At 38.3% G+C, this 288358-nt stretch overlaps 6 protein-coding genes and 1 non-coding gene across 20 annotated transcripts in view; 4 read left to right on the top strand and 3 right to left on the bottom strand.

Annotated features, from left to right (window-relative positions):
• The first annotated feature begins 14716 nt into the window (after positions 1 to 14716).
• On the top strand, positions 14717 to 69723 carry elna (elastin a). Of its 3 annotated transcripts, XM_030152835.1 has the most exons (59): positions 14717 to 15017; positions 24408 to 24461; positions 25932 to 25979; positions 26806 to 26883; positions 27109 to 27135; positions 41586 to 41666; positions 41787 to 41849; positions 43905 to 43931; positions 45768 to 45839; positions 45993 to 46067; positions 46401 to 46448; positions 46575 to 46637; positions 46974 to 47006; positions 47278 to 47352; positions 48242 to 48283; positions 48371 to 48457; positions 48547 to 48597; positions 48686 to 48766; positions 48963 to 49013; positions 49112 to 49201; positions 49555 to 49581; positions 49736 to 49909; positions 50180 to 50320; positions 50403 to 50537; positions 50616 to 50735; positions 50815 to 50949; positions 51192 to 51311; positions 51391 to 51507; positions 51587 to 51694; positions 51789 to 51887; positions 51994 to 52026; positions 52201 to 52269; positions 52347 to 52385; positions 53167 to 53304; positions 53447 to 53587; positions 54551 to 54685; positions 54811 to 54864; positions 55007 to 55039; positions 55456 to 55578; positions 55664 to 55699; positions 56186 to 56236; positions 56999 to 57004; positions 57092 to 57118; positions 57221 to 57235; positions 57351 to 57380; positions 57563 to 57589; positions 57992 to 58018; positions 58186 to 58230; positions 59861 to 59935; positions 60015 to 60101; positions 60251 to 60295; positions 60591 to 60626; positions 60935 to 61003; positions 63467 to 63502; positions 63819 to 63875; positions 65175 to 65204; positions 66081 to 66116; positions 67561 to 67626; positions 68150 to 69723. In XM_030152835.1, exons 1-59 carry the CDS (start codon positions 14942 to 14944, stop codon positions 68218 to 68220), a joined length of 4035 nt encoding a protein of 1344 aa, XP_030008695.1. In that variant the 5' UTR covers positions 14717 to 14941; the 3' UTR covers positions 68221 to 69723. The 3 variants fall into 3 exon arrangements, with proteins under 3 accessions (XP_030008695.1, XP_030008697.1, XP_030008698.1); XM_030152837.1 differs by lacking the exon at positions 54551 to 54685; XM_030152838.1 differs by lacking the exons at positions 54551 to 54685; positions 54811 to 54864; positions 55007 to 55039.
• A 4255-nt stretch (positions 69724 to 73978) lies between these two features.
• On the top strand, positions 73979 to 148013 carry limk1a (LIM domain kinase 1a). 3 transcript variants are annotated; one of them, XM_030151929.1, is made up of 16 exons: positions 73979 to 74036; positions 82525 to 82624; positions 114369 to 114507; positions 135921 to 136030; positions 137204 to 137419; positions 137739 to 137844; positions 138387 to 138598; positions 138744 to 138930; positions 139090 to 139176; positions 141599 to 141730; positions 141843 to 141902; positions 142359 to 142424; positions 143755 to 143923; positions 144005 to 144060; positions 144888 to 145045; positions 146016 to 148013. In XM_030151929.1, exons 1-16 carry the CDS (start codon positions 73979 to 73981, stop codon positions 146182 to 146184), a joined length of 2025 nt encoding a protein of 674 aa, XP_030007789.1. In that variant the 3' UTR covers positions 146185 to 148013. The 3 variants fall into 3 exon arrangements, with proteins under 3 accessions (XP_030007789.1, XP_030007790.1, XP_030007791.1); XM_030151930.1 differs by lacking the exons at positions 73979 to 74036; positions 82525 to 82624 and adding an exon at positions 100509 to 100861 and having other exon boundaries at positions 146016 to 146184; XM_030151931.1 differs by lacking the exons at positions 73979 to 74036; positions 82525 to 82624; positions 114369 to 114507 and adding an exon at positions 130095 to 130300 and having other exon boundaries at positions 146016 to 146184.
• Positions 112514 to 112587, top strand: trnat-agu (transfer RNA threonine (anticodon AGU)). Its single transcript has one exon. It is a non-coding gene; the product is annotated as a tRNA-Thr (tRNA).
• Positions 148014 to 153122: 5109 nt separating the features above from the next.
• On the top strand, positions 153123 to 202558 carry septin4b (septin 4b). Of its 8 annotated transcripts, XM_030151999.1 has the most exons (14): positions 153124 to 153386; positions 157369 to 157376; positions 194159 to 194284; positions 195246 to 195581; positions 196020 to 196116; positions 196238 to 196324; positions 196446 to 196569; positions 196729 to 196863; positions 197628 to 197745; positions 197895 to 197996; positions 198589 to 198685; positions 198841 to 199003; positions 199495 to 199594; positions 200907 to 202558. In XM_030151999.1, the coding sequence occupies exons 1-14, from the start codon at positions 153335 to 153337 to the stop codon at positions 200973 to 200975; spliced, it is 1614 nt and encodes a 537-aa protein (XP_030007859.1). In that variant the 5' UTR covers positions 153124 to 153334; the 3' UTR covers positions 200976 to 202558. The 8 variants fall into 8 exon arrangements, with proteins under 8 accessions (XP_030007855.1, XP_030007859.1, XP_030007862.1 ...); XM_030151995.1 differs by lacking the exon at positions 200907 to 202558 and having other exon boundaries at positions 153123 to 153386; positions 199495 to 200455; XM_030151998.1 differs by lacking the exons at positions 153124 to 153386; positions 157369 to 157376; positions 200907 to 202558 and adding an exon at positions 187981 to 188218 and having other exon boundaries at positions 199495 to 200455.
• Positions 202559 to 204587: 2029 nt separating this feature from the next.
• mnta (MAX network transcriptional repressor a) lies at positions 204588 to 224631 on the bottom strand. The gene is made up of 6 exons (XM_030151569.1): positions 224359 to 224631; positions 220101 to 220713; positions 219948 to 219989; positions 219722 to 219833; positions 208201 to 208393; positions 204588 to 207515 (listed from the first exon to the last, which is right to left on the bottom strand). The coding sequence occupies exons 1-6, from the start codon at positions 224429 to 224431 to the stop codon at positions 206710 to 206712; spliced, it is 1839 nt and encodes a 612-aa protein (XP_030007429.1). The 5' UTR covers positions 224432 to 224631; the 3' UTR covers positions 204588 to 206709.
• Positions 224632 to 227736: 3105 nt separating this feature from the next.
• mettl16 (methyltransferase 16, N6-methyladenosine) lies at positions 227737 to 261253 on the bottom strand. Of its 3 annotated transcripts, none has more exons than XM_030151571.1 (10): positions 261018 to 261253; positions 260632 to 260802; positions 241974 to 242161; positions 240124 to 240264; positions 239579 to 239694; positions 239262 to 239404; positions 236815 to 236884; positions 235408 to 235497; positions 230274 to 230447; positions 227737 to 228638 (listed from the first exon to the last, which is right to left on the bottom strand). In XM_030151571.1, the coding sequence occupies exons 2-10, from the start codon at positions 260757 to 260759 to the stop codon at positions 228027 to 228029; spliced, it is 1662 nt and encodes a 553-aa protein (XP_030007431.1). In that variant the 5' UTR covers positions 260760 to 260802; positions 261018 to 261253; the 3' UTR covers positions 227737 to 228026. The 3 variants fall into 3 exon arrangements, with proteins under 3 accessions (XP_030007431.1, XP_030007430.1, XP_030007432.1); XM_030151570.1 differs by having other exon boundaries at positions 260632 to 260761; XM_030151572.1 differs by having other exon boundaries at positions 260632 to 260761; positions 261134 to 261243.
• A 1670-nt stretch (positions 261254 to 262923) lies between these two features.
• The window catches only part of LOC115431588 (lissencephaly-1 homolog), a 40089-nt gene continuing 14654 nt past the window's right edge, over positions 262924 to 288358 (bottom strand). The window contains 10 exon segments of the mRNA XM_030152065.1: positions 262924 to 266160; positions 266991 to 267147; positions 267248 to 267349; positions 269926 to 270154; positions 270251 to 270353; positions 272045 to 272213; positions 276717 to 276763; positions 276766 to 276922; positions 277237 to 277311; positions 281129 to 281213. Coding sequence (XP_030007925.1) covers positions 266087 to 266160; positions 266991 to 267147; positions 267248 to 267349; positions 269926 to 270154; positions 270251 to 270353; positions 272045 to 272213; positions 276717 to 276763; positions 276766 to 276922; positions 277237 to 277311; positions 281129 to 281213 — 1198 coding nt within the window. The 3' untranslated portion in view covers positions 262924 to 266086.

Genomic DNA, 288358 nt, shown 5'->3' with positions numbered 1-288358 from the left:
TTTATGTAGACAACAAATTGTTGTAGTGGGATTGGAAATATGAACAAAACTCGAAACTGGACAACAGTTAGCACTGAAAACTAAAAATATGAGGCATCTTTGAAGGGATCCAGTTGCTGACAGTCACTTTACCAATAATCAGTCTTTCACTGTTGCCATACTTAGATTATGTTTCTCAAGACATTTCACAGCATACACAGAATAAAATCCTGACAAAACCCACACACATTTTTTTTATCTTATGTTAAAAAATAAGAGTTCTAAAGTCCTCCTGTTTCAAACTTTGCATGATATTTAACAATAAATACGCAGGCATTATATACATTAATCATTATTATTCTGAACTGTTGTGTTATATCTTAATTTACAAGCTGTAAACACTTTACAAACCTAACTTTCTTTTTTTTTCATTTCATCGTTTAGCTTTTTTTTTTTTTTAATATTGCATGGGTACAACATATTCATTCACAATTCTTTTAAATCTAGAGAAAAAATTCAGGACAAGAATAAGATAAATTCATAAAAATAGCTATAAACAGCAACTAGCATAACAGAACACAATTAAAAATCACACTCAAGAGCAGAGTAGTTTTCATGAGGAAACTAGTAAAACCTGACCAGACTCGTTTTATTGCACAAAGACAAGGGACCGATAATGTTAGAAGGGCCTTAAATCTTCAAATTATCTCATAAAGAAGAAACACTCCATCAATGCTTCTCAGTTTGGATGCTGAGAAGGCATTTGATTGGGTGGATTGGGCTTTTCTACAACAAACTCTTAAACGTATGGGTTTTAATAACACCTTTATTAAATGGATCCAAACTTTTTATAAAAACCCCAGGTCATGAGTAAGGGTTAATGGTCACTGCTCTGAATTTTTCCCTCTGGGACGCGGCACTAGACAGAGTGAAATTCTCTCTCCTTCATTGTTTGATCTTAGTTTAGAACCGCTTGCCGAACTGATTAGATCCAACCCTCTCATACAGGGAATAAGAGATGAAACCAATGCCCAACATAAGCTGTCTCTTTTTGTGGACGATATCTTATTATTTTTAGAGAACCCTATCACTTCTGTCCCTGCTCTGCTTCAAACCCTCAAACAATATAGTATAGTATCAGGTTGCAAAGTTTACATCAATAAATCTGAAGCTTTAATGATTGTTGGGAACTGGCCGTCACAGCTGGATAATCTAGTCTCGTTTAGACATTCAAAACAGGGGTTCAGATATTTAGGAGTAATTCTCACCCCCAAGACCACACAGCTGTTTTCGGCTAATTACGATAAATTATTTAAGGAAATTAAAACTGACTTAAATAAATGGGATGTACTTCCACTCTCTCTACTAGGAAGAATTGAATGCATAAGAATGAATGTGCTTCCTAGATTGTTATTTTTGTTTCAACGTCTCCCAGTCTTTATATCACAGTCTGCTTTTAGATCATTGGACAAACTTATATCAAAATTCATTTGACAAAACAAAAGACCAACAGTACGTCTTAAAATCTTGATGTCTGATAAGGGAAACGGGGGTTTAAAATTGCCTAACTTCAGATTAATTAATTAATTAATTGATTAATTAAAAGCAATGGTAGTCTTGATCATTCGTGATCCAGAATCACAATGGGTGTCTTTGGAGGAGGAGTCACTGCTGGGGGTCTCCCTCTCGCGCCTCCCATTTAATAGCCTGCAATCTCAGAAAAAAATAAAGATTACAAATTTATGGGTTAAACATACATTAAAAATCTGGAACCGGATTCGAAAATATTTAAAGGGAAAAGTGTCCCTCTGTTGAGCCATGTCCATCAGTGGGAATATTGAGTTCCTTCCATCTCTATCAGACAGGGGTTTTGATCGGTGGGCTGAGAGGAAACTTATCACTATCAATCAGTTGTTTGAGGGAAACATATTTAAAACTTTTGACCAACTAAAAAGCAAATTTAACCTACCATCAAGCGACCATTATAGGTACTTACAAATAAGAAATTACATAATAAAACATGCTGACTGGGATCACATCAGAAGAGATCCAACAAACATAGAAAGACATTTTATCAATTTGATTGAAAATGATGGTGTAATGAAAAAACAAGTGTCCTTGATATATCAGAAGCTGTTGTTAGATTTTTCAGATAAAACACAGCACATAAAACAACAATGGGAACTTGAATTAAATGTAATATTGGATGAGGATATCTGGGGAAATGTTTGCTCTGGTTGTCACAGGGGGGTGGGGAGTCAGTTTTGGAAGGAATTTGACTGGAAGGTTAAAATACGATTTTTCAGAACCTCATTAAAATCTTTTCTCTCTAAAAGTGGTGTTAGCAACAAGTGTTGGAGAAACTGTGGTTGTGTTGGTGATCAGACATATATTTTGGGAGTGCCCCATTGTGAAATACTTCTGGACTAATGTAAAAGGCATATTGGATAGTTTACTTAAAGTGAACCTCTCTATGGACCCATTATTATTTTTACTGGACATATTCCCTGATGGTCTGTCCCACGACCAAAAATTCATACTACATCTTCTTCTGATGACTGCGAGAAAAATGATAACAATGTTATGGCGGAAACCTGAATCACCTACAATTGGACAATGGATACAAAAAATTAAACAAGTTTGTCTAATAGAACAGTTAACAGCACAGCTACAGCTGAAGACTCGGACCTTTGAAAGAAGATGGAGACCAGTATTCAGTCTTATTGGAATGGATATTTAAGCCTGGATTGTTTTTTTTGTTTTGTTTTTTTTCTCTCCTTTTCTTCATTTTAACCAAATACTTTATATTGTAATCTTGGGCCCAATCTCAGGACAAACATTGTTACTCTGTACATTGTTTTTTTTGTTTTATTTTGTCTTCTTCAATAAAAGTTCAAAAAAAAAAAAAAAGAGCAGAGTAGTTTTAATGTTGCAGGTAAACGCAGCAGAGATACTAAAATCAGATTTAGTGTTTTAATGACCAGGAGATATCAAGTTTTAGCCATTCACTTCAATGTGTTGAAGAATGAGGACAGGTTAATAGATAAGTGATATATGACGGCACATTACCATTTAAGACTTTATAAATAAATAAAAATGCCTGGCAGAGCCGGTTAAAGCTGTCTGTCCAACCTAATATAAAATGTAATGATGAGTAGAATAATTGTCATGAGTAACTAATGAAGTGTGGAGTGATAAATGGAGTCTGAACAGTGGAGGCAGAGGCATTTCTATCAGCAACACCGTAATCCAAGACAGATCAAAAGACAATGTCAGGGTTTGATCTGTTTCCCATTGAACACAGGGGAAGTAGTTGTGATTCTATATAAGGATCTGACTTTTATCTTAGTTTATGAACTCCATCTTTCTCAAAAGTGGGTTAAACATTTGTCCTGAATGGATGACAGTGTGTGATATTGTTTAGCTATTCAATGTCAGATCTTTACTTATACAGATGTACATAAATTATATACAGTAAGCGTTATAGTTACCTATATTTAATAGAAAGATGAAGTCCCGCCCCTTCTGGTTGAGTATTCAGTGCTAAGTGATGTAGAAGTAATTTTTTTGATTCTGTTGGAATTATACCATCATTACCTCTGCCAGGAGGTATTGTGATCACTTTGCTTTGTGTGTTTGCATGCGTGCATGCATGTTTGTTTGTAAGCAAGATAACTCAAAAAGTTATGGATGGATTTTCATGAAATTTTCAGGAAATGTTGATACTGGCACAAGGAAGAAATGATTAAATTTTCTTGGTGATTTGGGGGGGGGGGGGGGGGGTAGATCTGTCTTGGTGGAGGTCTGCGCTCTCCGAGTGCTTTTCTTATTTACAGATATAATATTAAAAAGATGATAATAGAGAATTTTATAAGTTAAGAAGGCTGCAGTTTGTGATAAAACTGTTGAAGACTGTGGAAATATATAATTATAGAAACCCACATACCTGAAAGTTGAGGAGGTGACATCATTATAACTGTATCAGTCCATGATCTGTTCTAAGTTGCCAAAGCCTCAACATGAGAAGACATCACTCTTTGAGCAAAATCTAAAAAAAGTTGCCACAAACTTACACTTTCTTGACTAAAATGTTTTTATATGCCATATACATTTGGCCAAATCACTTTAACCAGTGGTATTTAATGAGAGACAACTGCACACTGAATCATGTTTGCCAGGTTCCAAAATCTACACAGTAAATGATAGCTATCGCCCAGTATTCTAACATGATATCATGAAATCACATAAATATACACACCACTTTTCATTAGCGTGTTATCTTTACACATTATAACCGCATGTGTATGTTCACACTGTATCAAATACCATGCACTGAGGTTCGGGTTATGCGAACCGGAGACCTTGCGTAAATTGACACACTATCAAATGGCGTTGAATAGCACACGAAAGGTCAAAATGCCAAATGCAATAAGAACTGGCTTGACATACAATGTGATTTCATCAGATCAGTCTCCAGTATTCAACACATAGATTTTTCACATAGAATATTATTCACAAAAAGGAAAAAAACACCTACTTTTCCTATGGTGGCATCAACATAAATCGAGCTTTTTCTCTTTTTTTTTTTCCGTTACAACAATCTCATAGTGTTACAGTTCCAAAAGCACAAAATAATAAACAATACAAAGTAGAAAAAATGGTATTTGCTTGGACAGAATTAACCTACTCTGTGTAATTTTATGATTTCAGGTGATTTGAATAATATCACCCAAAGATGTCAGTGTGAGAGTGAATGGTCGTCCATCTGTATATATCAGGCCTATGATGAACTGGTGACATGTCCAGGGTTTATCCTACCTTTGTCCATTAATAACTGGGGAAGCTTCAGCACCCCGACGCTCATGAGAACTAAGCAGTTCAGAAAATTATTGGATGGATGGAGATGGAGGTGGGACCTCTCTGTGTGGAGTTTGCATGTTCTCCCCGTGTCTGCGTGGGTTCTTTCCAGGTACTCCGGCTTCCTCCCACTATCCAAAGACATGCACTGATAGGTCAATACGTTAATCTAAATTGCCCATAGGTGTGAATGTGAGAGTGATTGTTTGTCTCTATATGTCAGCCCTGCGATGAACTGGCGAAATGTCCAGGGTGAACCCCGCCTTCGCCCGTAAGTAGCTGGGATAGGCTCCAAGCAACCCCTTTGACCCTAATGAGGATAAAGCGGGTTCAGAAAATGAATGAATGAATAGAGAGATGGTGGCACAATGCAAACAGGAAAAATTTGTCTCTCACCACTGAACGCCATTCATAGTTTTTTCAAAGTTTGTCATTTGTTGTCATTTGTATATAATGTTCAAGCGCAATCAAGAGTAGATTAAAAATGTATGCATATTCCTTCGATTAAAACAGGAAAAACCACAGAAAGCCATCAAAACTGAATTGTTAAGAATTGAAACAGCTTCCACCAAAAGCTCTTTTTTAAACAGAGCAAATGTGTTTATCACAAATGTGTTTACTACATTTACCATGTGTTTACCAGACTATTTTGGAAAGTAAATTTCCTTGATTTCAATTCTATAAAAGTGGATTGTGTTTCATCATTGTTTAAAAATGTGGGGTCCCAGGGTGAGATGAGTTGGGAACCTTGTGTTGGTTTGTCAGTATGGAGTCTAATGTTTCTGGCCCAACCAGATGTCCAGATATTTGTACTCCGAAACCTTTTCAATTGGAAAAAATTCAGTTTGAATCTTAATATTTTCAGGTTCTTTGTGTACTAGTGTAGAAGGTGAGCATATGAATATAAATGTAGTGTGTGACACCAGAGAAATGTCCACACTTAGAGCCTGAGTCACTGCTCATTCCTCTACTCATAAATGTAAAATTCAGTTGCTGGCACAAAACGTATGAGAGGGAGATGTATCAATTACATTATTATTGAGGTTTTCGTAGCGGTTACTTCATGTCTCATGGGGCTCTCTGACAGTTTCAAAGGGCCCTCATCATGCAGAGCTGGTATTTATGTTGTTTTGAAGGGTGGGTGTTTTGAGCCAAGACAAAGTCCAGAGACTCACTAATCTACCAGAGTTGTTGGGCTGTTTTTTCCAAGATAGAGCTAAATGATCTGTTTCCGTGCTATTGTTATTTTCTTACTTACCATGCATCACCTTAACATCCTCAAAGCACACCCCAGATATTTTACCGCATGATATTTCAATATTCTTTACTACAGACACCTGTGGTAGCATTCTTAAACATTATATTATATTTTAGGAAGGAAGTGTTATATAGAAGAGGATAAATGAGCAGTTTTTGGTATGTGTGCAGAGTTGCTTATGTTCCCTTGATATTGTACAAATCACTTAAAATCACAAATTATTTATACAGAATACATTAATATTGTTCAAGAAAATGCTGTTTTTTTCTACTTCTTAGTGTAATGTTTTATGTTTTTGGAACTGTAACACTATGGAATTGTTATAAAAATAGAAAATACTTGATATATGTGGACACTACCAGAGAAAGAGAAGCTGTTTTTCCTTTTTGAGAAAATCGTTAATCATCTCTGTGTCTAATACTTACACATGGTTGATAGCCATCATTTACTATGTTGATTTTGGGATCTGGCAGACATGATTCAGTGTGCAGTTGTCTCTTGTTAAATACCAGTGGTTAAAGTGATTTTAAGTGTTTTCATCTGTAATAGGAATTTCGGGGTCAACAATTAGTGCATTGTGATGTCAATTAAAAAATCGTGGCTTAAATTTCATTAGTTGCAATTTAACAAACAATGATTTGAGCGATGATATTAAATCAAAATGCTGACTTTACTTTTACTTTATGATACACCATTAAGTCCTGCACAATCTAATTGGAAGCCATGTTGATCTGTGGGTTAATACTCAACAAAATCACTTCCTGAAATGGTTTGTTATTTTCTCACTTTATTTGAGCTCTCAGGGTGTATCTATCAGCAAATCTGATTAGTTTGGTGACGGAGCAAGCGTTCACTTGGAGGAATTGGTGCATGATTAGTGATTTGTTCATTCACTAAATGTACTACACAGTGATCGGTTAATAAAAGACATCTGATAATCAACTCTGCAACTTTCAGTAAATTGGATGCCATTCCAATAAAACTTAAAAAATTAACAATTATTAATGGAATTATTAATGGAAATGATTATCAAAGCAACAACATTTCTGCTTCTGGAAGCTGACGATTATGAGGAATCTATTTGATTGTGTTTCTGAACGACAATTGCTGAACAGTTGGTCTCTTCTTAGAATCCGTTTAATAAACTAATTCTAGTGATTGAGAACACTAAAAGTACTGGTTTGCACATGACGTAGGGTTTAACGATGAGGTTACCTGAGACACAAGTCAGTTGTACTGTTGAAAAAAGGTGACCTAAAAAGTGATTTACTTAGAGACCATAATCTAGAAAATCATACATGCCTTTTTTTTTTTTAATTACGGAAAACAAACTTGGGAAAATGGTAAAAGACAGCAGCAAAGAACAGTGGATTTACAATGATCAAGAAGTGAAAGAAGTTGTGAAGATGGTCTATTTTAGGTGGATACATGATCTCAGGTGTGAATTCATTATCCTAGGGAAGGATTCTTTGGTTTTGTTTTGTATTTTTTGTGCCACCTAGTGGTAAAAAAGTTAACATTTAACTTTACAATTGTGGGTATGCTGGGAATCAAGTATTTATGATGCTATAGCTAAATTGCATGCAGATTACAGAGACAGAGCTATAGATTCTGTTATTGTGAACACAGACATATGAAGAAGAATATGTAAATCATGCCTGTGTAGAACCTGAAGGCCAATTATGATTGATGTCTTTTAAAAAAATAAAAAATAAAAAATCGTTTAACCCATAAAGACCCAAACAACCACTGGCAACAAAAATCATTTACTGATCTAAACTGTTTAATACCTGTTGATCCATTAATCCTGTCAATGCATGTAAATAATTGGTGTAAAATACAGTTCGTCATCTTTTCATGGACATCAGATTCGACCCATTTGGACACTCAGAGACTCCGTAGTGAACATGGAAACACTGTCATCTTCTACAACATTGATTCACCAGTAAAACCCATGGAGTTGGATCAGTGATAATGGATGGAGATGCTTGGTTTATGTTCAGTTAATGGCAGATTTTACTAAAATAGTCAGTTTTTCTTCCGTTTTCTCTGTTTTTGATAGAAAAACCATTGACTTTGATCTGAATTAAATATAGGAAAATGCATGATTTTCACTTAAGAATACAAATTACAGAGGATAATATCAGAAAAAATGTTAATAAATCACTGAAGAAAGGTTAATAATCAGATTCATTTGGGAACTGCCTCAAAAGTAGCAATGGATCTTTATGGGTTAAGTATGATTAAGACCTCAGTGGTTAGAATTAAACAAGCAAATTTTTTAAATATACATCGAGGTCATTGTGCTGTATATATTGTACAGAATCAGTGTCTTGTTCTGCCTTAATTTTATCTGTCTACCTAGAGGGCGTTACCCAGTTTCACTTGGTGTGAGAACTTCTTGCCTTATCTATGGATAAGGGTCACTTTGCAAAATTCTTTCCTTTGTGGATATTTATAAAAATGCCAATGATTCATTTGCACACACCAAGAACACACACAGCGTACTGCTTAGTTACTTACTGCTTATCAAAACTTGTAAACTTCCTTTTGTTGGCCTCAGAGCTGGCATTACGAGTTCCATTATGGGGGACATAAGGAAGTTATAACAATGTCAAGGAAGTGTGCTAGTGTGCCCCTTGGAAATGAGTTTGAACGCACTTAATTGAGCCCTGAGAAGTGGGTTAAACTAACTGCAATGAAATTTCACAGTATTTTTTATATATACGTATAAAACTTTGATCTCTAGCAGCAGGAAATTTGTTTCTTTTCCTTGTTCTATGGTCATTCCGGTGTTGGCTTTTTAAGTTGTGATTCGCCAGTGCAGTGTGCGGAAATGCCGTACATCACTTAATGTGTTTCCCCATGTCCTAGGTACAGTGCAACCACAACAGCATGTTGTCAACATCTCACTTAATGGTTGTGGTATCCCAAGCACGTCAGTAGATAAACAGCACATGACATGATGAAAAGTTTTTTCATCAGTGTTTTGTATTGCCCATCAGCTTTGCTGCCTACACTCTCTCTTGCTCATTGGTGACATACTTTTGTGCTGCTGAGTCCCACAGAAAGCCTGAGAAACACTGTGATAAGCTGCTTTAAGATAAACATCTTAAATTTAAGTATATAGTAGTTTCAGAATTTTTCAAGTCATTCCTCCTGTTCAATAGAAATCTTCTCCTAATGTACCCTGAAAGTGATGAAGGACAAAATGTGCATTCCATAGTCTCAAAAAAAAATATTGGGTGGATTGGAGAATACTTAGAGACTTGGATGTTTTACTTCAGTGCATGCAAAGCACTCTTAAAGTTGGGGGATTGAAGACTTTAATGCCAAACATGAGTCACCCTGCTGCCTTGTCTGGCCCTTACCAGAACTCATCAGTTTTCCGGGTGCCAGAGCTTGGATCTCATGTTCACTGGAACCTGCATCATTTATGGAGCAATGTTAGCTGTAGAGAACCCACATCTGGAGTGTGGTCTGGATGTGTGTATCTCACTTTGGAGGGTGGCCAGTATTCATGTCTGCATTTGTTGGTGACACCGCAGGTCATTAAAAAAATTATGTTTGCACTGCCCAGCGACGGTGTTCGTCTAACAAGCTGTGATAGTTTCCACTCTGTAGTACAACATTAACTAAAGACAGAGTAAGTAAACAGAGGCTAAAACAATATTTATCTCTGACTGCTCTGCTAAACTCTGAACAAGCGACCAGTGTTACCTGTAAATTAAAAGAAGATCCAAGAATAAATAGCTTGCTACATTTCACATTAAACTAAAACCACCCAAAAGTACCGGCCAACTTCACTGTGTGATCATCGCATGATAACAATCTCAGAGCTGATCCAGTGCAGTGCTCCACAGCAACATGTAAACACTTAGGCCTATACAGTGAACAAAGGTTCATTGTACCAATAGCAGTCCATGTGTAGAGTGTTAAACAATAATTTCCCCTCATGCAACAAGAAAACAACTCCATCTGTATCAGCATACTTGTCGTTTGAACCTGAGAACTTTACAGGCAGCCAGTGTAGTTCACCATGGATGCCACCACTAAAGATAATATGTTTCTGCTCAGGGAACAGATGTGGATTAATCACATATGACATCATGTCCAAACTGTATAAGTTGGTTGGAAAGGGAGAATGGGTGAGTTGAAGCCATAGTCTTATATACAATAAAATTGCATGTTGTAAACATGTTGAAAATGGAAATCACCTTCTCTGTTCAGGTGCCAGAAACTCTAAGTGAAAACCTGTCAATCAGTCATTTGATTGGTGTAAATACTGTACATATGTTTTTGCTACTCGCTGTTGGTTTTTATATGGTATGACATAAGTTTTTTAAATTACCTACAAAATGCATCTAGGTTAAGTCTAGTTTAATGTAACTGAAATATTACAACTGGCTTGTGTTGGATGATTCTTCTTAAATTGGATGCTGAACTGGGGAAACTGCAGTCATTAAGTTTTAGGGAAGTAATTAGTATGTCTGTTCATAAAAAAAAAGCCTCTGGGACTCCTTGGACCTCAGTGATTTGATGTCAAGACTTGTCTTTATGGACTTCATATCCCTTTTTTCAATGCCAAAAACACTTGGAAGGTTAATGTGGATTATTGTAATACCCAGACAGCTGTGCAACCAGATGCAGCAACTATTCAACAAATGCTTTTTGTACTTCATTGTCTTTAAGTGAGGTGGTTCTAGTATCGAAGACACATGTATTAACAAGGCAGATATTGTGGTATGACAAAGACACAAAGGTCTCAATGACTCAACTATGGGCCACTCTACTGAATACGTATATCACATAATAACATCAAACTTGAGTCGAAGAAATATTACATACAATAATGATATAATATATAAGAATATAATAATAATAATAATAATAATAATAATAATAATAATAATAATAATAATAATAATAATAATAATAAATTGTGGCACTGTTACCTGTACTATGAACTACACTTTTAAAGCAAATTGTAATTTATCCCATCATGGGTCTCTCAGTCAAAACAATAATTAGATACATAATATAAATGACATTGTACAATATTGTGGGATCATGGGAATTGTTTTTGACACTATTGCCAATGAAAATCTGTTATTCAAATTGTATTTAGTGATATATATTTGTGTATGTGATGTGACTAAAATGAAGGTTAATGTTAACATTTAAAAGGGGATCTGATGCCAAGAGCAAGTGAAAACGGTTGTTAGATTGAATGAAATCACAGATTAATCTTAATTTGAGCATTTTTGTAAACATTTGATTATACTAAGCAGGTCAAACAAAACATAACACAGGCCTTGCTGATTTACATCATCATTTCTATAAGGCAGAGCATGCTCTTTAAGGCACATGACGAAGTAATTTATAGATTAATAGACAACAGTGAGTTATGTGTGACCTCATCCTCCACTCAAGGTATGTTCATTCTCAGTCTTTTTTGGCAAAAACATTATTAATCTTAGTCCAAAAAAGAACTACCAGACATGAGCTAAAATAGATAGGCTCACAATTAAATGGAAGAAAGTGCCTCTCTCATCCAGACTGCACTTCTGCTTCCCAAACAGACGTGTCAGCTGGAGCCATTGGGCTTACATCAAACACAGGAGGAGTAATACCACACAGAAAACAGTATTAGGTCAGTGTCTTCCTCATGTTTGGAGCACAACTAATGATTTACTGCAATCATACGAGCAGAGACCAGATCAACTCATTATTGACTATAAATGTTTTCTGGACTGGGTGAATACGTTTTTCTGATGTTCATTGGGTAGAAACAGATGTTTCACTCATCTTGAAATTATCACGGTATGATGATACAGGAATAGTTTTGTCAGAAGTTGCAGTTGGCTGTGATTAGCACTATACAAGCGTAATAATGATCATTCCAAGTACACCGTAAAGCAAACCTAAGTCACCTCTCCATAAACAAAACATAAACCTGTTCTTGTGGGTTCATAATCATGTCTAGAAGTTCATTTGCTTCTTACTTTCTGGCCAAGTGCAGTTATTTTCCTACAGTTTTGGGATGTACAATATGTGACAACAGCCCTAATACCTGAGCCTTCAGCCCAAGAATAAAATGGCATTTGATTGATTCATTATTAACAAAAATTATTAATTACAGTTTTTTTTTCTCTTCACCAATTGTCACTGATTATAATTAACAGCCCTTCTTATGGGAATGTGAGGTCAAAGAGTTGTGGTCCACTTTAGCATCTTGAGTGTGAACCAAAAAAGACCTTTTTATATACTTACACTAACTATATCTAATAAGTGTGCAATCATAATTTTATTTGACATGGGTAAATCTATTTTTGGTAGTCTAAAAACCTGACGGCTGACAGGGAATCATTTTTGCTGAGGAACCTTCATGAAAGAAATTTGGATTTGTTCAGTGGTAGCCATAATTGGAGTTGGTCTGAAGGAAGATGCATAAGATACACCAGACACTATCCTTCACCAAACAAAAGGAGATTCTGTCCTACACCTCACTATGGCAGCAAAACCCAAAAACCTGGCTGGTAAAAAGAAATGCGCAACATCAAAGACGGGCATTTTCCTTTTTCTTTTTAACTTTCAACAATATGATTAACTCATGTCAAACTATGGATATTACACGACTTCACTGGTCACTGTACATACCCATGACACATCTTGCAGCATAGTTTAAGAAGTTAATAGTTGTTTCCTCACTTTGAGCACCATTTTTAGGAATATCATATTATTACTAAGGTGTGAATGTGAGAGTGATTGGTTGTTTGTCTCTATATGTCAGCCCTGCGATGGACTGATGACATCTCCAGGGTGTACCCCGCCTTCGCCCATACGTAACTGGGATAGGCTCCAACGACCCCCACGACCCTAGTGAGGATAAAACGGGTTCAGATAATGAATGAATGAATGAATATTACTACTATATCACATTATATGGCACTTCAGTCACAGATTCCTTAATAAAGGAATGTTACAAAAATTTTGCTGAATGACATGACTAATTCAATGAGTAAACTTCAAAATTATATGTGGACATTCTTCTTAATGTAACTTCATACTGACTAATATGAGTGAGTAGCCTGTATTGTCATATTCCTTGGTAATGAGGTCTTATTTTTCACTGTATGTCCATGTTTATAGGCTGAAAAACAAAAGGCAAAGTATGGAAGACACACTTTTCGCTGCACGTCTTCAGAACTTTTGCTCCTTCACACCTTTCCTTGATTCCCTATTAGAAGGACCCCCCAACTGTTTATTATATTGAAAGTATTTTCATAGATTATTGCAGGCTGTTATAGCTAGGACAGGGGAGTTGTATGTGACGCATAATCACAAAAGCTTGTAAAAGATACTGTAAAAGGATAATAATATTAATTATAAATATAAGTCATTGTACAAATATAAATGAGTTGTACTAGTCTGTAACTTTACTCCATAATTTAGCGACACATGTTTTGTACTCGGTCTGAACAAACTTTTAACAGCTGATGTCTGACCTAAGAAAACAGCATGAGTCAATATGAGCACTAATAGTGGACGCCACTGTTATGAAGGATACTGTATGTCTTGGAAAGCAGAGCCCATTAGCATGCATGCAACAACCCGGCGTGTCAGGCTTGTGTCTGAGAGAGTAATGACTTTGGCTGCAACTCTTCAGTAAAAAGTACTCCTGCTCAACCTCTCCTACTTGAAATCCAAAAAATGTGTCCCAGGACAAAGCAAAAAGATGGACATTGACAGCCTTGTCAGCAGCGAGGTGTTTGTTAAGTAATGACTACACATGTGAACCCAAGACAGTCTGCACACAGGTGTCAGTCAGGAGTTCACAAAAAGTTTTAAAGTGATGTGTTGTGATTACATTTACTGAATGAAGATGTTTTAACACATACTTTGGAATACATGGCAAGGTATTTTTTTGCAATTGCTTCCTCAGGGTGTGTCTGCTTCTCATAAAAGTAAATCTCAGGGATTCAATTTAGCTCCTTAATATTAAGAATGGTCTGGGGTTGGTCTGAGCTCAACACCTGATTCCTGTTATAAAAATGACAAACTTTTGTGATAGTTGGTCTGTACAGTCTAGCAGCCTGATGTTTCTTGGGCTCTTTGCTCTTTATTATCTCTGTGTGGTGCCGAAATTTGTCTCGTTTCTATATGAGACCTGCTGTGACTGGCTTTCACACATAGACTGCCAGGCACACTGCAGTGCTATTTCCATCCTTCATGCAGCCAGTGACTTTGTAATGTCTTGTTCTGATATTTTATGGCAACACACTGATAGTTGCTGTGTTCTTTTTCCTTTACTTCAAAGTTTTTTGGACCACTTATTTAAGAAAAATAACAAGTACTAATGTTACTGCTTGTGCTCAGAGCCAGCTAGCTGAAAATTAGAATCATAGAGAACAGGTAATTATTTGGATATGTAGTGTGCTCTTCCTCAGTCTCTTTCTTGACTCGTATAGATAAGTGCACTTCGTATCCATGCAAATGCTTGGCAGACAGTTCAATTCCTTCTGGATGAGAGGGGGGTGTCTCTCTCGTCCTCTGTGTATGTGTGTGTGTCTCTTTCCCCCTCTCTCTCTTTTCTTGCTGGCAGCTGCGTCTGTACTGTTGGCAGGAGTGACCAGAATAAAAACAGCAACACCAGACATAGAGGAGGAAAAAAAGCAAAGTGATCCATTGAACCAGAGTCTTTGCCCTCTTTTAATTACATCTAGTTCCACATCTTCTCCCTTTTTCACCTTTTTTTCTCATCTTTAAGACTACGGGTTAGTGGTAATTAGCTACAAGAGAATAAAACCAGCTGATCGAGAGAGGGGTGGTGCATTTTGGAGCGAGATGGCTAACAGAAACATTCTGTTGCTCTTCTGTGGACTCTTCCTCTTAGCACTGATTCAGCCCTCTCTTCAAGGAGGTAAGTCTGTGCCACAGGTGAATCGAGCCATGTTCTTTGCTGCATCAATCACAGACTTAGAGCAGGTGCAATTTTTTTTAGCTTTTTATCACTCTCAGAGATATAAAGCAGAAAATCTTAAGTCATTAAATGATGTTTTACTAATGCTTATCAGCTACGGTACAGGGCATCTAACAATACTGTCACTGATTTTATGTTCAGGTTTGCTTGTTTAATATCAGGTGATAAAACTAGAAGTTTTAATGCTTCCTTTGGCTTAACCCAATACAACTTTTTAAAATTGTTATATAGTAATAACTTTATGATGATTAAAGTGTTTTTCCTCTTGCTGATCTGCACATTTATTCTATCCTTTCTTACTCATATTCTGTCTCATGAGAAAAAACATCAGCAACAGATATATTTGTGTTATTTACTGTACATATTAATTTCTGCCAGGCTGTATCAGAGTTATGTTATCTTGATTTTGTCTGCATACATGTGCTCTGCATGACACTTTGCAACATATATGTTTTTATAGGCATATTTATTATTTTATTTATTTAATTAAGTAGTTGTAGTCTTTATGCATTTCAGATGGACTGGGGCCACAAAGTCATCCATTAGACAATGGCACTGCATAATAGACCTGTGTACATATCATGTGTTTACATGTCTGCAGACATTGTATATAGGTGCTGTACAGTGCCCAGGACCTATTCTATAACATGTCACAGGAGCATGCAGCAGCTGGTTTCTCTTTTCTCTAAACAAGACCACATAGTACAATATCCCCCGATGAACTCCCAGGTGGACACAGGTTTAGTGTTTGTATTCAAGTGTCACTGTGACACTTTTCATTTCTTTTCACCATATAGAATTCACAAACCACCAGTATGTACATTTGTGGAGTTTCTTTTCAAGTGCAGTTAAAGTTACAGTTTATCTGTTTTAGATGGAGAGAAAAAGAGGTTGCAAACTTGCCTTTTTCCTCCCAGTTTCATTCAGCCTGTGAGTTTGCTTTTCTCTCCTTTTCTGCATTGCTTTGATTTGGTTCTTGGTCTGAATTTTGGCAGAGATTTTCTGAGTTATTCAGCCCCCAACTGGAAAGCATGTTTAGCATCTGGGGTTGGGTATGCTGCAGTCAAGTCCACATTCTGTTGTATTTATTTGCTAAACACACAGTTGCTGGTGTTCCTTATCTCACTATGTCCAAGTGTCCTTTCAGAAGCACAACTTAGATTGCTAACTTGAATGCTTTGTCCATATAAAGCCCTTCTTTTCTCTTTCTTTTTTTTGTTTGCTTCCTCTAATTTGATTATGTTGAAAAGTCTATCGTTGTCAGGTCATAGATTGTATCATCTAAAATATGTTGCCCTTCTGCTCTCCCCTTACACTGATCCTTTCTTCTCGATGCCAGGCAGATTTCAGCAGAGACTTCTAGGTGCATGCAGGTAAAAAAAAAATATATATCAAAAAACCCTTACATATAGCAGGTAAACGAGCCAGAGAATATCAATACTGGCTTAGGATCACAACTTTGATCTCAAGTCAGTGGTGAACCCATCCGAATCAAAACTTTCTGTAGTGCACAAAACAGCTCCATCTGTCTTTGCTCTCTGACATGGAAATAAACCCAGCCTCAGCATGGATCCAACTATCTATGAGTAACATGAGCCTTATTAACACCCAGTTTGCTCATTTAGTGTCTTTGCACAGAAAACTCCTTTAATACTTGCGAAATCAACCCCATGAATTACGATTGAGTACAAGCCCTGTCTGAATGTTTTCCATAGACAAGTTTAAATGAGTTATAGTCCTGGAGGAAACATCTGGGAAGGAGTTTGTTAATAAATATGCCCCCTGTCATCTAACCCTTTGACCATGCATAGACCCTGTAGTGTCTTTGTTGCTGTAGTCTGTCTCTGTCATCTTTTTCTGTTAAGATTACAGAGGCAGACTTTTTTGGGCCTGCAAACAAACAACATCTGTCACATGGATTCAGTAAGTTGGATGTTCTGCATCTATAGATAAATTTGTGTTGACATGGCTTGGGCCTCGAGGTCCTATTTTTTATTACTACATTAGATAACAGAATCAAACCTAGACAGCTGATAACATTCTTTGAATACATTCCTCAAGTGAGGAATTTAATCAAACACAGTCCTCTGCTTTTGGTTTGGAGTAAATGCAAGATACTTATAAAATAATTATAATAAGAAATAATTAAATAATATATATATTTTTTTAATTTATTTTTTATTATTATTATTTTATTTTTTTTCTTTACAATTCTTTGTTTTTATTCTGTTACTTGCAGGATATTATTCCTTTAACATATCCCTATTATTCTTAGTTTGATTTGTGTTGTTCCCAGGAAACCCTGACAACCAAAATCTCATTACATTTTTCAGTCTTTTTTGTTAGATACAATTAATGACACAGGTTCAATGAGTGTAGGTTAGTGTGAAATGAAAATGAATAATAGCTACTTAGTTCCTTCACAGTCTCAGAAGGAGCTGTATGATGTTTTCTTTATTACCGGTGGAAACCAGGTTGTCTCATTTGGCATTTGCCAGTCTCTCAGCTCTGAGACTTCAGAGGAATTTAATACATTAATCAGTGACACTGGCCTGGCTTTAGGGTGAAGTAAAATAAAATTATTGCAGACTGGATGGCATGCATTAGCTCTCGCAAAACACTAGTGATGAATTGCACTGTTACCACAGCATTGCTGGTAGATAACCAACCCGATTGTCTTGAATCTAGCTGTGGTAACTCATGCTTTATTGGTAGCATCTGTTATGAACACCTCTCTGGCTTTAATTCCTCCTTTGGCAGAACTGAGTGCCAGCCACAGTACACTGATATAATGTGACACATCCACGTCCCAGCTCCATAAACCTTACAATGGAATCCACTGTATGAAACTTTGTTTTAGGAAGACACAGAGGTTTTGTCTTCCATTAAACTTTTACAGTCTCTTCAGCTTCTTTAATGTTGGACCCACCAAAGCATTTTAATTTGTTGATGTTGAATGGTTTGGTGTAATTCACAGTGAGGTGACCTCATTCAGTACTCATTTGGGTAGCACCCTTTAGGTTACAGGCACTGAGCGACTAGAGTTTGCTATTGTGAAACAGCTCATTCCACTGTACTCATGTCTTACCTTGGCACACTTCTTGGGAAAGTGTTAGGAGATTGTTTTATCCACAGTTGCAATTTTACATCAAAGCGTGTTGCCTGGCTGGGGAGCTGCACACTGCATCAAAGCCTGTAGCCAGAGGTGATTACGAAGATTTTTGCCAAAAGATTTTCCTATCACCATTTTTACTGTAACTACTGTTAAGAGTGTGAGATAGTAAAAAACAGAGGTTTGGGATGGCTGGGTTTCTTTCATAAAAAGTCTGGGGTACATCTTGTTCAGACGAGACAAACATCCTTTCATTGTTTATACTCTATCCATAACACTGATGACCAATTGAATTTCGTCCAGTTCCATTATTAGTCTTGCAACATGCATCTGACACAAACACAGGTTGTTATAAGTGTATGACTTTTGCATTGTATCCACTTTTCACCACAGCTAAAAATACATACACATCAGCTATTAATTAGTCTACACTCATTCTTTGGTTGAGAATAAATGTCAGTCTTAGCATCTCCCAGTCAGATGTTTGGTCTGTGATCATCCGGTGCCAAGTGTTCAACAAAGAAGCACATTAACTCAGATGATTCATTCCAGCCACTCTGCAGGCAGACCTCACCAGGCTGTTAGGAGCAGTCTCCCTGGGCTAGCAATCTGAAATGGCTTCTGTTTTCTTGACCTACCACTGCCTACTGGTGTCCAAGCTTATTTCACAAACATGACAATACGTGCACAACATTTATATAAAAATATTCAAATGAAAAGCCATGTAAATGAAGTGATGAGTGAAAATTGTAATAAAATGAATGATTAAACACATTACGTCAATTTATTAAAAACCTCTGGCATGAACACATTGTTTGCCGTTTTTCAAGCAGTGTGGGTAAACATAACATCATTAGGTATTTGGCATCGCTGATTGGGTCTACACCAAGCAAAACTGCATGCGTATTGTTGTGTTTTAGCACCGCAACTACTGTGATACATTTCCATTTTCATTACACACTTTCTAAAACGTCTGTGCACCAGACTTATTGGGAGGAATTTTTCTCTAAACATAAATCATGGATTTTATGCTTTCCCTCTTCAACTATGTAAACTTTGCTTGTCCTTGGCAAAATAAAACTTAAGTGGAAATGTCAATATAATGTCCATAAAGATGATTGATAATTCCTTACTAGTGCTATGTCTACCTACTTAAAATCACAGAATGAAAGAAGAACCACAATTTTTCTCAAGACTTATCAGTTTATCTGTTTCCCAAATGGAGTCACAATAGAAACTGTTTATTCCAATAACTTGAGCTTATTACACAAGTTTGATGGTAATCGAGTGTAAAATACAACAACAGAAGTCATCAGGGCTGGGAAAAATGTTCTTTTTTAGTCTCAAAGGCTTGTCTTTCCTAATTCTGTAAGAATCTCCTGCCAGGTTTGTGTGAGCCTCACGCAAAACACTAAAAGACTGAAGTCTTCTAAGTTGTTAAAATGCTGCCATCTGTGTGTGTGTTTGCCACTGAATACCTCACACTGGTGCTCTGCTTCACAGAAATGGCAGATGAGGTTGAGTGAGTGTAGAAAGTTAGGGCTGGGGTGGGCTTTATATCTGAGAATAGTGCCTGGAATAATTCTGTATTCTTCAATGTTGAATTGAAATGCATTTTAAGTGTGACTTTGTTAAATGCCTCTCACACTCTCCTCACCCCCTTCATATATAGGGTGGAAAACAGACAGTGCAATGGGTGACTGATAGGAGGCCAGCTGTCACATGTCTGATAACGGGAGATGTGAAGGGGCCAGAAACCACACTGTTTGCTTCACTGCACTGTTGCTTTGGATTGCAGTGTGAGAGCTTTCCATAAAGAGAGACCCAAACCTCCCCTTCTGGGACAGCGGTTTTGGATACCTCTGAACATAGCAAACAGTTGTTAGTTTGCCAAAAAAATTTTCATTTTATCACGAGTGATGGAAATTCTTGTGCAGAATTGTGTAAATGTCAGGTGGTTGAATGGTGTAAACACATAACAGAGTAGTTTTCCTTAGCACTTACCAAGCTATGTGGAGTATTATACCTCTGTATGTTTAATGAAGGAGGGGGAGTTGCTATAATTAACTTTTGTGAGGTTGCATGTGTGAGTGGTGTGTGTGTGTGCTAATATGAGTTTATTTTACACGCCTAAGTGCCATGCAAATTGTTCCATCAAATCAGAGGAATTTAATTATTTAGTAAAGAGCCTGCTATTAAACAGCCACAGCACAGGGTCGTGGAAATGTCACATTACTCACCAGCTTGTTGTAAATGAAGTAAAACTAAACTCTTTCAAGTCACAAAGAGCATTTGTAAAAACTGTCATTAACGTGGGAGGTACTATGGAAAAATCCGTCATTGGCTTAAATTACATAGAATAACAAGACGTCCCAACTTAAAGTTTCCCAAATTGTTTTTGGTAGGCCCAATAACCCATATCCCATAAAAGTATTTTCAGCCAGAAACTTTTTAACCAGAAACTTATCCACAAACGACATGATTTACAGATAAATCTTTGGCTTAATCTGCAATGTTACCTGATATAAATGTAACTTGACAGGATGAAAAACTCAGGATTCTGAGAAACCAAAACACTCTCAGTTATGTTTGGAAATGATATAATCAGTGCATTAAAGATGCTGACCATTTTGTGTTGTATAAATACAAAATGTAATCACAATGATACTTCAACATTGCAATAACACTAGTATACACAACAAACTGTTGACTCTGTTTCAGCAGCTGATTGTCCTCATGTTGCATTAAATCTAAAAATCAACATAAACGATTTGTTCCTACTTCATTTGACTATGATGAAGTCTGTTAATGTGAGCTATATGACCTCCTTGGTGCTTTAATGTTTCACTTTTTGTGTACAGTGGCAGCACTTGAATAATGCTCTTGTAAGAGCCTGTGTTTTTTTCCAAGATTTTTAGTTAAGTGGATATTCTAGTCCACACGCAAACATGGTAAGTGACTGTAATGTGTCTTAATGGTGGATGCAGTGACCTGGGCTTGATTCTCAGCCTGGTTCTGTCACTAAAAAAGACAAAATGTTTTTAAAAAAGAAAAAGAAAGAAAAGGTTCTAAGCCAAAGGATCAACTGTTTAGGGCAACTTGCTCTCTCAATAATTACAGCTCATTCAATGATTTTTATTTCTGTGTGATTTTAAACTGATGGAAACATCTTGATTATATTCCATTCGTGCAGTGTGCTCATCATGCACATGCAGTGTTTCAAAGCGGAGCATTTTCTAATTTTTTTTTTTTTTTTTGGTTTACTTAGGGATATGTTTATTAGTCTACATAGTCATGGGATTTCCTTGAGCCAGCCATGTGAGACCCAGGTGGACATTTTGGCCAAAAAATGTATTTAAAACACCTCTATACACACAATGAGATTGGCTGTATTCCTAGCTCTAGAAGCTGTGTCTGCCGTGAGTCTTAGAGCTGGACCACATTCAGGTCCAGAGTGGAGTGACGATAAATTCCGAGTCTACTGATGATACATTTAAATCACAATCAGGGCTTCTGTTATATCACCTTCAACTTCAATCATAGTCAACTCCTTGTTGCACATTTCTAACTCTGAAATATCTGAGTAGATAGACATGGAATATGGAAGTGCATTAGTACAGATACAATACATGGAAACCACAAGAGTAGAAATTTCTGCTTTAGTCCATCCATAGCTTCTATATTTGAAGTCTTTAACATCCCTTTTCACTCTCTGACATCTCAGGGTCTAGGTTAGGGTCCAGTATGCAGATCTGTTCCCTGGAATGAACGTGTCCCAGGGTTAGTAACACAGCTCTAAGATGTAACCTCTATCACCTTTGTTTCCTTGGTTTTAGATTCAGCAAAATAAATAATATCACTAACAGTTAGGTCAAAAACTCTTGACCAGAGTCAATATGAAACTAATTCTGCCTTGGCTGATCCCTTGAGCTCTACGAGTCTCTTGTCCTTCACACATATTCTAGTATATTCCCATGACCTAGTTGGGTTCGCTAGGAATGTTTGTGTATGATGATGATGACGATAATTAGGACAATCATAAAGAATCCTGAAATCTACTGAGGCAGGTCAGGTCACTTGGCAGAGGTCAGTCTATTCCTTATTCGGGTGCCTGGTCTCAGTGAACCTGATGCACTTTGTTAGAGTTGTACAGTAGCATGATGGGATTTGGAGCAGAGGAAAAGTAAAGCAGACACACACTCCCCTTTTCCTCGCTTGCATTGCCGAGACAGGAAATCCTCCTTTTGATTGCAAAATGATGGCGCAAGATTGGAACAATCGCTCCACCTTTGCCTCTGTCTGAAATCTGCCATAGCACGGGCAGACTGACAGACTGACATACACAACCATTCACACAGTCACACCTCCAAACAGGAGTGGTTCAGAATCAAGAGCAGAGCTTTGGATGTTATAAATCATTTCACTTTTTTATGTAGGCCTGCAGATTTTCAAGTTTTCTTTAATCACTTTGCTAAAGCCCAAGAAATTTGATTAGTTCTGACATCATCCAACCCCCTGATCAGTCATGATGAATCAAAAGGCATTAAGGCAGTCCCCATATCATCTGCATTAGTTCAACAAAGTGATCTGTATCTGCAGCTGGTCCAAATGTCATTCACATTTCACAATTAAAAGTTATATATTTATGATTTTACACAATTACACTCAGAGTTACAATCTTGTTTTAAAGTATATAGATACATATAACTATTTTCCTTCCAGTACAGTATCATAATTTTATCTCACACACACGTTTTTCTCGCTTTCCTGTTATTGTGAGGGTTCCATATATAATTTAATATCTTTACAACACATCCAGTTTTGCCATCTATTGTATTTATTCCAGTGATAATCAGCAGCTACTGATTTCAGAGCTGATGACAAAACTGAGGATTAATTATAAATCTACCAGACAAGTAATCGATATTTAGAACTGACTAATATTTTAAGGTAAATCCAACACAAAACACACAATAAAGTCAGTTTTCACTTTTGGGTTACTTATAAATACAAATTTTAGTAAATAAATGGATGTATTTTTCTATTTTCATTGGTTTTAAACTATTATTTGCATTGTGTAACCAGTCAGAGTGATCAATGGGCTCGAGAAGTGTAATAGCTTATTTTAACAATACATGACAGTGCTGAATATCAGGTCCCATAATCTGTCGACCAGTGGTTCAGTAGTAAGAATATTTGTGTTAGATTAGTATAAAACTAATAAATTTACAGTGTCAGGGCTTGTTAGTGGGAAGATTGAACCCTCCTTCAGTGTAAGAAGCATTACAATATATAAGCATGTCTGATACCTATGCATAACTTAACATTTTGTGATTTTTAGTGACGTGTTTCATGAATTTCCATTAAACTAGATGAGACAGTAATACCTTGTAATACTGTATTCTTCTCCTAATGGCCACCCTCAGTGGACAGAACTCAAAGTGAAGTGTTCAGACAGTATTCGCTAATAAACACATGAACGCCTTTGACATGTGGTTTGAATTAATTGGCCTCCCAGCACATGTAAGAACCATTAAATATAATCATTGTAGTCCTGCAGCCTCTTTCCCTCTATTGTGATGTGTTGTTAGTGATATAAACCAGGTTTTCCCCCCAAAAAATATAACTTTGTAATTTTGGCCTTAGCTCACTCGTCCCGTTGGATTTAGCTGTTAGCCGTCCCAGAACAACTGGAGTCATTTTTTTCTTTCCCTCTTTTCTTTATTTCTGTTGTTGTTCCTTGCACACATGAGGCCATCATGTCTGGGATCCAGAACGACCATCTCAGGAGTTGCTCTGGGTTTCAGCCAGAAATCATGCAAGGAAAAGGAGACCAGGGGATGTAGGTGGGGGTTATGGGTGTCCGCAGAGCTGCAGCTTTCTGAAAGAAGGTTTCCAAGTGCAATACCTCATCAGAATGAAAACAATTGGAATTTTCTCCTAATCAAGCCTATTTTTTTCACTCATGCTCTGGTGCTGGCTGGAGATGTTGTGTTCACGTTTTACTCTGTGTCCCTTCACTGCTTTGACCTGGGGCAGATGTTTACGCCAAGGACAAACTTCAGTTTTTCTGTCTGGGTCAGAGATGATGAATGTGTTTGATTATGTTTGTCTAAGACATGGGGTCATTGTCTAGCATTAGAATTAAAAACTAACCATTGTCACAAGTGTCCATGAGTTGACAGTGATGTCTTGCATTTCTTTGTTATGTGTTTCAGGTGTGTATGTACCACCTGGGGCTGGGATTGGGCCTGGAACTGGATTATTTCCAGGTAACACAGAGTCCAATATTTGTCTGAACAATTTAAACTAAAATAATACAGACCACCACAACACACAAAGCCTGTTCATAATTAGCAGATGTACTACAGTTAAATGATACCCTTAGAGGACTGGAGTCTTAATAAAAGGAAAACAAACAAAAAAAAATTAACAAAAACAGAATATGATTGAAAAAACATAACTTTGTCCTTAATTAACCTGAAAAAGTGTGTTGTAGCTGTGTGATTAGTTAATGTGCACCTAAGGCACATGATATCAGTGCTCCAAATAATCTGAAACATGTTACTCAGAGACAAAGTAAGATGAATATGTTTTGTTGTTTTTTCTCTCATGCACATGATACTAAGTCGCATTAAATCGTAATGTTCGTAACAAATAAATAAATACATACATACATACATACATACATAAATAAATAAACAAACAAACATTTTGACTTGACATTAGGGTAAAACATTGCAGATGTATTGTGTCTAGTGTATTGAACTGCCACGGCCATTTCTTACATTCAACCATTTTAACATTATTATGCATTTATGTTGGATTCAGTCTTGACAGTGTTGGTTCGATCGTTTACCATCTGGCAAATGTAATATAATATAATGTGTCCTGTCAGGAATGACAAACGGGGGTTCATGTTCATGGTTTTATCCTGTGTAGTATGTCATAATGGGTTACAACCAATGCAACAACTCAGATGCCTCACAATATCCCATCATAAAGATTAACATATGGGCACATGGCTGTACCTTGCTACTTTACAAGTGTAAACATGGCTAAACAAATACTTTAGACACTTTGAAATGCTCAGTCTCACCTCCTCCTTTTCAGACAGTCATTTAACTTTAACTTTTTTTGGCTTCTACTAACACTACACAGCCAGTGTGACACACATCACTGGATGCTATTGCGTGTTTTTATTCTTGTTCTAAAACTTGGTTGCTACACCTTCCCAGTGATCACGCACACTGTGAAATATGGCAAGTGATAATTGGTCAGGGAGCAACGTTTGGCTTTAATAATGCCTCAGCCACAACACAGCAAGAATTGACAATTTCCTCCTAATCTAATGCAGTGACCATTGTGATGAAACAAAAGTTTTATGCAGGCTGAAGATGACTGTTGTGTACAAAGGTTCACTTACAAACAACTGACATTCTTCTGCCTACTTCATCTTAAATGAACCCTTAATCAAGTAATGCACACATTTATCCACTTTGCAATTCCTCAGCAACAACTTGCATTTTATGTCTAAATAGGAACAATTAAAATATACACATAAATATACTGCCTACCTACAACACCACATGTCAGTTTATTTAATACTGATGTCCTCAGAAAATGCAAGAGAGAAGTCAGCTGGTATGATGATGTATAGCTGGGACAAAAACCAGTCCATTACATCAATAAATGCAACCATAACTCAATACTCAGATTTTTCTTTTTTTTTTTTTTACAAGGGTCTGCTGGAGGCATCCCTGGAGGCTATAAACCAGCTAAACCTGCAGGTGAGTAGTATCAGACTTTAAATTTATGATTGTTCACTTATAGAAAATACATATTAACATTCTCTTCTGTTTTCTCATGCACTGGTGCATGCATTGCTGTTTCAATGATTTATATGGAAATAACTAAAGTGTCTATTTTCAAATGAGTATTTTTGAGTAACTGATCTTTTCTGTGGTAGATTAGAAAAGAGCTAGACCTTTTACATTCACACACACCAATAGAGTGTGTACAGAGGGTTATCAATAATGTGTCAAATATTGGGTTTATCTTATTTTTTAAGAGTTAACTGAACTGGATTTGAAGTTCTTCTCAGAACTGCTGCTGTGACATTTTACCTACCCCCAGTATATAAAAACAGTGGCGCTTTCCCTGTGTTCTGATTATCATATCCAGATGATTAACACTGTAAGTTGTTCACTGGATGTCTGTGCCACATACTATGTGTAAGCCAGATTCATATGTCTGTTAACAAAAACAAGAAGAAAATAGATTGCTGTTGTAAAGATAAACTCCCTGTCAATGTTCAGCTTTGGTTTGGAAGATCTGAGGGAAACACATGGTGAGATTTTCTTGTCATACAACCACAAACTAAAATAATTAAATCAGAGTGATACTGCTGTGGCAATAAGCTATTTTTCTGAGCCAAACCACTGTTGTTAAGCCAGTTTATTAGAAGATGTTATGAGATTTGGAAACATGAGGTCTGTTAAACATTTGTCATGCAGTGCAGTGGTCAGTCTTCATTCTCACGATCCTAACAGTGTTCAACATGGATGGTAATGACAACATGACATAGATGTTAATGAATCAATCTGCCCCCGACAGTTGGTGGTTATGGAGGAACTGGTTTGGTGCCTGGAGGCGTTGGGCCTGGTGGCTTGGGATATGGAGGACTTGGAGCAGGTATGCAAATAGTAAAAAAAAAATTGAATATCGTCAACTGATAAAAGGGATGAATGATTTGATGTGAAAATTTTTTAGCCAGTCACTGCTTCAGATTTTACAGACTTAATACTGTGTATGTAACATATGCTGTATGTAAACACAAGTAGACACAAGATCCATATGTGTTTTTAGCTGGAACCATATTGAAATAAAAACCTACATATTTCCTTTTTCACCCAACAGGACAAGGTGGAAAGCCTCCTAAACCAGGTAAGCATTCGTGCACTGTGTACATCAGTGTAATATTTAGTAGTAAGTGAGTTGTAGGTAACACTGCCAGTGATTTGTCATAAATCACCTTTTAAAAAACATTCAAACAACTTTGACTCATGTTCATTGCACACCAAGTGCTATCCTACAACAAACGATGCTGAAGTGCTTTTTGAGGAAGAAAAAAAGAATATATTTTAATGGGCGGGTTGAAATAGATTGAGGTTTAGTGAAGTTTCCTCCACAGCAGTGAAGGGCATCTGCACAGATTCAGTTTTTGAATTGGTTGTCACCAGGTTTTCTTATCACCCCTGTGTTTTCATCAGAGCTGGTTTACACAAGCTTGGCAGCTGTTTGGGACGTCCTGATTGGGTGGGACCATGCAGAGATTCCACTACTACATCTCTGCTGTATTAGGTAGTGATGATTGGCAGAGTGCAAACTGCCATCAACGCCTGCCAAACAATGGTGCCAGAGTACTGATTAATGTTATTGTAATGCTAGACGCTTACAATATCTGGAAACCTCCTTGTTGAAATTTACCAAGGCCCTTCTCTCTGATATCGTTCAGTAAATATTTTTCTTTGCTGTAATTCGGTCAGTGCATCGAAGCTATAGCATGTTTAGCCATCGTTTAATTTCCGTAAGCACTGCTGATGCTATCACAACCCACCTCTATGTGTGAGGAAAGATAAGGCACTGAGCAATCGTCTCATAATCCTGATAACACATGAAGCGGGTTACAGAAGGGTCCCCCTGAGAACCCTAACACCCACCCTCTAACAAGAGCAATTTTGTGAAAATGATCTAATATCCAGTATTTGGTGGAAGTTGATTTTGGCTGGGCTCAGTAGAGCATTACTGAGGACTTATTGCTTGTATACGCATAGGAGCTCTCCATGTTTCACACCAGGCCTACATGATAAGAATGTGATTACAGACACTGAGAAACCTGGGAGCAAACTATGATAAAAGTAGCTCCTTTTGAAATTGGATCCAGTTGGGTTTGGGTCCATTTAATACTCCACATTCATCTTTGTTGTATGGAAAAATGAAAACCTTGAACACTGAGTGAACAGTTAGGGTCAGCTACAGTTTGAGAGGAGAGATATATTCTCGAAGGAGTTGTAATATATTCCCCTTCATTGTTTTAATTGTATTCCGCAATCTCTAAATGTTGGTTTCCATCAGGGGTGACTTTTCATATCTTTCCATTATTGCCTAAAGTCCAAGTGTAGTCCAAATTTGGGAACTATATCTTACAATGATGAAGTTTCCATTACTGTATAAATGCACACCCATAGTTCACCAGCAGGTAAGCCTCACACATTGGCAGGTTAAATCTAATTGCATCACTTAGTTTGGCTTGTGCTGCGTAAAACATGACAGTAGAAATGATACATTGTGCTACCAGGCAATAAAACTGTTGACCCCTTTTTTAAAAATGTACTTAATGTGTACAGGAGTATTATTTTGCCAAATAGACACACTTGCCAACACTAATAAACAACCAGTCCATGATCAAGCGCATATCTATAAAGCTGCCATACATTCCTTTGTTGAAGCAAAGCATTGACATTGCATTCCACAGATACGCACCTTGCCTGGTCAGTAATGGAGAACAGCAGCTGGCGTTGTGAGTAGCGTGACTGCAATGAATTGTAGCGTAGCTCATGCAAGACCTTGTAAATGTTACACTAATTGTGAAGCCTGTCAGCATCTCGCTTTGACAATACACTGAAAGCTGGAAAGGGGAACACTGTCTTTACGAACAGCTGTTGGACAACGTCTACCTTCCTGTGTTCCCTCAAGCAAAGGTGGATTCAATCCGCATGGTTTTTGTGCCAGAACTTGGGTTATGTAGGCTAGCCTCTTGTCATTTTCAGGCAGTGCGAAGTCAGTTTACAAAAAACATGGAGGTTACTGTTTTATTTGCTGGTGAAATTTTATTTTACCATTACAACATTACTATTTTAGGTTGAGAGAGGATGCTACTGGGTGGGATATCTACATTATCTCTGTAAACACATGTTGACATTGACCTTCTGAGATAAAAGATTGAAAGACAATATGCTACCTTTTGTCTGTTAGTATGAATGGCCGATGGTAGAAATGTCACACAAACCAACACACAACATCACTCAACAAGACTAATGAAAAATGACAACTGTTGCCATTATTGCATTGTCAAAAATGTAATGTCCTTAAGTATAGTAGATATACATAAACACAATTATGACTTGTGTTTGTAATATTTTTGTTTACCCCATGTATTAAATGACTTCTATATAATCCAACACAGTACAGAAGCCTTTAAATTTAACCAATAATTGAATTAACACCTCTCCAAAGTTATTTTAACATTATGACCTCAGGGAAGGAAAGTTTAATCTATCCGACTCTGAAGCAGGGTGTTTATAAGTGTTCAGTACCGCCATACTTAAATATGAAGTGAGAAGGCTGTCGTCATGGAGAGGAACGGGCTGCAATAATTGTTTAAATGTGGGGATAACGCTACACATTTCAAGCAGTCTTTTCTGGAAAGCATTCACAGTGTTACACTGAATTGTGCACAAAGAAAAAAAAAATACAAAAGCTGTGTGCATAGTTTTCACGTGTCTGGCAGGCAGTTGTGTGACAGGGGTGTAATTGTGCAGTGCAGCACACTTTATATCCGACATTGAAAACGTATGGGATGAAAGGGATTTTAGATTCAGTTTAACTGTCTAATAAGTACTTAGTGCCTTGTATGCCTCTTCACTGCCAGTAACTACACAAAACAATACACATTCATAGAATAAATGTGAATGCACTCTCAATAGTTAGGAACAAGATAAAATCATGTTTGGAAAGATGCTTGCACTGCAATACCCATGTAATTAAAGATGATAGATTGCACTGGTCAACATCTCTCAGCAAGCTGTTTCAGACAGAGTTTGGAATCTGGGACCTTTTGTCTTCTGTAAAGGAAGACCTACAGATGAACAGACAGTGGGAGGTTGTGATCCTTGATTGTGATAAATGCTTCCACTAGTCAGCTTTGAAGTTTTTTTTGCTGGCCATTCCAATGTTTTACTCTATTTGGAAAAGGGTACTTAACAGCTGTTGTGACCAATTTTGCAGTTACCAAGAAAATGCTTGCTATTTCACCACCCAACTGCTGGTGTTAAATTACAAAAACTGAACTAAGCCAAATTCTTCAGTATCTAAATCCTTCACTTTATAAAAGACACATGGCAGCAATGCACCTGATGTTTTTTGTTTTTTTGTTTTTTTTTTGGTTTATCATCTGATCTTTTGGTTCATACAGGGTAATTGTTTGAAGAGGCAGTGAGAAATGTGTTTGTATGCTCTGCAGCAAGAGAAAAGTCTGAGAAATAAAAAGATAAAGTGCAATAGGGAGGATATAGGAAGGCCAGGCTGATGTGAGAAGGATGGAAAGGACTGATAGCTCTTGCGAAAATACTATGTGTTATTTACATGCGCCATTACTCATTGACAAACACAACCGTATTTGCACACTCATTCACCCAACACACTTGCCTAAAGATCTTGCCGAGAGAAAGGAGACTGATAGATAGAGCTGAGGATGAAAGTGTTTAGTCAAAAGAAGATGAGCTTGGAAGAAGTCTTGTCTCCAGGAGCACATATGTTTTTCATTACTGGAGCTCAGACCTGTCCTCTGGGCTGTCAGAGACTGGAAGCATCTGCATATGAATGTGCATGAGTGTGAGTCGCTGTACTGTATGTAAATATGCTTATGATCTTCATATGTGTGTAATTAAAAGTGCGAGTGCAAGTGCACACAGATGCACATAAATACTGCACATGCGTCATCGATTTGGGGTCGTAGCAGACACAGACTAATGCAAAATCAATGAAATGCTGCTTATTCAGACGCATGAAAGATGGCATTTTCCTCTTCCTTACACCAAATCTCTGTGTCAACCTTTCAACATTTTGGAACCCAAACTGTCTGCAGAGTAAACTTTTTTGTGTCAGAGCCTCATCGCCCCCACATTGAACTCAATCCACCCAAAATACAGACATTCAACTAGCACAGCTTGTTTGTTCACAGTAGAACTGCCTGTTGTTTCCTTAACAATTTTTCTTGGGTGATGTCACCAGATGTGTTTGTTAGCATCTTGAATAATCTCACTAATTCATCTGAAGAAATAGTGATTGCAGAAATCAAGATAAGATAAGGGCTTTTATTAGTTTTTATTGGTGTCTAATCAGTCACGCATGCCACACATTATGACCTGTAGCTGTGACTGTGCCGTTTTGTCTCACGATAAACAGATACTTTCACTGAATCAACAACAGCTCCTCAGCCTGCTCAGTGTCATATTTCTACTGTGTTTTCCAGTGCGTATGTTACCAGTTCTGTGTTGTTTTTCCATTGTTTTCCACTGTCTGAGTTGATGAGCGTCCCGTAGTGAGCTCTTGCAGCCTCTCCTGTGCTTCATTTGCCAGTAGGACTGAAACATCGACCTCTGTGCTTGGACATTTGGCAACAGCACCTTAGGGTTGTTTAGACACCAATGGACAAATTTCTTGTTCTTATTTCATGTAGTTTCCACCAAGACAGATAACCAGTCGAACAACCTTGTTATGGTTACCAGAAGAATTGGGCTGAAGTGGCTGAATAAACAATTGCTCTGCGATTTCCTTTTTTTCTTTTCTAGATAAGGTATGACTTGTTTTTTACAGTAGATTAATGACTATACAAGTACAGACATTATACATTAACCATTTTTATTCACAAAAAAATTCTCAGTGTTTGAAATCAACAATGTCACAGTTAATATGTGTCAACTACACCAAATATCTGGTTAATTGTCCTTTTAAAGAGTTGCACCTTGACACATTTGTTAGGCATCAATATTGTTCTAGTAGAATTGTAGTTATATATTTAACCCCTTTTCCAGACTGTACTGGCAGATTTAAGTTTAACATTTTGGTTACAGGACACATATTTGTTATAGAGTAGAGGCCATTCCAAATGTTTGATGTTGGGTGGCTTTACCCATTTCACAACCAGCTCTGATGTGTGTTTGGTCTCATTGTCCTGTTAGAGCACCCCATTATGTCCAAGTTTCATTTGTCTAGCCAATGGTTTGAGGTTATGCAGAAGAATTCTGAGGTAGTCCTCCTTTTTCATTATTCCTTTCACTGTGTGCACTGTTCCAGTTCAACTGGCAGCAAAACAGCCTCGTTGCATGATCCTCCCACAACCATGCTTAACTTTTAGTACAGACTTCTTGGGGTTGCATCCATCACCCTTAGAGAAGTATTCAGTCTTTTTTCTGACTATAAAACCTTCATCCAGAATGCTTTTTCTTTGCCTGTGTGGTCAGCATAAGTTGAAGGTGTCATTTTTGGAGAACAGGCTTCTTTGTTGAACCACAGCCATTGTGATGAAAATCTTGCTTGACTGTGATACTGGTGTTCGAGCAGCTTCTAGTTCATGGTAGACCAGTGATCGATGGTTTCTGGGAATTTTCCTGATCATCGAACCTGTTTTCTTCAGCTGATGGTGAAAGTTAGGTCTTCTTTCATGCATTAGCCTACCAGTAATTTAAAATAACATATGATTGCCTGAGGTTGTTAAAACATGCTCAAAGAGATAGTTGTTATTTAAAACTATATAAACTTCTTTTTCAAATCTGCTGGGAGCATCTTGCACTCTCATTGTACTAGTGTTGGTCAATCCATTGTGTGCTGTCAAACAAATGCTGTCTGTGTTGGCACGCAGAAGCTACCAGCTGCAGTCAATCATGATCTCAGACAGAAAGATAAGAAGCCACAATAATAAGTTGGTGGGATGTGTGTATACTTTTAACTCTGTATATAAGTTTTCATAATTTCTTTTATTTCCGAAAAACCCCAAATAAATTAAAGCAAACTTTGACACTAAAGATACATTTTGTACAACAGTCTGTTCCAGAAAAAGAATTGTTCAAGGAAATCAGTTGATGTCCATGATGAGTGTAGTAAACTCTCAAACACAATCACATAAAGCCGTAGCTGTTGAAAAGGGAAAAAATTTGAAAAGCTTTCTCTGATGATGGATTTATAGAGAGCTTATGTGTAGGCGTACCTGTAATGCAGACTATTACAAAAGCGTTAGTTGCGTCACTTACAGCAATATCTCTGAAACAGATCATCCTATTCAACACTGAAGACCGGCCTCTTAAGTCATTAATTCTGGTATTAACTTCTAGTAAACGATATGTTTCTAAATCACATTTGTTCACTTTAAAATGCTTGTATTTTGAAATAATGTGACTCACTAAAATTATCTCACCTCATTGAAATGCTTTCTCCAGATTTCTCAAGACTTATCACGACTTAACGACTTGTGAAGATTAATGGTGTTTAAATGACTTCAGCTTTAGTCCTAGAGGCCATTAAAGCGTCCTAGTGATACGTCCACAGAATGTGCAATGTGTTGCTAAACAGAATTTCCACTGTCAGTGACACAGTTTATCTCTCATGTGTTTCATTTTGCAGAGCCTCCCATGTGTTTGTCATAGTGACATGCCACAGATGGTTGTACTATGATCATAGCTTTTATGATGACAGAGGCTGCTTTTGGGGCTTACCCAAATTAATGTAATGTCAATGTTTTGGTGTGCATGTTCTGAGTCGAGCCGACCTGTCGAACACTAGTCTCTTTGCTCAACCCTGAGTTGTCAGAAAAGTATTCAGTGGAATGGCAGTTAGATGCATATGTGGACCATCTGGGAAAGGAAACACACTTGGCCAACTTTACATACCATGGCCACAGGCTGCATTTGTTGACTGGTTTTCTTGCTTTATACGTGATTTGGACAATTAATCTTCTTTATAGTGCATACGGGTCAGAATTGAGTAGTTTTTCATTCTCAGAGTGCACGTGTACTCAGTATCCTCTTAATGTCTACAGTGTGCTTCTGCCTTCATTATACATTCATTTTACTTTTTGATTTCTTTTACTTTTTTAAATTTTTATTATTGTTTTGAGTCAGTTAAGTAAGTAAAGATTTATATTTTGAAAATGTTTATTCTTTTTTTAGCTCCATTCATTTTGTGATATAAGATATTTGTCCAAGTGAGATTCAGAAAGGTCAGAGTAAATATAATGTGATTTAAAAAGAAAAAAAACTGAAAAATACAAGTTTAACCCATAAAGACCCAACAACCACTGGCAACCAAAATCATCTACCACTATTAAATGTTTAATAGTTTCTGATCCACGAATCAGTACATCAGAACATGTAAATAATTGGTGTAAAATGCAGTACATGTAAATAATCAGTACATGTAAATAAATGGTGTAAAATGCAGTTTGTCATTGTTTCATGGTCATCAGATATCGTTCATTTGAACATTTAGAGGCTCCGTAGTGAACATGAAAACACTGTCATATTCTACAACATTGATTCACCAGTAAAACCCACGGATTTGGATCAATGGCAGTGGATGAAGACACTTGAATTATGTTCCTTTAATGATAAATGTTGTTGAAAAAGCCATGCTTTCTTCCTTTTTCTCTGTTTCTGATATTATGACAATTAACTTTAATCTGAGCTTTTATGAACATGTACATGACACTAAATTAAATATGGAAAAATGACTTTTACTTAAAAAAAAAAAAGAAAAATACAGAGGATAATATTATAATACATTGTGATAAAACACTTAAGAGAGGTTAAATAGAGAGAAAATTAGATTTTTGTTATTGCCACAAAAAGTAGCACTAGGTCTTTATGGGTTAAAGAATATATTCCCTTTGGACAGATGAACAGCCGTCTACAAAAAACATCTATAAAAGATATGCGTCAGTCTGTGTTTGGGCGTTCTTCCTTATCATTTCTTATCTTGTCAGGATAAGCCAGATTAGCTTCGTTGTGCAAGGTTGTCAAATGAAGTTTAAGATTTGTGAGATTTTTCGTATATTTTATCACCTTCCACTACAAGGTACTTGTTCTTATCTAAAACAGTCAATGCAAAGATCTATCAAATGCACTTTCTCATTATTTTAGCCGCTGTGATGCCAGGCTTGGATGGATTAGCAGCACAGATATGTGATGTGCTGCCATCTGCCTTTCATAAAACTGGCACAGTTAAAAAAAATTGGAAGATGTATCCATCGGTGAAGGTGAACTCATCAGAGTCTTTAGGGGCAAAAGGAAGTGCACACATATGAACACAGGACGCATACGGCTAAACACAGAACTGCTGTGAAGTGTGCATAGGTGGAAAACATTCTGGAGAAACCAGAACCATACCAGACCAAACCAGACCATAAAGCAAGAAAGAAAATGAAAAACTCAACGCAGGTTCAAAAACAAGAATACTCATATGGAGATGAGGCAGGGTTGGAGCAGAGGTATAAGTGATTCAGTAAGCTGAAGTGTTGAAAAATGACTGGCAGAAAAACCTTCAAGAGACGATTATAGCCAAGATTGTGCAACTTCATATGGGCAACAAGATGTGATGTACCAGGTGAAAAGGTAAAGACAAAAAAACAAAACAAAACATTAAAAAAAGAAAATCAGATTAACAGATAGAAATGACTGGAACATTGTGGTGCACAGCATGGTGAGTGGTAAATGTACTTGAATGGTAACAGGTGGGTGTGAGGTGAACAGCAGGTTGACAGACAAAGGCAAAAACTAAAGCAGGGTAAAAATTTTTTAAAAAGATATGGAGAAAAACTGAAACCTGGGTATAGAGGAGGATTCCTGATCCCTGCCAGAAAGTGTTTTTTCACACCTAGTTTTCACTAACAGTAATCACTTCAAACAATGCATGCTGGAAATGTGTGAGTGTAAATAAGATTGTGTGAGCTCTAAACCAGGGATACTCTGCAGACATGCTCAGGGGCTTAATTTTGCCAGAGCAACTGTGACATTCCAGTACAAATCAATAACAAGCAGAATAACATGGATTCTCATTGTCACAGAAACAAGGATAGGAATTGTTTGCTCGGTCTGAAAGCCTATTTTATGGCCTGTTCTGCTTGTATGAGTTGTAGCATAAATAATGACATCACAAACCTTGTGGATGTAGTGTAACACATGGTGTAGAAATTAGCACGGTTTGGATTAAGGAATATTGTTAATGATCTCGTTACAGACGTGGTTGAAGAAAGGCATGTATTTCTGGAGGTGAGAGCCTCACAAGGCTGCATAAGTCAGAAACCCACAGACGTCACTGGGCAAGGCATTTTTTGGCACACCAGCACTGCTTGTAATCCACATACGAGTAATGGTGACTTTTACAGTTGCTGTTGATTTGGACCCATTTGTACGAATTACTTGTGACTCAGAGATGATGTGTGTGTTCTCATGCCCAGGTGTTGTGGTTGCTGAGACCCTCCAGAGTTTGCCTAAGCAGCCCTATCAATGTATTGTAAACCATTACCACATAATGAAACAGAACAATTCTCCTTTCTAGTATGATGCAAGATATCCCTATAAAAATAAAATAAAAAAATGCACCCAAACCGACAATGACTACAACAGTGTAGTAGTTTGATGGTCCAGTTTTATTACACTTTTGACCTGGACACTGTTCAAAAGCAGAGATGTAAAGAGAATGAGGCAACCTTAGACCCTTTTCCTGTTTGTCTGTAGCAGGTTTGACAGGTTTGCTCACGGGGTCATCTGGCACTGGGGGAGGCTTTGGGACCTTGCATTGATAGTGTCAATGACTCCATGGAAAAGGAAAGCGAAAACAATAAAAGGCTTGCCGCCAAAGTTGGCTGGCTCACACCAGCCAGCAAGGGAGAAGGTTTGTGTGTAGTGGTGTGACTGTGTGAATACATAATTAGTCCAACGTGTGACTAGTCTTGCTTCTCACAGCTCAATGCCCGTGACTGACAGCAAAGAGAACCTGGAAGTGACAAGGAGCAGAGGAGGTCACAGGAGAGGGAGGGGGAAAGGAAGCAAGGGGAGTTACAGTGTGTCCACTTGTGTCACGCGATCTGGAATCACTACAATACTTTTCATCATTCAGCTTTCATCCCGCTTGTCCTACGTCATCTCACAAGAATGCATTCAGTCCACCAGCTTGGAAGGAAAACTGTGTGATAATTTGATACTGATAAAAATCTGGTGTCATGACTGTAAAGGACATAATGATGGGCTTAACTTTCAAAGCGAAGATTTAGTGGGACCACAGCCGAAGACCTGTACATGCTTGTCAATCATAGAAAAAGCTGATTCTCTGTAGACCTCTGATTCGCCTTTGAAGATTAAGTTATCATGAAGATTTTCCATCACATTACAGAAATTTGTAGCATTTGCATTAAATTTGCTGAGGTTTTACACGAATAATTCCATTTAGCAGCTTCCCATTGCTCACAGCCAATGTGCAGAATGTGAGTTTATCTGAACATGTATTTCTATTGAGACTGCGAAAAAGTCCTGTAATTTTGATAGTAACAGTGGTTTCTAAATCAAAGAGTAATAAAGACATAAATTATTTCTAACATGGACTTCATGTAAACAAAAGTTTCGCCTATAGATCACTTGTGTTGTTAATTACAAAGATGACACTGAGAAACAAGGCTGAAAAATTTCCTGGACATTCCAGAACTTCAGCTCCGAAGTCTACTCTGCGCGTCTGCCGTCAGTTGCAGTGGATCCCTGCCATGGAATTCTTTGCTCTCTTAAATTAAGCCCTTCACCAGGCCCAGCTGGTTCACAAAGTCGAGAGGGGGAGGAAAAGGGAGGAGATGGAAAGGAGCAAGAAAATCTATCTTTTACCTCTCACGTTTGGCTTCCTCTAGCTGCTGCCATTAACACCTTGTCTGGTCAAGCGCAACCTCTTGCACACCAATTGGAGAGGAAAGAGCAAAAAAAATTAGCCAAAACAAGGAGAAACTAGTAGAACAAGAATAGGAGAAAGAAACTGAGCTGAAGACAATATTTTGATTAATGTCTGCTGTATTCCTCTGGTTCTAAAAAAGAGGATTACCTTACCTAACCCCTCTGGAAAACGAGCAAGACATTTCAGTTGTGAGATTGAAACCAGATATTTTTGTTCGTACTGGCTCATATCCATCACCTAAGTTTTAGACTGGTGACTGAACGAATCAGCAACCCTGTCTGTCTAGTCTTTGATTTTAATTCCAACACACATGACATGACACAGCAGGAGACTATGAATATGACAAGCTGTACAAGTCTGTCCCTTGTCACATTTTCATTTCATTTTAAACAAGACTGCTTCTTTGTCTTGGTCTAGACTTGCATTTACTTTCGTACCATAACTGAGATCATCCAAACCAGCTACCACAAATGAATCACTGCTGCTGAGTGATGCTCAGTTATTCCCTGCCACACAATCCTGAATTTCACCTCGACAACCTGCTGGTGCACTTGTCACTGCACAGCTGTGAAAGCGCGCAGTCTTTTCTGAATGGAAACGTAAGCCATGTTTCTGTCAAACAATTTTTGAAATCTAAATGGAGGGAAACCATGATGCATTGGGGTCCTGCATCATTTACCTTCCAGTTTCCTTGGCCCCCAATTCTCTCTCCTGTGTAGTATTGGGTTTCATTCCCTTCCATCTTGTATTTGGAGGTTTGACCTTTTGCAGGGTTATTTTGTCCATGATCCAAAGGCAGTTTGGGTTTCGAGTGGTCTCTCAGGTGTCCTATTATGCCTTCATCACCAAGAGAATTAGCCACTACACTGGTATACAGAAATTGTTCAGCTTGTCAGCAATCAACAAAATACTGGGAACAGGACCAAGGAAAAGTGCTGATTTGATATCAGGGTCACAGTGAAGCCTTTCCATGTGTGTGGTTCATGACAACAAACAACACTGGTGTAGACTTCCAATATTGTGTGAGCTAAGACAGGTCTATTTGTGTAAGCTGACATGCTGTAATAATTGTAGTCCAACAATAGCATGCTTGTTTGAGTTGACAAGATTGTGTAAATATGACTAAACAGAGAGCTTTTGTACAGAAATTCTACCCTCCATCTCTTTAAAAAAAAAATATATATATACAATCAGTGGATGGAAGCCAAATGAAAAAGGTCTGATTTCCAGATCTTGGTCCAGATCCAGATGTTGTTGGCATGTCCTCTCACTTTGACCCTGAAAATACACAACCTCCAGGGTACTATCCTTTACTTGTGAGTGTTTTGTTTTCTCTCTGTCTGATGATGTCAGAGGTACAGAAAGTGAAGTCCTAGAAAGTGTCTGTTCCATTCTTTCTTGTCCAAACCTGGTGTCCACCCAAGGACTACACTCATGGTCACACACAGACACTCTCTGTCTGACTTCTGCATGTCTGCGTCTTGTCTCTTGATCTTAAAACACTGAGTTGAGCTCAACGTGGCAGGTGCTGGTCGACCCTGAGCAGGACTGCCAGAGTCTGGTTGGGTCATGCACATGTGAACACAGGTGGGATGGATGATGGATGTGTAAGCTAAAACTCTCCTCGGTACTGCCTGTCTTCGCTCTCTCTCCATGTTTCTCTTCAATTGACATGCATATTTTCTTTGTTGAACATACTGTGCTGTGTATTTCCAACAGGCACACTGACAAACACACACACACCTCAGACATCCTGCGATCTGGATGAAAGACCAGATGTGTACAGTCTGAGAAAAACTAGACTTGGTTATTTTAAGAGCTTTAGGAATCAGCCATTTATTATATGTCAGCTGCATTTTTATGTGTCAATTTACTGTCAATTCCTTTTTATTTAGTACTTTGGCATGCGCAGTTCAGTGATAAATATTAGAAAATTTGATGAGACAGATTCCTCGTGTCAGTCTGATGATAAAAATTGATTATTGTTGTTATTGCTTCGGCCGGTGTTTGAGGAAAGTTAAGCAATTGTGAGGACTCAAACTGCAACCTTTGAAGGAGATGGATTATCACAAGGTCTCTGAGCTTAGTGTCTGGGCTCACATTGCATGCACCAGAGTGTTTGCCAAGCCCTTGGCAAGTCCACTGCCCACATTTGTTTTGACTAGGTCATGAAACTCCACACTTCCATCTTTCTGTCTGTCTCCCTCCAGTACATTCCTCCTCTTTGCCAGTATCATTACCTGCACCCTGCAGACTGCTGGACAGACTCCAAGCTCTCACCCTCCGGTCTGAGCCGATCCCCCTCCCCCTCCTCATTCAGCTTGTTTCACATGCTTAGTTGTTCTCACCCCAGATTTCCTGGCTTACAAATATTGATGAAAACAAGTTCCTTGGTGGACTAGGCTGTTGGCAGGATCTGAATTTCTTCTTGTTTAAAAACATTCATTATTCCAATATGTTTGTCTCTGATTGGATTTTTTATTTTCAGCTCACAGTTTTTTTTAATACGACTCCATGTTTCTGAGAATTGTGTTTTGAACATTCAAGTCCAATATGTTAACCTTTGAAAAAAAGGCTACCATTATTTTGGCAGTGACTGGACAAAACTTAACTTCAAGTTAGTCTTTCAACAGCATCACTTTTTTTGTTCATATTACAGCTTACACTTTTCATGCATATCCCAGCGCTCCTAATTACAGATTTCCAAATATATAATCTTTAATATATTTTACCATGAACAGTCTTAATATGTTACTCCTATGGAAAGACAGCTGTTGGTTTTTGGTCCTTAATGGCTTTGTATATTATGCTTGGGGCCGTGTTTAAAGTATCTGCTACGCCAAAACCCTTTATGCTCTGATTTTAAGTCAACAGCTTGTGCAAATTAGAATATTTCGGGGTTAAGTTAACACATTTGATATTCTCTGAATGGCATTCCGAGCCTGTGGTGTAAAAATGACTCGTGCATTTCGCAACACTAATTTGTAAGGATCTTTGTGTCTCTTTTAATCCTTGAGCAAGTGTTTAACAGTTTAGTCCACATCTTTTCACAATTTTTCCATTTTTTGTTCTTGTCAGCAAGCAGTAACCCATGCTGCGAAATGACTTTATTCATGCATCAAGTTGAGCCAAAGGCTTTTGCCATGCATGGACTAGTTTGGGACTTTCAGAAAATACACACTGCTCCCTCCAGTGTTTGAAACACTGCATAGATGGACAAGTCTTTTTGGTGTTGTATCTATCATGTCTATCATGTTTCCCTGTTGGTTGGGGTCAGCTTTTCCCTTTGTGCCCAAGGTACAGTCCTTGGCTCATAAAGCATAACATAAACACAAATGTGACTGTTTTCAATCTAACCTAATGAAGTGCACATGATATTATGTCATATTTTGTGTGCTTTATATTTCTAAATGTATAGTGTGCATTACATGTAGGTCCTGGATAATGTTTTGATGAAAGATTGAGTGACTAGCCATATTTACTGAAAGGTATTTAGTGTTGAATAAATGACCAGTAACTTATCACAGCCTGCTTCTCATTGACTTTCCTTGACCCCTGTACAATTTGGTCTATGTTACTTTTCTTTCTCTTTGTTCACTTTATGTATAATTTTCCATTTCATCAAGGTTATGGCAATCTAGGAGTCGGTGGAGTCGGTGGTGGTGGTCTTGGAGGTGGCGGTCTTGGAGCTGGAGGTCATGGAGGAGGTGGGAACTGCTACTTTTCCAGTACAATATAAAATACAATATTAGAACAGGCTTTGAAGATATCCAAGATGCCATATGCACTTTGATACACTCTCACAAGTGTCTCTTTGTTGTGTTTAGGTGGTTATGGTGGTGGGGCTGGGGGATTTTTCCCAGGAGTTGGACAGAAGGCTGCTAAAAGAGGTACATCACTTCTGAAATTAACATTTTGATCTTCTTCCATTTGGTGAAAATTTAGGTTCTGTTGTTAACTTTTTAGGGGCAAAAACTAGACTTGCACCGATTAATCAGCCATGCTCAGAAATTGGCCGATTTTCATGTGATTGGCCATGACCTGCAACCGGCTGGTCAGACTGAAATTGACCGATTTTGAGCACAGGTCAAATTCCTGCCACACCACATACCCAGACCTGGGGGCCGGTTCCAGATAGTCATATATGAGGCGGCAATCAGGAATATGAAGGGGGCACATGTTGCTGATGGAGGCGGCACTGGGGGGGTTACATGGGGGGAGGGTACGCGCCGTGCGTACCTCACACTGCGTACGCACACACCATGTGACCATACAAAGTGAAAGTGAATCTAAAGACGCCTTACTAATTCCTCTAAGTCTCCCACAGTTGTGCACCTCATTTTCCTTTTCGCTACCTTCGGAAACTCTCATTTGAAGGGGCAGGACATTTGTTTAAGGGGGCATTGCCCCCCCCAGAACCAGGCCCGGCCAGACCTACAATAATTAATCGTATATGTGTAATAATTTTACCCTTTGTAAAATCAATATTTGTATGATATGTATGATCAATAATTTAAAAAATCCCATAATGTATGATAATTTGAGCCCTTCATTATACGACTAAATTAATTAATTACCAAACACAAATAGGATGCAGATCCTTTGCACATTGCTGCACATGTTTTTGTTCATCCTGTCACGTGCCTCTCTACTTGTGAGGCAGGACCTTCATTCAGCCCGAAGCATATAGAAGTTGGGAATGTATAAATGTTGTTCTGGTCCATGCAGTGCAGGGGTTCATCCTGTACTCCACATATGTAGAGACGCTTGCTTTTTTCCAAGGTTCTGTTAGATTATTTAAAAGTAAAACTGGGTTGCAGTGTGTAATATGTACGTTCTATGATAATGTGTTACTAAAGCAGATGGTCCGAGCCACATCAGAATAGAAATTGGTTGTGTATGATAATTTTCCTTTAAATATGGTAATTTTCAGCTGTTGGTACAATGCAAGACTCACTAAAAAGCAGGCACTTCAATCAATGCACCTGTTTTCATACAGAAAACCTGGCACCTTTTTGCGCACTTTTCTTCAATTTTGAAAATAAATGTTCTGATGGGAAAGTTACATTGCAATGTCTTTTGTGTTATGTTTGAAGAAAATTAGATCGGAATTGGCCAAAATTGGTATCAGCCATCCAAGCACCCTGCAAACAGGATCAGCCCAAAAAATTGTAATCGGTGCAAGTCTAGTAAAAACCCATTCTGTTCTCTGTAACTGAATTGTCCCTTTAGTGGGGTGGGCCTGTATCTCAAGTGTGTACTTTTAGTTATTTGCACATGGTACCTGTAATAAATTCTCAAATCATTCATTCATTCATTCATTCATTCATTCATTTATTCTGAACCATGTCGTCCTCGGGAGGGTTGTAGCAATGCTGAAACTTATCCCAGCTACCACTGGATGAAGACCCACTTGTCGCCAGTTCATTTAAGGGCAGTTCTTAAATCACTGTATCAATCACTTTAACAGTCTGTTTGTAGTAATGGAATATAATATTAATAATTCTGTTTTCATTACTGTATAATCCCCTGAATTGTGTTTTTGTGTCCTTTGAATGAGCCATTTCAATCTTTAAAGGGAGTAAGTTTCCTCCTTCACCAAGCTGTAGTATTTTTCTCCTGTAATGTTCAGAAAGGACTAACCAAAAACTGGTACCAGAGAGGGCATTCTGTATTTATTTATTTAACATTTTTATTCACTAGTGTAGCTGTTACAGAATTGATATATTCACTTGTGAATACCAACCTCATCACTAGTTGCCATTGATTCTAACACATGCTTTAAATAATAGTTTTGCAGTGTTTTATTACACACTGAAAACATCTGCTGCCAAAAGTATAGGAACACTCTTTATCAGAAAGGTCTGTGTTATTTCCGAAATCTTGTTGAAGGAAATTTCCTAGTCTCATTAATACCTCCTGTATTGTGATTGTCCTAATTACAGGCGCAGGGGGGCCTCTACTACCAGGAGGTAAGCTGATATTTAGCCTGTTGACAGACTACTGTACAAACTCAAACTGTGCTGCAAACTGAAAGTATGCTTTTTAACACTTTGACAGGTTTGAAGAACAAGCTTGCATGTTACAAGGAAGCCAAAATTAACGTTTAGAATTCATGTTAAATGAGCATGAAAAAACAGTGCTTGGCAGTGATTAAACTTGTTTATCATGCACCTGCAAGTCCTGGACAGTTTGAATTTAGACCAGCATGACCTCAGGTCTGTGCTGTGTATGCACACATGATTTCCTTAAAATTAGGCAGGCTGATTAAACATGGACTCAGGAGGGCCCAATCATGCATAGGACTACACTATGGCAAAAGGCCTATGCTTAAGTAGTGGTTGGCAGTGACAAAATCTCAGTCCCCAGAATCAGTCTGTGCTCTTTTCATGACACTCAAAATAACAACTTGTTCTTCTGAAACAGCACAGATAAAACATAACACTGTCTTGCCAAACTTTTCCTCACCAAATCTCTCAGGCCACATACTTACAGGCAGTGCGCAATGTCTGTCTGGAAAAGTATGGGGAATTTAAGATTAAAAAATGAAAAAAAAAAAAACACTTTAAACAAATACACAAATGTGTTTTATTCTACTGCCAAGCTCCCCTACAAGTGAAGCTGACAGCTCATTTCCTGCATGAGGGGATAGCCAAAGAAATGAGGCATTTGATGAGGCAAGGCGAATGCCATGCATACTGGCTATCTGTCCTGATTAGATTAAACATCATCCATGTTACTTTTGATCATGGGGTGATGACAGACCAGCAGAGCCAGATTAGCTACTCTCAAAAGCAGTGGTCAAGTGAAGGCTCCCTGCTGAGCAGGTCAAGTTGGGCACCAAGTCCTTTTCAGCAAAACAGGGCCCTCTGGTGGGGATAGTTGGTACTCCTGGGTATGAAACTGCTTTACAATATTCATGGACCTGTAAGACAGACAGTGGTGAAATGTAACTGTACTTAAATTCAACTTTGTCCTGTGTTTTAGGATTTCTTTGTTATGTGGTTGCTTGCTGATACTTCACTACATCTCAGATGCATCTATTTACTTTTTACTCCATTTCATTTGTCTGAGAGCTGTAGTTACTTTTCAGGTTACAATTTTCCAGACCTGTCCTGTTTTAATAACGATAAACAGAAGGATAAAGGAAGCAGTGTTTGTTTTCTTATCCCTTGAATTAAATAAACATTTTTAATTTTTTGATTTTACTAGACAATACATTGTCACAAGCTGAAAATAGACCTGTTTCCCTTATTTTAAAAAACTTGACCTTCTTGAAGGTTCTTGGTTCTCACAGGACAGCGACTCAATAAACATATGGTGATTTTATGAAATATGATGCATCACTGTAAATTAAACCAGTCAACAGTTCATATTCACATGTGCTCTGCCTTACATGCATGTAGCAGTAAAATGCAACATAGACATTAATGCCGTAAGAAAATAAATATAAATGTGAAATGCATACACACAATGGTATAACACTTAAGGGACCATATTACTGTACAATGAGGAATTTTACTCACATGTATTACATTTTGTTAATAAGACTCCTATCTTTTTTAAGTAATGTTTTGAATGTGGAACTTTTCCTAGTAGTGTTTCAATGTGTTATTAGTACAAGTGTTGTTAGTGGTAGTGGTATCAGTGCTTTCACTTTAATCAAATAAAAGGTCTCAATATTTCTTCCATGACTTACAACAAATAAATAATGTGTAGAGGTTTAAGTAGAATGAATTCACCTTCTAACCTGTGACTGATTTCTATCTAGTTTATACTTACATGAAAACACTTCACTTGGAAAACAGGAACAGGAACTGTACTTGGGGGAGGAGGAGGACCAGGAGGCGCAGGAACTGGAGCTTCCGTACCCGCTGGAGGCAAGATACATGCACCACATTTATCTGCTCATTTCCTTTTTTGTGTAATCTATGTACTGATTTCTTTCTAAAGTTAAAGGTATTTTAGTTCTAAGATAAGTTCATCATATCATCTTCAGTGACCCACTTTCTTTCTTTCTTTTTTTTTTCCAGTTCCTGTTATTCCTCAGACAGGCCTTCCAGGAGGAGCTGGTGCTGGTGCAGGAAAAAAAGCTTCCAAAGTGCCAGGTTCAGAGGAATCGAGCAAACTTACAGTAACTCATAAGGCCAGGCAGACAGAATGCAGCTCTCTGTGCAGCAGAGCTACACCAAATTAATTTTTTCCATGGGGAAGGTGTTTGGCGTGGTGGGAAAGTTAAAAAAAAAAAACACAACAGAATAAATAAGATGACAAGCAGCCAAACTTATAAGACGCCAGCATCCCACACCTGGCTTGGCTGCATCCTGTCTGACTTCAGCATGACAGCGTCTGTTAGTGTGTAGTACAGAATACTGCAGTTTCATTCATCATTTCATTTCAGTATGGATGCAAAAACATTGCTGTCTCATTGGCTGTGATAGGTGTGGGTGTGCCTGGACTTTATCAAGGTGGACTGGTTCCAGGACAAGGTGTGTCTCTGCTTCAGATTTTAGTTTCACAGGAATTATTTGCTCGTTTTAGTGTGTCCGTCCACTGAGTGATGATTGTGATGGGGATTAATTTGGTCCCTCTCTGATTGGTTTTGCCTCCATTAGGGTTTGGGGGACGAGGTGTTCTTCCAGGGGTGGCCACTGGTTCAGAAATGAATCCCAAATCAAGTAAGGTTAACCATTTTAATAGTAAGTAACATCTAATTTTGTAGCCTTCAGTTTGGCCTTCAATAGTATATTTACCGTCTTTCATCAAAAGTTCATTTTAAAATCAAACACAATTCAATATATACTCAGGGAGGTGAGAACTAAATAGTTTAGTTTTCAGCACATGCTTCATTTATCCAACCTTCGATTTTTCTCGTTAAAAATAAGAAAATATTAATGCATGAGGCTCACATTCATTTAATATTATCAATAATATGATTCAGTCAGAGCCACAACACTGTGCAGTATTTGTATTATACTTATCAGTCATTAATCTGTTGTTCTGCTCTTACACAGTTGGAGGAGGGGGACCAGGAGGGGCTGGACCAGGTACAGTAGCTCTCCTAATCATTCATTTTGCTTCTCATAGACTGCACATTGTTCTTTGGCCACACACTGTTTTATTTTCTGTTGCCGTGCAAAGACTTCCATCACCCAGATCTTTGCAACAGCTGGTACTGATGTCACATTGCATTACAATTTTTTTTCCCCAATATGTAGACTTATGTTATTCATTGTATTACACATGTTGAAAGGTATTTGTATTTTCTGACATTGTGGCATTGGCTTACCCAGATTTTACTGATTTCTCCACTGGCAGGAGGCCGTGGATTTGGTCTTCCACTGCAGACTGGAGTGTTCCACGGATACCCCCTTAAATCACCCAAAGCACCAGGTGTGATCTGGAATTAGATTAATTATCGCTCTTAGGTTTAATTTTCACTGACACTATTTTCTTTAAACTTTGTTGGATTTACAGCTCTTTTCTCCAGTATACAGGCATTATTACCCACATTATGGCCCAATAACAAACAGGCACTTCTATGGTTACCCTCTGGTTTTCTATGGTGGGTGTATCACATATTATTTGTATGACAGGTGATCTGTATTTGGAGCTGCAGAAAGCTTTGCTAGTCTTTATTTTTTTCTGATTAGCCCAAATACAGGACGTAACAACATTTTCTGCTCTGTAGAGACTCTCACTTCTCTGCTCACTGTCCCACTGAATGCTAGTACTAAATTCTAAAATATAGTTAGCTTGCCTGCTTACCATTATTATGCTGCAAAGTCCCATTAATAAAAGGGCTAGAATGGCAAAGATTTATGAAAAATAGTGGGTTAATAAATTGTCTTTTCATAGAAACAGATATGATACTGAAAAGACATCGAAACAGTTTTTCCTATATCTGATAAAAATATTTATGATATATAAAGATAAGCATGATATAATATGCTGGACTTTTGTGTTGCAGCTGAACACATTCATGAATCAATTTATGAATACATGTCAGACTTTCTGGATTCACATACTCTATTCACACTTGTGGCAAAAAAAAAAAAAAGATAAATATTCACTAAACATTTTAAAGAAGTCTGTTTTGCGAGATTTTAAAGATATGAAAATAACAAATTAAAGACACATTAAAGGCATGTAGAACTTTCAAAGTGTTTAGTATTATTTTTCTTGTGTTATTGAAGCAGGTTTTTACTTAAGATAGTATTAACAGACCCACTCTGTCCTTGTTGTCTTATTTATTAAGTGTTTTTTTTTTTTTTCTCTTGAGGTGCCTATGGTGCAAAAGCTGCAGCTGGCAAACTTCCTTACGGTACATAAGCTTTTTTTACACTGGAACCAAAATGTAGTCAATAGGAAAATCCAAAGGCTAGTCATTTTTCTCATTACAACTTTTCAGGTTATGGTGGTTTTGGGGCTGGCGGTCTTGGACTTCCAGGAGGACAGGGTGGTCCTGGGTCAAAGCCTGGATATCCTATCGGAACTGGTGTGTGTTTGTGCAAATAATGTTAATGAAGATAAAATAGAAGGCTACAAAAGATAAAATATTTCAGATTTATATTTGTCTTTCTGTAGGAGTGGGGCCTGGTGGCATTTCACCTGCTCAAGCTAAAGCTGCCAAATATGGTAACACAGTTATTTACCCAAAAACTGTCAAGAGAAACATAATACAAATTTTAGATGAAGTGACTGAAGTCTGTACTCTTTCTTTCAGGTGTAGGTGGTGTTGGAGGTGTTGGAGGCCTTGGAGGTGTAGGTGGTGTTGGAGGCGTTGGAGGCCTCGGTGGTGTTGGAGGTACAAAAACAAGTCTAGCCATACTTGCAGTCTGTTATCAGTCTATATGTAATATAAAGGCTGGCCTTGGTTAACAATATACATTTTTTTTGTTTACATATTTTTGGAACTGGTGTTAGCTGGAGAAAAACAGTATTAACTGATATAAGATGCAAAGACAGTTAGTAATAATCTGTAATGATCTGTCTTTTTGCAGGAGTGGGGCCTGGGGGCATTTCACCTGCTCAGGCTAAAGCTGCCAAATATGGTACTAGATTTATTCACCATGACAACATTTTACGATTGAGGAAAAAATAAATGTAAGTATTGTATTTGAGCAGTACATATGGTGTTTCTTTCCTCCAGGAGTAGGTGGTGTCGGAGGTGTTGGTGGAGTTGGAGGCATTGGTGGGGTTGCAGGCATTGGCGGTGTTGGAGGCACTGGGGGTCTTGGAGGTACAAAACCAAATTGCACAACTCTGAAAAGCTCATTGCATACCATGTAGAATTGTTGACTGCTGGAATGCCATGTGAAAATCAGATGTACATTTTATACAATATTTACTTTTCTTTACTCAATGACATTGAACTTCAGAAGTTATAAATCTCTGGGAACCATAAAGATCCAATCTCATGATAATAATAATTGTTGCCAAGATGTATTTCACTCTGAACTTAACACATTTCCCATTTTTAAATAACACTAGCATGACTGTAAAAAAAAAAAAAAAACCTCCAGTATCAATTGTGTCTATTTTTATGTAATGAAATGACTCCATATCTTTACATATTATTATATTATACTGCAGGAGCTGGGTCCAAGGCTGCTAAATACGGTGAGAACCCTAACTTTAAACGTAACCCTAACCCTAAGCCTAACCCTAACATACAGCTATGTTCATGTTCATATGTTATAAAGTAATATAGAATCAAATTAGAGTTAGAAAAGCATGTTGTTCTTATTTTGATCCTTAAATTTCACCTAAAAAGGTGGTGTACCTGGTGGGGTACCAGGTGGAGTACCAGGCGGAGTACCTGGTGGAGTACCTGGTGGAGTACCCGGTGGAGTACCTGGTGGAGTGCCAGGTGGAGTACCCGGTGGGCTACCAATTGGACTACCAGGTGGTGGTGGATATTCACCAGCAGCCAAAGCTGCTAAATATGGTATGTTGTATGAATAGCGTTAAAATCATATACTATATTAACATGATAAACACTGTAGTGTCCATTATCAGGTAGATCATGTGAATGGTAAACTAATGATGGTGTCTAATTTTGTCTTAGTATACTGTGCTATATTCTCTAAAGGACTGCAGGAAACAAGAAAAAATCAATCAGAATCCTTTATTATCCCACTGGGAAATTTTTGTTTGTTACGGAGAAAAAAAAGGGGAAAAAAGCTGTAAGGTTTATCAATTGATTTATCCTCCAAAGGTGTAGGTGGACTTGGTGGTACAGGAGGACTGGGAGGAACAGGAGGACTGGGAGGAGCAGGACTGGGAGGAGCAGGAGGACTGGGAGGAGCAGGACTGGGAGGAGCAGGAGGACTAGCTGCTGCTAAAGCCGCTAAATATGGTACGATTTCGTTTACAGCTGTATATTTGCATACTCCAGTTATTAAACTGAAAGGATTGCTAAATCAAATTGTGTTCCACAGGAGCAAGGGGGCAAGTAGGAGCAGGGGGACTCGGTGGAGCAGGACCAGGTGGAGCAGGACTAGGTGGAATAGGACCAGGTGGAGCAGGACTGGGAGGAGCAGGAGGATTAGCTGCTGCGAAAGCTGCTAAATATGGTAGAATCTACTTTATTACATTGAAATACTGCTCAAATTCAAAGTGAAATAATAGCTAAATTAATTTTTATTCCACAGGAGCAACAGGGCAATTAGGAACAGGAGGACTGGGTGGAGCAGGTTTGGGTGGAGCAGGACTAGGTGGAGTGGGACTGGGAGGAGCAGGAGGACTTGCTGCTGCTAAAGCGGCTAAATACGGTATAATCTATTTTACTATATTAATATGCTACAGTTACATTAAACTGAACATTTTACTGAATCAAATTTTGTTCCACAGGAGCAGGGGGGCAATTAGGAACAGGGGGATTTGGTGGAGCAGGACCAGGTGGCGCAGGACTGGGTGGAATAGGACCAGGTGGAGCGGGACTGGGAGGAGCGGGAGGACTTGCTGCTGCTAAAGCTGCTAAATACGGTAGAATCTATTTTGCTATATTCATATACTCCAGTTACATTTTTGTTTGTTCTTTTTTAACCATCAACCTGTCCAGGGACTACAGGTGTAAATTAGCACTTATGCTATAACCTGACACCAAGTATCTTTCCTCTGACTTTGTCTAGGTCAATGTATTGTTGTGCACTGTCCCTGTCCAAATAAAGGCATACCATACCACACATTAAACTGAACATTTTACTGAATCAAATTTTGTTCTACAGGAGCAGGGGGGCAATTAGGAACAGGGGGATTGGGTGGAGCAGGATTTGGTGGAGTAGGACCAGGTGGAGCAGGACTAGGAGGAGCAGGAGGACTAGCTGCTGCTAAAGCTGCTAAATATGGTAGAATACATTTTACTTTCATTCAGATACTGCCCAACTGGAAACTGAAAAGATTGTTAAATCTGTCTGTGTTCCATAGGAGCAACGGGGCAGTTAGGAACAGGAGGACTAGGAGGAGCAGGACTTGGAGGAGCAGGACTGGGTGGAGCAGGACTTGGAGGAACTGGATTAGCTGCTGCTAAAGCTGCTAAATACGGTAGAATCCACTTTACTATCATTCAGATATCTGTCTAATTTTACACTGGGAGATGGCCAAAGCATTTTGTCTTTTACAGGAGCAGGTGGACAGTTAGGAGCAGGGGGACTGGGAGGGGCTGTAGGGCTTGGAGGAGCTGGAGGACTGGGTGGTGGATTTTCAGTTGCTGCTAAAGCTGCTGAATATGGTAGCCAGAAGAAAATTTTGCAGAAGAAACTATTTGGAATTTAAGAAGTCATGTCAGTTTTGTGCACAATTACATGATTATTTTTTTTCTCAAGGTGTAGGTGCAGGTCCAGGTGGTGCTGGGGTCCTTCCAGGTGGTGGTGTAGGGGGAGGAGGCATTCCTGGAAGAACCCCATTTTTACCTGGATATGGATGTAAGCATGCTCCATGTTTCTTATGTACAATGACTGTTGAAAAAACTATTTATCATTTGTAACATCATCTTTACTCCTGATCTCTCCTGGTCATTTTATGTAACAGCTTTAGCAGCTGGTGCCAAACCTCCAAAATATGGTGAGATCTTGTTTTTCTTTCCATTAGATGTAAAATAATACTGTATACTGTATACTTTAAGTAGTATATTTCATATCATGCGTTTATAAAAAGTACAGGTTGAATGAAGTCAAACTGAATAGTTAAAAGGCCGACAGTGGTGTAAAGATTAGCTGTCTATTTACTTCCCAACAGGTGTAGGTACAGGAGTAGGTGGTGTCCCAGGAGGTGCAGGACAGGTATTACCTGGCCTTGGTTATGGAGGTAAGTCATTATTGTGACTTAATGAACAGTAACATCATGACAAAAGGTTTTTTGTTTAAACATTATGGTTCTGACAGGTTATGGAGCTGGTGCTGGAGTTAAACCCCCAAAATACGGTAAGATAATTATCTAAAGTTTATTTGTTCTTTTGTTTATTTGTTCTTTTGTTTGTTTGTTTGTTTGTTGTAAGTCCAGAAATATTTCAGTGCATTATATTAATGCTTTTTGAACCTTAGACCATAATTCTTGTGAATTTCTGTAGTGTGACTTTAATATTGTGTTGTTGCTAGCGTTAAGCTCAAGTTCAACAATTATTCGTAGCTCAACTGGTTTGTGTAAGTGCAATATGTTGGCAGCGGAAAACAACAGGAAAGGAGGACATAGTCAGTGTTGTGGAAGGTCCAATAAAAGTATAAATAGGAAAATGATACACTTTAAAAAACATATGTGTGTAATCATAATATATTCTGACAGGGAGGGTCTAATAAGAATTACTTATTCTTACTAATAGGGCATTTATTGGCCCAGTTCTTTTCATGAACATGTGTCATGAATGATATATATGAACACAAGTGGCCAACTGTAAGTCTATCTGTTAAGGCCTTGTATCACTATACATCTCCATATGTGTCTCAAGTGATCACTTCTGATTGAATTAATTGACTTTATATACAGACAAACAAGCTCATGTAGTGTAAACATTGTAGTGTGTCTTTGCAAATTTACATGAAAAACACATGAAGTTGCATGAACATACATGTAAAAGTTTGGTAAATTCTGCTGACAGAGAGACACAGAGATAGATAAACTCACATGTTACTTTGATGTTGTGTTAATAGTGAGAATAGTGAACAGTGAATAATGCTGTTTACTATTTCCCTTAATTGTGAGTTGCAGGAGGAGCTGGAACAGGATTAGGACCAGGAGGACTGGGAGGAGTAGGAGTACCTGGTGGAGTAGGAGGGGTAGGGGGGGTACCAGGTGGTGTACCAGGAGGACTGGGTGGACTCGCTGCTGCCAAAGCTGCTAAATATGGTAGGTGAATTAAATCACACACCACACACCATTAATCTAAAAGTAAATATAGGCTTTTGTTTGTATATAAACTGATTATGTCATTTTTAATAGTTATACATTTATACAATTAATGCAACACTTTTCCTCAATCTCAATTTAGGAGTTGCAGGCGGAGCAGGAACAGGGGTAGGACCAGGAGGACTGGGAGGAGCAGGAGGAGTACCTGGTGGAGTAGGAGGAGTACCAGGTGGTGTACCAGGAGGACTAGGAGGACTTGCTGCTGCAAAAGCTGCTAAATATGGTGGGTGAAGGAGACACTGTTTAGCTGACACTAAATACTGAGACATTTGCATACAAACTCATTCTGTCAGGTAGGACACTAGCGTTGGAATCCAATATCAGTATTGGAGCTGCTAATCAGTGTGTCATTGTGTATTTGTAAAAGTATGGTATTTATCATCATCACCTAACAAATGCTCATCATTGGAATGGAATTTGGATGCGTGTGGTTTGTGCTGCTTAGAAATGCAGTCAGATAATGTCATAAAACAACCATCTCAACATACATGCACAGAAGTACATGCAAACTTTAACTGTCTGCACTGACCATAGGAGAGAAGCAACAATTAGAAAGCATGACTTTAGATGTGAATTGGTGCAAAATATTACATGTTTTACAGAGGGAAGTGCCCTTCTCCTAAATATGTTTAATACGTTTTCCTGTTTCTAAGTGTAGTAGCTTGCCAGAAAATGGTCAGAAGCAGAGCCGATAACACAAAGTAATTGTATCATTGCTGTAGCCTTATTTACAAATCAGTACAATCAATACTAGAAGCCCTTGGAGAGCACAGACCTCCACCAAGGCAGATCAGTGCCCCCCCGATGTCCGTCTGTCTGTCTGTCTGTCTGTCTGTCCGTGTGCAAGATAACTCAAAATGCTATGGACAGATTTGGATGAAAATTTCAGGAAATGTTGATACTGGCACAAGGAACAAATGATTAAATTTTGGTGGTGATCAAGGGTGGGGGGGTGGGGGGGGGGCACTGATCTGCCTTGGCAGAGGTCTACGCTCTACAAGTGCTTTTCTAGAAAAATCATTTGTTCCTTGTGCCAGTATCAACATTTCCTGAAATTTTCATCCAAATCCGTCCATAACCTTTTGAGTTATCTTGCACATGGACAGACAGACAAACACAGACAAACCAACGCCAACAAAAACATAACCTCCTTGGCGGAGGTAATAACCTCTATTTTCTTAATTAGGAGTTGCAGGAGGAGCAGGCTTAGGAGCAGGACTAGGAGGAGCAGGAAGAGTAGGTGGAGTAGGTGGAGTAGGAGGAGTACCTGGAGGAGCAGGAGTAGGACAGTACTCTGCTGCTGCAAAAGCTGCTAAATATGGTATCATACATAGCATTTAAATGAAGCAGTACTTCAACACCTCAACTGTTCATTCATTTTCATTCACTTATGTGCTTCTGAGCTCAGAGTTTAGTGTATGACCGATGCAAGTTGCTGTTTCCTAGGACTGACAGGAGGAGTCGGAGGAGCAGGAATAGGACCTGGTGGTGTAGCAGGGGGTACAGTACACTTTTATTAAGTGATAGTAGAAATCAATGTTTTATGCTATGATTTCTTCACTTCAGTCTATTTCATAAATCCTCTATTAAACAATACAAAGTTTAAAGTGAAATATTGACAGTAGTGTTTCTTTTTATGCAGGGTATCCAGGCGGCGTTAAACCACCAAAATATGGTATAAGGCATGCTTTAAATTATCAGAATAATTTAGTCATGTTACATGAAAGGGAAAAATACCTGTTTTGTCTTTAAATTAGAGCATTCTGCAACTTCAGCATCTCTGGACCTTGCTTACAATGCTGTAACTGCAAAGCTCTTTTGTCTGCTCAGCCCATATTTTTGTTAAAATAAGGGGGAAAGAGCCTGTGTTGTATGGTTGATAGTTTTTTTTCTTCATACATTTGAAACTGTCGATAGTAATTCATGCTGCTGTTTTGTGCTGAGCCATTCATTATTGTTGTGTTTTTACAAAAAAATCCAATAAACATACTTGAGACAGAAGGCAAAAAAAGGCCATACATAGGACAGTTCTTGCTTCAAGTACAATATATAATAAACATTCCTTCCACATACATAATCTGCATCTCACAGGAGGGGTCACCGGAGTAGGACCCGCCGTACCAGGAGCCACACCGGGTACAGGTGTCGGTGGTGTTCCAGGTGGTTCTACTGCTGTGGTACCTGAGGGCACAGGGGTTCCTGATGGAAAACCAGGTAAAGCTTATTTACTGATCTTTTTTTGTGTGTGTATGAGTCTCTTTATATATGTCGCACACTGCATGAACTCTATTCTTCACAGCAACAGATGGAGGCCCTGCTGGAACTCCTGGTCCAGGTGCAGTAAACAGACAATACTACCCACATGCTTTTGCAGTATCAACATACCATATATGGGAGCAAGGTTTTACATGTAAAAACACACTGTTCCAGTGACCCACAGTATGTTCAGTACAACTGTCCAGGTTCATCTAACACTGACAGTAAATAATAAACCATTATTTCCAACCCCCATGAGAGTATTCAGACTTAAGCCATATGCAGACAGCTAACCTACCTCACTATTTTCGCTCTGTCTGGCATTTGCACACACCCTGGGGTGCTGCAGCAATACCATGCCATCATTTATCCCGTCTACAGTTACCTCAGCCATCTCTTGCCCATATTGTTTGTTTTGCAAGTGCTACCAGCTATTGACCACCTTCGGCTTAAAGCCCTCCAGCTATGCCATTGTCAAAGAACACATTATGGCTTCTGCTTGTTGTCTCACCTGCACCTGTTGAAAGCACAATGGATGAAACCAGAACTTGTTGTCTTTTGGCAGAGCCAACAGCTAATGCCACAACTGGCAAGGCTCCAGAGGTCCAGCAGCCCAGTAAGACTTACTGCTTGCATGAACATCCTGTGACTTAAAATTGACATCTGTCTTGTATAAATAGAATATGTTGCTTTTATTGTAGTTGCTCACAATAAGTACAGATAAGGATGTATTTTCAGCTGCAGAAATGACATCTTCACTGTACAATGAGCTCACGTCTGTCCAGATTATCTCACTATGTCAGCTCAGATACAGTAAAACAGGCCTTTTGTATCACTATGAGATAAGTTTGTTTAGCCTATCATAGCACCTGCTGCTTCTCTATTTATTTTTTTCATTTACAGCCACAGATTTTCTCTTCTTTTCAACACTAATTTTCTTGTGCACTTAATTTTTTTGTTTGTTTTACTAACAGCTAACAGCATTTGATGTGTTACTTTCATGCCCATCATACCTGCAATATGGGGAAAATACTATCATAACTTGACATGTTCTACAGCAGGGTTTTGAGTTGTACTTTATGGAAATCTTCAAATTGTCCTAAACACAACACAACTATTTCATCTGTACTTTTATATAGTCCAACATGAAGTAGCAACCCCTGCTGAAGAATACTACTTGTACATTGTTTTGTGTATATGCTGACTTAACTCCTCCTGTCATTATGTTTCTTTAATAGATTTAATACACTACTGGTTAGGATTTATGCCACATTTTTTCCTATATATACACAATAGTTCTATATTTGTATGATATTATTAAAATTGTGCTTTTTATGCTCTTTCTCTTCTTTTCACTGTTGCGTTGGACCTACTAAAGCAGGCGGTAAGTACTAAATAAGTGCTGATACTTTTACAGTTCATTGATTATATGCTGCAGCCTGTTATTAATGGTAATATTCTTTTGTAACAGTTGCTGGTGGGATTGTCCAACCAAGTGGTGAGTAGTTTACAGTAAACAGCTGCAGTAACAGTGCATGATTTGTCAAGATAACCGCTGTAAGGTTGATGAAAATATGTTTTATTTTTATTTTTTTCACAGCTGGAACAAGTGTTGGTAAATAAGAACCTAAAATACGATTTTCAGCCTTACAATAGAACAATCAGCACAATTTAGCAGATCTTATGTTCAGACACATTGGACCAAAACAAAGTTTGTTTATGTGTCGCAGGTGGAGCAGGAGTTGCAGCCCCCTCTGGTGGTAAAATACGTGTTACATTTTTCTTCCACTGTTCATTACATCATTTGATTGTGTATCATTTTGAGTAAATTTTCTTTGTGTAAACCTTTACAATATTTTAATGTATGAGATGATTCTTTATTTTTCACCAAGCAGATTCTATGTTTATAGTTAACTTAAGTGACTTTTTTCCTGTGTTTTAGCTGGTACAACAGGCCAAGGTCAGCCCAGTAAGTCTGAACAATTCATTTGTATCACTGATCAAATGAAAGCAAAACATACTTATTTCTGTTTTCAAAATTCAAGAGAAAAGTAAAATCTCAGCAAATCACCAGATACAAATAAAATATATTTACACATTCTCTAAAATAATTTAATGACAGCAATCAAACACATTTTATTACAGTAGAGACTTGTAATATTCTTTAGAGACTTACATAGGCACATGTGTTACATTGTTGAGTAACCTTACAATTTTTTTTACACTTAAAGTTTTTTAGGGATTGTTTTTTTTTATCAGCAGTTTCACAACTATTTCCTCTTGTGTTGTTTTATGTCTTCTGGCTTTTTGCATCTGTCAACACGTTTTTGCAGTAGTGAATGTGTAATGTATCATATCTCCTCTCTCTCAGGTGCACCTGTAGTCCAACAGCCTGGAGGTAGGCCAAAATTATGCTTTAAGTGATTTAATAACTTTGTACTGGTCCTGTGCTGTGATGACACATTGCTGTAATTGTATTACCACATGGTGGAGACAAACACAAAGCTGCTAAAGCCTTTGCGTCTGTAATAACCTCTATAATTACACTAAACTTCACTGTTTTAGGAGCTGTTGGTACAGGAGTCAAAGCACCTAAACCAGTCATACCAGGTAACAATGATTTGATCTGTTCAGTAACACTCTATTTGTTATCCAGGAAAAATAAAATAATGCAAGTGCATTAAAATTATATATAATCATATAATGTAGTGTGTTATATAGTATAGAAGACTGAGTAGGTGCAACAAGCTAATCTCTGTTTCACAGGGATTTTTTTTAATCTCTCCTAGATGATCACTGATGCTTTTAGATGATCTCTGTTTTTAAAAAAACAAAACAAAACACATAAACACATACATGTGCACAGACACAGAACATTAGCATCATCAGTATTATCAATACACTTCTGATTTCACTGTGTGTCATAGATCATGCTTTCACTTTGTTCTTACAGTGCAAACTCTGTTCAGACAGTTAATATACAAATCAATAAAACCAGCCTTTAATATCCAAAGGAAAGCAACGTCAGGTGTTTGTAAACCTAATTATACTTTAAAAACACTCAACAGTCATCGGTTTTGTGAATACACGGTAAACTGTTTTTGCCATTCTGCACTATTTTATTTGTTATGCATTAAGATGTGCCCAGGGTGTTTTTCTGCTGTAAACTGAATCATTTATCAAGATAGAGTTTATTGTCCCTGATAAAATATACTGTTCCTGAGAGGACAGTTTGGAACATCCTTCATAGCATTAATATTTATGTCAACACAACAGTCATATAAACACAATAAAAGGAAACAAAGGCACTTATGTTTAAAATATACAATATGAAATAAAATAAATGTTAAAATATTAAACACAGTAAAGATGCAATAACAGTTAACATTTTATTAGATTAAGATCCTTCATTGTCAGTATACAGTACATGCACCACACACTGAAATTTAACTTCTGCTTTTAACCCATCACTAGAACAGGAACACACCACACACTGCAGACTAGGAGCAGCGGGCTTGCCATATCAGGCACACGGGGAGCAAATGGGGGGTTAAGTGCCTTGCTCAAGGGCACATTAGCCAACATTTTTTTCTGCCAGTCCGTGGAATCGAACTGGTGACCCTTCGGTCACAAGCCGACTCTACAATGTGCATCATACTCATCTATAACAAAAATTAAGCCACAGCGTACTAGAGGTTCAATTAGATTAGTGTATACCTCGACCAAGGCCACATAACCATGTGATTTAATAAAACACCCAGTCTCATAATATTAGAACAAGCAATAAAAGGTGTCATGTGCCCAACCTTCATTTTAGAAGTTTTTGCATCATCCTTACTGACAGAAAAATCAACAGACAAAGGCAATTAGATCATCTTTGACAGAGGTAAATACATTTTTTTCTAAACTGAAACAATAAGGTATTAATCTACAAACTACCACTAAGTAATCTACCAATAATGATTGTATCTAGAAAAAATACACAGTATACATCAAATAAATAAAAAAATGTCACTTTTACTGACAGTGATTATAATTTATGTTAGTGTACCTGTTTATTTTAAATATATAGATATTATCTAACTATCTGGTCATTCATCTCATTATTCCTGGTAATAAAATGTCTTATTAGGAGAAAAAAATCCACTAGACTGGTCACAAAACTCAGTATTTTCAATGTTTTTGAAGCTGTTCAGAATAATATATCACAATAGTTTACTAATGTTGTTTGTCTGTGTAGGAGCTACTGGAACGGGTGTTGGTCCAGGTGTTGGAACAGGTGGAGGTGTATATCCTTACGGAGGGTACTACCCAGGTAAAAACTCACTTTTTAGAAACATAAATACTTTTTTTAACTTGCAGTGGCTTTTACATCTGTCTTCGGTGTGTTTTAGTTCCTTATGGTGGTGGGACAGGAGTTGGGACGGGGGTCGCACCTGGAGCTGTAACGCTACCTGGAGCAAAGCCTTTGAAACCTCCAGGTGTGTGTTTTTCTGCTTTAAACCACTTTACTGTTAATGAGAAGAATGAGTATTTTTATTGCATATCTACATTTTGAGGATGTTTTCCCACCTCTGTTGACTCTTATGTATGTGTTGTGTGTACACTGTTGTATCTGTGGGTGGAGCAGGAACTGGAGCTGGAGTTGGAATCCCACTGTCATCAGGTTTTCCAGGTTAGAAATCACCTACATTTGTACATAAAACTTCACTGTCATTAGATACCAAGTTAAATTTTTTGTGAATTTAAGGAACAGTAGACAATGTGTAATTCAAGGAAAAACAGCATAAAATGTGAATCTTTTTTTTTTCCATATCAAGAGAGAAATAACATTTTAAATAACTCAAAAGTACTTATTTACTATATTTTCTTTAATGTTTGGGTGAGCCAATCCCTGCCAGATGTATACAGTATGAGATTGGTTTACCTACCCCACAATAATGCTACTCTTTTCTGTCATCATGATTCAGGGGGATACAGTCCATATCATCATGGTTATGGACAAGGTATATATGGGAGAGGCTGACAGCACAAATACACAATGTTACCCACGTATGAAAACCAGAAAACAGAAGAAGAAACAGCGTTCTGCCTCATGCTCTAAGTGACAGTTGGTCAGGAGATGCCATCTCATTACACTTCCTGTTCAGGAAATTGGCCAGTGTGCTGATAAGGCTTTGAGTAGGGCATAATGAGAGGACAGCTGGGACCTTGTGTGACTGGTGTTTTAGAGGAAGATGGAATTACACAACCTCAGACCAGTATGTTTGTTTTTAATGGCACATCTAAATCAGTCATCTGTGTGTTCTGACAGGTGGGTATCCGTCTGCAGTTGGACTGGGAGGTGCTGGTGCAGGTGCTGGAGCTAAACCACCCAAACCAGGTAGTGTAAGAGACCTGATGAGAAAGGATAGTCCTTTGAGTAAATACTTGAACATCAGCAAGTCCATGTTAACCCATAAAGACCCAAACACCCACCATCGACCAAAACATCTTCTGATGCAAACTGTTTAAAACCTGTTGATCCATTAATCCTATCAATACATGTAAATAATTAGTGTAAAGTGCAGTTTGTCATCTTTTCATGGTCATCAGATATGACCCATTTGGACGTTCAGAGGCTCCATAGTTACCGTGGAAACAGTCATTTTCTACAACATTGATTCACATGTAAAACCCCTCTAGTTTGATAAACGACAGTGGATGGAGATACTTGATTTGTGTTCAGTTAATGATAGATTTGACTGAAAAAGTCACTTTTTCTTCAGATTTCTCTGTTTTTAATATAATAAGCTTTGAATTTACTTTAAATTATCATGAACATCTAGATGATCAGTGAATTAAATATAGGAAACTACATGATTTAGACTGAAAATGCAAAATGCAGGGGATAATATTATAATAAATGGTGATAAATCACTTCAGAAAGATTCATTAAAAAGAAAAATCCATTTGGGAACTGCCACAAAAGTAGAACTGGGTCTTTTTTGGTTAATACCAAAGTCACATGTTTGAATGTAGTCACCCCAAGAAAACTGTGACTCTGATCGGCATAAACATGTGTCCTCATGTGTTCCAAGTGATCACATAGTGACAGACCACACTTCCCCATTTGATATGCAAACAGACACATGGATCTGTAGCTTAAAAACAAACAGAAAGGTTTAATTTCCAGTTAAACAGACTGGCTTTGTAATGTTGCTTTTATATTTAATTTGCTGTAAGACTCAAAAACAACTGGCAGCTTTTCAGGACAGACGTTTTCCTGCCTGTTACTTATGAGTTGAAGCTATGAATCATTCAGTACACGTAATATGACGTAATGTAACAACTTTGAGCTTTTCTTTTCTTTTATTAGCTCTCTTACATGACATATTGTTTAGTAATGACTGAATCTCCTGCACCTGCAACATGTTTAGTAATTTAGTTGAAAAAAAAAATCATAAAAGTAGTGAAACATTTTTCAGGTGCAACAATGAAACACTAAACATAGACAGCACTTCTTAAATGTGGAAAAACATTAACTGAGGCAGTCCTTCAATTAAACTGCTTTTATTGATACTTGGTTGATTAGTAATCGATGAGTCACAGTGAACTGTGTTTAAACCCCAACTCTGACACTAATCAGTCTAGTCAAATGAACTTAGGGGTCAAAACATACAGTACAGATTATTCAGGGTGATCGCATCCTATAACTGCTGAAGCCACATATTTTTCTGTATATTATCCTGATGGAGGGATATTTATGTCAAATTATGTAACACATACAGTCTAAGAAACAAGTTCTATGAAAAGTTTTCTCTAAAGGAAAAAGCTACACTTTTAACCCATAAAGACCCAGTGCTACTTCTGTGGCAGCTCCTAAATGAATTTCTCTCTCCACTTAACCTTTCTTAAGCAATTAATCTCCATTTATTATAAGATTGTGTTCTGTAATTTAGCATTTTTTCAGTGAAAATCTGGTATTGTTCTACATTTAATTCACTGATCATTCATTAAAGCACAAAGTAAATCCAAAGGTTAATCAGAAACAGAGAACAATGTAGAGAACACTGTTTTTTTCTATTATTTATTGCCTTTTTGTTACATTATGATCACACTATACTCCCTCCTGGAGTGTGTGCACTGTGTCCAAACAACATTTCAGATGATTTAGTAACAGCTTGTTCTAACACTGCTTTATACAGAGTTAGTCATCAACTAAGGTCAAGCCATCTGTAGGAACTGTTGGTAAAGGACATTCACTTTCACAGCTAATTTTCATTACTGCAGTTCCTGTACTTGATCATTAAAAAAGGCCTGGTTTGTAACTCTGAAATTATATTATTTTTCAGTTTTTAGTAACTTAACTTTTTTAACCCCTGGTACTTTACCCTTGTTCCTGTTCAGGTCATTGTCTGGGTTTGAACTACTCATATTTCAATAAAAATGAGGGTATTTTGAATCTTTTGACTTATAGAACAGATAATAAGAGAAGTACATATCAGTTATTATAGTTTATACATGAAACAGTTACACAATTCAGCTCCACCCAAGATTTCTACAGTAACGGTGCCATGAGGAGTTTAAAATTAGAGCAGCATTTCCTGTGGGAGACTAATTACTCTTACGATTGCAGTAACAGTACACGAAATCAAAGTGTCATAGTGTTTGGCATACCACAAACCCCGGGAGAGACTCTGCCAGGGGAAGCTGATATGAGGTTATTAGAGTAACTTCAGCTATGTATCACTTTAGAGCAGTGACAAGAGCAAAAGAAACACCAGTAATAACTCATGTCAACTGTACAGTAGATCAGAAAATGTTGAATTTTCATCTGTGGTTTATTTGCTCTGTGTTTTGTCAGGTTATGGTAACCTTGGAGGTGGTGGTTATCCAGCAGGTGAGGACTGAACCCATAATCTGTTCATTATTTTCTGTCTTTCACATCCACCTGTATGTATTACCCTCTAGTTATCATCCTCATATTGAAGGTTGTCTCATCATGTATTTGTGCTGATTAGTGCAGCCTCCTCTCTTTCTTATGTATTCTCACAGCTGCAGCTCTAGATATTTATCTGTGTGAAATGCCTCCAGTTTTGTTTTGTTTTTGTTTTTTCAACAAAAGAATTTGCCAAATGGACAGTTAAAATGAATTATTAATAATCTAGCTCACATCATTGTTTGTTGAGTCTTTATGATAACTTTTTGTTTTACAGGTGTTGTTCCTGGTGTTCCTGGTTATGGAGGAGGTTACCCCTCACAGTATTATCCAGGTAATATTACACACTTTTACACACATACCGATAGGAATTTTAACCTGATTAGGCTGTGACGATATATAGATAGGAGCATACATATATCGCACAATATGTGTATTGGTTTTGGGTCATACACATGTGGAGTGGAGCTGGTGGCTGCTCATAAATCATAGAAAAAGGTCAAACAGCCAACAGAATTGAATCATTTATCTTAGGACAGTAAAGGCAAGAAAAGAAGACAGTAGGAGGATGGTGAGGGTGAGTTTAGAAAAAAAATAGACAATGTCTGTATTTATTCACTTTCAAAACTTCTGAGATTTATGTCAATGTTGTTGATATGGAAAAATGATAAATAAAGTTATAAAAAAAAAAGAAAAACTTATGAGATTCTGCTCAAATGTCTGGTAACTAAATGTGAAGATAGATGTAGCATACATGTACATTAGATTTACATTAACCCATAAAGACCCAAACATCCACCATCAACCGAAACCATCTACTGATCTAAACTGTTTAATATCTCTTGATCCACTAATCCTATCAATATATGTAAATAATTGGTGTAAAATGCAGTTTGTCATCTTTTCATGGTCATCAGATATGACCGATTTGGACGTTCAGATGCTCCATAGTTACCATGGAAACACCATCATCTTCTACAACATTGATTCACCAGTAAAACCCATGGAGCTGGATCAATGACAGTGGATGGACAAACTTGGTTTACGTTCAGTTGTTGATATATTTTACTGAAAAAGTCACTTTTTTCAGTTTTCTCTGTTTTTTGATATAATAACTCTCATCTGTAATCTGCGCTTTTATGAACATCTACATGATCAGTGAATTAAATACAGGAAAATACCTGATTTACACTGATAAAATACAAAATACAGAGGATAACATTTTTAATAAATGGTGATGAATCACTTAAGAAAGGTTAGATATAGAGAATTTTTCATTTGGGAACTGACACAAAAGTACCGTTTGGTCTTTATGGGTTAAAACCATCAGAAAGTAGAAACACTGAAACAAAAAGTCTCTTCAGAAACTTAAAGTTCTCTCATATAGTAAGACACAATCCCTCTTTGACACAGCTCAAGACAAACAGTGGAATCAAAAGTGATTTTTATTAAGTTTTTTTTCTTTCTGCTTTATGTTCACATCCAGTGAAACAAACAAATATTACTTTTAGTTTAATACAACTCAATGAATATTGTAATTACAAAGTGTAAATCTAAATATTTAGCTGCATCCACCAAGACAAGGATTAGGGCACACACGAACCTTTAACTTTTATCCTTGTTTCTGGATCAGGAGGATTAATGCCCAACTGCCGACAGCAAGGTAACCTCGCAGGATGGTTGAAAGGACAGACAAACTGACCCATCACTGAACCTCCAGAGCTGAGAGTAAAGAAAAGGAGAGAAAAAAAAACATGCTCAAATCCTCAAGTTGAAGCCCACATATAAGAAAGCTTATGACACGACAAAGTAAAATATATTTAACTGGTGAATTGGTCTTGCATTTTAGAAAGATATCATTCATTTTCTTACTCTCCTTCTCTTTATGCCACAGCCTTTGACCTAAACACAACTTCAGCTTCTGCACTGTAGAAACCCTACCATAAAATCTCACAAAGCCTGTACAGTTGTCTTTTTACCAGTTTTGTAACCGCAATTAATCTGTGATTACATTTGAAAAGTCCTTAAGTAATTTTAATTTGACAGGAAAGTTTTGAATTCATGTTTTTTCTTTACCAAAAACTTAAATGCACTTAAGGACTTTTCAATGTCAACAGAAAATCATTTATTTAAAACCCCTCACCTTCAGCTTGTGAGCACACATGGGAGGCTGACTGCGTATGAGGAAATAAAATGATGTTTGGATAAACGCAGTCTTTATTTTTCTTCTATTAGCACCAAATTACAGATAAATTAATTCCATTCGATAAGATGGTGCGCATAATTAAAACTGATATGTAATGCAATTTTTTTCCCAGGTGGAAAGATAATAAGCCTGTGTTATTGGTGTCACAGTTCATCTTATGCTCTCTATTTGCACTCATTCATGTCTGGATCAGACCACTAAGTGCCTCCCATGTGATCTACATATGTTAGTCTTTCTATTCATGACAGATCAAGAGCGCTTTCATCTTAACATTATTGTTGCTGCTGTTATTAAACCTCCCTTTGGTCCTGTCTCTGTTTCTTCTCTCTATAGGTGGATATGTACCAGCTCCACTGACTCCTCAACAAGGTACCGAACACACACTTCCTCCTGCCCTTCACATGTCACAATAACAAGAGTTAATGTTTAATTTCTGTGGTGGAGGATGGCAGCCCATCATTTGAATGTGATCAGAGAAGGGTACAGTATAGTTTGGGGCTGCGTATGCATGTCAGCGCAGATGGTTTAGCATCTGCAATGTTAATCTGCATTTTCCTGAACATTTGAGATTAATGCACCAGGGATTAGATCAAGGAAAGCACATCTGGTTTCTTAGATTGAGCTACAGTAACTGGTTTGATTCTTTACAGCGTCTGACATTAGGACACCTGTAAATATGAAATAAAATAGACGTTGACAGATAAACTTGAATTTGCAAAATGGGCCTCAGTGGGGAATTCTTTATGATATAAATGGTATCTTGGACGTATTGTGGCTGACAGCATTTCAGTTAGTGCTGGCTCAGTGTTTTTCAGATGTTAAAAAGTGAGAGACAAAACCTTCTTTGTCCTTTAAAAATGTCACATAGATTCTGCTCTTGCTCCTTTAGCAGTGCAGTACATAACATCACACTGTTCGTTTGTGAGGAAGACCCACTCCAGGCACATTTACATATGTTCCATATTCATTCCATTTCTTAAAGATGGATTTAATTCTTTAAAACCTAATGTGTCAACGCTGACACACCCTGTGCATATGCACTTTGGTTTGCTGTAACTCTTTCACTATTTGTGCAATTGGAAAAATTCCAATGCACAAAATTCCAATGGTTTATAGCTTTTATTGGGTCATTATGGTAATTTCACTCATGCCTGTAGTAGAAGCTGGAGAAGAAGCCATTTTAGCAGAATAATAACATGCAGTAAATTGTAAATAATTGCTAGATTTTGAAATATCTAGAAAAAAAAAACTAACAAACTCACTCACAGCATATTTTCTAACCTTTTTATAGTCAAAATAAGAAAGAAAAAGTCCAGGCAGACCCTTTCAGGCTCAGGGTTTAAAGGGTTAACTGAACTCCAAGGTATATTCAGTAGCATTTTTATTCATCCCCTGGATTATACACGTCAATAACCTTTTCTCTGAGCTCACTGGAGACTTCCTTTGTCTTCATGGTGTAACTGTAGGCAGGGACACTAATGAACCAGTGACTGGACCTTCTGTACACAAGTGTCTTTACACTACAATGACTTGAGACACATTCACTGCATTTGAGTCATCTCCACTTTAATATTAGCATCCACTGGCCGGAGCTCTGTTGAATTTAGCCTCTCAACTTTAAGAGGGTGAATATTTCTGTAATTATACACTGAATAATTCTTTCCTTTGTAAATTCTTGTGAAAGTGGACTAATGATATTGGCCATGACTCCATTTATAAAATCAATAAAAAGGGAAAACATCCAATGCTTGTATATGCTCTGTATATAAATGAACTAAATACTGTACTTCATTATGGTTGTTTCTTTTTGTAGCCAAAGCAGCTAAGTACGGTGCACTGCAGGGTTTCCTTGGTGGAGCAGGAGGAGGGGTCTACAGAGGTAAGACCTCCACATTTGAGCATCAAATTGTTACCTCTGCCAAAGAGGTTATGTTTTTGCCAGGGTTTGTTTGTTTGTCTGTTTGTCTGTCTGTTAGTGTGCAACATAACTCAAAAAGTTATGGACAGATTTTGATGAAATTGTCAGGGTTTGTTGGAAATGGGATAAGGAAGAAATGATTAAATTTTGGTGGTGATTGGAGGTGGGGGGGCCCACGGGGGGGGGGGGACCAGAAAATTTCTTTAAAATCTGTCCATAACTTTTTGAGTTATGTTGCACACTAACGGGCAGACAAACAGACAGACAGACAAACAAACCCTGGCAAAAACATAACCTCCTTGGCGTGGGGGGGCCCACGGGGGGGGGCCACTGATCAGCCTTGGCGGAGGTCTGCGCTCTCCGAGTGCTTCTAGTTTCATGAGTATTGGAGTAAATGCATACATACAGAAAACTGTGGTGTATATTTCTAAACTTTTGTTGAGTGTTTGTTTTAATAAAGATAACCCTTTGGTCTTTGCTGCAGGTGGTGTCGGAGGGGGTGTTGGAGGTGGTGTTGGAGGATGCCTCGGCAAATACTGTGGGAGGAGGAAGTAGAGGATCACTTGAGATCCCGTGTGACCTCAAGAAACCATGGTGCTACTGCATGATAGAGAATGTACATTTTATAAACAACACCAAGCCCCCATCAGAAACCTTGTAAAAATGTTTTTTTAACTGACTTGACTTTAATGTCTGTTTTAATGCAAACCCACCGACCCAGAATTTTGTACACGTTCTGATGTGACGTATGTTACTGATAGTGCCTTAAATCATTAATGTGCTCAAGTTAATCAGCTTTAAAGCACCAGCCTATTTTAAATATAGAGTATGTGTTAGTCTGTCACCGTGTGTTGCTTATTCTTGATCATGGGTGTGTTTGTGTTTGTGTTTGTGTTTGTTTGTGTGTGGTGTGTGTGTGATTCAGGCATGTGGTTGCCTTCATGTGACCTATGAATGATCTCCCACCCAGCTTTAATCCTGAGGTGATGTGTCGTTAGTGTTAGAGCGCACGTCGCTGTGCAGACCTCATCACCTCTCTGACATGTCGTAGTGTTTGGGTTGGTCCCGGACCGTTCCAAAACTGGTGAAATCTGGCCAATCTGTGCCTCGTCTCTGGCTCCCTGTCTTCTGTGCTGCTATTTTTAGGCCTGCTGGGTATAAAGCAGCGGGAAGCGGGGCTCTGTCCAACCCATCTGCTCTCTGTAACTTTGCTGATTCGGGTTGCTATGCAGTACAGTTCCCTCAGCATTTTTTATCTTGCCAACTTGTGATGTATGAAGAGCAGCTTGTGCTCTGAGGCATTTGATGCTAGAGGGAATTAAATAGTTTGATCTAGTACAGGATGTTTTAACTCCTGGAGAAGCAGTGTTTCCTTTTTTTTTTTTTTTTTTTTTTTTTCAGATTCAAGTATCATTCAGCTTCTACTCTGCTCTGGCATGTACATTGTGTATGTATGAATGTTTAATTATCTGTCAAGTCCGCTTCAAGTGTTTAGTCTCATTTCAGTAGTTATCCACATTTATGTAACTTGTCATTACATGGTTATTCAACATTTTTTTGCACCATGCTTTGACTCATAGCTTTACTGTTATCAGGAATGTGTGAACATAAACAGTGCTTTGCTTTTGCATATATTAACTGTTAAAAATTGTTATACAGAATAAGACTTTGTGTGATGGTGAGCTTATGTTTTATAAGAGGCACATGCTCCCATTGTTCTTTATTTGCTTGAGCTGCTTTCAAAAAGGCTTTACAGACCAAAGGTTCATGAGCGCTGTTGCCAAGTGACCCCATCTCTTTCTGTAACTATGTACTGTATTTTGTACTAATTTGATGTTAGCCGGCTTCAGTCCATCACTCTGTACTTGGAGCCTCGCTGGGTCAGACTGTGTCTTATGTGCCGTGGGATTCTCTTCATCTTTATTTAAAACTGTTTTTATACGGAGGAACAGTGTGGTTTTGCACTTTTTATATTTCCACGACACACATGTGACTTGTTCCTGGATATCTGCATTTTATTTGCTTCATTAAATAACTAAATAAAATGTGTTAAAAGAATGTGTCTTGTCCTCGATTGTTTTTTTTCCCTGTTTAACGCTGCATTCCACAACAGCAGTTCATCCTGAGAGTGAATCAAAACCACCTGGTCTGGAGAGTCTCGGTGGACCGGTTCAGTGAGGCCCATATTGTTCCACATAGCGATAAATTCTGTTACCTTTCAGTACTGACATATACAGGCATCAGGGAACATTTGGTTGGAATTCTTGTTAAAATGACAAAAAAAAAACATATTGTTAAAGTAGTGAATATAAACCCTGTTCTTGTTGTGCCAGCTGGAAGTGATGAACTCTGCTGCTGTTCACTCAGATCTCCAGAGAGCATCACCGAACCATGATGCTTTAAAAGTACATAACACCGTTGTTCCATCAGCAGAAAAAGTCCTATAATGTCCAGGATGAAACTGCAGCAACTGAAAATGCCCATTACCATCTCTTTAAAGCGTCCTGAAACTTTACTGCAATGTCTCACAATGTGACACTTCCTCAATGACGTTTCAATGGGAAACCTCCATAAAAGCGTCCAACAAAAGCATTCATTTTATAATATAGACTCAGTAGTTTTATTGAGTTATTTACAGTGTTCTCTATATTTTCGTGACTTGTTATTAATGTGAACACTCACATTTTCAAAGGTTCTGAAGGTATTTAGTTTTCTAGTGAATTTTTTATTATTATTCTTTAGATTTTGACTAATGTAAACCTGTCGTATTAAAAATTGCACTTCAGCTGTATTTAGCTGAGGGGCTTCAAAAAGTTTTCCATTTTACACAAAAGGACTTAAAGGCTGGTATCAACGCTTGCAAAAATGTACTGACCTGGATGGAACATAGGTTGAAAAAGAAACAGCAAAACTTCAGCCGTTTTTTTTTACAGTTTTTGAAGCCCCCTCATATAAGCTGATACTGTGTTTTTTATGTACATAGAGTTTCTTTTCTTATTATTTTACTTTTCTTTTTAAAAAATCATATCTTGTATTTATAATTTACTAGAGTGACAACATCTACTGGCAAAAACTCAAAACTAAAGATAATTTTGGTTCTGTTGAAACAAATACTGCATTTATTTATCGTTTCGACATGTTTTGGGTAGTTTCAGAATATAATGGTGAGTGATGTCAGACACTGTGGCATCACCACTTCTCTTGTTTTAGTGTGAACACTGCAAATTTTTAATAGCAATTTTAACACTGAGAGTTCTGGATTTGGTGTGTAGTTGTGTTGTCTCATATGATGTGAAACTTGTGACATTAGTTCCTTTTTAACTCTATTTGCTCATGACATGGTTAGTTTTTTCTAACAGCTCTTTTCAGATGCCACATTGTTGTATTTCTGCTTTAAGGGTGTAGAAACATTCTTCCATAGCTACAGGGTTAAATGAATGATTACACTCTTATCGTATCCTCCTGTGACCCAGGAAAGTCAAAGTTTCAGCTTTTTTTTCTTTATTTTTTTTTAATACATTAAATACTTGTCTTAATTGGAAATAACAAGATGCAGCAATATGTTAGAAACAGTTTTATTTGTTTAACCCATAAAGACCCAAACATCTACCAGCAACCAAAACTAAAATATTAAATACCTGTTGATCCACTAATCCCATTGATACATGTAGATATTTGGTGTAAAATGCAGTTTGTCATCTTTTCATGGTCAACAGATATGACCCATTTGGACGTTCAGAGGCTCCGTACTGAACGTGGATACACCGTCATCTTCTACAACATTAATTCACCAGTAAAACCCACGGATTTTTGAGTAATGATAGTGAATTAATACACTTGGTTTATGTTCAGTTAATGATATCTTTGCCGAAAATGTCACTTTTTCTTCAGTTTTCTCTGTTTTGATATAATCACCTTTAAATTTACTCTGAGTTATCATGAACATCTAAATTAAATATAGGAAATTGAATATAGGAAAATAGATGATTTACAGTGAAAGATACAAAATACAGTGGATAATATGATAATAAACGGTAACAAATTGCTTCAAAAAGGTTAAATAGACAGAATAATTCATTTGGGAACTGACACTAGAATAGCACTGGGTCTGTTTGGGTTAATGGAGTGTTGCAGTTTTTCTTTGTTTTTCAAGCTATGAAACTCTTGTCCCCTAAAATGCGTTGCTGACAGGATATGACGTAAAACCTGTAACATCTGTGTGTTTCTTCTAACAATGAAAATCCTTGAATCTCAGCTCGTTTCAGATACTACATTGTTGTATTTCTGCTTCAGAGTGAATAAACATTCATGCATAGCTACAGGGTTAAATGAGTGGTTAAATAAATGATTACACTCTTCAATACTGCAGGAGTGTAAAAACAACACCCAATGCAATACTAAACGATTGTTTTGTGTTTGGATGATTAGTGTTTGTGGATTAAGAGTCTAGTTTGACCAACTCTAAATGTAAAATAAAGTATCATGAGATAATTTTGTAATGATGTGACACTGTGTTAATAAAATTTAATCATCTCAACTCTGGATAATTAACCCTGTAAATCCTGAACCATTAAATCATTGACAGAAAATTCCAGTTCTTTGAAACTGGAGCCTTTATTGGTCCTTCTAAACAACCCCAAAAAAAATTGAGTTTCAATTTTGTATCAAATTTGATACATTGGGTCTCAATGCTCAAATATTATTATTTTTTAACAAACAAAAACATAATATAACACAAACATGTCTAACAAATTGGTAATTCCTTTTCAAACTTGGCAAAGTTCTGCCTCCTTTATCATTAATCACAATCTTGTAGTGTCACTGGAAAGGCCTCTGGTGAGCGAATTCCTCCCCCATGGTGGATTATCCATGTATTGCATGTGCCTAATTGTATACATCAGGTTTTTCAAGAAAAAAAATATCACACTGATACTCTGTGGCCCAGAGGTGCAACAGCCCAAAAAATTATCCGCTAAGAAAAAAAAGAGAACAGCCCAAAAAATTATCCACTATAAGAAAAAAAGAGAACAGTCCAAAAAATTATCCACTAGCCCAAAAAATTATCCACTATAAAAAAGAGAATAGCCCAAAAAGTTATCTACTAGCCCCCAACAATTATCCACTATAAGAAAAAAAATGAGAACAGCCCAAAACAAGAGACCTTTCGGGTAAACAGTGCCCCCTAATCGAAAAGGTGGATGAGATATATATATAGTGGATAATTTTTGGGCTGTTCTCTTTTTTTTCTTATGATGGATAATTTTTAGGCTGTTCTCTTTTTTTCTTATGGTGGATAATTTTTTAGGCTGTTCTCTTTTTTTCTTATAGCAGATAATTTTTTGGGCTGTTCTCTTTTTTTATTATAGTAGATAATTTTTGGGGCTCTTCTCTTTTTTCTTATAGTGGATAGTTTTTCAGGCTGTTCTCATTTTCTTTCTTATAGTGGATAATTGTTTGGGCTGTTCTCTTTTTTATTATAGTGGATAATTTTTTGAGCTGTTCTCTTTTTCTTTCTTATAGTGGATAATTTTTTGAGCTGTTCTCATTTTCTTTCTTATAGTGGATAATTTTTTGGGCTGTTTTCTTTTTGTTTTTCTTATAGTGGATATTTTTTTTTAGGCTGTTCTCTTTTTTTTCTTATAGTGGATAATTTTTTAGGCTGTTCTCTTTTTTTTCTTATTGTGGATAATTTTTTTGGGCTGCTCTCTTTTTCTTTCTTATATGGATAATTTTTTGAGCTGTTGCACCTCTGAGCCACCGCACACTGATCATGCAGAGGACTTCAAAACTTATGTATCAAATATGATGCGTTTGGCTTTATAGGGTTGACACTTGTGGATTTTCTGTGTAGTTGTGTTGTTTCATAGGATGTTGAAACTTGTGGCTTTTGCTCTATTTAACTCTGTTTGCTCATGACACAGTGTGTTTCTTCTTCTTCTTGTCAGATGCTCCATTGTTGTGTTCAGACACCCATCCGTTGCTCCAGGGTTGGCTGATCCTTGTTCGGCTCTTGTCAGGGCTGATCCCTGCTGAACACCGGCCCTCTGTGCGCCCTCCTTCCCTCCTCCAAACGCATTCCTCTTCCTGGTTGGTCATCTCCTGTTTCCTCTCCATTGGCCCTTTGCTCTCTTGAATGAAGCGCCGCAGAAACGTGCACCACCACCACCACCAGCGGCAGCAGCAGGAGGAGGAGGCGGAGGAGGAAGGCGCACACCGACGGACGCACAGCAACACGACCGCCGGTGGTCTGACACCGGTTATCTGCGGACCAGAGGCGGCTGGCTCTCTCCCGGAGCTCGGTGTCGGACAGTGAATGAGGTTGATGCTGCTGTGCTGCACCTGGAAGGACGAACGCATGGGAGAGGAGGAAGGTAAGGAGAGCCGGGGGGGGGGTTTGGAGCTGATGCATGGGCGGGAGATGCACAAACACACACAGACACACAAACTGCAGCATCCTCTAAACACACATACAACGCATTTCTGCACTGTTTTCCTCCTACATGTCGTTTATTGTCAGTGTTAAACAGCGGATCCTCTGAAGGGAGCGTCCGGCTCTGGGTCCATATGGTACCGGACCGAAGCCATGTTTTCTGTGGATGCAGCCATCAGGACTGCATGCACTGCTCATCTGCTGTCATGCACACTGACATTTGCAGCAAAACTTAAAAGATAGTCAAATATATATATATATATATATATATATATATATATATATATATATATATATATATATATATATATATATATATACCCAGACTGTTGCAAACATTAAATAGAAGTATGAGCTCATTAACTATGCAGCTCCACCTTGTAAACAGTAGTGTGATGTTATAGCACCAACCTAAAGAGTATATGTTATATTATTAGATTGTACTTTGGCACTAGAAATATAACAGTGGTCTACAGTTTAATGTTTATGTTTTTTGTTTTTTTGTTTTATTTTTGGGAAATCATCTACCCTAGAGATAAAATGTGCTTCCATACTGTGATAGGATGAACAGGAACAAGTGACAACAGAGCAGGTTGGTTCATGTTTTCAAGATCTATGATAAAGTATGCATGGGTTTTTATACCATACAGTAGATTTATAAACTCTACTCTAGAAGGAATGTGATAATGAAATGTATTCTAATGTGCAGACAGTGTGATGAAGTTAATTGTACAGTTGTTTTATGTTTTTTTAATCTACACTTTTTTTTTTTTTTTTTTTTTTTTAGCTTTTTTATTCTTCTGTACAGCACTGTTTTTAATTCTACAGCTGTTTTATGTCTTTAATCTATTCTTGTAGTTTATTCTTTTATTTTGGTTTTTATTTATTTTTCTGTACAGTACTTTGGTCCACTTTGGTTGTGCTTTATAAATAAAGTAGAGAGAGCTTAATTGTTAATCTTCCCCTTGTAAATCGCTTTGGAAAAAAGTGTCTGCCAAATGCATAAATGTAAATGTAGGCCTGGTACCTGTTCTCTCTTTAACTCATTGAAAATCACATTTTGACCCAATACTGTATCATGATAACTATAGCCAACTAGCACTTTTGACTTCATTTTTCTTTATTAGTGACCCAGATTTGGTTCAGTGCTTATTATTCTGGAAGTGTTTTGCGTGTAGATCAGTGTATGTGTTCCACTTAATTCTTTCTGTACTTTATGATTCACCAAAAGTAGAATCAAAACAAATGAGATTTCAGAGATTAACCCATAAAGACCCAGTGTTACTTTTGTCTCAGTTCCCAAATTAATTTTTCTCTATATTTAACCTTTCTTAAGTCATTCATCACCATTTATTGTAATATTATCCTCTTTACTTTGTGTTTTTTCAGTGAAAATTGTGTATTTTCCTATATTTGATTTACAGATCATGTAGATGTTCATAAAAGCTCAGATAACAGTTGATGGTTGTTATTTCAGAAACAGAAAACTGAAGAAAAAAGTGACTTTTTCAACAAAATATATCACTAATTTAACAGAAAACAAAAGTCTCCATCCACTGTCATTGATCCAACTCTATGGGTTTTACTGGTGAATCAGTGTTGTAGAAGATGACGGTGTTTCCATGGTAACTACGAAGCCTCTGAACGTCCAAATGAGTTACATCTGATGACCAGAGAAGATGAATAACTGTATTTTACACCAGCTATTTACATTGTGTGATAGGATTAGCCTATCAACAGTTATTAAACAGTTTAGATCAGTAGATGACTTTGGACGCTGGTGGAGGTTTGGGTCTTTATGGGTTAAACATAATGAAGCTACACAAATGCATATTTATTTTGCTAATTGTTGCTTTCATGTAAATTGCTGAATTATTTACTTCTTCTGGACTTGACAAGCAAAGGTTGATTTGAGAAGTCTTCAGAGTTCTGCATGTGTGATGTTAAGTATGCACTGTGCTGTATTGGCTACTGTTCCCTCTCCTGGTGTGATCTTATCTTATCAGCGGCAGTGCTCGTGTACTGTAGCTGTCAGTCACACTCAGTAAACGTAACAATAGACCTTTTATGAGAAGATGACTCACTTTGCATCGAGGCAGGTCTGGGTCATCTGGAGGTGGAACTACTGCACTTTAACATGTGAAAGAAATGCCGGGCATGGGCGTGGGGCGTCTGTTTGATTAACTACACCGGTTATAAACAGAGGGTTTGTGTGTTTTTGTTTGCTTCTAATGAGGCGAGATCCATACAGACAGAAGAGGTCAGGAGGACAACACTATTAGGAAGAAACGCTCTGTAATAAAGACACGAGGAGAAATTATTAATTATAAAGTCATGAATTGAAAGAAGTGGGGGAGGAGATGCATTAGCACAAACCAGACCTGCCTCTTAGCCAATACGATCAATGAAACTACTACTGCAGACCTGCTCGCTCAGGCATTAAAGAAATGAGCCGACAACACAAAACCTCTGCCAAAACATTATTTTATGTTGTGTTGGCGCTGATGAATAATTAAAGCTGCAACAGTATTTTATCTTGGGATATTGATATCTGAGAGAGTGATTGACGGTTCACTTAAAGCTGAATGTGTTTGTAATTTCCAGACAAATGATGCTTTGATTGTTCTTCTAACTTAATATTATGGTAAATGAATAATACATGATGTGTGTTGTACAGTCTGTGTTTTTATTTTGGTGTGTTTTCATTTTATTTCAGATAATTATCCTGCTTATACGTTTTTCTACCACACACTCCACTCTGTTGTGTTATGAACTAATGTACTTTTTTTCCACAAATTTATATTGTTTATTAAATGTTAAACATAAACAACATAACACTTAAACATGAAAACAATCCCCTATAAACCCCTCCCCCACCCCAACAGCATCATCGTGCCAGTGCAGCAAAATATATCTGAGACTTACTACTAATTGTCTATACAGAAAAGTCTGTTCTAAAGTGTATTAAATAAACACCATGGAACTTTTGCTCACGGGATCCCCCTAAAGTCAAGAAACGGTATTGTCTGTAACAACTGGCGTAAAATCTCTATCTCGGTAATACTCGAGCATTTCTTGACAAGACATTGATTGCATTCATTGCAAACTTCCTGAGGCAAGACAGGAGACATACTGATAGAAATTTACTAGAGTCTTCCTCAGTGAGACATGATTAAAATCACCTAATATAAAGTTCGGAGCCTCCGGTGAGATAGTCTGCAATCTCTGTACAACATCAAATACTTTGCGGGAGGTAGAATTGGCATTTCCCTTTGAAAAGTGCGTCTCTAATTCCTCTAAGTCTAAGTTGTTGTGAAACTCATTTACCTTTTCCCTTCTTCCTGAAACTTCGCAAACTTTAATTTGATGGGGCAGGACGCTTGTTTTTTTTAACCATTTTTTTCTGATTCTATAAGGGTTTGCCCCCCTATAACTCCTGGGGCAGGTAAAATGGGAGTAACAACACCAACAAAAGTTCAATATCTGGTGTCCAGATTTGTTCTCTGGTAATAACAGAACTGCAGTATCGTTCATGAATATACACACATACCCCACCTCCCTGTGTTCTTACCTGTTACTTCAGTATTGTGGGTCAGTCAGAAGGGGGTCCCGAAGCCATGAATGGCAAGATCGGAGTTGTGGTCCTGTTCGGTGAGCCATGTCTCAGTGAAAGCCATGATACAACAGTCCTTAAAATCCTTTTGGAAGCGAATGTTCCCCTGGAGCTCGTCTCCTTTAGTCTTTAAAAACAAACATAAAAGCTCAAAACTCCTCACTGCCATTTACTGCGTTCCCCTCAGTTATGTGACATATCAGTGACATATGCCGTAAAGCAGTCAAATTTTGTAGGTCTTTTTGTGTCGGGGTCCGTACCCGAACCCAGAAGTTGCATAATACGAGTGCAGGTGATACAGACGCTCTGGAGCAATAACAAAAGTGTAATTAAACCTATTGTGAGTAGTTGTATCACCAAAATGAACTAGAAAATATAGTTTGAAGGCTGAAAAAGTCTGTCATGTTGCTTTAAGGGTGACCAGATCTTATAGAAGTCCTCAATCTTTCCTTTAGCCAGATAAATCTGTTTTTCTAAACCAAGGTGACAAGACAGTAGGTCCTTGAGTGTCCTTCCATTTTAAAGAAAAAACACACTTGGTTTGCAACAAGCAAAAAGTTGTCTTTTCTGGTTTCATGAAACTGCTCAGGGAAAATGTACAGAATACACAATTTTGCATCCACAGGGACAAAACATTCTATTAATCATTATATACATTAACTGAAGAGTCTCTGTCCTGAAGTTCTGAGGTTTCTTTCAGTCCCACATACATCGAAATAAAGTACCTGTTTCTCTGCTACATTTAATACAAATATCAGGAATTTTAGGATTAAATGTGTATTTTTACAGCTGTGATGTATGTTCTAAATAACCTTTTGTCTAATAACAGTCTGAACCTGATGTTAATAGTTTATGTTTGGGCTACAACACAAGCCCCCCCCCCCCATCCTCTACAGAGATTAACTACTGTACTTTTGACTTTATCAGAAACTAGTACAATAATACAATGATAAATACCCAAATGAATAAACAGATGAATCTTAATCACTGAAGCTTAAACTCAACTGAACACCACAAATTTTGGTTGATTCCAGGTGTGATTTGTATTTTTCTAACTATTAAATAGTCTCTATGTACAGCTGAGAAGCCTGATATTAGCTGGTAGTTTATGAAAAATCCTATTGGAGCCAATAAACCAGTAAAACTGATCAATCAGTCAATTTGTAATAACTCATGCTTTATTCAAGTTAAGTCTTAGGTTCACAGTTTCATATACAAGTTGAAGCAGAGCTGCAACTATTGTTTTTGGGTTTTTTTTTGTAACTTATATTTTATTAATTTTAAAAGAACAGCAACAAAATGAAAATACAACAACATGAACATGTCTGGGTAGCACAGTCTTACCAATTATTTTGCTTATATAATGTCCATTTTTTTCCACTTTTTGTTCATTTGTGGTTCTTGTAGTCTCAATCTTTGTGTTAGTTTTTCCATTAGAAATATGTCCTCAATTGTAGTTATCTATTAATCCTTTGATGGCACGTTCATCTTCCCCCATTTCTTTGTTATACATTTTTTTGCAGCTATCAACATCACCTTTACTAAATATTTATCATATTCACGTATAGTGCCATCACCAAAGTTGCACAAATAAAGAATTTCAGGGTTTTTTTGGAATTGTGTACCCTAATACTTAACATAGGACATTGTAGATCATTTTCCAATATTCCAAAAGTTTTGAACATTTCCAAAAAACATGTGAATGGTCAACATCCATCTCCCCGCATTCTCTCCAACATTCCTGATGCCTCTGTAACTGTTTACTTCTAAACTTGGGTGTAATAAAAAATCTTATAAGGTTTTTCCAGGCAAATTCACTCTATGTCCGAGAGCTAGTAGTTGTATGATGTAATTTCCACATGTTTAGCCAATCTATATCATCAATTTCTATGTCAAATTCTAGAGCTGCAACTGTTGTTTAATTATTGATTAATGTGTTTATTATTTTTTAAAATAATATTTCATTTGTGAATAAAATGTCAGATAGTGGTAAAGGATGATGATTACTGTCTCCCAAAGTTTATGATAATGTCCTTAAATGAACTGTTAGTTCCACAAACCGAAGATGCTCAGTTTACTTTAATAAAAAAGGAAAGAAACCAGAAAATATTCACATTTAAGACGCATGGCTGGATTATCAAAATAGTTCATGATTTAGTTAAAGCTGCAGGATGTGGTTGTTTTCAGCATCGCTTGGCAAAACCTTTACACTGTATTTATAATTAAAGTGATCTGAGAGGAGACCATCCAGATCTAGTCTGTGAGAGATTTCATCTGACCACAGGTGTTTTCAGACATGTAGGAGGGTTAAGTACATGATTGACAGCTGTTATTACCAATCGGTGACCACTCATTCACAGCCTGAATGTGATTCTACTGATCTGCCTGAACATGGAGGCTTGGAGAAGTGGCTTCACTTATTTAAAACAGCCCAAAACAACATTAGATGATCTGTGTTTATTTTGTGGATTTCGACAGAGGAGAGAGCTTCTGGATTTTTTATCCCCAGATTTTTAGCTCATCATCATTAATAGTTGTAATAGTTTATAGATTAATCAAGTAATTGTTGCGGCTCTAAATTAAAGTTGGTGATATTCCTAATGTCAGATAATGGCTGATGAGGTATTGTTAGACAAAACTGCAAAAGAAAACCAACAAAAGTTGGATCAAGGTGAAATCATGGGATGGAATAGAAACCTGCGTTTTAGGAATGAAACATGATGAAACTGCTTTTTTAGGAAACAATATGAAATTTATGACATTGAAATAAATATATAAGTTTTTAACTATTGTAATTATGAGCTAAGGTTAGTTTTGTGTTGCATGTAATGTAAATGCTCTGTATTGTGTGTGCACCTGCCTGGGGACAGCAGATGGGATGTAGATAACTCTGGTGCAAAGCATCACTTTTGTTTGAGATGAATGTATTTGTACATTGTTCCTGACAAATAAACTAAATCAGGCAGTAGGTGAAATGATCATTCCAAGTTTTTTATTCCTGTCACCGATTACAATAGAAAAGGTCAGTTTCGTCATTGGTTGCCCACCATCTTTCTAATGTTGTTTGTTGTTATTTTGCATTTGAGAGATGGTATGCCTCATTACTGCCGCTGAAGATGGGAAACAGTGTGTGATGTGTTTTTATTCAAATTAAATGCAGCAACGGTATCTGCTGTATGTAAACTCATGTCTGCTGCTACCGCCTCATCCTTTCCAGTGAACAGAACCCATTTATAGCATGAACTGCACACACACACACGCACACACACACACACGCACACACACACTCACACTACTGTCCACTCTTTAATCTGTCACACCACTGATTGTTCCAACTCTACGAAACAGCTTTTTTCATGAAACTAATCATAATTAACATTTTTTGTGATTAGAAACTGGGGCAGGGATTTGAGGTCTGCAGCTGATAACTGTCACCATAGAAATGACTCTAACAGACTGTTCAAGTTGAGCAACAAACTCTGAAGTCTGAACATTTCTGCTCATATTGTGACATTAAAGTTTTTAGAGGCATCAGCTCTCAGGTGTGTTTGCATTAGCAGATGCTGTTTTTCCATCAGCTGTGACCAAGTTTTTCTCTGTTTGCTCCAAAAACAATGAGCTGAGGAGCTGAGGCTCATGAATATATATGTTTAAAAAAATTCATTATTTTGTACTAACACCATATATTATTGGCATTTAATCCTATTTTAAGCAGAAATTCTTCATCTGAGGTCATGATTCCACTCAGTGATGTCAGTTCTTCATTTTAGTGATAAAATCATGCCTTGACTGCGACAGTTTGTTAGTGATTAGTATTGACTCCTTTAAAAGGGTTATATAGTAATATTATATGTAGGATTAATATTCCAAAGCTGCAACAGTGCTTCTAGCCTTTATCACTTTCTCTGACTCTAAAAGTTGTTTCTTAATGGTTCTCATCCCATCTGACCATTTTCTAATGTTTTGGTCAAAGGCCCATGGCGTTAGTTTTCCTCACCAGACTCACTACTCCCTCTAGTGGTCGCATGCATCTGCTGGACAGTGGGTATGAATAGATTCACTGCATATTTTGATATATTGGCGTCTTTGGCATAACTTCAGACCTCCTCATTCTCAACACTAATGATACGTTTAGATAATTTCTTAATATGTGACATAATCTCATAATTTCCCAGAACTAAAGGTAATGTCATCAGATGCATATTTGTCTATTCAACACCAAATTCTAAAGATATTTCATAGTATAGTGCAATTTTTTGCCGTTTTGCTTGAAAAGTTATTAATACTATTAAGTAAATATCAGAAAGGTTGCTGATTATTTTTTTATTGACTCTAATCACATTTAAGCACAAGTCTTGCCTATTAAATCAACAATAGCAGAACTGAATGTGAAAATGTTATTTGTTTTGTTTGTATCAGTCCGCCGAATTTAATGATTAAACACCAAACTGTAAGGTGTTTGTAGCAGATCACTGGTTTCACCCTGCTGTGTAATATTCTCATTAAAAACTTGGCCATCTGTGGCCACAGCGAGCTAGAGTTTACACACACTTCGACTCAGTAATGGTCTGTGCAGTCTCCATATAATGATGATGCTTTCAGAGGAGAATATTTTATAACTTTATATTTATTAACCAGCAGAGGTGATTTGCATTAAAGTTGAGATGAGGATAAAACCATCGGTCACATTATGCAAACACACATCGTTAATTATCAAAACAACTATTGTCATAAACCATGTGGAGACAGGACACAGTGTGAATACAGAATGCCCTTTGACCTCTGTGGGTTTATTACTGTTGTGTTTTTTCTGCAGCTGGGGGAAGTTTGCCCGTCTGTGCGGGATGCAAACAGAGGATCTATGATGAACAGTACCTCCAGGCCCTCAACACCGACTGGCACACCGTCTGCTTCAGGTACCGCTCACACCAGCAGGGTTCAGATGTAAACTACACACTCAGCCCTGTTTTGTTAACGAAGCTGGGTTTTTCTGTTGCTTTCTCCTCCATATTTATGATATGCTGACTTAAGGCAAATCACATTTATTTCTCAAATCAGATCTTTCGAGACAGAAAGTCTGCACTGTTGCAGGCATCAGATTGGATTTGTGTGTCCATACATCACCAGCCCATTTATATGTGTTACTATGGCAATGATGTAGGCATCAGTAACTGTGTTCCTGTGGTGGAAACATGGCTTCATGGTTTCATGTTCCTTCCAGCTTTACCTGTAAAGAGGCATCTCCTCAAACGCCAAGAGAGTTTATTTTATCCTCTACAGTTTGTCTCCATATTGTTTTCCACACTAAAATGTGTCTGTCTCCAGTGTTGGGGAGACTTAAACTACATGTAGCTGAACTATGTAGTTCAGCTACATTTTGCTCTAACTTGCTGGTAGTTAAACTACATTCATATTTTGTGCTGCGTCAAGTAGTTCAAGTACTTTTGGGGTAATTTTTTGTTGTTTAACTACTCAATTTGCAAACTACAATTTTCGGCAACAACATAAAATTAAGGTTTCTTTTTTTTTTTGTTATATAAATTGTATTTCACCATTTAACGCAAGACAGTCCCTTTTTCTTTCATCCTGAATTGCTTTGATCTTTTGAAGTAGACTCATAATCCACTGTCTGAATTACAATATTCTCTCCTCTAAAAAGTGTAGGCAACTTATCTGTGGTTGAAATGTTTGGTGACTAAAGACTTGATCATTTTGGACTGACATTATTGTAATACTTTTACATTATCTAGATGAATATGACTTCATAATTTCCTCTACATAAGTATGTGACAGCTGCAGTGTTTTCTTTTATTACTTCGACTGTGGAGGTCTAATTTTTCCTGTAAGAGAATTAATCAATAATGTTTTTACATGAGCAGTACTGTTAAACATCTGTGTAAATTAGACTCACAGAAGACAGACCTGCTGCTCACAGACTTATGGTGAACCCTCAGCATTATTTCTTCTGCAGCAGCAAATCAGTATGTTAACAAATTCAGCAAATTAATCTGGACTAAACCCATCACTTTTACTGTGAATCCATGCCTAAACAAACTTTCTAACAACTACATACACACACCCTAACTCTGCTGATAAAGTATCTCCTAAGGAGTTGTTAGCATCTACATACTGAAGCCTGAGGAGAACTTAAGGTAATAATTGTTCAAGTGTTAGTAGTTTTGGATCATTGAAACATTTTGTCAGGTTTATGATGGTGTCAGGTTGGAGGTCACATGAGGTTTAAAGTCTGTTCAGATTTTTCTGGTTTCTATGACACGGTACATAAACATGTGCAGGTTAAACTTGTAAATCCGCTCAGGTAAAGACTGATTAAGTGCAAAGAAACATTCCTGAACTATTGTAACTTGTCTCTAATGCACAGATCAAACATTCTGTGTCCATTCATAACACTAACGGAATTTACAACTCACAGTTTCTTCTCACTGGCTGCAGTGTGTCACATTAATAATCCACATTATGACACACTGCTGGAGTCTATTCTGCAGCTGAATATAAATGTTGAAGTCGTTTGCAGTTGATTTGTTAACTAAGTACTATTTATAAGTACATGACATTTAGTTTTACAGTGGACCGAGCTGCTATTCAACAGCAGCAGACAAACCCAGTACCATTCATAATGTTTGTCTTCTGTAAAATGTAAATATTATTTCCACAGTCAAATCTGACATTAAATAATTAACAAGTAGGTTTTGAAGCCAACAGGTCTCTGTGTGAGTCTTTCTGATTATTAAAATGACAGAAACTGGTCCATTCTTTCTTTCATTCGGCTCAGATTCTCTCTGTCAGCTCTTACAGAAACGTCTGTTTGCACATGGGTTGAAAAATAACTTCACGACTGAAAACTTGGTGGAGCAAAAAATCAACATTAGCATAATAACATAATACACCCATGTGATTAAGCAGAGCTTCAGAACAGTGCAGGCAGAAGTTAAACTTAATTTCCAGAGACACTTTATAGCTGTCTGTTACTGTGCCTGTGCAGAACTATGAGGACCTCAACAGTAGCCGCTTTTCCATTGGACATCTGCGCAAAACTTTACCAAGATTTATTAAATGTCAAAAAAACAGAAGTGCGTAATGTTGTTAACAGTGCGATAACAGGAGAAGTCATTCCATAAACATGGCGATGAACTTAAATATCATGTTGATTTGCAGATATATTCATTATTATTATATATTACCCCTCTATACTAAATTAACTCTTTCCCCGCCATTGACGAGATATTCCGTCAATTGCTTCCCAACGCTTCCCCGCCAATGACGAGATTTTCCGTCAATCCGTGTTTTCACTGTTATACTGTAGTTGGAGGTGTTGTGGATCATGTGAATTACTTTCCTTAGTCCAAAAACAAACAATTAAGCAGCTTTTTCGGAAAAATGACGGGCCGGGTTTAACGTTTTTGCACTGGAGTCTCCGTATCCCATGGCAACGCATCCAGCGGCAGTCACTGAATGAGGAAATGAAGACTGCAGGAACCGCGCGCAGTTTCAAAAGCCTTAAAGATGATTATGGAGACAGAGTCTGACAATTCAATATATGATGGAGCTACAGAAGAACCATTTAGAGACAGGAACGGAGAAATAGAAGGTCAGGGAGACGGACACGGAACACGGGAAACAAGGAGCGGCTCAGGTCCGACACGGAGGTGCGGGTGGGGGGGGCGGGGGCACAGAGCAACACGGAGAAAATGACAGACAGGAGGAAGAGAAAAGAGACATTTGTAGAGGACATTCAAGGAGAAGACAGACATACAGACATGGGACAAGACAAAGGAAAGCTAGTCTGCATCTGTTAGAGTGAGTTCAGATTCAGACTGAGGACACAGAACAGATTCAGCTGTAGAATGTCAGCAGGACACAGGGAAGACACTGTTGGATTTGGCTTTTGTATGAAATAAATAAATACATATATTCATACAGAGATAAATAACTAGATGTCCATAGAATTATTTACAGATCAAACACAGCAGCTGGTCCAACAGGAGGACCTGGTGCAGCCAAAGGCCAGAAATCTACAGTATTTAGTGCATTTGTTTCTTTTTTTCTTGAAAATGAGGAATATTGAGGTGTTTATATCCAAAAGCTAAACTACTATGTGTTAGACTTATAACTGATGTATGTAAATGTGCAAAGTTTAGAAGGAACCTTGTGCTTTACAAGATGTTCGGTCTAAAGTTTGGTGTGGATTCCCCTAACATTTTGTGGAATGATGGGATATCTTAGAGCTGTTTGTTACTATTATTGCTGTTATTATTATTTTATTTTGTGATTTTGAAGATAGTGTTACTGTTGGTGAATAAGAAAGAGTCAAAAATGTAAATAGGAAATCAGTTTTCTCTTGAAAATCAATATCTTTGAAAAAAAAATGCAATTTTCTCAGCTTTTTGCTCAAAATTCAGTTTTTTCCTGAAAATGACCAATATTCAAATGTTTATATCTCACGAACGAATAAAGATAAAATAAAATAGTTTTTTGTGTTTAAAAGTTGAAGTTCTGTTCTTTCTTTTGATGTATTCAGTGTTCACATACTCCTAACACAACATTTTCAGTGAGCCTCCAAAGATTAGTGAAAATGACCAAAACGGCTGGCGCTGGCTACCAACTCACTGGAAAATGCTCTGGCGGGGAAAGAGTTAAAAAATGGTTTGTTTCCTGGTGTGTCCACACATACCGCACCATGTTTATTTCAACATTCTTCTTCTTTGCTTGTTGTAACGTCTGTCAACATCCGTTTTTTTAAATTTTTTAATTCACGTGACTAGTTGCGGGAAAAAGATCTTTCCATTGCAGTTTTGTGTGATATACCAATTGTGCAATGCCCAAAAAACCACCTCTTACTAGCACAAAAAGGAGAGGTTTGGCGAAATTGTCGTTTTTCCATTAGGTACATTTTTTTAAGCGCAAGTTGTATTCACTCAATTTGAGGGTCAATGGAAAAGTGACTAATGACATGTAATAATAACTTAACTTCAACTTCAACTTTCAACTTTATTTATCCTTAGGAAAGGAAATTCGGTGGGCAGCAGGGATCATAAACACATAAGCACATACACAAAAACACATACACAGAAACAGCACCACCAGATGCCACCCCAAAAAAATTATACAATACAGGACAACACACAATGGAGCCACTCCCTTCTTAACACAAAAAATTAAAAAAAAAGGTCCAACACAGTACACAAGTTAACTGCCATAATGGCCATGAGTGTTAAAAAATAATCACATAAAAAAATGTTTTAAAATTGACACATAAAAAAATTCTAGATATCAGCTACATGGATTCAGATTCCTAATAGCCACAGGAATAAAAGAATCCCTAGCCTGTCCGGTTCTCAGCTGAGGAGGCCTAAAACGGTGACCAGAGGGGAGCAAAATAAACTCCCCAAAAAGTGGGTGATCAGGGCAGTTTAAAATTTGCTTGGCCTTACCGCTGACCTGTTTAACATACATGTCCTGCAGCTGGGTTAGCTGTACCCTAACCACTTTAACATTCTAAAATAGTTACAGTTATAGTTACTGTTGGAGACACTGACCTACGTGCACGTTTCAAGGTGTAGTCAGTAATATTCATTACAGATCAGATTACAGTTCAGTTTTAGTGAATTTACTGCAGCTTCTCTAAATCCGATTAACTGCACTGCTGCTGCTTCGACTGCTTGTCAAACCTTTACGCGTGTGTTTGGTTTAACTTTCCGAAGGTTTTGTTTGTAGAGAAGAATAGGCAGGTTTGTGTTTCAGTCTCAGGCAACAGAAGGATTAAGTATAAAGGGGCTTTAGTGTCTTTGTCAGTGAGATTCTCATAAAATTTGCCGCAGCATGTTGCGTGTGTGGGCAGTGAGATTACACGTGCCATTATGTGAAAAAATCGATTCATTATTTATGAATTTCAACTAGGACCAGTTGGTTTTCATGATAAACTTGAGTCTTGTTTGTTGAACATGTCTGGTCTCAGGCAGAATGCTGAATCCAAGGGGGTTAAATTCAGAGTTTAGCTGGATTTTTTCATCATTTTATGGAACAAAGAAGCAGGTACCAGTTTGCAATTCAGCTAAACTACTCACAACATTTAACTCACAACGAAAATTACAGCCTGTTCCTTCCCAAGTCCCTCATTTCTCTTGGCTCCGTAGAGATGCATTTATCTTTTTCATCATTTTTGACTCGATTTTTAAGAGGTGTTGAATTTCCCTGGAGATCAATACAGTCACCTCACACCAATAACATGAATAAAGGGAAACGATGGCACAGATGATTGAGACGCTCTAATGGCCATCGATCCCTTCAGCTCTCAGACTGTAATTCTAGACTTCCGCCACAGATGCTGTCGAGATGCAAGTGCAAGTTCTTTGTGTGAAGTGTACAATAGGGCTGCAACACATCATTCTTTTCATTACAGATTACGCAATTAATTCTCCAGTCAATCAAACAGCAAGAACCCTCAGTGAGTTCTCTGATTTTATGCTTGATTTTACTACTTTAACAGACCCAAAACTAAAGGTATTTATTTATTTAAGCGACCAAAACGCATTGGAGAAACTGAAGCAAATGTTGTTAAAATGACTGGTTTTTTGCTGCATCCTGTGAATGATTTGATTCTAAACATATGTCACAGCAAAAACAAATGAAGTCTGTGGATGGTGTTTTTCTCTTAACTCATGGTGTCTAAATTTGATTATCCTAAATTAAGGCTTTAATTATCCTTAAAACTGATCATTCTTCTTTAAATCTGACAGTCAAAGTTCTTACAAATTCCACAGAAACAATAAATGATGTTGCTATGTTTGTCAAATTTGTAATTGGTTTTTAGGATTCAAGCAGCTTGAACGTCAGTAGCAGAAACTTTAGTCATGAAGGAAATTGAAATGTAATGTTAGCTGGATTGAAACATAGTAAAACTGTTTCCAGACAATAACGAGTATGTATAATATGTAGTATTCATACAAAGGCCATTAGTACTGTTATTTTTTGTGAATGTAAGGTCTTAAATTTAATCAGTGACACTGAAAAATATCTTACAGAATCATAAATGTGGCTTCATCAAACCTGCAGATATTTTGTATTAATTAAAATGATTGTTTGTTTCTGATACGTTATTATATGTAGCCTACCATAAACTATAATGAGACAATAATTGTATAAACAGAACTGTGTGCCATGTGCTTGTGTGTTTTCCCTCATATTGTGGCATAAACATCTCTTCATCTGCAGTATCATCTCAGGGATTTTCTGAGTTTGCCTGTTCATGTCAACATTGTGAAAGTAGGACAATTTTTGTGTTGTTCCTTGCAGAAGTTGTATTATTAATAGAACACAGTTGCTCCAGCTGCTGTTGTATTTCATGATGTTATGTAATTTGCCTCCTCATCTCTGTTGTCTTTCACATCTTCATCGAGCTGATCTTGTTTCTGAAATGAACATCAAACATCGACCAGTTGAAACATTCAGTTTGTCACAGTTCATTTGTTGTTCATTCATAATCCTGCTGGGAATTCCAACCCTCTGTTTGCTTTGTTTCTATTGAGATCAAAATTACCAAACAAACCTCAGTGAGTGTACTCAGCACTAATTCATTAAACAGAACTGATATTAACTTTGGCAGATTCACAACCTATGATTTAGCTAACATTGTACAAATTACTTTTGTCAAGCAGAAATGAAATTATACAGGGTGGGGAAGCAAAATTTACAATGAACATTTAGTTGTTTTTTCTCAGCAGGCACTACATCAATTGTTTTGAAACCAAACATATATTGATGTCATAATCATACCTAACACTATTATCCATACCTTTTCAGAAACTTTTGCCCATATGAGTAATCAGGAAAGCAAACGTCAAAGAGTGTGTGATTTGCTGAATGTACTCGTCACACCAAAGGAGATTTCAAAAATACTTGGAGTGTCCATAAAGACTGTTTATAATGTAAAGAAGAGAATGACTATGAGCAAAACTATTACGAGAAAGTCTGGAAGATACTATTAAAGAAGAATGGGAGAAGTTGTCACCCCAATATTTGAGGAACACTTGCACAAGTTTCAGGAAGCGTGTGAAGGCAGTTATTGAGAAAGAAGGAGGACACATAGAATAAAAACATTTTCTATTATGTACATTTCTTGTGGCAAATAAATTCTCATGACTTTCAATAAACTAATTGGTCATACACTGTCTTTCAATCCCTGCCTCAAAATATTGTACATTTTGCTTCCCCACCCTGTAGGTTGAATTTTAGACAGCCTACCTAGATTTTCACTCTCACTTGAGACATATTCTTATTTAGACTAATTAGACTAATTCAAAGTGTCTCATATTAAGTTCTTCTTTTAGTACACTTTAGGGATGTAATGATATGAAAATTTCATATCATGCTTATTGTGACCAAAATTATCACGTTTATCATTATTATTGCGGTATTATCAAAATGTTCAAAAAGTACTAATACACACACTGAAATAATTTAACCAAGTTGTATTTAAAAAAAACAAAACAAATAAAATAATAGGCACAATGTACCTTCTGTTGGCAGAAACATTCAAATATTAACCTTGAGTGGTCTGAGCCTATTTTGTCCGTTTTTCAGTACTTTTGATTTTGCCTTTGTATACTATATAAACAAATGTTTACTCTACCCATGTTTGGTATTTTTTTCAGCACAACCTCATTTATATCATCTGCTTATTATTTTTTTCACTTTAACTTACTATATCAGCACAAAAGGATAAAAAACACATACAAAAAAAATATAATATATAAAATCCGATTTAATAAATAAACTATAAAATCCGATTTGAAAAATGTATATACTTTATTGCATAAATAACACAAAGATCCTTAAAGAACCTTTTCAAAGACTTTAAAAGTGAATATTGGTTCCAAATATTAGGTATAGAAAATCAAAATTGTAATAAATTAAAACTACACTCAAATATTTGACATAAAAGCAGATCTTTACATAGGTGTTTTTTCCCCTAAAAGTGCGGTAATCAAACACAGTTATCATGATAATTAGAATTTAAACGGTAATACTAGCTGTCTGCAATTTTACCGCAGTTCATCGTTTTACCGGTAATCATTACATCCCTAGTACACTTACATGCAGTACTCTGTTTACATTGTGTACTTGCTTGCAGAGACCAGCGTGTGTCATAGTTACAGCAGGTGCCATTCAGATTCTTTTCCTTGGCTCCACCTCCTGATCATCAGCTGATGGGCCACACCTGATGGTCAGCTGATGTCCTGTAATACCAGTGAGGGCAACCAGTGGCTCCTCCACTGCAGCATTTCAGTTAGCGTAATTTTGGATTAGTTTTAGTTAATATTTATGTACCAATCAATGTTTTATCACTTTTTCTGTCATTTTGGTAAATTAAGTTAAGTACCTTTTTTTCGTTAAATCAACCTGCTTTCCACGCTTCTGTTCTGTTTACACCCGGGAACCTCTTTTTCGTTATTGTGTCAGTACCCTAGACCTCCTGGCACATCATGAATAATTTCAGAAATCAATAGACCAATGTGACAAACTTTGCAGTGCAAAGCTAACACTTAGCAGATCCAACAGTGCAAGTATTATTTCTCTACTGATAAATCTCACCGTATGAACTGGAGCAGACCAAAAATAAAGGCTGTATTATGATGCAATGATTATTTTACATTATTTGACTGTTTTCTGATCATAACTTGGTTTTAAATGAAGCTTCTGCTATTGGCTTATCTGTAGTTTTGTGTTACATTGAAATGATTCTGACTATAAACAAATGGCGTGTGGTTCATCAGATTAATGACCATGAGTTTGTACATAAGTGTTTGCAACATCTGCCCTGATCACAGCTTCAATATCATCATTTCTGGTCCCTCTCCTATTGTTATGTCTCAAAGATGGTGATTGTTGAGGGTGAAAAGTGTCCGCCTTTTACAAATTCAACATTTTGATCATGTTCAGTGTACATCTTGGTGCGTACATCAAACTACATTTTGCTGTAACTGACAGTGTGAATGTCCTCACATACGCAAAATCTTAAGTGTCATTTACAGAAGGTACAGTAAGAGATGTAACTCTTAGATATGGAAATCATTAGACTGTACAACACATCAGTGGATTTTCCAGTTCCTCTCCACTCTGTTCTGTTGCAAATATGTATATTATCTGTATAGTTTTATTACTTTTATTATTATTATTATTTTATACTGTTTGTGGCACTACCTTTTTGCATGCACATTTTTTTCTTTTACTCTATTCTGCTGCTGCCTTGACCACTGAATTTCCCCGTTGTTGGATCAATAAAGTGTCATCTAATCTAATCTTAGCTAATTGGCAGCAAATTTGACAAACTAAACCAAAGGCTAAATTGCATTTGAGTGCTTGAAGTGATTCTTAAAGTAACTTCTTCATAAAATATCTTCTGTTCCTGTTTAATCTGGTCTTTTGCATTATTGAATGTTTTGTCTGCAGGTGAATTTTCCTTTCTCTTACTCTCTTTGACACGTTTCTCTTTGTTCATCTGAGCTGGTTGGCAGGTCGGCTGTCGCTTTGTGGAAACTCACCACACAGAGTTTCATTAATGATTTCCCCCGGCCGAGTGTTTGAATGGGAAATCTGAGGAGGCCGAGTCCTCACTGGTTTTGTGGTGTGTGTGTCTCTGACAGTATCATCAATATATGCTATTTCATATCAGAGGGACTCAATCCTGAGCTCTTCCCAGTTCCCTCACAGTGCTTTAAATCCTGTCATCTTGCAGCTTTTCGACTCTCTGTCCACTGTGCAGTGACATAAAACAGCAGAGAGCTTGAATTACAAGGGTTAGAATCAGCGGCATTCTCGAAGAAATCCTCAAAATGTTTCCCTGCAGAGCTCTACACGTTTGAAATTTAGAGGGAATCGTGTTGTTTTGACCCAGATCCAAATCCTCAAGAGAACAGGATTGTCATGGAAAAGCAGGATTTAAGATGGCTTTGCTTGTCAGACTAGCGCTGTGTGGAAAATAGACTGGTGGGACTGGGAATGGAGCTTAAACCCAAACAAAGTGTGTTGGTTGAGACGGTCCAGCTGCAGGCCTGGAACTGTAATGGTGCATTAGTCCGGTGAAAAGGAAGTGGAGATGAGAAGAGGAGAGGGGGATGAAACTGGAGTCTGGAAGGAGTCCCTGGGGTGGAGAAAAAAACTCCAAATAGCTGTAGCAGAGGCTTCCTGGGAAAAGTGCACCAGTGCTCTAAATGTGAATTGTCTTTTTCTTGGCTTCTGTTTGGACACAAACTCATATCAGCTGGTTTCTCTGCATCCATACAGCTCTTTCACAGCCAATACAGACCAATAAAACACACATTTATTGACCTATGTACTGTCAGATTAGAAGACAAATTCACTTACTTAATTACTTTTTGGCTAAATCATTCCCTAGTTCATAAGAATGTAAGAAAATATCAATACATCTGAGTAGAGGGCGCCAACAGGACATTTTAGAAACGAATGCTATTGGCAGAAGTCGGTGCTGGTAGCAGCCGATAGATAATATTAGGATTAAAGCTGCACTGCAATTAACCAATATCAGCCTGTGCCATTATAAAATGCCATAGTCTGTAATGAGAAAAGTTGGTAATTTAGGAGGATTTAGGGCTAGACAATAACATTACAATCCATGATCTGAGTCACAGTTTTGTATGTATATATGAGGTCGGAACATCCAGCTGAAGTGTTTTCATGAATTACCCAGATTGTGGCATCCTCTAGAGCACAGGTGTCAAACATGCGGCCCGGGGGCCAAAACCGGCCCGCCAAAGGGTCCAATCCGGCCCTTGGGATGAATTTGTGAAATGTAAAAATTACACTAAAGAAATTAACAATCAATGATGTTAAAATCATTTTAGGTCAATTCAATCTAAAGTGGGTCAGACCAGTAAAAACTATCATAACTGCCCATAAATAATGAAAGCTGTACATTTTCTCTTTGTTTTAGTGTTAAAAAAGTCAAATTACACAAAAATGTATACATTTACAGACTAGCCTTTAAAAAAAAATGTGAACAACCTGAAATGTCTTAAGAGAAGTATGTGGAATTTTACCAATATTCTGAATATTACTAAATGTTTTGTGTATTTGTAGAGCCACTGTGATCTGTAAGTTGTGATGCACACGTATAAATGAAAAACTAAGGTGTAATATTGTTAAAATTGCACTTATTTTTCTTAAACTTTCAGGTTGTTCATATTTGTTCATGTTATGTTCAAATACAGTTCATAGATGTAAACATTTTTATTGCAGAATTTTACTTTTTTCACTTAAAAACATAGAGAAAACTTTGGAGTTGTCATTATTTATAAGTTCTTATCCTATAATTTCTATTACTTTACTGGTCCGGCCCACTTTAGATCACATAAGGCCGTATGTGGCCCCTGAATGAAAATGAGTTTGACACCCCTGCTCTAGAGTTTGTAATGAATCAAATATGTTTTCACACTGGCAGAACTCTAAAGTATCTGTGTAAATCAGACTCCCTGTAACCACACCTGATGGACTTGAGTCATTATTTCAAAATCACTTGCTACACAAACTCACGTTAAAGTGGACTATTCTATCACTGTGAATGGACTGGAATAAACTTAATAGCCTAGAGATCTGTTTAAGCAAAATTAAAGCTACAAATCTATATCTAATGCAATAGGTACATGTAAAATATCACAATTACACTGATAAACTGGCCACTACTTTTTTAATGACACCCTCTGCACACTGTCACAAATAGATCATATGCCATCATATGAGAGTCAAGAAAAATTCACATAATCCCCATTTCTGGTGAAGTTTTGGATTTAGTTACATGGAGCATTGAAAGGTACTGTCTAAAACATGGTACTTTGTCATATTATTTAAGCTTTTATTTTGTTTTAACACTGATTTAAGTTTGTTTGATTGACAGTATTTTGTAATATATATTTGATAAACATACTGACCAGTAAATACAGTAGGTTATCATGTTTTTCCAGCGCCAGACTCTTATTATGTCAACCTTTGAAAATGCACCATCCATCCATCTGTTGACTTTTACATTTGATATCATGTTTAAATCATGAATATATTGAGTTGTAAACCCAGACTGTCTTACATATGGTATTGAAACAATTCACATTACTGCAAGGTCCATCATTTGTTATAATTTATTAATTCATTATATCTTAAAAGGTTGTGAAGGCTCGGACTAAAAAGCTCTCCAGACACTTCCCAGTGCGAGCTCCCATCATGGACTTTTATTGCCCTCAGTGTGGATTTCAAAGGATTAAGTTAAAGTGGCTCTTGACATTTGAGTAAAGATGAGATGCAGGAAGGTGTGCAGCATCTGTGTGATGGGACTGTGGAGTCAGTCCCACACCCCAAGAGGCATAGGAGGATTTCTAGGCTTATGCTGTGGTTTATCCTGTTGGTTTCATCTGTTTTGTATTTATTGTGATGAATTTACATTTCACACTTATCTTCAGTTAGTGTTTAAATCATGAAATTGATTTCTTCATGCTCTTCTAGACTGTCTTAAAGCCTTACAAGTCATTGAATTCACTAAACAAAAAAAATGCTTTCATTGGTTTCAAAAGTATTTTATAAATTGACATGTTAAAATGTCATAATTATCAACATCAAATTTTGTCTCTACATAAGATGGTTTGTCCGTTGGTGTCCCATCACTTTTAAAGTAATTCTTTCACCTCTTTAATGTCAGACTCAGTAAATAGGTTATTATACTTGACTTCTATGTGGTGAACTTACAGCTTGCTGCTGTTCAGTTAGCAAGGGAATGGTCAAGCATGAAAACTGACAAATGGACATTCATGTTGAGCCCTACCATGTCAGCTGCAGGGGACATAACAAGTGAAGCCATAGGAACAATATCAAATGCAAACATTGCGAAATTTGTTGTCACAGATACTAACATAAAGGTGGTAAGGTATCTGTGAGACAAATATACAGTATATTATACAATATATAGTATATAATCTTGAAAATGTATGTGGTGTTTTCTTTGTCAACCCCTGTTATTGATGAGTGGTAATTACAGATGTATTCTTGAATTTCAAACAGCTCAAACCCATCACCTGTAACAGAATAACAGAATAACACCATCTTCTGTTGGTACAGTTAGATACAGATGTAATAAGATAAGATAAGATAAGATATTCCTTTATTGATCCCACAATGGGGAAATTCACAGTGTTTTCAGCAGCAAAACATACACATTAACATACACATACACGTAAAACAAACAGTCATATAAATTCGAATTAAAAAAAAAAAAAGTTAAATGTAGTGTAAAAGCATACATATGAAGTAAATGAACACATTAGCAAAACATTACATTACATTACAACAATTTTGCCAGTTGAATGAGTTGGGACAATATTATGGGAACATATTTTTGGAGCATTTTACAATGAATACAGTTGGATATAACACATGTAGTTCTATTATGAAAGATTGTGCTGGCAATTGCTGCAGTTCTGGACAAATAATGATCAGTTAGTTGAGATCTGCAGAGGAAGTCTGTTCTTCTTGAGCTCATCTAAGATGTCTGTGTTACAGTTTTACAGACAACACCTAAACATCTTACTCAAACTCCTCACCTGTCACAGGATCAGGTGGATCTGGATTTTACAGTCAGTGAGACTTAACACAGGGTTCACCTCCGTCCTGGTGAGAGAATGAGAGAAAAAGTAGAATACTCTCCATGTAAACTTAGGTAAGTTACATGGAAAGAAATGCAAATTCTGTCCTCATTTCTGTTTCCACACTAATTTCAGATTATGACGTGTCTGTGACCAGTGATATTAGACCATATTAGGTTGCACTGTATAAGCTTGGAGGTAAAAAGTTCTGAACTAAATCTACTTTGGAGCGGTATGGCAGGTCTTTCCTTCCTGCAGCTGTCAGGCTCCACAACAGAAACTGCTCCAAATAATTCTGTGCGATAAACCATATCCCTGTCCAACCTGTGGTATGATCAGCATGTGCACAGCTGTAAATACTATGCATAGCTTTCTTGATTTGTCTTTATTTTGATTTTGCACTTCTTTAGCTATTGTGCTTTGCTGCTGTAAACTTGGAATTTCCCCTTGTGGGACTAAAAAAAAAAGACATATCTTATCTTTTTTGACTATTAATATCATCGAGGCCAAATGAAGTCCATGTGTGTGTGAAACACCAGGATGCACTGCCTGCCTCTTCTCTGTGGGTGCTCAGATCTTACATTAACACATACAGTGACTACACTCACTGTGGTGATGGAACACACGTCACTACTGTCTGAGGATGAGGATTTCTATGCAGGAATGTCACCACAGACACCCAGATCATAAAACAGATACAAGGACTTTCATATAATATTGTCATAGGCTCAATCACCCTGGTTCTAACTCATTTGATGATAGAGAATGATTTAACAGACATATATAAATTAACCCTTTCATGCATGAATTATGAGAACCTTAATCAAGATTTTTTTTTTCCTGAGTGTTTTTATTCCTCTTTAGGCATGAAAAAAAAAAAAACAATGTGATTGAATTTTTTTTTATATCAACCTGTTTTTCATGGAGTTACAAAAATGTCCACTCAGCTACACCATGAATTTTATTCTTGAAGCAAAGAAACATGTATTTAAAACCCAATATCATAAAGTCATATGAAAATAGTGAAATGAAACCATGTTTAATGCAGCTAATCTGATGTTTTCTCACATTTTAACTTATTCAAATACTAGTTATTACTCACTTCATGGAGATAATATGCAAAAAATAAATATTAACAATTGATTTCCACTCATGAACCAATCGAGAACAGCAAAGTTACAGTAATGGTATGAATTGCAGTTCATGAGATGATGCATAAGTGTCAACTGTGTTGGTTGATATGGAACTAAAACAACAAAACCCATGAATATACAAGAGAACACCTGCAGAAGAACTGTCCACTGTAGTGACCACTATGCATGAAAGGGTTAAAATCCTCAAGATTGTACTTTGAAACATGTAACCATCAAGTTTAATTTAATAGACACTTCTACATTTCATTGTCCTCTACACTAATAATTACACAGTTAGGGAGTTCTTTTTCTTTCTTTCTTTCTTTCTTTCTTTCTTTCAAACATGCAAAAAAACAAAATAAAACAAGGACAAAAAAAGCATTTAAATGAACAGAATCTATCTTCATGTACGAGTAAGTCTGAATTGGCATGGTCGAAAAAGAGTAGGAAGAAGTACAAACTAATTTAATCCTACCCCTCAAGTACTTTTACACCTTTATCAATAACTTAATTCATTAATCAAACAATACATTTTTCCTAATTTAGCATTCAACCCACAACTAATACATAATACAGTAACTGAATTATGCACTAAAATACATTCAATACAATGCAAACAATACTTCAATTCTCCATATATACTGCTGATAGTACACATCTTTTCAGTGTTTTTATTTTTACTCAGCTTCTCCCCACACTGCAGTCCCTCTGCAGTGCAGTGCAGTGCTGTCCTGCCCCCAAAACTCTTTCTACTCAACACGTACAAGTCTCGTGCTTAAACAACAACCTAATTCTGAATACTGAGAAAAGTTTAAATTACATGCCGAGTGATTCTACTGATGGCATATACAACAAAGATACTGTAAAACAGTCTGTGTGGAGGGAAATAGTTAAAACAGCTCTGTTCTCCCTGAAGGACACTGACATAAACCTGCATCACTAAGGACACATTACTGTCTCCATCTTTCCTTCTATACCCTGATTGCATCATAAAATATGATTTCATCTTCTCTATTAATGAAAAAATGTGAAAGCCTTGAACATTTAGTGTTGAAACAGGAAACCGAAGCATAAAAACGTCTGTGAAGTAGTGACTTATTCACACTGCTGATATAGAAGGTGATATTTTTTCATGAGACTGCATTAGCACTGAACTCGCCCTCAGATTCTGTGATACAGTGAAGTTTGGCTGAGACCACATCGAGCTGCAGTGACTCAGCTGTTTCTGCTGTTCTCTGCCTGGTAACAGAAACTGCAGAGCCCACAAAGGCAGACAGAGATGGTGATGATTCACTGTGTATCAGATAAAGACATTAAGACACCAGTGTTGAACAGTGTTGATGGTCTGGTCTTGTAATGAGGTGAGTTTGAGAAAAAACAGTCGTTCCCCAGTGAGTAAAGGTATAAACAGTGCCAATATGCTCAGAGGTTTTGTAAATAATCACAATAAGGACTGTTCATGTCACAGGGATGATTTGTCTGTGTGTGTATTATTGCTGCGAAACTTGTTATGAGCAGAAGAAAAGAAAATGTAGACAATCCATACAAGTGCAGATAAATGTTAAAATAAAAATGATTATCTATCTATCTGTCTGTCTGTCTGTCTGTCTGTCTGTCTGTGCAATGTTTATATGATCTATTTTCATCTATAGAGATGGTTGTTATAGTGACCTGTTGCTGCTCCAGTCATGTGGGGTTTCTGGACTTTTCCATACAAACAAACATATACACTCACTGGCTTGTCTATTTCCTGAGGTGAATGTAAGGCCATGGAGTCATTTACTTAGAAATTGAAAAAATAATAAATCATCTCAATGTCTTTTTTACTGGCTGAAGTAATGAGAAATTAAACAGGGAAATACTGGGCACAGGGCTGTTAAGGTTAGCTGACTGATGGATGGTTATTAATCCATTTTATGTACAATGACAAAGTCAAACCCACAAAAAAGAAATGGAAAAAAATAACAATTGGCTAAATTCAGGCCAAAAATTTTCAATCCTAACTTGAATGTGACAAACTGAGACTTGGCATTCATCAAATCTCACAGTAAAAGGGCATCACCTCTAAAAATTAAAAAAAAAAAAAAATTCAGTTGTTCAGAAGAGGATTAGAGTCGCTGGAAAAAAAAATAAAAAATAAGGTCCAAAATTCATTCATTCAGTCATTCATTTTCTGAACCCGCTTTATCCTCACTAGGGTCACGGGGGTCGCTTGGAGCCTATCCCAGCTACATAGGGGCGAAGGCGGGGTACACCCTGGACAAGTCGCCAGTTCATCGCAGGGCTGAACATATAGAGACAAACAATCACTTAAGGTCCAAAATATTTTTTTTTATTATTATTCTGAGAAAAAAGTCAGAATTCTGAGATAAAACTTAAACATTTTTTTCTCAGAATTCTGACTTTAAACTCAAAATTCTGACTTTTTTCTCATAATAATAATAAAAAATAGTAAAAAAAAAAAAAAAATATGTTGCACCTTTATTATCTTTTTTTTCCAGTGGCCCTAATCCTATTTCATAGTTTTGCTTTGAGGATCAGCTGCTGTTATTTTGCTCTAAATCACATGAACTTATTTTTATTGTAGCAGATTTATCATCTACTACAACAAACTGATTATTCGCTGGAGCCAATGTTACAAAAACGTATTAAAAAGATGAAATGAATCATCTTAATTTTGTTTTCATAGAATTATGGTGGACAAACATGACATGAATGCGCAGTTTGTTTCTGGAATAACCCGGACACGTGCACATCCTTATCTTTTATCTCTTCAATTGTTTCACTGACTGGTTTGTCTGCTTCTTCTAAACTTCAAGTACACAGTAGGTTTGGTTGAACTGTAACTGAGGTTCAACTTCACCTTATGTGATAGAGGAGGAGACGTTCTCACTCACACTTGTCTCCTCTGCTTCTGCTTCTGCTTCGTCTCATCCTCAGGAAACCCGGAGGTTAGTAAATCAGATTAAATGAGAGGAGGTGGAAGGATTTAATAAATGAAGGAGGGGAGGACAATTTGATTAGTGCTGTCAGAATCATTAAAAATATTGAGTCGCTGTGGAAGTTTAAAGGACAGGAGTGCAGAGTCTGTGATGTCCCGGGGTCAGACCGACTCCCAAAAGGACGGACAAAGGACAGGAAATAGTTGATGGAGGAGCGCGACCTCTCTCCAGCTGCACTGACAGAGGAAGTAGAGGAAGGGAGAGACCGAGAACAGAGAGAGACTGTCATTGACGGTGGTGACAGCGAGGCCGTGCAAGTTAAACATCAGAGCTGCTGACAGGAGCGTAACCGCCGACTGTCACAACAAGACCCTCACTCCCCTCGGTGACATGTCAGCAAAGGACGCCCAGATGAAGTAAGTGCACCAGTGAATTTATCAAATGGGAGCTTTGGAGGCTTAGTATCATGGAGTCAAACTTCATACAGAAGAGTGACTCCGAAAGGTTCTTTTTTTTCACTGTTTTTGGAACTTTTAACCACATGTGACCTTCTGAGCTGATGGAATTTGTACTGTTGTTATGGAGATGTAGTTGTTAATTTAACAGCCGATTATGCTTATTTTTGTTGTGTTTAATTTAATCTAATCCCAAGCAGTCACAGAGAGATTAATTAAGGAAGAAAAACTGTGTTCTACTAGGTTTTCCAGTCATGTTTCCATACATACAGTGACAGATTTCATGGTTTAAAGTAAAAAAAAAAGCAAACACTTTTCATCAGTGTTTTCATTAAAACTTTTCAGAGGGATGTGACACCATCCTTTGGTTTTCATAATTTACTCATTTCTCCTTGTTGTCTTTTACTTCCCTTTCAACACATGATGCATCAGACAGTTGTCACTCACACTTCTGTCCTTCCGAATCCAAAAACGAACCGCATACATCTGTGAGTTCCTTCACAACGATGCGTGACAGTGAATCAGACTCTGACGTTGAACTGACATCGACTGTCTTTACGATTAACGCTGAATGTTAATGTTATACGACCTAAAATTGGGTTTATCGCCAGGTTTAAATGAACTGAAAGTGAACTGTCACTCTGTTTAACTTCAACCGTTTTATCTGTAGAGGAATGCAATGGAAACTAGTGGTTGTGTGTTACATGGCAGATAAGCATGTTATCCACACAGTCAGGCTGTCACAGAGGAAAACACATTTTTTAATCTGGTTTGGCTTCTGTATTTCCAGAGTATATGGGAAAAAAACATCATACTTAGAAGGCATAATATAGCTTTCTGTATGTTGCTGGATTTTAAAAGTAATGCTGTTATTTGTGCAACATTTTGGATGAACCACTTTTGGATTTTCTGTGATTATTCAGTGTCTTTTCCATGGAGTAAATTTAACTTCAGGAAGAAATGTTCTATTCGTCATGTAAAATTTCACTACAAACACAAACAATATAGAGGCATTAATAAGCGAATCAATTAGATGAGTAACTGATAAACTGAAACTAATCAAAGTACAAAGACAGAAAGAATAAAACCCCTAGTCTGAGGTAACAATAACTGCTAGTCCTCATCACCAAAATCCAAAATATCCCAGGGTTCATAGCTGCTGATAACGTTCACAAAGGGCGGGAAGGGGTCGTCCTGTGTTCCGCTGAGTTTTGATTAATCGCCTCGTTCAGAGCTCTAACCTTTACCTCTCGCTACAATACTTTAATCACACTTTGACAATTCAATTTTGTAGCATTTAGAGCAGACTTCAGACTTTAAACCCTGTATGTGATTAAAGGAAGGAAGATAAATGCCACCATTTTTTCGCTGTTTCATCAGTGCTGTCACCTTTCTGTTTGACCTTGAACATTTTGACTTCGTTCACTGTCAGTCTTTCATTCAGAAATTCTTGTGCATAGTAAAGGTTCCAACTTCATTGTGATAAACTACACTATGGAATTTTACTGACAACATTAACATACGATAATAATAGGATAATCTATTTTCAGAAGTGTAGATACTGTTGAAGAAATTCCATGACATACTCTGACCCATCTTAATACTCTCCCAGCTACATCTAACGCAGCATCTTTTCCTCATGATTTGTCCTTCGTATCTTTCCTTGACCTCATAGTGTTTCCCATTGTGGTCAGGACCAGACATGAACCTTTTAAAGCAGCAGGAAGACCTACACTGAGGTTGTACTTCATGTTCAATGACTGTCCTTCTTAATGTGAATAAGGAGAAGATGGGAAATATGCTTTTCCTGTCATTTTTGTGACTAAATAATCAGGAGTGCAGCAACTGCAAAATTCTTGGCCAATGCTGATTTTTAAAATGACATTTTGATCAATAGTTGTTTTTTCTGTTTCTTTATTTTGTTGTTGTTGTTATTTTCCCCACCCCCCAACAAAGAAATCATTGTATTATGATTTGTATTAAATTAAATAAATGAAATGATTGTATTATTATTATTAACCCTTAAAGGCCCAGTGCTACTTTTGTGGCAGTAACGAAATATTTATTTCTCTATATTTAACCTTTCTTAAGTGATTTATCACCAGTCATTTATAATATTACCCTCTGTGTTTTGCATTTTTTCAGTGAAAATCATGTATTTTCCTAAATTTGATTTACAGATCATGTAGATGTTCATAAAAGTTCAAATTAAAGTTCAGGGTTATTTTGAAAACAGAGAAAACTCAGCAAAAGTGACTTTTTTTTAGCAAAGATATCATTAACTGAACATAAAACAAGTGTCTACAACCACTGTCATTGATCCAACTCCATGGGTTTTACACCAATTATTTACATGTATTGATAGGATTAGTGGATCAACAGATATTAAACATTTTACATCAGTACATGGTTTTGGTTGCTGGTGGATGTTCGGGTCTTTATGGGTTAATCGTGATATAAAAATAGATACTATTTAAATTTATCTAAAAATTTTTAACATATTATCGGTACACCCCTACTAAATAAACATACAGTACATGGATGGTCATAAATAAAGACTGAATTGTGGCATCAATGTGACTTGCTTCAACTCAGCATGGCTTGGCTCAGTTTGGCCTTCAGCCCGTTGCATTTCCACTACAGGTGTACTATCCCGCAGCTGGTTGTCATGGCGATGCAATGTAAACTACGTGACATCGTCGTCAGTGCGACTGTAGCTACGCAACATAACGTAATGATTATCAAATGAAGTGTTATATTAAGATTCTTTCATGTTAGAATATTGTTGGCTACAATTCGTATCTGGGGACTTGAAGGTAAAACAGGCTGGAAAATTTTTCTCAGACATTTTATGATATTTCTCGCTAGCTTAGCTCAGTGTCACACATTATAACATGATGACAGCCCTTAGTACTGAAGCAGTGACAACACTTTGGCTTTCTTGGACAATCAGATAATGACAAAGATAATACTTAAAATAGTATCTGATATTTATTTGCCAGTCCCTGCAGGTATACCGCTCTATTTTTTTGGTATCACCCAAAAAAGCCGAGCTGATACTGTCAGTGGCAGAAAATGTTGTAACATAAAGTATTATCAATGCTTAATCGATTAGGTGTGGATTGTTAAACTGCTAAACTATTCTGATAATCAGTATTATAATCAGGTCAGACAAAATAGTCAATATTTTCTGGCTCCTGTCTGTTGACTGTAGACAGATTATTTTTGGGTTTACATTTTAGCATGTCATGTTAAATTTGAGAATCAATTTTTCACCATTTTCTGACATTTTTAAGGCCATAGACTAAACTGAGAAAATAATCAATATATTAATTGACAAACTGACATATTTGTTAGTTTCGGATCTAATAATTACCAAATATTTTTCAGTTCATGACTTTCTGTATAACTATTATGTGATGGTGTTTAAGCCCTGGGTTTAGAGGAATGTTTTGTCAAAGCGAGCTGGTAACAAACAGGAGCCCATGGTCACAGTTCCCAGAAGTGGCTGAAACCTTTTATCATTGTCCCACAGTGGAACAAGTGAGAAGGGCCCAGACTGACGGAGGTGGCAGTCAGTCAGTCAGGCCGGCTTAGCAGTGACAAAGGAAACTGCTGCCGTGCGCTTCGTTCACTCACAGTGTGCCAGCTCTCCTGCTCTCCTTTCCTTCAATAGGCCACCAGAGCCACCAATAAAGACACTGTCTCCCACAGTCTGAAGCGTTTGTTCAGCAGCCGGCGCACACAGGCAGTGTTTATTTCAACTGTTTAAAATGCACAGCCTACTGCATTTAGTGCATTTAAAAGCAGCCAATGCTCACTAATAGAGGGTTAAAGCAGGAGTCTGTGCTGAACTTGTGTTTGTCAAGGTCAGAGGAGACACACAGCAGCGTCTGATTGGCTGAGGGGTTTCCTGGTGGGGCCTGTCAACAGCCAATTGAAGGCGAGTTGAGAGTTAATATGAAATGATGAGGTAATCCCTGTTTTTTTTCGGGGGGGTGACATCATCGCTAAGGCATCTCCGTCGCCATGGAGATGAAAGGGGGGTATGATAATAAAGGGGGTACCAAGCAGGGGCTCGTGGGAATGAGGCGAATGTGTCCTCACTGATTGTGTGAATGTTTCACAGATAAACAAGTCTGACTTTTTTCTAATCTGTTTGAAAGGTGGATGTGTTTGGGAGGATTCACATAAAATAGGTAAATTCTTTATGCTTGTTTGCATTTTTGGAAATCTCTATTTTTGGTTTCTGGAAAAATCGTCAGTGGAAATCTTGGCCCTTAACCAGGAATCCCCGTCTATTTATGTTTCCCACCGAGGGGGAAGGAGAGAGGGTCTTCCCAGACAGTCTGCCATTTCCTCAGCTCCACTTTCACCCATGTGTGTCTGGTCCTTTCACCCGCCTCCATTTCCCAGACATTTTTTCTCTTTGTCCTCAGGAAAAAAACAACCTCTACATTTTAGGCTGCAAGTCCATCATCACAACAACAACAACAAAAACCGAGCACTCCCACCATTATATCTAGTGCAGACATTGTTTTTGTTGACACACACAATACATCATAATTTTACTGGAAAGCTGTACAGACCTGAGCATTGGCGTATTGATCAGAGGTACTCAAAAGCATTTCCGCTGTCTTTGCTCAGAGAAAAGAGATGGATGACCTTCTGTGTTTGACGCAGAAGATGGAAGACTTAATAATTAATGAGATGCGCACATGTTCGTGGGTGTGTGTGTGTGTGTTTGAGAGGTGTGGCTCCTTGTAAATCTTTCAGGTTTGCATCTGTCATGTAGACGTGATCCCGATCACACCTTTCCCAGGATGTTTCCTTTTGACTCCCTTTGCTTCCTGCAACAGTGTCAGCTTGTGCGTCATTTTATAACCTGTGGCTGCAAGGACATGCACAGATACACACTTTAAAAACAGAACAAGCCAAGAGAAACTTAAGGGAAATGTAGCAGAAAATAAAGTCAGTGTGGATTTGTTGCTTGGCAGAAACATATTTTATACAAATTCAAGACAGTCCTTGAAGTTCATTAGGTTAATTTGCAGTTAAAACACCATATTTTTTGTCATTTAGCTCATTTTATTAATCAAAAAGTCCATATTTTTTAAGGTTTCAGCTTTTCAAATGTGACCATTTTGATGTTTTTCTTTGCTATATCTGGTAATAGGCTGAATCTTTTGTGGTGTTTGAGATAAAATGCATAAACACAGGCTGAGTGAAATTAAAACCAGCATTTTTAGTGATTTCTTTTCATGGAGTTAACAACTAATGTTTGTATGAAATATTTAACATTATGAATAATACTTTATTTAAATTTTCTATATATGGAGAAAGTGATTTATTTAAAAAAAAAACCACATTTTTGCACTGGAAAATGTTACATGATGTGTTTCTGTTCTATTTTTGATAAGGTAATGAAACTGTATTCCATCATGTCTCATTCAATATATTTACATTTCCATCCTCTTCAGCAGTCCCCAATTCCTCTGGGAGTTTGACCCCATTCATTCTGACTTAATGTTTTTTCATTTAACGTCAGATCCTGTACATCGACTGAGACAAATGAGTCAAGCAAGACATTGACCTGGGTCAGACTGTTGGACATGATAAATAGGATGCACGGTCGTTTAAAACATATTACATCATGAAGCTGTCCAATGAAATAAACTAACTGGGAATAATAAATGTGCAAAACAGCAGACTGATAAAGAGCCGCATATGGATAATACATCTGCTGTCCTGTCGTGTGTAGTTGGAACTCAACACAGTGAGTTTTAATGTATAATATTTCATTTAATCAAGCCATCGTTCATTTAGTTCAGCAGCAGTGAGGGCATCAGACTCAAACAGATGACGGCAAGAGGCCGCGCTCTGTCGTTTTGACCTGGTAAAGTAATTCATTTCTCTCCCAGACACTTTTAGCTAATTCCATCAGGGATTTGAGCAGAGAGTGGGTTAGTTTCAGATTTACTGACTGTCACCCTGTCTGTCATTGGCTGTTTTCTGACCCCTTGGGGAATCCAGCTGAGTTTCATGGTCAAATCTGCTTGGACGCCTCTCACTTGGTCATGGTTTTTATTCATGTCCAAGCATCCTGCACAGCCTTTTGTTTGTTTCTCCTCAAATCAGTCAGTCTCTTTATATTTTAGTCGAAACTGATGTTTACTGTTAAGCCTTATTCCCTCAGTCTCATTGCCTCCTGAGCATTATTGATTGCTAGTTATCTTGTGTTGCGTTATTTTTATGCGGTAAAGGTGTCAGAATCCAACAGAGTGTGGGAAAGCTTTACGCTCTGCTGGGTTTTTGTAGTATCATAGCAGAAGTAGTTAAAGACTCCCCCTCAGCTTTTCACACTGATAATCCTCTTACACATCCATGCTGATGAACAGTCACGCAAAAACGGCCAAATGTGAGCAGAAAGCACACATTAATTCCACAACCGTGACTCCTGCCATGTGTTTTTGTAGTGTACTGATGGTTCTGAGTTGTAACTAACATTCCCAGTGTGTCTCATGCACTTTTGAGATTAGATTTTTGTCTTGAAGGCACAGATTTCACTTCTCCATCTGGGAGTCACTAATGTATTCACTCATATCTTTAATACTCTGCAGCCACTCCCAGCTCTGCTCAGAGAGGAGCTGAACCTCAGGCATCACCACCACGTGTGTGTGTGTGTGTGTGTGTGTGTGTGTGTGTGAAGTGTGTGTGTGTAGAAATGTGCACATGCATGTTCATCAGTGTGCATCTAGCGTGCATCAGCCCCAGGTTTGACTTTGCCCCAGCAGGAGTTTGCAGGAAGTGTGTATATGTGCGTTTGTGTGTGTGTGTGTGTGTGTGTGTGTGTGTGTGTGTGTGTGTGTGTGTGTGTGTGTGTGTGTGTGCAGGAGCGTAAGGTCGTTATTATACTGCAGAGAGCAAGACAGCTGAGTGGCTTCTGGCTCGGTGCTGCAGACGTCTTCTGGAAGCCTTGACCCACTTCCAAGTCCCCTCCTCCCCCCTGCTCGGCTCACCCAAACATGCTGCATAACGAAGCAGCTCTGCCTCAATCTGCTGAGCTGCAGTGAAGCTCTGCATGCCATCGCTCTGGAGAGTGGGTGTGCCGGTCTAATAAATAAATAAATTGTAGGAGTATGTACCTATGCTGCATGGCTTCATTTGTGTGAGTACATGTGTGTAGTTGTGTTTACTTGCATGGGGTGTGAGACCTTGGTCAAAGTCATAGAAAGTTGCTGCTTCTGCTGAATGTCTTTTTATTGAGTTCCTCTCAAGGTAGAGAAAGGAAATGGACCAAGAAACTAAAATCAGTCATTCATTCTGTTTACTAAAAGCTGATCTATTCAGAATGTGCATCGTGTTCAGCAATGACTGTCGAGCTTTATACAGCATTTCAGAATCTCTTGACTAATTCCAGTGCACATTTTAATTATTGGCAGGAATTTGGTGTGTGTTGATGAAAAAACACACACAAAAGTAGAAGTCCAGTTGTTGAATCGAATACCACAATAATGAGGATTAATGTGAAGGTGTTTAATATGAAAGCAAAGAGGAGTATATCAGAGTTCTGGAGACTTCAAAATGATTTCTGGGCTTTATTTCTTCAACAATTGTTAATTTATGTCCAGTATAACAGTCTAGATTTGCACTCATTAGAACTGTATAATCTTTAAATGAGCACAAATGTCGATTTTTTTTTTTTTGTAATAAAGTGTCTTTGCTAAGGCTACGTGGCCGACAATGATTATAGGGATGTCCATAATTGGATGGTTAAGGCTGACATCCATAAATATCCGTCCTTTGATTCATAGGTGACATTTGTTTGATTAAGAATATTTATTGTCAGTGTGTATTTTACATGCAACACTCACTGAGATTGTCCCTTTGCATTTAACCCATTACTATCTGAACATGCAGGAACACACCACATACTACAGATGATGAGCAGTGAGCTGCCATGTCAGGTTCTTAGAGAGCAAATGGGGGGGGGGTTAAGTGCCTCTCTCTGCCAGTCCAGGGAATTGAACTGCCAACTGGAGCCAATTCTCCAACCTTCTCGGTCACGGCTGCCTCTACTTCATGGTGTTTCCCTCTTTATCTGCTCTTGTTTCCAGCCTCTGTCCTACATTCAGCTTCCAAAAGAATATTTCAGACAAAGGAAATGTGTGTTAGTGGACATACTGTAAAACTAATCACAAAGAGATACAGATAGGTAACAAGTTAGAGATAAAACCTGAGGACAGTGTTGTCTCCCAGGATGACATGACATCTGTCCCTAGTGCACAAGGGCTCATGGAAGTGTTTAATGTTTAATATGTTAAGTATGAAAATGATGTGGAACGAGTGCTGTGACCTTCACAGTCATCAGATTTCAGTCCAGTGGAACACCAGTGGGAGATTTTGGCTTGATGTGTTAGACAGTGCTCTCCACCACCACCATCAAAACACCCCTGAGGGAATGTCTTTAACCAGGATGGGGTTCAGACCTCCACTAGGGTCCAGACTTGTGGATTCCAGGCTGAAGAGTATTGAAAATAGCCGGAGCGATATGATGGACCATCACCTAAGACACTTGATGTTGGTTTTTCTTTAAGTATCTCACTAATTCAGAACGATTTGCTTTGAAGCTGATATTTCCAGCACAAACAGGCTGTGTTTCAAGCCGCCCAGAGCAGGGACGGGACCAGACGGTAGGCAGACAAGAGAAAAACTCCACTGGGAAGGAGTGGAGATGCTCGCTTAGTCATGGCTGTTAGACATAGAGATTTAGACAGATTATAAACAAGCACACACACGTCTGAAAGCATGTGGAATAAATTGCCCAAACACACAGCATATTTCAAGGAAAAGCCACACACGGAGTAAAATAAACCAGAAATGTATAAGTGTATGACACTGTTTAGCATCATAAACCTGGTTTATTCATTACTTGAAACAGAAACACCTGAGTCATTTGAACTTGTTATCACACCTTTCCTCTTAAATCCTTGTCACTGTGTGTTATTACTTAACAGAAGAGTATGCCCAAACAGACACACAGTATAATTGGAAGTAAAGCCACACACACAGCAAAATGAATCTGAGGTATTAAAAATGTAGATGGACACGTGTTAACACAAACGTAATAAAAAATTTGCAGCTTTTAACGTAATAATCCCACAAATGTAATAACAGTCGCCTACCACAAACGTAATACCTCATTTTCCCACAGTGGGCTCCTACCCTCTCCATTGTTATCCTAATCATATCCAGACATTTTATTTACATGGTTCAAACATAAGCTTCTATTATACTTAATGAGAATAAATTATATCCACTTCATACTGAAGCTTTTACAACAAAAGCCTTTACAACATTTCTGCCCGTTGTGTTTTGTTCCTCCACTTATATTTGTAATTAAACACCTATTAGTCTGCAGTTAGTACCATGTGGTGTAACTGCAACATTTGGTCATTCTAAAAAGGCAAGTATCCAAAGGACAAGAATAAATGGGAAGAAAAAGAAAGATGAATAAATATCCATGCATGCATTACTTAAATGTATGTGATGTACTAATTTATTAAATTTGTGGGAAGCTATTACAATTTTGGAAACGGAAGATTTTTACCATCCCACAAACATAATAAATACCCACAAAAGTAATGATCTTAACGTTTGTGGGAAATGAGGTATTACGTTTGTGGTAGGCAACTGTTATTATGTTTGTGGGAAAGTTATTACATTTGTGGGATTATTATGTTAAAAGCTGCAAATTTTTATTACGTTTGCGTTTTATTACGTTTGTGGGGTTAACAACTCGTTTTCTGTTCAGTATCATAAACCTGGTTCATTTGCACCCGGAACAGAAACAACATGTCAGTCATGTCAGATTATTATCACATCTTTCCTCTTAAATCACTGTCATTATGTGTCATTACTTATCAGAACTAACCTTGTACTCACCTCTGTTAAGCGTTATATTAAATATCAGATCAGCATATCCAGTGGGCCACATTGGGTTATTTGCATTGTCACTTATCCTGGAGTGTGTTTCAGACATCAGCGTCGTCTATCTGAGTCCATGTCTTTGTCATCCGCCCTTCAGTCTGTCAGCAGCTGATGTCTATCAGGCTGACGTCACTCTGGACTTTTAGAAAACCCCGCTGATGAACAGACAGACTGACTTTTACAGATGAACGTCTGTGTTTACTTAGATTAAAAGTAGCTCCATGTGTCTGATTGGTGAATTCAGCATTTACAGTATTGAATGGTATCAATACAACCTGGAAAAACACAATATCAACAAATACAGTTTCACTTCATGCTGCTGCAGACTGTTTTGATTTCTTTTTGTTGATTTAGTGTAGGTGATGTAATTATTTGTATTTCATGGTTGTCTGAGTCAGTGTGTGCAGTGAATTGCGTGGTGGTGATGTTATTGCAAAAGCACTGTCACAGTTGTGTGTTTTGGTCTGATCTCATGGTGTGTGATAGAACCACAAAGGCCACCATGAAAACTATAATTTGGGGCCCTGTAGGGTGTGATTATAAGGATACAAGTACAGCTTAGTTAAACAAAATGTTCCGTCAACACAAAAACAACTTGAGCTTATGTTATTTCAATTTTTTCCAGCGTTCTATCTGCAACGTGGATCTGTTTATTGGACTTTAAGTTGGACAGTGTGTGTAAGAAAGACAAACAGATGAATCATTAATCAACGAACAGTAGCTGCTTTCATATATTAGTGTTTATATTCATTTATGGATCATGTTTTAGGGCATTTCATGCATTTTCTGTCATGTTTCTGCTGCTAGTGGTCTGCTGTAGCTGAATGTGATTATGTACTTTTACTCATCCTCAGGTTGTTTTCAGAGTTCAGTTGTTTCAGTTTTTTTTTTTCTTTTTTGCGAAGCCAATAACAGACTTGAGATCCTCTGATTGGTACATTCTGCTTCATTTTTGACATCAACATAACAAACGCACAATCAGAAATGAAAAGAAAACAACATTGATAAAGTGAGACAAAAAAGGGGGGACAGAGAAACAAAAACACAATTTGACCTCCCAACCCGCCCTCCCCATCCCCAGAACCACTGAGATAAATCGAGGTAGTGCTACAGTGTGGACTACTGCTTATGAAGTGGATCCAGAGTTCAGTTGGACTGGACTGGTTATGATATGGATGGATATGGATGACAGACAAAACATTTTCAAGAACAAAAACTAGTCCAGTTGAACTGTGAAAACAGCAAGTATGAACAATGACCCAGGGCTAATAAGAATTTACACAAAAGTACTTCTATCTATCTATAATCCTTAATTACTTTTCAGGTACTTGTACTTTTTCTTGAGTATTTCCATTTTATACAGCTTTTATTCCACTAGATGAAAATTTTTCATCCCTTTTTTGTCTACTAGAAATTACGTCTCTAAATTTAAGTTAAAATACATGACAATCATATGTTAATGTGTATTTGTTTCCTAATTAAGATAAAAGAAGAGTGTTCTGTGGGAGGGTTAATATATTATGTGCATGTTAATTCAAGTCATGGGAAATTCAGAAAGACCTCAGTCATAAAAGAGACAAAATAAGGCACAAAAAAGCATGCATGTAGTAATTGTGTGTATGTGGCGCTGTGGCTTAGTTGGTTAAAGCACCTGTCTAGTAAACAGGAGATCCTGGGTTTGAATCCCAGCAGTGCCTTTTCCCAGGTGACTGACATGGCAGTTTCTAGTGTGTGGTGTGTTTCTGCATGATTACCTTGTAGAGTGTCAGTTTCAGCATGTGTCACATGTCCTCGTGTACAATATAGGTTTCCGACAAATTAAAGATTCTTGTTAAAATGACAGACATTATATAAGAAAGCAGAAAAGTCAGTCATAATGATAAGCTTTATTGTTTATTCCTTGCTGCCTGTAGATAATATTAGAAGTGAATGTGGGTGTCCTCTTGCTATCTATCACTACCATCAGACAGCAGGTCTTAATGCACAATTTGGATTTTTTTGGGTGAAATCTGATTTTTTTGTGTACTTGTTCGTATTACACATTAAATGCGACTTCTATCAATTTTGAGTATGAACTGAATGTGACCCTGAAGTGACCCGCATGCGCAAAAGAGGTCCTGATGTAATACCTGACCACGCAGGCAGGCAATGTGTTTAAGGAAGTAAATATGGAGGCATGTCGTCTTGTTTGTCATATTTCAGTGACATAAAGGTCGGATAAATACAACCTGGCCATTCAGACTGTAGTCACATTGCAAAATATCAGATACGTATCAGATTTAGGACCACATTTGAAAGTGGCCTGAATCAGATTTGAAAAAATCTGATTTGTGCCGTTCAAACTGTCTTTAACAGATTGGATACAGGTCACATATGGACAAAAAAATTGGATTTAGGCCACATACACAAGACAAACTTGTGACACACATTTATAAATTTGGCTCCTAGGAAGACACAGCATTTATTTAGTTCTTGAGCTAAAAAAAAATTGGGAATACCTGCTCTAAATGTGTTGGTTTCTAATGTTTGTGATGAACTGAAGAATTAAATGTTCCTTTATGGGATGACAACATTCTTCTACTTCTTAAAGGAGTGATATCTTGCTTTTTTAAATGGAATTATGCATTTGAAAACATTTCCCTGTGGTCTACATAAACTGTAAATGCTATGCTTGGGTCTGAATTCTTCATTAAATCAACTCCACAGGTCCATCTTCAACCCTATTTCTGAGTAATGACATGAGAAAGGTCATTTTGAACGATGGCCCTTTAAACACAAATGAGCCACTTCACACCCCACCCCCTCCAGGTTGTTGGCTGTGCTACTCTGTCCCGTTCAGCCACTTGTGTTCGTTAATCCAACCAACAACTGAACATTTTAGGTAATTGGCTCGAAGTTTGGACATATTTTCAGTATGGACTACAACCGCTGCTGCTGATAAACAGTTATGATGTACTCAGAGAAATGTTCGTCGGAAGTCTTGACCTTATACGTGAAAATATCGTGACATAACTAGTTACAGACACAACAAATTAAGGAAGAATTAAAACAGGTTGTAGAAATCCACTTGCTTTTTGCCAGAATTAACATCAAGATAGCTTTGCAGCACCTGGAGGGTTCAAATTCAAACTTTTTGAACTATTAGGGTCCAAATAGACAAATAAATGAACCAAAGACTAATAAAAGTGGGTTTAGCAAAATATAACCCCTTTAATCTATATAAAAAAAAAATCAGTGGAGAATCCATTGACACAAAACTCTTTTTCTCACAGGATGGCACTGCTACAAACATACAACAATCTTATAGAATAGAATAGATTCAATAGTAAAAGCAGTGATACAGTGAATTTACTTTTCATACATACATTCCTACATACTTTTACACACTGCAGTGTTTTCACTGTGTGGTTAATTCTTTTGGTTTACCTTAAATGCTTCATTTGTGTTTGTTATTAATGTAAATCTCATCATTCCTTAGGTGTTGTGAGTGCAGTGCCTCACTGTCCCACTGGTACTATGAGAAAGATGGACTACTCTTCTGTAAGAAGGACTACTGGGCCAAATTTGGGGAGCTGTGCCACGGCTGCAACGACCCGATCACCACTGGCCTCATCATGGTAAGAGGATCTGACTCTTCTCTCCTCACCCCCCTCTCCTGGATCTTTGTTTGCAGATAAACCTCGAGTTACAGCTCGGCCACTAAGTACGCACACATCCGCAAGTTTACAGCCTCGCTGCTGTGTACAAACATACGTACAAGCTCACAGGATCTGTGCCAGACCTGTAACTGACCGTGATGCCTTTGGCTGCTCAGACAGATTGTCTTACAGACCACCAGTGAAAGTCGGAGCTGCTGTTGTGAGAGCAGAGAGGTACCTGTGCAGAACAGAAGGTGGTCACAGCACCGGAAAGCAGATCAACAAAAGGCTGTGCTTCTGCTGATAAGTGCTGCTGCATTATGAAAAAGACAAGATAACGGCGTCGAAGGAGACCTGTGTCTATTTGTTGATTAGTGATCGAATCTCACACATTGGAAGCTTGAACAAACTGATTAATTCTGAATGTTAGTGTAAGAATATATGTTGTTATTTCCCTGCTGACACAAAGGCAGCTGTTATATGGTAGTATTTCTTTGTGTTTGCTCTGCACTCGTTTCAGCTCAATATTGCTCTTGAATTTCACCTGCTCTGAATACACAAGGCTTCAGTTTCCAAAGGCACAGACACACTGCTCCAGATAATAATAAAAAAACGATTTCATGTGGATTCACTGACTCAGTGTGCTTAAAACAAGTGTCATCTATATATCATCTTTCATTTTTAGACTGTTACATAATTCAGACTCATCAAAATACATCTCTTAATGCATTTTCTGAGTGTTGGTAATGAGCATTTCATGTATTTTGATGTTCAGCTGCATATTTGAATGTTTTATGTCTGAATAGACCCAAGCTGGTGGCAGAAGGTGGTTGGTGTATTTATAACGCACTGAGTATATTCATGTTCTGAAACAACAGTGGGATTTATGAAGGTTTTAGTACGTACTTTTGGTGATATATAATCTAAACAAAATATCATATACATTTCTTATCTAAATATCAATATGCATCATAAAATAGCAAAATTATATAAAATGAGCAGATGAAAAGAACTATTTCTTACTATATTGAATTATATAGCAGATAACAGGTACGTACTACTGTTCTTCCTTTTTCTTCACCTTATCATTATTATTATACTTATATTATTTTATATTTATTTATTCTTGATCTTGTTATTATAGATTTATTCGATCTCTCTCTCTGTATTTATTTATACTTTTTTTTTCACAATTTTTTCCAAACATAATATACAAAACAGCTCTTCACAAGTAAATACACCAGATTATAAATGACCAGTAAACAAACAGGGACAAAGTGAGATGAGTCAAAAATTTAATTAAATTAATATATACACACATACTTATACATACATACAGTCCTACATACTTACATGCATACACACACATATGTTTGAAACATATTAAGGTGAAATCCTCACTTGCAGCTTAACTGAGAAAACACAGAAATTAGTGATGATAAGAATAATTGACTGGACATAATGAAAACCTATAAAACATTATGAAAATTGTAGTCAGAATATGGGTAATGAGTGGTGATAGAACCAAAAATAACTGAAGTCTAAAAAACACTACATATATGAGTTAAACCATATAAGTCTGTAGTCCATTATACATGACAGAATGAACTGACTGATCTACAGAATGATTACCACAGTCTGGTTTTGTGCTCTGTGGGGTGTAATGGGACTAGTACAAAGGCTGAACCCAAATGCAAGACCAGAACACAGATGACCAATTGAGAGTGTTTATTAAACACAATCACGGTAGTAAAAACACAGCACAAAATTGTTAACACGTCTGTGAAGGCGTGTGATACTGGACTCTTCGTCCGGGCTGTGAGCGGAGAATATGGATGGTCAGCACGGCCGAGCCGGAGGATTCCCGTCAACACCCCGACTAGGGCAAAACAGAGGATAGTCAAAAAACAAGCCAGGTCATACACAGGAGGGCAATTCAGGAGGCAACGGGACATGAGGGAAAGGCTACTCACGGTCAAGGTCCAGGCGAGGGTCGAAACACAAGGTAACACGTTGGAGGCTGAGGTAGTCAGGGAATAGGCAGAATCAGAAGTCGATGTACGAACCAGGTCAGAACCAGACGAGCAGGCAGACAAGGAACAGGCAGGATCGGTGGTCGGAAGGCAAAAACGGGTCAAGAACGGGCAGACAGACTGACAGGTATCCAAAAACGCTGGTAAGTGAGCACACAAAGGTAGAACACAAACTGGCAAAGGAACAGGGGAAAACACAGGGTTTAAATACACAAGAGGGCGGGAAGACAATTGGACACAGGTGGAGATAATCAGGGAGGAGTCAGGTAATCAGGAGCAGGTGAAACAATCAAGGAGGGGAAGTAAAAACACCAGACATGACACAAGAGGGAAACTTAACAAAATAAAACAGGAAATGACAGAGAAAACAGAAAAGACAGACACAGTCTGGGAGCAGACATGACATGGGGTTTTATTTCCAAACCAAGACAGCAGTAGTTTCTTTTTTACGTACAACTCTCTATTGTCAAGTCTTTTTATCCAGAATGACCCTGTCCTGTGTTGCACCCACTACCACTAATTCCCCGTCTAAACTAAACCTAAACACAAATCCTAGATCACATAATGGAGCATAAATGTGAAACAGTAGGCTTTTTCTACTTAGTATTGTTTTTATTACCAGAGACCATGTGTAAACGGCATGGAGATTCTCCATAAAAACACCATGTGGAGTGGCCTGGAGTCCAGTGGTGAAAGGTTCTGACCATGATGATGTCACCATAATGTCCTCGATTTGTTTCCTGGTTCAGTTGACATGTTGTATGTCACTTCCAGAGGTCGGCCCATAAAGTTTTACTCTGAAAATGCATGATGCAGGTTGTCATTTTATTGTTTGTGTGAATCATTAGTGAACTAAACATGTAAGTTGTGGAGTGTAACATTAACCCTTTCATGCATAGTGGTCACTACAGTGGACAGCTATTCTACAGCTGTTCTCTTGTATATTCATGGGTTTTGTTGTTCTTTTCCTTGTTTTTTTTTTTTTACACATATCTTTATTAAAGTTTTAAGACACTACATATCTTTTCTGACATGAATTGGTAACATTATGTAGATCTCTCCTGAGCATAAACCCCCAGAATCACAACGCCTCCCCATAGTTTTCACACAATTTATCAGTAAATACATGTTTCTGTGCGTCAAAAATTAAACGTGTGGTGTCCAGCTGAGTGGACATTTTTGCAACTTCATGAAAAATAGGTTCATAAGAATTTTTTTTTTCATTATTATTTTTTTAATGTGTTTTTTTAATTTTTTAAATTATTTTTTATTTTATTTTATTTTTTAATATATTTTTCAGAAGAAATTTTTCAATCACATTGATTTTTTCATGCCTAAAGAGTAATAAAAACACTCAGGAAAAAATTTTGATTAAGGTTATCATAATTTGTGCATGAAAGTGTTAAACTAAATATAAAACTAACTATAAAAACTATTATTTCCCTCTTATAGACAGTACTATTTGTTTTCCGCCACTGTAGACACCAGGCTTTGCCAGTAGCATCTAAAATCCTATTGGTGCAGATTCGTCTACCTATCTCCATTCTGCTCTTGTTTTCTGTCTCCTGTATTCTATCTGCTAGAAATAAACACCTAAAAAATTATTATTAAAAAAAAACTATATTTCTAACTGACATGGTCAAATCTATTTTCAGTTAGTTTAAGTTCCTCAGATTAATTTACTAAAGTGAAATAGTGGTTTGTTTGTGTTAGTGAAATAAAAAAAAATCATAATCTCTGCTGTAGGTAATGAATTGCTCTTGCAGTGACTAAAATTCAGAGCTTTTACCGAATCAATAAACTAGACACTGGGTGGGTTCCTTGAATACTTGAGATGATTTACTGCTCATAAAGTGTTGCCTCCTGGTCATATTCTGTAGCTTCTGGCAGGTCATATGTCATGGACACAAGGAGCAGGAATCATTTATGCCTCTGCTTTTCTGAGCATCTTGCAGAGTGTGTCCTGTCATTTACAGCGCCATCTGAACGCCTGTCCTTTGCAGTTCAATCTCCATAATGAAACATACACGACACAAAGTAAAGTGAATGAGGCACAGACATTGCTGCAGAGCCTCTCCTCCTCTTTCTCCTTGTCTGCCTTATAGCTCCTCTTACTTTGCAAAGACGCTGATGGACTGTCTCTGCAGTCACGCTTCAGTGAATTCGAGATGGGTCAGCCAATCAGGTGTTATTGCTAAAATGGCCCGACCAATTGTATTATCACGCAGACAGTCAGAGCAAGGTCAGCTGTGTGTCTGAGCCACACCCAGACAAAAGGAGAGTCTGCACCGTCACCCTGACACCTGTGCAGATTAGACAGAAACACAATCCTATTTTTAACATTCACTGATGTCGCTGCATCTGAATTGCCTTCTGTTACTGCAACAGTCAGTGCAAATATGTCAGGCTGTGTGATGCAGTGATGAGTCAGACTCCGCAGACAGACGTGGAGCTGATGGTCAGCCCGAAAGTAAGGATAGAATGTAAGAGCTGTCCTGGTTATGGTTTTACACTGATGTCATTTCAGAGAGTTTCATCATTTCTGCAGCAGCTTTCTGCAAGTTTTCCCTCACAGTTTCATTTTTATATCAACCTGTGAGTCCCCACTAAGCAGGTTGTGTTATTCATTAACTTTTTGTCATGTTTAGCTGATATTATCAACTATCTGTATTTTAAGGTCTTCTAATCTACTCTATAACCGTGTTCACATAGGACTAAAGCTCTATTTGCATGGAACCAGAATTACCTGTGGACCTCGGGTAAATTGTGAAAGTTATAGAGGTTGTCTGTAATTTTAATCCCATGTGAATATTTCATGTCTGCTATTTGTAAAGTAAAAATATCTACCCTGTTTCAGCAAACACAGAGATGCTAATAATTTTAGACTTGTTTGAATCTGCATTTCTGTAATTTGGTGGGATATGCAGCAATTTTTAGTTGCTTTGCACGTTTATTCAGCCTATTCTCTGGGTGACGACAACGGAGGCTGCACTGGTGATGATAAATCAAAGGTTTAAAAGTGTTTTAGGTGGAAATCCAGGATGGTCATGTCACAGAATCACACTGATATTCACTGAAATATCAAGCTAAAGCCTTTCAGAATGAAATCTTAAAAGATTCGTGGATAACAAGAGCCAGGGAACAATGTCAGTAGATTTTTGTAAAAAATAGACTTTGCTTATCCTGTGCACCCCATGAAACATATATATCAGGGGTTTGTTTCCAAATAACCAGAGGTCCACAGGTTACACTAGTTCCAAGCAAACAGGACTTATGTTGCAACAACAATTAACAAAAGGTCTGTGCAGTTATTTTGGAATCATCAGTCACTTCACTCTTCTTTAACGGATTAACCCATAAAAACCCAAACAACCACTGGTGACCAAAACCATCTACTGATCTAAACTGTTAAATACCTGTTGACTACTTCTAATCCTGTCAATACATGTAAATAATTGGTGTAAAATACAGTTTGTCATCTTTTCATGCTCATCAGATATGACCCATTTGGACGTTCAGAGGCTCTGTAGTGAACATGGAAACACCGTCATCTTCTACAACATTGATTCACCAGTAAAACCTATAGAGTTGGATCAATGACAGTACATGGACACACTTGTTTTTATGTTCAGTTATCAATATCTTTGCTGAAACAGTCACTTTTTCTTCAATTTTCTCCGTTTTTGATATAATAATCCTCAACTTTAACCCTTTCATGCATTAATTATGTGAACCTTCATCAAGATTTTTTTCCTGAGTGTTTTTATTCCTCTTTAGGCATGAAAAAAAAAACAATATGATCGAAAAATTTTTAATGAACCTGTTTTTCACGGAGTTGCAAAAATGTTCACGCAGCTAGACACCATGTGTTTAATTTTTTGAAGCAAAGAAACATTCATTTAAAATGCAATATCAGAAAGTGATAAGCTGTGTGAAAACTATGGAATAAGAACATTTTTAATGCAGTTAATCTGATGTTTTCTCATATATTAATGTACTCTAATACTAGTTATGACTCACTTCATGGAGATAATATGCAAAAAAAAGCATTTTGTGTAAAAAAAAACAAAAAACTATTAATTACAGTCTAATAACAATTAGCAATTGATTTACACTCTAACATGTTACTGCAGTCAGATCAGGTTTATTAAGAACAGGGAAGTTACAGTAATGGTATGAATGTCAGTTTAATGGATTGTGCATAAGCGTCCACTGTGTTGGCTGATAAGGAACTAAAATAACAAAACCTAAGAATATACAAGAGAACAGCTGGAGAATAACTGTCCACTGGAGTGACCACTATGCATGAAAGGGTTAATCTACATGATCAGTGAACTGAATATAGAAAACCTGATTTTCAATGAAAAAAACAAAAAAATACACAGGATAATATTATAATAAATAGTGATAAATCACTTAAGAAAGGTTAAATAGAGAGAAAAGTCATTTGGGAAGTGACACAAAAGCAGCACTGGGTCTTTATGGGTTACATTTGTCCAGTTGTTGCTGAAGTTTAATGTCTGTTATTTTTCTAGACATCCACTTTGGTTCAACTACACTGCAGAAAGCTCCAGCAGTGAGTGCAGAAATGGGTTTGTTTGCTGTTCTTTCCAAAGACCAAGAATGACCCGTCAAGCTCAAAATAAAGATCTACTTGTCAAAAAGCGCAGAAAACATAAAACCGACTTTTATAACTATAGCTGCCGTATGAGTGTGATGCTTTCTTGTGATTGTTTCGCTCTTATCAGCATCTTCAGCCTTTAGTCATAACTCACCCAGAGGACCTCAGTCAGTTATTTACGACCCTGCCTGTGTGAGTTATGCACTAAACATAGAGGAACTTCTTTGATTGACTTTTCTTTCCTCCCATTTCTCTTAGTGTGTCTCCATCACTCCTCCTACTGACAGGAGTAATCCCAGTCTTCTACACATTCATTTTACAGTCAGTCAGCTTTTCTTCAACCGACCCCAGGCTCGGAGCCAGTTAGCTGATTGGACCGGGCCCAGACATCGACCTGGACCGGTGCTTCTGGTTTCACTTTCTCACCCTCGCCGTTATCTTTCCCTCAGCTGTGCTCTGTCACCACTCGGTTCAAAACACTCAACACTGTACAACAGATCAGAGTAGGAAAGACCCTCAGGAGGCCTCAGACATTTAGAGCTGATGTAGTTGAGTTTTTGGTCAGTGACATAATTGATGATACAAGCCTGAGTCTGAAAAAAGTAGGGAGGATGTGTAAAATGTAAATAAAAAGAGAATGAAATGATTTGTGAATCACCTAAAACCCAGAATATAAAAACAATAGAACAGCAATATATCTCCAAAAAGTTGGGTCAGATACAACAAAAGGCTACAAAAATAAGTGTTACTAAAAAGAAAGTGTTGTTATAAAAATTAGCCTAGCCCAATCTTTTATCAACTTTTATCATCACCTTATATGAACTAGAAAAGCACACGGAGAGCGCAGGCCACTGCCAAGGCAGATCAGTGGCTGATGTTCTGTGACGCTGCACTCTCATTGGCTGACGTCCTGTGACGCTGCGCTCCCATTGGCTGACGTTTTGTGACGCTGCTCTCTCATTGGCTGACGTTCTGTGACGCTGCGCTCTCATTGGCTGACGTCCTGTGACACTGCGCTCCCATTGGCTGACGTTTTGTGACGCTGCTCTCTCATTGGCTGACGTTCTGTGACGCTGCTCTCTCATTGGCTGACGTCCCGTGACGCTGCACTCTCATTGGGTTACGTTCTGTGACGCTGCACTCTCATTGGCTGACGTCTTGTGACGCTGCACTTCCATTGGCTGACGTTCTGTGACGCTGCGCTCTCATTGGCTGACGTTCTGTGACGCTGCGCTCTCATTGGCTGACGTCCTGTGACGCTGCGCTCTCATTGGCTGACATTCTGTGACGCTGCTCTCTCATTGGCTGACATCCTGTGACGCTGCGCTCTCATTGGCTGACATTCTGTGACGCTGCTCTCTCATTGGCTGACGTTCTGTGACGCTGCGCTCTCATTGGCTGACGTCCTGTGACGCTGCGCTCCCATTGGCTGACGTTCTGTGACGCTGCACTTTCATTGGCTGACGTTCTGTGACGCTGCTCTCTCATTGGCTGATGTCCTGTGACACTGCGCTCTCATTGGCTGACGTTCTGTGACGCTGCTCTCTCATTGGTTGATGTTCTGGGTAGGTGTCTCTCTCTCCCACTCCCTATCTCTGTCTCTCTCTCTCTGTCTCTCTATCAGGTGACATGTTTAATGCACATTTGTATGTTTGATATTTACATGTTAATATTTGGATGTTTCTGCCAACAGAAAAATACAATGTGCCTATTATTTTTTATTTATTTATTTTCAAAATACAACTTTGTTAAATTATTTCAGTGAGTGTGTAAGTACTTTTTGAACATTTTGAGCACACTCTCAACAATATCGCAATAATAACTAGAAGCACTCGGAGAGCGCAGACCTCCACCAAGGCTGATCAGTGGGCCCCCCCGTGGGCCCCCCCACCCCCGATCACCCCCAAAAGTTAATCATTTCTTCCTTATCCCATTTCCAACAAACCCTGAAAATTTCATCAAAATCTGTCCATAACTTTTTGAGTTATGTTGCACACTAACGGACAGACAAACAAACCCTGGCAAAAACATAACCTCCTCGGCGGAGGTAATGATAACCGTGCTAATTTTTTTCACAATAATTGTGATATGAAATCTTCATATTGTTACATCCCTAGTATCAACATTTTCTGAAATTTTCATCCAAATCTGTCCATAACTTTTTGAGTTATCTTGCACACGGACAGACAAACCAAAAACAGAACCTCCTTGGTGGAGGTAATGACAGATTCACTGGACAGACAGAATATCACTGCATTTAACTGACAATAAATAAAGCTCATATGAACCAGCCACAATTTCTGAAAGAAAGTTTGTCAACAAATTTCAGAATAAAGTTCTTCAGTATAACATTACCCACTTTTACACAGAGATCCTGGAAAAAAAAGGTGAGATGGTCATCCCAACTTTTTTCCACTATTGACTGATTTACACAGCCAAGCCAAAGGCGTAATAGAGGTGAGACAGGCTGGACTTTTATACAGGGGACCTGCGCTCCGGAATCAAAGGGGCGGTGATGCAGCACTCATTTTTAAATACCCCCAGCGCGGGAGAGACAGCGGGTCCATATGGAGGCACTGGCACAGATTGTGCGGCAGCCGCCCTGTGCCACCGCAACCGCCGCATCTGGCGTCATGCCCGCCGCCCTGCTACCCGCCGTGGCTGCTACCCGCTGTGGCTGCTACCCACCGGCAGGCGGCGGGCACGATGCCTGCCGGCGTCATGCCTACTGCAGCTACATGCCAGTGGTGCTGTGGCCAAATCCTGCCAGTGCCTCCATATGCGCCCGCTGTCTCTCCCACACCAGGGGTCGCCGTCATCAAATGTCACACCTTGGTTGTGGAACGAGAGGCGTTCCTTTTACATAACGTACTGCAATCATGATCCTACCTTTATCACGGCTCAGTTACTACCTCCCGAGGCATTACAGAGCCACGATAAAGGTGGGACCAAATGATCCCACTCCTGCATTTACACAGACGTTCCGGAATAAAGGTGAAATATTCCTGCAACAGAAGTGCAGTGTAAAAGGGGCTATTGTCAGGACTTGGAATTATGCATCATCTACAGAACCTAATATCATCCAAAGATCCAAAGAATCAGAAGATTCTCTGTTTCACCAATTAAGTAAAAACAACAAAAATGTAACAATAAACATGATAAAAACAATAAAAAACACATTATTTTCAATTCCACAAAGTAAAATCTTATATGATGATACATAGTAGACACAGCTGAGAGATCAGCAGTTTGATATTTACTTTAATATCAGGCCAAAAAACACATTTACTTTTATATTCCATGATTTGCAGCTTCTCTATGGTCCAACAAACTTCAATATCTATTAGTTTTTTTTGTCAGTCCAGCAATGTTGTATTACTTTTTTGCATTCCAGTTATTTGTTTGCAAACATTATGAACTAATATAAATTCATTTGTAGCACCATCTCATGTAAAAATAGTTCACCTCTTAATTAAAAACAGTAGCAATAAAGAAATAAAACACACTACATTTACATAAAAACATTTAAAAAAACATTCAAAGTAACATGTACAAGAAGCAGAAAGACAAAAAAGTCAGACTGATTAATAAATGTGAGTGATAGGATATTTTAGTAGACAGTATCTGCAAAACATGGGTCTTTGTCAACAAATTATTGAACAATTTAAGAATAAAGTTCAAGTTCAGGGCTTTAAATATCACATCATCCACAGAACCTAATATAATCTAAAGATCTAGCGAATCACAAAAAATCTCTGTATGTAAGGAACAAGGTGAAAAATCAATATTGGATGCTTGTGATGTGCAGACCCTCAGGCAACACTGCATTAAAACCAGGATTCTGTAAAGGAACTCACAGCATGGGCTTAGGAACACTTCCAGAAACCAATGTGAACATCACTGTGTCATCACTAAATACAGATTAAAACTTTCATGCAAAAAAAAAGACTCTATAACACCTCAGTCTGATGAGTCATAAATTGCTGGTTGCTGTTTTCTTTCTTTCTTTCTTTCTTTCTTTCTTTCTTTCTTTCTTTCTTTCTTATGCTTGAGATTACTGTATTATTAAGCAGATTGAGTAAGAAGCTGTGGGGAAACTTCTAGTACATATGAGAAGTGACTTGTTGCTGAACTTTTGAATGAAATATAAATAATATTAAAAATACATAATAAAATTGAAAACTCTTTTTAATTGAAGGCTTATTTTCATGTTTTTTCCATCCAGTGCAACAAACCCTGATACAAATCTGCACCATTAGGTTCAAATATGACATTATTTGACATGCCAGATCACTTCTACTTTTTGTTTTTGCATGTTGGCTCTTTTGTAAAAATCTCCAGTCAGATGGTTTTGGTTTGACATCATGGACATTTCATACATTTCCAGGGACTTTTTCTTGTTTTCTTGTCTTGTTCAGTATTAAGTAACAAAACATTTGAAGGTGATATGAAACCATTTCCCTGAAATCACAAGTACTTATGATTGTTTGGAATTTTTTGGCATTTTAGTACCCTTTTTTCATGACTACTGAAATCGGTCGGTATGTGCTGAGTGTTACGTCATAGTGTACTTCTTCCCTCACCCCAGCTCTGCATGTGTCTGTTTTGTATTTCACTTTCATAGTTACTGTGTGATCAGCAATGTTTTTGTCCTTATTCATTTTGATGCTTAAGCAATATCAAATATTAAAACATGTTTTGTGAGCTATAAACAGAATCATATGACTCAGTTGTAACGAAAAGCATCAATTTTATAATGCACAAAAATATATCAAGAAATACACTGCTGTCTGTAAAGTTGGAATAAAACATTTTGACTTGAATTGAAATGATTATGACAGTGTGATTTATTCTTGATTAAATGTAACTGTAATCACTGTACCAGGTCAAAGGTGATTACTGATGTGTATAAACAGGAATAAAAAGAGGAAGGTGTCTGAAAACAAAATTCTTCCAACTTTATGGACAACAGTGTATGTACAAATTGTGAGCCTTCCCATTTTGATGATGTAGAGTCATACATTTAGTTTGTTTTCAGAGTGACTTAATGTCATGAAATTGTCTTTAAAGAGTGTTAATGTGTATTCTGCGATGTTCAATCCAGCTGTCCCTCAGGCAGATCCTGCAAAATCTTATTCATTTTCATTTCACAAACCCGAACCCTTTTAAAGCTCTATTTTGAAACAGTGGACTCACAGCAAGTAGTAATTTGGGCTTGTAGAATGGCTTCCTCATTTGGTTAATTTGTTGAAATAACATTAAAACACCACGGTGACACAACAACACAGGCTGCTGTGTTGACACCATATGTCTGTGAACTCTGGTAGGTTTAAGAGGCTTTAGGACTGTATGATGACAAGAAAAAGAAGAGAAAATATACTTAATATATTTGTAAATGGACATTGATTTTTAGGCAGGACTTAAAAAGGTGGAAAAAAACTATAAAAACTAAAAGTAAAAAGTATCTTGTGATTTCCTGTCATATGGATACTCTCTTTAAGTGACTCCTGTTTCCTGAAAATAGTATAAAAGTATTTGTTAGAATAGCTTTGAGGTGGCGAAAGATGTTTTCAAGTGGCTGTTTTTATTTAACAAGCTGATCCAAACCGCAAAGATAATATATTTGTTATCACATAAAATGTTATTCACTGTAAATGAGTGGTCTTCAAATACCGTCCTACACTTTGTGGTGATTAAATGAGAAGTAAATGTTGCGGGTTGGCCACGGAACCAGTGGAAAGTCCCAGACAATCATCATCATCAACACCATGTACATGTGTCAACTCCCACTGGTGTTGGTGTGTGTCAGTGAGAATGTACTGGCTGTTTTTCTGTGCAACAGGCAAAAGATTAGCAAGGGTTGTGAAATAGCATTTGCTCAGATGATGCTGCTGTTCAGGGTGTGATGTTATTTTCTCTGCAAGACAATGTGATCAGTGACGTTGAACTCAGTGATCAGTCTAGTCTGAACACAGCACCCTGTCAATCAGTACAAACGTACTTTACGCAATGTTTATGGTAAAGAAGAGAGTCAGTCAGCCATTATTGTTGTCCTTATTATTATTATGGAATAAATGTACCAGTGAACTTTTTAACCTACCTATATATTTAAAAAATTCTGGTTAAATGCAGTTTCTCAGCTTTTCAGATTTGTCTTATTTGGACGTTCAGAGACTCTATAGTGAATGTGGAAACACCATTATGTTCTGTAACATAGATTCATCAAGAAAACCTGTTTAGTTTGACAAATGAAAGTGGAAGATATTATGTTTTGCTGACAGTCTTTTTTGCTTCAGTTTTCTGTGTTCTGATACAATAACCTTTGAACATTCTCTTTCACTTCATGGTCAGCAGATTAAATACAGGAAAATACTTGATTTTCAGTATGAAATCCAGAGGATAATATTCTCCTGAATCACATGACATTTAATGCCGGTTTTGGACTAAATGAACAAGAAAGAAACACAAAAGAATCAGGCACCATAAAAAATAGCTCTTTGTCTTTAAAGTTTAATAAAATTATTTATAGCTAGGGATTTCATAACCTGATCAGTGACCAAAACTCAAACCATTTCCTCTTTCCAGTGTGGAAACACTGATGAAGGTGATAGGCCACTAAACTCCCCCCTCTCACATCTGTGGGCTGCTTCTGGTTTCACTTCTGAGCCCAGGTATGAGTGGGCACTGTGACATCCACTTATCTAACATAAAGTTTAGGGTAGAGGTGTTAGATTACTATTCTTTCAAGTAAAAAGGTTGCTTTAACCCATAAAGACCCAGTGCTACTTTTGTGGCAGTTCCCAAATGAATTTTCCCTCTATTTAAGCTTTCTTAAGTGATTTATCACCATTTATTATAATATCATTCCATGTAATTTAATTTTTTTTCCTGTGAAAATCACTTATTTTTCTATATTTAATTTACTGATGATGTAGATGTTCATAAAAGCTGAGATTGAAATTGAGGGTTATTATATCAAAAACAGAGAAAAGTGAAGAAAAAGTGACTTTTTTAGCAAATCTATCATTAACTGAACATAAACCCAGTGTCTCCATCTACTGTCATTGATCCAACTCCATGGGTTTTACTGGTGAATCAGTGTTGTAGAAGAAGAGGGTGTTTCCACATTCACGGTCATATCTGATGACCATGAAAAGATGACAAACTGCATTTTACATCAATTATTTACATGTATTGATAGGATTAATGGATCAACTGGTATTAGACAGCATAGATCAGTAGATGGTTTTGGTCACCAGTGTATGTTTGGGTCTTTATGGGTAAAATTAGACAAAGCTGTGTCTGTGTTATAACGTGCATTAAAACTAGTTCTGAACATGATTTGCTGTTGACCTTTAGCCCAGATCTTCCCTGAAGTCTTTTTTATTTTCTCTGTTGTTCAGTCACTAATGCAGCTCTTATAACTCCCACAGTAACTTAATCAAGTTGTATCTGCCTCCCGTCTTCCTCTGCACTCTGTCTCCACTGCTCTAACATAAAAGCTGAAGGCTAATGTCTATTAATATCTGCCCACTCAGACGGTCACTGACCCTGGACTTCCGTGATGGGTGGGGGATCAACAGTTGGCATGTGGGACATTTTAGAGACATGAACACAAAGGACAACAAGGACAAATAGTTGAACTAACGGAAATTAAAACAAAAAAACAAAAACAGAAATGGGGAAAAAAAGAGAGAGCTGGTTTGATTACAACATTGTACCGGAGATATGTATTTACTGCATGTAAAGACAGTACAATGTAGGGAGTAGAAACTTCTAGTGCTTTAATTTCACTTCCAGAAAATGAAATCCTATATGATGATACATAGTAGACACAGCTGAGAGATGAGCAGTTTAATATTAACTTTAATATCAGTCAAAAAAAACCCACATTTACGGTGTCTGGTCTCTCATATGTCAAGATTTACAGCTTCTCCGCGTTCCAACAAACTTTTAATATCTGGATTGTTTTTTTTTTTCAGCCCAGCAACATTTTATTACTTTTTTACATTTCAATTATTTTGTTGCAAATATTATGAAGTAATTCAGATTCACCTGTTAAAAACAGCAAAAATGGAAGACTATCCATGAAGATAAAGCACAGTGCTTTACAGAAAAACAATAAAAACATAAAAGTTACACATACAAGATGAAAAACGACCAAAAATGGGAGAGTGATTAATGAATCTGGCTGATTGGATATTTCAGTAAACTGTCAGTATCTGCAAAACATTAGTCTGATAGTGGCTGACCAATAGGAATAGGCCTGTGTACTTGTATTATTAAAAATGTGGAAAAAATAAATCACACATAGAATCACTTTCTGATTAAGGGTTAGTCATTTAGACAGGAATTAGTTTGATCTACGTACCCACGTCAACATATATTCAGTTTCTACCAGACAAAACAGTTCATTTCCATCATTTATTAGCTTTTTTTTTCTGCTCTAAACTGAGGTTATTCTTTTGGGATTTAGAAATCCTTCCATAGCTCGACCTGTTATGAGCATAAACATAAATACATATAAAACAGACTAATCCTCATGAAGATTAGGGGGGTTTATATTTAATGTGCTGGGAATTTTTATGCATTTGAACCATTCCTGCTGCACATAATGAAGGATATTTTCACCTCATATAATATCCTTTAAGTCTACATCTCTGGATTTCCCTAGAAATGTGATTGCAGGAATTGGGAGAAAAGGAGGAGTAAGGAATGTATTAAAGACACTAGGGGGTGGGTGAGTGGGCGGGCTGACAAAAAAAAGCCGGCTGGTGCATGTGCAGTTGTAGGCGGAGCCAAACAGGAAACGATGAGGTCATAGCAAAAGTGAGAGAGAGGAGGAAGGCAGGGTGGGGGGGTGGGGGGGCGTGGAGAGGAGTGACATTGATTCAGAGATGAGCTCAGCTGCAAAGGCGTGGGCTGTTCTCCCTCCCCCTGCTGCTCTGTCTCTCCCCGGCTTGGCTGCTGTTAGTGTTTTGTTGTGACAGTGGGAAATCGCCTGCCTCAGTAGAATGAACTAGAAGAGCGCAGAGAGAGGCCGGCTCTCGCTGACATGGTGGGAGACTTGTTTTTCTGGAGCTTCTGCTGTCTCAGGCTGTGGAAAAAAGAGAAGAAGGTGAGGCTGCTCAGTGCTGCTGGAGGTTACCGGGGATCTTATGGGGGAGGTAGTGATCCTCAGAGTGGGCTGGTGAGGCAGACAGTCTCAAGTGGCTTGTTGAGTTGCTTTGCTGATGTACAGGCTTTTTTTTTTTTTTTTTTATAGTCATCTCTTTAAATTGAATGATTATAGATGCATGTTGCTGTGTTTTGTGTGTCATTTTAATCTGGGTCAATATCGTGCCTTTTCACTGCGAGGCAATTCTTCTGCTATTTCATATCATGAAAAACTGATGAGCCATGGCACGCGTGCTATTTATAGAGAGTATTCTTCCTCTGATAAAAGTAGGATTCAAAGTATGTCCGTGCATGTGTGTCACATTCAGAGATGGCCTACAGTTGTCGTGTCTAATATATATGTCAGTGCATGGTGTTATTTTTATTTCCCACCAAATTGCAGGCTGCATTGTAAACTGTTTCCTCATTTTGCCACAGTGGATGTGAGACTTAAAGAGGAGGAAAGAGGCTGAATACATTAAGAGGATTTCTGAAGCTGAGGTCTGTGCATGTATACTGTGCTACTGTACTGTCAGTGGCAGAAGGGGGGGTTTCCATTCAGTGAGCTTCAATGTGATCTACTGTCCTCTGTCTAAGGCTTTCAGTGTGACAGCTTAAATGATATCTACTGTAAAAGTCTGTGGCTGCATCGTTCCTCCCTTTGACTTATTTCTATTCAAGCAGCCTAACGTTTCTGCTTATTATTGTGTTTTCATTTACCGGCATTCTAGGAATCCCCTCTGGCACATTTTTTATACCTGACCCACATGAATCTCTGTCTTCTGGGAGTATCAGATGCCTAATGCACGTGTTGTCGATGCCTTCCCCTCAAAACATCTGCATGAGGTCACTTTTTGGTGCCTGGATCTTTAACTTGATGCTGATCCTGAGAGCAGAGCCACATATGGACTTTGTTTAGGCGATGAATGAGGCTTTTGGAGTAAAGTTCATTACATCAAGCGCGAGGCTGAGTAAAGCCAGAGCTCATATAATTTGACGAGGGTATTCGGAAGCACCTTCTGCACTGTTGATATGAGGTCATTGTGCCACATTTACCCAAAGCAGAGTAAAGTCAGAAGGTTCAGTTAGTGTTTACATGAGACTAGAAGATGTAAGGAATTCCTTTTGTGCATCTTGCGTGTTGTCTGTGTGACTTTTAGAGAATAAACAGAGGAACACTCAACAGTTTATTTACCTCCTCTTTTGCACCCCATTTGGCTGCAACTGATGGAGCAAATGTGTGCACATCCAGGCCAAAGTACCCTGGGGCAAAACAAAACAAAACAAAACAAAAAAGTCACAAAAGGTCACAGAACAGGGAAAGTCTGCACAGTATTACACTCGGAAGATAAAGACAATTAAATTACCTGCTTGGAGACTAACAGTGTGCAGAGTTTTCAGGTTTTTCATGCCCTCTTTAACTGAAAACAGACACAAATATGAAGTAAACTTAAACTAAACACTGACAGCATTTTCGTTTTTCCTCACATTTATCATTTTACATGTTGCTTTATGACAAATGAAGTGCAAATTGTTATATCTGTGACCAGCAATACTTGTCAAGACTTTAATATTGTTATCTTGCATTGAGCATCTTCTGGTTCATATGTTCTGTCCAGTATTTGATTATGATGCTTGACAGATGCAGGATGATGTAAGGAAATTAGAAAATGTGAGAAAAATGGGGAATGTGTAGGAAATGATAAGCACTGAATTAGATTGAAAACATGACAAGTAACTCCATATTCCTGACACTGTGCAAACTAATTATTGTGGCTAGTGATTTGATTACTTAGACCTCAACTTAGGAACAGTCACGACTTAAGCCCTGAAGGAGACGTCGACTTATTACCAACACAGTTCTGATCTGTTAATTGTGACCAAGAGCATCAAAGCGCCATAAATTCCTCCAATTGGCTTAAAAGGGTCTGTTCGCACACACATAAATCATTAAACAAATAAAGCTGAAGGACCCTGAAACACCTCAGACAAACAAACTGTGGACGAACATCCTCCAGCATCACTGACTTATTGGATTCAACATGTACAAAAATGCTAAATAGTTTGATTCAGTGTGACCATTGCACATATCTGTCTCAGTTTCTCTAAATTTTCATTTCCTAAAATGACTCTAGAGCTATTTCTGTACCATCCGCAATTAGTTAATCAATGTGAGCAGCTTTCTACTTTGAGCATTACCTTGAGTTACCTTATTTTGTCACTTTCTCATTTCAGAAAATTGCATGAATTTGGGACAGGCTGTGCCAAATTAGTGTGAAACCCAGAAAAATCCTTAAAAAATATTAACACAGAAATACTTCCTTTCCAAGCTTTGGATATTTTATAGCAAAATAACAATTAAAGACCTTGAACTATTTTTGTCATCGCGTCCAAATTAATTTTTCTCTACATCTAGTTTTTCTTAACTGATTCATCACTATTTATCATTTTATCCTCTGTATTTCTCAGTGAAGAGCAGATATTTTCCTATGTTTAATTTACTGATCATGTAGATGTTCATTAAAACGCAGATTAAAATCAACGGTTCATATCAGAGGAGAGAAAACTGAAGCAAAAGTGACTATTTCAGCAAAATATATCATTAACTTAACATAAAAACAAGCATCTACAACCGGTGACATTAATTAAACTCCATGGATTTCATTTGTGAATCAATGTTGCAGAAGATGATGTGTTTCTGTTTTCACTACAGAGGCTCTGAACGTCCAAATGGATTGTATCTGATGCCACTGAAAAGCTGAGAAACTGCATTTTACCAGAATTATTTGACTTTGAGTGGTTGAAAATTTATTAAACATTAATATATGCTTTTGGTCACTGGCAGCTCTTTACATGTTTGAGGGATAAAATCATAAAATGGAACGATCTAAGACAGGAAAAATGGCTGCAAATGCTTGATACAAGTGTGGAACTATAACAATCACAAGTCTCTCTAGTTGACCCAGATCTCTTTTGTCCCTCTGCTCTATTATTTAGTCTTTATCTGTGCTTGTATGATGTTAAGGCACATGCATGGATCCCAGTTACTCTACCGAAACCTGACCTGATTACTCCTGGAACCCGTCGACCCCCTCACCCACCCCCTGGTCAGACCTGCACATGGGTCAGTTTGTTGTCACCCACAGGGGCCATGAGGCTACACAACCAACTAACACACAGTCATGAACAGGATGAACTAATTCACAAATTGCGACTGGTGTGTTCATACATGTGACATTGCTTGAAATTCCTCTCTTTCACTTTGGTCGAACAGTCACATGGTTTTGTGTTGAAGCTTCACCACTGTTTCCTTTTGTTTCTTTAGGCTGTCATTGTCTGGACCTCCAGACCTCAGAGTATAAGCATGTCCTCGGTGTGAGGACGGCAGCTGTCGCCTGTCAAATGTGGTTTTGGCTCGGAGAGGGTGTGGTGTCGGGGGTGTATGTGTGTGTGTTTGTGTGTCCTGCCTGGTAACCAAATGGCAGCTACAGTGTCAGGTTGTGCAGAACCACACATCCTTTTCATCTTTGTCCAGCTGTCCTTTCTTCCTGTCTCGCCCATTTTTAAGGCAACACACACAGACACACACTGCCAAAAATCACAGCTATCCAAAACACAACAGCAATAAAGACGATTAAGTAAATGTTGTTTTTACCCCTAAAACCATGGCTTGTTCCCGTGTCAAATCTTGGCTTTCAGTAGATTCTCTTCCCTCATTTCCTTTATTCTGTAAGTTTTGCAAACTGCTGTTATTCTATTGTCTAAGTGTTTTGGCAAAATCAGACAGTCATTGTTTATGGCTGCTTTTATGAGGCTACTTGGACGACAGATAAAGAAATTAAGTCCTTGTAAGAGCCCAACAGCTACCTCATTCCTTTTCCTATTATACAGCCGTTCTGTGTCTTGTTCCCTCTGGACTCTATACTACAGTGATAAAACTCTGTGATGTACAGCCAGAAGGATAAAACTGTTTTTAATCTGTGACAGGGTCAACCTTTTGTTGAGAAAAGCAGCAACACAGAAGGTAAAAAATATTTTTCCTCAAAGTATACAACCACAGAAAGTCAGCCTGTTAACATAGTTTTGGATGAAAGCCGAGTGGTGGCATGTTTTTTGGTTCTTAGCTGGAAGGCGCTGCTCAGATGGGTTAGTTAAAAAGCTGTTAATTAATATGCTTGTACGGTGACGTCCTTTGTGCAGCCTGGGGCCCTTGGCATGTGTTTATCTGTTTGTGTACGCTTGAGGTTTAGTGTTGCTCTCCCAAGAGGGTTGGGCTGACATATGGCTATAGACAATGATTTTATTGATCTTCACTTTAATATCCTTTTTTACTCATTTTATAATTTTTTTTAAAGTTTCAGTGACTATTTAGGTTGACATCAGTTTAACTGGACCAAAGATTTGATGTCAAATCTGCATTTGTGGGTCAGAGGGTGATGGTTGAGCCTTTGCATATATTTTTTTATGCTGTATTAATCTTTTTTTTATTGCAACTAAGCATTTTTAATCCAGAGTATGGTCAGAAAGGTATTGCATTATCTTTTAAATGTGCAGGAAGTAAAGTGTATGCAAATATCTGTGGTATATTTTTTTTGTGGAATATGCAAAATTCTTGATTTCACTGTTTCTGCTTAGCCTTTAATTGATTACTCTTTGTTCGTCTCTCCTCTGTGGCATGCCCCTCCTCAGTCTCGCTTTGGTGAATTAGCATTGCAGATCCTTGCAGTTGAGAAGTGCCGTCGAGGGGCCCACTCCCTCCAAAATTTTCTGCCACTCAAAGCAGAAAATGAAACCACAAGCACAGCCTCAAGGGAGTGAGCGGTGCCCGTGGACCCAACCTTTAGTGTTCAGCATCGTAGCTCATGTTTAATCATGACAATCTTTAGCTGGTTGAGTGGGCGGTCGTTTGCATCGATGGGTGCAGAATTACCTGAAGGAGTTAAAAAGGGTCAATGTCGATGCATGTTTATGTGAGGGTGCAGCCTCTTAATCGATTTGTCGGTCGATCATAGTAAAGGACACATGGATTTTACAAGCAGCAATAAAAGTTGGAGTTTGTGTTATCCAAAGCAGGTGATGCACAGAGGATCTTTTCTGATAATCTGTGTTTTTTTTTTTTTAATCAGTTCACATTATCTCGTGTCAGACTGATGAACGCACTGAACTCTCCACAGCGTCATCCTCAGATCTGCCAGTGTGATTAATCTACTCTTTGCCTGCTTTAGTTTTTGGCCATAACTCAATTCCCTCTCTTGTTTGCAAAACTGGCCTGAGCCCTGGGAGCGATCTGGCAGCAACAAACTCAATCTCGCAGCTTGTAGCCTAACTCTGTATTGCCCTAAATGACCAGACCTCGCCCTACTTCTCCAGCCATTTATTAAAGCCTCATGTTGTTCCGGTCACAACAAAATACTGTTGTGAATTTTTGCCTTTAGATATTTGCTTTGTAGGTCACAAAACAATCCTTTTGACTTTCCTTTGTTCATGCAATTGTAATTTTGTGTGCGTGGATGTTTTTAACAAAGAAAGACTGAGATTAGGTTTTTTAAAACTATGTCTATGTCTTTGTTTGTCTCTGGCAGGTTGCAGGAGAACAGAAATATCACCCGGAATGCTTCACCTGTCTGAACTGCAGGTCATTCATTGGTGATGGAGATACATACGCTCTGGTGGAGAGATCCAAACTCTACTGGTGAGTGTCTATGTGTCTTATGATGTCTACTTATGCAGTTGTCTCCTCTAAATTAGGCAGTTTGTGGTATGGTTTTGTCCCCAGCATTTACCCACTGCTTATTTTCTTTTTTTTTTTTTTTTTTATTAATTCTTTCTACTGCTGCAGTCTAATCCTCTGAAATCCCTTTGAAGTGACACCAAATCCACAAAAAAAGAAGAAACCAAAGTTGCCATGATTGACAATATCTAAAATTATGCAGCTTATTTTGGCCTTCAAAGACCTTGTCTGTTATAGACGTACGACTGTACAGACAGTTTAGCTTAGCTTATGGTGAGAAGTTTGGAGAATTATTCTGTTTTAGTGCAGTTATTCTCCTGTCACACGTTTTGAAGTGATGACGGCAGAGTGATGTCGCACATTGCTCAAGGGACATTAGATTAATTAACTTTATTAATTTAAATTAAAATATCATTATCAGTTACCGTCTTATTTTCTTTTAGTCGAGAATGTCATAAGTGGCAGGGCTCACAGGTCTAGTTATGTGTGTTTCATATACAGGCTGTTGATCTGTGAGGCTGAAGGTCTGTGTGACTGTCATTGGCCTCAGGCTTTAACAAACAGCGAGTACAATGTGAAGCCAGTTGCACTATATTCATTCATCCAGACAAAAAAAGGATTGTTCTATCTGGGAGGAAGCTGGTCATGACTGTGTGATTGAGTCAGATCATTATGTTTATGGGGAGGTTTACTTTACAGGACCAGTTCCTTTCTGTGATTAAAAATAAATGATAACATAACCTGTTCATTTCCATGAGTTGATTGAACAAGTTAAACAAAATAATGTGTTTCTAGTAAAAAGGGGGTAATTTAAACAAGCTTTTCCCAAAATTCCTCTTGTTTTGAAGAAAAATAGTCTTGTCTTAGAAGGTTTTGACTGATAAGAGGTCACTCTGACCATAAAATCAGAACAATGACTGCACAGTGTTTTCCAAAAATGAGCTAAAGCAACATCTTGTCAACAACATGTGATGCTGTGAAATCTGTTGTAATAAGAACTGGAAGTTCTCCTCATGATTACACGCATAGCAGAGCCAGAAACCTCACGAGGGTTTCCATTTTCTGCAGATGAGTAACTATTTTTTTTATAACCTTCTACTCTACATCTTCCTCTTGTCCTGTCTCTGGCTCCAGTGGTCACTGTTACTACCAGACCATCGTCACCCCGGTGTCGCTGCCAGACTCACCATGTTCACGGATCCCCCACACGGTCACACTCGTGTCCATCCCAGCATCTGCCGAGGGCAACAACGGACGCAGGGGGCGTGGTTTCTCTGTGGCCATCGACCAGCCACTCAGTCCCACCAACGGCTACAGTCCTGAACACGGACACACTGTCCGAGTGTCTCAGTGAGTACATCCACCCACTGCTGTGTTTGTCTAGTGGATGAGGTGTCATTGTCTGTTTGTGTGTGAACATTCTTATTTTCAGCAGCAAAAGTAAAAAAGGAACAAAAAAGGGAGTTTAAGAGAAAAGCTGAAGAAGGTTTGCTTAACAAAGGGCAGAGGTGACAGATGAGATTCATTTAAAATAAATAACAGCGTGGAAGGAAAGAACACCAGGAAAGTGGAAGTGATGGATGTTGATATGAGCCGAGGCAGATCCAAAGTCTGCATCCAGTTAAAGGTATTTTGAGTCTTTTTACTAGTATTGTTGTTTTCTTTTCAGGGTGGATGTTGACTGCATCAGCCCAGATGTAAAAAACTCCATTCATGTTGGAGATCGGATCCTGGAAATCAATGGGACGCCCATTCACAATGTCCCTCTGGATGAGGTATTAACATCTGCTCTTGCTCACATTGTTACAGAAATACACTATAAAAAGACACACCTAGCAAAACATGGTTACTGTTTTTGACATTCTTTATACTTATTTACTTATATTTTATGAAATGAATCATATTGTTTGTGGGGATGTTGGTTTTTTTTTTCAAATTTAATGTATTGCCAACTTTATTTACCTTTCACTCATGCCAATAAAGCACTGTAAATGAACTGGACTGAAATAAATATGCAAACTAAAACCTTGATGTGCTAAATTTTGCGCTGGTTGAGGAAAAATATTTTTTAGTTAATAAACAGTAGAACAATTATTGTGAAGATTAAATATTAAAAGACCTTTTAAGCATAGAAATCAGACAGTGTTGCTTTCTTAGATGACTTTAAATGGACCCATTTTGTTCACTTAAAGATAAGGTTCAGTTTCACTCTGAACTTAAACACAACCAAACTGATGAAGCATTTTCATGCGTCTCCCACCTATTAAATATATCATAGCTCATTGTTCTAATTTTGGACTTACCCGTTGCCCTGTAGATCGACTTGCTGATCCAGGAGACGAGCCGGCTGCTTCAGCTCACCATTGAACACGACCCTCACAGTCAGCAGCGAGATGGGGGTTCTCCAGTGGCCGAAGAGCAGGTGGACGGGCCCCTGTCCAGCCCTCTGTCAGAGGGCCCCAGCCCCATCCTGCCCATCACCCAGCCCCCAAACCCCAACATCAGCAACCTCAGGTCCCGCATCATCTCGTAAGAAATCTCCAAAAGCTGCCACCTTTTTATTTTTAATCAGATTTTCAGTTGTACATTTTTCACCATTGCAGTACAAGCAGATGTTTCAGCACACAGCTTATTAATCTTTAACTCTCTGCTTATTACTCCTCTCACCCTCCAGGCGGAGCTATAGCATCGACAAGTCACCAGGCTCCAGCAATGCAGCTTCTCCCATCTCACAGAGGAAGGATATCAATCGTTCAGAGTCACTCCGCGTCGTCTCAAATCGTACACATCGTATCTTCCGCCCATCTGACCTCATCCACGGAGAGGTGCTGGGGAAGGGCTGCTTCGGACAGGCTATCAAGGTAGAAATGTCAAGTCATATTCGTCATGTCCACAAGATGGCAGCATTGAGTTACATTTGAGGGAGAGAGCATATGCATGTTTTAACATTGCATTTGTGTAAAGTAAATTTCACACCACAGTATGATGCTTACACTGAATGATATTTACCACCATTTTAGGTAACACACAGGGAGACAGGGGAGGTGATGGTCATGAAGGAGTTGATCCGATTCGACGATGAAACACAGAGAACATTCCTGAAAGAGGTGAGTAGGAGTGAACAATCACTGATTTCTTCATCGAGGTTTGGAAAATGTAGTTTACTGAGAGGCTGAATCAGTTCTCTCCTAATGGACTGATGAAATCTCACATTATATGTACATACTCTATTTCTTTTTATGAAAACTCAGTGTTATCGCTGGTTCAGAACTGGAACAAGTCTGTAAATAAAGTTAAATAATAAAGTCCAAAGTGTGAAGTTGCAGGTTTGACTACCTGGACCAGCTGGAGAAATCTGGGCTGGAAGAAAAAAGTAATAATGCGAGGAAGATTGTAGTTAAAATTAGCCCCTCCACTCTGTGAATGTAGGGCATGACTGAATAAAAAATAGAAGAGTTCTCTCGCCTGAATAAATAAAAGTTAAAATACACTGAAGTTAGATGAAATAGATTGTTCTTCATCTTAACAATCACAGATGAGCACAGTGTATTTTACCTCCCACATAAAACCTAATTTTCTGTTTTTGTAAGACTATTTGAGAAGTGACTTAACTCAAAGGCTTCTTTTTTATTTTTAGGTCAAATTACCCTGTAAGTGGGTGGAGGGCTTGCTTTATTTGAGGTGACCTCTGTTTGATGTTTAGTATCTTAGACTCATTCATCCAGTTAACAACCCTGTAATTGAAACGTTAGAAGTTCAGGAAAATGATTCCAGCATGGGACTGTTTACGTAGGGTCTGAGTTGTATTAATGGGTTAAAGAAAACGGGGTCTTCACTTTGTAATTGGTGCAGAAGAGTTAGAAGTTCAGCTATAAAACAACCTCCAACCACAATGGGCCTGGTTATTACTCCTGCAGGCTGTTGTGTTTGTAGGTGGCCACAAGTCAAACAGTATCCACATTGTGTGTTTTTAACTCCCAAGATCTCTGGTAAAGATTAAGTTAAAATACAACAGTTTAGACAGAGATAACATGAGACTTGAAAGTTAAATATTTCAGATACTTTTATGGGTGTGATGAGAGTTTGTCTCCTCCTCCACAGTCGAAGCTCAAGGGTGGAAAATGTTTTATGAGGTGCCAGAGCAGTATTTTAAAGCACATTTACTGAGTAGCTTTTACCACAGGAGAAGGGAAAAACTGCAACATTTTAGCATGCTGAATCCATTTAATATTTAATGAGGAAAGAAGCTGAAATCAAGAATGGGCTGAATAATAATAAGTGAAGGAAACAAACACAAAATTTACAGTGTTAGAACAAGGCTGTATGATGAACGTAGATACACAGCACTAAAAATTGCCAGAAATCATCAGATGCCTTTAAATAAATTGGTTAGATTCCTCTCAAAAGTCAAACGCATCAAGATATTTTTTATTGTTTTCACAGTGAAAATACAACAGACCATGCATACACATATATATGTATATGTACAGTTACACATTTACACTAACAGTCAGGAAAGGCAAGGCAAATTTATTTGTATAACACAATTCATACACAGGGCAATTCACAGTGCTTTACAAAAACAGACAAGTTAAAAACATACAATTACTATTAAAACATAATCAATAAAACATAAATAGTAATCAATTAAATAAAGTAAAAGAGAAGAGTGCAGTTGTCATATGCACAGTTGAACAGAGCCTTTTTCAGCCTGGACTTAAACATTGTCAGAGAAAACTATAACCCACCTTAGGAGCTGTTATACTATGTCATCAGTTGAATTTGATATATGATGTGAATTCATTTTCTGAATTAAAAAGAAGCGAAAGAAGAAAGAAGTGTTGAGTTTATGAATGTTGACCCCAACAACGCCATGTGAAATGTCAAGGAGAGGGGTCAGTAGTTAAGACAAAAATTATGTAAATAATGAAAATAATGGTGGAAATGACATAAAAGTTATAACAAGACAAAAATGTTATGGACAAAAGGCATTCAAAAGAGATGAAAAATTATATAAAAGTAAAAAATGAAACAGAAAAAAAAACCAAACTCCAAGGTGCGAGATTATAATGATGTACAATGACCTAAGGCAATTCATGGTATTTTTTGTGGTAACATTAGGAAACACGAAACTCCTTAATCTGAAAGTCTGGGAATCACAGTAACAGAATGATGAAATGAGTGATTTTCATAGGTTTTAAGCAGATCATGATGTGCTGCATCTCTACACATAAGCACAAGGGTCTGCCAAGGCCGAAGGGAAACAAAAATAAACTTCATTATTCCTCCATAATAATAGATTTTCCTCCCCAGTAACACCAAACTGAGCGAACAGAGGATTTAGTTCCATTCTGACATTTAATATCTGGAATAATGTATGAGAGAGGGACATACAAATTAGTTTTTCATTTGCCATAATAACAGTTTCTGGCAACGTGTTAGTTAGAGACTATGGCTTTGGAGGGATGAGACATGTGACCTGTTTTTTTACTGCCCTGTGTTTACATTAAAAAAATGCTGTTTCGCCAGGTGAAGGTCATGAGATGCCTGGATCACCCCAACGTGCTCAGGTTCATCGGTGTCCTCTACAAGGACAAGAGACTCAACTTCATTGCAGAGTACATAAAGGGAGGCACACTGAGGGACATCATCAAAAAAATGGTATGAAGGAAGTGTGTGCCAGCAGAAATATGTTTGCATCGATAAGGAAACTGGAGTCTATTTAGGAGTAAAGGTTTTGATATAGCATCAGTAATTGTGTTTTTGCTTACAGGACAGCAACTATCCCTGGAACCAACGGGTCAGTTTTGCCAAAGACATAGCTGCTGGCATGGTGAGTTCATGGACAAGTCAAATATCTCGTTACTTGTAAAATGTTGTCAAGAAAAAAAGCTTCATCTAGTTTTGGTATGTGTTGGTAAACAGAGGTGCATTATTTCCATAGTAGCCTCACTGCTGTCTCCCCCTAGTGTTCATATTTGTGACCTACTACCGTTTTGCTTACACATTGCAGAGCATGTTCCACCCCCTCTATGGAAATCAGAGCATGAATTCCTACAGGATTAGACCATGGATTGATAAATGTTCCCTTGATATGAGTACAATAATGAATGCCATGCGTGACCGGATTAGTCCACTACGCTACTTGAGATGAAACAAGGCAGGATTGTTCTTCTAGCACTGAGCTTTAGATTACCACTTAAGCTCTCTGTTTTTTTTTTTTTTTCCTCTCCCTGTTTTTCTTTTCTCTCACTCTCTTTTCCTATGTGTCCATCTGTCTGTCATTCAGACCTACTTGCATTCCATGAACATAATTCATCGGGACCTAAACTCACACAACTGCCTCGTCCGTGAGGTAAGAACTCGTCTGTATCTTCATACACCTGTGAAGTATGTTTTTTTTTGACAAGTCGATCATGTCAATTGCCAGGACACTTTAGAGACAAAGAGCTTTGTTAACAGTGGGCTGAGCCTTCTTCAAACACAATTGATATGTAACACGCAGTTCAAACTTCCCTGTTAAGCTCATCAAACAGAGAAGGCATTGTACATGTGTCATGAAAACAAAAGATCTGTGTTGAGCTCACATGTGAAGTGTTTGGAAAATCCACACTGAAGGCTTGAAGTTCAACTCTTTAACCTCCTGAGACCCAGGAAAGTACAAGTTTTGACTTTTTTTAAATTAAATAATTGCCTATATTGGAAACATCATGATGCAACAGTTTTTTAGATGGAATGTCCTTTACGCTGGGTCTTAGGAGGTTCAAGTAGCAGAAACTAATACAGTTGTTCAGTTGCTGTTTTTACCTCCTTTGCACCTCATAATTGTAATATAGACATGTATTTCTGTTGACTGATTGATTCTTTTATATGTTCATGTCACGCACACAGTGTGCACAACCCTCATGGTTTTATAAGACACCAAAAGTACAGATGCAGCGGTCAAACATTTCATTCCTTTCATTATAAAATTACAGGTTCTTTTACAGCTTGGTCTTAAACAAAATATACCGCCTCTCTCCCAAGCTTAGCAAATAAAATCTGCCACAAAAATGGTTCCCATCCTGAAGCACAGGCCAAGTTTTTTTTAATGATCATCCATCCAAAAGAAATCAACAGAAAATGAAGGCATTTTATTAATGATCGGAGCCTTTATGTCTCAGTCGACAACAGTAAAAGAGCCATGTTTTCAGTTTTACATATTGTTAGCCCTGTAGCATAATTGCCAAAGTCATTATTTTGTCAAATTATGATATCTTCATAAAGCAGTTTCAGGAGAGTAAAGTTACACAGATATCACAATTTGGCCAAAAATACGACTTTGGGAATTAATTATAATGATATCTGTGGCTTTAAACCTGCTGGTCTCTATGACCGATTGTGATGCAGTTATTCTGTGCAGCGAGTCTGGTTTTCAACCAGCTCTGTATGTGAAATGTCATGAGATAACTTTTGTTATGATTTGGCACTATATAAATAAAATTAGATTGAGTGATTGATTGATTTATGAAATAAAACATTCTTGATTTATAATTAAAACCAATTAACAGACTATTTTTCTCTATTGTGGAAAAATATTTTTGTCGTAGCCATGTCCAGGGTGTACCCCCACCTCCACTGATTTCAGTTCTATGTCTGTGTTGAACATCACATTTAAGTGTATTTTTTTATTGGTCTGTGTGTAGAACAATACAGTTGTTGTAGCAGACTTCGGGCTGGCACGACTCATGGTAGATGACAAGCACGAGGAGAAGCTGTCACAGGGTAAACTGCCCGGCCTGAAGAAGCCCGACCGCAGGAAGAGGTACACTGTGGTTGGAAACCCATACTGGATGGCTCCGGAAATGATTCATGGTATGATCAGCTCACTAATACCAGTACCCTTATCTTATTTACAGTAAACAACATATTAAATGTTCCTTCATTTCTTCTCAGGGAAGAGCTACGACGAAAGAGTAGACATCTTTTCCTTCGGTATCATGTTGTGTGAGGTGAGTAACTCTCCTTTCCCTGTATAAAAAATAACCAGACAGTCATCTAGAATTTCAGAGCGGATGTTGTTTGATAAGCAAAACACAAACTGCTTCATGGGTTTTCGTGAAAGTTCATATTTTGCAGCATACTGCACATTTTGCATGAGTTGCTTTCCTTGCAATTCAACAATAAATGCTTTAAAACCTTTGAAAATCCCCAGGATGATGAGGTGATTTAGTACTTGTTGTAGTGTTGTCTGCCATCAGATAATGTTTCCCTGCAGATTAAAGATAGGTTCTACTTTTTAAAATGTTCACATCCTCATTTGACTCCAGTTTTGCATCTGTGGGCATTGATGGGCAAAATTTTCCAGTAAAACCTGTCAGAAATGCAAAGTTTTGTCAAATGTTTCAACTCTCAATTTATTTTACGAGGGAAAAACTGTGTTTCTCAAATTTCCATCCTCCCGGTAAAGCTTTCCAGGACCCAGAAAAGCAGAGGATAGACTTTCCGAATAAATGTCCAATGTGTGTTGAGCTATGAGCCTGGTTTCATACCATCCACATAATTTGGGCTTAACAGTTTAGTTCAGTCACTCAGAAGCCCCAAAATATGACTTCCCCAGATGGGCACCATTAGTCTGAGAATAGGGTAGGGATTAGAGAGAGCAGAGAAGCAAAGTTGTCTTCATGTGGCTACTAACAGGCAGGCAAACAGTAGTTGTGGTCTGTTTGGAATAATCAGCCTGGGACTGGAGGGTTTATTGGTTTTCAGCAGATTCTTCCAACACTTCGGTCTTTAACTCTTCTTTGTCTTTCTGTGTTTTTTTCTTGTGCTTCTACAGATCATTGGCCGGGTGAATGCAGATCCTGACTACCTGCCACGGGCGGTGGACTTCGGGCTGAATGTGTCCGGGTTCCTTGAGCATTACTGGCCCCCCAATTGTCCCCCAGCTTTCTTTCCCATGGCTGCTGTTTGCTGTGACCTCGATGCAGACAAACGGTCAGACATCTACATTAGATTAACACTGATTATGTTAACTAAAGAGGAAGTTAAACATACACCCTCTCTCATTTTAGAGTTAAAGATTTACTGAGGTTTATGTCTGTCCCGCCATAGTCACTGGGTTCAAGTATGGGGACAAAGACAATGAAAAACAGTCACAACTAATACAAAGTAATTCATCCATCCATCTATTTTTTGAACTGCTTAGTCTTTGTGAGGTTGGCTGGAGTGCCATTGCCTGACTTAGCTGTAAAGTAATTCTAATAATTAATTTTTTTTACAGTTTTTGTACATATGTTAAAAAAAAAAAAATTACAGTATGTTCTGTGCAGCACTCCAAGAAACTGATAACATTAAAATAAAATGAAATGAGTAAAATGTAAAAGAAAAAAAGAAAAAAAAGATGCTATTCTCTTGACTTTTAAATGTACTGTACATACTAAACTATCTGAATGGATACAGTAGTTTCTCAGAGTCTTCTTAGTTTCCCAGTAAGTTTTAATGTGTTTCGAAATGAAATATCTGTTGAAAAAAACCCATCTAATAATATAAAATCACTTGTGAATAATTAAACTGACTGAACTCACTAGCTATGTAAGTGTCAGACAAGTTTATTTATACAGTGCATTTGATATATAATTCAATGTGCTTTACATGAATAAATGGAACATCCAGAATAAAATAAAACAAAGTGCTTAAACAATACATGATAGCAGTATTAAAAATACCATTAAATATCATTACAGTTAAGAATAGAGTACATAAAATCATAAAAGAGAATAATATAAAGACAGTTATGATGATCAAAAGATACAGTACTCCAAATGTATGCTCTCCTGACAGTTTTTTAGTCAGTGTTTTGAGATTAAATATAATTTTTTTTGTCTAATACATTAATCATAAAATCTCTATTGAATCAAAATGACTTGACTGAGATCCCTATCTTCTCTGCTCTGTCCATCTCCAGCCCTGCTTTTTCCAAACTGGAAGAGTGGCTGGAGAACCTGAAGATGCACTTGGACATCGGTCTGCCCCTGGTGTCTGAACTGGACCAGATGCACAAGGCCTTCTGGGAGAACCACAACATCACACGGTCTGAAAATGGCCTGCACACCCACCCTGAGCAGCCTGAGTAGGAGGGGACAGGAGGGATGCGAAATTAAAGTTAACCCCACATCGGTGGAACGCAAAAGCATTGTCTGTGGTCATCTGTGGCGGCCGCCTGTGTTGTTGCTGCTGCAGTGGCTGGAGTTGCTTTGTTAAAGGGGGGAGTTGAGACTCCTCCATGATTGAAGCAGATGCTGTTGGTGTAGGCTGGCTCAGGCTTCATGATTAGACTCAGGGGGAAAACATGGATCTTAAAAGCCACCTGTGCGAGATGCACACACATTCTAAGTCAAATCCAGAGACATTCGCTACGATAGCTTGATTCTGCTGCATCCGAAGCTAAAGTGGAACATGTCATATGCAATCAGACCCAAATTTCAAATCATGACCCAGCTCTTGAATCATGTAGAGTTAGTATTTTTCCATCACTCAATCCATTCAAGAATCTTTACTGTAATACTGTAATGTAAATATTCATGTGGATACAGCAGTCCAGAAAACAAAACATAGAGCAAGTGTACAGTCTTCTCACTTAAGGCTTCTTCAAGGTACATTGTGCAGTATGTGTTCCTGTGTGTGAGTTTGCTTTGGGTTGATTTTGCGTTTGGTTTGGTTATCAAATCTGAACTGATGAAAAATGAAAAGCAGGGGGGCTCCTTTGACACCGAAGACACAAAGGTTTACATAAACAGTCACTTGTATGAGTCATACAGACCCTTTCTAGCTTTGAATAGCTCATTGAAGAGTGCATGGCTGTAAATAACGCTGTCAGGTCCAATCCTGGTCCAACATGTACCTGTGACCTCTTTTGGTCGTCATCTGTTAGACTGACGTGTCGGAGCGCTGCCTCTCGCCTTCTGTCCTTCTGTAGCACTGACTTAACTTTGAGGTACAAATCTTTGGCCATAATTTGATACATTATCTCCGAATTTAAAGAGCTGTTAGTGCATCTCATTCATACTGGTGGAGCATCTCATATGTTCAGTCTCAATGTACATAGCCGGAGACATTGTAAATGTTTTAAATATTGTAAATGTACAGACATATTTTATATACGTATGCTACATTGCCATATTTTTATTGGCTGACCACTTCAAATTAAGGAGAGTAAAAATTCAGTTAAAAGGGCAGAGATGAAAGTGTTATTCTTTTTTTTTTTTTTTTTTCTTCAGTCACGGCACATGTGACATCTCTTACCCTCATTTCATGTTACATTATGTCATTTCCTGCATTTTTAAGTATTTGTCTGATCCTCTTGGCGTTTAAATGTAGCCATAGATCTGTGCTGGGAAAAAAAAATCATATTACTGATCACATAAAATAGTTGGACGACGCTGCTGCCCTCTCAAACACCAGTCCAAACTTTAATGTTCTTTAAGCGATGAGAGTTTTGAGGGCAATCAACCTTAAATGATTCTGTCGTCTCATGTATGTACTGTAGTTCAGGTTTCAGGTACTGCCTCATTTAATCCACATTTCCGTCTCTCCTCCTGTGGATGACCCACTGTTTGTTTACATGTAAATGCTAGCTGTAAATATCCCTGTACATATGTGTCTGTCCTAACACCTGTTCGTGTGCATCGCAAAAATATCGCACTCCTCAGAAATAACCCCCTTACACTGTCAGATTTCTCTCTTGCACTTTCTAACATAATTTTTCCATCTCTAACCTTGAAAAAGAAACTGCTTTTTAAAACTTCCAGCTGTTGTTTTCACGAGCTGCATGACGTTCTAGCTAGGTCTGTTCAGCTTCTACACCGAGCTATTTTTGTCTCTAAATATTGTGACTTTAAATACAAAGAAATGAAGGACAAAAAAAGGTCGACAGGCGTAAAAAGGAAAAAGGAGGAAAAAAAAACATACAGCATTTCTTTTTTATATGTAACCACTGAAATCTTTTTGTATAGATTTGAGTACTTTAATTTGCACTATATTACCAAACGGCTGGTTGAAGCCATGTTTGTTGAGTTCTTCTCTTGGGCTACTTGTGATAAGGAAATAAATATATTGGTTCAGGTTGTTATATGAATGCAAGACACTGATAGAGCCTTTCAACTGTAAAAATGGGTTCTGGGAAATGCGTCCTCTTGGTAGAAAACTGGACTGTTCATTATTATCACCACTAACCTTGGAGTTTAGATACTTATAGAAGGATGGATCATATTATAAAAACACTAAAATGCATTTTTTTAAAGACTTCTACAATAGTTCTTCATGTCACGTTCAGTAGCTCCAGAGAATGATGGTTTGTCGGGGTTTGCTACCAAGAGGATGTGATGTCCCAGCTCTGCCTGCTGCCTACAGACTGGTCCTTTGTGAATGATGTTCTGTGTTGTTCCATGTATGATGCCCACAGAGGCTGCAACCACTGATGGTCCTTTCAACAGCAGAGCACTAAACCAGCCTGTCTCACCTCTCACCTCCTCATCGTACTCTTTTGGCTCAGGGCCGTAACTTTCTGGAACTGTGTCACAATTCCGCTACTTCAGCAGCTTAATAGAAAAACCGTATTCAATAGTAACAGTGAGACTCAAAACAGCATGCAACCTTCTGTCAATATATAGGCTGATAACACAAAAATACGCTTCTGTAAAGTGTGCCCCTCCTGGTTGATGTGTTGTCCGTGGGCATGTGCTGTACATATTTCTGTCTCCATTCCTGTCTGAGCCATGTCGAGCATGTTAGATGTGTCTGTGAGGATGTGTTGATGATCTACGAGAATGTTACCGCAGTACTTCTTTGCAAAGGATCGTTACCTCTGAACAATGCTGTGCCTTTGTTGTAAGCTAGCCTTGCCAACGACTCGAAAACGTGAACTGATTTCCTTTTTTATGTATCATAAGTGCAAGCCTGATTCAAGTGGATTGAATTTGCTGATACTTTGTTGTATGAGATTTCATCTTGTTCTGTATCATATTTATATTTTCCAGATCTCCATTGTCAGTTTTGATATTTTAAAATTATATTTCTTTTTTGTCTTATTTAATTTTTTACACAAGCTGTGAAAACAATACTGCACTTTAATCCTGAACATTTAGAATCTGAGGAGGCGACTGTTTTGTTTTGTTTTTTTCTTTTGTCACAGCTAAAAATAAAACTGTTGCTCCTTAAACAAACCACAGACTCTAAAGTGTGTTCATTACTGCTAATATCTTTTCTCTTCCAGTCTTTGTACATCAAAGAATGCCATTGCTAAATAATCGGTTATATGATCATTAACCTTTGTTTGTATTTGTGCAACTGAAGCACATAGAGATCTAATTTAGACAACTCCAATAACAGGGACAAATTCAGCTTTACTGCAACTGTAAACCTGCATTATCCTCCTGTGACCCAGTAAGTTAACATTTTTGCCATTTTACATTAAATATTTGCCTTAATCGGAAACAGTATGATGCAACTGTTTTTTCAGATACGTTTTTTAATATTTTTTTTTAATATAATGTCCTTTTCAGTGGATTTTTTTTTTTTAAGTAAAGCTGTGAAACTTGTCCATGATAGAGGACAGAAATGCATTGTTGGGTCTCAGAAGGATATACCAAAAATATTAAATGGTAAAATAGTGTTTCCTTACACTTATTAACAGCCACCAGATGTCACTGTCTTTCTCTGCTGTCAATGTTACAGTCAAAACATGGCAAAATGCTAAAGTTGATGGCTGTTGAAAATGATTGCTGCCTGTATTAATGATATTTAATGTAGTACAAAGGTCTTTGTTGGTTGTAATCTAGAGCACAGAGCAGGTAAACTAATGCAGACTCATTAGGGTAACTTCATTTTTTCATTTTGTTACAGGGCAGAGGGGGTATGGATGTAACACTTAGCACCCGTAAGTCACTTATTGTTTGATGTTGAGCTCTTAAATTTTTACTCACATTTGTATACGGTAAACTTTTACAAGAACATCACAGACCTTGTGAGTTAATGTCAAACACAAGGCGTCTCTTTGTTACAACCAACCCAATTACTGGAGCAGGTAACAGTTCAGTAACAGATGCAAAGAGCCCATACTATGTGCTATACCTCAAAAAGAAAAAAGTTGAGTGGAAATCTCCTGACCCACCAAAAGTGTCTATTTGGCTCAGCGATCTGATGTTTTTCCTAAAGTTAGAAAAAATAAAGTATTTCACCAGAGGATCAATTAGAAAGTTCCATAAGTTATGGGACCCCTGGTTGGTTAAACTAAGAAAAACAATTCAAGGCATTGTATCTAAAATGCATCATATATTGTTTTTCCTTTCTTGAATAAAAAAAATAAAAGAAAAAAGTTAACATTTGTCTGCTTGAAAAACCTTCTTTAACAGTAGTTATGCAAAATGCAAATTTGCACACACAAAAAAATAAACACTATGTGAAAACAAACACTGAAATGATATTGATAGTTAATGTAATTGTAACATGAGACAGAATGTTAGTGGGAATGGAAATTTTAACATTTTATTTTTATATTGACAAAATATGTGCTGTTAGTTGCATGTGGAAGATTTTTTTTCCAGTCTTTAAACCTGTGTTTCATCTCAACCATCACTCAACATTTAGCTTAGCTGTATTTGAAAAAGGTAAACGGTAAAACATACAACACATTTAGCTTAGAAACTATAGTTTTATCTCATATGATTTTGTCTGCAGATGTTAAAGTGTTCAGTATCTGATCTATTTTTACTGTATTTACATGTGACTTTTTACAGTCTTGAAATTCACCATTTGAGATAAGGGAGGGGGGTACTCATATTATATCTATGTTATCCTATACTGGGTGGATTAGTGGTGTTCTAGTTGTGGTCTTGCAAAACCAGATCTATCCCCACACTTCATTAACACTATGCCAGTTCTGTAGATAGGTCTGGAACAAACCACTCTCATTCTGGAACAGGGGTATCTGGGTTGCTGGGTTAGTTCTTCAGTGCCTCAAAGCTGAAGGCAGAATGCAGAAACAATGTACTGGCCAAATAGTGTCAAGAGATTTTTTTTTAAACCTTTATTTAATGAGGAAAGATTCATCATTAAAATTATCTTTGATACGTATCGTAGCCAAGATAGACAGAAGCACATACACATCTACAACATATTAAATACAAGGCAGAGAGAAAGAGGTATGTTGTAGTATAAACCCTTGATGATTTTTTCTGTACATTTAACCTTTCCCAAGTAATTTATCACCACTTTTTGAATTATTATGCTCTGCATTTAGCATTTTTAAGTGAAAATCAGGTATTGTCTTATATTTCAGTCACTTATCATGTAGTTGTTCATAAAAACTCGGAGTAAATTTGAAGGTTATTATACCAGAACAGAGAAAACTGAACAAAGTATCACATTTTCAGTAAATATGTAATTAACTGAATGTATAAAGACACGTCTATATTGAAATACATATATTTTATTGGTAAATTAATGTTGCAGAAAATTTGCATGTTCACTATGGACTATGGACACTACAAGGCTAAATCTGTACATATCATGTGTCTTTGGCAAAATGTGTATTTTCAGGGTATAGCTGCTGACTGTAGGTACAATGGGACTTACAGTGACATACAGACAGAGGGAGGGAGAGAGGAGAATGAAGATTTTGCTGTTGCATGAAATATTCACCCCTCATGAGACGGCCATCAGGGAGAAAAATGACAATTCTAAGGCCCATAACAGGTTCCCTGGAGAAAAATAGACTATTAATTATTTTTTTCCGTTTTATTTTTATTTATTTATTTATTTATTTATTTTTTAAACAAACGTTATTAACCTATCACGTAACCTATCAAGATAATCATCGTTAGTTTTGTTGTGTCTTTGGCAAAAATATAATAATAATAATAATAATAATAATAATAATAATAATAATAATAATAATAATAATAAAATCCAGTAATCCACCTCCTTATTTCATGATGTGGTTTGTCCAGATGCCAGAGGTCCTGACTGATGTTAGTACATATACTTCAATCCAAAAAGCAAAACTATATTTTATTTGTATATCAATTTAAAAAAAAAAAAAAAAGTTGTAATTTAAAAATATTTTTTTAGAACAGCTCAGTTCATTCCGTTTGAGATGTAGGCTTTTATTGTTTTTAACTGTTTTGCTTTAGTTTAATATTTGGATGTATGTGCTTCTAAGTCTCTCAGGTGTTTTATTTGTGCACGGCAATTGGGTGTGGTTTTTAAAGTTCTTCATGAATAAAGTTTGACTGGATTGGATTGGGAAATGTTAAATATGGCACCTTTCTCATCAGAGTTGCAGGAAATCACAAAATCTATTGTAAGCAAAATATTGATCCATATTCCTGCACACTGTTATATTTTTTGGGGTTTGCATGAATGAATGAATGAATGAATGAATGAATAAAATCTTTATTTCGAACATGTAAACAGTGAAAAAATAAAAAAATAAAAAAAATCAACCAACAAAATATAAGTACTGGTACATAAATGATTGATAAGCAAACAAACAACAAAATATAAATTAAAAAAAAAAAAATAAATAAAATAAAATAATAATAATAATAATAATAATAATAATAATAATAATAAAACAAATGAAATGAAATTATACACGCTCGAAAAGAAGTAGGAAGAAGTAAAAACTTATGTACTCCTACCCCCAGTTTCTATTCCTTCTGATCATTATTTGCAATTATTATTTTGTATGAATATAATATAATGCATTGAAGTGTTGGTGCCCAAACTTATAATTTTTTTTATCGGCCTCCTGCCCAATGGAGCAAATTCGATGTAGCTAATAAGCATTTTTCTGTGAGGTTGCGTATATTCGCAGGTTCTGATTGTATGACGCAACTGTGGATCACTTTGTGGTACGTCGACCTCCCTTTTTCCCAACGCAGGTGCACGTGACCCATCTCCCATCACATCCACGTGCGATTGTTTTCATTCCGCGCGCTGCTGCAGCCGCTGGTGTCTAGTGACGTCAGGCCCTGGCCGGAGGCTCGAGAGGCTGGCTCTGCCAGTTTGAGCGGCTCGAGCGGAGTGTCTGTGTGCGTGTCCGCGCGTGTGTGTGCGCTCCGCTGCCAAACGCACACTCACACCCACGGGGGACGGGTTTGTCCGGTCACACACGACACACCGACACCGACTACCACTTCACCGCAGTTGAGCTCGGACCGTGAGAGGAAATTAAAGGAAATACCGAGAGGAAGAGGAGGAGGGCGCGTGAGTGAAAGTTTGAAGATGGAAAATTCGTCCAGCAACAACCGGTTTCGGTCCGCAATGTTCAATCACGGTGAGTGTTCCTGTGTCCTCTGGGTCACTCTGTGTTGTGTGTATTTGGATGTTTTCAGGTAGCCTCTCTCCTCAGCTGACCCACAACCAAACCTTCCTCTAAACCGGGCGTTTATTCATTGAGGACGCACGGAGCCGTAGCCTGCAGACGCCGTTAAAACACAGCCGTCTCTGTCCTCTTATCTTACCCAGGGGTCACATTTAATTCATGTTTGTCCGCTGATGGATGCGGATGATACGCATACAGAAAATTCACAGGGTACATTTAGTTCTGCAGGACGAAAATCCCTGAAAAGCCTGGCAGTTTGAGCTCCATACGGGACGCAGCAGCAGGCTGTAATTCTGCAGTTATGCAAGAGTGGTACCAAGACTCGCCACACTAAACTATTTCTGGACCATGAAGATAGAGCTGCGCCGATAAACTAAGGCTGCAGCCGGATGGAGAATTCACATGAAATGCCACAACGACTCGCCCCATCACAATGTTTGTGTTTAACCTAAAGCAGTCCTACAACAAGCTTTTTTTTTTTTTTTTCGTCAGGCATTCTTGCTCTTTAAAGTGGCATGGCTATAATGGAGAACTTGAACCACTTAAAAGAATCTCAGTGTCTTTTTTTTTTCTCTACAACTACACAGACTTGCATTGCTTTTTCAGTTGCTGCTGTAAGTGTTAACACCATGATCAGCTCATTTGACACTTTTACTGTATGTGGAAACTTGTCTTTTACAGCCTCCATACCTTTTCTGACTGCAATCCTTGTCTGGCATGTGTGCACCTTTTCACATCTCATGAGCTCCCATCTGTGTAAATAACATGCTCCAGTCTCATGACAGACTAGAGGCTATAGTCACACTGAACCTGACTTAACTGCTGATTGAGAGAGGACATAGTGGGAAAATGGAAAGTTCAAATTAATGAGAGACATTAATGCTCAGCCTGATATTAGACATCACATATCTTTTTCTGTGCAGATTTTACCTAAAAATTTGTGCACAAATCCATGCAAAGTTTGCCAGACCTCTGAATCACTGCCCATGATTCACTACAAGTCAGTGCCTCAGACTAATGATTGAAGTAAAAAGAAATGGCATTGCAGTCTAAAACGTGACGCTAAAAATGTAATTAGTCCATTTCATGTGGTAATGATAAATCAAAAGTACCCCTCAAACAGACCGGACAGTTATTTCCCTACAGGCTGAATCACAAAATGAACCTGTGGGACCCACCTCTCACCTTTTAATATCTTGACTTTTCGTGGAGCCACTCCAGATTTTACATCTCAGTGATATTTCTAAATGTTAGTTTTTCCCTTTCTGGCCTTTTGATGTGTGTTAGTAATATTTGGACTCACTGGAAAAGCTGTTTGAGCACATGTCAGCCAGGTGATTTTTACGTACTGCATTGTCGCTGTCAAGGGGAACCCATTTTCCAAAAGAGGAGCTTGTATATAGAAAAGCAACATTAGGTCAGACTCACATAGAAGATGAAATAGGTACCCAGAAGGGAAATGAGTGGTGTGGATGGGTGGCACAGTCAGCAGCGGCTAACATTCCTCAGGGAAAGCCTTGTGGGGAGATGCTCCCATCCCCGCTGCTGTCTGTGGCTCTGCCGACAGCATCACTGGTGGAGGACCTCAGCATGTAGGTCAAGAGAAGAACCACAAGAAAAATTAACAAGTCAAGCGAGTAGCCATTATAGTACGGCAGTGGAATTTAATGTCCTGTGTCACTGTAATAAGATGTTTCTGCTCTAATTTTGCAGATGTTTTTTGAGGGTTGTGGTTGCGGATGTTTAATTTATCTCCTCATTGCTCGGTCAGTCAACAGTACACAGCAGCCATGTCATCCTACAACAGTCATTTCAATCAAAGTGCATTTTGAAAGATGTTTGAAGAGCTCCATCAACATGCTGCTCATACATTATACATTGTCCATATGCAGGCGCAGCTAAAGCCCTGACTGTCAGCTGTAACATTTCTGCTATTCCTGAAGTGGTTTTAAACGGTGGCCGAGGCTATAATGATATTTCAGCCCCTGACCTAAGCCTGTACAGTCTCCTCTGTGAGTTTACAGGCAGTGATGGTCCAGAGTTTAAAGCAGTGAATCAATATTTGTAACGTTGCCAAACATTTTCCCAGGACAGGCAGTCTAGAGTAAAGAAATTTGTTTGCCTTTTAAGAACTAAAAGAATCAGTAAATGGGAACCACCATGAATAATTTGAGCCGGCGTCTACACTTGACTAATTACTCTGAAGTCCATCTGGAATGAAAATACTTCTGTCAGACTTGGACCAGAGTACCAGTTTCATAACTGATCCTGCCACACTTGTGACTTTTATGGGTTTTTACTGTGTGGAAATTATGGCTTTTCAAATATGTGCTTCAAGATAGACCTATTCTATATCGTTTGAAGCCATTCTCCTTGTTTTTATTAAGACCAAATTTCCTGACAATGGATTTGTGCTCTACGTGCACACTGTAAATCAGAAAAGCTACCTTAAGCCCCTGCACTGGTTGATGTGGGACATGTAAGCATGCTCTCTTTGAACAGTAAAGCTCATGCAGCCTTTGAAGCATGAATACTTACAGTCTGCAACATCAGCACTCAAGATTTATTCTGTGTGAACATAGCATTGTTCCATTGCCCTAACTTTTGGCAAGTTTTCAATTAGAAATGAGTTGATGAGTGTGCCTTTGTTCAGAGATAAACATGGTTTTGTTAAAGGGGGTCCAAATTCTCAACACCCAGGGGAAGGCGTGTAGCACAACACACTTTGGACAACAAAAACCACCAATGAATCAATGCTATGTATCCACAGACTGTATCATGTACTGAATAAAGTGTGAAGCTCATTCTTTAACTCTACACAGATCTGTACAATGGTGTTATCACATTTTCTCTTTCAAATAAAAAACTCACAGCTGGTGTCTTACAATCCTCATTTTACATTAGAGCTCTATTTGTTTAGCTCTGTTTTTAGACTGAAAACAGTAGCAGTAAAACCACAAATCATCTGCATTTTCCATACAGTTAATGTATCAATCGCTACACTAAAGATCTGTTTGGAATCGTTCAGACTATCAATGTAGTCTGAATGGTGGATCAACAACCTGGCAAAAAATCACCTAATACATTTATATCTTCATAAGCCTCATAATCAATCTCACCTATGTAGAAGAAATGCTGTGATTTCAGCATCAGCCTCCATTTTTTTCATTTAGAGCAGTATCCAGTGGTGAAAACAACAGTGCTTCTAGCTTTTTAACACTTTGTCACTTTCTTTGACTCTAAAAGTTGTTTCAAGCAGTTCTCATCACTTTTTCTGATACTTTAGTCAAAGGGCCTTGGCTGTTAGTTTTCTTCATCATGGGAGAAACGGTCAAATACTACTTACAGCTCTTTTAAATCACTCCTATGACAGCATCTTATGGTCTGGTATTAATCTTCACCATGGTCTAAACATTGTCATTATCAACAGACGAAGGTGCAGTAGGTACATTTTGTTAGAAAGATGGTTTTGGTTGGTCATCTAAATAACTTATGTGCTCTACTAATTTTTGTAAAAGTTTCTTGGTCTTATTTTGAAAGCATAAGAGAGAACATTTCTTTTGCAAACCACAGATATGTATGATCTCAGCTTTTCTTAACATTTATTGCTATGTATATTTGTCATGTCATGTCAGTTTTCAAGCATGCCATGTAGAAATTACATTCTTATGTAACTACTTCATGATTTGTATGGTTTGGCTTAGACACTGACAACAATGAATGAGGTCTAGGTTTAATACTCAAAAAGATGTTGGGGTATTTATAGTTAAATCAAACTACTATCATTTCCCAACCATAATGAAAACACATTTATTGTGTACAGTTTCTTATTTCTAATATTGACTTTGTGTTTCCATTTCTTGGTGCCCGGACTCTGCTGGATGGGGATTTTAAACACATTTATCCTCCTGATCAATCCTTCTGCCCTGACCAGATGATGAGGTAAGACATCTGAGTTTTCCTCAATCCTGCTGCTGAATCTGAAGTAGGTCAATGTGAAGGGCGATTTGGCTGTGATTATCTCACCATATGGGAACATTGTGGTTTGTTGATGTCAGTCCTTTTGCCACTGCTTTTCAAGCAAGTGCAATTTGTACTTGTACTGACAGAGAGTTTATGCATGAGTATTGAATAAGTGGAAAATTCTGAATGTGAACATTTCTATCTTCACACAGAACAAGACTAAAGCGTTGAGTCTGAGGTTATTATATGTGACGTGAATGCTCCAGCCTGTGTGTCGTTGTGCTTCAGGGTTTTACTCAACACTGGAAAGGAATAGTTCTTTGGTGATAGGTGTGTTCAGGAGGCCCAGATTTTCTTGTTCCTTGTCTTTCAAAGTGACAACTGAGAATTTGCACAGGCGTGTCATCTTTCTTTGTTTGCCTGCTACTTGTTTACATTTACTTTTCACTGGTTATAGTTGCCTTCTCCAGAAGTAAGGAATTTAACCATCTTTTGGCGGACTCAGCAGCTCTCTTGAAGCGTATCGTAGTTCATTTATTATCTCCGTTGCAGTAGCCAGCGGCCTGTCACCTCAGTGTCAAAACCAACCCCCTCCCTTCTCCTCCACTTCATGTCATTGCCTATATCCCGGTCATAAGCCCTACAGCTGTGTTTGGCCTGGCTCAGTGTAGATGAAAGGGGGCGTGTTTGTTTTTGAGCCCAAACAGTTCACAGACGGGTGGAGAGGAGTGGATCAGAGTGGGTGTGACAAACTCTGGTTCCTTCCTCAGCAGCATTCCAAGCCTATGTGACAAAGCTGCAGAATATGTAGACTGAACACCTTGTGAGGTGACTTTCATTGGGCCAACATCTGTCCTAAGCCCACAGGCTGATGCTGCTGGCTCGGTGATGACATTTGCTTGTTACTCTCGCTGGCTTCACACATCTCTTAGTGTGTGCATATATGATTAAATAAGCAGATGCCCAGTCCTTTGTACATGATGCCACACCCTCTCTGATATTCTCATTAAATATTCTAAAACAGCATGTAGCTATAGAAGAATTAAAAGGCCACACACAGTTTCAAGAGAAAGATGGATGGCCAAAAATCATCAAAGCTCAGCTGCCTGCATTTTTGCACCAGGAGTGGTACAAAACACTCAACAACAGGAAAGACTGGTAAAGAACATACTGAGATGCATGAAAGCAGAGTCTGAATCAGGAATATTCCACCAAATATTGATTTCCCAACTTTTCCAAGTTAAAGCCATAAGATGAAACATTTCCACCAAAAAATATCTAAAAATGACTGTGTTATAGACGTTGCGAGAAAATCATAATTTTATCAGATGAGAAACCAACCTATCAATGGTGTCATATCTACTTTATTAATGCTAATGTTTAAAAGCTAGTTCCTTAGACTGGACCAGAGCCTTTTGTTGAGTTTTTCTTTGCATCCCATAACTTTCTCCCAGGTCCTCCAGTTTCCCCTCAACATTAAAAATAGGTACATGTGGTCGGTGCCCCTGACCACAGTGCTGATGAAGATCTGGAGTTTGTCCCTGAATGCCGTAAATGGCAGTTCACTGCTCCTAATGTGTGTAATAATGTGCTTATGCTAGTGGTAGGTATTATGCGTGTATTAAGATGGGTAAAATGAAGAGACGTAATTTCCATACAAATTTCCCAGCTAAACTGAGTTACCTCAACCCATCCTATTTATAAACATGATTTTAACCTGAGTCACACTAGACCACTATTGAGGACTTGCAGCTGACATCACTGGTCATGTGATTGTTGTTTACACCACCATATTGGTAGGCGCGCTATCTGGATCCATAAAGTCAGAACTGTTGTTTTATATCGTGTTTTTCTTTGGACTCGTGTTTGTGTGTTTTGTTATTTGCGAGTATGTCTGCTTGTGATAAAGGCACCATAGATGAGCTTCAGTGTTTACTAACAACAGTGATGCGCGGGCAACTCAGAGGCAAAAACACGAGTACCAGCTACCAGCCGGCTCACATCAGCCGCGTACACCTCCAGGCTCTCCCCCGGAACTCGTGAACGAGCCGATATGTTAGCTCTAAAACGGTCCATTAACTATCTCTGTCCAAAATCCTGTCTTCTCTTGCACGGCCGCATAATTTGACTTGACCGCATCAGGAATGCTGTCCCATAGTAGAAAGCAGACTTGCACAGACGGGTGGGGAGTATTGTCACCAGCTCCCCGCTGAACTCACCGATGTCGCCCGCCGTAGCTCCGACTGCCACTTCCAGCTGCTTCACCGGCAAAGGGAGCAGGTAGATCCACAATCACTCTCTCTCTATAGGGTGATAGGCCAGGGGAAGCCCTCCTGGTAGGTTTAAAGGGGCCTTCATCACCGTACCACATGATGACAATTCTTTTTTCCACACCGTTAAGTGCCACAGGCACGCAGGCTAACTATACTGAGAAGCTACGCTAACTGCGGTAATATCTCTAAACAGTGGTCGGCAGAACAGAACCACCGCTGCCACCAATGGAACCAAGCGGTCTCTATGCCTAACTTAGAATTGGTGAAAGCTAAATAATAAACGGCACACATGAGTTTAGCAGGTCCATCGTTTAACACGTTGTATGATCCAAGGAAAGCTCGCCTACCAATATGGCGTCGTAAACAGAAAACCACGTGATCATGTAATGTTTGTGCAAAACCTCAATTCTGTGAGCCCACTTTAGTTTAGGAGATCATCAAACATCTTTTTCTGCTATTGTTTAAACTGGGAGACCCTGAGCATCAGAAATGACATGCTGCACATCTAAAACATTTAATATCGCTGCATTCGCATGGCTGGTATCAACTTGACCCAGTTCGACTCGGCATAGCCTGTCTTGGTTTAGCCTGTTCGTTACATTTCCACTGCAGGCATAATACTACTTTTGCATGGCTGGTTGTCAAAACAGCACAGTGTAAATTATTGTGACGCTGGCTTCAGTACAACTGCAGCTATGAACGCTACAACAATGGAGGAGGGTGAAATATAAAAATCTAACTTATAACTTTCAAAATAAAGATTATAGTTGTTTAAACTTCAAATCTGTGGTCAATCAAGGTAAAAGCAACTTCAACGTTTCCTGCAATAGTTTTGGGAATTTCCTGCTTGTTAGGCATGGTGTTTCTTGTTGTAGTATGATGGCACATATGCCTACTGATGATAATTTTAGATCCATCAGCCTGTGATCTACATGATTTTACATCATGTTTAGTATCACTCAATGATGGTGATACTGGAAATAATATTTATCTCTGGTGTGTCTTGGCCCACACAGCACAAAACCTGTAGATGTGATTAGTGGAAATGCAGTAACTTTTCTTTGCATTATATTAAAGCCTGGAAACAAACAACAGGTTAACATTCCTCTAACACATCTGTAAATATTAGAACTATTCTTGTCTCTTATTTCTTAAAGAGCTGTATTTTTCCTCTTGAAGTCTCTCAGTTGACATAAGTGAAGTGTCCGTTCCCTGTGCCCACACCCCGTGGCTTAAAAACCACACAGGACTCGGGTGTGGTGGAGTAAGAGGGTGGCTGTGGCTTCCTTTTGTTAGCCTCAGTATGCCTTACAACCTCACACACAAAAAAACAGAAACAGAATGACGTCACTTTGCATGGGCAACGCCAGCTGTGGACAGAGAGGAGGGGACGGTCGTCTCTCTCTCTCAAGCCACCCTCTCCACACACATATACACACATTTACCATAGTACATTCCACTGTGGCTTTTACTCAACTAGCCATTACCTTCCTCTGCCTTCTGTTGCTGCTTGCCACTGCAGCCAAAGTGTAGGCATCTATACTTGGACTTTATTAGCCCATTAGCATGGCCGGGATAGCTACTGCAGTAGATGCCAGTTTTCCCCTTTTCACTGGTTCCCCTGCAGCCGCATCTGCTTTTCTCATTGCTGTCACAGCTAGTGAGTGTGCGCACTGCATTCATTTGCAAACTGGAATGGCAGACTGTGCAGATATGCAGCTGCACCACACCCTTCTGTCCATTGATTGACATTTTATTGTTCAAGAAACACATACAGAGCATATTATTGGGAACAAAACATCTTAAGTAATTATGCCAAGGGAATGTCAAAATGATGGGTGTCAACCATGATCTGATGCCATTTACTTTAACACCATGTTTTCAGTCAAGAGGAAACGACACAGACTCACGCCATCCTGATACAGTTGTACATCATTCTAATTTTTCTGTCATGCTTAGAAGTGGAGTAAGTGATCTTTAAGAAAGACTGTTAACATTTGAACTCAAGCCAAACAAATACAGATACAGACGTATTACCTCTTCTGCTGACTGACTGGATTCCATCATGTGTGCACTCCCTACACATTTTATAAGGGCTGAGCACCAGTTAAATTACAGTATTTTTCAGAGGGTATTGCATCATGGGTTGTTTAATGCATTAATGTTGCTAAGCTAGTGGGTGTGTTCAAGTCATCCATCCATCCATCTGTCTGTCTGTCCATTTTCTGAACTGTTTAGTACTTGGGAGGATTTTAAAGTCAGTTTATAGTAATTCTTCTGAGCATGTATGTGATATTTCATTGTGTCCACATTAACCTGCAGTAGTTTGTTTAATTTGGTTTGTTGCAGCTGTAAAGTTATGACAAATGAAAATGAATTGAGACTGTGTTCAGCTACCGGTGACTACACATTACAAGGACACGTGTATGGCTTTCACTCCTGTCTCATTTCATCACAAAATTAAAGAACATTTCCTGTGCTGTTTGAGTCCCATAAGAATGCCATCCTTTCTACTTTGTATTCCATTGTGCTTTTATTTATTTTTTTGGAAAGGGGTAGTCTTTAGTCAATGCAATTACTTTTTCTGGTGCCTCTGACAAAAAAAAGGTGATTTTTGGCTGAATTTTGTTACTACCTGCTTTACAGTGTCCACATATTACAAATAGTATAAAAGTGAGTTGTAATTGACACCCATCACACTGGTAGCTGGTTGCAAATTAGAATTGTATGTTAGTTTATAAACGACTTGTTTGTATAATTTGTAGTCTGGTTCACTCCTGTTGACTTTTTCCTGTCCTGTCCCAGTCATGTTATGAATAGCAAAGCTGACTCCCATCCCATGGGAATCTCAAGACCCGCAGGATTCACAAAATGTTGTTAGCCTCTACAGCAGACAGTTTTACACTGACACTTTGCTTCTAAAGCACAATTTTGGAGGTACTGTATATTTTTATGAGACGTATAATGATATGGAGACCAATTACACTGGGTAATTAATGGGAAACACTGATATAGGGTTACAGTCATTTATTCTACATTTAACAAAGTTATTGTTGAATGTTGAATTGCATCCATCAAACAATAGTATCAAATGTTTCATTGTACATTATCATATGCTGTAATTCTATCATCCACTACAATAATATGTCACTGAATCCATGCACCAACAATAGCACCACTCTACCTTGAGTCCTTTAGTGTTGGTGGGTGCCGTATCACTCATTACTGAAACCTGACCCATAACTCTCCACTGAGTAAAGTGTGTGGGCTCAGTTCTCTGAGCATGTAGTGAGATTCACAGTGTGATGACATAGTTGTGATGCAGACACTGAGGCTGTGGTGGTGGGGTTGTAGCCTGTGGGTTTGCCTTTGACAGGCGGCCCACTGGGCTTTTACAGTTTGATGCAAGGGCAAACAATTGGGTTAAAGAGCAGGCACGCAACACTTGACTGAATATGAGGCTGCTGTAAAACAACAACAAAAGACAACATAGACATGGTGAAAGATGACTGCTTATAGAGGGATTTACACAGCATCATGCGTTAGGTATTCATTCAGAATAGTTAGTTTTTCCACAGGAAGAGAAGCTGCATCGTAAGAGCATTTCAGTCAGTATGAATTACGTAAGGTATAATCATCTAACCTCTACCACAAATGGTGTTGATGAAAAGTCAACATTTTCTGACGTATTCCACTACAATTTGTGTATTCTTTATGTGAGTTTTGGATGGTACAGCTCACCCAATATAAAGTAAACAAATACAAGTTAAAGCCATGAAATTATAGTAAAGTTAATAGTTAGATATGAAGCTGCACAGAATTATTTCCTAATGCCAAGTGTTTTCAGGGTGACCGGCTAAAAAAAAAAAAAATATTACAGGGTGGGGAAGCAAAATTTACAATGAATATTTAGTTGTTTTTTCTCAGCAGGCACTACGTCAGTTGTTTTGAAACCAAACATATATTGATGTCATAATCATACCTAACACTATTATCCATACCTTTTCAGAAACTTTTGCCCATATGAGTAATCAGGAAAGCAAACGTCAAAGAGTGTGTGATTTGCTGAATGCACTCGTCACACCAAAGGAGATTTCAAAAATAGTTGGAGTGTCCATAAAGACTGTTTATAATGTAAAGAAGAGAATGACTATGAGCAAAACTATTACGAGAAAGTCTGGAAGATACTATTAAAGAAGAATGGGAGAAGTTGTCACCCGAATATTTGAGGAACACTTGCGCAAGTTTCAGGAAGCGTGTGAAGGCAGTTATTGAGAAAGAAGGAGGACACATAGAATAAAAACATTTTCTATTATGTAAATTTTCTTGTGGCAAATAAATTCTCATGACTTTCAATAAACAAATTGGTCATACACTGTCTTTCAATCCCTGCCTCAAAATATTGTAAATTTTGCTTCTCCACCCTGTATTTTATTTTTTATTATGTATCTACACATATGGATAGATATTAACTGTAGAAGGTGTTAACAGATGGGATGTGATTTTTGGCTTCTTAAACTATCTCCCTTCTCTGGTCACCGGCCATTGCCTTCAAACCCCATATCTGATTGAAGTCTTCTGCCTAATGTAAAAATATTTGGCTCATTTTCATCATCGTTAAAATGGCTTGCTGAATTGCCCTATTTGGTCCTCCTCTGACATCCGTACTTCCTCTGCTCACTGCTTCCTTCCTGTCCCCGCTGGGCCTGTTCACCAGACCCTTTTGCTAATTGGCTCGTGTCTTCATCTCTGCAGATGTCCCACGTCAGCCTGAGCTAGCCTTACAACCCCCAGCCTCAGCACTCTGCAGAAGTTTTGGTCAGAGGGCGACCTTACACATTCCTCAAAAGCCAAATTGAAGTGGCCCCTGTAAAGTCCACCACCCGCTATAAATAATCTCAGCCCAGTTCCCATGGCCCCCACCATCGTCTCAGTACTCAGTGACCAATTCTCAAAATGCAGGCGCTGTAGCAGAGACAGCGCCACCCTGTTCCCTCAAGCAGGACATGAATAGCTTGTATAAGGAAATGAGGCAGGTGTTGAGGTCAGTATCAAAGTGGTCTGATTGATGTGATCAAAAGATTCAAGACTCCAGTCTGAATACTTGCTTGAGAGGTTTGAAATTGTCCATCTAAGGACTTAATCTTTCTGAAATACCACTGTTTTTGTGCTGTTGTAATACTTACTGGAGCTGCCTGCGTAACTAAGGATGGGAATTGATAAGATTTTATGATTATTTCTGATCAGTTATTTTCATGGTTTTGCTCCTAAATGAACACGTTCAATAAGCACATCACAACAAACTGCTCGAGTTGAGCAGAAGAAAAGGTATTTACAGGTACCATATATTCACAGTTACTTTGGACAATTAGCCTGTCAGGTGAAGCCTCATCTAACCAGCTCACTTCAGATAAATTGTTGTCAGTTTGGTTTTGATTTCATTGTTTTTATTCATTGGTCATAGAATCTTCAATGGTTTGGGTCTGTGTTAACCCCTTTTTGCAAAAGATTACTATAACCGGTGGATCTCCGATGATTTGGAATTTAACCCTCACATCTTTGTTTCATGCAGCACATTTACATGGAATAAGCAAAGTCTATTTTTATTAGAATATACTGACATTATTCCTCACTTATGAAGTCAAGAGCTGGTTCACCACTCATAGATAACTGTTGAAAGAGATAAAACTTTCTTTTTTTTGTAGCTGCCATACATCTCCCCTATCTTATTTTTTTTTTTTCGAGATATTGCTTTTCTGAGGGATTTTGGTTTGCTCTTTCAGTGAATATCCTTGGTCTTCTTCAATTTCCAATCAAAACTCTTTTAAAACTTTAATTCATCATCATCAGTCATCACTAGCACAGCCTCCATTGTCCTTGACCTGTAAATTAGGCTGAATAAATCCACAGAGGAAACAAGAAATGTTTCATATCACCCAAATTTACAGAAATGTTGACTTGCATGGGACTAATATTATGACTGGACATCTGTTTGTTGAAATAGGGATAGGTCATTTGTAATGGAATTTTTGCTCTATAAATTATAGACATGGCAAATTCACACAGGGGTAATATCACAGATGACCTCTGCAATTATTACAAATGAACAGGAGTCCTCAGGTAATAGGGGTCCCATACAAATAGGACTTTAGGAGACTATGTACCTTCACAGAGCAGAACGACATAGTTAATATGCACAATTTGGATTTGGTGACGAAATCACAAGTCACAGGCTGTTATTACAATTTTGAACAGTTTTATTGAACACTGCAAATTTTCTTCATATTATGCAGGTCCAATGTCAGTCGTGTCTCAAGTGGGACTGGTTCTCGATTCCCTTCCCTCTGCATAGCTTGTCATCACACTTAAATTTACATCTGCAGTGTGGTTGAGTTTTTTTGGCATACTTGGAATCATGGCCACATTGCACAATTTTTCAGCAAACATTCCTTACCTCGATCCCCTCGCCCCTTTGGGACAACCCTCAAATTGTTCCAGTGTTCAGTCTGTGGTTTAGAGTTTGGTCATGCTGAATCCTCCTGTTATCATCCTGTTCACAATATGTTTACGTCCTGGGATTTTTTTTAGCTTAGGTATGTCCAGTTTTTGCATTTCATCCCAAGATGGGCTATGTGTTATGTACAGGACACTCACTCATTTACATCTGGCTCCCTATGTTGGTATGATTTTGATATTGTTTTTGCTACTTAAAATCAAGAGGTTAATAAACCACATTTAGTCTGATTTCTATGATACTTTTCCATGGGTTCTGGTCATTCTCCTTTACTTGCCAAACTGTGAGCAGAGTTGCAGAGTCATGCTTTTGTTGATAGGAAGGCTGACCTTGTCCAACTCATAGTGGTTACTACTATCTTTGTAAAATCAGGTCAGTTTTCAATATTGCAGGGAGTAATGATGCAAGCAAAACCAGTTACAGTGAGATGTCAGATTAAGAGCTGCAGGTGGGTCTTAGTGTTTTCTGCAACAGTAGTAAAGAAAAAAAAAACATGTAGAGTTTTCTCTACAAATCTCATCGCTTGCGCAGAAGGCGTATCAGCCAGACTGATGTTTGTTAAGATGGACAGCAGCCAGGGCTGAGATCCTGAATGCCTTGATTTAATCTTAATTCTTCTGGGAGCAAACTCTGAGTTTTTTCTAACTGAGGGCACAGCTAGATGTCAGACAGATAACAAATTAACAGTTGTTAGTGTCCAAAATGTATCCTGCATAATGATCCGTAGATTATTTATTTTCTGTCCAGGCCAGTTATAACTGAACATGCAGCAAATAAGAACATGGTGAAAGTGAGAGTAAAATAAAGATGATGGTGTTTTGTGTGTGAAAACTAAATTTTTTTTCTATTATTTTGTAGGGATCCAACTATGATCTTCTGATCCCTAAGTAGCAGCAAACCACTGACATTTCCTTCAGCCTTTTAGCTGTTTTTCTTATTTAACATTAAACTTACATGATCCTCTGATGTAGCCCTGAGTGAGGCCTGTGTGTGAACATTCCTCTGTGTGTGACAGTGTGTACTGTATGTGCATGTTAATACATAGTGACAGTTGTGTGTTTTGAGGACCAGCATGGTCCTCAGCTGCAGCTCTGTCCACTCCCCCTAAGAAAACAGCTCCAGATGCTCCGACCATGCTGCAGGACAGTGAGAGGAAATGCCAGGCAAGCCAAGAGGAAGAGAAGGAGAGATGGTGGAGATCAGGAAGATCTTCTGCAGGGCAGGGATCTAGTAAAAGATGGTTAAAATCCCCTGAGAATGTAGAAGTTGCATGTTGCATTTTTTCCTCTTTTTCTTGCTAGATACAGTTAAAAGGGGAAGATAGCATGGTGTAGACAAAGTATGAAGATGAGCAGAAATACCTGACTAGAAACGTAGAAAGCCCGAGCACTGTGGAAATAAAGTTTGGTTGACTTACTCTGGGAGACGTTCATGCCAGAAATTATGTTGCTTAAGAAGCAGCTTTGCAAAACCACTGGCATTCAGTGTGCTTATATCTTGAATACAAAAGGCCCAGCAAATGAAAAACAGTATGAGTGTTGAACCCTGGGTACTCATTCATCCACACCATGAGCATCACGCACCAAAACTACAGACAAAACAGATATTCATTCAGATGGTGGTATCAGATTTAAGCACTTGGGTGCAAGTAAAGCATGGAATGTATTAGCATGCTGTGACACGATGATAGAAGAGAGTAAAGAGGGTGGGAGTTTTAGACAACCACAATATTTAGAGAATGTTACTTTAATTGGGAATAAGGAAGTGGTTTAGAGAGAAAGGATGCGGAAATTTGTGTGAGTGCATCAGTTATTGAGTTTTTTAATCATTTGAGGTCATGACTTTAAGTCACTTATTGAATCTGCTGCTCATTTAACTTCACAGACAGACATTCAGACCTCATGTCCAACAGAAGCAGGAGGCTTCTTCTACCACAGACTGAAAAATACTTACACACACACACACAGTCAGCTTGCTCCATGTGAGTAAATACTGTCTGAAACTGATCTGGAGATGTGCAGAGACCAGCTGTATTTTCATTGACTGTCACTTCTGTGTATGAATTTTCTTTCTTTTCTTGTGTGTGAGTCTTAATCTGTATCACTTCACAGCTGGCCCTTTCGAAACTGGGGACCAGAGCAGGAACCACACCATTATTCAATAATATTTACTTCTCTGTTGACTTTCCACAAGTTCCACAAGTCAGAAAGTATTGTTAAATGTTGCTTTTTGAAGAAGCCATACAGATTTCACTATTATGAAGCTGCATTTGACACATACATAAGTGATACATCTAATTTGTCTTTGAATTACTGTGTGAAACCAGTGGCACATACCATCTGAATTATACTACCGGTGATCTGATCTGCTCATTCAACCTAGTAATGTCACTACACTGGATAAAATCTCTTTCATCCCTGTTGCCTTGTCAGGGTGTTTTGTTTGAAGGGATTGACATGCCTACCTTTGAATTCTGACAGCTTTGTCTACACATGTTTGACTGAAACCTTTTTCCTCATATGAAACTGGCCTGTTGGCAATAATTATGAGCCTGTTTCTCATTGCACACAGATCAGTCACACATTGTCAGTTATAGCAGCTACCAAAACTGCAGCACATATGCTCAGTAGCGCTTTGATTAAAAAAAAAATGTGTTGTTTCATTTAATGCTCTGTTGTTTATGTCATTCTATCTTGTCACAATTTGATTCTTTTCAGTTATTTATGCGGTTCTGTGATTTTCCACACGGCATAGATTCATGCAGGAAATTTCCAGGCATCAACTCAAACACATAGGAAAATGAACATGACAAAGAGACGGGTAATTCTGAACATTCAGATTACACAATAATACTATATCACAATATGTTACTGTGATTTAGAATTGCATTGACATACAATTTTGACCATATTCACCCTAATAATGAGTATTAAAAAGGACCCCGGGTGCTAGTATCTCATGACCTCTTTGTGTTTGCTGTTGTATTGACTGATGTTGCTCTGTGACATTACGGAGATGACTGGGTCTGTTTGGAGTTAAGAGACTGTGTTTGTTGGTGTTTGACACTATAAATGTTTTGAGACGTTGTTTTTAGGGAATTAGCAACTGAAAATGTGTTGTGTTGTGAGTTTTGGGATTTGAGAAATGTGAAAATCCAGATCATGCGAAGTGGTTGAACACCACAACATGTGTGTCTCATTGAAGGATCAAAGAGGAGACACGTGGCTTGTGTCTCCCTCCGTCCCCAGAGCCTGCTCCCCCTTTTCCCTTTCACTCCTCTGTCTTTAATGTGCTCCCTTCTTTCAACTTTGTTTTTCCTCCTCTTTCTTCCGTTGTATGAAGGAACTCCCTCGTCTGTCTCACTTACAGAGCAATCTCCCTCAGGTTTCAGGTTTATACTCTTTAACCTCTGAGGAAACACACTTGCATACCTGTGGCATGCTGACCTCCCTATTATCCAGGAGCTGTCCCATCTTTCTCTGTAGTCCTCCATGTGCCCTCATTGCCAGGGGTATGTTTCTGAACCCAAAATACACCAGAAGGACACTCCAAGTCTGCATACTTCCTCCAAGATTCTATGGTCCGTTAATTCAACCTAAACCCATAAAAAAGTCAGGGTTCCACCCATTTTTCTGGATCTCTTCCAAAATTAACGTGTTGTACTTTTACCCTGGTCCTGCATCTCCACTAGGTTAACGTTAAAATCTGCAGTTGTAGTTTTGCATAATGCTGCTGGCAAATAAACATAAATAGTAAAGAAAAACATAACCATACCCTAATTGGTTCACTCTCTTCTGAACCTCCTATAATCATTGTGATTACTTGTATTTATTAGGAATTAAAAAGTATCATGATACAGATATACATTATAGGAAAAATATACACCATGTTTTTGTTTTTGTTTTTTACAGCAGTCTTAAAAGAAATGAAATAAACAGACAATTTCATATCAAATCTAAATCACATCAGTACTCAGACATTTCTGCCATCCTCCATACCTATACTGTACTTCTATTTATATTTCCTAAGGGTACTCACAATGAGCCTACACTGATATTTCTTGAGATTTAACCAAAATTGCTAAAATACAGACTGCTCAAAAACCTCTGAGTGTCAGCCTTGCCTAGCAGGAAAACCACACACTCATTTACTGTTTCTCTGTGTGAGGTAGTTTTAATTACAGGTGTCTATCTTATCGTATGTGTGTGTTTGTGTGTGTGTGTGTACACATGATCCTCACATGTTGTTGAGGACACAGAGCATGGATACCCATTACTGACTGTTTTATGGAGGTGGCCTCTGTGTTTAAGCACTCAAAGCAGCTAATGACTTCCTTATTTTTACTGTTTAAAAAACGTGTTTTAGTCTGTTTTAGACTTCTGGTCATTGAAAGGAAACAAGAAAAACATCCGGTAGTTTTAGCAGATTAACAGGTTGCCACAGGCAACTCTTTATGGGGTGAAATACTGGCACTGCCTATTCAGGCCTTTGCTAGAGTACCTGAGGAATTTTTCTAAACTGTTTTTAATGAAACATTTGGACAAAGACACAGGATGATGCTTGTAATAAACAACATCTACCACAGTTCCTGTTGTGTTCTATGAAATGCATGTAGAGAACAATTGGGTCAAACTTAGCTCTTAAGATAATTTTGACCATAATTCATTAAAAAACAAACTACTCTATTAATTACTAGAAACTAAAGAGACTCTAAATTGTGAAGAACCGCAATGAGTTGGCAGTAAAAATAACTATTATATAAAAATGTCTGTTCTTACAGTGGCTGATTTACTTCCATAATTCAATGAAAGTTATTTTCTTCAATTTCAAGCACTTTCCAAGGTCAAGGTTGTTTTCCTTTGGCATTGAGTTCTATTTTGTGTACGCAAGTCTCTGAATAGGTCACATAGTGTAAGCTGCTGCACACCTGCTGAGTCTGAATTCACACAGAGTTTTGAAATGACCTCATTATATAGGTGTAGTTTCATACAATGAGGCTGTGTTATTGTATTTTATTATTATTTCCAGCCTGCAGATATAACTTTAAAAACAATTTTAAATTGAATTTTAATGCTCTGCATGTGAGCATATTGTTCTATTTATGCCCTAAGACAGTGTTTGATATTTCTAAACCCACCCGCTGTGTCTTAGCTGCTCTTCAGTTCCTCTGGGGTACAAAAAAATCCATCTCTATAAATATTTATCTGATCACCTAAAGCATGTAATTAATAATCCAAAAAGCTAAATGTCTAACTGTCCACTTAAATTTAAAAGTCTTTTCTTTTTCTAGTAACCTCCAGTGTCTTCCTTAGGGATAGTGGAGTTAGCATTCCTCTGTGTGTCTGTGTATGTACACAAAATTCTGTGGAACTGTTTCTTTAGAAGAGTTTATTCAACCAGAAGATAGGCTGACCTGAAAATGTCTGTTGTCTTGAAATACCTGGGAAAAAGACGGTTATCAAACCTGCTTCTTGCAGGCAGAGAAGTTGGGGAAAACTGGAAAGCAGTTTCTGATTAGTTGCTTTATTGTGATGTGATATATTGTTTGTTAATTTTAAGACAGGCTCCCTGCTGTCACTGTTTATCACCAGTTCATGTTTGTGATGGTGTAATTCCCTGCTGTGTTGTTTCCACTTTCATCCATAGTGATACTTAACTGAATGCCTTCTTTTTTCAAGAATGTCTTGAAGTTTGGAAGTTTGGGACACCCCCTCCAGGTCTGGTAGTCTCCACCACACAGCAGTAAATAAACGCCCTCAGCGTCCTTGACCTTCAACTCCACCTGCTGCCACAGCAGACAACCAGCCGCCCTCTTGTACCGCCTGTCTGCCTAAATATGTTTCTGAAGAATGTAATGTATTTTAGGAGCACATTAAAGAGGTGGAGACTGTTAACCTGTGATAAAGTATTGGGTCAAATTACAAAACACATGCAAAATGCGTAACAGATGACTGCTGAGATGAATCTTCTCAAAATAAATCTTCATTGTGTTAGATTAGATTAGATCAGATTAGATTAGATTAGATTAGATTGTGTGTTTGGTTTTGAAGCAGTGACAAGTGTATAGGCTGTCAAAGTTGAGTTGTACTGTAAGTAGTATAATTTACATCTTATTTTGTTTATAAGACAATGGACAGTAAAATGTAGCTCTGAGACCATGTATATCTAAAATGACAGTTGTGGGCTTTTCCCACTCAGCCACTATGGTTATGACATTGTTTTTTCTGGGAAAATGACAGCACAAATCAGCCAGGAAAGACAGATCTTGGCATTGCATAACTTCACGAGACAATGCGTATGAATCCCTCACTGCTTTAAAGAAACCAAACATCACACTAGCAAATCAGTGGGAATTCCTTTGTGAGATGAAGAAGCTAAAATCATTTGCATAAACATGGGGAGTTATATTTAACAGTGGGATGGAAGTCTGGGCTGTCTTGAAGCATATGACAGAAGCCTGTCTGAAGTTGTTAATCTTTTAACATCTGGGCAGATCTTTGGACTGATTTACAGCTAGATCTTGTTAATGTTGGATCTGCAGTTCAGCAATATTCTTTAAATACCTTCATACAGACAAAAGCTCAGTTTTTTCATTGTGAATGAGTCGTCTGGGTATGAAATAGCAGTGTCTTTCTCTCGAATAGCTGCCCAGTTTCCTTGGGAAGAATGCCAAATGGGGTGCCCCTCTTACTGCAGCATTACCATTAGATGGAAAAGTTGAAAGCTTGCACTATACTATTTGAGGCATACAGTCCAATTTTACTCATAATACACAGTTTAATCAGTGGATGTGCAGATGTTATTCAGTAGAATCTGCCAAGCTTTGGACTGTAGTGCATACCATTAGTTGTATTGTGCTTTTTTTTTTTTGTTTTTTTGACAGTGCGAAGAATGATTGACTTACATGAGTTGAGAAGGCTCTTCAGGAGCCTTGTTTTTCTTTCTAATCAGCCTCCTTTTCCAGCTAAAGCCAAACTAAAGTGAGCTCTGCCTGCTGACTTAGGAGTCTTGCGCTTTCTGGTGTCTGGGCTATTAATAGAGCTGGCCTGAGAATTCAGACTAAGGTCAGCAATCAGATTCCTGCTCCCAACTAGTGAAGGGAGCAAGGAGGAAAAGTCCCAGGAATTATGCATTTTTCACATTTCTATTCATATATGTAAACTTCTATACATGAAGTCTGTATTGCAAAGCAGGGCTGGCTATACAGTGCTCTTAATGTGCTTTTGCTGCCCCTTTCCCTCCAAAAGGTTCCAGCTGTTTACTGCTGACATGAATTCTCTACTTTAGGCTTTTTTGTGTGAAACACTGTTAAATTTCGCTAAATTCTGCAGTGGGAAATTCATAATGGTTAATAGGGGTAAGTTCTAAAATTAAAGGTAATAATAATAATGCAACAAGTAAAAGACAGGGAAGAAAAAAACAGCTGTATAGTAAATTCAGCTGCATTCAGTGGATGCAAGCACTAGAGGAGGTGAAACATAAGTGTAATGGAGAACACTGTACAGAGATTTATGTGTGACAGGCCTAAACTAATCCAGCCCCGTCTGACAGAAAACACCAGTCTCTTGCTAAGAAATGAGTTGGAAACCTTACAAACATGCAACTTTTGCATTAATCTAGAACGTTACAACATTCAGTCAGCTGCCATCAGCCAGTGAGCCCAGTCCTGAATCACGTATTCAGCAAATTCTCAAATGTATATCCTGATGTCATACATAGTCACCTCTGAAAAAACAATAGACAGTGTATTTTGGAAATTTATTTAAGACAGGATCATAGACACGTAGCCAAACTAACGTATTTTTTTTTTAATGTGGTGACTCTTTGAATAGTCAAAATTGTGACCCATCCCTTAACACTCACCTTGTATGTCACACACTAATATAACTGGGCAGCTCAGTTGGTAATTTTGTTTCATTTAATTCATATCTGGAATGGCAGGGCTTTTCTTTACATTACAGTTGTGGCAATCTGGATTATTGTTATTAGCAGAGCACAGCTGTCAGCGAGACTATTGGGAGCTTTGTCAGCAATCTGTCCATTCACTCACATAGATAAATAGACACACGAGTGTCAGTGAACATAAACACAGTGAGTCACACATGGAGTTTACAGCTTAACTCAGCCACACAGACTTGGCCATCACACGCTAATGTAAACACAGATGGCCTGATGACCCACTATACTGTAAATCGCACCAGATTAATGTCTCTGACCCACCAATTTATTGCATCATGGTCAACATGTCTGTTTTGGAGAAGGGTTAAATACTACATGACTACTGGTTTACATCAGACACTACTTTATTATCTGTTTTATACCATCCACAGCAGGCTTGGGTTTATGACTGTTTATTTTCAAAGTGACAGTTATCTGCTGAATCTGTACTTCTGTCAATTTATGTGTACCATAAATGTTCTATTTTTGGTTTACAAAGATTATATTATGAACATCTGGTGGCTGGACCTCCGTGTGTCACACTAACTGCTTTTGCAACTGAACAGCAGTAACAGAATGCTGTGTGGTGCTGGAAGTATTTCACTCGGTTAAAGTTTGATTGAGCAGCGTTGAATGAAAGGCAGGAATGTGAACTAACCCTGCTCTTCATAGGCAGGCTGATCATTTTTGTCCTTTTGGGGTCATGCCTGCAAAGGCTAGAGGAAACGCTGCCAAAGTCCTCAAAACAACAACCCTTGTGGATAGTTAAGAAATGTCATTTTGTTTCTGGGTCTCTGAGCTGAGTTGATCAGCCTCTGTATCGCTCAAAGCTGTCTCTCTCTCTCTCTCTCTCGCTCTCTCAGCTATCATTCTGTTTGTTAATTCCTTCTAACTTGCCCTTTATCCACATCCTTCTTTCCATATAATTGTCACTTTGTGCTATGGTGGCACAGTCCCTGTTGAGTGCAGCAGCAATAAAGACCAAAGGCTTTTAAACAGTCAGGACATCAGTGCTTTTACTCCTGTGGTTCCCTTAAAGATGCTTCTTACACAGTTGCTCCACATGAGTTTAAAAACTGCTGAGGCAGGTTTTTGTCATAGAGACATTTAGCACTTTATCCCTTTTTATTGCGCTAAATCCTGGATTTGCTCAGCTGTTCTCATTTAACAGTGCAATGACCCAGTTTAAGGATGAGGGGAACCTATGATTATTTTTTGCTTTTTGTTTTCCCACAAAAACATGACCATGACTTCCTTACAGCACCACTGCAATCCAATCACATACAACATTAAGTGATTGAATTACAATCACATCTACATAATTCCCATTGAAAAAACAATTGTTTCAATATATTAAGCTATGGTCAAATGTAATTATTCAATGGAGTAACACTGTGTTTTCCGGCTAAGATGTGTTGGCATCTTAAGTGTATTTCCAGCAGAGCAACCACATGAATTTTAATCTTGATTCCAGCCATTTAATCCATGCACTTCTTGAATACTGTAGCAGGTGTTATTTCACTTAAACAGAAATCAAGAAAATGTCAAAATATTTACAGTGATCTGTAAAATATAGTCTAGTATTAACACATTTTACAGTAAATATTTAAATATTTCGAATTGTACACAACTGTCTATTGTAAATCCTTTTGTGTGTTAATTATCAGGCAGTGTGAGATCCTGTTGGTGGCCAGGTGTTGCACTCATTCAGTGCCATTTCCTTTTGTCACTCTTTTCACACTTCATTTACACAAGGTGTGAATGCTGGTGACGCACACCATGTGCTATGCATAATTTTGTACTTTGAGATAGATTTTCAAATCGTGCCACACTTTCCATAAAACTGCATCACTGCTGTTCTCACCTCTGTTCTGTATTTCTAAATAAAGATGCATGATTTATTCTGCTCTTTAGAGGTTCATAGATAATTAATCAGTAAAAGTCAGGAGAGGAGGTGATAGTGAATATTTAAAGGTGCAGTATATAACACTCATATGTGCTCATGTGCTGACTTCTAAGTTTATGTTGGAGTCGTTGTTAGCTATGTTCATTTGTAAGTTATCAGTAGAGCAGAAGAAAGGCAATGAACTGTGGGAGCAAGTATAAGGATTTAAAAGAAATTCCAAACTTAATCATCTACATACAAATCAGTGTACAGGTTTTAACCTAGATGTAGGCAGCTAAGACACTTGAAGATGGTGTTTAACTTTTTCATGTGTGTTACAGTTTGTTCAGTCACAATAAAAAAAGGTAAATTATGTAAATTTCTCCACACGTTACATTTTGCTTTTTAAATACAACCAAAGTTAGAAAAACATTCAGCAGAATTTAAAGAAAAAAATATTTCCACTAGACACTGTTCCTTCACAATCTATCAAACTACTGTTTTGCTACTGTTCTCTACACATGGACATCAGAGAGCAGTCAGTGGCTCACCTGAAAAATTTTTTATCATGGCCCACTGAATGTACCCAAACACACTCCAGTCAGAGCAGCAGTCATAAACACATCAGAGGTGACAGTACTCTCAGCAGCTTTCTGACATTCAGCTGAAATTGCAGAATTGTACTTTTCGTGACCTTTCTGTAATGATAGTGAGTGAAGTTTAGCTTTCTGTCTGTTGCATGTGATACTTCTGAGGGAATCTCACTGAAGACTTGTGGTGTGTCAGCATTTTCTGGAGGCATTTTAATTAGAGGTTGACATTTACTAGTAATTCCCCAAACTTTGACTTAAGCTGAAACCAAACTTATGAAATGTAGCAACTGCATAGTGTTTTGCGATATGGCCAAAAAATGTAAAACATGTTGAAAGCAATGCCAAAGACACAACAAAACATGAAAATATTGTAAAGTGGCAACAACATGAAAATGATGACAATCAAGACATAAAAGAAATATAACATGATGTAATAATAAGGCAAACACATTTGTAGTCTTTGATGTCATGCTTTATTCCTTGCTTTTTTATTCTGGCTTTCACAACATGTTTGGTTAAAAATGATTTTACCTGTCCTAATAAACACACACTGTACCTAGCAGAAGCATTAGCATTAGCTCATAGTACATTAGGAGCAGTGAGCTGCCACTGAAGGTGTTGAGGGACCGACTCCAGATCTTCATCAGTATCTTGGTCAAGGTCACTAACAGAGGAATTAACCCACCTACCTGTTTTCATTCATAGAAGTCTCATTCATCCATTAATATTTTTCCTGTATGAAGCAGTGTTTCCCACACCAGTAGATATAACACATGGTGATGGTTCACGATGGTGTAGAAATATGATGATCACTGCCTGCGCTGATAATCCAACAGTATTCCTACCACAGCCTGCTGTATTAGATACTGCAGGACAATGAGTCTATCTTTCTCTCTCTCTTTTTCACCTTCAATAGCACCTTAGCGTAAGATGGAGTTTGCGTTTACTTTCTGTTGTTTAAGTAGGCCATAACACTAACAGAATGACACAATACTCTTTTGGCACAGTTTGATATGGGCAATATTAATGTGAAATGTGTGAACACAGTAGTAAAACACTACATGTGTTTGAGTTTTGTATTTACTCTATAATTGAATCATAATTTTGCTAGTTGAATCAGATTGGGCAGAATTACAGGAACTCATTTTTGGAGGATTCTAAAATGAACACAGTTGTATATAATACAAGCCGTTCTGTCCTGAAAGGCTTTACTCTCTGACTGAAGCAATGCCAGATAATTAATCAATGAACTGAGAATTGTGGAGCTTGCATTATGGTGTATTTGCTTATTTGGCTCTTTTTGAGCTCACCTTAGGATACCAGTTTTACAGTTTGAGAGGTAACACATAAACACCTCTCTCAGACTCCACCTTGTAAACTAAGAGCTGTGAGGAAATAGATGCAAAGTCTGTTGCTGTTTTGTTTTCACTGTGTTTTTGGTTCCTTATATTTCTGTACCTGTTGAAATTAGACGATACTGGGCTGCTCTGTAATACCTATATGACAACGGCCTCTATGTGTTCAGGTCTTATGTAAACTCACAGTGACAGGTTACTATTGTGACAGAACATAACTCACTACTGTTGGAAGACAATTTTGCACTGGAATGTTAGTGGGTCATTAACCCATAAAGACCCAAACAGCCGCTGGCAACCAAAAGCATCAACTGATCTAAATTGTTCAGTAACTTCTGATCCATTAATCCTATTGATACATATAAATAATTGATGTAAAATGCAGTTTGTCATCTTTTCATGGTCATCAGATATGACCCATTTGGACGTTCACAGGTTCTGTAGTGAACATGGAAACACCGTCAACTTCTACAACATTGATTCACCAGAAAAACCCATGGAGTTGGATCAATGACAGTGGATGGAGATACTTGTTTTTACATTCAGTTATTGATGTCTTTAATGAAAAAGTCTTTCCTCAGTTTTTTCTGTTTCTGAAATATTAACCCTCAACTTTAATCTGACCTTTGACGATCAGTAAAGTAAATATAGGAAAATTATTTTCACTGAAAGACTACAAAATACAGAGGATGGTATTATAATAAATGGTGATCAATCACGTAAGAAAAGTTAAATATAGAGAAAGAAAGTTTTGGAACTGCCACAAAAGTAGCACTGGGTCTTTATGGGTTAGAATATAAGTTAAAAAGAAAGGGAGTGCCATCCGAGTTCTTGTTCACCAACAAGAAAACAGTGACATATTTCCCAAGTGTGTACGCCAACAATATAAACCTTACATCGTAAAAAAAATCCTGTTGTTTTTACGCAAAAAAACTGGCAGCTATGGTTACCAGAACAATACTGTAAAAAAACACAACAAACCGTAAACATATTTACGGAGTAACATGTAGATTTAACATTTTAACATGTAGTTTTAACATTGGATTTCAGTGATACTTACGTGTTTAAAATGTTAAATTTACTTTTTTATTACTCTTAGACTTAAAAAAAAGTATGAGAATAGGCTGTTATTTCAACATTATGGTCTTGCAATTTAAATGGCACCACATTGTTTTTCAATTTATAGTTTTATTTTCTCAAAACAATAGAAATACATAATTACTATATACAAATCTGGTTTTGTTAGCATACTCTTCCTGTAAAAACTATAGCTATATTTAATGTAATCATTAACACAAAAATCTTTTCAATTAAACAACTTTGCATTGTATTTTCACTTAAAGTTTTTTTATGTTGCAATTTTACAACTTTTTAGTGTTAAATCTACAGTCATTTTTTACAGTGTAATGATTGTTTTGTTGCCTAGTCCTAGTGTTTAAGATACTGAGTCACCATTTTGGGATTCTTCTAGTGTTCTTCATTATTTATTATTAAGATTATTATACTTTGGTGATTACTGTTCTGTGAATGAAGTAGCTTGTTTTTCTGTCAGTTGTTCCAGTTGTTTAACATCCCACCTGTTTTTTCCTGAGGTCTTTGAATAATCCTGATGTGCACAGAGCTTTTCCTCCCTTCTCTGTCTGACCCTTAAACTCATGCTGTTCTCTACCTTCTCTCCTTTTCCTCCACCGCTTCTCCTTATGCAGTAGCACTAGCCACCAGCTCCAGGATGCTGCATGTCTCTGTGTGCAGCATTACGTTATTAATGTCTGGGTAATACATTGTGCTTCTCTGCCGGAGCTGGAGGCACAAAACGTTGGTCTGTACAGACCTGGAGCAGCTCTCTGTCACTGTCCTCTGCCGGTCGTACGTATGCTGACCATCTGCAGAATGGTAAGTGTAGCATGTCTTCTGCAGGGACGAGAAGTGAGATGACAAGTAAGATTAAACTGCACATGTCTTCAGTCACCGACATGCTCACATATAGTAGTTTATGATGTAAAGAGACACAGATGTGTAATATTTGATCGACCTGCCTTCTGATTTTGCTTTAACCATTTGATTAGCTTTGTAGCTCTCACTCTGTGGCCCTTTTATCAAATCATACTGGGAAAATGTGCCTTTAATAATGCAGTATGGGCTGGATTTCATGTTTTATGCAATGTGTAGATTTTGAAAATATTTTCTGATAGCAGTGTTGGTCAGACATGTTAAGTGTGTGGTAAATGACAGATTAGTCAAATGACTGAAAATTACGAATCCAGAATAAAAATAACGGTTGTATGTTAAATAGCACAAGGTGTTTTTGAGTTTTTTTGGCTGCATGTTGTGTTTGGGCAACAAGATTAGAGAAGTGGATTACATCCAGAGTGGTGAACAGATGGAAACAGAAGAAGGAAAGGGACAATTGTGTGTAGTTCATGTTGGAGCCCAGTCAGACACCACCCCAGAAGTCATGAACACCATCTGTTGAGGGCACAAGTCAAGAACTGGCACATTTCTATCCTTAATAAAGGTTGGCAGAAATTAGGGATTGACTGACTACTATTCTTTTTTTTTTTCTGCGGCTAATGCCAGTACAGATTAGTAGCAGTCAAGGACACCAATATCTGGAATTAATATATATAGTTGAAGCAAACTGAAATTAAATGAATTGGTGTACCGTCATGAGTAAATCCTGTATCTTTTAGTGACATCTCTGTTGCAGCTGGCCTGGATCCAGGACTGTGTGTTTATAATTTGCTTTTTCCTTTTTTGTTTTCTTTCTTGCAGATCTCTGAGACATTTGATTTGAGTATTCTGTAAAAGAAACCCAACATTTTCTTTTTATTTTCAATGTAACGCACATATTTACACTTTAACACTCTTGACAACATGAGAAAACTTGTCCATCTTTTGAGGGAATAAGTCAAGAACTGGCACTTGTCTTTCCTTTTTTAAAGGCGGTTGCTTGGTACTTCTTTTATGATTTTTTTTTCTTTCTAGTTCCAATACCAATACAGAAAATGAGCAATCGTGGCAATCGGTGTAACTGATAAATTGTGTATTTGCTGGGGAAAAGAGAAGCAATGAATCAGTGCTTGGGTGAAGTCTAGATGTAACGGTCATGTCATTTTAGGAGGTTTGGTAAAAAAGCTTTTAGTAGCTGGGTGTTGAGGTCAGACGAGCCTCCTGCTTGTTAAGTTAACAGCTTCATAATCCTGAGCACAAAGGGATTCCTCCTGTGGTGTCTGGAGTGTCAATCACAGGCTTTCAGGCTCAGTTTGAGGGATGCTGCTTGTCCATCAATACAGAATTAACAGTTCCATTGTGGCTCTCAACAACCCAGTGGGAATGAGAGGAAAACCAATGAAAGACTTTTTTAATACTTGAAAGTCCTGTATTTGTGTTTTATAAAGTGTTAAAGCTTTCAAATACTTCTCACTTAAAATAGCATGTTGTGTAATGATGTAGTGGAAGGATTTTAAAAGACCAGCTTGAAAAAAATCTAGCAGCCGTATACACTACTGTGCAGAAGTCCAGTACCGATATAATGACCATACAAATGCATCTTTTCAGTCTCTTTGTTAAGATACAATCTGGATATATGGGAAGGTTGTACAGCAGTAAAAACAAAAGTTTCAGGGAAAAAACTGCCCAAGTGGTAGTATTTAGTGTGACCTCCCTCTGCACTTAACATGTCATCAACCCTTTTGTTCAGACAATATGAGATTTATTGCATTAATTTTCTGATGTTTTTAGTTGTTCGCGCTGCTTCTTGTCATGGGGTAAGGGGTCACAATAAATAGTGACTTTAACCTTTAGAAAACATTTAGTAATTTTTTTTAGTGTGTGTTTTTTTAAGGCTTTCTTGTATTTTGTTGTTCTATCTGAAAGAAAGAGAAAAAGATGCATATTTTAATTTCAACCCTGCTAAAGGCGGCCTTGGACTTTTGCACAGTACGGTACATGTACTGTTGCTTCGAGCCCTATTGTGTGTATTTGAATGTTTTATGCATTACTTTGTGAATTAATTTCACTGAAAATTGAAAATATTTATATTTCTCATCAATGCGAAAAATACCTAAATCATAAAATTAAGATCAGTTTAGATTATTTTTCTGTTGATATATTTTTACTAACCACAAAATAAAAATGCATCCTTTTTTATTGTAATACACTAGTTCTGATTAGCCATTTTCTGCCAGCGGTGCTTAATTTCAGTATTTTATTTTCATGTTTTTAACAGAAAGTGTACATTGACTCCTTTTGCTAGTGCTGCTTTTTCCTATTACTATTTGTTAATATTGTGCCAAAGGTGTATGGTTTTAACAAAAAAACATTTCACTAATATAGTATCTTGAGATCATAACGCATCCATAACTGTGACAAAAAACATCTAGATTACATTTTTCCAAATATTTCCCTTTTTCATTTACTTTTGTGTGAAAGTTTTTTTGCAGAAACTTGCTCCTTCCATTTGTCTATTTACAGAAATATGTGTATGAGAGACATAATTTGCATATTAGATATTATATTAAACCAGTTCATCTCCCATCTTTAAAATCCTATCAGTCCTAACAAGGTACCATCATGAGGAAATCCCATGTCCTTCAGTAGCATGTCTGTCTGCACTAAAATGCCACTGGATGCATCCAGAGCATTGTGGTTATAGTTTTGCATCATCTTATTGGTTTGTGAACGGTTTTGTCTAGCAGATGTGAGATGGTTGCTTTGAGCACTTTGCAAAATTTCACTAGATTTTATTTTGAAACTTTAAGCACATATTTACCCTTCAGTATGACAATTTGTTTAGATTAAATGAATGAATGAACGACTTATAGCAGTAAAGCTGCAGGTTGTTAAACTGATCCCACTTTTCTGTCAGCATTGTTTTGCCTGTACTGGAGTCTCACATTTTACTCAAGAGACTCCATACGATGCAATAAATAGTCAACCTCAGCATCGCCTGCCTCGGAGAGTAACATCTGCGGTTTCTTAATCTTCTGTTGCAAAAGTAATGAATCTGAGAATAGTTAAGATACTTTGTGTTTGTTTCCACTCCACTGCCACCTTTGGCAAGACAGGAAACCCAGTCCAGACGCTGATGTAATTTCTCTCATTGAATCTGTTCAAGACACAATGCCAACTCTGTTTCAGCTGATCTATGGCTCCGACTTCAGACTTCACCCTCTCCAGTAGCATTGTGATAAGCGGTGGCCCAGCAGGAGCCAAAAATCACACAAGGTGGTTTTGTGTTCATGTAATGTGGGACTTAGACTGGAATTTGGTGTTGCAGAAGCGAGGCCACACAGAAACCCACTGACTTCCTTTCACCAGGGCAAACAGAGTTCACAACCCAACTGATGGTGAGATTGTGTTGGTGCCGCCGCCTTTTGTCTCACAGGTGTCACTCTTTTTCTGCTCAGTTGTGGTGCAGCACATTAGTCTAAATAAACACTATCAGCTTTGTAGATTGGACAAGGCAATTTGTTCTCTTTCAGTAACAGTTTATTCAGCAATCTGAGAGTCAGTATAAATAACAATTTATGGTCCTCATTTTGAATAATGGTTGAGAATGAAGATTAAAAGTCATTAGGAAGTCCAGGTTGCAGCCAAAAGTGGTAAAATACAACGCAATTACTGTGTTTAGTGGAAACCAAATCCTTGGTTGTGGAGTTTAAAGTGTGACCTTAACATATCATGTGTGCACGTGTGGTTGATTGTGATCAGCTCCAAATCTGCTTGATATTTTAAACCTTTTTTTCCAGATTTAGCTTGCTAATTTAGATGCCGTCTGTGCTTCTGCTAATGATGCACTTCAGACTTCCCAAGCTGCTGGAAAACATTACAAACAGAAGAGTGCAAATGGCATGAAATTGAGAATTCAGTTACACAAGAAAAATCGGCAAAATAAAAAAAAAATAAAATAAAATAAGAGCTAAAATTAATCCAAGACACATTTTAGACTGAGAGAGTGTTGTGGTGATTGGATATAAATGCTGGTTGAACCACAGATTAAAAGATTACACCAGAGTCCTTAAACTCTCTAGCTAAGATGTATTCTTCCTCATGTTTCACTGTGTTGTGCAGGATATGAATTTAAAGAGAAAAAGATGTGACATCTCCCTTGGGACCCCCAAAAAATACTTAATTAATTGCCATGACATCTGCATTTTTACTCACTCTCCCACCATCAGAACAATGCTGAATGCATTTTGTTGCCAAATCCGCATTGGACACCAGCCCATGAATCACAGAGGGAATGTCGGAATGTCAATTGGGAATAACAAGATAATGTTTGCAGTCACTTCGCACAAGTCACTTTAGCTAGCTAGCAACAAAATAGTCACCAAAACACAATCAAAATGCCAACATACACAGATCAACACATGACTGACTTACATTTAGACTGTCAAAACATTGTTTTTGCTATGCACATGAAAAATTCACCTGACCTGACCAGTACTGAGAATGCTTAGTTTAGAGATGCCTGTTCAGTTTGTTTATTTTAAAGCTTCATTACTGAGAAATCTCCCAACATAAGCTATGAAACCTCTCCTCTGCATTTCCATTAATGAAAGTGAAGCCAACATTTATAAACTGTACCTTGTTTTCAGTCTTATGAACTTTACTATCATTGCAAAAAAAGAATACTATTCTGCTGGTTGCATTTGGAAAAAGAATTCATGAACTGTACAACTAAGTTTGGGAAAATGGAGATGTTTGCACTGTAAGTCTTAGCTTTAACAGATGACATAATCGGATAAAAATGCACTGTGATTAAAAGGTAAAATGAATTAGAAGGAACAATGGGATTCCTAACTTTTAATCTGGAAAAGCCTCTCCCTTTACACCATTCAGTGGGAAACCCCCCCCCTCCACCAAATCCACATGAACCATTGTTACACAATGCTGCTTTTTGAAAGGGAAACAACAAAGTGAGAAAATGCTTTAGCTCCTTTCCAACAGGAATTTCTCTCTGTCAGATAAAGAGCCTTGAGTGAATGGAGGAGGAAGTGTAGGAAGTGTAAGTTCAGCAGATCCAGCGTCTCCTCATTCCTTGCTATTGTGGAATAATATTTGCGTTCCTGCAGAAGTGGTAGGTATCTACTTCAGAAGGGGTCGCTGACCTCTGACTGTAGCAGTTCTTGATAGAAGTCTTATTCAATATGTCAGTCAGCTCAGGAGAAAATGTGTATCTAATTCATATTTTCTGCTTATTTCCTCTCTGTCTTTCATGGATTTGTTTCAGAAGTTTTCACAGTTAGACTAAGTCACAAGACTGTTAGGTCAAAAGTTAGTTCAGTTCATTATCCCTAAAATTCAGTCTCTACATTTTACCCATCCTGTATACAGCACCTAGTATTAGCATTAGCATTAGCATTCGCAGATTAGGAGCAGTGAGCCATTGAAGATGCTCAGGGTTCCACTCCAGATCTGCATCAGCATCTTGGTCAATGCACTGACAGAAGAATTAACCTGTTTTAGTTATTGTACGTGCGGTGTGTGATGGCCAGGGAAACTGGAGGAAACACACATCTAAAAATGTGTTAGTAAAAAAAAATTAATTGACTCTCAGTGGGATTGTATTTAGAGGATTTGACTGTTTTACATGACTAATCTAGATCTAGAAAAAAAAAATTCTTCATTTTTCTGCGTTCTGATAAAATAACCTTTGATTTTACTCTGAGCCTCTATGTATATCTACATGGTCGATAAATCACATAGAGGGAAATACCTGCTCTTTACTGAAAAATGCAAAATACACATTATAATAAATAGTATTAAATCTGTTGGACAGATTAAATGTAGATAAAAATTAATTTGGAAGTCACCACAAAAGTAGTTTTAGTGCTTTAAGAAAAACAAAATACAGTTGTTTCTTCTTTTTTCAGTGTAATACATACAACCATAACTTACTTTTTTGTATTACAAAGATGTTATCATGCACTAATGAGCATTAAAGTGACAAACAAAAAAGAAATGACTAGTAAAATGAAGTCACATAACATATATTTTAACTTTTTTTCTGAACCAAAATTGTTTCCCTACTGAGTAAAATATTAGGCTGTGTATGTGCTACGTTCTCTTCATTTCTAAACTATCCATATTTTATTATTTAACATTTCTTGCCTATGAGCAGCCAGACTTTCAAGACCATTAGTTAAGTTTTGTGTATACGGCAGATACACAGCTACGCAGTTTCTGGTTATGAGCAGCAGGTGGCACTGCCCTCCCTCCCCGTATCCTCCTAGGGGACACAAAGCATCCCCTGCAATAAGATGAACATCTGCACGTCGTCATCCTCACATACATTTTACATCATTGTGTTTTTGAAGATTCAGATACTGGATCTGTCCCCTCTCCTTTGTGGTTTGTTATCTCTGCCTGTCTCTGACGTTCTGTAGACCAGCGCTCATTGGCAGCGGGTCTGTGAGCAGTGGATTTTATCAAGGAGCTCATTCCAGCCATACTGGACCTGAGCCAGACAGCCTTACAATGTAAACAAGGCCAAAGAGACGTTTAATTATGCCTGGAAATATGATCCTCAGATCCCACACCGAACCGTACTGTCATGTCCGTACACTGTTTGTGGGGTGCCTGTATGTAGTACATCTGTGTGGGGACCAACATATAAATTACTGACTGTAGGTTGTGAGTATGTGTGCAGTGTGAGATTATATCTAAAGCTGTCCATCCCTTAGGCCCTGTCAGCCCTTTTCAGACAGTCCATGATAATCACCCTCATGATGAGGGCCAGCCACAGAGGATTAAAGCAAACCTAAGGTCGTCTCCTCAGACATCATCTTTTTTCACAGGAAGTAATGTCTCCGGTCTGTTAGTGCACATGTGTTTTCTACCCCCCGCCTGTAGATTTGTCACCTTAAAGAAGGCTAAAGTGAGATTTGCTACTGTGTGGTTTCTTGAACAAGCATGTGTGTTGGCATTTGTATTCTCTGTGTACTGGTTATGGTAGTGATTACTGTTGTATAAGTTGGCACACTTGCACCAAGCTATTAAGATTGGGATCAACTTGCATTTCACTTGTTCCTCCCATAGGCGGAAAATGAATTCTCAGCTGAATTCTGCCTCTGTTTTTTCTTCTGTCTCATGTTAAACTAAAAGCTTAGGAACTAGATCCCAGTCTTTAAAGAACAGACAGTTGCTGAGGCTGTTATTTTAAACAGAGGAACACAGTGTTTTAGTCTCATTTTTCCTTGGCTTTTTTTTTTAACAAGGACTCTCAAAATCACTCATACAGTTGGCTATCTTAGACTCATTGGACAGATTTACTTTTGTATGAAATCAAAAGCAATATAATCACCAAATCTTAATTCCACAAGAATGAATGAGTATTACAAGACTAGTAAAGTACAGATCCGTCAAGATTAATGAAAAGCCTTGTGCTGTGGCCCACTTAAGTGTGTGTATGTGGAGAAGTGACTTGTGGCCTACATGCTACAAATAATCGTTTTATCTTGCACACACTTTCTCTCTCCTCCTCTCCCTCTCTCTTTCTCTCACACACATTTCTCTTGTGCCACTCTGGTTCAGGCACTGCCAGCTGGGAGGTCTGTGGAGGATGTGATGACTATTGTAGCTGCATATTTACAGCCGATTCCCTTTGACACAGACCTCACAGAACTGAATCTATCAGTTTAGGGCTGATTTTTCTGATCAACTGTTAATATTACAATCAAAGAGTGAATTCTAATAGTTTGAGACATATAGCATCTGCATCCTTTATTCATGCACAGTGCTGAACAGTGGTCAGTGTCCAGTATTGTGCATGTTTGTATTTCTGCTGCGATGTTATATGTGAGCATGTGTTTAAAAGTGACAGCATGAGATGCTTGTTACAAGGTCGCAAGTCAGATGTTGCTGAAGTCTCTACGGAGGAGTATCTCTTCTAAAGTCTGCCACAGCTGCCTCTCATCTGCATACGAGCCACACATTGGCCAAAGCTAAAAAGCAGGGTGGAGCTATTGAAATTTCACTGACTGCACAGTGGCAGAAGATCGAAGGTGTACCTGTTTGAAAAAAGTTTTTTCTGGGCTAAGTGAAGCGGGATGTGTACAAGAAAACTGGATACCATGTGATTGGTGAAGCAGGGAAATTAGGTGTGCTTATGTAACACGGGGTGCTCTGAAACTAAAGCAGTGACACTGCTTCCCAAGGCCTTTTCAGTAGCTTTTGTTTTTTCCTACTCCAGTCGGGTGAAACCACTGCTTCTGAAAGGATAATATGGCAGCAAATTCAGAAACAAACAGTGAATCAGAGGTATGTGCTTGTATGATTTTTTTTCATACTGACCCTGCAATTAAGTGTGTGTATGAGACTTACTCTTTGTTGTTTCTTCTTTCCAACATAGATGTGCATGGCTGTGGGTTTCTCCTGTGCACATTCAGTTTACATGTGCTTAAGTTTAGATTATAATCATGAAGCCACATTCACGTTAGGTCGTTCACATGAATGCATGTGACTGAACTTTGTGCTCATATATAGTTTTGTGTGAGTATAAGGTTTCTGCACGTAGGACTGCAGAAAATGGGTATTTTTTACTGCTGACAAACTGCAAGAGGTTAATGAATGCTGATTAGGAGTGACAGCTTAATACACTGAGAGGAGAGTGTTGGGAGTGTCTTAATCTGACGGTTGAAGACAATGTTGCTCAGTGGTTGACACAAGAATACATTTGCATCAGAGATCTGTCTTAAAGTTTTCCCTGCTATACATTTGCAAAGCAGAGAAAAACTGTACATGGTAATTGTCTTTTCTGTAGTATTGAATATGTGGACTTCTGGTCACATGGATATTTGCATGAGCTCTATAGCTGTGGGAGTGTGTGGTGAAGAGGGACTATTTCTGTCTCTCTCTCCCTTTCAGCTTGTGTACTGAGCCAGCTTCACACAGAGCTTTGCTATAACTATCCAAACAACCACAGCATTCACACAGAGTGCACATGGCTCACTTCACCACCTGCTACTGGCCTCGCCACAAGGGGAAACCTCACTGGTATTCAGCCTGTGCATTCCACAACATTTACATTTTAAAGAAGGGATAAACATGGAGTATTGTGTCTGGTATGACTGTTTTTTAATAACCACATTTATATTTCATTTTTCTTCAAAATGAGGTAAAATTTCTTGTAGCTTTAACAGTCAATCCACTGTACACAGAATCCCTCACACTGTTTTTTGACATACAGTTATTCCTGCCAGAAACTTGAGGCCTGCCAAGCAGAAATGATTTAACATTCATTTAATAGCAGGGTAATTATTGTAGCAGGATTATAAACGACTCTGTCAACTGCATTTCCTTCGATGTTGTATTCTGCTTTCATCATAGAAGGTCAATAACAACATGTTGTATAGTTTCTTTATGACTTTTGGCAGCTTCTGATTGCATTTCCCATGTCATAAGGGGTCCATTTGAAGTGGGCTTTCCCCCGAGAGCTGCATTTCTTACAACAAATCATCATCCATCAGCGCCGTGGCAGCCAAACCCACTTTCATGATCCAACATTAACAAAGCAGTGTAGTTAACCACACAATTTGTTTATGTTGAATTGGATTTCATGTTCTTCGATTGTTTCTCAGGGACTGCTTGGGTTAGCCACAAAGGTTTCAGTCCCATCATTAAATTTATCTCCCTGATAAATTGAAGACGGTCATTTTCTTGCCTTCATTTGATGCCAGGTACAATGATGTACTTGATAAGTTTTGATTGAAACACAGCAAAGGGTATCATTTCCTGCTGTAGCTCCACAGCAGCCTGCCACTTTTCCTCCAGACTGCTTATTACACTTTTATCAAAATAATTGGATGCATCAGACTGTGCTGTATATGGAATACACTTTAGCTGAAGTTGTTAGCTTAGCCTTAAACATTTTACTTAAAAATGCACTCTGTCTCTGGCCAAAATCTTCTGAATGGAGATCTACAAAGAGTATGCGCTGAAGTTCAGTGTGGGAGACCTTCTCCGTTGACACACAACAAACACATGGCAGGAAATGCCAAAGCAGCAGCCGCTGTCATCGCCAAAGCCTTAATGTATCTGTCAGCATTCCATTGTTAATTTTTCTACTTCCATTCATGTGGCTGTATTGTAACTGTGAATGAGGAGGAAGCAAGTGGACTTGTGTTGTGCTACATGAAGGCTTATTTTGTCACAGAGTGGCTCTGTTTCTCGGTTACTTTAGCACAGTTTGTCTGAGGCTTTTCTAGTCATGTGTCTCACACCACCCACACAGAGTTCATCCAGAATGACATTTATTCACTCTGTTTCATTAATGATGAACTCACTACATTATGTCCTTGATGTTAAAGGCTCTTTAATCAGTTGTAGTGAACTTCAAGATGAACTGAAAAGACGTTTTGGCCAGTTATGGAAACTATAACTGGTTCAGGTCTCAGCTGGGACTGGGTCCAGTGGGATACTTTGTGTGTCAGCCTAATAAGAATTGATGTCACAGCCTATTAGGTTATTTTTTAAGCTGTATGAAATTGTTTTCACCTATGGAAGAATGAGGATTTATTTTTTTCTAAAACTTTGAACTTTCTTATTTGTGTGTCTTACTTTAGTTTTCTTTATGGTATTTTAATGGCTAACCTTGTAGTTTTTTAATTGGATCTGTTCATGTGCTGTTTTTAATCACTGAAGAAATACTTCTAATATTACTGACTCTATTTCTGTATCTTATATACACTCTTACGCACTGTCACCATTTTAATAAGAAAAAAGTCATAGCATTGCTGAGCATTGTTCTATGGATTTGTAATGTCACTAGGGGTCACCAGAGTTGATGTGTCTATTGCCAATCCATCCCATGTCAGATATATTGATTAATTAGTTTTACACACTTGGCTTTCTATTGTCAGACGAGTGCATTTAGTTTAAACCATTCAGTTCTGTAGAAAATGTCTGTACTCGCTAGTAGTCAGTCATCCTTGATTGGATCGTTTTAGGAAGTCATTATGGTTAATACTTTCACCTGGATTATGGTAGAGATTTCTAAATGCTGAAAGCTGCAAAATAGGGATTAAATTTAACCAAAGAATCAAATGCCAAGGCTTCTATGTGGCAGCATAACTTCAGTGATTTAATAAAAATGGGATTTTGGGTAATGTGTGTGGAAAAGTGCACAAGTCCGATCAAATCTTTCCTGTGTTGAACTTCTTAGATTACTTAAGCGTAATAATTCTCCCATATTGTTTTTCTTGAAGGAGGGAATAGAAACACAAACAGTGCGTTGGCACAGATGGGTCCCAGGAATACGGAGTAGCACTGATTGGACAGTCTGCTCTGCTGGAAAGGATGATGTCACTGATAAAACTACGCTCCATAACAAACATTTTTTGTTCTAGAGCTGATTGAAGCTCTGTTTGTGCTGTGGGTCTGCTTTCTTCTGTGATCCATTACATCTTTCTTCTCTTTGTCTTTTCTACTACAAAATTTAAAAAGAACTCAATAGAAAAATATGTTTTTGGCCAATAATGCAACCTGGAGCACATAGTTAAAAAGAAATATGGCATTTAAAATTATATTCCTTCCCTTCTTGTGCAGACTTTCGGCCATATTGCTCAGTGGTAGAGTAAATAAGGTGCTTTCCTTTACAAAGATGCTTTAGAGTGCTTAGAAGAAAGTGAATAAGCTACCTGAACACAGTAATGCCTGCCTCATCACTTAAGGTTTAATGACAGTGTAACCAGATAGTGTGTGTGTGGCTTAGAAAAGAAAGCTGTGAGGCACCTAAAGAGGTGGGGTCAGCATTCAGGAATGCTACTGGGAGAAAGTAGATGGACTTTTAATTTAATGAAAAGTTTAGACTTCTCAGAAATGTTGCATGTGTGGTCCCATACATCTGATGGTTAATGTATGTGCACAAAAAAAGTAAAAGAGAGGACATTTAGAGTCAGTCATGTTAGAATTTGTATTTCAGTAGTCTCATCCTGCTGTTTTCTCATCACAGTCTTATCTGTGCTTTGTCTAGAGTCAATAGTCAGATTACATTCTGGAGCAAGTTGCTGCATACATTTACATCCCAATGAGAAATCTCTTTAATGCTTAATGTGTTATGTGAAGAACAGTTTGTTGGCATATAAATAGTTGATAAAATAATTCATTCATTAGATTAATTAGTGAGCATCACATGATTATTCTATTGTAGCTGATGATGATAGGCCAAAAAGCATATCATGGGTCTTAATTCAAAGGTTTAATTCAACTGCAGTTCATTAATTTGTTGTAACTCTAGGGATTCCCTCCAGGAAAACATCCTAAAATTACTCTGTGCGAAATAATCGCTTTATTCTCATATGTTAAAAAAAAAAAAAAAGTTCAATGACCTAATTAACAGTGTTAAAATAACATCCCTGGAATCTACTGAAAGTGCAAATATAGTTAATTTTCAAAGGTTACTTGTTGAATATAAGATATTCCCTGCTTTCCCAAAACTCAAGTATCATCTATATGAGCAATGATGGCTAAAGTTGGTACAATGTACTTGTAAAAGCTGCATAATAATTCAATAATGACTCCATTCTATGTAAGTATGTGCCTTAGTAATGCCTTAGTAACTCAGATGTTACTTTAAAGGAGCCTCAGACTCTGTGTGGACATCAATCTATATGAATCCACAGTAAAGCTGAAGGATTAAAACATGTTGAGTGGAGGGGGATGTTAATATTTTATACTGGATATGGCAACAACCTGTAGGGATTCGTCATGGAGAATTATTGAGTCATTCATGTCATTCTTGAGCTGCACTACACAGCCTACAGTTGAGATAAAATACCACACAGCAATAGGAAGCACTGGAGGCTGCGTTTTGTGTGTGGGTTGGTAGGTTGTGGCCTCTGAATAGTGACGTGTGGCTTGTCAATGCTGCTGATCAGTTCCCCTGGCACTAATAGGGCTGAAGGACGCTGTGTCCTCTGAAGTGGAGGCGTATAAATGCTGGGGCCTGTGTGCTTCCTGCTGCTTTGGGCATGAAGAGGAGTGATCGCAGAGGCAGAAAGAAAAGGCTTTACGCATTTGTAAAAGGTACCACAGGTGAGGCACTGTGTGGACATGTAGTGTGTGTGTTTGTTAATGCGACTGATTATAGTATTGCAAATTGTATGGTCAACTTTTCTAATGTAAGGTAAGGGGCTGAGTTTTAAAAGTGGTTTTGTATGCTATGTTGCATTTGTCTTCATAAATAAAATCTGTTTATACTGGAGGTGTAGCCTGTAAAATCTAAATTTAGCAAAAAAGACAACATTCAGAGGTTAATTTGTCTACATTTTTACATTGAAACTAAAGCTGTACAATTGACAACTTCTCTCTCATGTAGGTCACAGGATCCATCATGTTAAACATTGATCTCTGTTCGTTGTCTATAACGAGGGAAAGCAGGTCATTAGCTTCCTGAACCCTGGAACTATCAATTTCTTTTTCACCCTGAAGCTCAGAATGCCACTTTAATTAAAACTGTAGGCCATGGATGTTTTTAGACCTGCAGTTTGGGTCTATTTGCTTAGTTAACAAAGAAAATGCACATATAGCTGATTCTGAAATATGTATTTTTCCAAATTAAGCATATACACTTGGTATAAAACCTGCAAACTGTGGTATCTTGTTGGAGCTGGGTGTTAAAATACAACTGTAAAGCTTCGGTTGAACTGAGATTATGTTGCATATTTTATTCAGTAATTTAGCTGAATCCACAGTTTAGCTGTCGATACTAAAAAGCCTGTGTTTATCAAATTATGTAGTTGAACGCCAAGGCACATAATATTATCTGCTGACTATGGTTGGAGTGGTGCATTTGTGGTGGTGTGTGAAACACAGAATATGTACTGGAGGATTTACTGGAATAGCAGGAGTCCATCATGGACCAACATCACTTTAACCATTACAAGACTGGAGTGACCTGTCCACAGGATGCCTTTATATGTTACTTGACTAAACCATCATCCTCTGTGCTCATGCCATTTTCTATAATGGATGGTATGTGATTTCATGTATTGTTAAGTTACTTTTCTTACTTTAACAATTTTTTAATCATTTGTTTTTTATTTCATCTTTTTTTTCCCCTTTTCTTCAATCATTCCTCTTGCCAAAACTCTCATCTATGTTCCTAACGTCCTCATGGTGGACTCATCCTTCCCTGATACAATCCTCCCCTTATTTTGCCTTAATAAACTCCTCCATATGCATGCTTCTTCCTGGCTGGAGATTGCAGAGTGCACTGTAGCTCCAGTTGCAATGGAAGACAGTGACCATGAAATTCACTCTTCTTCAGATGAGCACGATTCCTGCCCTCCCTCCCCCAATCACAGCAGGGACCATGACATGGAACAGGTACTGGTAACGCTTCCCACCCCATTACGTCCCTTTACAAACACCTTTTTTTTGTAATCCTTAGTTAATGTGAAAGGAACAAATATAATACGTGTATAGAGTCAGAGTGTGAGTCTACAGATATATTTAAATGGCCTCATTGACTTTTCAGGGTCACTACATTATTTAGTTCTCTGAGCTCAGCTCGCAGAAAGGGTTCAACTGTGGGACTGGGAGAACTGTACTAACTGGAGTCCAGAATATGCACAGCAGCCTCCAGCTATGTCATACTGCAGCTTTGCACATATTCCCATGGAAATTAGTATGAAACAGTCCTCAACCTTTAAGTGTAATACTGACTGAAATCATATCTAGGTCAGAGAAAACAAATAATATCTGTTCTTACATTCCTAATCAACTCTTTAATTTTCTTACTTTTTATATTTTCAAGTCATTTGGGCCCTCCCACGTCCCCAAGCTGAGAAACTGGGGTTTTAATATCTGAGGCTATATTTAGCATCATATTTGGCAATTTTATATACAGGACCAAATTATTATCTATATCTGATGTAGAAATATAATAATACTATACATAATAAAAAGTGAAAGTGAAAAAATAATGCTACTGATTTTGTAAGATCTTTGTATGGGGACAAATGAACATCCTTTATTAATTTGACTTCAGCAACAACAAAAACACGTTCAAATATACATGTTGATATTAAAGTTGTGCTGAGGAGGATGCACTTAAAAAATTCCCAGTTCATGTGATTTTCTTAACACATGAAATGAGTAAAGATGTAACGTCTTGCTGTGTTGACAAAGAAAGACCCTTTAAAGCCAGTGCACTAAAACACTGTGAATTTTATCCCTCCTTTCTCACTGGTACATCGTCTTTCCTCTTCCTATCTTTGCCCTCTGTTTATTTATTGATATTTACCTGGTCCTTGCCATCCGTCCCTTTCAACCTCGGCATCTCTAGCATTCAAGCCATTCAGATGATGCAGAGGTGGAGAACATTATGCAAGACCCTCAGCAGCATGGAGGGCACAGCCACCATCACCAGCACCATGAGCACACGCACCACCACCATCATGGCCATGAGTCACATGACGCAAACAGGGAGGCTGAGGGCCAAGACTGCCCACATACCCCGTCTTATCTGAGGCCCCCTGTGGCCGGCAGCGCGCTGTCAGATTCAGGGTCAGAGCCCAGTCTGCCGCACAGCAGAAGTGTGGAGTTTGACTTGCCGTCCCCCGTCAGTCCCACCAGGCCCAGGAGCCCCTGGGCTCGATTTGACCCTTACGACAATACTGAGGTAATGAAAAGTAGCTCGGACAAAAGCTCAGGAGGAGATTGACATTGTGTGTGTGGTTTTGTCCTGCTTTCAAGCCAATGAACTTAGTGTTGAACATTTTACATTCTGACTGTTTCAAACAGTGTATAGTACAAGTCTGAAGCTAATACGCTGCTTTATGCTGTGAAAAAACAAAATGATTGGTGCTTCCTGTTGGGGAGTAGATTGTGTTTGATCGTCTATGATGGCAGTGCTGGTTTTGCCTTTGTTATGTTGCTGATTTTACAAAGGCATCAAGTTCTGTGAAGTGTGAGAAAATCCTGTGAAAATACTATTTCTCCTCCTATCTGAATGGAGGTATTTGTTATTGCCATGTTCAACACTTATTTTTACATAGCTTTATGGATGTGGATTGCAGTATGTGCACTGATATATTTCTTCATCTGCCTGTATTTTTAGGATCAGGATAAGGAGTACGTTGGTTTTGCAACTTTGCCAAACCAAGTCCACCGCAAGTCAGTCAAGAAGGGATTTGACTTCACCCTGATGGTGGCAGGTAAGTCTTAGCTTTGCAGAGTTTTGCTTAAGCCCAGCTTTGACTTTGAAGTGACAGCCAATCATAAAGTTTTAATCTCACTTTTCTGACCTTTCCTCCATGTTGTTCTTTTTCTTTAAAGGGGAATCTGGCCTGGGAAAGTCCACCCTGGTCAACAGTCTATTTCTCACAGATCTTTACAAAGATAGGAAGCTGCTCAATGCAGAAGGTGAAGAAGCTTTTCAGATTTTTATTTATTTTTTTGTTCAATCAATATTTGTTCTACAATATACCATAGCTGTCTGATAATAAAGCAGTGATTTATTTATTTTTTTGTTTGTGTCCCCTAGAGCGAATTACGCAAACAGTAGAAATCACCAAACACACAGTGGATATAGAAGAGAAAGGTGTCAAACTGAAGCTCACCATCGTGGACACCCCTGGGTTTGGAGATGCTGTAAACAACACTGAATGGTACAAAGCATGTTAAATGTAAAAGACTAGGCTTTGTGGAAGGAGCTAAATAACCTCTACTGAGCTCTACTGTGGTTAAAAAGTCATGTGTGAGGGTTCAGCTGTTCCCCAGTCTGCATGGCCTCAGAGAGTGAATGTCCCGTGTGTTTTCTGCTTTAGCTGGAAGTCGGTGGCCGACTATATCGACCAGCAGTTTGAACAATACTTCAGGGACGAGAGTGGTCTCAACCGCAAGAACATCCAGGACAACAGAGTACACTGCTGCCTCTATTTCATCTCACCATTTGGTCATGGGTACGACAAAAAAGCTGCAGATTTGTTAGCTTTCTGACTCCTTAAAATTCCTGCAATGGCAAAACCTAGAACTGTCTGAGCTTGCATTTACATCAGAAGCAGATCAGTGAGTGAACACAAAGGAAGCCAACTTTACAATTATCTATATTAGCTATAAAAGATACATCACAGCAGCTTCACTTCCTCTTTAACAGCCTTTATCAGGGTCACAAAGCCACCTGATGTAACTTAGATTTATCACAAATGTGCACTGCACCAGTATTTACTTGCAGTGCATTCAGTTCCATAAATTGTTAATGCAGCCCCTGCCTCGAGTTAAAGGAGTTCTCTGCTGCCTTCAGGTGGATTTACATCTGGTGCAGTACTCTCATTCTAATCAATTGTTTGTGCTGAGTGCTGATGTGGTACTTTTCAGTCCATTTGTGCACATGCACTGTTCCACACCGCTGTGCTCATTAAAGTACTGATATACTATAAAGCTCAAGTAACGCTACAGTGCATTTTCAATGTGACACTGATGGAGAAACTGTGCCCTCTCTTGACAAGCCTCAGTAATTGCTCATCAGTTCTTGTAAGGGGAGGGGACAAAAGAAACCCCTTCATGAGACTGGCTTACATACTATAATAAGTCAGGCCTGTATCTACTACTGAGTTGTTTCACAGCTAAAAGTAAACAGGTATGTGCAGCATATGCTGTCAGGAAAGAAAAAAAAATAGACTTTGTGTTTTTGCCCTGAATATTGTATGTGTTGCTTCTCCTTCAGCCTTCGGCCTCTGGATGTGGAGTTTATGAAGGCTCTGCATGAGAAGGTCAACATCGTCCCTATCTTAGCCAAAGCAGACACACTCACCCCCACTGAGGTCAAGAAAAAGAAAATCAAGGCAAGACTGATTTCAATCCATAAACTAAATGTGTTCTCACACTTACAAGAAGAACTCATTTAGTAATTTCTTATTAGCTTGAATAGTAGTGTTACTCATATTTTTATAGCTCAAAAGTATTTATTTTACTCTGTACTCCATATGTTCAGATCAGAGAAGAGATTGAACAGTATGGTATTAAGATATACCAGTTCCCAGACTGTGACTCGGATGAGGATGAAGAATTCAAGCAGCAGGACCTTGAACTGAAGGTAAGGAGGACATGTTTCTGTTACCTTTCCTTTCACTATTTTTTTGTGTTTGGGATTTGAAGGTTATTGAAATATGCAGACATCAGCTCTGTTAAATACAGTGCATAGACCACATGACCTTGACTACCACAGCCTCCACAGGCTGGATGAGTCAACCACTCCCTATCCTTCTTGCATCACTGACTATCAGGAGGCTGTCAGTGTGCCAGTTTCTCTCCCTTTGCCGCCGACCTTAAATAATCTCTGCTAAGGGAATTGTTTTATCTGCAACAAGACACAGATAACAGAATCACAATTGACAGGAGATGCTTGGCACCAGTAAAACCAGGGACATAACAAAAGTAGCATGGATTGAAGCTTATTGATTAAACAGAATTTAGAAGGAAAAGTACAAATGCAGGGGGATGGTGCTAAGGTAATGGGAGAGATGGGAGAGATAAAAATAAAACAAACCAACCAAAGTTATTTGCACAGCCCCATGTAGGACTGAACCGATTTGTCTTTAATAAAAACTGACTGATCTACATATTTTCCAGCCGAATCTTTTTAAAACATCTTTTAATTTTATGACTTTTCCAATTCTTCCCACAAGGAAAGTATTCCCTTTGCAGTCATTGGCAGCAACACTGTGGTGGAAGCCAAAGGGAAGAGAGTGCGAGGCCGGCTTTACCCCTGGGGCATCGTGGAGGGTAAGGGTCCTTCTCAGAGCCTAATTTTCACTTCAAAACTACAAACTTCACACAGAAAACCACTTCAGTATTTCATCTTTATTGATATAATTGTGCATGTTATTGAAATATCTTGAAGGTAATTTTGACATTTACCTTTGCACTGTGGTTTGCAGTGGAGAACTCGGCGCACTGTGATTTTGTGAAGCTGCGGAACATGCTTGTTCGCACACACATGCAGGATCTCAAGGACGTGACCCGGGAGACCCACTATGAGAACTACAGGGCCCAGTGCATCCAGAGCATGACCCGCATGGTTGTGAAGGAACGCAACCGCAAGTATGTGCTCCTGCACCAACACAGCAGATGTTCTTGGAAGTTGAGCGCTGAATTATAAAAGATTTACAAATATTATAGTGAAATATTAAATGTTCATTAGGTTTCCCTTTATTTCTTTATTTATACTCATACAAGTTGATTCCAGTAATTTGTAATGTTTAGTGTAATTTTTATCCATATCCTGCCAAGACCCAGGAAAGTAAAAGTTTAAGCTTTTTTTACATTAAATATTTGTCTTAATTGGAAATGGCATAATGCAGCAGTTTTTTCAAATACTTTTTTTTCTTGATTTATGGAATATCCTTTGCAGTGGACAGTGTTTCTCTTTTTTTAGTGAAGCTGTGAAATTTGTGTCCCATGTACAGGACAAAAATGTATTTCTGGGTCTTGAGGATTTATATTGAAAAGCTCCAAAAGCTTGAGATCCTTTTACATCTTGTGTAAAACTGTGGTTTTGTCAAATGCTGAACTTCACTTCACTGTGTCTGTAGTAAACTAACCAGGGAGAGCGGCACAGACTTCCCCATCCCTGTGGTCTCTGGGGTGACGGACAGCGAGACAGAAAAGCTCATCCGAGAGAAGGATGAGGAGGTACGGCAAGTCGACCATGAAACGGAGTCACATGAGCACCACGATCACGGACATGAGCACGAACCCGAGCACAATTCTGAACCCCTTGAGCCGTCAGACCACCACGCCAACCCAGAGACACACTTGCATCAGATGGTTGACGAAGCCCTCTGAAGGCGTCTTGTTTACCTTTGTTGTTTACCTCATGTTTTCTGAAGTTGACAATGAGTAACTTTAGAAAACATGAGTGGTTGTATTTACTGATTCCAACCGCCCCCTGCCCTTATCATCATCATCACAGTCCCTATGAACTGTGGGTAGAAAAGGAGCTTGTTTAACTAAAGTATTGCAATTAGAGCATTAAAAGTATTGTATACTTTACATTTCCTATAGTCATGGCTTCATCTTTAGTTCTATACATATACTGTAAATACAGTTCTTTTTAACAATAGTATCACAAATATGAGCGCTTTAACATCCTGAAGTCAACTGTTAGTTCAAGGGCTAATAAAGTGTATATAAAATCTGATATTTATCCATTTTATAATTTTATTTTATGCCAAAGTGAACATTTGTAATTGGAAATATTCAGATGTGATGTGTGGTGTGAGGTGGTGTGTGGTGTGAAAACACCCTTCCCCTCATGAGTCCTTATTTTTCTTGGTAAATTAATGTAGTACATAGAATATGGGTGTGTACAGTACTACAGTCTGCATCTCAGACCAGCTAACTGATGAAGAGAGCAGTAATATATAAATATATTTATTATGCTAGTGTACAGTCTAATCAGCTACAGCAGATCATGGAAATGTTTCCCCTATACCCTCTCAATACTGACAATTTTATTTACTTCATCAAATAAAGAGACTATTTTTTTCCTCAGTTGTTTTTTTATTTGCTTTGTTAAAAATTTTACTCATCAAATAGAATAATTATGTATGGGTGGGCAACATAATATAGACATGTATTTAAGGTGTGGCAAAATAATCTAAGCATATCTCATAAAGGATGAATGATAAGTATAAGATATTTTAGTACCCTTGATTTTTTTATTTTTATTTTTATTTATTTATTTATTTTTTGGTTTTTCACCATATTGGCAGCTGGAATAGTTTCCCTGCAGCCTCTGAATACAGGTCATGTGATTTATGAAGAACAGACTGATCTCCCGAGTGATATCGATGAGTTGCCTGTGCAGTCATGTGTAAATAATTCAAGTCTGCACCGCCTGTTGACACATTCACACGTCACAGTAACTTAATGGAATAAGGCAAATTTATGGGCGCATTACTGTTAAAATGTGACATTAACATTTTCGTCTCTTTCCCCACAGCTGCGACGAATGCAGGAGATGCTGCAGAAGATCCAGGATCAAATGCACACTCAGAAAGAAGCCTATTAACACAGGACAACAGTCAGCTGTGTACATGTCTGTCAGTCTGTCATTAAATGGGTGACAAAAACACCCAGGAAACCTTTACCTTTACTCGAACGTTTGACACCCTACATGTCCACTCAACCACTCGGCCTCATCAGCAGCACGTTATACCATACATGGATCAGGGATCTGGTGGTAAGATGTTCTGACGTTTTCCATTTAACAACTCTGTTTTCTCCAGAATCTCATACTTTACCACCTCTGAACAATAAAAACTTTGCTGTTAAAGTGAAAGTAGAATGAATTAATATGATGCAGTCTGATTTTCACATATCTGAACTTTATTTAGCCACATGATCACAGGGTTGTTGATTTCTTTTTCTTTTTTTTTAACAAAACATCTGATATGAGGTTTACATCCAAGTACTGTTGACCTGCTCAGATTTTTAAGCACATTTTTCTTGTGCAACTGTTTATTATTTAATCTCTATACGTCAACATGCATATATACTGTAATAATTTAATTTTCTATATTACAATACAAACTTTTTTCCTACCACATTTTATCTTTTATGTGCTCCTGGTTTTATTTAACTCCACTCTAGTACACCACCTGACGTGTTTTCATGTCAGCTGTTTCTGTTTGTTTAACCTTTTTATGCAGGGATTATTCACTTTCTTTTAATTGTTGCTTTTACTAATGTCTCTGCTCAGTGATGGCCAGTCTTAACTCACATTAGAAACCACTTTGATTTACATGCCATGATTTATCATTTAACACAAAATAACTTTTTACATGACAGAGGAGTTCACATTTATTGTTTTCTGAGTAATTTCCCGAAGCAGTTGTTTGGAATCTGTTAATCGATAGAGCCACCTCAGACACATGTTAGTTGTTAGAGACGAGTATCAGTACTTCGACAAGACCTTTATTTTTGCATGTAGGTGTGTGTCTATGGGAAGGGTTGCATCAGAGGCCATGCAGTTTGTTTTTGCATGTATTGTAAAGCTCAGACTGCAGATTGATTATTTGATAGTGAGGTTATTTATGGGCTATGAAAATATATAGCAACAAAAAAAAAAAAAGTGGGGAAATGTATGAAGCCAAGTTGTTTTTTGTTTTTTTAAACTTTATTTAAATGGCTGTTATTTCAGGTGGTTATAATGAATATGGATCCTATAACCAAAGCCAATTTCATTTGATATAAATTTTAGATTTTCCTTAGCAGAGTTCAAGACCTTTTCTCCAGCTGACTTTGTGATTTGCTCGCCATTCATTTTCTGCCATAACAAGTCACAATGTCTGCATTAAAAAAGGTCAAAGTTTATGAAGCAAATTTGTTGCTAATCATTTCCTTTCTGTGACTTGGATGACTCTGCCATGTTGTGTGATATTTTGTTAAATTACATTCCTTATACTTCTGTCCCAGAGTCGGGTATAACTTTGTTTCTAATTTCATTTGTTTTTTATATTAAGTCTCTGTCTTTTGTTATTCCACTGTTTGGAGTATATTTATGTAAAAATTTATATTTGAGATATGGATGGAGAGGACAAAATGTTCAAATTCTAATATTGTAATAAAATATAAATATAATTGTCTCCATTAGATATCGGTGTGTTGTGTATGTTGAGAATCATCAGCTGCCTCTTTGTTTTCGTCCATGGTGTTTCTCATTTAAATGGTTTGTGTTGTGTAAGTTTTTGACTATGAAACAGCTGATTGACTAATTTAACTGCACTAATTGATCTTCGACGTAGCTCCTATAGTGTGGCAGGTGATTTATGGATATATAAATCTTTCAAGGTATCCAAATAATGTGTGGGAAAAATGTTTAAGTAGTTGAAAAGCAAATAACCACAGTGGCAGTGTTCTTACTTCTTTCCTCAGAAAGGAAAAAGCTATTGGCTGTCCTGATGACGTCGTCATCCAATTTGCAAAAACGAACATGTGTATGTGATTGACATTGACAGCGTAAGAGAGAGGAGGGACAAAATGGTAGAATTAAAACACCCTAAATATGTTTAGGACTACAAGTGAACTACCTTAATTCTTGTTTTTTTATTGTCTCAATTCCAATCCTCTTTCATAGTATTTAAAATTTTCAGTATACATTAACAATCTAAAAAGACCAGCAACACTAGCTAAACTGGTTAAGTGCATTTTGGAAAAAAAAAAAACAAAAAAAAAAAGTTGCTAAATCTAGCAACAAAAGTGCCAAGTTGGCATTAATGCATAATGGAAGCAAATTCAAGTGTAGCTCAGATGTTAGCTTAACTAGCTTAATTCCACCCTAACAACCTTTTGGAAGACATCTGCGGCCTCCTGCTAAAACTCCAAGGACACAATTGCGTGAGTAAATACATTTATTTTTGTTAGTTCTAAGTCCATGTACATCTGGGTGAGTGTGTGTGTGTGTGTGTGTGTGTAGCTGAAGTTGTGAGGAGTTTTTAAGCTAATGTTATTTTTGGCTAGCCAACAGTTGAATTCAAATGCTTGTGATGCTAATTTCCCAGACGTTACAGTTTGGTCATATATCACAATTTCACTTGTAGCTTAAAAGCGATGGCAGGAAAATAGATAGTAGATTATTGTTTTAGTGTTATTAAAATGAAGACAGTTGGCCAAAGTAGGCTACATCGTCTTCCTCGCACTGAAAAACATCTGAAAATCCATTGTAATTGAAATTATTCCGCTTCATTGTAAAATCTAGCTAAAACCATACTCATTACTTTTATTCTCAGTTTTGCCACTTTGGCATTTTCGGTTCAGGTCATTATTGTTTCAGATTGGTTTAGATCATTATTGCCTGAATGTGGCCCCTAAACTAAAATGACTTTGAGAGCCCTGCTTTACACCTTTGGTAAAACAGTAACAGCTAGATCAGGGGTGTCAAACTCAGATCCTCAAGGGCCGGTATCCTGCATGTTTTAGATGTTTCCCTCTTCCAACACACCTGATTCAAATGATAAGCCTATCATCCATCTCTGCAGAAGCCTGATAACGACCGTCAGGTGTGCTGGAAGAGGGAAACATCTAAAACATGCAGGATACCGGCCCTTGAGAACCGGAGTTTGACACCTGTGAGCTAGATACTCAGATTGTTTCTAAGGAATTTTCAGATCGTCATCAATGGGCTCCAATGATGGACAAATAACTCTAGTGCCTGCTCTGAAATGGGCATATGTTTAGGTTTTGATAGCTATGAATGCATTAACAAGTGCCTCGAAGTATTGCTAGGAATGTTTGTGGCAGTCACTGACAATGCCCTGTGGTAGAATAAGGCAATATACTGTATATAATGCGTTCCAAAATTGTTGCTTAGGACTTGTAATGTACATATGTTGATCATATTTTAATGACAAGAAATTTGGTGCCACCTGTGCTATGTAACCAGAGTGGTGGGTCAGATGTCCTGCTACAAAGACTAATCAGAGCCAAAGTAGTACATTTAGAAGCTGTTTAAAAACAAAAAGAAGTATATAGACAATGGTAAAATGCTGAATATCAGATGTAACCATCAGGCAGACTGATTATCTATCAACCTCTAGTAGTGTGCAAGGTGAATGTTTAAACACCATTAAATTCCTTGATACTCCAACAATACAAAGTAACACTCAATATGTGACTTCTGACATGTGTAAATGTATACAATTTATTTTATTTATTTTTTTAACAAATATTTTGTACATTTTATATCATCTTCCGATCTTTTTACATAATACAGGTAGATCTAAATGCAGTCCAACATTTACAGGCTATATACAACTTAATCTTTCTCCATAGGGAAAACGTGTATTGTTGCTTCTTCAAGTATCTCAGTCCCTCGTTTACTTTTACACATTTTGTTTTGCCACAATATGAAGGTGAGCAATATTGCTTCATCTTTGCACACCATCTTTTCTCGTAGATAGAATACTTTAGAGAGAAAAAGTACATGCTATAATCATATTGCATCATAACAAAATACTAAAAAATAAGGGTTGAATACTTTCCAAAGTGGCCGAATGTGGTATCATTATGGGAAGAGGTTGGTTTAGGCATCACCCCCGATATACTGTACTGTATATGGTCCCAGAAAAGTCATTTATCAAATTTACACTGAGAAAGTTACTTTCCAAATGAAACAAACAATAATTTTTAAAAATACAAATACATTTTAAATGTTACACTTCACATACATGTGATACTTTAATAAAGTAATCTGCTTTTTTAAAAATTTGTTAAAAAAAACAAACAAAAACAAAACACACACACACACACTAAAAGGGCTTAACGTCCAATGAGTATGATGCTCTACATCCTTTCACAGATCAGTACATTCAGATTAAATGATTAAAGTAGGAGTCCACAGCATGTTGCTGCTTTAGCAAGTGCTATGCTAAACTTCAGATTTGCTGCTCAGTGAGACTAATGGAAATTAATCTTCACAGTGCCAGCACTTGGAAAAGAATAGTCTTGAAAAACATCATTGTTTTTGTGCCAGCTGCTTATTTTGTACCAACCACGTAACGCAGAGCTGGGGGTTTGAGAGTCCTGGGCCAAACAGCCTTACATTCCTACTGCAACATGTTGAAGTGAGCAGACTAGACAGTACTGTCATTTGCCCTTCGCTTGCAAAATAATCACTGAACAAATAACACAGTAGTGGCATGCATTCACAGCATGCAAACACACATCCTACTACCCTACATGACCGTACAGAAACACACTTTACTATATTCATGGACATTCAAACTCTCTACACACTCAATGCCCTCACCTCGTAGGACTGACATGATATAGTTTTCTGACTGTTCTGTCTTACCTCAGCTTTGGGGGCCAGGAACAAAGTGACAACTTAAACTATTTTGCAAAAAATATGAGAATATATTAGCAGCTGTGACAAAAAACACTAACTTCTTCTCAATGAACAGTCACAAGTGTCTAATGAAAATAGTACAGAAATAATTTGATTGTCCTTTACTCCTAACCTTAGATGCTAAACCCTTACAAAACTGCATTTTTTTTTTCAACATTGTGAGGCTGTTAAGATGACATCCATCAGTGTTTCTGACAAAAATCCTCAGAGGTATAGCAGTATTATAATGAATACAAATAGACAGCAGGGGGAGCCATTGTTATATGCACCACAACTGAAGACTAACTCCTACATAAGAGGTTTGGTCCGTGGTTTTGCTCCAACCCTGCAGCATGTGCCTCTGCTGGAGAGGAGGTGCTCCTCCAAATCACATTCTCAGTGTCCTGGTTATGGCGGGTTGAACACTCTGATCCTGCACTGTCAAAGCCTTCAGTACTCACTGCTCCTTTTTGAATACAAGGCTTACTACTGCTTAATACACAATGTCTCTTAAAGTTACATTTTCCATAAAGCTTGTTTGACAATACACTAACTACTGCTTCACTTTCTGCTAAATTCATTGGCCAGTGAGGGGCTAAAAGTGCGCTTTCTGTCCACTGTACTGTATACTGCCACATATACTCAACATGATTACGTTTCACCAGATGAATATGGCATATCCTCATTTTAGGATCAGGACAAGAGGATGCTGTGGGAGACCAATAGAGAGGGTTATGGTTTGTTTCAGGAATCTTCTGGGTCTTTTTCTAACCACTCTGATGCTTCTGAAAATGAATCTTATGTGGATTACTGAAGGAGCCAGTGGCTGTCCTGCTCTCACTGGGTTCACCCTATGGCCTAGTCAGAGACCAGTGGTTCTCCCACATTTGGGGACTTTTCCATTTCCTGGTGGTGGGCCTCAAGCCAGCTTTAGAGTGCTGATGGGAAAGGACGGCATTGTCACCATTGTCACAGGGTTGAGCACCGTCTGACCCACTAGCTGTGGGTGATGAGTGACCATTGGTGTGCCCATTGTTGCCTGTTTCCCAACAATGGTGGTAGCTTGTTGGCTCGGTGCAGTGCCATTCACCTGGGGGTGAGCATGGTTCAGGGTGTGGGTGATGTGACCCACCACCGCAGGTTGTGTGACAGCTACAGGCTGGGAGTAGAGGGCAGGCAGATGCTGGCCCAGGTGGGTCACAGGGTGCACAGTGATGTGACCAATGGGTTGGTGTGGAGCTAACTGAACAGAGCTGGTGGTGGTGGAGGGAGCCAAGTGGGCTAAATGTTTAGGACCCCCCGTCTGAATTACATGGTTCACTGCTTGAATCACTGAGGGATGGGAAACAGAGGCATGAGCAATCACTGTAGGATGTAGGCTCGGTGCTGTCACTATTGGTGTCTGGGTGGGGATCAGGGTTTGACTGAGGGTGGGGGGAGAGAGGGGCATGGTTGTGAGTGTAGGTGAGGCTGCCTGTTTGGACACTGGCTGTGGAGATGACACTGTGGGTCCCTGAGCTTGCTGCAGTGGGGCTTTGTGCTGGATGGAAATGTGCTGAGTAATGAAGGAGGTAGTTGTGGCAGTAGATGTCAGGGTGGGGTTCTCAGCCACTGTTGCAGGTTTGTGCAGCTCAGGTTTCATGAGTTGAGGCACGGTGGGTAAGGCAGTCGGTGCTCTCTCCATCTCATCATCATCAAGGTCATCATCCATGATGTCTCCACCTTCTGCAACATCAACAGATGACAAAGAATTCAGTATTTTTACTTGTATAATTTATTTTTTCGCTAACACAAATCATGGGCCGGTCACTTTTATTGCAGTTATTTGAGCATCATTGTGATCATACTCTCTATTCACTCATAAATAAAGCTGGATAAAACTAACAGTTGTCAGATTGCATCACCATTACCACATCAAAATGATGATCCAGTGTCTTATACCCAGCGAGAGATGTTAGCTATTAAGAACTAGTAGTGGATCCCCGCTCTGTATTAGTCAAGCTTGGGAATCAGGAGTGGTTTTGGAACTATAAAGTTTTGATCAGTCCATCCTACTAATAAGATTTTTATGCTTGCAAGATATTGTTTTTTAGCCAGGGAACCAAGTGCTTTGATTTGTCTTGAAGCAAATCATTCTGGCATTGCTCCCATTCAGACTGATTTCACAGAGCTTTGATTGGGCAGTCAATCACCACCATCTGTGATATGGGGCAGGTCAGATGGGAGTTGATATAATGATGGGCTGTCATCTTGAGTGCTGTCCTATCAGATATTGGCTTTTGCCCTTGACTGTTGATCTGGGTGTAAGTTGATTCAGTTACAGAGAGCCAGAGACTTTTGATCTGAGCCTGTTAATAACACCATTTTCATAGAACCATAGTTGTTTTCTTTTGCTTGAAAGAACAGCCACCTGAAGCAGTGGAGGTTGAGGCCTGGTCCTCTTCAGGCTGTACTGTCTGTCTGAGGACACGGTCGATCTCGATCACATCCATCCACTGACTCAACTCATTCTTCAGCTCTGCTAATCGCTGCTGCGTGGCAATCTTTTCTCTGGCCAGTCGCTCCATATCATGCTCGTACTCCTTTTCTTTCCGCTTCAGAGTCTGTAAGGAGGAACCAGACAATGATAAACTATATCCTCAAATGCAAACAGTGTTAATGTGTGTATGAACTTAGTGACTGCATAACATTATGGGCTGCCGACAGTCGATGTACTGAGTGTTCCCATTTTATTAAGCTTACATGCACAGCTATTACTGACTACAATGGCGCCGCAATTATTGTTGTGTTAGGAGCTTTGCTTTTGTTGACAATGTATCAGGAAACGTTAACTCTGATTATTTTGAGGCCTTAGATAATTTATACACCACAAAACATGAGTATCTGCATAGTAAACCATGTTCTCTTGTTTTGTGTACTGTAAGGGCAATCTACAAATTATTGTTCCTTTTCAACATTAGCAACATAGAACACTGAGGATGAAAATGGTAAAAAGTACAGCTAGGCTGGATCAGTTTGGTTGATTAATTGGTGCTGATGGGACACTTTTACACAGTATCAACTCACATAGTACCCTGGATACTATATGCCTTCTCAGCTGGAAATGCTGACTTTGATGGCAAATGTGTCCAAAAATAAAAATGCATGGCATACTGTGCTTGCGCTAGGAAAATGAAAGATACAGCCACTGTGGCTACATTTGTACAAATGAATGTAGCCACAAAAAGCCACAGCCAGTCTGGGTCCCTGCAGCAGGGCGCGTAGCGGACCGCGGCGACAAGCATAGCTCCCCCGGGAAATTTGGGGAAAAATGAAGTCTTTTTCCTGCATTCTGGTGCATTTTGAGCTTAAAAACATGCTCAATCTGGCTTCAGTTTCATAAAAAAAAATATATATATATAAAAAATTAACTTAAGTCAACATTTTCATCTAAAGTATTTTTATTTCTAATCTAATGTATAACAAAACAATAAATGATAGACTTATAAATACCATTATTCTGACCACTGATGTTCATGAGATTCAATATGAGATTCAATATAAAATATATTTACCAGTGAGACACCTCTGAGTATGATACCATACATTAGGGATGCACCGATACCACTTTTTTTCAGACAGAGTACGAGTACTTACTTTTGAGTACTTGCCGATAGAGTACTGATACGAGTACTTAATAATCCCATTCTAGTTCTTACTTCCTTTTGTAAATGTGCTTTATTGTCGTTGTCATTAGTCTGACTGGAAAAAAGTGCTGCTACTGACATTTAATGTGTTGGAATGAGTGTTTCTCAATTAATCCACCAGGGGGCACTGTTCTTAATTAACCATACTGGACAAATACCACAAAGAAGAGTAAAGTTTTTTGAGAAGAAGAAAGTCAGTAATAACAAACATGGAGATGACAGAGGCTACACTAATGTGATACTAATATTGCAGCGTTTTCACTGGTAAGGTTTAAAAGCGAAGCTTCAGCAGGTAGAGAAAAGAGAAATGAGTAACAAGTTTCGTTTTCACTTCCACTGGTGGCAGTCTGCACCACTCCGTACCCCTCTCTGTCTGTGCAGTGTGAATTCGTAAAAAATCGGAAACGTTCAGGTGAGTTCGATTGCTCTCGGCTCTCGCTCTTCAGTAGTGGAGACCGCATTTGTTATTTTCCTTGGTTATCACTCGGACATTTTCGATCAGAGATGTAAGTTGGTTGATTTTACTAAAAAATACCTTCGCCACTGTGGCTACTAGGGTTGAAAACAACTTTGCCAACCAGGAAAATGCATCGCCAATGGCAATGTGGCGATAGGCTAGCGCAAGCCTACGCATACATGCATAGCAGGTGATAAAGCTATTTCCAGCTCATCATATCATTAATAATCCACTATTGGTTGACATCTAGTTCCAATGAAAGCACCAAAAATAGCAAGCAATGTGAGAGGGCATTGTGATTTCAAAGATGGTTTTGCAGAGCCACTGTAAAAGAACAAGTTAGACTGCAGACATTTGCCTAGCAAAATCAGAAATAAAGTTATAATTAATTATTTTGGCAGAACTGATCACTGTAGGGGTGTTCATTACATAAACATACTGTACTTTTCAACAATGCCTATCCTTAAACACTGACAGTGAAGCAAACATTAACACTTGTAGCTAGTGCCTTATCTAGTGTGCCAACTTGAACACATTGTCTGCTGTATTATACTGTGTATTGTAACACTAAGTTTGTAGTTTTACATCACACACTTCTATTTGTATGTGAGGTACCCTTTAAGGCAAGATTTAACACGCTTCTCCTGCAGTTTTCCTACAAACACTTTTGTTTTCTTCAACTGCTTATGTAGTTTGAAGATACTGTAACACTTGTTTGTATTGATGGTGTGCTATATTAGGAATAGACTCCCATAGCTTTTTTAAGAGCTGGATTATTAGGCCAAATGATTGTATGAACTTTGGAGAATCACTATCCACAATCTGAATCAATCTTCTCATCTCTACTAAGTAAGTTACAAAGTTGTCCTCTAGTTTTCTGTAGTTTTAGCCTGTGATAGATTTTTGTTGTTGCCTGACAAGAAACTGCATTTTTGTATAGTTTTGGAACAATGTTATTAGAATATTGACAATGCATAGATAAAATAAACACATTTTCCTGTACATAAAGCAGCTGCATTTCCATTAATTACCCACACATTGGCAGTCTCATTTGTCCCACTAACTCTACAGCAACAAACAACACTATAAACAAACTCTGCAGGTTAACATGGACTAAATCCAAACTCTTTAGAGTAGACAGACGCTGAAGAATATGCAGATGTTATAAATTCAGTGAAATTAATTCAATGCTGCAATCTATGCAAGCATCCTTTCTGGCACAAACCCTTAGGTCAGTGCAACACCTATGTGCAGTGCTCTGTGTAAATTACTGTAACTGCATTGAAACAGGCCATTTACAATGAATGTTAGCCAAGTGGCTGAGTAAGGGCTGGAACGTTCTGACAGCACTATTTTTTTCTTTCAATGGAAGGATCCATACAAACTAGGGCTGCACGATTTTGTCAAAAAATAAAATCCCAATTTTTTTTTTCCTCTAAAAACTCTATTTTTGATTTGTATTCTTGGGTAAAACTACAAAAGACAACAGAAGTCAGCATGTCCTTTTTGTGAGCAGCCCGCAATGCAGGCCACTGCTCCCTACCTTAAATCTGTGATGGTATCACGTGATGGGCCCACAGAATTTTTTTTTTTTCTTCATTAAATCTTTATTGAATTAAGTAGCGTATACAAACAGTGTATACAACAAGAAAATAACATAAGTTTGCCACGGGGAATACACTACAATACAATGTCCAAATCAGAGCAAATACTGATGGTTTTTATAGCCTTTTTGTTTCCAGATTTATCTAACAGCTTTAAATAAAGATCGACATCTTTCAAAAAATAAATATTTGGTTTTGTGTTACAGAACTTACATTTGTGAATGAAAAAAATTAGCTAGTAAGAAATAAATTAATCATTAAAAAAAAATTTTTTTCTTCCCTTTTTGGAGTATCTGGGCCCACAGAAGTGATACCAATGTAAGTCAGTGACAGACATCAGTTGTGCGTGCATGCACCACGTAATATGAGTGATCCCCATGCGGTTGTATTTAAATTGGGGGATCCATGCGAGGAAGAGACCGACTCAGGACAGGCTGGAGGGATTATATCCCCGTAGCAGGTAGATGTGTATGGGCAGAGGCTGTCTGGGCTCATCTGCTGAGGCTGCTGACCCTGCAACCCGGATCGGAAGAAGACAGTACAGTACGGATCCGGGACAACGTAAGATGAGTGATTCCCATGCAGCTATATTTCAATTGAAGGATCCATGTGAGAAGCCACGGCTTACATTGTTATAAGTACTGCGGGCTGATTAAGAGATTTAACGTCTTTGATCATTACATGAACTTCTGTGAAAGACCACTCTCACAGAAAGGAGGAAGAGCCTATGGTAGCCTGCAGGCGCGTCAGAGAGATGAAATCGATTTGACGATTTCCCTTTTTTAAAAATCGTCCAAATTAAAAAATCCGATTTCAATTTAAAATCAATTAATCGTGCTGCCCTAAAACAAACCATCAGAAGAGTAGATGATATGGCAAATTAAGATCAGTCATGAGCTACGATTGTGGGATTATCCAGCCCTAGATTTATTATACCTGTAGTAAACACACGGATATTCCACTGTGCAAACTGCTGCCCTGCACCCAGAACAGCAAAAGCCATATTTTTCTTTTACAGTTTATTATCATTGTTTATAAATTGTTTTACCAGTTTGTTGTAAAGTTTTGTGGTTTCTAAAAATAGTTGATAGTTTCAAAGGCCATGCCTTCCAAAGATCGGAAAAACCATAATAATTGCAGTTGTCATGACTGAATGCCCCTAAATGTTCCATGGTACAAAATAGCTTCCTCATATGGAAAAGCATTAACAGCCATTTAGCTTCACTCATTCACTAAAGGTGATTTTTGTTGTTTCAGTCTGTACCAACAAACGGATGGTATTCTACAACATGTATGTGCCTTGAAGATAAACTGCACTAAAAAAAAAAACTACAATAAAACTCATTAAAAATGACCAATAGTGACAGCAGTATAATAAGGAGTACGTCCTACGAAGTTATTTTAAATAAACCTCAACCAGTGTCTGTTAGACAGGAGAGAGAATCAGAAGTACAGAAACCCGCGGGAAGGAGGAGGTGGAACAGGGAGGGAGGAGCTGGGTTTGGACAGAGGGAGGTGCTTCCAGTCAGTGGCTTTCAGTGACCTAATTTCCCTTAACCTATCAGCTGACATAGGACAGGACCAAACAAACTGGGGACTTCCCCATGAAGGGCCTCACTAAAACAAAATTAAAAAAAAAAAAACAACAACTTTGAAAACCAAAGTTTTTTGAAAAATCCAGTGAGTTTAACATTAATCCTTATTTGTCTTCCAAACGATTGACCACTGGCTGAAAGCAGAACAAACTGGATTTAGCTCGTTGGGGATTAATGTTTTGAAATCAAACACTAAACATATGTATATGTCAAGTGTAACTATTCAACACAGTTTTGGGACCGAGTGGCTAAAGGAAATAATTCTGTGTGAAATATGGTACAAGCAACCTCATGACTCATGACCATAAAACCATTTCCCCAAAGGGTGGACTTCCTGCTAGTGTTCATACCTCTGTGTGTGTAATTATACAGAACATGCCCTTCATGTTGTGTACCAGAGGCATTATCAAAAGTGTATGTTTGTTCCATGTTCTATGTTGCTCTTGAGAGACTGTTTGTCAACTTGTATGCATTTACTGTACGACTACACTGTACATAAATAGCGAAAGCAGGACAAAAGGCAAACCTTGTGTAATTCGGCACCTGTCCCTAGTCCTTATCCAGGATTAGTACTGCACAGTCCACCCGGTGTGCATTCGCTCTCCAATACAAAGTGCACATGTAGGTTTGGCAGTGACATTAGCACCACAGCTAAAACTCAATCTACACTTAATCAGAGGCATATAAACAATATGCTATACAAAAGAGCCGCAACTATTGTCAAAATGTGAGTCTTCGTTCCTTTTCTTTGACCATTTGGACAATTCACAATTTTAATATTTTTTTCTGTACATGAATTCTAGATAGAACATTCAAATATGATGTGATATTCAAAAATAGTTTTCTTTTGGGTACTACCATTTCGGAGTAGCTTAGTATCAATTTCTTACTTTTTTTTTTTTTTTTTTTTTTTTTTTTTACTAAATTTACCCTAATTACAACAAATACCTTTAGATAAAATAAAGCACCACTGATAAGTGATGACTGGAGAAACATTCTAAAAATTTGTTACAACATACAAATAAAAGTTGTAATTAAAACAAAAATCCAAACTCCAAAGTTAATAGAGGAAGCAGTACATATTGAATTTATTTTGTTATTACTGGTGTGCATGGCAATTGATATTTTGTCTTGATCATCTTTATTTATTAACGTATTTGCTTGGATATTAGTTCCTTGTATACAAAAAGTGTTAAACATTTTCTTCTGCTCAAAACAAATAAATGAATGAAAAAAAATGAATGAAGCAAGTCTCAGTTTTGCAAATCAGGTATTTTAAACCATTTTGAGAAAATAAAAAAATGTAATAATTCAATACACTACCCAGTCTTGCTATAATAACTTCTTGAACATGGAGCCAGACTACATTACTCTTCAAGGACTCAAACACTACTGCCTCATTATTCATGGTTAAGTGTTTATAGGAAACCACAAGGAGTTGAACATTGTACCATTTCTTAGACACACAAGCATAACATTATGCTTGTACTATCTTTAGAAACATCAATAAATATGGAAAACAATTTCTGTGGATATGCACAGATTCATCAGATTACAAATCACACACGTTACTAATAAACAGGCGTGGTTGTCGTAAATCTCTTCTGGACACAGACCTTTAACTTGTGACTGCCTATCAGGAGCTCTGAGACGGCAGACAGTCTTTTCTGTCAACTATCGGAGCTGGGGTTATCATTTCTCAACAAATGATGTACTGAAATGCCCCATCTTTGGTTGTCATGGAAACAGCAGGAACCCTTCAAAGGTTTCCTCAGTAACCTAAGAGACTATGCACACCTTCATGTGCCAAAGGTGAAATCCAATCTTCCCCCCGGGAGTGTTTTTGATTGGAAAAGAAACTGGGAGTGATTATAAAGCGATTATTCACATGCAGAGAAGAGATTTTCTACACGCTAAGAACATTTTTGAAAAGAAACAGTCATTAGAGCAGAACAAAATGCTCTTAAGCGTGTGCAAAATGTGACACAAGAACACAGTGGGCCGGCTGCCTGCTTTTTTACCCTTTTACAGTAGAAGGCAGTCTTATGTGAGCGGCGCCACAACTGTGCATGCCACAAACTATGACTCATCTGGAGAGAAAGCGAGAGGGAGAAATGCCCCACAAACACTGAGACCCACTGAACACCTACTACCATGCTGATGGTGGACAACAAGTCAAGAGAAAGACCATGTAAATCTGGTAACCAAGTCAGTAGCAGATGGATCCCATGTGACTTCACCATTTTAATCATGTCACCAGGTTGGTAGGACAAAAGGTTCCATGCACCGTGTGTTTATTTGCACATGACCGCACCTCTAAGCCTTTGAACCACCTCCTTCTAGAGAGCTAAGGCCCTACCTCACCCTTGTTTGTGTGTGAAAATCTAGATCAGCACAGGAATCAGCTGCACTTATGTGTGTGTGTGTGTGCGTGTGGAAGGTAAACACTGCTCAGGCGTTGTCACAAGCAATGCGAGTGCCGAGCACATGGCCCCACAGAGAACAAGAGCGGGAGGGGTGTTAGATAGCGGGGGATTGAAAGAGAGCAATACAAGCTGTACTCACTGACTCACTTTTGCAGCAGCCGGGAACAGATGCACAAGGCTGGGTTTTCTTAAAGGGCCAGGAGCACAGGCGGCCACGTTGCAGACATGCTGCTCAGCCTGGCTGCCTGATCAGGCTTCTCCACACAGGTCTTGTGACAATATGGTAACCATAAACCCTTGTCTGACTGTGCCTGCAGCTGAAACTGAGAACTTCACGTGGTGGCTGACTGCAACAATAAAAGGCTTGTCTGTGGAAAAAAAACACCTACTTTTGCAAACTACTCCTTGTGTGTAAAGCTGGTACTAGTCAAAACTGTCCTAATTACCTCTTCTTGGCTTAACATAAATTGAAGGCTCTAATCATCCTGGATTTCAACAATCTACCCTCAGATGGCTTCTTCAACACATATCCCAGAGACACTACGGGATTATAGACAGTCATAGAGAAAGTGGCTGCACAAACTACAATAAGACACATAATGACGCACTACAGAAAGACAAATGGACTGCAGTCATGTTTACTCATACCTGGCAATAACAAAACAGAACATCACTAAGAGTTTCTGACATTAAACCTTATGTCAGATATACTTGTTTGAACACACAGCCTTTCTTATCATCAATACTTAAGTGCAGCACCTATGCTTACGAAACAGAAAACCAGATTTTTCCATCTCTAAGAATACCATATTAGTCTTAATAGGGTGTGTCATTTTTTAAAAATAAGAGTGATATATTTATTTACGAAATTGTTAGGATCATCAACATCATTCATTTAGCATTTCTATTACCCGTCTTCTAAATATTGTAATATAATGTAATATAATTGCCTTGTAAACTTAAATTTAGATAAATCATTTGGCCATGGCTGATGTCATTTTCTGTGTTTTCACTTTGTTATTATTCCCCTTTCTACAACTGCAAATTTCTTAATAATCTTTAATATAACACGAGAGAAACTGATGTTAGTCATTGAACCTGGTATTAGTGTTTGCCTGGTGGGCTTTATCTTTGCATCCCTTGTCAAACCAGAGCATATCACAAAGAAAAGGTAATAATACCTAATATTTCCATAAACCTAAGGAAAATTGTCCATATTCATGGTTGCGTTAAAAAAAAAAAAAAGAATGCAAAGGAAAAAAAAATGTGATAAGATGTCAAAGGAACTGCACCGATAGATACATAATGAAATGTTCTCAGACAATGCTAAAAATAAAACCCATCCACCTTTTTTAGCTCTCTGAAAAAAAAAAAAAACAAAAAAAAAAAATCACAGTTTCCCCACCAGATGGCACAAAAAGTTTCAGACTGGTATTCACAGACAAGCACTAGAGAAACAAGTTCAGTCAGCTCTGAGGGGAAATGAAGCACGAGCAGAGTAAACCGAGCCTTGTGTTTACCCCTCCATGTTCCCTGCCTGCTGCTGGCAGCTAAGCCCGGCAGTACGGCTAGTCCTGCCTGTTGCAGTGCTGGGTGGGGGCCCAACACGGGGGTGACGTCACGCGGCTCAGGCTAGCCATGTGCTTGCTGCTCATGTGGCCTTAAAAGCTCAGAGAGGGAAGGTGGAGGGAGGACTGAAGGGAGGGGGGAGGAGAGAGGAGGAACTCTGTGTCCCTCTGTGCTACGAGCTCACGAAAAAAGCTTTAGAAATGTGAGGAAGCACAGAGGGAGTACATTTCAAGCAAGAAAAAACTGTTTGCTGATTAAGTATAGAAGGTTATTAGTCGTAGTTATTTGTGGTTTCACTTGACTCAAAATAAACCAGTGAAAACTAAAAAAACTGACTCCTTTTTACTACATATACTTTAAGATGAAAGCCAACAATCATGTGTGATTCATTGTAGAGATAACAGGCATGATAACTCAACAAGGAAGCTGAGCCTAAAGCCTCCTTTTTGAGGCTTAAGTTCTTTTTATATAAAGGGGTTTTATGGAAGCAAAAACAGGTCAGGGATGAGGCAGTCCTCCAGGAGTTTAAGGGGTTATGTAGGCAGGACATGCGTCTGCACCACCCATGTCAAGATGAAAATGTACACGCTTGTATTTCCTGCATTTTATGTTCACATCCATAACTATGTCCTACAAAATAAGGACCAAACACCACCAGGCTGAACAATCCCTCAATCACTGACCTCAAGTGACATGCTCTAGACTCATCTGACTTATTAAAAAAAACACCACTACAGCATCCAGATACAAAATCTGACTAAAATGGACTTCCGGTACTTATTTACCTTTAATTTAACGATATCCGCCATTGGGAGTGAGGTTACATATTGGACATTTTTTCTGATTTAAACACTGAAAGCACACCTTAGCTGTTCATAGGGTGGAAGCAGAGGCAGGTCAGTCTGTCAGTCCAACACAACACACTCAACACCATGTTGCTTAATCACAGAGAGAGGAGGCAGGAGGGAGGGAGATTGGGTGACGAGCTCTGCACCCACGCTGTCCTAGTTTCCCTTAGTATCCACGCGCAGGAAGGAATAACCAGACTGTTGCTACTCAGAGCATCAATCAGCAGCACACCATCCTCTACAGATATCACACAAGTATAGGAAATGAAAGGATACAAACTACTACAGTCAATGATAAATGCATATTAAATATGGCTACTCATTAATGCAAACTAATATTGCCTGAAAAGCTGCATACACATTTGTTTTGATGGAAAAAGCAATAATCACATTAGACTCAAACATTTTGTAGGCTTATCACCAAACTCAGGTCTTAATTACAAAGCATAAATATACATTAAAACTGTAACTTTATATTCATTTTATAATAAATAAATGATTAATTTTCTCTAGGCTGCCATAATAAAAGCCAATCACAACATGACAGCAGGACTGAATGAATCATTAATAATGACTGTAGTGACTGAGTATGGAATTATGGCTCAGAATTCAATATAGCCTAACTGTACATTGGTAAAAGGAAAGTGGCCCACGGTAAACACTGTGACACAGTTGACAACAAGGAGTTAAAACTAGGCCAATGGAGGACCTTTGCACCAGCTGTTTACAACCAGGATAGTCAGAGCCAGACTCGCACACTGAGTCATTTGTGAACATAGCACAGATTCCTCATACTAACAGAGTCACTGAAAGTTGTACAGCAGAGCAGGACTTAACACCAAACAGAGCAAAAAAACAGAATGGGCCTAATATCAGCAGAACTGCCAAGTAGGAAACAACACGGTGGCAGGGAAGTGGAAATACTGTTAGATTACTGGTAGAGGTAGGAATGTCAGACAAAGACTTTTCCTCTCCTGTGTTCACACAGACTTCATAGGTACAGGTTAGAACTCAAAAGTGTTAGTGTACTTGTTTAAGGCTCTGTATCCTTTAAAGTCATGAAGTTATGGAAAACTAATCATACCAAACTACAACCCAAACAGCCAGGGTCAACCCAAACAGCCCTCAATGACCTCTGACCTATTGCCTGGTTAATTGTACAGACAGGAGAGATTGGTTAATCTGGCTTCTGTGAACCCAAATAATCTGCATAAAAAAACATCTGGGCACAGAGCTACTACACCAACATGTAAGCACAGACTGTGGAGTGGCATCAAAACATAAGAGAACAATTATTCATTGGTTGTACGTAATCATACAAGAAAATGAGCCTGTATGAACAAGTTTGTGGAAGATTGAAAAACGTCTAATGAATGCAGTACACAAGTCGCCTTGAGGTGAGTATTTTGGTGGCACATGAATCTAATATTACAAAAATATTTCAGTTTAGGGTTGGGTCTTCTTCAACAAACACTGCTTACTGGCAGAGCAGTGTCATGTTACTATGGAGAATTTATTAAGGCAACAAGACAATGTTCATCATGTTCTGCGTGTACTCTATTGTAATTACTAAGGTGACCCTACAGTATTGTGAAATACAAATATATGAGTTCCTCAAGATATTCACCTACATAGTGTTCACTTGCCAGGTTTACCAGGTCAGCACAAAACCAAATGTTTTTTTTTTTTTTTTTTTAAACCTAAGACTTGATAGACTGGATGATATTAATACAGCAGTGGGCTTACTTGAATGTATCTCAGCGCACTTCTTAGCACACTCAGGTTGGAGGTTTTCTTCTCATCAATATTGGGGATGTTCTTTTTCAGTGTCTCAAAGCACTCCTTCAAATGAGCTCGTCTGACAGACACAGAAATAAGGATGAAGAGAAACAAAAAGAGGACTCTTCATTAGTTACACTGACCTAAGAAAAACCTCAGATAGTCTTTCAAAAGGTATAGTGTTAAAACTCACCTATTTTTCTCCAGCTTGTTATGTACTTCTCTTGTGCCAGCTCTATAACAGCGAACATGGGACGATATCAGACAACACAGAAAAATACGTCAAAGGCATTATATTTTCATGACAAGTTTACACTAGTTTGATGAGGTAACCCAGAGGACTTACCCGCCTGGTCGTTTCTTACTGTCCAAGTGGCGTGCATCATCTGGGGGGCTGCCTCTGCTGATGGGACCGTTCTGCAGGGGGGCTGGCTGAAGCACAGAGCTGGACTGAGGAAGTAAGGCATGCTGTTGAGGAGGGGAGACGATGGAGCCGGGGTAGCGCTGGACCAGCTGCTGGTGAGTCTGCAGTTTAGTGTTTGCAGTCTGGGCAATGAACTGTGTGTGATGGTGGTTCTGCAGTGGTTGTTTGTGGTTTACAGTCAGCACAGAGGTGGGGGGTTCAGGTTTAGGCTGTAGCAGAGTAGCAGCACTCTGCTCCTGGGGAGAATGAGGATCTCTCTTGGGGGAGGACAGAGGTGGAGCAGCTGGAGGGGACATTGTGGCCACAGGCAGCGTGGGCGAGCCTGTGGGGTTGGGGGCGACCACAGGGATGGGGATGACCGTGATGGGCATAGAGGGCAGAGGCAGAGAGGGTGGTACGAGTGCAGGATGACATTCAGTATGGAGATCCTCCACTTTTGTCACATTGTTTATGTGGACTGTGGTCTTATAGTTCACATCAGAGAGCTTCTGCTCTGCCAGCAGCTCCAGACGTAGCTTTTCTTTTAATTCATCCTCTGTGGAAGAAACAACAAAGATTAATTAACCACACAAATACTGGTACCATGTAGTAGCAGCACTGTAATTACATTCACGAGTGGGTCAGATCCCAAAGGGCGAGGTTGTGCACTACAAAAAAATAAACATTTAAAAAAGAAAAAAACAACCAAGACCTATTCCAAATGTGTTGTAGATGAATACTCCTGGAAGCTGAAAAATATTACATTACGCATCTCAACTAGCAAATGCATCCATAATAAGGCCCACATGAGAGTACTTCAGCATTGATGTTTACATGGCCTACCTATGTCTTTGTCAGAATAATGCCATATTTGAAATAACAGTTGCATTTTCAGACAGGTGGGATAAATATGTAATGGACAGCTGTAATAGAATCATCAGATTCTGTCAAATACAGATGGGATCTGATTCCGCTCCTCTACCTTGTGCTGTGACATGGAAGCATCTTTACTTTTCCATAATGGAATGCTACAGAATCAAGTCAGCTATCTTTATAAGACAAGTTTTGGGTGGAGTGGAGAGGATTGCAGAAAAAATTTGGGCTTTTTCCCATAATTTCATCAACTTCAGCTTTAAGTGGCTAAGAATCCTAGTGGATAAATTCACAATGTGCACATATCAAGGATATAAGAAAGAAACAATATCTGGGATTAAGACCCAAGTGCTTCAGAATATCTGCAGTATACTGTCACTCTGCAAAATGGACCGCTTTATAATGTATGAATTTTGAGAAAGGGGCTGTGGTTGCCATGGCAGCTGTGATGTTCAGGTTCAAAGATGTAAGCGTTTGTCATGTACATTAAACTTGTCACAGCAGGGCGTTAAACAAAGATGTTCATTAGAGGTTAGGTAGGTAAACTCGATCTAAAATAATATGTAAGTAATGGGTGGTAATTAATATTTACCTGTTTATAAAAAAATCCTCCACAGCTTACAATTCACAAAAAATATTTGTCAAGTAGTCCTACAAGTCAAACCAAAAATGAAGTGCATGTTTGTATAAAGACAGTTTTTCAGCCCTTTGAACACATTCTTCCATTGTAAAATCCATGGAAAGAGACCTTTAAAGCTCTAAATATAACTGAGGAGAGCCTTTCAGTGGTTCTTGACATGACAGTCCAGTATGCCACTTTTTGCTGTGTATGTATGTGGCCGTAGATCAAACATTCTTTTTTTCAAACACAAAAGAACAAGATGTCCTGGTTCCTACGCGAGCCAGTTTTCGTAAGTTTCCAAATGTCTCGTTATGTGTCACTGAAAATGCAGTGTTGTGGTGTGGTACACATTCAACTGAGGAGCATTTACTGAGAGGAAACCTGCGAAGTACTTAAAACAAGAGGGTTTTCTATAGACATTATATAACTGCAACAGCACGTAGAGAAACACTGGCCTACTTTCCTCCACACAGTGACCTGCTCTACAGTAGCAGGGAGGGAGGAGGACTCTGCTCTTCCAATGCAGCAAGGCGGAGGAGGAGGGAGGAGGAGGGGGCAGGAGGAAACAGGAGCTCTCACTCTGACTCTATTCTGCACTCAGCTGAAGTCTTTACAGTGTTGAACAGAGGCACCAGAGCCCCTTTAAGAACAGCAGCCTTAAAAATATGTTGGCTTTGTTTAACATGAAATGACCTTTATGCATAAGGAGACAGTGTTCAGCAGTATTTGGAATTTGCACTGGAAGTCTATTTAACTGAAATTAACTTAAGTGCAGATGGTGTGCAGTTTTATACATGCTTTGTTGAATAAGTAAGCATGGCATTTTACAAATGTAGTGTAGCCTAAATAACTGAAAACGGCATATACATTATCAGATGATCTTCTTGAACTTGCTGCACCTTTTACGTTCATTCTCTTGTGATTTACAATATATCTAAAGAAATTTGTATTACCTATTATTATTTGGGTACAATGCCAGATGTAATTTCAATAAGAGCCATGAAAGAATTTGTCATAGAAATGTGACAAAAAAAAACCAGATTCACCAGATCTGAATAGTTGATGTAAACAGGTTTGAGGACATGAAATTGACAGACAACATTGTCAGGCCAGGGCATGTGACAGATCACTGCAAAACTAATATTTGATTACACACATCTAAATTAAAATCATTATCAAGCTCTTTATTTTAGGGATACTAATATTTATGGTCCACAGCCCTCTTAAGGATTAAGTGGTTTTGATAATATGATTTTATATCATGTCCTGCTTTATTTAGTTATTTTATGATAACTTTCCTTTAAGATCAACTATTTTGCTGATTGTCATTATTGTGATAAATTCTTTTGTCTTTAGTTGTTACAATTGGTTTCGATTACAAATCATCAAATTTCACTCAACGCCGTAAAACATATTCTGAAATGAAAATAAATAATTTACTGTCATACTTATTCATATTGGCTGACAAGGAAATGAGGATTTTATTTTTCAATGGAAAAAAGGCAGATAAAAACTGATCTTAGGGATTCCTATAAAGACTGTCTGGCTGATTATGAATGATTCCAATTAAGATCAATTTATATTTAGAAAAAAAAAAAAAAAAAAAGAAAGCCTTTATAAAGTCCAAAATATAACTTCCATGATTAACATAATATTTGCATTAGAAGCACTTGTTTTCTGGCTCCGTGCCTTGTAAGCGTAGCCTGGTGAGTGAATCCTCTTCTGCATAAACAATCTTTGGGAGGGGTTGCCCGGCACGCACGTGGTGAAAGGGGCGGGTCGCCCTCCCCCCTTCGCGTTAACATAGGGGCGTGGCCTGACGTATACGTCATCGACAGACACTCAAAGCTCCACGAGCGTCTGGACGAGGAGTTATTTTTTTATTATTATGATTTTTTTTAACACGATGAGACGCAAACAGGCAAACCGGAGTGTGTAAATATACATCACTGTAACGCTACACCGACGTACATTTCAAAGGAGCACACGTCTCCATAAGGAACACAGAGGAACATTAGTGGGAAGCCTGAAAAGCAGCGTCACTTGATCCCCGGCGGGCGATGTCAGGTCATTATGTAAAACGAGATTGGCATTCCCTGCGCCACCGCCCTTTATATGAGCCCTCCCCGTGTTTTGTTTTTTTAATATAAAGGTTGCAACAATACGTGCAGTCTGTCGGAAATATACACTACTGTTTATAACAAGTACGAGAATGACACGAGAAGTTCACATGCTGTTGCTGCTGCTTTGTAACCGCACATTAACAACCGTGTTTATGCAGCAGCTTTCAATGCAGTCATCCCACAGACTGCAGTCTCCCATGTATGTTTCATGGATGTTCTGGACACGCATGTTTTGACCCAGACATGAGTAAACTGTTAAATACACAGACCAAAGACTGAACACTACTGCAACGCGTCTGTTCAGCAGAGGGAATATGAAAGTAAAACTACCATAGTCCACAGTAACTGAGGAGGACTGAGGAAAACACTTGTACTGACATGTTAAGGTTATTTTAATTCAACAGTAGTAAGTCAGTGGATGGATGTGTATTTTATACATGAATAGAGACGATAGAATTGAATGACTCAGTATTAAAACGTTCCTCAGACACATTTCACTGAATTGTGTCTGGCACACTGAAGTCTTTGGCATAACCGCAGCTGTTTTAACACATACTATATTTCTAATACATTTCCAACTTACCACGTGCTTTCTGTTGTTGCTGGGCTTGCAATTCCAAAAACTTGGCCGCTTCCAGGAGCGTTTCGATGCTCATTTCTATCCGTTTGGAGAGACCGTGGCTTAATTTTTAGAGGAAAGCAAAAAGCAGGAGCGATTTGCGCCTGTTACTCTACAGGGAGAGGTCCCCTGTCTAAAAGTGGAAAAGGGTAATCGGATCCCCCCTCAGTAGAAACTCTACCACTTAGCCTACGTACAGGAGTTACAAACAAGATGGCGCTCAAAGTAGTAGGAACAAATAAGGTTTGTGAATCACGCACCGCTTGGCCCCGCCCACAGACACACACACTCCCTCTCATGCACATCAAAGGAAAACGGCAAAACCCGGAAACCGGCTGGGATTGGATTCATATCTGTTAGAACTCAGGAGAACCTTCTGACTCTGGAATCATCTTTATTGACCTGGCAAAGGTGAACATGTTAGATGAATGTAAAAGCAGCCGATAACTGTCTATAACGTGTCGCTTAGCAACCGTTTACGGTAGGCCATAGAGCTACGGTGCATAGAACCAACGAACACTTGAAGGATGTGGAGTGTTCTGCTTCTGATGCTTCTGTCAGTTGTTAAAGCATCACCCACTCTGCGTCCACGCGGCAGCTCATTCCCGCCGTGTGGACGTCCGTTTAGTGTTTGCAGTCGTTGCCCGGTGCCTGCCTGTTGAAAACCGACACGTTAACGAGCGTCTGCCGTTGTCTCCGCAACTTCCAAGTATCCACGACTGCGGAACATTTACATCTAACCAATGTAGTGTTCATCCGCCAATCAGCGTCAAGAACAACAAGGCATGGCTGGAGCAGTTCCCCCGCGTCCAAGCTTTAGACACATAGAGATGAAGATGAAATATAATCATGTTAGTCAGACACTGTATCTTTTGCTTTTTAGTTCCCATTATTAATCTTCAATTAACCAAAAAGATGCATTTGTAAAATAAACTTAGAACACAGGTGTCAAACATGCGGCCCGGGGGCCAAAACCGGCCCACCAAAGGTTCCAATCCGGCCTGCGGGATGAATTTACAAATTGCAGAAGATATTAACAGTCAAGGGCGTTGAACTCTAAAATAATAGCATAATGACCTAGAATTAATGACTCCAAATGTTCTTCTAGGTTTAATGTGAAAAAAAAAAGACATCATGCCTATAAATTATGGCAACACCAGTTTTTTCTCTTTGATTTATTTCAAAGAATGTTAAATTCTGATGTCTTTTAAGAATAAAATGTAAATAACCTGAACAAATATGAACAACCTGGAATGTCTAAAGAAAAATAAGTGTAATTTAAACAATATTCTGTCTGTTTTGGGTCTTGGTAGATCTGATCTGTAATGCACATGTAGAAATCATCAGTTGAGGCACAATATTGATCAAATTTTTTCTTATTATTATTCCTTTTTTTTTCTCAGAAATTTCAGTTTTTTCAGGTTATTCACATCTTTTTTGTTTGGATAGTTTGTAAAATGTAAATGTTTTCGTAAGTTAATGGGTTTTTTTGCATATAAAAAATTTGGAGTTGTCATTATTTAAAGGTTATTATTATTTTACTGCTCCGGCCCACTGGAGATCAAACTGGGCTGAATGTGGCCTCTGAAAGAAAATGAGTTTGACACCCCTGACTTAGAACATGTCATTCCTTTCTGACACTGCAATCGTGTATGTGTATCTTTGTATTGTGTGTTTGTTTTTCGCACTATCTTTATGCACGTTCATCCTCTTGCACTTTATTCTGTTGCTGCCTTAATCAATGAATTTCCCCATTATGGGATCAATAAAGTTTAATCTTATCTTATTTACACTTTTTTTTTTCTAAATAAAAATAGATCTTTGTAAACCAAGTTTTTATTGAAAGATTAGAATGAAGTAAAGATATATACCTTCCTAACAAAGTCTTACAAGTATATTCATTTTAGGGTTGGAACAAAATAACATTTAAGTTATTGATAAATCTGTCTGTTTTTACCATCTAATATAAAAATGATGCCAAACTGGACACACAGACTTATCTTAAAATGCCATGAATTTGTTCCTTAAAGTAATTCTTACATTTTAAAGAATAGCCCAGTGTTTTTCAGCCTTGGGATCGGGACCCCACATGGGGTCGTCTGGAATTCAAATGGGGTCGCTTGAAATTTCTAGTAATTGATTTAAAAAAATAAATAAATAAAAAATAAAAAATATATGTTGAGTTGACAGAGACAATCCCAATCCATAAAAGACATGACAAACCGTGAAGCTGAAACTGAAGCACTGTGGTACTGTTTATCTTTCAAATGTTCATTGTGGTCAGTTTCAGATGCTGCAGCTCTTTCGTAATTCATAGTTTGAGTTATTGTTTGTTCAGTATTAATTGTCAGCCTTGTAAATCCAAGCTGGACTGACTGTTCATATCCTGACCAAGGAAAATAAAATTCTCACTTTGTGCAGTAATCTACACCTGGCTTTTCTGCCTCCATCCATAATAATATACATAATATAGACTAAATATTGTCTAAAATTAATGTTTATTTGTAACTTAGTATAGCAAAGTATTACATGATCAAAAACAAATTAGTTTTAGCAAAAAAATGTCTGTTTTGAATGTCTAGGGTCACCAGAAATTTGTGAAGTTAAAATGGGGGTCACGAGCCAAAAAAGGTTGAAAAACACTGGAGTAGCCAGTAAACCTATTTACTGGATGAATGACTACATAACACAAAGGATGACAGGTCATATAACCTAAATGATCTTTAAGGTCAAACATTAACAGAAATGAAGTACTCAATACATTTATGCAACAGTACAGAGTTTGCAAACACCAACACGAGTAAACGTCAGGTCACATTGACCTAAAGTTTGTTTTCCCCCAAAGTTTCACATGACTGTTATATACAGTCCCTTGCAATACACAGACAAACCCTGTGATCTGTGCTGAGGAAGCTTTTTTCACACCAACAATGAGTGTGTGTGTGGATATTTAGGGTTCTCTTCCTGTTATTCACTTTGCTCTACAGGCAGGAAGTATATCAGCTGAAACAGAGTAATAATAGTGACGACAATACTAAAGCTGTCCAGGCACAGGAAGGACAGAGGGGCTCCAGGAACACCCTGAACTGCACCACCTCTGACTGGTTGTAAGAGGTGGATATAATTTATAATAATCAAACCACTATGGAACATTAAACAAACAATAAATCAACAATCAAACCACTACGAAATCTATTATCACAAATAGGCCTACATATTTCTATGAGCTCCCCATTACAGCAAAGGTGAGGTGAATACGCTGACCTCTTGTGGCCATTTGAAGGTACTGCACGTAAAACCTTGCAACGAAAAAAAAGTGTACCATGACGCAAACGTTTAAAAAAAAAAAAGGGGTGTTTATTGCAACTCTGATCACAAGATACAAAAGTTTGCACTACCTCAAAAGGTACAGTCCTAGGTAAAATATATATAAGCAGAATTACATCGATATACTACTGGTATGAACCACCAGTAGTCACAGTAAGTTCAACATTTACTGAACTTCTCAAAAGCTGTATGAAGGATCGATCACCTGTACAGAAAGGCACTCGTCACTAAAGGTAATACTTATGGCATTGTTTTACTTAGTGCCGTTTCAAATCTAGATCTTAAGTCCTTTTTCCAAACCATTACTATTTTGCAACACACTTTAAAAGTGTGTTTTTCAAGTATGTGCACAGTTGGTTCATCAGGTCTTTGTTCTGACCTTCGACCCAGTGCATCTCAACCATCACATCTTTCTCCTCGAGCATCACATTGAGCAGACACTTAAACAGGAAGTGTTCGACTACAGCGGGGCTCAGGGGTTGCTTTGAGGGCAGTTCGTTTTCTGCAGAAGGCGCTTCCTTTGGACTGGTTTCCTGTCCTGCAGCTGATGCTTCTGTGCAGACACACTCCATGACCACATCCTCACCTGCTGCACTCTCTCCTGCCTCTTTTCGTTGTCCACTGGTGTTTGATTCGTCGCTCATCTCCACAGGCTGCTGCTGGCCGTCTTGCTCCTGGTCACACGCAGATTTTGTGGTATCGTGAGTGCCACTGTTCTGTGGGGAGGGGGTCTGGTTTTGAGAGGGTGGGGCGGTAGCAGGGACAGGTGTGACTGCAGTGGGCGGGGCTCTGGGCAGCTCTCGCAGCTGACGCTTTTGTTCACGCCGTTTCTGTCGTCCATGGATCCACGTGTTCTCTACAGCTGTGATGAACAGACTCTGCTCCTGCGATCTGCATGGGACACGTTTGTGTAGAACCTGCACAACCACACAGATACCATGAGGCGGTTAGAGCCAGTGTGATCCTCAGCTTTTACTGGTTTTATGTTTGATGAATCAATACGGATTCAATTTCATCACATTTATTCAGCTTTTTCTTCTGTCTAATGACATTTAAATATTCCTCAGTTTGACTGTGCTGGCTGGATGTACTTTACTCGAGTATTTTTATTTTATGCAACATTACACTTCTACTTCAGTACATCTCAGAGGCAAATATTGTACTTTCAACTTTAGCTCCTTCTCAGATTGGAATGTTTCACCCCTTTCCTGTGTAATGAATACCATGAAAGATTTTAAGATTTGTGAGAAAATGAAGGATGGAGGTAAATAAACTCTATAATAGGGATATGAATCCCCACCACTGAGGCCGATTCAATACACATCTTGATACGCTGCCAGTGATAGGATACATTAACGATACAGTGAAGCCCCCTGCTGATATATGATTCACACCTGTTCATAATGTGATGCGATTCATTGATTTGACTTTATACAATGCGATTCGATATGATTCATGATGCAATTCAACACAGTACAAAGAATGTACGAGCCCACATCTGGTTTCTAAATATCCCAATTATTTTGTCCTCTCTCTTTCACGGTGAAGGATGTATTTGATACTTGTTTTCTATAAAGCAAACCAGCTTAAAAAGAAGATGCAATTCAATATGGTACAGACAGAAGATAGTTTTATTCCTAAAAAACACTAAATCATAAAGAAAAACTGTTTTTCATTACATTTGTTTTAATCTCATTCTCTTCTTTTACATTTATTTAGACAATTTCTTTTGGCCTCTTAATAAAAAAAGGTACGTTGAATATCTCCTCTTCACCTGTCGTCTTGCTTCCCTCCATGTTTGCTGTTTACTAACTGCTGCTGCGCCAACCCGACTCGCGTATGTTTTAATCACAAAACACCAAAAGATAGTGATGGTGTGTTCAAGATGCCTCAAAAACACAGATGCAGAGGAGATAAACTATGCAATAATTGATGTAACCACAGGTTTTACTGATGCAAACATGCTAAGCAAGATACATTGCGCATTTAGCCGGCAGTTGTATCCAATACAAATGGAAGCTACCGGTGCAGTCGCATCGCAAACATCTGTCTCAGACCACTCTTTCAAATGGATAAATCTCTCCATCCCTACTCTATAAACCCTCTGAAATCAGATGGAAAATGCACTGTCATAATGCCGAAGGTGGTTTTTTTGTTTGTTTGTTTTTGTTTTGTTTTTGTTTAGAAACATGGATCTCATTGGACAACGATACTACGTATATCACAATCTTACAGAAAATGATGAATTGCTGTACATTAAATTACAAAACAGAATAGTAAATTAACTGATTACACAGTAATGTAATGCTGACAGGGACTATTTTACTTCACAGTGTCCACTTTTACTTTTCATACTTCATGCTGATGAAAGTGGTGTATATGCAGTATTATATTGTTATTTTTACCTGAATAATAGATCTAAATACATTCTTCACCACTGTCCAATCCCAATAAACCATAAATCACACAGGCTGAGTACAGGTCAAAGGACACAGAGTGTATGAGTACTGTCTACTAGTTCATCTTGGGGGTGTTGCATCATCGAAGCCTACCCGCAGATCAGTGAGTGTCTTCTCCAGCAGGGTGGTGACGCCGTCCATGGGGCTGCAGCTGGTGCAGCCTAAAGCCGTGGCCTTGGCCTGGAGCTCCTTTAGCCCCGCCTCTGGAAGTGTGAACGACAGTGGTTTGCGTGACTTCTCCAGTTTACGTTTCTTACTGGGGGGAGACTGAGACACAAGAAGAAGAGCAGAATCGAATAGAATGCAATATAAGTGTGTACAATGGATCAATATGGACACATTAAAGTTAACTGAACAGCAGTAACTGAGACCGACACATCAGGAGCAGAGGACTGAGGTCACCAATGCCTCAAATACCTGTTGTAGTAAAGTAAATATGGTTTTGTAAAGCTTTGATTTATCATTAACTTTTCAGACTGAGAATGTGAGCAGATTAGGTGTTGCAGTGTTTCCAAACCCAAAACTATGTCTGTTATGTCATTGTTCTTATCCAACCTTATGTTTTGGTAGTTATTTTTGCTCCCTCACTTATCTTGTATCTTTGGTATGTATTCTAGTTCAATGACTGGAGTCAAAACAACAACAGGTTGGGAAACAGACACCACAGACCAAAGGCAGTGTTTTGTTGAGGTCTGCATTTTCAGACGTCTACGTTACAGGCTGAAAATGACCACAGTCTTCTGCCTTCTGACCAGCAGGGGGCAGTGAAGAGCAATATTCATACTGTACAGACCTGAAGCTTTTATCCAATTTGAGTCTTCGACGTTTGAGATATTATTTTTTCTTTTCATCGTTTTGCCTTGTATCATTAGTACTATTCTAAAACTTGTCTACAAGAAGAGCTGCATCTGTTTTCTTTGATAAAGAATTATTTGCACTGCACACAAGACTGAGGTGGTCTATCATGTAATTACACTGTATGGCACTAAAATTAAGGCTCATCACATCTGCTTATGGACAGGACTCATCAAACCTGTGTGCTTCACCTTTAAAACAGCCAAAATATAGCTTTTTATTTATGTAATTTATTTTTAAAAAGGAGACTTTTCCGTGTACATTCGATTAAAAAAAAAAAAAAAATTGTAAAAAAGGGTTCGTTCAAACTGAAATCCCTCTTTTTTTTCACTCCTCTAGCCGATAATAATAATAATAATGACACTGCAACACCGTGAAACCTTGATATTTTGTGAGACAGTGTGTAAAAAATCTCTCTGTTTCAACCCCAGCTGCACATGACAGAAATGTATCCACACTGATATTTGAACTGGCATCACAGCACAGAGCAAAAGGGAGCAAAGTTGATTTCAGACCACTAGATGGAGCTCACACCACATGAGCTCCACCTGAAGCTGCAGTTAGTTGGGACTCTTATTTCTAATCCGCTCTAATGTCCTGCTGTAATGGCGGTAGAGGTCATTATCTATCCAGTCGGGTCTAAATACAACAGGCTCTCTGCAGTAAACTCGGCTCATCTGCTGCAGCCAATATGTCAAGCTACCATCTGAAGTGAGTGTGAGCTGGCACAAAGTGGGGAGGCAGCGGGGGTCTGCAGCAGCAGCATCACTGTACTGTGACGGCACAGACAGCATGGCCGACTGACCTACAAACAGCAGAGGGAAGGAGCAGACTGTGACCTTCACACTGCTGCAAAGACCTGACACATGATGCACACACTTTTATTTATTTGATCTGTTTAAATCCAACATCATGTGTCCACTTGACTGTCGTTGATGAAGAGTAATGCTCATTCTAGTCTTTAACAAAAAGTACATGTCATCTACATACTTTCTGTGAAATTAAGTTGATTAAGTAAAATATTGAGTGTGTCTAGGTTATTGTCATTGACTAACAAAGGATGTTCGCTCCCTTTGTAGGGGTTTTCAGCCTTAATTATCAAGTATTTTTAGTTAAGGCGATGGTCCTTGTGGAGACATGTTTAGAGGAGATGGACACGTTTAATTAATGGGTTGGCGATAGACGCTGCCTCGCCCGGCTGCATGTTAGAGCTTCTTTTAGTTCTTATTGTTTCTCTCAGACGTCTCGCCCTCTTTCTCCACACTCCGCAAGCCCTTCAGCTCAATGTACGAAGAAAGGCAATCAATAGGAATCTATCAAGGCAAACCTGACTGTGCAGAGCATCCTTGACACAGTTCCTTGCGCTAATACATCTGCAAACAAACATAATCAACATGTACCAGCCCATGTTAGTATTCACAGACAAAGGGAGTTTTACCTTTCAAACCCCTCAGCTCCATCACTCCCTCTGCTCTGTAAGGAGACTCTGCTGCACTTTAACTCCATTATTAATTCCACTTTCCCACTCTCACCTCACTGTGTGCTCTCATGAACCACATGTCTGCACGCACACACACACACACACACACACACACACACACACACACACACACACACACACACACCCCCCCTCACAATAAAAACTTGGCCTCATTTTTAAAACCAGGCCCAGTAAAAGCCTATGACTCCAACAAGAGCCGCTCTCTCCACAAATAATATCATTCAATTATCCATTTTGACCTTCTGTGCGTACATGTACACACATATTCACGCAAAGACACAATGGAGGAAATATTTCACCTTGAGGCAAACTGGAAAACACATTCTGATCGCCCATCACTTCCCAACCCCCCATTTTCTTTCAGCCCCAAATCCTGCATAGACTCCTGAACTCTGGACCTTCCTTGAACCCCCTCCTCCTGTCAACAGCCAACATGAGCAACAACATGCCTGGCGGCTCAGATGGAGTCTGACAGTGTTAAGCAGCCAATTCTGGCTGCACTAATCTCACTGTCAACTGTGGCCATCTTCCACTTTTGTCTGGTTCTTTATCTGTATCTATTTTTTTCGCTTGTCGCTACAGATTAAAAATGGAACACGAGAAACAAGCTTTTTTTTTTTTTCCACACTTGAATTAAGAATGATGAAAAATTGGATTTCTTTAAATACTCTGATCGATTAACATTGGATCACTGAAGCAATAGAAATGATGAAGTTGTCTTCCCCTATTTCCTTCCTTCACCCCATTCTCTCTCTTTTTCTTTCTTTAACCCTCTCTCTTTAACCCCAACTAGTCAAGGAGTCCAAGAGTTGGTCTCTGCTCAAGGTTTCTGCTTGTTCGAAGGAAGTTTTTCCTCACCACTGTCACCAAGTGTTTGCTCCTGGAGGAGTCTGTCGGGTGTTTGTGAATGGGCTTAATAGTCTGGTCTTGACCTGCTCTACACATGCCGCACCATGAGTTAACTTTTGTTATGATTTGGCTTTATATATATATATATATATATATATATATATATATAATTTGATTTGTTGAGGTTGAAAAAGACATAATTGAGACAATTAAACATAACATGTTAAAATCCTGGAACTGTTGGAAAAGTACTTAACGTCACTTAGTGATTGACGTCTGGGTGGTGAATGACTGCGGAGTTCTTTTTACGTCGGTGCTACTTCACACTAACATGAAAAGTGTATGTTATCTGGGCTATAACATGAAAGTACAGTGAAAAATAAATTTACATGACAGTAGTGAGTTACATTTTTTTCTTTTGTTAGGGCTGTAAATTGGATATGATTTGTTGTATGATTGTTTAGATCAAAAGTCACCCTGTTATTAATAAAAGCAAAAGCAGTTAATTGCAGACACATGATATATTTTCAATATCAAAGTTTTGTGGGTGAGGCAGGATGATACTGGCAAATCAGCTATTTGCTTTTTTCTGGCTCAAGTGTATTGTTAGTACATGAGGCCATAGCAAATCCCTTTATCAGTCGACCTCTAGTAGTCAATGTTTTGCTCCCTACGGGCCATGAGTCAGCAGTCCACTTAAATAAAGTTTAATCAAACCAGATAAAGGAGAAAAAGACTAGGATAGTGCTGTTGGTAATAATGGTTTCAGGGGTTTGGTTTGACCTGGTGATAAGGGTTAAGTAGGTCACAGCTGCACTGCATGTCACATATGTTATAGGTTGTATGTAACATTAATGAGAACCCCCATGCATACGTATACATAGTAGACAAGAGCACACACATAAAGGCTGAATTAGGTAGTCAACTATGCAAGGAATTACACGCATGTAACCATGTGTGCGCACAATCACACACACTGCAAGCACATGTGCTGCAGGGGTCTGGATGGTAATGATGGTGAGCAGCTCTCTAGTGTAAACAGTGGTGGATCTGCGTGAAAGCAGAGGAGGAGGGAGGAGAAAATGTAGGCCAATGTTTCTGCTCAACTGCTTTTATGCTGAAAAAGCCAAACAGAAGACGGAGTCAGAGAAAACAGAACGAGCAGCTCAAAGACGCCTCCTGCAGAGTCACACACCTGCTGACCATCCTTTACCTCGCTCTGTTCATCCGTCATCCCTGCAGCATCATCGCTCTGTATGATGCCTTTTTAGGGTTACTTCAAGCTCATTCACTGTCCAGATAAGACCACGGTGTACATGCACTCTCCTGCCCTGGCAACTGTTGCCTGGCTACAGCATGTTAAAATCACATCAGCATCTCCCCAGAGAATGGGATGAGTGCATGTAACGCTGGACGAAAAGAGGAAACGGACTGAAGAGGGAGAGGATGGAGCAGGACAGAGGCGGTGCATTATTGAGGAGGCGTCGGCGGCAGCTTTGGAGTTTCAGAAACATCAACATGTGGCCGGTCGACAAAACACTGAAACGACCAACTGAGGACTGTTTCACCGCTGGTTTCAGATCAGCTGATAGAAGTGTTTTCTCAATGGTTAGTTTCTTTTAAATGGGCAGAAATTCAAGTGAATCAAATGTATTGTTACAAATCACATATTACTTCCACTTATTGGTGAAATGTGTCTCGGATGGGGGCAAGAAATACAATCCAGGCAGATGGCCCAGTGTTTGGGACTAGAGCAGATTTCTGTGGATGGAACACAAACTCGACTACTGCACAACACACACACACACATACAAATCAATTCCATCTGGGACCGCATCTTCTAAAGGTTCTGGGTGTGGTTGTTTTGGCCTCCATCTGATACTATGTTCACCCTTAACAGAACAGATTACACCAGGGAACAGTGTAGTATGATGGACTAAAGGCTGTATACTGACAGATCTGTTTATGTGTTAGTACTGTAGATGTTTTCAAGAGTGGTGAACTCAATCTGTGCAGACTAACCGGAACAATCACGTCATCATAGAAGCTCCAGGCCAGGGCCCATCGCATGGTGCGTCCTTGGCAGAACTCAGTGTGGGTGACTTTAGGCACCTGAATGGAAATGAACAATACATTTCATGAACTGCATGGTTGGCCTATATGATACAGGGAAAATGTGTGATAACATTGTTAATATTGTTCAATAATGGCTAATAAATGACCAACTAAGTTCAGCCGCTAACTAGGCTTGCATCTGATAAGTGAAATGACGTAAATGCATGGTTTTATTTAGTATATTTATGAGTATTTATGTGTATCCCCCCTGACCATATTTCTAAAGAATCCGGAATATCATTATCAACAAACAGGTTGAATTATTTAGTATTTATAGTGAATACGTTTTTTTGATTTGAAATTTTACACTGGCTTGTAGCAGCTGGCTCCCTGAGAACAACAGATGTGAGGATGTGACTAATTGTAAAACAGGTGAACAAAAAAAAATCATTTTCAACATTTCAGTGATTTGTTCTTTAGCATCGTTTGAGTCCATGTATGAAAACAAAGAGGTTGCTTTGCCGACAGATTATATTCACACTGACATGTTTGGCCCCCAATTCTCTGATCACGGGTGAGAAAATAAAAACACAGCTCTGCCATGTGAGAATAGCACACATTTAGTGTGAAAGCTCTAGTGCTAACAGAGCAATATGTAGCACTCTGACGGTCTCTAAGGACTGCCTTGGTAAAGGGGATGACAGGGGCCACTAAGAGAAAGGTCAAAGGTCAAAGAGCTCTCTATCCAAGACAGGTTTTTATTAGTAACCAATGCTCACATTTACTAAATTAAAAAAAGACACGGGGGTAATGTGTGATAGCGGAATTAGCATATTAACCAGGCCAGGTTTCTTTTTACACATAAAATGAAGTAACAGCCTCTCCGCTGGACGCTGGCCAAATCTGCACTCACACTGATGAGCGACGACAGCATCCTGGAACCTCTGGAGGAGCTGTGAGGGGCGGCAGGTGCAGGGGACGTGGATCTGAACCTGTTTTTGCATTTGTGTGGCACAGGACCAGCAGTGTGGAGTAGTCAGGGGTCATACATTGGACTGTTAGTTAGAATAATGGCACTAATGGATGTTAGCTACACATTGGCGTGTGATTCAGTCAGTCATGCACTGCTAACGGAAATCAGCTCATTCATGGCTTGTTTGTGACACTGCTTGGCCGGCATATTAGAAAGGGCTGATGTGTAAGATTCTCAAAGCATGTGACCACCTCCTCACATCAAAAAAGAAGCTGGATTTGACATCAAACTGCAGATATGAGCATGTTGCTGCATGAACAAAGTGAGATCAAAGTGAGATCCTTGACTGGAGTGAACATAGAGGGATTTGGGTGTTTCCTTTCTTCTGACGGGCCACTCACCCCTTGTTTCCTCAGCTCCTCTTTCAAAGGTGCCAGGCTACATTTCTTCCCCAACATGCAGCTGTACCACCTGCAGAAATAAAAAATCCATATTAACCAGCTGTGTGTCGCTGTGTTTGGGCTGACAGTTCGGGCGTGAACTACCAAGCAGAGATCAAATGAACCGAGGTGGGCTTATGGGAGCAACTCAAAGGGAACGCAAAACATGAGACAGAAAAAAACATCCATGTCTGTTCGGTCCAGAGCGGAGGAAAAGCTGTTTTGAAGTTGTCTCATGGTGGAGGCTGATCGATAATCACTGCTGTGCAATAAAGAGGAGAGGGTGGTGATCAATAAGCAGAGGAGTTGAGACAAAGGAAACGAAGGAAGGTAAAGACATCAGGGAATCAGTCTGGAGGAAAGCTAGACTAATTTAATAAATGTTTCAATTTCACATCTGTTTAGGTTTCATTAGTGTTTACTTAGAGCTAGTTATCAGGTAGTAGTTAACGGTCTGGGTATAAAACCGACACTATTGAGATAAGATGCGATAAATACAATGAAAAGCTCTGCTCTGCATACAGTGAGGGTTTGTAGACTTCACTTTAAGGTTCATCTTATCCACTCATTAAAGATTCTCTAGTACATAACTCACTACTTTTATAGATTTTAGGTTTAGGCTACTTTTTACATCTCCACTTCTTTACATTTCAGAAAGATTTATTGTAGTTTTAACGCTACAACATTCATCTGACACTTGTTTCTTTTTACCTAAAACAAAATACATTTATGTCGTATGGTGCATTATTAAAGTTATCATTTACCCAGTTATACATAAAGTATCTAAAATATAACCTAAAAAAGGCTCTTATGTGTATTTCTGGAAATACAGGATAATATAATATAAAATCTAGAGGGGAGCCATTCTAAATAATTACTTTTACTTTTGAAACTCTTACATTTTTCTGATACTAACTATGAATTCAAGACAATTTCTACACAGCATTATTTCTACTTTTACTTAAGTGAAGGAGTTTTGTATTTGTACCATCTCCAGCCCTCCAATTTTAAAGCTGGTACATCTCACTTGAGCTAAGTGTTATGAATGACATTCACGTTTGAGTCACCTTCAAATGTACATTATTATGTACACTGTCCATGCCTTTCAAGTGAGAATCCTTGTAACTGAGTCTCGTCTTTCTGAGAACGTAATACAGCTTCAGTGGAGGCTGCTGGGAGTTTGTTCGGGTACATCCCAATGACATCCACCCAAACAGTTTAATGACTGGTAGTAATGAAGGGCACTGACATTTAACCAGGTTACAGATGCATGCCCATGTGCAGAGGGTGCCCAGAGGGTTGGGGTGGGGTGGGAGAGGGGGGTGAGCAACATGTCCGCCTCATCTGACACAATGAAATATTGAACAGCTCTAATACTCACAGATGTTCTCCACTTTGTGACACAATGGGGGGAAACACCCGACGCCCCAAAGTGTGCGGCTGCATTCAGATCTATGTCACATTCATACTTCTTTTTTCACTTGTTTTTGAAGTACAGGTGTGTGATTACAAATCTTATTAGAGATTGTAATTTTCAATGACATGGTAAGTATGGAGTGTCTCTTTACCCTAACGCTGGTTTTTAAATAAGTGTTGCACTGGGAGCTGTGGTGTCTCGCCCCCATCCGACACTAATTACACTACAGTGGAAGTAGGAGCAGGGCGGTGTGATGGGGCGTCTCACAGGACCAGTGGGAGAAGCTGCCACTGTTGCCATGGACACATGGTGGCTGTGGTGTCCCAGCATGCTTTTGGGAGTGACAGCTGGTTTCGGCCCGTTTGGCTCGAACCCCAAATGTGTTATGAGGAAATGAAAAGAGAGACAGAAAGAGTTGTTCTGACTTCCAGATCCGACACAAGAGCAGGCAGGTGTTAACGTCAGCTGCTCATATTTCCAGTGAAGCATTATGCAAACACACCGCTGCGTAAAACACACATACACTCGGTTCCCTTTAGGCCGCGCAGGTGTGGTCTGTCTAAACTGTTTTAATAGCACCACCCTGCTGCTCCCTGAATCCCTGTCTCACTCTGCTGCCCCGGTGACAGCCCTGGTAATGGGGGGAGGGTAACATGACGGGCACTGGAGATACCCCACCCATGCACAGCTGGTCTCTGTGGGCCACCGGATACAGCACAGTGGGCCAAAATCATTAAACCGACTGTGGGTGACAGCTCCATCAATGTACAACGCCCAATCTGTCCATTTTACCTCGCGGAGTCTCCCCATCACTAGAGCTCTCAACGGCCATTTAAACCCCTCCAAAGCTCTCCAAAAAACACTACAGTGCAGCGCTCTTGTGCATCCATCTGCCAATTTAAATATGTGAAATAAGGCGCTGGTTTCTGTTCTGCATTGGAAAATACATCTGGCTTCATGGTGCAGCTGCAGGTCAAGCTCTATCTCTCACCGTAAGCGCTTCTTGAGCTGCAGACTGTCATGGATGATCCTCTTGACAAACTCCAGCTCCCCGCCCTCCGCCATGATCTCCGTCACTCCACCTGTGTTCACGGAACTGGGAGGGGGTCGTCGTGAGTTCCTGGAGTTTACCCCCTGAAGAGAGCAGCAAGACAGACAGAGATTACGACAAAATCCTATTAGAAGCCTATTAACCAGTGTGTAAACAAATACTGTTTTTTGTCCAGGCTTTTCTAAAGACTGGATGAGCAAAACATCAACACACAAAGAAATACACCCTTTACAGTTCACCATAATGAGAGCAGGTACCTTGGCTTCCAGCTGGTTGGCAAAAAACGGAGGGTTGCACATGCAGAAGTCGTACACAATTTCTGTCTCCTCTTTCAAAGCGTCCATTAGTAAAGTCTTCTGAGGGACTTTGACAACTAGGAAAAAAAAGCACACTCACAAAACTGAAGCCTTTTTTACATATCGCAGTCTTACATTCTCCAGACAAAGCCCAAGAGGCTGAGAACGTAAATGTCTGAATCAGTCAGACTGGATCCTCTCCTAAACCAAACTAATTACAGTTAACGAGAAAGCTTTTGTCCAGTTGTGCGCTACATTAACCCAGAAAGAGTACAGACCTGATTCACAATGAGAAAACATGTGATTCCAAATCTTAAGGTAAATATGGCTGTGAAAACTGAGAATAAAAGTGAAAGAAAAGAGTTAAATTACAGGAAAATAGAACAATTAAGTAGGTGTGTCGTGGTGGGTGTTTAAATGAAATGTTATTAATCTGGTCTAACACACTGTGCAGTGATGGAACAACCTGGAATCCATGTTTCTGATCTCCAGAGGGCCCTGTTTACCTTTAATGAGGTCCGACATGTTGTTCTGCTCTACGTTTTTTGTGGCATAGTCGAAACAGATGTCATCCACCTCTGTGGCGAGGAAGTACCATCCGTTCATTGTGGCTCCCAATAAGGGGTAGATACAAGACGCTCCGGTGCCTAAAGAAACAAAGGACAAACTCACTGCTGGAGCTCAACATCATGAGTCCTGTATGAGTGAATGATGACTGTCATTAGTCTGCGTTTAGATGGATGATTGTATGAAGAGAAGCTTGTGTCTGAGCATGAAATGTGTGTGTTACTTATGCATTATTTTTAACTTAGTGGTTGTAATAAACAATAACTGTCAGTTTCTCCAGTTATTATTAAATCACTGCCATCTAACGGGGACCAGAGCTGCATCAGTCAGTGCAGGCTCAGACAGAGGTGGTCTCCGTTAGTGAACAAAGTGCCCAGTGGTGATCCATCAGAGAGCAGACAGTTTCAATCTGCTTACAGAAGAGTTTGGGGGTCACAATCAGTGACCCCAGACTCTAAAGAGGAAACACACGCTCACATCTGGAGGCGTAATCACAACACACACCAAGACTAAGCAGCAAATGAGATGTGACATGTGGATGGGGATTTGACTGATGAATACTGGGACCAGAAGAGTGACGGGGCTGGAAGCAGCGACTGACATTCAGAGGACTGGGCGCCGTCACTGGGAAACCACACAAACTGATCAGAGGTGACTTTAACTACTGCTAATAAGGATCTCTTCCATTTCATTGTCCTAGGCACAGCGAACCACTGTGAAGATTAGTCTTGACATCAGACACAACATTTTCAGATATCTGAGCTGAAATATTTCTATACAGGTTTCATACACATTTTTCAAGGTCAAATTCAAGCACTTTTAAGGGTCATTTTCAAGCACCTCATCACTGGTGATCTACACATCTACAGGAATACATATACTCATGATTATTTTTTTCACTTTTTAACACAATGATGTACATTGTGTTATGCTATAAACAGCTAAAATTATGTTTCATAATAGCAAAGAGTTTAGAAATTACAGAACAAAAGTTTAATCCAAAAAAGGGAAGCAACTTGGCTTTCATCAGACACACTTGCACCGAGACATAGATTAAGATAAAAATGTACCAGGAATCGACCTGAGAACTTCCTAATTTTCTTTTTTGATGTAAAGTTTTATTTTTCTGAATGTATCACCTCTATGTGAGTAGCTTTGAACTGCTATCTAACCTGGCAGTTAATATTAAAAATAAATCAATAAATCACATCACAGAGTTATAATTACAAGCACTTAAACAAAAATTCAAGCACTTTTCAGACCTTGAAAACACAACATTGAAACTCAAGTATTTTCAAGGATTTCAAGCACCTGTACAAACCCTGTATATATTTATTATGTGAAAAAATGGTTTTAAATGATTAAAGGTTGTTTTTTTTTTATTTTAGACTGAAATGATGATTATGGGTCTAGGAGATGCTGTAATAAGGTGACAGTGTTTTTCCTCTTGTAAATGACTATATCCTCCATGTTGGAGATGTCAAACAATTTTACAAAAAGCTTGTGTTGATATTTCTTTTCACATCTGGAATCTTTAGCCAACATGACTTTTCACGCTACTTGTCAGAAAACTTTAGCATTTACTTTAGAAAGTAGAAGTGGGCTGATGGTCTGAAAGAAGAATTATTGTTCAGTAGTACAGGAATTTAACACAAGTAATAATCTGCAGAAATCTTTCATGGCTGCAGCTGGCTCCAGTGCTGTTTAACTCAACATACGTCACCAAAAGTAGAACTAATAGGTCATGTTTAACCTTCTCCACAAATACTGCAGAGGTGAATCTACCTACCGATGTCTATGCCCCTGCGTGGTTGCTTCTGGCCGTCGATGAGGTCCTCCACCCAGTGGATGTAGTTGAGACGCAGGGGGACGGTGGGTATGAGGCGCTCCAGAGGGATCTCAATGGTCAAACCGAAGTCCTCCTTCAGCAGGGTGCAGGTCAGAGCCCGTACTGCCTCCGGCTCTTTGAAATTCACACTAGAGGAGGACACATAGAGCTGAGTGAGTGTGGGCTGCATTAAATCAGTTTTACATGAGAAGAGATGGAGAAGGGTTATTTCAGACCAACTCCATGTATATCAGTTCAGGTCTAAAAAATAAAAAAATCTTCCTGGGGTCTAAATTCTACAATTTTACTGAGGACATTCAGGACGGGCTAAGGGTCATTTACAGCATGGACTGTAAACAGATGATGTTGAAATCAAAATAACAAATACAATGACTTGTAACATGAACAAAGAAAACCTGTGTTTTTCAAAAACCAGCATCTGTAGTTTTTAACTTTCTGCAGACAAATGTTAATAGTGTGTATTAATATAGTTCTAAAAGATCTAAGAGGTGCCAGATCTAGTTAACTTTGAGCTTCAGAGCTCAAAGAAGGATTATTTGATTTTCCTTGAAAGGTTTTTTAAGTGAAAGTATTTATTCCCGATGATGCAGTATATTTATATACTATTGATCATGACTAATCATATTTAGACATTCAGGTTTTCACAACATCCTATGATCTTAATAGTCGTCACATTTTTATCAAAATCTGTGTTATGAACAGGAATTTGTTTTAACTTCTTGTAGAGATTGAAAAGAATGACCCAACAGACACACAGACCAGACAGACACAAAGAGCAGATTCAGATCAAATTTATTTGTAGACAAAACTAAAATCTGTATTATCGCAGGAACAGAAAACTCACGGAGCTCCTGAACTCTTAAGTACAGAAGGTCAAAGGTGAACAAGGATGTTGTTCTGACCTGTGATGGATGTTTTCAGTGGACAGGTTTGGAGATATAAAGTTAATGCTGATGGGTGTGTTCTACTCCCACACCTTGTGATAATGCAAAAAGACAAGTGACCGCTTTAGAAATAATTATTAAATGACATTAGTCATAAAGTTGATGTTAAGTCATCAAGTTTTCTTATGGCAAAGGTGAGGCAATAATCTGATAAATACATGAAGTGTTTGCTTTACAGATAAAATAAGGAAATAATTTGATGTTGAAAAAAAGGATAAATATATAATCATATTAAATATCAAATAATCTAACAAAAACACAATAGGCCATGTTGAAAGGAATTTTGATGGAAACTCATAGATGTTTAAATGGTTATTTCCAAACAGGAGTTTGGTCTTATGCTGCCTTCACATGCTATCGACAAGATGATCCTTTCCATTTGTGAATTCAAAATAATGTGTGAGTTGTGTTCAAGTGTTTTTGTTGAAAAATGGCTGAAACCGTTTTGGACATGTTTATTCATCTGCTACAGCATTTTTTTTTTTCAAACTGAGTATACTATGAATGTGCAAAATCATCAGCTAACAGCAGCACATTAATAAAAGCCTTGTTTATCATTCACGATGAACCCCTCATTGTTCTCTACTATGTTGAAGAGTTCAAAGGTTATTTTCATCTCGGCAGCTTGTGTGCCAAAATGTTTTTCCCCATTTCTCCACTTGAAAATACAACGTGAAGGGGCGTTCAAGTCCAATGTTCGAGTTCATAACTGGTATTTACCATTATTCCCATAGCATCTAAAGGCAGGATCAGTAACGTGTAACAGTAATATGGGAAATATAGTTTATGTAAATGGACATACGGCCACACAGATGAAATTATGAGCCAGTTTGTATTGAAACCTGAATATTCCTTTAACGTAAATTCATTTTCAAATTTTGCTGAATGTCTTGTTCCAGTGAGATGGCTCGGGACCAAACCATCAGGCTGCTTTTAATACAGAACTTCATTAACCCTGGAGCGCTCTGCATACACTCCCATTACTTCTAATCACACACACATACGAGAAGGACAATAGAAGGATAAGCTCCCCTTCAGTTCCCAGTCCGCTGATAATGACAATGAACTTCGCATTTCCAACATTTCGAAGACCTCCCACTTTTCCCAGTCGCACACATTCGTCTCTCCTGTCTTTCCACGTCGACGTGTTTAATGATTTCAGCTGTCACACGAGCAGGCACGAGTGCGGCAGACAAAACAAGTGGGCGAGGGAGGTATAATTAAAGCTTCCCAGAACGCTTTCGCACCTCGGCAGATGTAATCAGGCACATGCTGCAAAAAGGGAGCGTCTTGCACCTCAGAAGTTTTGGTTCAAGTATTTTCCAGTGAGAAAATAACTGAGCCCGTAGTTAATAAAATGCAAGTCTGAGCTTCAAAGACTTCATACAGCGTTCAACCTTTGATTTTGTTTTTTTACTGTCACTGTTGATGGATCATTTTTGTTTCTTTCCAAAAACTCTTCGGCTACTTATAATGAGCTGTTCAGTGTTCATTTACTCTCAAAGTCACAATACAACAAATACAAGTATATCTGCAGCCTGTTCTGCTTCAGCATTTTTGTCAGTCAAAAATTAAGGATGAATGATAAAACAACAAACAGATCTGTACATTTATCTCAGGATATTACAACATGTAGGACTTGTTTATGAGAAAATTTATGACAGGTTTTTAGATGTAAACTTTACTGCTACACATTGCGGACAAGAATTGACACACACAGACACACACACACACACACACACAGACACACACACAAAAACAATTACTGACACAATCTCCCAAGATGAAAACTCTCAGAAGGTACCTGCTGAGAAATGTGGCATCTTTCTGGAAATTCAGCTGAAGAATAAAACATGACATAATAAGATTTGCTTTCATTTTGTCTTTTAGCATCTTCTACATAAACAGGGAAGATGTTTTCCAGCGAGTATCACTTAACTATAAGTCATAGTGTCATATTTGACTCACTCATTTATCTCCGCACATTCAGGCACTAATGAAAGCAAAACAAGCAAATTAACTAGAAATATTAACACAGCTGATGAAATAAATCAGTGCAGGACTTCCAATCAGTCATGTGTTCATGTAGCACAATTGACAGATGATGACCTGAATCAGTGACTGTAACTTCTGAGTCACTGTCCTTGTCTTTATTTAGGTATCACTAACTGAAAATGAAGAATAAGTAAAAATAATCCATCGTTTGTCATGCATTGTTAGCATTAAAGGTGGGGTAGAAGATCCTGGAAAAAGGGTTCAAGCAAATTACAATTTCAAAATACAAAATTCAAATGTCCACACCCCTTTCTTCAGACTTCCCCCCAAAGCCACACCTCCAGAATACCGGAGGGTGCAATGCTTGTTCCCGGAAGGTTCACGAGCGCTGCGCAGCATCAATTCTCCCGATTACCCTGCTGGTTACAATGATTGGATGGTGTTTTTTCAGTCCAGTCCGCTACACAGGTGACTAAAATTTTTTATTTTTGTGTCAGAGAATTTAATTAATTGGTTGCAATAGGGGTGTGAAGGAGATTTTAAGCAATATAGTAAAAAATACTCCAGGAAAACATCTCCTACTCTACCTTTAATATTGTCCAGTATCAGTTTGTCTTTTGTGTCTTCTGCTGTCGGTGCTGTTGAACGGTCACTGTAATGTTGTAAAACCTAGAGGAACTAAATACATATACACATATATATACAGGGTGTCCCGTAAGTCTCCATACATAGGAGACATAATACATTCCATACATATATGGTTCTAACATGTATTTCTTTATATTTCTTCTTTATAGTTCTTCAGCAGACACACATTGAAATGTGTTTCCGACAAAATGGCAGTCATATAGAGCATATTATATAAATAAAAATGGTTTATGTCAAGAAACGTTTATTTTTCCTATGTATGGAGACTTATGGGACACCCTGTATATGTGCTGACATGATCTAGCTCTGAAATAACGTATATCCCTGTTCCACCAAAGTGACACTCGTGCTACTTCTGGCTTGGTGTCAATTCAGAGTTGTTTGAAACCTTCTAAGAAGACTTGCTTTGCTTTTCCATGGGCTTGAGACTCACCATAAAACTACATCTCTAAATACATCTTTGCTTTCAGAGAAATGTTAGCGGCTCAAACACAAACACCAGACTATGTTGATTTTACATCCATACTGAAACTTTGCTTTTTCTCATTCCATGGATTAGGCAGACTAGATGCTGCGCCCACTCATTTGAAGATGGTTTTGTTGATCTTGTTGGTCCCTGTAATCCACAGACCCTGACAGAAGCAGTTCTAAACCAGCAAAAAGCTGGTTTTCAAGGCTAAGAGCTGTTTTTTTTGTTGTTTTTTTTGGCTGATGAAGAACTGGTTCAAGGTTTACCACAAGCTCCAAACCACCCCTTAAACTGCTGTGGTGCAAATGTATATGAGATATTAAAGCTACCTAAAAATCTAATCTGTTCAGAAGAAAGAATGGGTGTAAAACATGAACAAAGCTGGCGACTGCTGAGGAGTTTCTGGTCACTAATTAATTGCATCTTCATTTGGGAGTTTCTGCAAAGACAAATGAGGCTGCAGCAGCCAGGTGTGAGACTGATACAAATGAGAAGTGATTTACCTGTAGAGTCGGACATCCATCTTACAAAGTGTCTCGACACTTAATGAACATATATTAGGTTAATGGTCCGGTTTAATCAGCTGCTGAAGGAGTGTGACCTCGTGGAGGAAAACTAACACCTGGCTCCTTCAGGGATGTACGACATGTTAACCAGAAGACAAACCAGTGAAGAATTTGCACTTTAAAAATGGCCTGAGCTTCTGGGGGGAGTCAGCCTAATGAGGGAGAAGTGATACATCAGCATTATGCTCACACTTTCCAAAATAAAAGCGCGCCTGCCCCTCTCATCCGTCCAGCTCTCAGATACTCGGCCCCCTTTCATTTCTCCTCAGAGGCATCATTAGATAAGGATCAATATTCAGAGTGAGGCTGCTCAGGCCGGCCCTCTATTTTTAGCCTGTAATGAGTCTGTGTGTGCGCAGACCGATCACTTCCATCAGCAGTACTGCGAATGCACGTCTCCATGGCAACCCCACCTACTGAACAGATGAGGAGAGCACGCAAATCCGGCCACGCTGGAGCAATGGCTGATGCCAGACGGAGCGTGAGAGTGCCCGCTATTTTACGTCTGTGGTACCACGTAGGTGCACTGAGCGTCCTGACATCATGGTGTTGGGCGATGGCAGACAGTGTGGGACAAAAACAGGGGGAAAAAGTTGGACTGAGACTACATGCACTGGGATTGAGGAGGAGAGAGGAAGTAGAACTCGCAACTCAGCTCCAAACAACTCTGTAAAACATCTTAACGCTGGCCTTAAAGCTGACTGGAAGAGGTGAGAAGGAACAGATAAAGGTGAAGTCTGAGGCTCCAGAGGATTAAAAAGACAGACTTCAACGCTTCAGTGGAGGAAAGTCCTTGGCTGAGCTTCAGATGGGTGAGGGGGACGACATCATTAGAGTGGAGTTTACTGCTGAGACAAACACCTCCGCGCTACATGATCAGCATGAAACCACACACACACACACACACACTTATACCCTCAAAGACACACATATATACACTCACACACTTGACCACCATCCACAGAGAAGTGACCTTCAAGGTACATCTGCTTCACTCCGAGTGCACTCAGACAAATTTTGTGCTGATTAGCAGCAACTTCTTTCTTCATGTCAGGTGTTTTTTAAGCACCGACGGAAACACATTTTCAATCCTCACAGGAGCAGCAATGAACAACCCGAATTTACACTCACTCTGAATATAAAGCTGAACCGGTTGTGAATATATTTTGCAACTTTGCTGAGTAGCTATATGAATATATGAATATGCCGAGTTTGAATAGGAAACGCACAATTACACCTGAAATGATGCCAGTTTATTTTTTATAAACACTTCAGTTAGCATTACTCGAAGTTTGGACTTATTTTCAGTTTTTACTACAACGGCTGCTGCTGATAAACAATTATGCCGTACTCGGAGAAATGTTTGTTGGAAGTCTTGACCTTATATGTGCAAATGTCGTGATGGAACTAGTTATAAAATGTAACAAATTAAGCAGGAATTGAAATTTGTTTGCAGAAATCCACTCGATTTTTGCCAGAATGAATATAAAGATAGCTAACCCTAACCCTTTAAAAGGGTCATATTTTGCTAAACCCACTTTTATTAGTCTTTGGTTCATTTATTTGGGTATTTGGACCCTAAAAGTTCAAAAAGTTTGAATTTGAACCCTCCAGGTGCTGCAAAGCTATCTTTATATTCATTTAGGCAAAAATCGGGTGGATTTCTACAACCCGTTTTAATTCTGTCTTAATTTGTTGCATCTACAACTAGTTACATCACAACATTTGCACATATAAAGGTCAAGACTTACGAATGTACCGATGAATATTTCTCATAATTGTTTGTCAGCAGCAGCAGTTGTAGTCCATATTGCAAATATGTCCAAACTTCGAGCCGATTACCTAAAATGTTCAGTTGTTGGTTGTATTAATGAGCACTAGTGGTTGAATGGGACAGAGCAGCACAGCCAACAACCTGGAGGGGGTGGGGCGCGAAGTGGCTCATGTGCATTTAAAGGGCCAGCACTCAAAATGACCTTTCTGGTGTCATTACTCAGAAATAGGGTTGAAGATGGACCTGTGGAGTTGAATTAATGAAGAATTCAGACCCAAGCAGAGCATTTACAGTTTATGTAGAGCACAGGGAAATGTTTTAAAATGCATAATTCCATTTAAAAAAGCAAATTATCACTCTTTTAAATGCCACAACAAGGAGGGACAGGAGTGAAAATCCACGTGTCACTCTCTAATAGAAGACTACCACCATGTGCACAAAATCTAGTGACAAAGGCTAAGTCAAAGGTTGTAGATGGATTATAAACACTGCTATCTAGTATTCTGCATATATGAATTAAAAACTACACCTGCTATTCAGCAATCAAACAAAGTACTCGGTGCTACTCAGTGGGAACCCCATCAGCAGAAAAGTTCTATCCATAATTAACTGGTTGTCAGATGATTTATGTGGCGTTTGCCGTTCCTACTAAGATGTCAAAGGGATAACACAGATGTCTCTCAGCTGATGATGACTTCTTCACTGCAGACGTATAAAGTGTAAAATGTGACTATAATGACTACCTACAGCAGTGATCTCTTCTATCATACAGTGAAAATAAGTCTGTGGGGCTTTCAAAGAGCTGCAGCCGATCACTGTAGGTTTAGGAGGATCATTAATTTAAAGTGTGACATCAGAGGTCATAATTATTCCGATTCACTTCCTCTAATGTTTAATAATATATCTCTGGAAAAAAAAAAAACTGGGGAGAAAATTGAACATTACATTAATTCTGAAAGTGAAAATCCTTCCACTGATGATCGTCTCCCTGCTCATAAAAATACCAAATTAAATGTCACCCAGTCTGCTGCATTTTTAATAGCCATCCCCTCTATCTGTCGGATCTGAGAATCTCTCTCTGCCCAAAAAAATGAGCCTGGAACAAACCAACATTCAAACTATTTACGGGTTTATCTGTTTCTCCCTTAAATTCCAATCACATCCAGTCTTTTCGCGCTCTGCTATCAGTGCTCTCCACTGACGGCGTCTAAATGAAGGGGGACGTATCTCCCCTGAGGATTGAGTGAGTGTCTCCCCAAGATTACTCTCATCCCCTTAACCCACTGCTTAAATACTTAAAAACTCAGTCCGTGAATTCATGTGGAAATACAAAAACCGGGCTAATCCCTACACTGATGGAATGGCAGGGTGACAGGAAGACGAGCCAAATTCCTGCAGACTTTAACGGAGACGTACATGAATGGAGACACATATCCTGGACATACGTTCACGGCAAAGGAATCAGACATGTCAAAACCTTCAGACTGAATAATCATCAATAATTTAAACATGAAAACACTTTTGCCCTGGCATCCTAACACTTGTTAAAACAATAAAGTCTGCAAATCCTGCATCAAAACATAAACATTTATGAATGTGTGTGTGTGTGAATGTGCTTTTTGTGTTATTTCTTGTTGTATGTTGCTTATGGGGTTGTTTTCACTTGCATTTATTGTTATTATTTTATTGCATTTTCCTGGGAGCCGTGTATTTTTGTGTATTTTTTATTAATGCCTTGATACATTATGCATAATATGAATATAAAGAAAACAGTATGAAAATGTTTTTATTTTACCGTTTTGGATCCTTCAGTTAAAAAAGACCTTGTTTGATATAAACTTAAACATATTTTGATAATATCATCTATAATGGTGAACACCCTGACAGAGAAAGGGACTTAGCTGCAATGACTTGATGGCAATTAACAAGGTTTTATTGATACTTCTGCCATTTTCAATTCCATCTGCTAACTGGTCCACTTCATTATCGATTCAGTTGTTGCTTCTTGTTCAATTTTCCACCTGTGTGGCTCTAATGTTAACACAACATAGGATAAAGGACAGGCTTCTCAAATGAGAAACAGGAAAATATCATATGCATACATATGTCTTACAAACAGTATCTGGAATGGCCGCTGGCATCGATAAAAGGAACGAATGAGCTTGGACGCATATGATGGATGATGATGGATCGGGCAATTTGGAACCAGTTCTGAGGCCTGTTCTCAGTGCTGGGGCTGCCCAATTCCTGACCAACTCCTCCAGATACAACCACATCACCCCGATCCTCTCTTCTCTCCACTGGCTCCCAGTCTGCCATTGCACTGATTTTAAAATTTCAATGTTTGTTTTTAAAGCTTTAAATGGTCTTGCTCCTCCGTATTTATCTGAGATTTTATCAGTTCACTGTCCCAGCAGAGCCCTCCGATTGTCCACTCAGATGGTTCTGAATGTCCCCAGGTCCCGATACAAACTATTGGGGGGATCGTTCATTTGCTGTTGCCGCTCCAAAACTGCGGAACTCGTTGCCTCCTGACTTGCGAGTCCTCACTGACCCGCCCCTGTTGAAGTCCAGGTTAAAGACACACCTGTTTAGACTGGCTTTGAACCCTTAGCTCTGAGACACTCTTAGGTTTTAAGTCTGTGGTCTTTTTTTTAATCACTGTGTGTTGTGTCTTATTGTTTTATGCATTTTTATAGTATTTGATTAAACTGTTGCTATCTTATAATTTAATCATGTTTGGAAATGTAAAGCACTTTGGTCTTCTTTATGTTGCTGGAAAGTGCTATATCAATAAACTTTGATTGACTGATTGACAGGGACCTTTCTGTGTGGAGTTTACAGGTTCTCCCTGTGTCTGCATGGGTTCTCTCTGGGTACTCTGGGTTCCTCCCACCATCCAAAGACATGCATTGATAGGTTAATTGGTTACTTTAAATCACCCATAGGTGTGAATATGAGAGTCATTGATTGTTTGTCACTATATGTCAGCCCTGCGATAAACTGGCGACATGTCCAGGGTGAACCCCGCCTTCAACCAGAAGTAGCTGGGATAGGCTCCAGCACCCCCGTGACCCTAGTGAGGAGAAAGCGGGTTCAGAAGATGAATGAATGAATGAGTGATTGATTGGTGGAGAATAGAGCCCGACCAATTAATCGGCCGGCAGATTAATCGAGCCGATTATAGCTTATCACCGATTAATCAACATCGGCCAATATGTAACCGATTTATTAACTTTCTTGCTGCGGAGATTCTGTCGCTCACTGCTCCTGTGTGTGTGTGCTTCCCAGACAGTTAGAGGAATAGTAAAGCCTGTCAGTTTCACTTCTGCTCAGACCCCACACACATGCACATATCACAGAATCACGGAATTCACTCTGCACATGCTCAGTTTAGTCCTTAGTCCACATGGGAAGTTGTAGTGCTGTGAGGCAGACACATCAAAATTTATGAAGGAAAACATAATTTTGTGGTAAGTTATATTTTTTGCTCTAATTATTTTTGTGATTGCATAGTTTACTTTGTAGTTGGACTCATTAAAGGTAGGTGTTGCTTACATTTTGAAGAATGATTTACCAAATAATTTTTATGTCACTACTTATAAAATATGGACTCACACCTTTTTCAAAAGTCTGCTCTCCCCAGCATAAAAACTACCACATCTACAACCCGTGGTTCCCCACAGGTCACATACTAGTCTAATATAAGACTATTATACAGCAATTGAAAGTTGTGTAAATTATCTTTGTGAGATAAACAAAGATTTATCTCACAACTCTTAATCCACCTGTTCACAATTATCTAATATAAGATTATTATATCCTGTGTAGAGCAATGTTCGTATTGCATATATCTGCCAATATATTGGTTATCGGCCAATATTGGATATCGGCCGATAAAATGGATATCGGCTTTTTTAGTCCCCAATATCGGTATCCGCATTGGCCCCAAAAATCCCATATCGGTCGGGCTCTAGTGGAGAATCCCAGCTCCATGAAGTAAAAGTCCTGTCATGTATTTGTTCCAACCATTCACTAAACCAGCCCATTTTGATGAGTACAACTCCTCATCCAGGTAGATTGGATAATTAATGGAATCGCCTGTGTTAAGTGAACAGGTAGAACCAACATATGGCAGGACTTTTACTTTATGGAGCTGGGATTCTCCACCACTGCCTGTTCTGGATTTTTGACTGTACACTTTAACACTGCTATAAATCCATGTTGACGTATTTCATGGTGCATTCACTGCTATGAAACAACAGCTTGTTTTTGTGTGTTTTTGCATTGTTCCAAAATAAAAGTGACATCCAATTGTATAGATGTTCCACATATTCCATCGTCTAAATCTTATTTGGGCTCCGAGTGTCCAGCCCCAACATTACCGCCCATTGTTTGTCATCTGTCTATCTGTCTGTCTGTCTGTTGAGGAACCACACATAGACAGACGGCACCAATTGATAATTAACACCTGTCACACACGGGACTCGGCGTTCTGCGGCGAGCCCACACATGCATGCACAGTCTGCCGTGCGATGATTGACTGGCCACCTCACAACCACAAAAGATCAGCCCACACCAATATGTTCACAGCCTCACACAGATGCTGAGACTCGCTGCAGTGACACCACGTCTGCGTTCATCTGCATAACACAGACAATAACAAGTCATATCCTCAGTGAGCAGACTGGGTACCTGTTTCCTAAAACACCAACAAAGAACAGAGTCTCCGCTCTGACAGAGGAACAGCACAGCCTTAAAATATGAGTCCAACAATAGCTGTCAGGTTTTACATTCTCTGGCAGCGCGCTTTGTTTGGGTGGACTGAAAAGATTAAAACAATAAATAAATAAACAAATGCGGATTCCAGATGCTAGAATCCACTAATCTATTCATATGAAATCTAAAACGCTGTTTCAGACGTGTGTTATTTGATTTTCTCCTTCAATATTGGTGCTAATCTCTTAAATGAGTTTCAATCCAATTCAAACCAAACTAATCAATACTTTTGTTCAATAATACACATTTAAGATTGTTAATCTATAAAACACAGGCTGGCTCTGAATTAATTTAACTTCCTCATTCAATCACCAGAACTAATTCAATCATTTACACCATTTCAGGCACTAGAGGTTAATTTGCTTTATGGCTGACTGCTGTGAAACTGTTAGAATGTTAGCAGAACATAGTTTACGTTGATTTTCACAATGCATTATGGGAAACTGTGGCTACTGACAGCACTACACGGTGACACATTCTCTAAAGAGTGAAGAGTGAGTGATTTTGGACACTGAAATGGCAGTGCCTGTTAAAGGTTTGGAAATGCCCCGTCTTTTATGGTTTCAGAGGTACATGCATGATTATTTATTTATCTACAACAAACTGGGTAATTTAACGGTATGAAGATTTCTTTAGACCAAACAAACATTGTATTATAAATGTACAGAAACAGTTAAATCCTCCCGTAAGAGTTTCACACACACTTGGTATCTGGTTACTTTACTTTGACATGTCTTTAGTAAATCTTGTCAATCGGTGTTATGGTTATTTGGATTTTTTTTTTCTGACCTTGTGATCCTGTTCATCCCCAAGTGGTTCAATAGGATTTAAATCCCCATGACTGTATCTGTCTGGATAACCCTTACAGAGTAAATGTGAGGGTCATTGTGTTGTAGGTGAAGCTTTACAGAACACTAGGCATTATGTAGTGACCCGTTTCAACACTGAATCATCAAACTGGTTTCATGCATCACTGTTTTAAGTCATGGTCTATGGGGTATTTAACTTTCATGTACAGTACATAATGAGTTGTACACCAAAATCTGTGAAATGGAATGTAACATACTACATAGGCCTACATTTTTTCCAAAATCCATTGTACTTTACCAATATATGTGGATTTGCTACCAGTTGTTTGGTCAATATGAATCTTTATACCATTAAAGGAGTGATATTTTGCTTTTTTTTAATGTAATTATGCATTTTAAAACAATTCCCTGTGGTCTAAATAAACTGTAAATGCTACGCTTGGGTCTGAATTCTTCATTAATTCAACTCCACAGGTCCATCTTCAACCCTATTTCAGATTAATGACACCAGAAAGGTCGTTTTGAGCACTGGCCCTTTAAATGCAAATGAGCCATTTCACACCCCACCTCCTCCAGGTTGTTGACTGTGCTGCTCTGTCCTGTTCAACCACTTGACTTTGTTAATACAACCAACAACTGAATATTTTAGGTAATCGGCTCGAAGTTTGGACATATTTTCAGTTTTTACTACAACCGCTGCTGCTGATAAACAATTATGGCGTACTCGGAGAAATGTTCGTCGGAAGTCTTGACCTTATATGTGCAAATGTCTTGATGTAACTACTTATAAAATGTAACAAATTAAGCAGGAATTAAAATGGGTTGGAGAAATTCACTCGATTTTTGCCAAAATGAATATAAAAATAGCTTTGCAGCACCTGGATGGTTCAAATGTAAACTTTTTGAACTCTTAGGGTCCAAATACACAAATACCAAAGACTAATAAAAGTGGGTTTAGTTACTTTGCTTGTTGCATATAAAGAATAGGAACATGCATGTGTCTCAAAAACATTACGAGTGGGCGTTTAAACTTTGACAGGCACTGCAGTTTCCTATTTTACTGTGACCAAGTGCAAGTTTTCCCTACATTTATAAAGCTTGGATACCACCTAAATCAAATGAATGTAAACTAACTTTTCCATAATGCAATTGTGAGTGCAGCGTGTTTATTCACTAGCCATGGACCTCGAAGTTCTTCTGTACGCGACATGTATCAGTAAACAAAGGGTCTGGAATCCAAACTTTTCTGTTTCTTGTCTTTTCTTCAATGTTAAATTGATACAAACAAAAGATGAATTCCTAAATTAAATTAAAAAAGACTATGATGCTCCTGGGCTCCAGGCTTCCGGTTCTGCTTCTCCTTTACATTTTTATAAACTTAGCAGCCGATAGGATCGCATCACATGATGACGTCAAGACTGATGTTAAAATTACTCAAATACTCATATAAAATGCATAAATTATTATTAAGAAATCGAATCTAAATATAAATATGAATTTTAACTGAAGCACAAAAAATGGCTCTAACAGTAATATTTGCCCAGATGTCAGGGTCTTCCTTAAGGGAAACCAGGATACAATTAAACAACCTGCAAGTGTAAAAAGACACAACTTTTGGACAGTCCCTGATAGCAGTATTCCTATTCTACAGTGTTAATGCTAAACTAATCTCAGACCCAATTATATAGCTTTAATATTTCATTTAGATGCAAATAAACCGATAAAGCAGCACTGACTCAGTTTTACTCCTCTGAACCTGAAAAGCAAAATTATTTATTTTATTCATGTTGCGCAGGCCCAGTTACAATCTTACTCACAATATGTTTCATAAAAAAGGACTCTGTGATGACACACAATAGATATGACTCTGCACGATCAGTATGTTTTCAGAATCCTCCTCAGATTCACCCACCCAAAAAAGGAAAATCAGAGTCCTGTTCACATTTCTTTATCACAGCAGCTCACATTGACGTCAACACTAATCCCACCAGACATTTTCTACTTTTGTTCTCCTGCCTGTGCTTTTTTTTTTAAACTAGAAAGGTTCACAGCAGCATATTTCTGTGAAAGGTATACACATACACACACAGAGTAACACAGCCACACTCATACGTATAGAGTTGTATTCCTGTAATTTGTGACGTCTGTTTTGAGTGTGAGGTGAATTCAGAACAGGCTTACTCTGCAGGATTTGATTGACACACTAACCTATTTTTAAAATTGGGAAATGCACTTATATTCTTCTCCATTCCTCTTTACTATAGTGAAAGCAGGAAACTGATGGAAAAGCAGGAGTGAAAAGGAAAAGAAAAAAAGGTCCTCTGATGCTGAACCCATTAATCATTAGTCCAGGTTTCTCTTTTCTGCTGCTGCCAGAAGCTGAATGGGCACTAAAGATGGAGTCAGATGGGACACAAGCTGTGCTTAGTGTTTTCTTTTCAGGGCTGCCACGGTGGTAAAAGGGTGAATGTGACCACTGCTCTGATCTGTGTAACTTATAGCCACAAGTATATGGACAGCAGCACACACATCTGATATATGAATGATGACCATTATGCACCACATTAAAGAGAAATGATTTATAATAATTTAGACATAAGGGCATAAGGGTCAACCAGTTCACCTGGGTCCAATGAGAGACAAACACACCATTTATTTAAAAATATTATACTAATATGTAATCATGTATAGTCTCAGGGTGTGAATTTAAAAGTACTGTAAAACTGTAGTAAAAAATACTGTCTAACATAAACAGGTTGACATCCATACTTTTCTGCCTCTTCATGAAGCATTGTGTCATACAGTATATTTCTTAGCTTTCAGAAGAATTTCCTAATAAAGCTGCATGATTTATGAAAAAAAAAAAAAAACAACAATAGTGTAATCATTGTGGACATCTCTGCAGTTGCAAATTGCTTGACTATTATGGAAAGCATTGAGATTACTCATTTTGGAATAAATATTTTTTCCAACTCAAACTTATGCACAAACTTACACACTTTTGCATGTTTTACACAGTACCTCTCTATGCTCTGTGTCACTAAATCCAAAGTATTACTATCCTCCTGAGACCCAACAATGCGTTTTTGTCCTCTGTAGGGGACAAGAGTTTCACCCTTTTTAATTAAAAAGAAGTCCACTGCAAAGGACATTCCATAAAGAAATTAAAAACGTATCTGTTAAAACTGTTGCGTCATGCCGTTTCCGATCAAGGCAATTATTTAATGTAAAAAAGCTAAACTTTTACTTTCCTGGGTCTCAGGAGGATATACAACAGATATGTTGCTTATTTTTTTCCATTTCCAGTATTAAATCACCAGAAGTCCTCCAATATCACAACCTGTAAATTGCATCCATTTGAAATTAAGTAAATAATATTATTACTATCACATTTCGATTAGATTAGTTGTGCAACCTTACTTACTATTCCTAATGATTTTTTTTTTTTTTTTAAATCATCTGCCATCAACAATCATCCAAGAAGTACTGTAAAACCTACAGAACCAAAGGCATGTCTAATCATACTTTCACAGTTGGTGACAGAGTGAAACACATGCTACAGCAAAAAAAATGTCGGTACAACGTGGCGGACTCCACTAAAGGCAATGTGCACCCTCTGCACACAAAAACATCTCATTCTACAGTAATATACATACAATTCACATATTCATCTGATTATACACTTGTGAAAACATAATTCTGAATATCCTATTCCACTAACACACTACACTTTTAACCTCAATGCAGCAAAATCAAATGGGTACCAGATATAAGCACTTATCTGTTGGTCACTTGTACTCCTCACACATACATAGATGGACACGAGTAAAAGCAACACCCTGTTTTTCTTCAGCTATTTGCAACTGCTAATTCCACTTATGCAAATTAAAGGTCAATCTGTGCTCCAGGTGCAGGTTTAGTACATGTTCCTCCACATTACACTCAGAGTGATACATCTTCCAAACACTCATTGCATTAGGAAAGTCACAATTCATGTCGTAAAGAAAAAAAATCTCATTCATTAAAGTAAATAAGAACTCATGCATGGAGTTTGGAAAATATAAGAAGCTCAAAGAGCAGAGTCTCCGTGTGACCAAATCCAATCTCCCATCAGCAGTGGAATGTGATGTTCACTCATATACTGTACTTAAGTACAAATTTGGGATTGGACTTTATTTGAGAATTTGCAGTTTATGCAGTTGCATCCTTCTGCTCCACTGCATTTCAGTTTAGCTGGAAAATGCATTGTCAAAGGCAGTCTTCCTTTTTAGGTTAAAGTTGACTTCATACATTATTTATACAGCACAGTAATATAATAAACATATAATTATCTTACAGAATATAATACATCTTGCATTTTACTTAAGAATTTCCATTTCACACAGCTGATTACCTCTACTTTACAACATCTCAAAAGGCAAACACTGCACTTTTAATCCACAACATTTGCATGACAGTATTAGTTCCTCTCCATATCACTGCTTTCTATGCCCTGCCTGTTATTCATGATTATTTACTGATTAATAATCCTTTATGGTTAAATATTCTCTAATTTCTTAGGTCAAATTTCTGTTTAAACCTTTTAAATCTCTTTGGTTACATGGAAAAGGCACTGACACAAGGCTGCAAATTATGAAGGTAGATTTGTTTCTTTATTATTCAACCAAAGGAAAAGTTGCCGAAAAAAGCCCCCAAAAATATTTTCAATTAAAAAAAATTCACTTTAATGAAAAAAAAAAACAAACCCTCTTCAGTCAAAGAAAAAACACTGAATATGACAACCAAAAAAAATTGCATTTGAACACTTTTTTTTTTCTTTGATTGAAAAGTTTTTTTTTTGATTGAAGTGTTATTTTTTAATTAAAAATAATTTTTTGGATTGAAGTCATCTTTTTGATATTTGGGCCATATTATGGGTAGGATATTTGTGTCTTTATTATTCAATTCCCAAAAAATTTCACTTTGGTAAAAAAAATATTTTCAATAGTAAAAAAAAAAACAAAAACCTTCACTTCTGATACAAATTAAATAAACACAGTTTTAAAAAATAGAGATATACGTCTTTCATGCTGAGTCATCAAAAATATTGTTTTAGAGAAAAAAGAAATTGACCCTGATGTTCACTTTTCCTTGGCCAGGCCCATATGATGATCTAGTAAGATATAATGCATTACTGTAGATTAAACTATGAACAGCATATAAAGTAGCTCAAATTAGCCTGACACTGAGCACAGCAGTAGAATGCAACAGAGACAACAGCAATACTCATAGAAAATATAGTAAAACGGGCCTTCCTAATCTGAATAACGAATGACCACTAAAATTTGGCGTAAGATTAGGCGTAACAACAGCTCTCTTGTCATTCGGAATAGTGTAAATGGAATGACAGCTATAATGGGAATGACAGATGACTTTGAACAACGAAAAACGACCTGTCGGTTTACTGGCTGGCTGCTAGTAAATATAGTGAACAGAACATGGAAGGAAGAGCATTTACCCCCTGAAGTTAGCTGTCGGTGTAGCCCTGGTCTAAGAATGGATAATACATTATCATTCTACAGAATGACAGTGTCATTCTATGGGATATTGGTGACATTTACTTTAGAGAGGTAGACAGAGATTATAACAAGGAGAAAACACTGTCATTCTAATGATTTACCGAGTCATTCCACCCAGCATCAGTGTCATTCCATTTGTCAAGGGAGATGGTGGTCATAAGAATGGATAATACAGTGTCATCCTACAGAATTTAGTATCACAGGATGAAGAACATAGAAGGAAGTTTAATTTTAAACAGCAAAGGGTTCGGACTAATGTTAAGAAAATGTGTATTTCTGTTGTGGGTGTCAGGATATGGAATTCTTTGGCAGTGGAAGAGAAGAGCTGTACAAATATTTTTCAGTTTAAGGGTTTGTATAGGGAAAGAATAGAGACGCTTTATAAAAGCATGTAATGACATAATTCAACTTATGGATGTTGGATTTATTTTATTTGCATAGACTACCAGGTAAACTGTTAACTGTAATAACTGTAATGGCAATGTATCTGATGTAAGCAGATGTTTCAAGAAAGGGGCAGGTATTATAAGTTTTCTTCATCCTGCTCCTTTCCAATCATTTAGATTGGAATGAATGAATAAAATGAAATGAAATGAAGAATGACAGTGTCATTCCATGGGATATTGGTGTCATTTCCTTTAGAGAGGGAGATAGAGATTATAACAAGGAGAAAACACTGTCATTCTTATGAACGACAGTGTCATTCCACTGAATATAAGTGTCACTCCATTTCTCAAGGGTGCAGTTGTTACGCCAAATCTTACGCCAAATTTTAGTGGTCATTCGTTATTCCATGTCATTCATCATTCGGATTAGGAAGACCCTAGTGAAACACTGACAGGGATCATTTTACTACACAGTCAATACTTATACCTGTAATATTTCTGGTGATGATGCATAGGTTTGAGTAAGGCTTTCATAACTTTCACCTGTAGTGGAGCATTTTGTCAGTGTGTGAGAAGTGCCAGTAGATTCAGAGTTTACATTGTTTCCTCTCTCTCAGTTTCAGGGTGCAGTTTCTGAACACATGGACACACTGCAGGTTCGGGTACTCACACGGGTCGTCCGGACAGGCTGGTGTGGACATGCTGCTGGAAATCTGGATATTTAGAGGCCAGGTAGGCGAAGTCAGGTGGTTTGTCTTTGTATCGGTTCCGGGGATGCATGGACTTGTTCAGAGCCATTACTGGATTCAGACAAACAGGACGATACGTTTACACGTGTAACCTCAAAACACGGAGGGTGACTCAAATAAATAAGAAACACATACAGAGAACACTGACATTTGCAATGACGGTAAGTATATGTTGAATCCGCCAAAATACCAACATTATACATGTGTCAAAGCTCAACTGGAACTCAACATGTGATCATGTTTAAGTTTCAGACTCTATGAGCTAAGAGCAGAAGCTAACATGCAGCTAATATTTCCTCCCGCTTACCTTAACCGGAGACTTTGTTGTTTTAATGAAGCTCCGAAATAACTTCCAACTGTATCTAACTGAACAGAAATCAAACACAGTCGTGTATATATTAAATATCTACACGCAGGACTCACGTTGTCCAAACGTTTTTTTTCACTTTCTGCAACTCTGTTCCTGTTTGTCGTTGACGTCACATCTCTGCGCCGCTACGTAATGACGCAAAAATGGTTACCATGTGAACAGTATCAGTTCTCTGTTTGTTTATTGATTAATTGCATTAATATTTTTAGTTCGAGCTGTAATAACAGACATATACGGAATGCACTGAATGAAAAGAGGAAAATTTCCCCCAGAGGTAAAGCAGTATGGAATTCAACTTTTTCTAAAATTGAGTGGTCAAAAGCATGGACGTTACCGTATAAATACTGTATTACAAACAAAATTAGAATTTTACATTTCAAAATTTGACATAACATATATCCCTCCAACGCTATTTTGTATCGATTTTATGATGTGGAAGAAATATGCAACTTTTGTCAATTTGATTCTGAAACTACTCTACACTTATTCTTTTTATGTGAACATTCTTCTAACTTTTGGTCCAAAATTGAAAATTATATCATATCTAAAAGCAACAATAAAATAAATATAACATCCCAAAATGTAATTACTTATTTTAAACATGATAATAACAGTCTAGAATTTATTGTAAATTTGTTCATATTATTTGGAAAATTTCATGTACATAAAAATAAACATACTAAAACACACCCAAATTTTAAAATCTTCCTATTAGAATTTGAAAACTATATTAAATCTTTAGAATTCATTTATAATAAAAAAAAAAAAAAAAAAAAAGCACTAACACCTTGGCTATTTATGAACAATTCTTTAATACTGACTGAACTCTCTGTTGCATTTATTTATTTATATTTGTCAGATTTATTATTTTTTACTTAGTTACTTTTTTTTTTTTTTTTACTATTATTTGTATATTATGCTTTGTATTTTTAAATCTATGCATTATTCTCTTAAACTTATATGTTCAAATGCTTTTTCCCTTTTGACATCTTGTTGTTTGCTTAAAATTTTGTACTGTATACTCAAATGTTGTTAATAAAGTTGGAAAAAAAATCAGTTCTGTTTGGACCCTAATTTTACATCTCGAATCTATTAAAACACAAAAAATAATACTGTCCTTCTGTACCGTGAAGCATAAATTTATGTCTCTTATTCATTGCCATTTTTTATACTGTATGTTTATTTTTATTTGTACTTATTCGTTTTTTCTAGTATTTGCTATTATATTTTCCACACTTACGACATCAGATATTTTATCACAATATTATTGGTATATTTTTGATACATTTTCAATTCGGAGCACTTGTTTCAGTTGTAGCCTACATTTATAATGTTCAATTAAATTTAAAAAAAAATAATTTATCTCTTTAGCATCCTTTTAGTTATTTTTAGGTCTTAAAGACAGGATTTTTTAAAATGTGGGCTACAGTTTGGAGCTGTTCGTTTCAGCGTCGAAATAAATTCATTTCCATGCCGTTGCACTTAACTCACAATGTTTACATTAATTGCATTTTGCTGTGATGTTTTCAAAGATGCAGTATAGTTACTTTATGTTGCATGTTGTGACTCAATTAGGATTTTTATACATCATAACAGAGCAACATTGTCATAATTTTTTTTTTTACATTGCAGAACTCATACAAATATTATCTACACGTTTAAATATTGAGTGAACCATGTTGTCTCTTTTAGCCTTCACATGTAAACTTGGATTGCATCAAATGTATATTGTTCACTCATAACTAATTGAGGTGATAAATGTTTCTGATAAATGCAAATCTGTTAAGTTCAGATGTAAATGACCACAACTATGTATTATATCCACATACAAAGACCACACAGATGCAGATTTTCTTTTATTATATCGCAAACAATAATGACATCCAGGTATATTGTTAACAGTTTGCTGAGTGAAGAGTGAGACCATAGTGGCGAAAACATCATGAGCCCCTGTAGGAGCTTGTTGTGCAGTCTGAAGCCCTCGGATGTGGTTCACAGGCAGGTTACAGAGGACAGAGGAAACGACCCACAGACAGAAAAACCTGTCCGTCAGTCCCTTCACACACCAGACCAGAGCAGCACAGGGATTGCTTGGGACCTGCGAATGGCAAAAGAGGATTTCCTCCACACTAGTGTACAACACTAGCAGCTGTGTTGTAGTTGTTTTTTTTTTTTTAAATATGTTTTTTTTTTCTACAAAAGAAACAGAACACACATCGTCCTGACCTTTGATTAACCCTCATCCTTGCCTAAAATAAAGGAAGGGTTTTTGTTATTTTTTATGGTCTGGCATGTCATAGCGTGATCCTGAGGAGAGCATCATTCGAGCATCATTTTCAAAAGTTGGTCCCGCAGTTTTGGACCAATACGGAGGCTGATTACTCAAGGTAGACCAGATTGTACTGACGAATGTCTCCATTTTTGGCTTTAGCTAGAACATCTAACACCTTGGCATTTTTATTTACCATGCCAAATTTGTACTACAAAGGGAAAACTAGGAACATTAGTGCTGCTTCTCCACCCAAAGAAAGAACAGAGAGGCCAACTTGTAGAAAAAATAAGACTTTGTAAGGGTCACAAACCAAAGGGAGACATGAGCAATATTCCCTGAAAGAGAGGGGCTTCTCCTTTGGAACATCCTAGTCTGCCACAATCCCATTGCATTTACAGGAGGAGGAAGCAGCCAACCAACAGGTCTGCCCTCCTTTAAAGAGCATCACACACAACAAAACCAGCCTTTCTACAACCGAGGAACAGAGCTGTCTGCATTGGAAGCCGGCTGACCTGTCGAGTGTCCCGCACAAACACAGGACGAAGACTATTTTAGATCCAGAGACACTGTTTTGTAAGAGTACAGCTACCTTCCTCATTAACATCGGATCTGAAAAGACGGTTCTGGTTTTCATGCGCAACATTGAGAGGTCGGCCCCCTGCAGACAGCTCTACCTCTGATGATGGTTTACATGCAGCGGTGCTAGATCAACAGGTCACATTAGGCTCACACTAGCCACTAGCAGGAGCTTTGAGCAGCAGGTCACCACATCCAGTACACACAGGAAGAGGAAAACTTTGCAAAGAAGCTAAGAAGATCAGTTAAGCAGTGTAATTCTTTATTAGCCAAGAATGGCATTGGAATGAAAAGGCTAATCAGAAATTATAGGTTTATGCATTTATCAACATCATTCATTTTTAATGTTGTCTTTGATCAGCGATAAAGGACCAAAGATTTAGTGAAAACAGGGATGTACAAGATTTATGAGGCCCCTTGCCCTCTCTGGGCAGGGTGCTTCATTATTGTCCTCCAAGGGGAATGGAATGGTCGTTTCTACAGTGTGAACTCAATTAGTCACGTTCCAGTTTTACATTTTCTGCTCCACAAAAGATCAAAACCTGAACGTTTGAGGAAAGCCACTCAGAAGACGTTTGCATACATGTGAGGTGATCTGTGGGGTTTGTCTGCAGAGGCCCTCGCTATTTTGACCACAGTGAGAGCCTCCGTACAGTAAAACCTCCCGTATAGACCCCTCTACAGACAAAACAGCTACAGATCTCATGTCTGTCGCCTCACTAATCCAAAATTCCCATCCAGTTCATCCTTTAGTGCGATAATACAAAACTGCCAAATGTATTAATAAGAAGCTAAATTTACATTTCATATTTTCACAGAAAACTGACTTTTTTTTTTAAGCAAAACCATTTTTATAATGCAGAACATAAATCTCACCCCTCAGAAATTAAAAGATCTTTGCACATCCCAGATATCAAATCCAGGGGGCTCACTTTGACTCGTGCCTGTTTGTCTCTCTTTCAGCGCATGTATTTTTTCCAAGACTTTGTCGCCACGAGACAACTGAGCATCTTCTGGCTTTACATAATTCCTCTTTTATACGATAACCTGCCAGGACTGAACGGCCAAGGGTCTGGATGAGGACAGACGGTTTAGTTCGACAGAGTTTTTTGACATGCAAGATCTCAGGAAATCAACACAACCCCGACTCTTACTAAGTGCTAGAAATTAGTCCGGGTTTTATCCCTGAACTCTGCTCAGGTGCTTGGAAATCAGGGTGCTCACCGATGGCGAAAAAGCCAAACAGACTAAATTGTGGTGAATAGTTAAGTGCAGCTATTCACAAAGTCAGTTAACGACGTGGACATTTGACTCCTGGCTGCAGATTTATTTAATGGGATAATTCATCTGAAGCCCAGCAGCGGTTTCCTGCTCGCTGAGGATGTGCCACCATGACGAGTACAAAGCTGTTTGTTCAAGCCCCGAGGTCCAAGGACAACAGTTTGAAACATTCGTATATACAGCCATTAAAATATTACCTAGTTCCACATGAAGAGAAATGGTATGCACACTCAGAAGTGATGTTATAAAGCTACAGATTATTTCAATAACAAAGCCCCACAGACAATCGTATCATATCGCATCGAATATGCTTTTCCTGCCTTATCTCACCAAGCTAGGCACCAACAGACTACGACAGTGAAGGAGAGAAATAACAGAGAAAAAAAAATTCTAAATAAAAAAATAGACAAAAATAAATCTTACACATAAAGACACTGTCATTTCTTAAATTATCGCTTTTTAGTGCCCTACATTTTACACCCAGTCAAAAACATCTGCCTTCGGTTGGTCTGTAAGGCTGCGTGACAGACGGCCAGCCCCGTGTTAAACCTATGGTACTTCTAGACAACGTTATGTAAATTTACAGTATACAATTTTGGATTACCATGCAAGAATACTTTTTTTGTGTAACATTTAATAGCTCGATCTACATCCAGGAATAATTTACATAGAAGGACAAAAGTTATTGGACCAGAGAGCGCGATGGGTAAATAACCGTGGTGGTTAAGTGCAGCCGGAGGAGATGATGGAGATGTGCGGGTGAGGTTTAGGTTAGGTGGAGGTGGAGAGGGGGAGGGGAGGTGGAATGAAAGGGGAGGTGGGATCCAGAGGAGCGCTTGGGTAATTGGGGTGGTGGTCCAATCCTCCAAGGTCCAAATCAGCGGCACTCCCACACTTTTACTGTTTGATCTACACTCCCAGTGACCACGTAAGGAGCAGCCTTGTGGAAATCTGTGAAGAAAACAAAACAAGAAAGATTAAAAATGGAGGGGGAAAAAAAGGGTAAAACCATGAAAAAGTGCCCCAGAAAAAGGTGGGATTTTGGACTGATTCAGGTCATCCCTTTGGGGTATAAACAGGGTCCTGCTCTAGTTCTTTGTTGTGTATTTTTCCTCCTCTCCTACCTTTATATTCCCTGTCCAAAAAAAAGGAAAAAAAAAAAAAATTGAAAAAAAAAACGTGACTGACGTAGAGCCAAAGTCGAGCTCAGCCAGTGGTTCCCAGACTGAATGAGGTGAATTTAATGGTGGTTCAGTGTCATTATCAGGCCAAATGCAGAATGCCAACATTTTTTTGGGGAAAAAAACATTGACAATGCTATAAAAAAAAGGGGGGGAGGGTACTTTTTCCTTTAATGGTTTCAAACAAAGGTGCTTTATTTTTTTTTTCCACACCTCTTCTGAATTCACCACATCAATCGCTCTCAGCAATATATCTTCTTTGGTTGAAGCAGGATTTAAGAGGACTGGGTTTCAAACTGCTTGCCAACGAAAGTTGGCTGAAGAGCTCCTCAAGAGAGTTCCCGAGCCTTGATCTGCTGAAAAGCTGCAGATACGAGGAGGGGGAGGTGGGAAAATCCTGGAGCGCTTGTCTACCTCTTAAACCCCAGCTGGCACTAACCCTCAGGACGCCAGTGTTTCTTTACCATTATTATACCTTTGTCTGAATGAGGTATTGGTGAATTCGGATCCAGTTTACAGTAAAGGAAGGGGGGCTGCAGCAGCTTCAGGATCAACTGGTAAAACAAAAACCAGGCCTTTCTTGGGTGAGGGGCTGCTTACCCAGAGAGGTAACAAAGTGTTCGTGGGCACTCAGGGTTTTCATGCAGCGCTTGTTCTTGTAGTCCCAGATCCTTAAGGTCTTGTCATCTGCACAAGTCACAATAAATTTGCCTCCAGGGTGGAAGAGGATACCACGCACCCAGTTATCATGGCCAGCCTGAGACAGACAGGTAACAGTGAAGCAAACGGTTTGTACTGAACTTTGAATAAACACATTACATTTAATTAAAGGGCATTAACACCCATTTGATCCTCACCAGTGTCATAAGGCACATGCCAATGCTAACATCCCACATCTTGATGGTTTTGTCTCTGGAGCCAGACAGCAGGAAGGGGCCTGGCTTACCACTCTTCTTGGTCTGTGTGAGGCAAAGAAGGAAAAGAGTCAATTCATTTGGCAAAGCTAACAAAGAATGCACACAACTGGTTATTCCTGCTTTTAGAAGCAAAACCAGTGAAAATTATGTACACACACTTTAGAGAAATAATGTATTTTTCGAGGAAACAATTCAAACAAATCGGGTTGTACAAAAATAAAGAAGCAGGTACATTTTTAGCTTCTTCATCCATATAATCCATAAGTTATTGCAGGTGCACTATTGTAAATGTTCTACACCTGCCTAGCAGATCAGTTTGTGTCAGTGGCGTGTGTTCTAACAGGTGCACCTCAGCTGTGTTTGTTTTTGTTTTCACTGTACCATAACATCCTTAATTAAGTTGGTGATGGGCTGTCGTCTTCATCTGGAGTCCAATACCTAGAACACGGTGGAAGTGTTTTATGTTGCTACATTGCGAGAGTTGAAGTGCAAACACTTTCTCTCTAGTTCTTTCCAGTCCAACTAACTGGACATTGTTTGTAGCGTCTGTTCATGTTTTATAAATGAAACGCAGTGTTTCATCGTTCTCAGGTTAGACTGGGACAACTGCTGAGAGGGCAAATGTTTAGATCTGACAAGGCTACAATTGGACACACTTGATCACAAGGCATAAGGAGGGCGTCTGTGCTGACTCCAGGCAAGTCTGATATCCTGGCTGTTTCTGCACGCACACTATACTCATTTCAAGCTGCTCTGTTCACATGAATGATGACGTATGACACTCATTAAGGTGGCTACGCATGAAGAAAAGGACTGCAATCTCCATCTGATGCAGCAAGAGAAAAAGAGCTTTTAAAGCTGACGTTAATAAACTTAGATTATCTGTTTGTTTTTGGCCATAATCCAGAGAGGACACTGGTCACTGCGGCTTTAACACATCAAGTGTGTGATTGGCTGCATAGGATTGTATAGTAAAAGTCGACCGGCTGCTTGTCGAATCATTTTCTCATTCAGAATCTGAAGAATGTGTTTCAATCTCAAAACAGGATGATCATAATGTGCAAAGCTCAAAGCTGATGCTATTGCTGCACTGTGTTCTATGTCAGTACAGAAGAGAGGACTCACAGCTTCAAGCACTCAGAGAAGTCCCGTATACACCAAGATGCTGGACTTTTTCACCGTAGAGTAGGACAATGTATTCAATTGGAAATATTAAAGACCTAAATTGAACTCGTTTGTTGTTTGTGTGCAGGTCCTCCCTTACTACAGGATATTTGCAGGTTAGAGGAAGCCAGATCTATGACTTTTTAAGACATTTATCAAGGCATCTTTGGTGACATTTAACACCTTACATTCACAAAAATAATAGTAAGAAGGGCGTCATAGCTGTTACCTTGAATCGGTCTTAACCATGATGCAATCCAGCAAACATTACATTGACTTCTTTTCATAACTTAAGTTTCTGCAACTGATGCTCAAGCTGTTAAAGCTCATATCTGACCTGTTCCACCCATGAATGATGGTTGGAGACTCTTCTCATTCTGATCTCCATTATGATAAACACTAATTACAAATTTGACAAATTATTTACAAAAGGTTTCCAAAGCAAATATGGCAATACTATTTATTGAGCCTGAGGTATTTTTAAGACCTTTAAGTGCCAGAGTTAAGGATTAATTATTCATTTTAAGGATAATTAAAGCCTTAATTTAGGATAATCAAATGAAGACCTTTTAAGGATCTGCACACCCTGTACAAAACAGAGATCTAAACTACCTCACAGAAGATGACAAACAGTTAAAGGTACTCCTTGTGAACCACTGTTCTCTTTTCCTTCATGATCAATCACATCAGAGGTCATAGAGTTAAAGAGTTCTTTTTAGTGGGAACCTGTGATATTTGTATTTTATTTTTCTTATACAGTCCCTTTGCACTAAGTGTTTTGCTGCTAAAATGAACTGAGCTGCTAAATTGATTTTAATTGTTCCTGTGACAGTGACAATAAAGATCTATTCTTCACAGCTATGTTGTTTGGTTTGGACTTTGACTTTTTAGCTTGAGTTAAACCAGTTTTATAACGGTTGAAACCTCTCACACGGTGTGAAAAAACATATTTGGATAGTTTGCATTTTCAGATCAGTTACAGATTGTTACATAAAGCCACTATCACCAATAGACAACAGATGAAGCCAAAAATAACAAGAGATAGAAGATATCTGCTATAAGAGCACTGATGAAGAAAAGGAGGCAAGGTATTCAGTAGTGATATAGTCTGATGAAGAACTAAAAAAATCACATAATGTACAGATGCAGATGATTACTGCAGGACGTAATCAGTATATCATCCAAAGCCATTAGTCCTCCACAAAAGTGAATAAAAACAGAGACAGTGGTTTGGACTTTCAGGTGTGCAAGTCCCATTCAATGTAGCTTATGTGGTGATTGTATTATCATTTTGTGTATTTTCATTAAGTACACATTTATACTATGTTGATCTAATCTTGCTGTATATATGCTCTTTGTGTATCCTTTGTGATTCTTGTTCATAGATTAATTAAAATGGTTGAAGACACAAAGGCTTGACATGATTTAGTTTTTGGGTGTGGGCGGTCTCTTACCTCTGAGCCTGTGGCATCTAGAATGGTGGGGTAAGCGCTCTCTGGTGCCCAGGAGATGCACTCCACCACATGCTCATGCTCTCGCAGCTCAGCCTTGCACTCTTTGGTGGCCACGACCCACACGCGAACCGTCTGGTCGTTGGAGCAGCTGGCGATCAGTGTGCCGTCCTGGTTGGGCCGCACCATACGGACCCACTCCCTGTGGCCTGTGAAGGTCTTCACACAGTACCTAATGGGAGGGGGGAAGTGTTATCAAACCAGACTTGCAGACTATCATCAATATAATCCAAATATTTAAGGGTATTTTGGGTTTAAAGATGCGTACCCAGTGGCCACCTCCCACATTTTCATGGTTTTGTCCCTTGAGGCAGAAACAATGTGATCTCCATTGGGCATGATGGCTACAGACGAAACATTGTGATCATGTCCTGAAAGGAAAAAAAAGGAACAAACCAAATACAAAACTCAGTCGGAGCAAGAGATCATTATGAAGACAAAGCTCCTGTACAAAGTGTTAAATAATTTCAGATGGAAACGCATGATCTGTTTAATCTTTTTATCTTCACTATAAACAGAGGACCCAAACACTGATTTTACTTGCCAGCTCCGATATTTGTGCGTCTTAAGCCACTAGGACCGCCAAAAAGCTATGGGTTTGGTCGTAATTAGCCAATTAAATGACAGCCGAAGCAGCCAATTTGCTGGGGTTTACTTTGTTCCGCAGAGAATAAGAGATGCCTAATTACCTAGACACTGGGCCATATTTAAGCTGCTAAACAGATGAAGACAACAGTAAGTATTCTCTAAAAGGCCAGCTTAACTCTGTGTGTGAGAGCAGCACACATGTCAGACTGTAATAATGGGTGGCAGCTCCACAGAAAAGTGCAACGTGGTGTTGAAGAGGATAATTAAACTCCTGTCCAAATCGGCACTAATCTACTTCACCAGTTGGCCTGTCTTTTTTTTTCAGGGTAAGTAAAAAGACGGAAAGGTTGGGTATGACAAATTAAAAGTGAATGGAGAGATAGGAGATGGGGGCATTAGTTTAATAGAAGGTTTTTAGTCAGTGATCTCTGCAGTGTGAAAAACAGCTCATCTGTCTGAGGAAGTGCCAACAGCTCTCACACCATTTACAAAAAAAAAAAAAAAAGAGGGAGAGAAGTGGCAACCAGAAAAATCTGTTGCTTGCTGCACAAAATGCCAGCTTTACCACTTCAGCAGAAATTTATGAATGCCAGTGCACTGCTTCTCTGTTCAATAAATGGGTTTATTTATTTAATTCATGTTGGCTTCACAGTGTGACATTAAAGGGCTGCTCTAGTAAAGGTTTGGGGGAGGAAAGGGGGACAAAAAGAAATGCTGAGGTGTCATAATGTTTAGGCTGCTGCTGCCTGGCCACACCATGATTTAAGCAAAAAAAAAATTATTCATACGGTGGTTCCTAAATCAGAAGGGTCTCAGGGCACATGTAAGATGTGCTGGCACCATTTATTTAGCAATTAGAGTTTAACAGATAACGCATGTGTGCCAAAGGACTGCTTCAGCACAACTTGACCAATGGTGCAGTATATTTTCAGATAAGAAAGAAGAATATAGACCGCACATGCATTAAAAACCTAAATCTGAGCCTTTCCAACTAAAACTGTCAACTCTGAGCCTCTACTCTGCAAATGTCTTTTGCCCATCAATAAGTCATCGTACTTTGAGCCTAGAACCACAAAACATTTTATATTTATGTAGATCTAAGGGTAAGTGCATTGTCTTCAGGAGAGAGTACTAAGACACACAAAATGGCTACTACTGCCCATTTGTCGGAGCTGGTTGTGAATCTGGCACAGTTTGCTGTGAACTGGAGCAGACTGAGCCTCATCAGTGGCGTCAAAAGTGATAACAAACAGCATCTGTACCACCTGAGGCCTGTGTATAGTCACAAGCTACATTCATAAAGCCATGACGAAGAAATCACAACCAATCATGCTCACATAGATAACACAAGCGGGAGCAGCTGTCCTACATTTCTGCCGGTGCACGTATTACAATGTTAATTGTTCCTGATGTTTATTCAAATGTAATACTATTCTGTCTCCAATTTTTCAAAGATTAACTGATTTATTCTTACCATGCATGGTCCTGATGCACTCAAAGCCTTGGAAATCCCACAGCTTGATAGTCATGTCTGCAGAGCAGGATGCTAGCAGTTTGCCAGTCTGGTCAAAAGAGATGTCCTGCACCGAATCTGTGTGGCCTTTAAGTGTGCGTTCAAAGTCTCCTGTCTCGTAGTCCCACACCTGATACACAGAACAAATGATGCATCATTATTAAAGAAACTCTTACACACACCTTATTAGGGCTGCCACATTTAAATGGTTGGTCACAAGTTAAAAAGAGCTGTGAAATTCAACAAAAAGAGAGAACACTAAATCACTGAACTGAATCATGGACTTGATTGTCTACATAAGTTACCATCACTGAACTTCATATTGTTTGCCTCATAGCATAACTGCCTCATGTTTTTGGGTGAACAGTGACATCTGTGTAACTTTACTCCCCTAACACTACTGTTTTTTATCATTGGTTATGACCTGAAAAAAAATATGATTTAGGCAATTATGCTGTGAGGCTAATGATATGATGTCTGGAAATCCAAAGTGTGGGATCACTTTGAAAGGACGATTACCAGAGTGTGAAACACAAACTTTGGATTTCATTTGACTTCCTCTGTATATTTCTGACATAGTAGCATTTAATTTGTAAATAGTGTGTCAATGACTTGTTATTTTTCTTTCAAGTGATTTCATTTTATTTTGAGCTAAAACACATTAGATAAAATAAAAGTTCATATCATAGTCCTCAATCATGCCTCATCTTTCTGACATTAACAATTCAGAATGTCTGCTCTCTCTAACCATAGACTGCAAATAATAATAATAGATGTCACTTGGCAGTTCTCTCTCATGAAGCTACATTGCCTTTGTGACAATTTAATGCCAGAGTAAAAACACAGGAATATCATATGTTGTCTGATTGGCTCCCTGCTCCTTGTCTGACAGACTCTGTACCCTGATTAGTTATTACATCTATCAGAAATAATTTTATATAATCAAATAACTTACTAAAACACACTGATCAGAGAGAATACAATTAGAACACAAGCCAAACCAAACAGTCCGAAATCACCTTTGGGCACTATTTACTGGATGTGTACTTTGAGATGAGTCTGGCAACATCCCATAGAATAACATGGAGGGGGTGGGACTGTTACCCTACACTGTAGCCATTCACCGGGGGGACTAGTCAACTAATCCCTTAAACTAACAACTAGTACTTGTCAAAGAGGAACATCTTCAGGGTGAGTCCTACAGTGCATCAAACAGTCATGCTGTTGGTTTCACAACGAACCCCCTTTCCAACCATCCACAAAGCCCCTAAATGTGACAACATCTGACATGCTGAGGATACCAAGAATAAGAATAAAAGCCTCACTCAGACACACTTATGTAAACTGAGCTACAGAACCCATGATGCTTTCCTGATCCTAATGGCAGATATGCCAGGACCATGATTAGGGTTACAGATACAGATAGGATTGCTAAAGCCAAGAGAGTTTATTGTGAGTGCTGTTCTGCCAGTTGGAGCTGAGACAGAATATGTAGTGAATAGTACTCAGCCCGATTCTGTAGCCATAGAAAAGCTTGTATTTCTGTGGTTTTCACACAGACAGACGGTTTGTCATGGAGGGATAAACCCTCCTTGGTTCCTCTCTTGGGTTGGGGGGATTTTGGGCAGACGGTGACAGGAGACATACCCCTCCTCTTAGTCCTTCTGCCTACCCCCTCCCATAAAAAGAAGCTACAGACATGGTGCAGATGGCTGCGAGGTACAAAGTGCACGGGGGGTTTTATCCTGCTGGAGATCAATGCAGTTAATGTGTTTGGAGGTACACCAGGTCTGACAGTCCACTCACATAACAGCATTAAGAAGCAGCATCTAAAGTACACGTAATCCATTAACTACCTGTAACTCAATGCTACAAGGCCAACGACTCTCCCTGGCACTTCTTCAGGATGTTATTTAAGCAGCTGCTTAAAATCCTGTCTATTTCATTATGATTAATACTTCACATTCTTACAGGAAACATACCTTGAATCTTTGGTATCAAAAGGATAACAGTGTTACAAAGGCAATCTTTGTAAAAGCTGAAACCAATGCTCTCTGCCATTGTGTAAATTAACCCTGCCTCTAGTTGACATGTATGAGCCAGTACAACTCTACAGTCACAACCTGCTGATTTACATAGTATGAAAGGTTGAAAGTGAACTCAAGGTTATCCTTAGCCTTGCAAAAATGTACTGTGTCAGAGGGGAGAGATGAGGAAATGAGAAGGTGGTTGAGGTCCAGAGAATGACTGGGAGAGAAAGGAGAGGAAATTATTGCTTTCAGATGTTATGTTATCAATAAATAAGGATAAGGCTCCTTTCACAGTGCCAACAAATAACTTAGCCTTTCCATTCTTTATTTGCGTGTGTTTGATGTCATGAAAATGCTGGTAAACAGGGACCCAAAGATTAGTCCTGAATCCCTGTCAAATCAAGAGAAATTTCCTCACCTCACAGTGTTGCCAGTGTTGCATTTTTTTCTCAAAAAACATAATCTAGATCCACATTACTCCTGCCTTAAAATATTAATAGTGTTCCTGGCTGACTATTTACCAGCCACGTTCCAAAAAAATGGGGATGCACCCAGGTGTCATGTTTTCATTGTGGCCAATCAGAGATTTAGTCAATAAGTACCCATGAATACTGCTGTGTCATTTCACCTAGAAATGAATGGTACTTTGCCTTTCTATCCTTTCACATTGAAGACATTATAGACATTAGGGAGTTTTTATAATATAAATGTAAAATAATATAATATAAAATAACAACTACAAAAGAAATCAGTTCTATATTTTACCTGACAATGATGAGAGATGAGAGTGGAGCACTAATAATCAAACTACAATGATGTGTGTGCAATTATATATTTGCAAAGACTGACTGCAATTCCTCTTTCAAAGTAGAAATCAGCTAACAATTGGAGATCAGTCTGTTCAGACTAAACAGCCTCACTTGTATGAGGTGAAAGCTGATGAGTGTACAGAGTATGAGCTCGGCTACCCGGTTAAAAATTTAACAATGCTGTTCAGGACCAGAAAAGTAGGACACAGAAGGAGTCCAGGCGAGGCCACAGTGACAGGAGGCAGCCAGGAAAAGAGCACCAGAAAGGGGCAGTTTTAGATTTTTACTTAGGTCTATCTCCTCCTGTGGAATGGATGGCTCAGATGGTGGGGAGTCCTGGTGGGGCCGCTTAAGTGGAAGATAAATGATGCAGGAGGCTGGGGGTGTGGCAGGGGGGAGGGGCTGGGCTTGGAAAGGGAAGAAGATGCCAGAACGGAGAGGGAAACTCCTGCTGTGTGGGTGTATCCGAGGAGGAAATGTACACGTGTCTTGTATTGTCTCATGAATAAAATATACAGAACAAACAGCTCAACAGAGTATTGGCATTGTGCGCTGAAGCAATGCACTAACACTTCTGTGAAAATAGCCCAGGGACAGAGCATTGACTGTATATGGAACATAAGGAGACAAAAATGACAGAGGGAGATACTTGTGTAATCCAGAGTGTCTAAAAATGAGAGGTAGTGTCTAGTGAAGTGTGGTGCTCTCATAACTGAGGCATAAAACACAAGGAGCAAAATTAAGCAGTGAGGAAAAACTGTGTGTAGTAAGGCTGCCACCACACTGCAGTGAAATTTAAAACCTCAATTATAACATTGTAATGTTTCCTCTGTATTTTTAAGCAGCACATTTCCAAAGCAGCATCACATTCAACAAGGTTCTAAGTATCTATTCCTCTCTTTGTCTTTGAAATACCAACAATTACACCCCTACATTTTGTGCTCCAACATTCACTTCACTCCAGACATCTTAAATGAATACATGAAACCATTCTCTATCATGAGCCACCTACACCTCTGTTACATGGGCAAACTGGGGATTTGAAACTTGAAGGTGTGTGCACTGAATATGTTTGAGTAGAAACTGGCTAATATCTTTGTTTAAGCACATGTCAAGGTAGGGAAAGAAACTGTGCAACACCCTGTCTTATGTGACTAAATGATTTACAATGAAGCTTAATTTGTACTCAAATAAAAAGTGAAGAGTCACATGACACTGTGAGCTCAGTGAAATGTTTTACATTTATTCTGCCACTGTGGTTTTCACCATAACAACCTGTTAGACCAGCAGAGTCAAGTATTTGTTTACACTGGCTGGAAGTAATGGCAGCAAAACCTGGAAAGAATATTCACGTGCGAAGTTACCAGGCAAATGAGATAATATACAAGGATATGCACTGACATCAGTTTGCCAGCTAAATGTGTAAACTGTACTTATAGTTCTAATTAGCTTTCAAAGACGTCAGAAAACAAAACTAATCTCAGACATTTTATTCTGTTTGCGATAATGGTTCATTTAAGCACTTCCTTAACACTGTTGCCTGCACTGAATAACCTTTAAAAAGCATGATAATTCAACATCTGACATGTAAGGGTAAGGATCAGTACTTTCATTATCCAGTTTTTAAATATGTCGAACTGGAAATAAATATCAGTAGATGCACAGAACAGATCAAAATGAGCCAAACACTGCAGACCCTCACAGATGGCACACTTTATACTTGGTGCAACTTTTACTTAAAATGTAAAACCTGCAGGTTCTTGAGACTGTGCAGGTGGAACCATCAGCACTGACCTTTATTGTGGCGTCCTCCGAGGCAGACACCATGACACTGAACACTGGTGGAAGATGACACGGGTGACTGGGCTGCGGTGGCCACTCAGGGCGTACTTTTCTGGTGGGCGTGGGATCCACTCTTTGGGGTCGCGCTTCTGAGTGACAGGTCCGCCCAGGGTGATCTCCTCTTTAGCTTCATTTAGTTTGGATTCAAGTTCCATCACCTGCACGGATCATACAGGTAGGAGTTACCAAGATGGAAGGTGACTATACAGAAACAAACCATGTCTACTGGGGAATTGACAATTATAGACCAAATATATCGCCTGCTCATATGTACATACTGCAGTTAAACATGAGAGGAAGTACAAAGAACCATAGCACAAGTGGCACAGCAGGAAGCTAGGTCTAAAAGAGTCTGTTTTTAACCAGGTTATTATAGGTTAATATTTTCAGTTCTCTGGTAGGCACTAATATCACAAACCATTCACAAGACTACAATCCCCACAAGCATTCTTAGGAGGAAAAACCCACAAACCTTCTTTTGTAATCTGATGACTGAGGTCCATTTTTTTTCCAAAAGGCCAGCATACTTCTTATCCAACTCTTCATTCTGTGGAGACCGGAAGAAGAAAGGAAAAAAAGGAAATCAGGAAAACGGTCAATGAAAGCAAATCACACTCATGAGCTGAGCATAATCACTGAGGCCTGTGGGAGGGGGGCCAGCTGGGGTGGCATGCTTTGGCTATAGTAAGAAAGAACAGGGAATTATTTACACACCCCTAACAGGCCAAAACTGACTGCCAGACACTGCCAACCTACTGTACGACACAAACATACACACACACATTATGCACACAAATACACACCCTAGTGCTAATCCTTCTCACACAAGCTAATCTCCTGCAGACAAGAAAGACTTAGGCAGCTTACAGCCACACACCCAGTACTGAAGGCAGCGGTGGCAGTTAACTTGTGGCAGTCCTGGTAGACAGCGGCCTGAGTCCACCTGCAGGATAATACCATGAGCCAGCCACCGCTTTTTACATAAGACCTGCTGCAGCTCTGCACACCACATATACAGGCAATATCTTAGTGCAAAAGATATTAAAGGAGGGGGAAAAAGAAAACACAACAAAACCATGTAATGGAACAGTCTCAATGATTATATATGAAGTAAAGCTAAAAAAAAAAAACCATCAGTGAATTTACAAACACAAACAAAAATGCATAATGTCCATATGTCCTTTTACTATGTTTAATGTGTGGGAACTTTCTGGGCAATTAATATTTTGCAGATTTTGGTGGGACATATTTTGTGGCATCTTACATATCAGATTTAGAAATTCATCAGTAGATTTATTGACACTCATTCATCTTGTTAGTTTTAATCTTTTATTTGGAGTTAAGTTCTGCCACTTTCACCAGCATGACATGAGACTTGCATTAACCATCAATATGGGGGGGGGGGGATCGCGAGTGACATTGTTGTGCGTGCGTGTTAGTACTGTTGTACATCACAACAGTATAAATCACTCGGCACGGACCTCCGTCCCAACGATTGAGGTCTGATTACCAATGTGCTTTCAGGGGGCAGCAGGTAGTCAATGATAAGGTGAGGGGAACTCACTTTCACACAGCTTTATCCACAGAGCTTTATAACCCACCACGTCCTCCACATACAGGTCCGTCACGTTACTTTTTGAATTACGTTCGGCATGTATGACGTAGCCCAAGTTACAAAAATTTAAAGGGGAAGGGTCGGTCTTACAGATCAATTGCTTTAACCAATCCCCGATCCACCTGAAATGTTGATATCAGGACCGATATTTGATCCTATTATCGGATCAGTGCAATCTTAGTAGCAACCGGCTAATATGTTAGCTAGAACAGGCAATGTCTTTCTCGACATTAGCTTTCTGAATTGAAAGTTTGTGTTGACAATTTTTTTATTGAAGTACCAATAACAAATATCACAACACCAATGTCCTCCGCAAAATATGGTGACCTCTGAAATAAAAGTATAGATAAGAAATATAACAAGTGGTGCCAGGCACAACAGACCCTGCCCCTTGCATGTATTGTAGCTTATTTTGGCATCGATCCAACTTATGTCATCATATCTACGCGTGTGCTGATGTCAGCATAGACATAGACAAATTTCAACCATTATAAGTAAGTTGGGGAAAAAAAATTTAAAATGTATAAAAAAAAATTTGAACTTTGACCTACTTTTCCCAAAATGTAACTGTATTTATAAACCCAATTTGGTATGAATTCAACAAACAATTTTGCTGCTAAAGCGTTAACAAACAGAAACAAACCAAACCAAAAACAATACCCCTTGCTTCCCCTTCAAGGAGCAGGGTAACAAAACAATTTGAGACAACACAAGCTTTTTCTTGTATAATGTACAGTAAATCCTCAATACTGTTTGTTTGACTACATATAGCCATGTCCTGAGGCTGTTTTTAACTATCAAAGCATCAAAAACCCACACTGACAGACAACCACGAGTGCCAGTGAGGGAGAAAATTAGTGTTGCGCTCCGATTTCACAGCTAGCTCCTGAACCCTGTCTGGAAACAAAGGCAGACATCCTAGAGGTGTGGAGCACTGCCGACATGAGCACTGTCTGTATAAATAACAGCTGCTTTTAATGGCACAAGGTGATTCTCTTTGATTGATATATGGAGCAAAAAAGACAAAGACATACAATGAGTGAGAAAAGGAGAAAGGAGACAAAATAAAGGGAGAGCAGGGAACCCAGTTTGGACAAGTCTGCCATCATCTAATCTGCCATCTGTGTGGACATCTCTGCCCATGTTAGCGACACACACAGGCAAAGATGTACACACATACACACTGAAAAGTGCCAGACTTCACTGAAGCCTGCCAGTCATTTGGCAGTGGGTAGTAAACATGCTCATGTGCGTGTATGTGCACATACAGGTAGGTGTATGCATTTTAATCTACAAAGAAAAAGAAAACAATTACATGACTTCTATTAGTTATTCCTGAAAATCTGCAAGTGCACACAGCCGTGCATAGCATTAACCTTTCGTGCTACTCGAATGATCACATAGGGCTGCAGTAACAGACAATTCACTTACAAAGATCTCTTCACTTTAATAGCACAACCTGCATAATACCAGTGCAATAATGGGAGCTTGAATAAACAGTAGTAAAAATCAGCCGGTTTTTGGCAGTGTGCTGCCAAGGTGTGTGTAGCTGAATACCCAACAGGGTGTATCTATCCCTCTGTGCCATTCATCTATTATTCAGCCAGCCTCCATTGGGCTGCCACAGAGAAAATGTCTGGAAGTAGAATGAATAAAGACACAGATGTACAGGGGGTGGGGTGTCACGTGAACACAAGGTGAAAGAAGAGGTGCTGCACAGAGCAGAGGGGGGAGAAAGAGCTGGAGATGAAGAGGGGTATACAGAATCAGTCAAAACATCACATTCAAGCCATTAATCTTGGAATATCTCGGCTGCCATTGAAAATGTGTCACCTGTAGACTACCCCATGTTTGCCTGAGTGCTGGCTAGCATTTCATCAGTTTAGGACAGCAGAGGAGAAATGTGAGCACTAACAGACAGTAAAAAGATTTAGCAGGCAAAATCTGTCTAGTGCAATTTCTCTTAAAGCAAAATCCCCAGATTCAATTTAAATGTGAAATGTAGACAGTAAAGCACTGTGATACTTGTTACAGCAGTTTTTCCTAAAATTAGTGTAATCAATACAGAGACCATCAAAGCTAAATAATAACTTTGAATTAGTGGTTATAAATGGGCCCCAGTGGACACTCTTTGCAGCATTTGTCTTAAGCTTTTTGTTGTTGTATGTACTGTCTGCACGCGCTTTTTCAAATTTGTGTGCATATATGATAATAATAGGTACAATTGTATATTCTATATGGTGAAAAAGACCCCATATCTCACACCCCATGCACTTCAGTCAATAACAAATGAAAGAAAACGTAGGAAAACAGAAAGAACCAAAGTGCTTTGAAAAACCATGGGAAATTATTAGAAATTGTATTTATTTGTAAGTTGTCTTTGCAGAGGATGAGGAAAGCTCTCCAGCATATGCAGAAACAAAAAATTCTCACGTTTACAGATTTAACAAAAAAAAAAAAAAAAAAAAAAAAGTGAGTTAGAACAGAAAAAAAACCCCTTTGTGTCATTGTTTGAGGTAAGCATTTAATATTTTCAAGTGGGAAGGTTTCCACAAGATCATTTGAGCAGCAGCATGTGGCATAGAAACCCTAATCAGACAGATCACCTTAATTGAGAGCAGGTGTTCCCAGTCACACTTGTGAACATATTGACTAAAAAAAGAAATAAAGGGGAAATCAAGGCATATTGTGTTGATAAATTGGTCTGATTGGCTGTGCGGATGTATGTGTCCAACCTTTATCAACTCACCATATCTAATTCAGCCTCCTTCTTGAAAGTGGAATATGCTTCTTCATATCCATTGGAACGTAGATAATCGGCTATCGCTCGATTTCTGAAACAGACAAAGAGGACCAGTAATTAGTTCTCCTGATTAACAGAGGAGATAGTGGTTAAAGTGCCACAGGAAAGTACACGAGTAATAGAGTTGTATTCAACACTGTAAAACAAAGAGAAAATGAGCATGTTCATTAAACATGGTAGACAGAAAGATGTAAATTGGATGTATTTTTCACACATTCAGGTCATGTTATCACCCTTCTAGGCATTCAATGAAAGTGCTTGGTATGCATAATGTCAGTCTAACACATAGAACTACCCATGGCCAAAAATATACTTGCTTTTTATATATACACATACAAACACACTCAGAGCCCTCTCCGCCCATTTGACAGAAATCAGAGCACATCTGTCTGGGTTTTATAATGAGCTCTTGTTGCTGAGGGCAAATAATGGAAAGGGGTGACTCCCCATGGTGTAGATATGGGTAAATGAGAGTGAGTGCGCAGCCTACCATCACCTACATACAGACACACAGACAGAGACACCCAAATCATTTAGAAGCAGGATAATCCCTCTGAACTGAATAGAGTTGTATTTCACTCAGTTCATCTTGTCCCCAAGCAGAAGTTTTGAGAAAAACACAAAAACGTTCAGACAACCAAAGTAAATGTATATAAGCAAAAACAGAAAGATGGTGTGGATGGTAGCAGGTGTGAAACAGTCCCACTCCTCTCAACATGTGAGGAGGAGAGATGTCCAGATAGGACAAACAATAGACTCGGAAGGCAGAGCTGAAACCAAGGAGAAAAGAAGGATCTTGTTTCTTCCTTGGAATCGACACACTTCAAGCACCCAACCAGATAAAGACACTACGGCAAACACATGCACATATATCTGGTTGTTTCAGCAGCAGTTATACTCAAATCAAGAGTTACTGATGAAGACCAAGTCAGTTAGTCTTGACAATTTAGGTTTTTATTTTCACCTACAACCATAATTATATGTTCATGATGGAGTGTCATTAAAAACATGACAGTACATGTTCTCTATATTCTGTTGTACGCAGAGTAAGGTTACCAATAAATCTGTTTAATGTATCATGTATGGAATGTTTAGCCTACATTTACAAAAATTATTTCATAAAAATGTTATTAATACTGGGAATTTAAGGCTTTTATCACAATAAATTATTTAACTTCACTGATTTAATTTTAATTATTGGTCAAACTTGCATGTATGCAATTGACCACAAATGATTAGTTGTTAGTACACAAACGGTTGCACCTATGCATTATAAAAAGACTAAAAAAGTAGCAAGCTGCTGTGATTTGATTAATCGGTTAATCATGGTCAGGATTATCACAGTTACTACATAATCATCATATCACAGCCACTTGAGCTATGTATGCTTATTTAACAAAATCAAGATAATTGTCTCAACTCCATGTGTGAATGCAGTTGGGTGATCACATAGCTATCATAACTTCCACATCGTTGGACATTTGTTCTTTTCATGATATTGTCTTGCGTTTCATTCTTGTGCTATGAATTTAATGGAGAATGAAGGTTTATTTGTTTTTTGTTCCTTGGTAGAATTTTCAGTAGTAGCTTTTGTATAAGTATGTTGTATCACAAATTCTTAACCTAATCTGACTTTTTTTGGGCCATTGTACATTATGTACCTCAATTTTGTACCCAAGTTGAATATTTCAGTAATGAGTTCATATATTTGAGTCATGGCATAACTACTCATGTTGAATTTTTATAACCAAAAGGCACACAGAAATATAATTCATTTAATCTGTTCCTGTATTTCATATATACTGCATTTGGTCCTTGGCAGTTCTTGACTTTGGACTATGGAGTTAAGTCTAGTGTGCTCTTTTTTTCTAAGTGTAGTTAAACTTGTTTTTTATTTTTCTGCTGTCTTACCTAATGGTTATGGTTAAATGGTTGAAGTCATGTTTCAGTCATGTGGGGTACAACAGCTGGTGGGCTTAGCTATTATTTACCAGGCCAGATTTATTCCCCAGACAAGGTTACAAATTGCATAGCCATTGGTGACTCTTTGTTTACTCATCTTTCAATAGCAAATATTACTTTTCTTCAGGACAGTGATGGCTCAACTGAACACACGGCTGTTAAATTACTGCCTATGTTTGTGTCTCTCATAGCATACATAATTATCAAGGGAAATGATTATCCGTTAATGAGCCAGGGAGAGAACATGCTCAACAGTTGTTCATGGAACCAAACTTTGTTTGTTATGTGTCTTTACTGTGGTTTTGTCTCCTGGGCCAATGTGAATTTGATTAAATCATACATTACTATATCTCTTCCATCTCTGTGTTTCTCCAATAAAAGAAAAACTAAACAAATCATAGCAAAACTGAGTTGAAGAGAAAGTGACCAAAAGAACCAATAACAACATAGATTTCATGAATATCTGACGCAAAGACAATTTTCCTCTGATATTAAAATATTTACTTAATTCCATTCTTCTTGTGTTTGCGCTGCTGCCATGAATCCTCACAACAACTTCAGGAGAAGCAGACAAGCTGTTAGGCCGGCAAGGCTTTGAGGTGCCAATATGAAAGGGGTGGGGGGCACAATCTGTCAGCCCAGACTGCCCCCTGCACCCTCTCGGTCAGTGCTGAACGCTGAAACTCCCTTTACCCTCTGCCCACCTGAATCCCCATGACAACAGGAGTGGACCTTATTACAGCTCAAGGTCAGCAGGAGGTTTTCTCCTCCTCTGACAGCCTGCCTGCCACAAGTCAACAAAACAAGGGGGGGGGTCTGGAATGGGCTCGCATACACAGTGAGAGTTTATAACAGCTAAGGGACACAGAGGCAGAGGAAGCTTTGGTATGATGTGTCATTGTGGCTTCACCAACCCTGATAGTGTCAGTAATTATAGTCAAACAGAAGCTGGAGTGTCAGAAGAAACATATAAGATAGAAGATGTTAAAAACACTGGAATGTCACTGCTTACAAGATTGTCAAGCACAGGTAAAACAAGAAAAGCACTCGGAGAGCGCAGACCTCCACCAAGGCAGATCAGTGGGCCCCTGTAGCCCCCCCACCCCCAATCACCACCAAAATTTAATCATTTCTTCTTTGTGCCAGTATCAACATTTCCTGAAAATTTCATGAAAATACATCCGTAACTTTTTGAGTTATCTTACTAATAAACAAACATGCAAACAAACAAACACGCACGCATGCAAACACACAAAGCAAAGTGATCACAATACCTCCTGGTGGAGGTAATAACTTATCCGACTGAATAGTTGATCAAGAGGAATCTATGATCAAAGTTAATCATTTAGGTAGTATAATTCCTACAAAATGTGAGAACTCACAGCATTGTTGGTCATACGTAAGGGAATTCTCACATAGGATTGAACAATTCTATGATGGCACAATCATTTGATGATCTTAAAGGCACAATTATAGTCCAGCATCTGATGATTCTAGTGGAGGCCTCTCTTACACTGTGGTGTGGTGGGTTTTTTGTTGTTACTTGATTAAAGACTCAATCAGTTTTGCATCACTGACAACCAATGTAATTGCAATATTTATTAGTGTTAATGTAATTTTAGGTTGTCTGAAGTCATAATTTCACCACTCATCATTTAATCAGTGATAAAAAAAAAAAAAATACATCGCACAAACTCCTGTAGGGTAAAGCATACTGACTAAAAACTTTTGGTGCTGATAGATTCTAATGACTCAGTAGTTTAACAAAATATTGTCTATAAAATATAGTAATTGTGCTTGTAGTTAGGATTATGAGAGTTTGGACAGTGCAAATTTTTCCTCATTCATTTGGTTAGGTGATAAAAGTATTTGCACTCGGGTCACAAAGTCTGAAGCAGTTTGTTTGTAGTAAGAAAGTGGTCATTGTCATCTGCGGCAGCTTTCCCTCCTTTGTCTAAACCTTAAGCCAGATAAACAACATACAAAATATATGTTGTTATTACACCTTAGCATTACTGATATCACAATGTTAATTTTACAGTTTCGTGCCACTTCTAAGAACAAATATAAGGGAGGTTACAAAACATACAGCCCTACAGAGTAGCAGACAAAAGTACTTTGGCTGCTAGGCTGATAACTAACATAGACAGTCATCAACCTTGTAATATGCAAATCACATGGTGCTTGAATAACCTTTGTAACATAGCTCCAGGGTGAGGTGGTACTGGTGAATTCTGCATGGCATAAAAACGCAGTGCATAAAATTAATTGCAGCAAAAATAAAAGTGCATACTACAGAGGCTAGTACTATTACTAAACACTTTGTTGATGCCTGGTATTGTCTATTTCTATCCAGTTATCACCCCACCCCCACCACACTCCCCAACATGGCTTTCACCTATGAAAATAAAAAACAAAACATAACACAAGCACAGTTACTATTAAATATGGAGAAAATGTTAAAAACAGGGGTGAAGAGGTAGATGAGCACTGATGTAGACAGAAGGAGAGCAAACTGGATGGTTTCCATGGTTACTAGCAGCCTACAGCTAAATGACGTGATAAGGAGATGGTGAGGATGAGGGCAGGGTCAGTACGTGGACAGAGTAAAAACAAAAGATGACAAAAGCCTGAAAACCAAGTCAAAAGGCTTTTCAGCAGGGACGCTGTAACTTAAAGAGATAATTAAAAAACAATGCATTTTTAACAATCAAGTCATCTCTTAAAGTGGGTGGTGTGGTCGGTCAATTGTCCAGTACTACTCCTTTGTCTGTCAGATGATACACCAGTGAGTGAGTGAGAAATAAAAAGCAGCAACATGAACAGAAGCAGAGCTGAGATGGGTGACACATAAATGACCTCATCTTGCTGAGAACAGGGATGGGTGAGTCAGCCATCCAACATGTCCACCACTGACGTGATTTCCTGCCAATTCCTGCTTCATGATCAGACGATCATATCATTTTAGAGCTGAGCAACACCAAGTAACCAAGCCACCATTTTTACTAGTGGAGTACAGAAAATTCAGCTTAAACCTACAAGTGTTTCCATGGACTAACACAGTTCATGATACATTATATTAACACACAACGCAACTTGCTCTACCAGTGTCAGTGTTTCCGATATATTTGCCTTCACAGGACCCACTACACACTTTAACTGCTCTAATTAATTTGAGAGGAAGGAAATTTTTGCCTGCTTGGCTAGGCCATTGCCCTGTGTCATATATCTGTCTGCAGGCACAAATCATACAAAAGAGAACTACTGGACCAGACGATATATGGTCCTGTTCAATCTTTCAAAACTGCTGATAAATGTTTAATGGGAGGAAGCTGACGTCTACGGGCTGAGAGGTCCCTCTGTACATTTAAAATTCACCTTTTTAAAGATTATTTTAGAGCCATTTATCAGATTTATAGTTTTTTCCTATGAACAGTCTGCACACACACTGCATGGTCAACTCTCAGTGGGAGTGAAATTTTTCTGGTAGCTTAAAAAGGTGACAGATGTTAAACCAGTGGTGGGTCTGCTGGATCATAACCATTACGTAAACAACAGTGGACAGCAGCCGGTGGGGTGAGGTAAACAATCTGACTTAAGCACATGTATTTAAGCACAAAGGCCACAAGAAAAGCTTGTTACTTTCACTCAAGAAAAAAAAAGTGTCTTAACAGAGCTAAGTCTTGGTATAAGCACGGAGTTTTACCAAGAAAACCCACTTTAATACAGGGCTAGCCGGACTGGATAAAAGATCACATGATGATCTTTTGAGGCAGAATTCACATAAAATTTGGCGAGTTAGGACCAAACTCATGCAACTTTTTTCAGTTTTCTCTGGTGTCTGGAGGCTGTGATTGTGTGAGATGGCTTTTTGCTGTTACGTGATCAGAAACTCAGCATTTTTACATAATTTTGGGCCAAATACATACAATTCCACTACATTGTAACATAAGAATTTGTCTAAATCATGCTTATTGCACATCCCAGTTCAACACTAGACTAGAGACTCACAGATTTACAGTAATTTTGCTCTGCTGAATTCAGAATTTTGGCAGCAAATCTACATGTTAATACTGGCTAAAATTGAATTATATAACATGGAAAGTAAAGCTGCACAATATATTGTTTGAGCATCGTCATCACAATGTACGTGCGCACAATAGTCACATCGCAGGTCCTGCAATGTAGGAAGCAAATGAACTTGACATGTTCTCAACTAATTTCAAGGGTACCTGACACACACTGTGCGCAGTGATCCACCAATCACAATTGTTCTTAATAAGTTTGCTGAAGCAAGCCATGCCCCTACACATGGAGTGAGTCGCTGGTAATGACATTGAAAAATGAGCAACGAACAAGAGAAAAATCACCAAAAATGAAGACTTGGTGCCAAAAAGAAAAGCAACGTCACTAATCTGGAATTATTTTGGCTACAAGAACATTGATATTGAAACACGTGTTCTGTGTAAATAGTGCCTTGCAATTGTTGCCACAACAAGAGGTAACATAACTAAATTGTTTGAACATTTACATCGGCACCACACAGTTATTTCATATTGCAAGACCTGTCGCAGGGCTAAAATAAACTGCAATGTCAGTTTTTGCCAGTATCGTACAGTCCTCATGGAAAGATAATAAAAATAACTACAGATGGACCTAAACATGTTCACCTACCCATATTAATGCTAAGAGGTCATTGTGCAATGCTCTCTGTAAATTACCATAATACACTGGCTCTCATGAAATATAAAATGAATGGCAAATAAGTATGATAGTTTTTAATGACACAATCTTTAGGATCCCTCTTAAAGATCATATGGCAAAATAAAAATGGTCAAGGGCACATTAAGAAATATCTGGCCATACAATATGCTTTATGCTTACAGTTCCAAAAATATTGCAATACTACACAACTGTAAGTAAGGTGACAATTGACCAATGTTTAAAAATCTACTTTAAGTAAAATTGTTTCAATATAAAGAAATCACCATATGCATAAAATTTACCTTTATTAATCAAGCAAAGCAGTGGAACCTGCATTTGGATTCATCACAGGACCAAACAGCACAAAGTATGACTGAGTTCTGCATGCAAATAACAAATGAAAAATTTTTTGAAGCGATACAGTACTCCAAAACATAATATTGTAGGGCAACAATATTTTCTTACATCCCTTGTGTGTTAATAAAGCCAAAATATATAGGCATTCATCAA

This window comes from Sphaeramia orbicularis, chromosome 13 (assembly GCF_902148855.1).
Source record: "Sphaeramia orbicularis chromosome 13, fSphaOr1.1, whole genome shotgun sequence".
Classification (NCBI taxonomy): Eukaryota; Metazoa; Chordata; class Actinopteri; order Kurtiformes; family Apogonidae; genus Sphaeramia; species Sphaeramia orbicularis.
This window is presented reverse-complemented; position numbering and strand designations above follow the sequence as displayed.

What these genes read in the sequence shown, in the direction of transcription:
- elna (XM_030152835.1), top strand. Translation starts at nt 14,942, where the DNA reads ATGGCTAACAGAAACATTCTGTTGCTCTTCTGTGGACTCTTCCTCTTA. An exon ending in TAAATCACCCAAAGCACCAG is followed by an intron (nt 47,353 to 48,241) that starts GTGTGATCTGGA and finishes TTTTCTCTTGAG; the next exon opens with GTGCCTATGGTGCAAAAGCT. An exon ending in CCCCTCACAGTATTATCCAG is followed by an intron (nt 63,876 to 65,174) that starts GTAATATTACAC and finishes TTTCTGGATCAG; the next exon opens with GAGGATTAATGCCCAACTGC.
- limk1a (XM_030151929.1), top strand. Translation starts at nt 73,979, where the DNA reads ATGAGGTTGATGCTGCTGTGCTGCACCTGGAAGGACGAACGCATGGGA. An exon ending in CTCAGGTCCCGCATCATCTC is followed by an intron (nt 138,599 to 138,743) that starts GTAAGAAATCTC and finishes CTCACCCTCCAG; the next exon opens with GCGGAGCTATAGCATCGACA. An exon ending in TCGGTATCATGTTGTGTGAG is followed by an intron (nt 144,061 to 144,887) that starts GTGAGTAACTCT and finishes GTGCTTCTACAG; the next exon opens with ATCATTGGCCGGGTGAATGC.
- septin4b (XM_030151995.1), top strand. Translation starts at nt 153,335, where the DNA reads ATGGAAAATTCGTCCAGCAACAACCGGTTTCGGTCCGCAATGTTCAAT. An exon ending in CTTCACCCTGATGGTGGCAG is followed by an intron (nt 196,117 to 196,237) that starts GTAAGTCTTAGC and finishes TTTTCTTTAAAG; the next exon opens with GGGAATCTGGCCTGGGAAAG. An exon ending in GAAGCTGCTCAATGCAGAAG is followed by an intron (nt 196,325 to 196,445) that starts GTGAAGAAGCTT and finishes TGTGTCCCCTAG; the next exon opens with AGCGAATTACGCAAACAGTA.
- mnta (XM_030151569.1), bottom strand. Translation starts at nt 224,431, where the DNA reads ATGAGCATCGAAACGCTCCTGGAAGCGGCCAAGTTTTTGGAATTGCAA. An exon ending in AGTAAGAAACGACCAGGCGG is followed by an intron (nt 219,990 to 220,100) that starts GTAAGTCCTCTG and finishes TCGCTGTTATAG; the next exon opens with AGCTGGCACAAGAGAAGTAC. An exon ending in AACAAGCTGGAGAAAAATAG is followed by an intron (nt 219,834 to 219,947) that starts GTGAGTTTTAAC and finishes TGTGTCTGTCAG; the next exon opens with ACGAGCTCATTTGAAGGAGT.
- mettl16 (XM_030151571.1), bottom strand. Translation starts at nt 260,759, where the DNA reads ATGGCTCTGAACAAGTCCATGCATCCCCGGAACCGATACAAAGACAAA. An exon ending in CATGTCGGACCTCATTAAAG is followed by an intron (nt 239,695 to 240,123) that starts GTAAACAGGGCC and finishes TTTTTTTCCTAG; the next exon opens with TTGTCAAAGTCCCTCAGAAG. An exon ending in ATGATGACGTGATTGTTCCG is followed by an intron (nt 230,448 to 235,407) that starts GTTAGTCTGCAC and finishes CTTGTGTCTCAG; the next exon opens with TCTCCCCCCAGTAAGAAACG.